The 288,358-nt window shown below is 44.6% G+C and overlaps 3 protein-coding genes and 1 pseudogene across 5 annotated transcripts; 2 read left to right on the forward strand and 2 right to left on the reverse strand.

Moving 5' to 3' along the window:
* The first annotated feature begins 30,838 nt into the window (after positions 1–30,838).
* On the forward strand, positions 30,839–31,508 carry LOC308431893 (mRNA turnover protein 4 homolog; annotated as a pseudogene). The gene has a single exon. The product of its transcript is annotated as an mRNA turnover protein 4 homolog (transcript).
* Positions 31,509–50,977: 19,469 nt separating this feature from the next.
* Positions 50,978–198,090, forward strand: ABTB2 (ankyrin repeat and BTB domain containing 2). Its single transcript, XM_080930967.1, has 17 exons — positions 50,978–52,257; positions 159,538–159,684; positions 164,060–164,273; positions 181,192–181,344; positions 182,672–182,837; positions 185,370–185,459; positions 185,916–186,017; positions 187,671–187,767; positions 188,182–188,317; positions 189,343–189,569; positions 190,653–190,831; positions 191,093–191,198; positions 191,319–191,421; positions 192,251–192,341; positions 195,467–195,535; positions 195,896–196,009; positions 196,871–198,090. Exons 1-17 carry the CDS (start codon positions 51,375–51,377, stop codon positions 197,066–197,068), a joined length of 3,075 nt encoding a protein of 1,024 aa, XP_080787093.1. The 5' UTR covers positions 50,978–51,374; the 3' UTR covers positions 197,069–198,090.
* A 2,609-nt stretch (positions 198,091–200,699) lies between these two features.
* Positions 200,700–231,406, reverse strand: NAT10 (N-acetyltransferase 10). 2 transcript variants are annotated; one of them, XM_080931133.1, is made up of 29 exons: positions 231,221–231,406; positions 229,233–229,355; positions 228,760–228,851; positions 226,582–226,753; positions 225,271–225,393; positions 223,062–223,123; positions 221,571–221,685; positions 221,364–221,471; positions 218,068–218,201; positions 217,094–217,187; positions 216,872–216,970; positions 215,457–215,593; positions 212,750–212,874; positions 212,309–212,459; positions 211,734–211,830; positions 210,929–211,045; positions 210,167–210,268; positions 210,014–210,088; positions 209,374–209,490; positions 208,592–208,725; positions 208,355–208,403; positions 206,043–206,139; positions 205,846–205,956; positions 204,835–205,007; positions 204,205–204,324; positions 203,944–204,042; positions 203,524–203,597; positions 202,727–202,810; positions 200,700–201,355 (listed from the first exon to the last, which is right to left on the reverse strand). In XM_080931133.1, exons 2-29 carry the CDS (start codon positions 229,338–229,340, stop codon positions 201,250–201,252), a joined length of 3,075 nt encoding a protein of 1,024 aa, XP_080787259.1. In that variant the 5' UTR covers positions 229,341–229,355; positions 231,221–231,406; the 3' UTR covers positions 200,700–201,249. The 2 variants fall into 2 exon arrangements, 1 of the variants encoding a protein (XP_080787259.1); XR_013975382.1 differs by lacking the exons at positions 200,700–201,355; positions 202,727–202,810 and having other exon boundaries at positions 203,547–203,597; positions 204,205–204,370.
* A 3,464-nt stretch (positions 231,407–234,870) lies between these two features.
* Positions 234,871–266,527, reverse strand: CAPRIN1 (cell cycle associated protein 1). Its single transcript, XM_080931356.1, has 19 exons — positions 266,401–266,527; positions 265,678–265,887; positions 253,481–253,543; positions 253,297–253,383; positions 250,344–250,582; positions 250,180–250,262; positions 248,591–248,728; positions 246,674–246,726; positions 246,502–246,588; positions 246,171–246,326; positions 245,978–246,086; positions 244,172–244,233; positions 243,423–243,533; positions 243,130–243,279; positions 242,168–242,318; positions 239,396–239,590; positions 238,683–238,783; positions 238,257–238,320; positions 234,871–236,714 (listed from the first exon to the last, which is right to left on the reverse strand). The coding sequence occupies exons 2-19, from the start codon at positions 265,885–265,887 to the stop codon at positions 236,650–236,652; spliced, it is 2,124 nt and encodes a 707-aa protein (XP_080787482.1). The 5' UTR covers positions 266,401–266,527; the 3' UTR covers positions 234,871–236,649.
* Between the last annotated feature and the right edge of the window lie 21,831 nt (positions 266,528–288,358).

Here is a 288,358-nt window from a genome sequence, read left to right on the forward strand (position 1 = left end):
GGTTAGTGTTAATTATCAACTTGACACAATTTAGAATCACCTGGTAAGAGAGTCTCAGTGTAGAATTGTCTAGATCAGCTTGGCCTGTGGGCATGTCTGTGGAGGATTATCTTGATTACATTAAGTGGTTGGGGGGAGATCCAACCTCAGTGAGTAGCACCATTTCCTAGGAAGAGATCCTGGCTTTTATAAGAGTAGAAAAAGAAAGTATGAGCACATTCATTTTCTAGAATGCTGTGGACTGCTGTTTCAAGTTCCAAACATCTAATCTTCACAGAAATGATGGGCTATTACCTAGAACTGTGGACCAAATTCAACCCTTTCTCCCTTAAGTTGCCTTTGTCAGTGTGAGGCCTGTGCCTCAATGGTTAGGATTAATTGCCACACAGGCATAGGTCAAAGCTTAGTTTATGTTGCACAGAGGAGCTAGATGTTTTCTGATTGTTCTTCCAGACCCAATACAATCTCTACCTTTCTCCATGCTAAAATAGGTCTAGGAGTCTTCGTTTTAATTTTACATTCATAGTTACATGTTTTGAAATTTAAATTACAAAATGGTTAAATCAAACTAATGCATGCATTACCTTGCATTTTAGTTGCTTTTCTCACTCCCTAGTGAGAAGGGAAAAAAACACACATCCTTAACTGAACTAGAAAATCTTTTAATCTCAGAGCCCACCTCCAATGACCTTCTAGCAATGTCATGTGGGGGTCTCTACAAACACCAGCCAGGAGAGTAGCAATCCACATGAGGCAAGAAGGAAATCCGGCTCAACACAACTCAGTAGATGCTGATGGTTCAAACATGTAGAGTCTGTCAGTGGGCTATTTATTTAGGCATATTTAAGTATGGTAGCATTTTTGAAAAACAGTTTTCTGGTAACAATTATCTCAATCCTGAATGGAAAAATGAAACAAAAGAAGGACTTGACTACTCCTAAAATATGGAATTTTTTTTTTATTCTAGATAAAAGAGAGAAAGCAAGCAGAAGGAAGAATTCAGGCTGAATGTGGCTGGCTGACTAAACCAGACCATGAGAGGAGAGATGGGGAGGGAGAGGAAGAGAAGAGCTCTCAACCAAGACAGCCTGGGTCCAGAGGCCAAGAGAGGGGTGTAGCCAAAATGGCTGCATTATACAGGGATCAGGCTGGAAGAAGCCCAGTCCCTAAGGGGGAGAGATTTAGGGTAGGAGGTGAGCAGTATGTGTGTGTGGGGAGGGTACAAGTACTGAGTGATGCTGGGAGAACTGTGAGGAGCCAGAGGGACCAAATGATGCTGGGAGACCTGGCAGGAGCCCAGGCACTGAGGAGTCTGGGAAGAGCTGACCGGCATCTGCTTTGATATATTAAAAGGCACCTCAGCTATTTGTTCCAGGTTTCTGAGACCTAACAAATCCCATCTAAATAGAGCTTAGGGTGTGACTACATCCAAACTAGCTCTTCCATAAAGATGGGTTTTACATCTTAAGAGTCTAGGGAAGGTTCTGGTGTAGTCTCAGTCATACAGATATAACATAGTGGCCACTGAGCTATAAAGTACATGTGGCACCTCTAAGATTAGGTTCTCTTGACTGAGAAAGAAAACTAAAGATAAAGGTTTAAGGAGAAAGAGTCTGGGATAAACAGTAGTCAGGGAGCAGAAGGGATTCACATGTGGTTTGGCCCTGTAGATGCCACAGATCACCATGCTCTTAAAGACATCCACTCCTAGCCTTCTGGGTGGAAAACTAGTATATGTCTCCTCCATTGAGGAGACAACTGTGCATGTTTAATATTCCTGGTTTCCATAGTGCTTATTTGTGAGCACAAGGACCTTATGCCCTCTATAGACCATATTTCCTAAACCTACCCAGACAGCACTACTGGGGACCAACTGTTCAAATCAGTGTGTGAGTCTCATTCAAACCACCACAATCCCTTACCTCTGCTCATACATCATACATTGTTCCTTCAACATAATTCAATAGTCTCTTTAATGCTGTTTTCTGTTAGGCTCCTGACTGATATAAATTGTACAAAGCAAAACAATGGGATGCATTTTGATGAGGAGTTTCTAGAAATAGTATGGCCATGCCTCACGCAATTCTATAGTTAGAGCAGCAATTCTCAAGCTCTAAACCTTAGAACTTACTTAAACATTTTTAAAATTATGGAAGTCATGAAGGTCTTTCTTTGTTTAATGTTTGACATTAAATATCGCTCCATCTATCTATCTATCCATCTACCTGATATGTGTATATAATTAAAATTTGTGACTGGGAAATTTTAAGTATGCAATTATTTGTTTCACAGTAAGATAACAAGTTCATTGTTAATATAAATCACATATTGTTATGAAAAGCTACTATACTTTTTAATGTTACCGAGATTATACTAAAGGGCCTTGCTTTACATTTTTTGCAAGGGTCTTTATTGCCTGATACAACAAAAGGCAGTTAAAGTCTCATCTCAGCCTTTACGTTCCATCTCTTGCAATATCATGTCAGGAAACTTTGGAGAACTTCACACATGGGTGTGTGAGAATAAGAAGGCAGATAACAGTTGACTAGTAAGATAGGTTTGAAGTTGCTGAAGCCGTAAGAGAGCCTCAACAGTATTTTCCAAATCATACTTCGGAGATCAAATTTTTGGAACAGACTAATGGGCCCTGGCTTAGAAGCTATGATCCTTGGATTTTAGCTAACGCTGCTGCCTCCTAGCAACTCAATCTTGAGGAAATATTTCCTATGTGACTAAGTGAGAGGTCTGAACAGAAGAACTAAAGACCTGAGGAATATTGCTCACACTAATTCTTTACTCATCTGTAAGCTGGTGCTAAGGGGGGATGATAGCTGCCTTTGAGTCACTATGCAAGTTAGTTTATGGGATGTCAAAATGATTCACCTGAATGTTACCTTCTAAAGGTGGGTATTAGAAAAACAAAAATGCTATGCCATTAACTATGATTCATGTTGTTGAGAAGTTAACATGCACACTGAATTATTCAACCTCTCCATTGCCAAACATTGTACAAAGATGGAATACAGTCTTGATGAGGCATTTTTAAGGCTTCCTAAGATAATTACAACCATGATTTCCAGCTTTTCATTAGCTAGGAATGTAAGGAGTACATGGCCAACTTGTAGGATACAGAGCATACATGTTTTGAGATCAAGACAAGGAAAGCAATGGTAGAAAAAAAAATCTTATTAAATACTAAGTGGATTTCATATATTTGAAGAACCAGATTTAGGGGGGAAACACTTTCATTCTTGTTTAATGTCTGATTTGGACAGAGGGCAGGAATGGTATTTGAAGTCTTCCCACCCTTGCTGGGATGAGTCCAGCCCATTGAGTAGCTTTGTTCCAGAACATCCAGTTAAACTGGATCTCTGGGGGTGAATTTTGCCAACCTGAAAGTAGTGTGTATCTACTCTACACGTCTTTCTTTGTCTATATTGAGGTGGGGGTTGATCTGTCACTGGAACTGTGATGGTGACAATGGGAGATGTCAAGACCAAGGGAAAGAGAGGTCAGGAGCCCCTTAAAAGGTCAATTACACAATAGACATGTTTTCTGTTTAGACAAAGCCTCTGTTTAGTTTATGAAGCTTACAGAAGGCACAGCTTGTTAAAGTACAACGGGACCTAACCTGTGAATATAAATCTGGAGTGTCCAAATCTTCACCCCAAGCCTACTATCAACTGAAGCTATCATTGAAGATTTTACCTTCCTTTCTGCTTCCCTCAAATATGCAGTGGTTATTAACGTTTAGATTCACAGGTAACCCAACTTGGCACTTTCAGGTGGATATATCTCTGAATGGGACAGTCGTGAACCGTGCTCCATAGGCTGTGCACTCTGATCTTCCTCCAGCTTGTAGTAACCCAGTTTCAGGAGTGAGTCACTCAACTGTCCAGGACAACTCACTGGATTTGAGAGAACCATCCAATCCCTTCTTGATGCTATCAAATTTAAAATAATCTCAGGCCAGGGTACAGAGCTATGGTAGAACTCATGATTCATTTTTCTCAAGTCCCAGGTTCAATTCCCAACACCCAAAATGAGAACAACTCTGAAGAGACTCGGTCTATGTGTCTGGGTTCAAAGTTGGTGGGAGAGGTAGGCCTCGAACTCTGTTCATTGTCCTCTCAGACCTTCGCTCTTTGATGATTCTCTGGGCTCCTACTACTTCCTACCCATCAAAACCCAACTTCACATTTAGAGTACTCACATAGGCTGACACACATAGGAATGAGGGTGATTGCCCCTATAAAAGAAATACTTTGTTTGTCTGGAATTCCTGCCAACCCCTGGAATAGTGTTGTGACATAATCTGTTTTTTATTAAACTTTATTTTTAAAACCAAAGTTCAACAGAAAGCTGGACACATGGGAAGTATTTCAATCAATAATTTTGATTGATGGATAAAATTAAAAGGCAAATATTAAATACTGGCATCAATCAACAGAAGGAAACCTTAATGAAACTTTACCTTTCATAATATAAAATATTATTTTCTATTAGCTTATTGAATTAATAAAGGAACTTCATATGACCTTTGGACTAGAAGTTTAAAAAACATTCTAGACTGATGCAATTGTGAAATACATTTGGAAATCCGAAGAGAAACTGAACTTGGCTAGGTTTCTCTATTCCCTTCGGGTGCCCGGTGGATTGAATAGCCTTTAACCCATTGTACTTAGCAGAACAAATCAATTTATATAACAATTATCTAGAACCCACCATACTAGTTGTCTCTAAAAGATTTTGGTTTTTATTTATTTTTAATATTATTTACTTTTTTATTTACTTTTTTTTTAAAGACAGAATCCTAGTGTGTAGCTCTGGCTGTCCTGGAACTCAGTCTATAGACCAGGCTAGCCTCAAACTATAGAGATTTCCCTGCCTCTGCCTCCTGAGTGCTGGGATTAAAGGTGTGCACGAAGATAGCTGCCCTTGTGCCTGACACATGATAGCTCTTTTTAAAAGACTCGGGGAAAAAGATTGCATGATCAGGAGAGATTCAGGCAACACCAGGAGAAAAGAAAGAAAGAAAGAAAAACACACCAAAGTGGTGAGAAAAGAGGAGAAATGGAAAAGAAGGTAAGTGGGGAGAGAGGAAAGACCTACAATATGCATGACATTGAAAGACAGTCTACACATTTTCCCTCAGCCCCCAGTGGGGAAGAAGACCCTAGCACCATTTCTATATCTATATTAAACTGAAGTTCAAATTTGTCACTTGCCTAAGATCACGTGACCAGGATTGTCAACCCTGCTTTTACTGTCTCTTGACTTATAATCTTACGAGTCTTTGCCTCCCAGGCATGACTACTCTGCAGATTGTACCAGGTGTAGCCTATGAAACATTTTGTCTAATTCTCACAACAGCCAGGACATGAATGCAAGCCCCAACTTCAAAGTTAAAAAGCTGCCCAGAGAAGGGCATGGTGGTACACGCCTGTAAATCCAGCATTCAAGAGGGAGGCTGAAGTAGATTGGGAGTCTTTGCCTGGTTTGTGCTTCTACCAAGGACAAAATCAAGGTCAGTCATCTTGGACTATTTGAAACTCTACCTTAAAGCCAGAAGGAAGAAAGAGAAAGGAATGGAAGCAAGAAGGGAGAGAGTGGGGGAAAGAGAAAGGAAGGAAGAAAAGAGAGAGGGAGGGGCAGACGGACAGAGGGGTGGACGAATGGAGAGAGGAGAATGGGATCAGGAAGGGGAAGGAATGAGGGAGGGAAAGAAACAAGGAGAGAGAGAGAGAAGGGAGGGAAGCTGATGCTGAGAGGTAAAGCCATTTTGCCCTACAGAGACAGCTCACATCTAGCACTTCAGTAAGTGTGCAGCTCTGCTTTTCCCATCTTAGAGTAGCTCAGACAGGCTCACCCATAGATGCCTGCACACCCTCACAAGGACTTTTGAATGCCGAGCTTTTATTGTTTTGAAGGGTTTCTATCCCACAGCCAGTGAATGTGAAGGTGTTTCAGTGCAGGCGTTTGTGTCTCTGTTTAGATGCATGGCAGCGGCATCTACTTGGCCTGGGCTGTGCTGGCAAACCTGTTTGGCTACGGGGATTGGCATACCCTCTCATCAAAATGACAGCCACTCTCCCACATTTGTACCCAGAGAATTTTTTTTTCTGGTTGGGTTTGGTTGTTGTTACTGCTTGTTCATGGCCAGCCATAAAACCATACTCCCCTGTTGTAGATCATAAACAAAAGATTATCAGGGTAGTAAACATGTTCAGAAAACTGTGGGACATCCATATAAAAAAAGACTTTGGTGGATTTCTTGGCTTGGAATGAGACATTTTTTTTCCTGACTCTTCCTTAAAGAACAAATAAAAATGTTGTGTGCTGGATATGTTCATTTTGCGTGACTGGGCCAAGTGCAGGTATTTCTAACACCAGAGACCTCTAAGTCACCTTTGGCAACACCACTGAATACTTTCGCTTGATGTGAAAATGTCATGCAGAGAAGTCAGTTTGCTACAGCAGTTTAATCACATGGCGGATTGGTGCCTGCTATGTTCTTAGCAGATGAAGGCGAGCTGACATCTGGTACAAAGGAAATTTCACTATTATTTAGACAGAGAAGAGTTCTGAGTAGCCGCATGATGTAAATTAGTAAGATGAACCAAACTCAGATAATATAATTACCCAATATATATATACAGGTTCTCATCTAGCTCTCTCTGTCTCTGTCTCTTTCTTTCTCTCTCTCTCTCTGTCTGTCTCTCTCTCTGTCTCTCTCTCTCTCTCTCTCAGGTGATTAAAAGCAATGTCTAAAAGAATGTAGAAACTTATAAATCCTGTTAAAGCTTGTTTGCTTCACTTTACAAAACCACCACATTTTGTTAATCAATGGACTAAAGTGTATTACATCACATGGAATTGGTTTCACCTTAGATGTCCTCTACTTTTGCCCAACCACCCATTTAGTGTGCTGGTAGAAGTGTCCTGATTTGTGTTTGGAAGCCCAGTCCTTCCACTGTGCAGCCCACGTGACTAGTGTGGTCTTTTGGATGGAACAGAGCATTTCCCATCATTGCAGAAAGCTCTGCTGGATACCATTGATCCAAGACGATATAGAGTAATAGTCTTTAGAGTACTTTATAAAGTTTAAAGCACTTCTTTTTTATGTGTGGTTTGTGTGCACTGTATATATTTATTCACATACAGAACACCCAAAGTTATTGCTGGGTATTTCCCTAAATCATTCTCTTTATTTATTGAACTCGGAGCTCACTGACCAGCCAAACTAGGTAGCCAGCATGTAGGTGGTTTGTAGGTGGTTCCCTTGCCATCCTATCTTTTACATGAGTAATGATCCTCTTACATAAGGATCCAAACTCCAGGCCTCCTATTTGCACGACAAGCGTTTTATCCACTGAGCTCTCTCCTCAAACCCTTCAAAGCACTTCTAGAGAAACTCCGATGGTGAGTCTCCATTTTCAACTTAACTGGATTTAGAAACACGGGGATGACACACCTCTGGGTGTGCTTTGAGGTTCTTCTCTGAAGGTGGGAAGGCACGCATGTCTATGATTTCACCAGGGGCTGGCGTCCCAGACTGAACACTAACATTCCTCTCTCTGCTCCCAGACCGTGAAAACACTACAAGCAGCCACCTCAGCCTCTCTCCACCTGCCTTCCCTGCTATGATGGACTGGGCTCCTTCACAAACTGAAAACCCTTCCCAGCTGGGACGGCGACTCAGTAAAGTGACAACCTTGTTTGTACACGGAAGATCTTAATTCAGTTTCCAGAATCCATCATAAGAGCCAGGCACAGCGGCGGACTAAAACTTGTAGTGCCTGCATTGAGCCTGCGGTGACTTTCATCCCTGGGGCTCGCTGTCCAGCCAGCCGAGCTTAACAGTCTCAGGCCAGTGAGAGACTCTGTCTTTAAAAACAAACAAAAGTTGAAAACCCATATGCTGGAGCACATGCCTGCCATCCCCCTGGTTTGCTAGAGCATCCCTTTAGCCAAAGGCTGGGGAGATACCTGTCTCCAAAACACAGACAGACGGAACTGAAAAGGATACCTGATATTGACCTCTGGTCTTCATATGTACATGTGCACGCGTACACATACAAAAACAAACCCTTCTCCCCTCAAATTGCATATATTATTTGAAAAAAAACTTGAAAATAAAAAAATACTGCACATTAATCAGATCTGAAAATCTAGACATCTTAATGAATTTCCATATCAAGTTGCTCTTGTCAGGTATTCAGTCACAGAAACAGCAAAAGTAATATACCCTCGGCATTTGCAGTTATGAGAAAGGAGCAATTTTCTACACATATGAGTTCTCATAGACAAGAGCAGACTTTGAGTGTGTCAATAATAAAATGATTGTTAATTATTACTTAATCTCTCCTCCCGCCCTTTGAAAAGAAGTTATAGCTTGTTTAAAATAAACAGGTCATTATGTAATCCCTCCACTCTAACACCTTTGAGCCTTTCCCGGTTGCTCAAGGAGAACACGGAAAACTCTAAACATACTTAACTGGAGGGCAAAGCCGAGGCTGTGTGTGGACTGCCGAATGGATTAGGGGGATTAGAGACTTTAATGGTTAAAGTTACAGTGTTCTGATCCAGAGCTTCTGATTCTAGAGCTATAATAACAGTTCTCCCTTGTTATCCCAGCTTCCTCACCACACTCAAGAACAGATGTCCCTGGGCAGCCAGAGAGAGCTGTGTAAGGCACGAAGCACAGCTAAGAGTCTCCCATAGACAAGCAACACCACTCAAAGCAACGACATCCATTCCCTAAGAGAGAGCACTTCTCTCATAGTCTCTGCTCTTCCAGCGCGTCTTACAGACTAAAGTGATGGATGCCAGATGTGTCTTTAAAATAGTATGTGTAGAAACACAATCAGAAATGACTATAGGGGGAAAATAGAGACATGTGGGATCCAGAAGGTGATCAATATAACTAGAACTTAGCAATAAGATGTGCCTCAAATGATGGACTGTAGTGAGAAGAGAAAACAGATACTACAAATTACAAAGATGTGGTTAATTTGGAGAAGACTCTGCTGGGGTTTTACCTAGTAGAGAGGAAAATAATTATTCAAAGCCCTGACTGTCTTCTCTCTCATCTTAGATGATTTGAAGATGGATAGGCCATAGATTTGTAATGAATGATTCTGCTTCTATGGACCCTTATCCCAGCAGAGAGTGATGGGCGAAAGCCATGCTCAGCCTACTATAGCTCAAAAGAAACACAGCTAAGTCCTCAGCTAGGAAAGGGGTGACAAGGAGAGAGAGAGACTTGGAGCCTTGGGGCAGTGGAAGGAGCTTCACAGTCACAACTTGTTGTGATCCAGTGGGGGGAGGGGGTATTCTTTCCATTTTGTCACATGCTGAATAGAACTGCAGCACAGTTGCAAATTCAAGACTTTACTGAGCAGAGAAAAGTAACAGACTCTTTGTTGCGGTAAATATTAAAAGTGGAAAGGCTTATTTCTTTATCCCCCACCCCCAGGTCTCACTCTGTGGGCACCACACACACAGACTTTGCCACTCGGTCCACAAACTACACTCTCCATGAGATTCCCTTCCCAGGCGGTTCACACACACACACACACACACACACACACACACACACACACACACATACACTCACACCTGTGCTTCTGCCCCAGGTGGAATTACCGCCGGGGAGTTTTCTTTCCTCCATCACCAGTCACAAACATCACTCCATAGCCCAATTGCTTTTCATGCAGGTTTATATATTATATTCTCAATCCACAATATACCATAAGATTACATCAAATGGACAAAGATACAAATTGCCCTTCTATATGAGATAAAAGACCTAAAGAATCCCTTAAAATATTCCCATATACCTATTGCCAATTACGGCCTGCTTTCTGATCTCCCCCCAATCTCAGTTCCTCTTCCAGTTTTCTGCCTGCCTTTCCACTGTCCAATCATGTATCAACTTCACATAAATCTACAACTTTAACCTTGATCTAAGGCAGTCACACTCACAATACAGTATAAATGATATCACCTAGTCTTAGAACTGGGGTGGAGCAGTTAAAAGGGAGATTTTGATTTAGTGGGTCAATACTGGGGCCTGAGATCCTGCCATTCTTAGCAGCTTCTAGATGCTATTTGTTGGTCACAGTACTAACCTTGTAGGCCATACTCTAAGCACTTAGCCCAAATGGCATCAGTTCCTGTCCAAGATAATATAACTTTGGCCTCTTTCCATCTTCCTACTGATAGTCTATGTTGTTCACACACACATACCATTAGGACTGTGGTTTTTTCCAGGAATGGTGGGCTATCTTAGAGCACTTGCCAGAACTTAGATGTGTCAAATGCCTAGGAATGTGTGCGAGTCCCCCTCATGGTGTAAAATAATGCAGGAGAAGACACAGGAAGCAAAGAAGGAGACAGGCTAGAGGTGAAGGGGGTTGATACTGGGAAAGGTCCCTTCTCCCCACACTATGTTGAATTTCAGTATTGACTAGTTTTATGTCAACTTGACACAAGGCAGAGTCATCAAAGAGAGGGAAGCCTTGATTGAGAAAATACCTCCATAAATTCAGGTTGTAGGCAAGCCTGTAGGACATTCTTTTAGCTGTGATTGATGTGAGAGGGCCCAGCACATGGTGGGTGGGAACCCCTGGGCTATGGTCCTGGGTTCTATAAGAAAGCAGACTGAGCAGTACTCAGCCATGGCCTCCATCAATAAGCTCCTGCCTCCAGCTTCCCTCCCTGTTTGAGTTCCTATCCTCACTTCCTTCGATGATGAATGGTGTTGTGGACGTGTAAACCAAGTAAACCCTTCCTGCTCACATCGCTTTTGGCCATGGTGTTTCACCACACCAATATTAACCCTAACTGGGAGAAACCAGAAGTTCAAGAATTCTACATTTGCCAAGGTATGAGAAAAGTACATATTCTCTTTGCTGTTTGTTGTAGTCTTAGTAAGTTTGTGGGCCTTCTTTCTCACACGGAACTAACCTTCCCAGCCTCTGTATATTATACTGACAGGTCTGTACAAGATAACACACCGGAAGGCAGAACAAGAGTCCTATGGAAACTGGAACCAGCCAGAACAAAACCTCACTAGAAATATGCAGACATCTTGGCAAGGGTGTTCAGTGGGAAGGCCTGAGTGACACCCAGGTTACACTTAAGCTTAGAAATATGAAAATAGTATGGCCTTGTTCCCAGACACTTACAATCAGAACAGAGAACAAAGAAACGGGGTTAAAGAACACATTCAATTCCATCTTGTTTTCGAAGCATAAAAAATTCTACTAAAGGCTCAAGCAGATACAGTATCTAAAACACTAAGAATTTTGGTCTGACTTCAGCTTTCCAGCCAAAAGAGAAGAGAGAAAGACTATAAGGATGATTGCCAGATATTTTGACCTTGAAGTTTTGACTTGAAGGGTCCTGTTAAGATTACAAAACAAGCCACACCTGTGTGCACTGAAAACCACCTTCTCAAAGAAGTTGGTAAGTCCTGACCAGTCAGGTCTGGAACATATTTGCTATAAACATCTATTTGCTTTCTTTATGATTCTTTTTATTGTTTCAGTTTCTTTCTTATCAGCTAATCCCAGAGGCTATTAAGGACCAAGATTATGCTGGGTTGATTAGGGGTAACCTAACATATAAAGAAGTTTGTGGAAAATTTATTTCCCCAATGAAAACACAATTTTTAGAGCACTTGAAATATTCTAATATGTTAATTTTACATTATATTTCTAAATATAACCTTTGACTATAAAATTGGATTCGAGTTCAGTAGTTAAAGGCATTTATTTCTAGGCCTGGTAACTTGTGTTGGATCCCTTGGACTCACTTGATGGAAGCAAAGAACCAGCCCCTGCAGGTTGACCTATGACCTCCCTACACCAGGCTTGGCACTTGAGCTCAAGCTTGAGGAAACACACACTAAATAAAGAAACACACTAAAAACTGCAGAGTGGGAACTGAAGAGTTAGCCTAGTGGTTAAGAGCACTTACTTCTCTTGCAGAGGACCTGGGATCAATTCCCAGAACCCACAGAGTAGCTCACAACCATCTATAACTCCAGTTTCGAGGGGCTCTAACACCCTTTTTTGGCCTCCATGGGCTCCAGGCATGCACATGGATCATAGACACACACACATATAATTTAATAAAATTAAATTAGGTTAGAAGTGAAGCACAAAGAGATAGCATGTTTCAATTTCCTTGCTTGGAATGTATCACTATACCTTTTAGGAAGTGTTCAGTTCAGTTGAAAATAACAAGATCTATGTTAACTGGTTTAAATAGTAAAGAAAAAGTGTCCATCACACAACTAGCAAGAGGGTCCAGAAACAGGAGCTAGTAAGATGGTTCAGGGATTAGGAGCACTGGCTGCCCCTGCAGAGGACCTGAGTTTGGTTCCCAGTACCCACACAGTTGCTCACAATCATTTCTAGCTCCAGTACTGAGAGATCTGACCTCCTCTGACCTCTGCAGGTAATGCACACATGAGGTGTACTTACACACAGTTAAAACACTCATAGATATCAACTAAAAACAAAGAGGCCCAGAATGATCTAATTTGAGGATACTTTGATTCAGCATCTCTGTGACATCATTGCCTGTGTCTATCTGCTTTCACCAATTGGTTTCAACAGATTCATAACTCCCCACATGAATACAAAATAACTGCAATAGTTGCAAACTTACAAACCACCCCAGGCCACACAGAAAGAGAGCTTTGGAATGTCAGTATTCCAAGTCAGAACCTGGCATTCACCCTGACTGAAGAGTTTGCATCACCACTGAGCCAATGCTGGTCTCCTAAGAATGAAATATTGCTTTTAGGAACATCCCATAAATTATGTGCATTCTCCAAAGCACCCTTGCTTTCTATACACAGAGTAGAAGCTCCAATGGAAATTCGTGTTCAGTTAGGAAAGAAGAGCAAATGAACCCTTGGTAGGAAAACAATGTTCCCTGTGTAACTCCGAGTCAATTCCTTCCTATTATACATGGAATAAGGTGCTGCATTTAATCAGTGATCTCAAGGCTAATTAATAATGTGTAAGGCCACCTATGTTACTCATTTATAACTGCCAGTTCTAAAGCCCCACAGTGACAAGCTCCCCTTTTAGAAATAAGAACCACAGGGAACTCTGCCATAGGCTCTGTGGGACATTCAACTACTGGACGAGTTTGGGCCTTCTCAGAATAAAGCCCAAGAACACTTCAGTCATGAGCTGTTGACTACCACCATGCTGAGGCAAAATGTAAGTCAGCTATAACTTTGAGCAGAGTAATGCGGCTAATTATCTTTATGCAAGATGCTCTTGGTAAGGCCTGGTGTACTGAGAAGTGGGTGGTGGAATTTTGTTTTATGATATCGAAGACAATTGCTTATCACCAGTGACAACCAGTCATTAATCTGACCTACAGGGGTCCACAAGACACTTGTAAGTGTCTTAAATGTTCCTGGGAGTCTTTCACTCTGTCATGCCATAGTTACCAACCAAATAATAGGCCAACTTGCTCAAGGTGAAGCCCTGTGGTTAGGCAGCTATTTACAGTAGCATTGTATTCAAAAATGGCTCGGTGCCACTGCAGGCTGAGCAATGGGCAAGCTGATACCAAATCCTTGTTTTTGCTAGCTCCTGCACTGACAGCTTTTATGTAACAAACCCTATTTCCTTCTACGTGTGTGTTCCCCTGGGTTATGTCAAAGGACTAAAGCATTATTTAGGAATAATAATTCCAAGGTTTTGTTGGCATAAACTAAAGGGATTTAAATAAAGGGAATCAGAGTGCCAATTTCAGCATTCTTGTACTTTAGAGTTGGATGGCCAGAAAAGGAGGGTTGGGTAATAGAAAGATCCCAGACCCTGGACATAAACAGGTTTGGATTCCAGATCTTTCTGTCACCAAGTTACTTAGGTGTTATCTGACAACTCTTTGGAGCTTTTATTAGGACTACAGAGTAGACCATCCACAGTGATGACAAGGCCTAGCATTTTACTAGTAAAGTCTGTACCATAACACTGACCTGAGACCAGGCACAGTGTCACACACCAACAATGCAAGCATTGGCGAGGCTGAGACAGGAGGATTGGTGCACATTTAGGGGCAGCCTGAGGTACATAGCAAGTTCAAGGCCAACTACACAGAAAGACCCAGGGACGGGGGTGGGGACAGCAGAAAAATATAGTTACTCAAAAGTCAAGTTACTATAAGGAAGACAACCTTTATTCTACTGCTAGAAACCAAACTCCAGTTTTTCTCTTAGCCTCCTATACCCTCCTCAGCTCTCCACACAGGATGAGCTGATGCTACTACCTCCAGTTCAATAGTGGACACACGACTAAATTCTGTCCAATCAGGGCACGGTATTTTCCTGATCCAGTACTATCATTAAGAATGGAAATATGGCTGAACACCAGGCATTAGATTGGAAGGATGGCTTTTCAGGGAACGATGATTTTAAAAAGAAATCTAACTTTATACTGTTGAGCTTGATGCTCACACACGGTGCCTGTGACTATGAGAAGTCATCTTGTCCAGAGTAGGACAATCAGGAAACAGAGCTCTAGGTTAAAGAGAAGTGGCCCTGGGAACACAATTTGATGCCTAAATTCACCTGCACTGAGTTACAGCTAAATGAGACAATAGGTCCCTTCTTTCATTATCAAAGTAGGCTAAGCTGATATTATCCAGGTTTATGCTTTTAAACTACTGATACTGGGTAACAGTCATGGGAACTCAACTCATGTCTTGAGGGAGGATAGCATATAAGCTCATTTCGATAGGGGCAAAAATGAGACTCAAAGTCGATATACATTAATTTCTTTTAAAAAGAAAAAATTTTTAGGATTTATTTATTTATTATATGTAAGTACACTGTACCTGTCTTCAGACACACCAGAAGAGGGCATCAGATCTCATTAAAAGATAGTTGTGAGCCACCAGGTGGTTGCTGGAATTTGAACTCAGGACCTCTGGAAGAGCAGTCAGTGCTCTTAACCACTGAGCCATCTCTCCAGTCCTAAAAAGAACTTTTTTTGCAAACTAGGAGCAGAAGAAATCTCAACCTGATAAAAGGTTTCTGGAAAAATAAAACCACAATGAATCATTCACTTGGACATTGATCATTGAGAGCTTCCATTTCCAAATGTAATAAGATAAAAAGGACTCGGAAAACAACCTTTGCTTAGTACTGCTGTCTATGTGGAGGGCAGTGTTTGACGTAAATAAATAAGTTAATTAAAAATACACAAATTTAAAAACATAAGATAAAGCAATAAAAAGTGATATTTAAAATGTAAAAAAAGTTGTTTATAGTGAAATTTAAATAGTTCAGAGAGGGTGTGTAAGTGTTGAAAAAACAGAAACAATGTTATTTCTAGGTTATCTAGTACAAACATAGTAAATTTAAAAATCTGTCCATATATTATAGGAGTGAAAAGAGATCCTGGGAATGTTGTTGGATATTAAAACAATATACAAACATTAACATCCTTGCCATAACAAAAGCAATTATTAAATGAAGAATTTGAACTGAAACGATAAACAATAGCACCAGTAATATTAAGTACCTAGAAATAAATTTCTCTAAGTCTAGCCAGGCATGGTGGTACATGCCTTTGTTCCTAGAGCTCAAGAAGCAGAGGAAGGTAGATCTCTCTGAGTTTGAATCCAGCCTGGTCTACAGGGAGAGTCCTAGGATAGCCAGAACTGCAGAGTGAGACACTATCTCAAAATAAGTAAATAATTTCTTAGAAGTGAGATTGAAGTGACCTACAGGGATTACCATATAACTAAGATTGTCTTAAAATTGCTGAATGGGACAACATGTAGATCCCAGGTTGGTGAGTTCCAGGTTACCCTGGACTATTAAGTAAGCCTGTGTTTCAAAACAAACAAACAAACAAACAAACAAAATAACCCCCAAACCAGCAGTCCTTCTATGCTGGGTTTATAGATTCACACCATCATGCCCAGCTCAAGACAGTCTTGACAGGTTTGTCCTAGAAGGCCACAAGACATATAAATAGCATAGCCACAGTAGCTAAAACTGTGTGGTTGATACAGAGAAATAGATATAAAATGAATACAGAGAGAGTCTAAAAACGACTCCCCAAAATTTGCAGGCCTTGATTTTTAAAGTATCTCATAGGACACGAGGAAGGGACAGTATTTTTACTAAGAATGCTGAGACACTTGGTAATAGAAATTGCACTTGAAAAGGTAATAACTTCATTGGTAAATAATAAAGCACAAATTTAAAAAGCAGAAACATGGCATATGAAGTTAAGCACAATCCTAGCTTCTAGCAGCAGTAGAGTTAATTTGTGTACATGTGTGAACATTATCCGTGATATACCACATCTGCAGTGGAAATGGAAATTAATAAGCAATATATGCAAATGTTTGAAGCAGCTGAGAAACAAGACAATAGCAAACATGTAACGTAGGATTGCAGTGTAGCTGATGCACACCTCTAATCTCAGCACTTGAGGAGCCCAAGGAGAACTGCTGTCACTTATGAATTTGGAGCCAGCCTGGGCTATATCATGTGAGAACACGTCTCAACCAAACAAAATTACATTTTAGAGCTGAAAATGGGCAAAATGTAAGTCGTATTAACTAGGATATTTACCCAGATAGTAAAATGAGAAAGAAAAGCAAGGATGTTATCAGTTACTGTAAGAAAAACTGCTGGCATGGGAACTCCAGCTTCTGGGAACCCAGGAAGATTCTGAGTTCAAGGCTAGCCTGTGGTATTTTCCAAAACCTCCATCTTGGCTTGGGAAGAGTAAGGAAGACAAAACACAAAGGAGACAGGCAACAAGCTAGGTGTTAGGACTGTGTAATTCTAACTGCACTGTCCCGTGGTTACACCCAAGATCTGGGCTGCCATATCCTGAGGCCACTTAACCCTCATGACCATTGAGTACTTAAAAGGTGACCAATGGGACTGAATTTTAATTGTATTTCATTTTAATTCACTAGAGTGTAAATTTTAAGAAACTAGATAAATATTTAAGTGGCCACATTGAACAAGTGGCTACTGTTCTTGTACAGTGCAGTATCTAGTTTATAGCAACCAAGATTCCAACAGAAAGCATCTCACTCGATAATTCGAGGAAGAAACATGGACAAGACAGCTAATGACCGAGATAGTGGGTGGGAGGGAGGCACACTGGGGCTAATATCAGCTTTACTGTTGCTAGCCCCATATCTGAAGAGATGAGGGGAAAGCTGGAAAAATCGAGAAAGAATGAGATTCTGTTAGAAGTGAAGTTAGTCTAAGATGCCTTCTAATAGGAGCCACTAAAACAGTCACCCCATGTTGCTTCCTATCCTCTCTGGTCTCTCATCAGGGGTTGCCATGGCAATACCCAAGAGGAAGTCAGTAGGCAAGGTGGGTCAGTGGTCCACACAGCTGGCCTTCCTGAGGAGAGGCACGAGGGACTGGGTCTGACAGAGGGAAGGCATCTAGCACACTGGATCTTGGGTCTCTGTGGTTATTATTTAATTACACTGGCCATCTCTTCTTTTGGTATAAAACTGTGGCTTATACTTTCAAAAGATGAGAGTGCTGGGAATAAGCTCAGTAGTAGAACACTTACCTAGCGTATACAAGACTCTGGGCTGGCCCCAAGCTATAGCTGAACTCTAAAATGGCCCCACAGGCCACTTGTGTTTGAATGCCTTGTTCCTAGCTGTGGTGTTAGTTGGGAGAAAGCAGAGCCTTTGGAATGTAGGGTACAAATGAGGTACAGGGTACCCGCTTTTGAAGGCTATAGCCCTGCTACTGTGCTCTACTTCCTGCCTGCCACAAATGGGAACGAGCCACCACCCTGCCACACTGCTGCTATGAACAGAGCTGTTCCAACTGCCCTGCCTCCTCCTCCACGGTAGGAAAAGAGTTAAAGCAAACCTCTCCTCCTTCAAATTATTCTGTCAGACGGTTTTTATCACAATGTTGAGAAAAGTAACTAACATACACACCACACACACACACACCATAACCACACCACACAAAAGGAGAGACTGGGAGGGAGGGAGAGTCCAAATGGGGAGGGAATAGGAAAGGGAAAAATATATACCTGACCAGAGTGGTTCTGTATTACACACATGCTGGTAAAAAAAAAAAAAAATCTGATAAATTTACTAATACTATAAAATAGTCACCAAAAATCTGAATATATAAATGTTCATATATGTTTTATGTCAAGTCATTAAATGAAAAGTTTAAAGTTCATACACACACAAATATGACATGCATTTACCTGGGCTGAGATTTGATAGCCTCTTTTTTTTAATCTAATATTTTTCTTTTTAATGCAATCAAAAGTAAAGACACAGTGCTCAGAGATGATGTAACTGAGTACAAAAGCATAGACTTTTAATTCTGTTGGCATTCTTGTGGTGTTGGGACCACAATTCAGCCTTCTAAACAAATCCAGAGCCAGGAATATGAACTGTGGTTTGTTTTGAAAAGTGTATAAGTTGGTTAGGAGTGCCTTAACTGAGAGTGTAAGATGATAGGGCTTAACACACGGGGTTATTCTTCTCGATAAGAACATCTGGATGATGGAGGCTGCTGTTGTTGACTTGGTGGCTCCGCAGTTTCCAGCCTGCATCTCTGTGATGGATCACATCCTCCAATCACAAATGACCAAGACAAAACTAGGTATCATGTTGAGGTCACCTACAGGAGGGAAGAAGAAGAGATTACAGAACAAAAGCACCAGTGTTTTGCTTTTAGAAGAAAAGCAAAGCTTTTATCCCACACCAACAGGCTTGGGCTGGAACCGTACCATGCAACCACGGCTAGCTGCCTGGGGACTGTGCTTGCGGATGTGTAGCTTCCTCGGCCTTCCTAAATCAGCTTGGGGTGAGAATATCTGACACCATTGGGAGCTAAGCCGGCTGGCCTTTAATTACAACATAAACTGCCTCCCTATCGTGTCCAAGAGTAAATTCTTTGGCTTTAGGATTCTTTCTAGACAGCCTCTATTTACATGAACTTGCTGCACAGAAGGGCAATGTCGTACCCATATGTGTTGACCTGCTGACGAACAGTTGCCTAGAACAAAACCAAATGTTAGGAGAAATGTGTGAGTGAAGCTCCAGACCCTGATGACAAACTTTTAGTATCAGCAAGCAGTGGACGGACCTGAATGAGGGCGTGGCCAGGGCAGAAGACGCTTGGAGCTAACGCTCACCCAGTGTACTTTGCCTGAGATCAATTGCAAAGCCACAGATGTTATAGATTTTCTGTATGTAATATGTAAAAACTGACCTAATTACCCCGCCCCCAACATGCTCAGAATTAAGAAGGCATGAACGTCAGAGAAATGGTGACAGTCAGATGGAGCCTTAGAACCCTTTGGAGTTACTGACTCATCAGGTCCAAATCGAGGCTCTACTAACTGGTGCCATGACACAATTTTGAACTTCCTGTGCTCCAGTTTCCTCCCAACAGGTGAAATCCTTGAGATGCTAATGAGGATTGAGCAGTTAACAAACACAGCTTACTTGAAATCATGCGTACTGTGTACATATACAGAGTTGGTGTTATAGAAGAGCTGACTTCAAGGACAACTACATGATTATATTGGTTTTACCTTTTATACGTGTACATATATTTTTAGAAACTCTTCCACACACACACAGACAAACACACAGACACACACTGAGACACACAGAAGTAATAAATTAAAGAAAAAGATTAATGTTCCTATACCAAAGGACAACAATTTGGTAGACTAAGATGCCTGTGCTCCCCCATAAAAAAAATCTAATAAAATCCATGGGTGAAAAATTAGTTCTAGGAGCTGGAGAGATGGCTCAGCGGGTAAGAGCACTGACTGCTTTCCCAGAGATCCTGGGTTCAAATCCCAGCAACCACATGGTGGCTCATAACCATCTGTAATGTGATCTGATGCCCTCTTCTGGTGTGTCTGAAGACAGCTATAGTATAATTATATCATAAATAAATAAATCTTTAAAAAAAGAAAGAAGAATTACTTCTAAAACTGCAGGTGGTCAGTGGTTGAGAGTACCGACCACTCTTCCAGACAAGTGTTGATTCACAGAACCTACAAGGTGGATCTCAACTGTCTATAACTCTAGTGCCAGGAGATCTTGTGTCCTCTTCTGGCCTCTGTGAACTCCAGATACACACGTGCCGCACATACAAATGCACAGCTAGAACAGACATACTGGAAAGTTTAATTTTCAAATAAGTATGTCCAGAGTATGAGTAACATAGAGTGATTGAATGAAGCACAAAGGTGAGGGCATCCACGCGGGAAAGATTAGGAAGCATTTTAGCTGAATTTACCTCATCGCTCTGACCACATAGCTTTCATCAACAGGACCCCAACTACCAAGGCCACTGGAAGACCACATTGCTACACATGCCATCCTAGAGCAAGGCTGACCCCAGACAGCTTTCTCTCACAGGTGTCTACAGGTGAAGGTCTTTCCCTATCAAATGAACCCCGTGCCATTCGGAAGAGGTGACTCCTTCCTCAAACACAGAACCATCAGCACAAGACTACAAGAACATGAGACACGAGGGACCCATAACAAAGGTGTAGATATTATGTCTGGTTCTTCCTCCAAGTCTCATGCTGCCAGAAATAAAATTCAGACTCAAAATCTACTTACAGATACCTTGGCCATATTGCTAGGCTTTTCTCTTATGAGATCTTAAATGATCTCATTTGTATATGTCTTTTATAACCTACAGTCTATCGTGTGGCTAGTTACCTGTGCCAGTTTCAAAGTACATCTTCCTAGCAAACCTCCCACCTGGATCCATCCCAGAATTCTTTCTGTGTCCCAGATAGTTCACCTTCTATTCTCACCCTTCCTGTAGGCCATAAGTTTTTTTTTTTTTTTTTTAATTCACTGGTGATGCATCCATACAATACACAGGATATTCTCTCTACACAAAGAAACACAATCTTCCAGTAACCAAAGAAATAAAGATCTATTCATTGTCCAATGAGGAACTCAAAATAAATGTACTGGACACGGCTGGAACATCCCAAGGCAGGGGGATTGAGAGTTTGAAAACAATCTAGGTTACACAATGGGTTCTCAGCCAGCTTGGGCTACATAGCAATATCTTGAATCAAAACCAAACAATTTCTTTTAAAGAGCTAAGAAAGCTCTAGAAAACAGAGAGTTCAGTGTAATCAGGAAAAGAAGAGAATTCCATTCAGGGTCTGGGGAGAAGGGTCCTTAGTTAAGAGCACTTACTCTACACGCAGAAGAACTTGAGTTCAAATTCCTAGCACTTAGGCTAAAAGCCAGAGTGGTTTCATTAAAGGAGACAGGTAGATCCCAAGAGCCTGCTGCTAGCCTGACCAAAGTGGCAAGCATTCAGGGCAGTCTCCAGGCAACTGGGCAGAGTGATAGAGGGTGACACCTGACATCCTGCTCTGGCTTCCACGTGCTCACAAACAGGCCCATGTATTGGCATACTCCACACTCACAACAGAAATGGCTTAAAAAGAAGTACATTCAACAAAGAGAAAAATAATTTATTAAAACTATACAAACAAATGTAATACCTGAAGGATGCCAAGAATAAAATGAACTCAAGAAGAGATTCTTTAAAGTGGTTCAGTAGGTGGAGAAAAGAAGAATAAAAAAAACTAAGGAAAACCTTTGGTGTTTGTCGATAGGTGGAGTCCTCTCCCTTAATCCTTTCCTACTTAATCTAGCCCTTCCCAAAGACCCAAGGCCATGTGTGTAATTAGGGCAGAATTGCCTACAATTGTTTAGGAGATGACAATTGCCTACAATTGGTTAGGATCCTCCCTGAACCTTCCTTCCAACAGTGATCAAGCCCAGCTGTTGTGACCTTTGTCGAGCAAGCCCAACCCGCCTACTGAAGATGGCAGCCATTTGGCTGGGAGAAAAATTTTATACAGAATTCACCAAAAACCTGTGGGCATGTTTCTTCCCACAAAGGTGAGCCTGATCTTAGTCAGCTCCAAGCCTGCTGTTAACAATGGTTCAGACAAAGAAGGGATTGACTACTCTCAGATAACTAGATTTCTCTCCAAAGAAAACAAGAAGCAGAACAGCAGATTCCTTTTATGACTGCTGGCTGAACCAGCAGAGCCTGCTACTCATACTGGGTTAGCGATTCCAACACAACTTGTCTACTCCTGGTCTTCAGGGTTCCTGGGGTATTATTGGATGTAACCCAATAGCCCAATTACCAACTTTTAGAAAGATCCTGAAGCCATGTGTCAGAGAACTAAAAGAATGACCACTAAGTTTACACTAGAGACTCCTACACTAAAAGAATGACCACTAAGTTTACACTAGAGATTCCTACACTAAAAGAATGATCCCTAAGGTTACACTAGAGACTCCTACTGGAACCATTTAGCCACCAGTTATCACACTGAGGGCAGAGGATGGGCAAAAGAGAGTTTAATGGCCCCTCAGGAGTTTCAAAAAGTAGGCTCTAGTGCCACATGACTCCAGATAAATCAATGTATCTTTTTTCTTACAACTTTATTTAAAGAAGAGAGATACATGTACAGACTTTTTAAAAGCATTTTGGCAACTCTTTTAGAGGTTTGATAGCATGCATTGAAATCTTACTAGTTACCATAAACATAAAGTACATGTAGAACAGAACGTAACATGGGAACAGTCAGAGTTTTCTTGGTGTGTATAGATTAAACATAATGATCTTTGAATACCAAAAATTGCCACAAAGCTATATTTCTAGCTCCTGGATTATTAATGATTTAAGGTCTAGGTGTACCACACTCTGAAAGGGTGCTATATACTTATTTTTTTCCTAAGAAGAACTGAGGCTTTCACTATTTGGCCTTTGTTATTCTTGGGCTTCATATGGCCTGCGAGTTGTTTCTGAGGTATTCAGAGCTTTCTGGGGCTAGTATCCAATTACCAGTGACTGCATATTATGTCTGTTCTTTTGTGACTGGGTTACCTCACTCACTAAGCTATTAGAAACAATGACTTTATAAAATTCCTAGGACAATGTATTTATTTTTGTCATTGAGATGCCAGATAATCACTGTGACAGCCACTAGCTGGAGTCATCACTTTACATAATGTGACACAAGCCATAAACAGTAAGTACCAGAGACTCTACGCTTTATGTTTCTTGAAAAATACAGTCTCTTTGTTGAAGTTGCCAGGCACACGGGAGAAGCTACTTGATGAATATACTTTTCAATTGTGCTGCAAATGTTTTAGGTTCCTTTGCCCCATTGCTGGCCTAAGATACCATGTATTACAATTTTGTCTTATGAGTTTTCTAGTTAATCTACCTGACCTTGTTTCTTCATTTGTTTTGAAAGGAGAAAGACTATGCCAAATAGTACAGAGATTTATATACAGATTTTTTTTTATCTTACAATTTTCATGAGCAAAATATTAAAACCTACCACAAGAGCCGGGTTTGACCTTTAATCAATGAATACTGCACACTCATTTTAATGAAACTTAATTGAACCCAGGATATGGAAATGCTTATCGAGTGCCTATGTTGGTTAGTTTTAATTGTCAGATTGACACAACCTAAGTGCTCTGAGGAGAGAGTCTCAGTAATAAACTGTCTAGATCAGGTTGGCCTGTATCTGTGAAGGATTGCCTTGATTGTGTTGATGTGGATAGAGCAGGACCATTGTGTCTCCCCCAGGATTGGGTCCCTAAGAGTATAAAAGCAGATCGGATCTAAGGATGAACAGTAAGCAGACACGTGTTCCTGTTCTCTCTGCTCTTGCCTGGGGCTGTGACTAGTTTCTTGAAACTCTTGCCTTGATGTCCCTGTAATGATGGACTACAATTGGGAATTTGGTGCTAAAATAAACCTGTTCTCCCATAAGTTGCTTTTTCATTGAAAATATATTTTTTCCATATAAAATATATCCTGATTATGGTTTCTCCTCTCCCAACTCCTCCCAGATCCTTCCTATCTCTTCACCTATCCAAATTCACACATACACACACTCTCTCTCATTAGAAAATAGTCATCTAAAATAAATGAAAATAAAATTTAAAACAATCCAGAATAGAACAAAATAATACATACATACATGCATACATACATACATACATACATACATACATACAGCAAACCAATAAAAAAGTTCAAGAGGAGTGGAGAGATGGCTCAGTGGTTAAGAACACTGGCTGCTCTTCCAGAGGACCCGAGTTCAATTCCCAATAACCACATAGTGGCTCACAACCATCTGTAATGGGATCTAACGCCCTCTTCTGGTGTGTCTGAAGACAGCAACAGTGTACTTATATACATAAAATAAAGAAATCTTAAAAATAAAAAAGAAGAAAACGTTCAAGAAATGCATACAGATACAAAGACACACAGATTCACACATAGAAAAAACCCATAGAGACAAATTGGAAACAATAATATATAAACAAAAGATATTTTTAAATGCCCAAAGCTTTATGAGACAAAAAATATCTCCAAATATACCACTGAGTTCTGTTTGTGTTGTTCCTTTGCTTCTGAGCATATAGCAAGACTTCGTTTGAGAAAACTGATTTTTTTTTCCTTTGTGAGCAGTTATCAATAGGAGAGAACTTCTGAGTAAGAGTTAGGGCCTTATGTCCCCTCTTTCTCTGGGCTCTGGGAATCTGTTTTAGTTAGGATTAATATTGCTATGATAAAACACCATGGCCAAAGCAATCTAGGGAAGAAAGAGTTTATTTTGCTCACAGTTCTAGGAGTCAGGAGCTAAGGCTAAGGCCATGGAGGGATGCTGCTTATTGGCTTGCTCAGCCTGCTTTCTTATAGAACCTAGGACCACGAGCCCAGGTTCCGCCCCATCTACAAAGGAGTCCTCCTCACCAGTCTCTTTAAGAAAATGCCCTACAGCCTTGCTTAAAGGCTCTTTCCCCCTCCCCCTTTTTAATCTGTTTGTGTCTTTATTGGTGTTTATCATGGGTAGGAGCTGTCACTTTAAAGGATGCCCCTCCCACTGAGCATGCCCATTCTCCTGCCCATTCTGGTGGACGTATTTTCCTGGCCGAGGTTTCATCCTCTCAGATGACATTAGATTGTATCAATTTGACATAAAACTGTCCAACACAGACCCCATATGGCTTAGACTTGTGTAGACCCTATGCATACTGCCACGGTCTCTGTGAGTTTATATGTGTGTTGGTCCTGTTGTGTCTAGAAGGCCTTGTTTCCTTAGTGTCTTCCATCCCCTCTGGCTCTTATACTCTTCCTACCTTCTCTTCCTGAGTTCTAAGGGGAGGCATTTGATGGAGACACCCCTTTTAGGACAGAATGTTCGAAGGGCTCTCATTTTTCTGTGCTTTGTGGGTTTCTGCATTTGTTCCCATATACTTCAGGAGTTACTGTATTAAATTTCTATGTTCCTTTAGCAGAATAATAGTGTTTGGTTTCTCCCTAGGTCCATGGTCTATCTAGTCTCAGGTTCTTGGCCAGCTGAGCAGTGTTGGGCAAGCATTCAATCTCATCATCTCATGGAATGAGCCTTAAATCCAAACAGATACTGGTTGGTTACTCCTACAACTTTTGTGCCACTACGGCACCAGCATATCTGGCAGGCAGGACACCACTGTGTTGAGGTATCTGGGTTAGTGTTTAGCTTTCTCCTTTGGCTGCATGTATAGTGCCTTCCAGCACTGTGAACACTAGTCAGTTGGGGTGAAGGCTATAGTTAGGCGCCAGCTTGACTTGTCCATGTTCAGTGAGTCATGTAAGTGTTACAGTTGTATTTTATTACAGCAACAGGAGTGAAACTAGGGCAGTGCCTACTCTAGATGCTAGACTCTGGAGAGAGAAGAATGTGAAGGAAGGACCTTGAGACAGGGTTTCTAGCTTCAAGAAATATGAGAGAGTGGGAGAGAGCAAACATCCATGAAATCATTCAATTACAGGACATACATGTCAGTGCCATCTCTTCATTCAACAAAATAGTAAAATATTTTTAATATTAATATTAATATATTAATATACTAAATAGGTCAAAACATACATTCAGTGGCTACTCTAGCTATACAATTAAGTGATATAAGACCTCAAGCTTCACTGTGCCTACAGCAAAGTGGGGGTGGACATGTCATGAGCATTTACACTGGAATGTGATGAGGGGTGAGGCCTGAGAACAGAGTGTGGGTGAGGCCTGAGAGGGATGGAAAGCTCTAGAGAAGAATAACTCCTGGAACACCCCAGGAGGATCCAAAGCTCTCTAGGAAAGTGGTAGGTTCCATTTTGGAACAGAAAATGCAAGGTGAATTTGACATGAAGACACAAACTTTGCTCATTGGATCTCTAGCAAAGTGCATTGTTTTAAGAATAATCGGGCCTGAAATAAGAGCAGAACCTGACTTAAGGAAGTTATAGACGAGCCAGGGAAGATGGTAGGCTGTGTCCATGTGACATGGTAAAGGGAAAGAGTCAGACTCAGAATGGAAAAGAGACTTCCATATCAGAAAGGGGGAGGGAGAAAGGGAGGGAAGGGGATAGAAAGAGAGGAGGGGGGAGGGAGGGAGAGAGAGAGAGAGAGAGAGAGAGAGAGAGAGAGAGAGAGAGAGAGAGAGAGAGAGAGAGAATGATCAAGCTTTGGAAATTCTCTGAGGTAGTGATGAGTTAGTCAGAAGGTGGCTAGAGAAAACACAACACACCAAAAAGTAGTAAGCCAGGCTGAGCACAGACCCCATCACCCACTCAGGCATCTCTCTGGAAAATCAGACACCTCATCCAGAAGGTGAGCCAGGCAACAAGTGAATAGATATGGGCAGTCCTGCACCCAGAATAAGCCCACAGCCCTCACAAGCCTGGGATTCAGTTGCAGGTTTTGGTGACCCTGACTCCTCCAACAAGCAGGTCAGAAGTAAGAGGAATTCCAATTTGTCACAGACAGTTGGTAAGTTGTTGAACTACTGTGAGGTCCTGAAGTTAACTTTCCATAGCCTGCAAACAGTCATGAATAGCAAGAGGCCAGGACACTGACACACACACCAAAGTGCTGCCAACAGAAGGCTCAACTCAGGCAGTGTGGTGGTTTGATTAAGAGCAGCTCTTCTATTTGAATGCTTGCTTAGTCACCAGGAAGTGGAACTCTTTGAAAGGATCAGAAGGATTAGGAGGAACAGCTAGCTTTGTTAGAGGAAGTGAGTCACTGAGGGTGAGCTTTGAGGTTTCTACAGGCCATGCCAGGCCCATCCTCTCTCACTCTGCCTGCAGATCAGAATGGAGCTCCTCCAGCACCATGCCTACCATCCCTACTGCCATGCTCCCTGCCATGACAATTTCTTACATTGTCAGCAAGCCCCCAATTAAACGTCTTCCCTTAATTAAGAGTTGCTGTGGTCATGGTGTCTCTTCACATCAATAGAACACTAAGACAGGCAGAAAAATACATAAGGAGAGATAACTCCACATATAATGACTGTTTTGGATGTCAACTTTACTACATCCAGAATGTACTACAATCCAGAAACAGAAGGCACACCTGTGAGGTTTGTTTGGTTGTTTTTGGTTGGTTGGGTGTTTTGTTTTTTTGTTTGTTTGTTTGTTTGGTTGGTTGGTTGTTTGTTTGTTTGGTTGGTTGGTTGGTTGGTTGGTTGGCTGGCTGGCTGGCTGGCTGGCTGGCTGGCTGGCTGGCTGGTTGGTTGGTTGGTTGGTTTTTGCTCAATTTGAGGAGGGTGGATTCATTTCTAGTCTGGACCTATCAGGCAGGAAGATACATACATTTAATTCAGCTCTTCAGATGAGAAGACACACCTCTAATCTGGGCCATACCTTCTTCTGGAAGCCTATATTAGAACATGGTAGAAGAAAGCTTTTGTCCTTTGCCTGCTCCTTCACTGGCATTAGAGCCTACTTCTTTGAGATTCCAGCATCTACTGAAGACTAGCTGAGACATTCAGCCTTGTGGACTGAGCAGCCTCTGGATTCTTGGACTTTCTATTCATAGTCAGCCACTGTTGGATTAGTTGGACCATAGCCTATAAGTCATTCTAATAAATTCCCTTTATGTAGAGAGAACCATTCTATAAGCTCTGCTACTCTAGAGACCCTTGACTATATCCTGCTCCAAAGCAGATCTTACCAACTGAGAATAACTTAGGAACCTGAGAGAGAGCCTTAGTCCTGAGGTGGTATATAGATAGATACTTCTGGAACCCCCATCTGCTATTCACTACCATAGAATTCAGAAGTGAAGCTCCAAGGGGCCACTTGTCACCCACAGCTGCATCCTTGCAGCATGGCAACTAATACTTAAGAGGTCTTGAAAATACCAAGTTAGGCTTTCCATCTGTCCAGATTTCACTGTTTGGTTGCTTCTCACATTCCTGATTATTGAAAGTTTCCTCCCTGTGTGTAGTAATGGGGTGAGACATAGGCAATACCTAAATATACCTTCTAAGGTCCCAGTGATGAACCAAAGTTAGATTCCACCAGTTTCCCCAGGGGAACCAATGGTCTGTTAGACTTACAGAGCACAGGTGATTCTGAAGGTCTGCAGCTGCATGGATGGTGACATCCTATGGCTTTGTAGATGGAGCCCCCTTCTCTTAGGATTCCTAATATAATATAATCCCTGCCTGAGACCCTGTGACCACATTCAATTAGAGCAGAATTGTCTATAACTGATAGGAAAGTGATGCCCAATACTCAGATAAGAATTCAAAAACTGCCCCCACCCACTCCCTTTAAGGAAATGTCTACAGTGAACAAACTCATCTGTGATGACACTTTGCTGGTCTCAGGAAAATCCTCAGAGCAGTTTTTTCCTGCTCCAAGGATAGAGCCATACAACAGTTATGCACATGGAAGAAGCCCACCACTAGACTATCATCCACCCTTAGGGGCAGGGTTACTGGGGCTTCCTCAGGAGCGTAAAATAACCCGCATAGCCCATAGGTTGAAAAGTGAACTATAGCCAACTGAGGCCACAAGTATACAAAGAAAGCAAGCTACCAAAATGAAGAGAGTGAAGGCAGTGGACACTTGTCCAGTGCGTAGTCAACACTGTCATAAAACACAAGAAAGACAAGAGCCTCCATTGAGCCGCTCCCTCAATCCCAGGCATACACCTGACTGGCTACACTACTACCAGATTTTATCTCTTTCACTTTAAAAAAGCTTGTTCTTACACTTACTTTTCCTTTGTACTACACTTTTGGCAATAATGTTATTTATTTCATGGCACTTTTTAAATTATGGTTTTTTTTTTTCATTCCTCTTCATATACACGTCTAAGTTTTTCTTTTTTATTTGGAGACAGGGTTTCTCTACATAACTCTGGCTATCCTGGAATTCCCCATGTAGACCAGACTAGCCTCAAAGTCACAGAGTTCCATCTACCTCTGCCTCCAGAGGGCTGGGGTCAAAGGCATGCACCATCAAGCCTAGCATGTATCTAATTTGTTTACACTTTTTATTAGACAAATTTTTCTTTAAAAAATAATCTCTGTGTTTATGCCTTCTTTCTACTATACATTTATTTGTTTATTTGTTTGTTTGTATGGAGACAGGGTCTCATTAGGTAGCTCTGGCTAACCTTGAACTCTCCAATTACTTTAGGGTGGCCTTGAATTCCTAGAGATCTGTCCATTTCTTGCCTCCTGGGTGTTGTGATTAAGGCTTGTGCTCGGCCATTCTTCTATATTTTTATAGTATTTTGGCTTAGTTATTTAAAAAATGTCATGTTTGTGTTTTTATTCCACCCTTTACATTTATTTTTGTGTTTTGTTTCTGAGCCCAACTCTTAGAGGTCCTTCCTGTCATTCCTATTTGTCTCTAATTGCTCACTCTTCTCTATCTACAATGTTCATCTCTCTCTTCTTTCCATTTAACCTTCCTCTTCTCTTCTTCCTATTTTCCCCTCCCCGTGCCTCCTTCCTTCAGCTTGCTCAATTCCTATCTCTATATTTGCTGAAATAGTTTCTAACTTCCCAGCTCATTCTACACTGGGTTTTTCGTTTTTTGTTTTATGGTAGCTGGTGATGTATCAATAAGTCTTTATTCCTTTGAACTGTATTTCTACATCTTGTAGGTTTGATGTTGTTGCTGTCACAGTGTAGAAATAATATGCCTTCCTAGAAAGGAACCACACTATGTATTAGAGATAAAGCAAGAACTTCTTTATAATGTTGTCCAGCTCTTCGCTACTGCCCATGAAAGAGCCAGTGTCAACAGATTTTACTTATATATACCTTAGGCTCATGGATTTTACATACACTGCTATCTTTGAGTCTCCTTTGGGTCCTAGCCCCAGGTTACTGTAGTGATTTGAATAGGTTTGGTCTCCATAGAATCACGTGATTAAGTGCTTAGACCACAGGGAATGGCTTTATTGGGAGGTGTTATCTTGTTCCAGTGAGGAAGTGTGTCAACGTGGGGGTGGGTTTTGAGGTCTCCTATGTCTAAGTTCCACCCAGTGTGAAATCAGAGACTCCTTCTTGCTGCCTGTGCATCTAGATGAAGAACTCTTGGCTCCTCAAGCACCATGTCTGCCTGCACACTGCCATGCTTCCCACCATGATGATAATGGACTGAATCTATGAAACTGTAAGCCAACCCCAATGAAATGTTGTCCTTTGTAAGAGTTGCCTTGGTCATGGTGTCTCTTCATAGCAATAAAATCCATACTAAGACAGGAGACAGCAAGTCTGGCCATTTAGACAGGCATCTACACGGCAAAGACATTACATATTTCCAGAATTGTTTTAAGAACACCAGTGTTGTTCTTTTTCTAGTAGTTGCTACCCAGAGTCACCTTGTCCACCAGGCAAAATGATGTCTTTCTGATAAGAGCAAAAGGGAGCTTCTGCCACATGTACCTTTATCACAATGTCCAAATCCAAGCAAGACAAGAAAGTTTCCTTAACAAAACTGCCAAAAAAAAAGGGGCTTGGACCTGAAGCAGACAGAGCCTGATAGAAGAGCTTCGGAAAGGCATACACTTACAAGTACCTCTTGATGAGGAACAGCTGTGCCTCGAAGCACGGCCAGATGTTCTTTGGCAAAAACAAGGTGATGGTGGTGGCCTTGGGTCAAAGCCCATCTGACGAATACAAAGACGACCTACATTCAGTCAGCAAGAAGTTGAGAGGTGAAGTTGGTCTCCTTTTTACCAACCGCATAAAGGAGGAGGTGACTGAGTGTATACAGAAATGGATTTTGCTCCAGCTGGGAACAAAGCAACTTTAACTGTGAGCCTGGATCCAGGGTCTCTGAAGCAGTTTCCTTATTCCATGGAGCCACAGCTGAGGCAGCTGGGTCTGCCCACTGCCCTCAAGAAAGGTGTGGTGACCCTGTTGTCTGACCATAAAGTATGCAAGGAGGGTGACATGCTGACCCCAGAACAGGCCTGTGTCCTGAAGCTGTTTGGTTATGAGAGACGGTTGAATTCAACGTGACCATCACGCTGTAGGATGCTCAGTTAGGAAGATTTCAGCAGATGGAGGAGGACCTACCCGAGAGCACGCCTGAAGGAGAGTCTGAGGAAGAGAACAGCTGACTCTGAACCAGGACTAAGGCCTTCCAGCAAGTTCTTTATCTCTGCTGGAACCCCCCCCCCCAGGACTGCTGTCACCCTCTAGAAGGAGCAGCTATTTATTTTTGCAATGGATAAAGACAAGGTGTTAGGGAATTACTTTGTTTTCTATAAAGAGTAAATTTTGTTGGCAGGGTGTTCCCTGTAGACATGACTGTGGCCCCATGCTGTTCCCCTGTCCCTGAGCTGCCCAGCTAGAGATATGTCTTCAGGTGGAAATAGTCCTGATGGCTGATAGCAAGTCAGGTCTGTCTCCTTTGTCACAGGAATGGGGCCAAATGCCTGGTGAGCCCTGGTGGATAACATTTATTTATATCCTAGCATCCTAAATTTAGCTTATCTCTAACAGGCCTGGTCAGCATGTTACTTATCTTTAGAGTATTTTGGAGGTAGTGCTTGATCCTTTAGCTAAATTCTACTAGTGTGACCTAACGTCTCCTAAGCAGACCTATTAGTAAATCAGTTATAATACCAATTTTATTACTTTGAGTTTCTTGTACATCAGCAGCGGCTTGCTTTCTCTTCGTGAATGGTTCTGACAATGAACCCCCAAAAGAAGGCTGCATAATATGGAGATCTCCAAATAGTTAAGGTTTTAAATAGCCTATATGTGTCTGAATGTCTGTTTCTTTCTCTAGATTTGAGAACTCTTCTGAACTAATTTCCTTGACTAGATGGATATCCAAGCACAAGAGACATTTGGGTCCCAGTTCACTCTGAGGAGAGCCTCTCCACAGCATATGACAGGCATGATGTCAAAAGTACAAAGAAATGATGGGGGGCAGGGAGTATATGGGGTGACTCTAGTGGAGACTCCTAGCAGTGGGGAAGATGGATCCTGAAGTGGCACCTCCTGTAGCCAGGCAGGCCCCCAGTGGAGGGATAAGGACAGCAACCCACCCTTAAAACCTCCAACCTCAAATGTGTTCTGCTTACAAGATGTGCAGGGACAAAGACAGCAGAGACAGAGGGAACAGCCAACCAGTGACTGCCCCAAGTTGAGACCCATCCCATAGGCAAGAACTTCCTCCCTGACACTATTAACGTTACTCCGTTATGCTTGCAGACAGGAACCTACCATAACTGTCCTCTGAGAGGCTCCACCCAACAACCAATAGAAAGAGATGCAGAGACTCACATCCAAACATTAGTGGAGCTCATGGAGTCTAATGGAAGAGTTGGGAGAAAGACTGAGGGACTTGAAGAGAACAGGGACTCTACCAGAAGACCAACAGAGTCAACTAACCTGGACTGAGGGCTCCCAGAGACTGAACCACCAACCAAAGAGTGGGCACACATGCTGGACCTAGGCCCCCTTATGTAGCAGATGAGCAGGTTGGTCTTCATGTGGGGCCCCCAACAATCAGAACAGGAGCTGTCTCTGAATCTGTTGCCTGCCTGCTGATGGATCCCATTTCCTAACTGCACCCTTGTGTGGCCTCAGTGGGAGAGGATGTGCCTAGTCCTACAATGACTTGATGTGCTAGGGGGAGGGAATGAGAATTAAAGGGGGTGATACCTATAGGATGGCTCCCTCTTCTCAAAGGAGGAGAGGGAAGAATGGGGAAGGATCTGCATGAGGGGGTACTGGAAGTAGAAGGGGGCTGATATTGGGATATAAAGTGAAAAATTAAATACATTTAGCTAAAATTTTTCAAAGAAATGAAAACTATTTAAAACTATACAGGGAAAACACAAGCTCACTCAGAAAGGCAAACATCAGAACAATACAAGATCTCCTATCAGAAACCCTAAAAGCGAAGAAAGCAAGGAAACCTGCAATTCAACCCAACCAAGACTGTTGTATCCTGGAAAAGTTATGTTTAAAACTTTCAGAGAAATGAGGACATTTCAAGGCAAGTACAAACTAAGGCATGCCACAAGCACCAAGTCAGCACTGCAGAAGACACTTAAAGGAAAGCATTCACAGAAGAGGAAGACAGTCGGTCTCAGAAGCATAGGAAAGAACAAGCTTTGTGAGAGGTATATGTGAACAGCTGACAATTAGAAAGAATCCATTCTATTCAATGAGACAGCCACTAAAACCTTAATATTAATTGGAGGCAAAAAGAGGCCAAACAACCAGCTAGAAAAATAACCAACAAAATTATAGGAAACAGTAACATAGCTCTCAATAAGAATATCAACTGTAAATAGCCTCACTAACAGAGAGACTCGGACTAGCGACAGTTTACAAACTAGAGTGGATTATCTGTTGTCTGAAAAACAGCACACCTCACAGTTAAAGACACCTCACAAAGAGTCAAAGAATAGAAGTCAGTTAACAAGCAATAGAAGCCACTGTAATGATATAACTATTTATTCTGATGTAACTGGTTATTCTGATATCGAATGGAGTTGGCTTTCAAACAAGATTATTCAAAGAGGATTTAAAAAGATCTATAGGAAGAGAACAATTCAATAAGAATATGGAATAATTATAAATATATATGCATTTACTATAGAGCTCTTGATTTCGTAAAACAAACACTAATGGGCATAAAAGGTCAGATAAATTCTTATAAAACAGTAATGGATGGTATTGCTACCCCACTCTCATTTTTAGATAGTTCAATCAAACAACAAAAACAAACACAACACAAAACAAAAAACACAAAGAAACTTAAGAGTTAAACCATCCTATAGATTCAATCAATAGACCTAACAGATATACACAAAATATTCCATCCAACAGAAATGGGATATACATTCTTCTCAGCATCTTACAGAACCCTTTCTAAAATAGATTGTGTTCTAAGTCACACTTAGCAGATAGAAAGTGTGGGGACTGGAGGAAGCCCTGAGTGAGTTAAGTTCTGAGTGAATATGTGCTTTGACCACATCAAAAACCAATGCCTGGGCCCCATGGGAGTGGCAGAGCCTTCTCTGGGCGAGCTTCGCAGGGATGGCAAAGTCCAGAGTGAATGTCAATCTTGTGTGCAGAAAGTATCCACCATAACTTTCTTACTGCTGAATAAACATAGCTTACTGCTCCCCTACACAGCCCGTGCCTACTGAGATGGTCAAATTTGCATCCTTGTTCAGCTGTATGCAATATCCTTGCCTTCCTGTTCAATTATAAATAGCTGCAACAAGCTTCCAGGATGCTGGGCTTCTTCATCTGAAAGCCCAGACCACTCGTCCCAGCTTCTCTTTGTATTTGTGTCTGTCAGTTTCTTGTATTTCCTTATCACCCCAGTTAGCTCAGCCCCTGGAGCTGTGCAGAGAGCAGCATTAAAGAAATGGGATACATTTTCTATCAAACCATGGTAAAGTGAAATTAGAAATCAGTTGTAAAAGGAACCACACGAATACTTGAAGACTAAAAACAATCCACTCTTGAACGAGCAGTAGTGCACTGAAGAACACCAGAACGTTATTTTAAAATCCTAAAATTAAGAGCTGTGCTTGCTCTCTCTCTCTCTCTCTCTCTCTCTCTCTCTCTCTCTCTCTCTCTCTCTCTCTCTCTCTCTTACTCACTCATATGAGACAGTGTTTCTCTGTGTGGCCCTAGCTGTCCGAGGACTCACTGTATAGAGCAGGTTGGCCTCCAACCCAGAGATCTGCCTACTTTGCCTCTCAACTACTAGGACTAAAGGCATGCACCAACATGCCTGGCTCTCTCTGAGTTTTAAATGTAAACATATAGTCATAAACTTCCCTCTCAGAAATGCCTTAGCTGCAACCCAAAAGTTCTGATAAGCCTTACTTTCATTTTCTTTTGACTATAGGAATTTTCTTGTTTATCCAATTTATTTTTGTTGTTGTTGTTTGTGTATGCATGTGTGTGTGTGTGTGTGTGTGTGTGTGTGTGTGTGTGTGTGATGTTTATGCAGGTGTGTGCTTCATGCTTGTGTGTAAAGGGTCAATATTCTCCTTCCACCACGTGTTCTGGGCATCAAACTCAGTTCCTCAGGCTTCTATAGGAAGTAATTTTACCCATTGAGCCTTCTTGGCAGCCCATTGGGTTTTGTTTTTGAGACAAGCATCTCCTGTAGCTGACCTTGAGCAAACTGTGTAGCTGAAGATGAACTTCATCTTCTAATCCTCCTCCTTCTACCATCAACCCACCAGCTTTCTGGACTATACCAACCTGGAGGTTTACCTTCTTTCCCATCATGCCAGCTGGTTTACAGTGCTGCCTGGTGGCTGAGATCATCAAGCGATTCTAACAGAAGGGCTCCACCTGGTGGTCAGTGAAGACCACGTGAAGCAGTATGAAATTTTGAGCTGAAAGACTCCTTTCTTCCAGGGCTGGTGAAGTCCAGTGTAGCCACGGTCTCAGAGAGCCTCCATGTGGTGAAGCCAGGCTAGGTGATGCCTGGGACACCAACCCAGGGGTTTCTAGGCAGGCTCCACTTGAGATCTCTGCATTCAGGTTGACTGAGCATCGTTCACTGCAGTGATTTAGTACAAAGTGCCTAAGGTTTAAGACTCAGGGTCTGAGTGACTACAGGTTATGCTCAGGACTGAATCGGTGGACAAACAGGGTTGTTATCAGCAGTACCAGATGGGTCCCTGGACACAGCTCTTCATTCCACTGAACGGAAGAGATAAGATAGGCCATCTTTTCTTTCCTAAAGTATATTTACAAATGAAGCCTTTGGGCTAAAAAGGAAAAACAAAAATGAACACAGAGAACTCAAGATCTTAGAAAAACAAGAACATGACAAACCTCAAAGCAGTAGGTAAGTAAGAAATACTAGTCCTTATAGTCCTACCTGAAGACCAGGTTATTCCACTTCTGGGCATATACCCCAAAGATGCTCCAACATCTAACAAGGACACATGCTCCACCATGTCCATAGCAGACTTATTTATAATAGCCAGAAGCTGGGAAGAACCCAGATGTCCTTCAGTAGATGAATGGATACAAAAATTGTGGTATATTTACACAATGGAGTATTACTCAGCTATTAGAAACAATGGCTTTGTGAAATTTCTAGGAAAATGGACGCATCTAGATAATATCATCCTGAGTGAGGTTAACCCTATTACAAAAGAACAGACATACTATGCAGTCACTGATAATTGGATACTAGCCCCAGAAAGCTCTGAACACTCAAGAAACAACCCACAGATCATATGAAGCTCAAAAAAAAGAAAGACCAAAAAGTGGAAGCCTCAGTGGGGTACACCTAGACCTTAAATCATTAATAACTCAAGATAGCTTTGTGGCAATTTTTGGTATTTAAAAATCACTATGTTCAATCTATACACACCAAGAAAACTTTGACTACTTTCATGTTACATTTAGTTTTACATGTACTTTATGCTTATGGTAACTAGTAAGATTTCAATGCATGCTATCAAACCTTAAAAAAAAAAATCAAGTACTGACAAAAATGTATTCATATAGTTTTTTTCCAAAATGCTCTTAAAAAAAACTTAAAAAGATACTTTAAAATGTATCTCTCTTTTAAAAAACAAAGTTGTAATAAAAAAGAAATACTAGTCCTCAGGGAAGAAATGAATATGAGAGAAATTAAAAGAACAATCAGAACAACTTAGTTTTGATGGGGCTGCTGATGAGATGGGTCAATGGGTAAAGGTGCTGGCTGCCCAACTACGTGAACCTGATTAACTGAATCTGATCCCTAGAGATCATCTAGATGTGGTAAGAGGGAATCAAACACAATGGTTGTCTTCTGACCTCCACACACACCACGACATGCCCTACCCTGATAATAAATATTATTGAAAATAAAAGACACACCAGAAGAGGGCATCAGACCTTATTACAGATGGTTGTGAGCCACCATGTGGTTGCTGGGACTTGAACTCGGGACCTCTGGGAGAGCAGTCAGTGCTCCTAACCACTGAGCCATCTCTCCAGCCCAGGACTTGTAATCTGTAGAAGAGTGAAGTCACCAAAGACGAACATTTGGCAGACCCTGCAGAGTTGGAGTGAATATGCCGTTCTTTCTGGAGACTGCCTAAACAGTGATGAAGGATTGGTGAACACTGGACACAATTAACTATCCGTGAGACATCTACACACTGGAACTGGACCACAGTACCACTACCAGGACATCCCGGTACTTCTGTCCAGGTCTTGTCCTTTGGTACTGTGATCCAGTTTACTACCTAAACTTCAAGCTCCAGTGGACTGATGAAGAAGCTATCATGTTAATGTCCTACTGAGTGGAATGATTTTTTTACAGCAACCTAAGATCCTCTTTGCCCCGTGAATCTTTAAATGCCTGGTATAGCACTACCCACTCCCCCTTCAACCAACCTCCTGTCCTTCTAGTGGGTGGAAGTTGTTCCCTTGGAGTCCTGGGTTTGCCCCCTTCCCCACATGAAATTTGCCGCCAGCAAATTCCATTCCTCCCTCTTTCCAATCCCAGCTCACTCAGAAAACCTCCCAAACAGAAAAGGCACCAAAAAGCCCAGTCCTGCATTCCTGACAGCTATTCCAAACCCCTTCCCACCTAAAGTCACCAGACACCCAACTTCCCTTAGATGCCTCCAACAAGTCCAGCATGTGGCAGACATTGTATTCCTTTGACAATCTCCAATGGCTGAGAAGCACTTAATGAAATGTTCAGTTCTGGAGAGATGATCAGTAGTTAAGAGCACTGCTCTTCCAGAGGTCCTGAGTTCAAATCCCAGGAACCACATGATGGCTCACAACCATCTGTAATGAGATCTTATGCCCTCTTCTGGGGTGTCTGAAGACAGCTAAAGTGTACTTATATATAATGAATAAATAAATCTTTTTTTAAATGTTCAATATCCTTAGTCATCAGGAAAATGCAAATCAAAACAACCTTGAGATTCTACCTCACACCAGTTAGAATGGCTAAAATCAAAAACTCAGATGACAGCAGATGCTGGCGAGGATGTGGAGAAAGAGGAACATTCCTCATTGCTGGTGAGATTGCAAACTGGTACAACTACCCTGGAAATCAGTCTGGCAGCTCCTCAGAAAATTAAAAATAGTTCTACCTGAAAACCCAGCTATACCATTCCTGGGCATAACCCAAAAGATGTTCCACCATATTACAAAGACACATGTTCCACTATAGCAACCTTACTTATAATAGCCAGAAACTGGAATCAACACACATATTCCTCAACGGAAAGATGGATACAGAAAATGTGGTACATTTACACAATGGAATACTATTCAGCTATTAAAAATGAGGACATTATGAGTTTTGCAGGCAAATGGATGGAACTAGAAAATATCATCCTGAGTGAGGCAACCCAGACCCTAAAGGACATACACGGGATGTACTCACTGATAAGTGGATATTAGCCAAAAAGTTCCAAATATCTATGATACAATTCACAGACCATATGAAGCTTAACAAGAAGGAAAAGGCCCAAGTGTGTTGCTTCAGTTCCACTTAGAAGTGAGAACAGAATAATCATGGGAGGCAGAGAGAGAAAGGGACCTGAATGAGGGAAGGGAGAGGGAAATAAACAGAGGCAGAATCAGGTATGGGGGAGACAGAAGAGAAGTCCAGAAGATCAGGAGAAAGAATGGGAATATGCTGTAGTGTGGAGTGGGGAACAGGAAGAACCACTAGAAAGGGACAGAGCCACCTGTCCATCTTAAAATTTTTAACCCAGAATTGCTCCTGTCTAAAGGAAACACGGGGACAAAAAAAAAAAAAAGGAGCAGAGACGGAAGGAAAGGCCATCTAGAAACCACCCCACCTTGGGATCTATCCCAGACAGACACCAAACCCCAACACTATTGCTGATGCCAAGATGTGCTTGCAGACAGGACCCTGGTATAGCTGTCCCCTGAGAGGCTCTGCCAGCACCTAAGACAGATGCAGAAACTTATAGTCAACCACTGGACTGAACCCAGGGACCCCAATGGAAGAGATAGGGCAAGGACTGAAGAAGCTGAAGGAGATTGCAACCCCATGGGAAGAACAACAATGTCAACTAACCAGACTCCTCCCACCCCCACCCCAGAGCTCCCAAGGACTAAGCCACCAACAAAAGAACATACATGGGCTGGTCCCGGACCCCACTACATACGTAACAAAGGATTGCTTGTCTGGCCTCCAGTGCACTTGGTCCTGTAGAGGCTTGAGGCCCCACGGAAGGGGGATGCTAGAAGTGAAGTAGGAGTGGCAGGGAGCACCCTCTTAAAGGTGAATTGGAGGGGGTGGAGTGGGGGACAAGAAAGGGGGACATTTGAAATCTGAATAAATAAAAGAATTCATATTCTTAAAAATGCAAAAACAAAGCCCCTTCCAACAAAACAAAACCTTCTACACTACAGTCTACCTGCAGAATTTTCCAGTCTCATCCCCTTCAGCCTATTCCCAAATAAACCTGCCTGTTTTACATCTAATTCAGCTGAACTGGCTTATTTCTTCAGAAGAGAAAACCTATATCACCTTGGTGCTGAGAACCCTGGAATAGTTGAGCCCCTAGCCTGGTTGCCTGGGTCCTTTCTGGCCACGTGGGGACTGCTTCTCTCCCCTTATCTTTCTCTTCACCCGATATGGATCAACTTCAGACTGGGTAAGTAACCCATTCCCAGCAGCTGCTGGGATGGGCTCTCTGCCAAGTTACAGCCTCACCAGGGCTAGCCCATTCCAGAACAAAGGCCAGGTCTTTCTTCTGGGTAGCCTTCCTGGTAATTTCTTTTGATACAGAGACATCTGACCTGAGGCTAACTCCTAAAACCCATTGACCCCAGGCTATCACTCCCATAGTTCCAGGTCCTGGAAAAGGCTGGGAAGATGAACACCCAGATTCTCTTGGGCTATCTGCTGCAAGATGTATCCATATTGGGTTTGTCTCCGAACTTGTGTCCAAAATGCCTGTTCCCCTTTGTTCTGTGGCTTGACCTCAGAACACTATAGGTAACCGACTAAAATGGCCACCAGGAGGCACTCTAGACTTTAACGTTCTCCATGTCCTTCAGATTTTTTCTGCCGGCTTATGGGCAAGTGGATTGAGCTCCCTTTAAATTCAGAATTTGGGGGGACTGCACTCCTGCCCCTCCCTCTGTAGTCAATGCTTGACAGCCCAAGTCTTGTTAGCCATGGTTACAGCACCCCAAAATGGCCTTTTATTTGGGGAGACTTGGACCCTGAAGCATCGGCCATGACTGAGCTGTCATTGGCTTCCCCCCTTTCCCAGTCCCACTTGCTCCTTCTGCCACACCAGTCTGTGCTTCTCCTAGTGGCTAGTCCTCCTCTCCTTACCCACCTCCTTCCTCACCACCACAACCTCCAATTAATCGACCACCTCCCCCCATAGCGGGAGCTGAGGGCTTGTTTCCTTTCCCCCAGCAGGAACTCTCAGCCTGAAAGGCAGTTAGTGTCCTCTGTCAACCCATCTGCCTATATCCAAGAGCTGCACGACTTTGCCAGGCCTATGACCTAACATGGCTTGACCTTTATACCACACGGGCTTCCATTCTTAGTCCTGAGGAATATGGATGGGTCCAGCCAACCACCAGGCAGTATGCAGAACAGACCCCTTAGTGGATGATATAGTCTCCATGGGGGGCACAGCTGTGCCAGCTATGGAACCCAGTTGGAATTACCAGTCCAGCCTGATCAAGATGGTCACCAGAGGGGGGGGTGGGGCTCGTGGTCTACTGGCTCCTTCAAGGGATGAAATTGGTCTCAAATAAAGCTGTTGACTTTAATAAGCTCCTCAAAATTACATAGTAATTGGACAAAAATCAGGCCAATTTTCTAAATTGAGTACAAGAGACCATGAGCCGTTACTCCCACCTGGACCCAGCCTCCACAGTGAGAACCAGAATCCTCACTACACAGTTCTCAGTCACAGCCAGATATTTGAGGGGTGGGGGACTAAAAACAAAAACAAAAACAAAACTAAAAAGGACTGAGGATGGTCCCCAAACTCCCATACAGGAGTTGGTGAAAATGGCTTACAGCAGAAGGCTAAGCTCCAGGCCCAAGCCTCAGCAGCTGCCCTAAGGCCAATGACATTCCAGCAGAGGGAACGAGGACAGTCTGGCTAGGGTTCAGCCTAAGTCAACTCTACCAAGGACCCGATTAAAATGTGATCAGGAAGGACACTGATCTCAAAACTGCCCAAACCCTCAGCAGCCCACTGAGCCGTGCCCTGCCCGCCAGCAGCCTGGCCACTGGAAACCAGAATGAACCTCATATGGGTTCATCCTCTGTGCCCAGGGCTCAGCTCCACTAGTGCAGACACCACTGACCCTTCCAGCCTTTGAGTTTCTTGGCCTGACGGAGAACTGATGGCTCTCAGACTTTGGGACATCCATCGCCTTTGCCAAGCCCAGGGTAATGCTGCAGGCAGCAGGTAAATCCATTTCAGTCCTAATGGACACAGGGGCTACCTTCTCTTCACACTCTGTCCCACGGTCCCATCACCAGTTTCTGTCACAGGGGGTGGAGAGAACTTTCTCCTTCCCACCTAAGACCCTACCACTCCCCTTCATTCTTACAGGACGGTTCTTCTCACACTCTGTTTTGGTCATGCTGGTCTGCCCAGTTCCTTTATTTGGCTGAGATATCCTTAGCCGCTTTTGAGCCACCCTGTCCTGACTTCCACAACCTCTCCTGACTCCCATCTTCTTTCTCTAGTTGCCTCATAGATTCCTATCCCAGACTGCTCCTACTGAATCTGGTCATCCTGTAAGTGTGGGCTATCTCCACACCGGTAATTAGCTGCTATCCACCACCAGCTGGTCCTCATCCGCCCGAAGAACCCCTCTTCCTTCCCATCCAGCCTTGTTTGCTATCTCTGAAACTAACTGCCCTGGTCTCAAGCCTACCATTGCCTGCCTCCTATCTCAGAGACTCCTAATCCCTTCTGACTCGCCTCAAAACAGTTCCATTCTCCCGGTGCATAAGCCCTCTGGTGCCTACTGCTGAGTATAGAACCCCCACCTCATTAATGAGGCAGTAATCCCAACCCACCCTGTGGGTGCCAACCTTTACACCTTTCTTTCTAGCATTCTTCCTACAACTTCCCACTTTACCATCCTGGACCTAAAGGATATCTTCACTGTCCCCTACATCCTGACTTGTATTTTCTTTTTGCCTTCACTTGGAAGGACCCTGATACATGGACTTTGAGATAGTTCACACGGACAGGTCTCTCTCAGAGCTTCCAGAACAGTCCTCACATTTTTTTTTTTTTTTTTTTTTTTTTTTTTTTTTTTTGGCCAGTCTTTGGCTTGGGACCTTTCCTTCGTACACCTTAATTCTAACATCTTTTATGATGTAGATGACATTTTACTGTGCATCCCTTCCTGCTTCACTCCTGAATTATCTTGGTTCCCTAGGTTACCAGTCTTTCTGTCTCCTTAGCTGTGTTCTCAAACTGTCGTGTACTTGGGTGTCAGACTCAGCCCAGGGTCTAAGACCCTCACCTCTGACTGACTTATAGCCCCCCACCACAGCAGGCCAGATTATTTTATTTTTTTGGCCTGCTGGGGTTCCTCAGATATAGAATGATAATTTTGCTACTACAGCTAAGCCGCTATACCAGGCAGTCAGAGAGAGACCTCCAATAGGGCCCCTCACCCCCCCCCCCAGCCCGAAGTCTCTTCTCTTTACTGTTGGATGCCTTCTTAGTGAGCCCCGCCCTGGCCCTCCCAGACTCCACCCTCCCCTATCATCTCTTAACAGATCAGAGGATGAGAGTGGCCAGGGTGTTTTAGCTCAACCTGTTGGGCCCTCCCATCAGGCCATAGACTTGTCTTCCAAACAGCTAGATTCCCACCTTATGTGGATGGCTGCCACATTTGAGAGCCCTAGCTAGCATCAGCAGAACTTATCCAGGTAGCTCTCAAGATCACCCTGTTCCAGCCTACCACAGTAGGCTCCCAGTTCCAGCCTATCAATGGATACTCCCCCATCTCTTCTCAGACCTTCTGAATCATTTCTTTATTTCCCTCCTCCAGGCCTCATAACCCCAACTCATCCTTGGTGGTTGGGAGCTCTCTCATAGATGGGGAAACCACCAGGAAGCTTACACGGTGGTCATTTCCACTGAAACAGTTGAGGCAAACCTCCTTCCAGGGCGATCTCTTCACCGAAGGCTGAGTTAATTGCCTTAACCAGGGTGCTTCAAAGAGCCAAGAACCAATGGGCTAACATCTATGCTGACTCTAAATATGCTTTCTTAATAGCCCATACCCACACCACCCTTTGGAAGGAAAGGGGCTTCCTCACCACGAAGGGTACAACAATTCATTGTCAATGGCCCCCTTATGGCCAAACTTTTGGAGGCTCTCCAACTACCAACAGAGGTGGCCATAATTTACTGCCGTGGGGCACCAGACCTCCTTGCAGTGGCTCTGGATAATGTCAGAGCTGACTTAGTGGCCTGGGGTTTGGCTTCTACCTCCTCTAGACCCACGGGACACATCCTCTTCCTGACATCTTCCTACAAACTCAGTACCAGCCAGAGGGAGAAAAACAAATTCCTCTGCTTTACCTAAATAAATGCCTTCTTCCCCAAAAGCACGTGCCTTCTATCTTCTTCAATATCCACCACCATACACTGGCCTCAAGGCTCTATTCCAATTTTACAGGTCCACACTTCCTTCCAGATGTGTGCAGAGACCAACCAGCAGGGGGCTCTCTGGAGATGTCAGCCTCTGCACCCGCTCTGAGTACAGCAGCCTGACAAGATTGGCAGATGAACTCTACCCACATGCCCACTGCTAAAAATCTCGACTGTCGCCTAACCCTTGTTGGCACTTTTTCCCACCTCCAGGGAAGCAGTGGATGGACGTAGTAGCTCAGGTGCTTCTCGGACAGAATTCTTTGGTTCAGCGTGCCACCGACCATCGAAACAGACAACAGTCCAGTCTTCACCTCTTCACCTCTGTGGTCAATGAGTTAATGTATGAAGCTTTCAACATCCCCGGAAACTCCTCACCCCCTCACAGTCCCCTGGAAAGGTTGAGAGAGCCTACATACTCACCAAACAGCAGCCTACTAAGCTCTCTCTGGAGTTCAGGTTATCTTGGCCCTCCCTCCTCAGCGTTGCTCTCGCCGGCCTCCGGACCAATCCTAACTCTCCTACGGGTTTAAGTCCTTTGGAACTCCTCTATGGGAAGCTATTCCTCCTTGGCCATCACTTCCTGGCCCAAACCCCCTGCTAGCCCAGTACCTACTCTACCTCTCCTTCCTATGGTCTCTTCTCTGCATCATGACGACCACTTGCCTGCTTCAATGTCAGAGAAGCCAACTGCTCCTAAGTCAGCTTCACTCTCCCTGGGGGACCTGGTACTCCTCAAGCAGCTATCTCCCAAGTCTCTAGAGCCCTGGTGGAAAGGACCTTTCACTGTGCCAAACTCCTGGGACACCAGTATTGATACCACCTCTCCAAATTAAGAGGACACCTACCCCCCAAGATGAATGGTCAGTACAAAACTGAGACGTCCCACCCTCCACTTCTCCAGAGAGCTTGGGGCCAGGAGGGCCAAACCAGGGTCCCTCCTCAGTTGGTGGCAGTTTCCTCTTTTCCAATGGCTTGTCACAATAATAAGGACCCCTCATTCTTATTTCTCTCTCTCTCTCTCTCTCTCTCTTTTTTTTTTTTTTTTTTTTTTTTTTTTTTTTTTTTTTTTTAACTCCCTGCCTCACTGCCTTCTCCAGAAACAGTCTTGAGGTTTCCCAGGTAATGGTCAACCAGATGTCTCTCCACCCAAACTTCCTGCTGAGCACTGATCCACCAATTCTTGACTCCCTCACCCAACGAGGTCCCTTTTTAGCAGAAAGTAGCCAGACATAAACGGGCACTCATACATCCAAAGAGGTCGGATATTCAATTGGAGTTCCTCATTGCACCACTCCCCAATATGGTCCAGCAAACTCCATGCCTCCCTCTCTCTCCAGCCCCACCCACTCAGAAAGCCTCCCAAACAGAAAAGGTGCCAAATAGTCCAGTCCTGCATTCCTGACATTCCTGTCCCAAACCCTTTCACCTGAAGTCACCAGCCACTCCAGCCCAGACCATCCCCTCAGAACACAGAACACACACAAGCCCAGTGTGTGGCAGACATTTTCTTTTGCCTTCAATCTATAAAAAAACTTCCACAGCACAGTCTGCCTAACCCCCACTTCCATCTGGTTCCCTGAAACTGGTGAACTCTCCCAGTAACCCATTCCCAGCTAAACCTGCCATTTTTACCTTTAATTCGGCTGAATTGGCTTATTTCTTTGATGGAGAAAACCTATCAGAAGTATCTTCAGAATCTTAGTTGTATCCAGCACATAATAAAACACCAGTGTTGTCAGTAGCTAGATGGTGAGCCTAACCTGTTCTAATCCAGGTAGGTCATCTGCATTTCTGCCACAATTACCTAAGTAGACACATGGGAGGGGGCGGGGCCTATCTTCTGTTCTTAAAATTAATTTGAAAGGATCCATTTAGGCTGAGGAGGTGATGGTTCAGCTGGTAAAGTGATCATATTACATACATGAGAACTAAAAGTTGGACCTCAAAAACTTACCATAAAAAAGCCAGGTGGACATGTTGGCCCACTTGTAATCCTGGCTTAGGGGAGGTGGAGATAAGGACACCTTACCACCATTGGCTGAGCAGACTAGCCAAAAAACAAACTTTAATATATGTGCTGGAAAGTCAAATAAACAAACAAACAACAGTAACAGCAAATTTTAATCTCAGGACTCTGTTCTGTAACAGTTTCCTCCTATATTGAAACATTTTATCCTGTAGGAAGTTCCTTAAAGAGAAGGTAAACAACTCAAAACAGGAAGTTTCTGAAATTGAGTAGAGTTATTAAACCCTCCTTGCCAGAGTAAGCAGTAAAAGCTGAGAGTGCCCAAGCCACAGAGAATATTCTCAGATAAGCAAAGCTGTGAAGATTCTGGGAAGAGCAGAAACCAGCTGTGCTGCCTAGAATCAGCCTAGAAGAAGTTTACACTAACTGGAAAAGACACTCTCCAAATTGCTGAGGTACAAGCAGGCTGTGCACTGCCGTCCAGATTCCCAGTTTTATGAGCTGTCATCTATGCCGGATGGACTTCGGTGATGTGGCTACCTAAATCATTTCTGCTCCTGTAAGCAACCCCTCACTCATGTTCCTTGAATAACCCCAATAAAACTCACGGTTTACCAAGCTGGACTTTGGTCTATTGTGGGTTTCCTATCTGGAGTGAGTACAGGTGTATAGCATCTCCCTGTATTTTGTTATACAACAGCCTTACATACAAGCATACCGCCTTTCCACTGCCCCTCCCAGCTCCCCTTGCTTCTACATGAGATGCTCTTTTCTCTGTCCATCATCTCTTCCCTAGGCACTAACCTGGGTGGTGAATCAGAGCAGACCTGGTGGCCCTCTGTCAGTCATTTTTCTAGTAGTGGGCAAAGCTCTGACAAGGTTCCTCAAAGGCTGCCTAAAAATGGAGTAGGCGTGGCTCTACATTCTCCACTTGCCCGTTTATCCTACCCCAGCACCAAACCTTCTATTTTTTGTTACTCATACTGTTTCATGTAAGACTGGAACAATAATTTCTCAGCTAAGCAGTTTGAAAAGCATGTAGTTAAATGGTCACCCGTCTTCACCCACGTAGGCAACCATGGTGGAAAGAGGGTGAAACAAGTAAATCTTCTGTACTTCCGGGTTCCTCCTCACCGAGTCTCTAGCCTTACCAACTAACATCATAAACCCCAGTTCATCTTTTATTCTAGGACCACGCCTGTCACCTTGTCAAAAGACAGGCGGGAGGCCCCTCAGAGATCTGAGGTCACATTGCTTGCTTCTTCTGTCCTCGCTCTCAAAACTGGTGTCCAGCTCTGTCGGAGACCCACGGCAACCACATCTAGATCTCTGCTTTGACTCTGCAATGTCCTCCTCTTCTCCCCTCACCTCAGAGTTGTATGGCCTGACATCGTAACAGCCATTCTGAAAGTGACTTGTGACTTCTGGAATCTAAGCCAGCTCTGGCTTAACACAGTCACTGCCTCCACTTTTCCCGAGCCTCTGTGTGTGCAGGGCCTGTACCTCTGTCCTCAAGGTCTTACAGCATCTTTAACTTTAATTTAGTTTCAACCTTGAACTCAGCAATGAGTGCACAGCCCGATGCTCTTTGCAAAAATCTCTAGAGGGCTAATGGTCCTCAGAGGTGGACTAAATCAATTAAAGTTAAATTAATATGGCTAGTTACTCTTGCATTGAACCAAGTGGACAGAACATTTTCATTATAATGGAAAGTTCTATCAGACAGTACCACATAGACCCACTTTATCCAGAACGATTCCAACTAGTACTCACATTAAAATATTCTAGGTTATTTTAGGTAGTTTGCAAACCCTCTGCCTCTCGGTACCACCTATAACCCTCAAGTCATTGGTTAGGAATCCTAATGTAGGCAGGGAGTATGTAGCCATCCTGAACTCTTCAGCAGAAAAGAGGGTCAGAGAAATCTCAGCTCAGACATCAGTTACACTATCCTCAACACAAGTTCTTAAGTGCACGAGAACATGAGAGTTTAACAAGTTTCTTGCAAACTTAAACAGCCTGGCTTTGTGTTAAACTGTCCTACTCTGGGCTGCAGAGAAGGCTCAGCAGTTAAAATCACTGGCTGCTCTTCCAAAGGACCTAGGTTGGATTCCCAGGACCGACATAGCAGCCCATAACTGTCTGTAACTCCAATTTTAGGGTATCCAATGCTCTCTTCTCTCCTCTGCAGGCACCACACACACACACACACACACACACACACACACACACACACACGGTGTACAGATAAAACACTTCTAAAATTAAAATAAGTTTTAAAAGGGGGCTGGAGAGATGACTCAGCAGTTAAGAGTACTGGCCTGAGTTTCTGAGTCCAGAGGTCCTGAATTCAAATCCCAACAACTACGTGGTGGCTCTCAATCATCAAAAATGGGATGCCCCCTTCTGGTGTGCAGACTCTACATGCAGACAGAGCGCTCACATACATACAGACATAAATCTTTAGATGTCGACATGCAGCCTTATCTATTTGCCCACTAGTCTAAAGTTTATCATACTCCAACTTTACACACACACAGGAGCTAACATCCGCTAAACCTGTCAGTGATACACAAACTTACCTAAAACCTCGCCACTCTTCATCCACCCTTGTCATAAAACAGTGTGACTTGCGGCTTGATCACTCCGGTTATAATTCCCTCACTTTCAAGATAAATTTTAGGGCATTTTGTACTCTAATCTCCAGATTGTCTTCTATTTATGTTTTAAATAACAAAATAGGAGATTTCACCCAACTTCCTTGGTATGACTATTGGCATGAGCAATCCTAGATCTAGGTGGGGTGTGTGTGTGTGTGTGTCTGTGTGTGTGTGTGTGTCTGTGTGTCTGTGTGTGTGTGTGTCAGAGGTGCTGGAGTTACAGGCCATCCAGTGTGGATGTTGGGAATTGAACTTGGGGCTTCTGCAAAGGCAGTATGGACTTTTAATCACTGACCTACTTCTCTGGCCCAATGCTTCTTATGTTTTAAATTTTAAAAACCTAAGTAAGTTCTATAGCTTGTGATTGGTTGATGTATCTTCTAGGAATCTTTTCATGTATAGAGCTGCTCTGTCTTCTCTTAATTTCCTTGCTATCTATTAAAGAAATCCATTTATCTGTATAGAACCCTGTGGGGGCAGTTTAACATCCATGAAACTCCAGACATGTTTCTCTCTTTTTCCTCTTTTTGGGTTTTTATCAAAACCCAGGCTAGCTTCAAACTCATGGAAGTCCTGTTTCATCTCCTCAGTCATGAGGTTACAGACATGAATAACCACACCTATGTACAAATTGTGCGTGTTTATTTTTGCATTTTAAGTCATCATATGATTTAAATACATCAATACAAATATCCGGTATTTTGTGTAAGTAGCACTCCAAATGACCCTTTTAGTTAATGTGCCTTTCCAGTCAAGCCTTTATTTTTGAAGAAAACGAACAAAGAAAAAAACTGTATTTCCTCTAGACATCCACTAGAGGACGATATTTCCTTTATTATATTTTACATAATGGCTATTGACTTCATCAAACGGCTTTTCTTGTTTTCTGACAAGTTGAACCTCTAATTTGACTTCTAATTTCGCCTCTATAAAATGCGACTGTTAATTTGATGGCTAATGCCTTGAACAGCACTTCCGCCCTTGACTCTGTTTCCAATTCTAACCATCAGGAGGCAATGTCTCCTGCACCCCAGGAAAGGAAAAATGAAGTAAAACTGCCAAATAAAAAGTCGTTTTACGGGGAAAGGGATCATTAATTTAAGGAAAGAGACAAACCAGACTTTTCTAGTTCGTATCCAACTCACGGGCCCAAGGTCAGAACTGTAAATCCAGCACAAAGGAGCCATTCAGGAGCTGGCGAAGAGGACTTGGGACGAACGCTGCGCACAATCCGCGCTTTGATTTTGCCGTTCTGCTGGAGGGGGCTGGTGCACGCTTGTGCACGTGCGTCTGAATAGTTATGGGGGAGCAGCTGGTCCTGCGAGAGCTGGGCGTGGATCGGTGCAATCAGTAGCTCTCTAGCGAGCCGCTCCGAGTGCACCTGGGTGCTACTGGAAGGGCAGCAATTCGCGGGACCCAGGAGGCACCGAGCCCCGAGGGGCAAAAGACCTGCCGACCCGCACATCCCTCCAGCAAATCCTTAAAAGAGGTGTTCGGCGCAGGTCCTCGTTTCCATCGGGTTTCTCTCCAGGCGCTCTCTCCCACCTCGGACAAAAAGGATCCGCCTGACAGGACACCGGTAAGAGGGGAGTCGTGCATTCTATAGGACTCCCACCTCCGAAGTAATCTTTGGAAAGCAGTATGAACCTACACCGGGGTGTGATCACAGGCCTCTGGGTACCGGGTCATTTCCAGGTCCCAGCTTAAAATATTCTGTTCCGATTGGAGCCTAAAAACAATATAAACAAACCAGACAGGTCTGAGAAGAGAAGCGGAGGCGCTCTCTCCTTCCCTCCAAGCATGAATAGCTTTCATTTCTCAAAAGAGAAGGAGGAAGGGCTTGGTAGAAAGTCAACAAGAAAGGTGGGTCAGGTCTCCCGGTTTTCTTTTCCTGCTTTCCTGGAAGCTACCTGCCTAAGTCTAAAGCTTTGAAGGCAAGAAACGGACAACACATAGGGGCTTTTCCTTCTCGTTTATCTTTTAGTCCTCAGCGTTGGGGCCTGCTTTCTGGGTTCCCCCTGCTTTCTGGGTCTCTGTGCCCCACCTCCTTGCCAGCTCGCTCGCTTGTTCCTTCCCCTCCTCAGCCGCAACCCACCCGCTACACCCCGTCCTCAGCCTCCCAGCCAAGAGGTTTCGCCCAAGCGGAGTAAGATTTGCATATTTCCCGCCCCTCTCGGAAGCCATTGGCGCAGCCCTTCCCCGGCGTGGCTGATGATTGGTGAACCGTCCGGGTGTATTTGCATGCGGGCTGCTCCGGAGGACCTATCTGTGTCTGTACCCCGCGCCCTGTCGAAGTTTGTGGAGCGCTTTCTCACCGGCTGGTCCGGGACGGACCTCGGGCGCTTCGCTCTCCGGTGGCCGCCCCGTTCTCTCGGGATTCCTTCTCGGTGGTGACGGACGCTCTGGACGCTCCATAAGGGAAGCTGAGGGCTGGCGGCGAGAGTTCAGAGGAGGAGCGCGGGGAAGCCCGCTGGCTGACAGAGGCGCGACTGGACGCGGTCGGCGTCGGGCTCCGGCTGGCTGAGAGCTTCGCCTACCTTCCCGCGGCCTGTGCGCGGGCGATGCTGCGGCCCCGAGGCGCGGCGCGGCGAGCACAGAGGGCGCCTCCGAGAGCCTAGAGCTGGTTTCCGCCCCTCGCCCCCGGGGCAAGTGGGCATGGAACAGTGAGAGCCCCTCGCTCGGCGAGGCCGCGCGCGGAGGCTCCCCATGGCCGGGACGTACAGCTCCACACTGAAGACTCTGGAGGACTTGACCTTGGACTCCGGGTATGGGGCCGGCGACTCCTGCCGCTCGCTCAGCCTTTCCTCTTCCAAGTCCAACTCGCAGGCGCTCAACTCTTCGGCGCAGCAGCACCGCGGGGCGGCCTGGTGGTGCTACTCCGGCTCCATGAACAGCCGCCACAACAGCTGGGACACGGTGAACACAGTGCTGCCCGAGGATCCCGAAGTGGCCGACCTCTTCTCGCGCTGCCCGCGGCTCCCAGAGCTGGAGGAGTTCCCATGGACCGAGGGAGACGTGGCCCGGGTGCTCCGCAAAAGCGTCGGCGGCCGGAGGCTGCCCTCGTTCTCCGCCGAGGCTGTGAGGCGCTTGGCCGGACTCCTCCGCCGGGCGCTCATCCGCGTGGCCCGGGAGGCGCAGCGCCTTAGCGTGCTTCACGCTAAGTGCACCCGCTTCGAGGTGCAGAGTGCGGTGCGCCTGGTGCACAGCTGGGCGCTGGCCGAGAGCTGCGCAGTGGCAGCGGTCAAGGCGTTGTCCCTCTACAGCATGAGCGCTGGGGATGGGCTACGCCGGGGCAAGTCGGCACGCTGCGGCCTCACTTTCTCCGTGGGCCGCTTCTTCCGTTGGATGGTGGACACTCGCATCTCCGTGCGCATCCACGAGTACGCGGCCATCTCGCTTACGGCTTGCATGGAGAACCTGGTGGAGGAGATCCGGGCCAGGGTACTGGCGAGCCAGAGCCCAGATGGCGGAGGGGCAGGAGGCGGAGAGGTATCCGCTGAAGCCTTGGAGATGGTCATCAACAACGACGCCGAGCTCTGGGGAGTCCTGCAACCCTATGAGCATCTCATCTGCGGCAAGAACGCCAATGGTAAGCACGGGGCTGTGTGAGGGGAACATTAACATACAGGCTGGGTTGGCCACCCCAGGAATGGGCTTTCTTAGGAGCAAGCTGTGAAGTGAACCGCATGTCTCTGAGAGAAATGGAATTGTGGGAGAATTCTTAAGTGTACATCTTGTCAAAGGTTGTTTTAGGTGTCCAAACTAACTTTTGGAGGATAGAGTTGTGATTAGTGTTCTGTTGCCTGTGCACTAATTGGGTGAGAACGGGTGTTTGGACCAAAGTACTCCTGAACCACCTTCTAAAGTGAGGCTTGCTGGCCTGCTATGCTTTCCCCTGTTTAGTTGAAACTTTAGGAGTCTATTTTCACCCCACAATAGGTCAGATTACTGTGGTTCTTCCCGGTGTTTTCTTCAGCACAGGGGCAGCAAGCAGCCCAAGGGTCGGTACTCTGAAGACCCGAGCCTTGGATAAATGGATGGTGGTAGAGGAGAGTGGAGAGCCCAGGGTCTGGTGCTGCACCCTGAGCTTAATGATGCTCAGAGTCAGGGCCCTTGACAGGAGGTGGAGGGAGAGTTCCCAGCTCTTAATATACGATGTGTCCAGGGGTGAAGGAAACCAGGGACTCTTGAATCTCCTTCCCAGAAAGACTGCTGGCTCCTGGGGCCGAATTTTCCAGCTGTCATTAGCCAAGACAGCATTCGATTAAAACCTCATGTTGAATTAAATGCACAGCCTTTTAGGCTTTCCTGAAAGGAAAGATGACAGGCTCAGTAAACCACATTGTGGGAGTGGAGTATGGGGGATGGGCAGTTGTGTGCTGTGGAGTCTGGAAAATGAAGCACTCGGTAGCAGCACCCCAACTGAAGGCATGCAAGGCTTCAGTGCCAAAGGCGAAAGCAAAGCACTTGCCGCCCGCTGTGGTAGTTTAGGGCATGACATGCATTCAGCAACAGATTGCTTACCTGGCAGTTTCAGGGGTTGGCATCATTTGTTATTTAAGATGGATCAACTTTATGGTCCACTTGGAACAGTCACTTTGTGTGCAGCTTTCAGAGGCAAATAAGTCGGTGGTGGAGGAGACCAGGTGGATTCTGGAAAGGGATAAAAGTCAAATTTAGATGTGGCTTCACATACTCAGGATGAATGATAAAACAGAATAACACTCGTAGCCACTGTTCTTAGCACACTGTATGTGATGACCACCTTTATAAACTAGCCAGCGTGAGTCAGTGAACTGTGTGTTTAGGTTTTTTGTCCCTGTTTTCTGCTTACAACTCCAAAAATTCCTAGAATCTCCAAAATGAAAGTCTATTCTTGTATGCTAATGACTAAGAGCTTGCCACCTGTAGGTAGTAGTTTCAGGGTGGGAATTAGTCACCAGGAAGAATAAAGCAGTCTTTAAAGGGTTAGTACCTTCCGACTTCTGTCCCAGCCTCCCAGAAGAGGAGAGAGGCAAGGCAAAAGATTAAATTGATGATCAGTCAATGGCCAAGATTTTAATCAATCATGCATGTATAATAAAGTCTTCATAAAAAAAAAAAACTTAAGAGAAGTTTCCTGGTGCTTCAGGGTAACTTAATGCCTCCGTGTATTGTCCTATGGGGATCTTCACCTGTAGCTTTGTAACCTTTATAAACAAGCCAGGGAATTGATAAGTGCCTCCCTGAATTCTGTGAGCCACTCTAGCATAGCAGTCAGAAGAGAGTACTGTGAAAACCTGATTGTACAGGTCGGAAGCATGGGGAATGTTCCTGGGACTTGTGGCTGGAGTGACCTTCAAGGAGGAGACCTAGAGTGATCAGGTCACAGTGTCAGTGAGTGGAAATCTTAAGTGACACCAGCTATATGTGCTCTCGACTTGTTTGCTTGTCAAAGGAGGAGTCCCCATACTTCGAGAGATAGAAAAACACACATCTGTGTTGATTGTGGTGTGAGAACAGGTGAATGCTTTGCTTCTTTCAAGATTTAAAGTGCCTATAGCGTTATCCCCGTTAGACAAAGGGGCTCAAGATTTCAGTCTCTTGCTTAGATTGCACAGATACTAAATAATAAAACTGGACTTAGAACCTGGCATGCTACACAGCTTTGTTTCATCAGCCTTCAATGAGAGCAAATGACCTGCTAGGCTCAGTTTGGAAGACACTGCATTTATTCAGGGTAGCTCATTTTGATATTCCTTGCTTTGGGTTTCATTTCTGGCACTACCACAGAACATTCTTGGAATCAAGAGTATTTGTCTTTTTATGTTTCCTGCTCTTAGGTCAGGGTCGAGGTCAGTCCAAGAGTTGATGATGTCACCACTGATAATCATGCTTCATTCTTTAAGTTTGTGGTTTCAGCACTGGGAACACCAGTTCCAGAGAGGAAGTGGAGGCAAGGGGATTTCCATCCAGTTATCATAGCCCAGGGGAAAGAGTTCTGTACCGAGGGAAGCCCTCAGTACAGTGGGGCCTGGACCAAACCTGGGAGAGAGGCACGTAAACCCTAACTCCATAAGCCACATTAAACGGTGGGTACAAAAGAAAGCCCATGCGTGTCCTCATGCTCAGCCAGGGCCCAGCATGCTGGATGTCTTTTTGACTGCAAACCAAGTCTTAGAAGAGCAGCTGCCTGCTGAAGTACCTGCAAGTGCAAAGTGGTCAGAGAACGTTCCATTTGAGGGCACACAGGCAATGAGCATTGCTTACGAAACCCCTTGGGACTTCTTTACTGGATGGTGGAGTTTCTCCCCATGATTTGACTGTCACCTCACATCTTCACTAGGCAGGAATACTTTCTTTCCCCAGGATGCTCAGCACCAAAGCGTCTCCCTCTGAGTTCCATGGTCTCTAAGGCATTCTTCCAGGAGAGGCGACTGATGTCTTCCCCTTCGTAACTTCTATGCCCACTTCTTATACATAAAAACTATGGGGTGGTCTCACTAACCAGCGACTAGGCTGATTTATTAAATCCCCTTAGACAGCGAAATGAATGTTTTCGAGAGAAGCAATGAATCGCATATGTTGGAAAGCTGTCTTCAGAGAGAAGCCTAAAACCACTTTGGAAAGAAATGAAGAGCTCTAAACATTTTTTATATTAAAGTGCCCCCAAATCCCAGCAAGGTTACAGTTTATACAGCTGAAGACCAAGTGGGGAATGGCTACATATGGGAAGGGAGAGTGCTGGTTGGTATTCTTGTCCTGCTGGGTCTTCCCTTTAAATTATATATGTATTGTTGTTGTGTTTGCTAATTACAGCATGGGCACATGCATTTGACTCAGCTATATAGAGCTCTTAAACTTTTAATGTCTTCCAACAAGGAATTTAAGAGCTCTAATCCATCCATTCTTGTCCATTACTCAGAATGTCAGACAAATATGGTTTTGTTCAGCCTGAGATGGATGATAAAAGTTCTGTTTATAAAATAGGATACCAGCTCCATAGAAAAGCAGGAGTTATACATTGTTGATCATTTGGTATTGATGTCTTGGATCCCAGGGCGGTGTCATTAAACTCTGAGATCTTCATGACTTCCTTATGGGAAGCAGAGAAACCTCTTTAATAGAGTGGTATTTATAAACAGGGGGCTGGCAGAAAATAGAAACATCTCTCTTTCATTCCCTCCCTTAGTCCTCCTCCTTCTCAAGGAGCTCTGTGTGCAGGTTTGATTCAGAACAGCCTTTCTAGGTTCCTTCCGGGCCATTTTTCTTACTAAGATTTCATGAGTGACCACGGCCATTGAGAGAATTCAGTTTCTTTTTCTCAGTTAAATGGTGGGATGGGGTGAGAACATTCTTCTTCCTTCGCTGTATGTGGAGTGCATACATACTCTGTCCCGGTGGCAAATGTAAGAGCTTGACGCCTACCTCTATGATGGACTTGGGGGTAAAAGTTCTTCATAGTTCAAGGCCTCTGTTTTGTAATCTGTAAAATGGAAGATAATAATACCTAGCTCGCAAGACTGGCATGAGGATAGAAATCACAAAGATCTTAGCAGGTAGTAAAGACTCAGTAAATAGTAACAATGCAGTCAACAAATACTCACCACTGACTGTGCCCCACTGTTAAAACTACAGTGGATTAAGTGGTGGTGTGCTGATCCTTCTCTCAAAGTGTGTAATCCTGTGGGGAGGGGGCAAGAAAAAGCAGACCAAGACTTACTCTTAATAATGGTGGTGGTATTGTTCGGGTCTACATTTTTAAAATTGTATTGATTTATTATGTTGAGGGGGCATTTGCGTACTATGGCACATGGAGGTGTCCAAGGACAGCTTGGAGCTTTCCACTGTGTGGGTTCTTGGGATTGACTTTGGCTTGTTAGACTTGCTGGTATGCTTACTGGAGCCATTGTGTGTGTGTGTGTGTGTGTGAGAGAGAGAGAGAGAGAGAGAGAGTATGTGTGTGTGTGTGTGTGTGAGAGAGTGTGTGTGTGAGAGTGTGTGTGTGAGTGTATGTGTGAGAGTGTGTGTGTGTATGTGTGTGTGTGAGTGTGTGTGTGTGTGTGTGTGTGTGTGTGTGTGTGTTTTACATACCATCTTATTATAAAACCCTGACTGGCTTCTAACCCATGGTCTTTCTGCCCCCTCCTACCAAGTGACATTTTTTATTTTTTTGTTTGTTTGTTTGCTTGCTTGCTTGTTTAGGATCAGATAGTGTGATAGGTGGGAACAGTTTGAGTGGCAATCAAGGAAGGCCTCTCTGAAATTTCCTTCGTAGTAATTGATAATATGAACGCTGCTGTCTAAGGAGCGTTGTGACTGCAGACGGTGACTAAGGGGTTCTCTGAATTATTCACTTATTTACCACCTGAGACATGTGTCAACATCTCATTTGCAGCAAAGAAATAAAGAGGCTGTGTTTAAAGCAGGAATGGAAGTTCTGGCTGTAGCCTTCATTTGTCAAAGAGATTGTAGGATGGATTTCCACTGGGTTAATTAGCCAAAGGAGCAAGGGTTAATTGAGCTGTGAGTTGCTGTTTAATCAGTTTTAACACCTGGGTAGACTGAGCGAGGAGGGCACCTCCCTTTTTTCTGACTTGTATTATAGCCAAGGGAGCTTGCAGAACTGAAACAAAGCAAGCTTTGGAAATGAAAACTAATTTATCCTCTTCCCCGAATCCCCCATTTGCCCAGAAATGCAGCCCCTGCCCTAGGTAGCATGAGTAACAAGTTGGAATTGTTAGGCCTCCTCTAGAAGCTTTACCTGACTTCCCCACTCTTAGCTGAAAGAGTCAAGTGTTCTTGAAGTTTCTACAGCACCCAGGGTATATTCTTGAATCATTTTCTGCTCCTGCCTCTCCATCAGATTCTGACCTCAGAGGCTTTGCTATCTCCCCAGAGCCTGCACAATGTCTAACTTTTAGGCAGTCTTCCAGTGTAGGGATGCCTATAGGTTTTTAACCGCACAGTGTGTTTCACTCCAAAAATCACATTTGAATTTTTTTTTTTACATGTTAGAAGAGCAGAGAAGTTCAAGCTCTTGATGAACAGAAGCATTATTTGGGGATGGGCATATCACGGGGAGGACATTATTCAGTTGGTTGCTATATTCCTAGATGCTTCCCAAGCCCCGAGGTAAGATGGGTGGGATGTGAGTTAGAGGGCTTCAGGTTAGAGAGATGCCTTTCATGCGGGACACCTAGTGTGCAGGAGTTTTATAGCAGATATCCAGTAGGCAGCAGAGCAGTCAAGGGGAGGATTGAGTTGAAAGCTTTCTGATCGGTATTGTGCTGAGTTCCTGTCAACTTGCTGTGCATAGGATGCTTTTCACAGAGAGCTCCTCAGCAGCTCCCGGTTCACAGCTCAGCGATGACTGCTGGGCCAGGGCTAAGCCTTATTTTGCTCAAACCTCAAATCTGCACTTCTCCTATAAAGAATCATAGAATCAGAAGTAGCAAGGAACAGGTCAGTATTTGACTCTCTTTGAATGTCAGGTTGGGTCAAACGCACAGCAACGCTGCTACTTGTTATATTGTTTGTAAATGGCCTGCTGTGTCTTGGCATTCTAAACTCCTCAGACCAGCCAGTGCTTTCCAGGCCCAGAGAGTACACACTGGAGATGCCATTGATTGAAGGCACCATTATTCCTACTCTTGAAGAGGCAGGGAGGTTCGCTGCCCCAGAGGGAAGTGCTTTAACAACTTGCAGCTGCTAGATGATCAATACATTCAGCTATATGGAAAAGCTGAAGGGTTGCCAGAGTGATACTCCTTGGTTAAAAGGGGTGAACAAGTTTGGGGTGCATGCAAGGGAGGGAAAGCTGCAAAAGCTACTTCGATGGGCCAATGGTCCCCAAGGGGTTGGGGGTGTGCAGAAGAATCAACCAATCCCATCTCCTTCCTTTCTGGGGATGTATATATTTGTGTGTATATGTGGGTGGGTGTGCATGTGGAAGTCAGGAGTCTCACACCTCCAGTGTTATTCTTCAGTTGCTGTCTGTTTTGAGACAGTCTCTCTGTGGCCTGGTTAGAACTTGCTGAGTAGGCTAGACAGGCTTTTGTGAGCCCCAGTGATCCAACCTGAGTGAGCCATCTTCCAGGCCCAGAAAAGACTTTCTGAAGGGTACATTGATTTCCTTAGAGTGCACCACTGTGTCCAGCTGGCTACTGTATTTGGTATTAGAAGTATAGAACGAAAACCTAATCAACACAGCACTGTGCCGGGGTGATCTGGCTTTTAGAGCACAGGTTGGGCCTCCCAAACTGCTTTGACTGTTAGTGAACTTATGTCCTCAAGCAAAGCATCCTAATTCTCTTTCTTCTGCTACTCAAAGAGGGGCCCATTCTTCTGCCCAGGGTGGTTGTACCTGAAGAATATTCCATGTCCCAGGGATGTTATAGATTCTGAAGGTTTGGAGAGAGTATAGCCTGGGGCAAGGCTGCTGATTTGAGATTTTCCCTAGCCTCATCTGTGAACTATGGGATGTAGGACAAATTCTTTAACTTCTGTGCGTTGTTTTCTATATAACAAAGTTGGCACGATTGGCATTTGGTAGTGAATGGTGCTTTGCCATGAGGCTGTCCTGTGCATTGTAAGATGCTTCTTCATAACACTTCTCTTGCTACCAGTTGCTGTGACAACCCAAAATATCTGCCAACATTTCCAGATGTTCCATAGGGAACAAATTCACCCTTGATTGGAAAGCACTGCTCTGTAAGGTAGGACTGTAATAGCCAACTCGCGGGATGACTGTGAATATTTAATAAGCATCTCTATAAGAGACTAAAAAAAAACTCTAATTGAATCCATTAATTTTCTTCCCTTTTGCTAAAGACTCATACTACTTGAGTTTCTCATGTAGGGTGGAGCATGACCCAGATCCCAGGTTGCAAGTGTTAGTCACAGGGCTCTCCTTGATGACTAATACTTGGTTTCTGGAGGTAGGAAGAAGTTATGGAGTCTGGAAAAAGCACCTTCATGCTCTGTTCAGGAGGGACTGTCTCTAGGACAGTGCAGTCTGGCAGTGAGGTTAACTTTCTCCCACTGAGTACATGTCCACCTCTGTCCAGGTAACAAGAGCAATTCATGTTTAATGCTCTAGACTCTGTGGGAGCAGTTTTCTCGTGGGTATTGGATTTGGCTTACTGAATCCAATTCCTGAGCCATGCAGATGGCAGGTGATTTCTGTTTTGCTCTTCTGTCATATAGGTACCTTGATTAATTGTTTTTGTTTGTTTTAAGGCAGAGTTGTAGTAAAGTGGACATGCCTAGAACCTACTGTGTAGCTAAGGATGACTTCAAGGTTCTGACCCCCCTTTTTGTTAAACTCACTAACTGCTGTAGCACCAGGCCCGGCTTTGCCTGTTTTTAAAAAAACCTAAGTGGGTTTTCAACTTTGTGTATTTGGAGCTGCTTGTTGACTCGATGAAGGAACATAGCCCAGGTTAGCCTGAGAAATGCCCCAGCATCCTCCATGAACTACATTGCTGAGCGGTGACTGTGTGGAAGGCAAGCAAGAAGGATCGGAGGACAGGCAGCATTGCTTTGAGGGGTTCATGATGTAAGAGGGACAGCATAGTATGCATATGGATACCTGCAAAGACGGTTGGCATCTTGGAATAATATGGAAATGGTGCTGACGGTCCCCATTAATCACACGATGTCACCCATCTTTGGACTTTTCACGAGCCAATTTCACTCAGCCACCCAGCCTCTCTGCAAAGGAGCTTGAGTTTCCAGTCCAGAGAGGAAGGTCTTGAAGCTTTACAAAGGTGGTAGGGCGGGCACCCTAGTGGTTGGAAGGGAGTTGAGGCTCCTTGTAGAAAATGTAGCCTTCGAGCCAATGCAAACGTGGACAACAGAGCTTCAACCAAGAAAGAGAAAGAAGGGACAGCATGGGACAGACCTACAAGCCAGTGAATGCATTTTGAGTGATAGCAAGTGACCCTGCTTGGCCGGGAGGTTCAGCTACGTAACAAGGAAGAGTAGAGGAGATAACACAGGAAAAAAAAAACTTTAAAAAATAAAGCCAAAAATTCACATCTTTTATCCAGATGTGAAGAAGGCTGCCAAAGTGTCGGATGAGAGTTTTCCAAAACTTATTTTTATAATTCAGAAACGGAGTGTGTCTGCTCTGCTGCTCATCCTAACCACAGCCCAGACCTCCTGCTACCCCGCTTGTTGATTGAAAGTTTGACCTCAAAAATGCACCCGTCCGCTGTTGGAGCTGTGAAAGTAATACAAGACTTTTAAATGAGAAAACTTGAACTGAAGGACAGCCTCGCTTCTCTTGTTGAACTTGGCTTCCGACTTGATTAGTTCTTTGGGAAAAAGTGATCCCAGTACATAATAAAGGTTGGGAGTGGTAAATTTGTTAAAGTAGACTACTGAGTTTATTCTTGCCGAATTTCCCACCATGGAAGTAGGGAACAGTCTAAAACAAGATGAGCTAAAAGGATCTCATACCTCTTTATTGACTTTAAGTCTAGCGTGGTGTGCTCAATTTCCAGTGTACAGCTTAGCAGCTGACAGCTCATTTCTGATGTGGAGTTCTTTTCTGGCTCTTGATGATGTGTTTCTAGAATATTAATAAAAGATTTTTGTGTTACATTGTTTGAGATTATAGAAGCATTTTATAATTGATCTTCATCTGGTTTGGACTCCCTAGAGTTTAGTCAAGCCCCGACAGCAAAATGCAGAGATCATACTAATTTGGCTAACACCTTAGGTCCTTTTCCTGACCCCAGTGTGTTGAAGAAACTTTCTTGTCACTTAAAAAGGATAAATTTTGTGAGGATCTAGCAGAACTCCATATAGACTTACATGTAGCTAATGACTTGAAGGTCTTCCTTTCTAAACGTTAGCTAAGAAGAGTTTCATGAGGACAAAACTTAAACAGGGGAACTGCACTTGGAAGTCCTGGCGATAGAAACCAGAGTCCAGGGAGAGATGAAATCGAACCTCTAAGAGTGTGAGACAGGAAAACCATCCCAACAAAAGCTTTTGTTGAAAGCTTGTTTTTCAAGTGCTGGGTCCAGCCCAGGGCCTTGTGATCTTCCACCAAGCGATACCCTAGCCCCTTTCGTGGGGAACTCTTTGGTTTAAGCCTTCTAAAAAAAAGTAAAGTATGAGATCAGTATTTTCTATGAGAACAGCCATAAGTTGATGTTTATATACTAAGCAGACTATATACAAGTGTCTAGAACAAATCCAGCACAGAGAACTATAGACTTGGGCCAAGAAGGTTCTGGACAGGAGCTTGCCCTTTCTGTGACTGCAGTGAATCACCCCAGGTTTTTTTTTTTTTTTTAATCTCTGTGGTATGAGAAGGTTGGAGTAGATTCTCTGGTGACCCTTTTGTCTCGAAATTTTCTGGACCCCACAAGAACTCTGTGAAATCATTTCCCTGGGGTCGATCCTTGTAATTAGTATCCCGAGGAAAGAAAAAGCCCTGGCGGAAGCAGACTGTCCTCTGAGACCCAGCTGGCTAGTGAGACTAAACGCCATCTTTTTAACATTAGCATTTGTTGTGATTGTTATACTTAGGTTTTACTTCGCCTTCTCTCAGAAGGATGAGCTCCATGTACTTCTGGCTGACACAAACTGCTTGACAGCTGTGTCCAGGCCCTGGCAGGCCAGCACTGTGGTGAGGTCCAGCCCTGAGGTGACTTCATACAGCTGGTGTTTGAAGCCTGCGTACCCAGACTAGGGTATTTATAGTAGGGGAGAAGCTAGAGAAAAAAAATAAATATCCTACACCCTTCTCTATCCTACGAGACACAGATAGGCATTGTGAGGAATGTAGAAGTCACTGCTGCATAAGCCAGCACGGTATTTTTAAATGCTGTTTGTTGGGGTTGGCAGGCCTGGTTTTTCAAAAGGGAGGGGAAATGAGAGTCACCGAGGATGACAGGAGGCTAGGAGTTCTAAAAGCCAAGATGCAGAGCTGAGGTGTTCAGGCTTTAACTTCTCCCCTCAGTCTCAGAGTTTGAGCAGGATTTGGGAAGCGTAGGATGAGAGGTGAGGTTAAAGGAGATGGCTCATGTCCTCCCTGCTTACCTCTCAAATCCCAAGGAGATCAGTGAAGCGTTCCAGGTAAGGCAGGGAGTCTTTGTAAGAACTGGGGACCTGGTGGTTTCTTCTGCATCTCAGAGCTGGGTAGATCAAGTTATACATGGAGACAAAATTGGAAAGCAAATTGCTCACAGCTGTTCTTTTGGACTTAATTCTCCCCCCCCCCCCGGGGCAGGCAGGACAAGCCAGAACTGTGCTGGGATTCAATACAGGAGTGAGATACAAGGCCCCGGGGTAGAGCTGCTCTGAGACTCATCAGACTAGCCCCCTGTCATGGGACCTTTGTAAAGTCTCCCAGATGATACTGTCTACTTAGCTAGTCTCTGAGGAGAAAGTGTTTACAGTTCATAGGGACTCTGGATTAGGAGCCGGGAGGAAAGTTCAGTTTGGGGTGCATCATTTGTTCGGCAAATATTTACTGAATACTTTTTGTGGACTGGGCAGTGATCCAGGGAGCATGGCAGACCAAATGAATAAAGTCCAGGAAGGGAGGTGCTGGCCCTGCTCAAAGTGAGGACAGGAGGCACGATGGAGGAGCCGCAGTGAAGGCCCTCATGGCTGGAGAGAGCAGCTCCCGGTAGAGAATCATAAGTGCTCTTGGTTGCTATGGAGAACACCGAGATGAGTGTGGTTGGGTTCCTCATGAGAAGAGGAAACAGCATAGTGTCATCGCATAGCAGTGCTGTGTCTTTAAGGCTGAGTGTGCTGTGATGAACCTGGGCTGATTGGCACAATTCGATCTGCAGTTTAATAAGGTTATTCTCTCTGCTCATGTTGGGACTGGACTTTAGTATCAAGTGTAGAAATCAGATGATCAGGCATGAGGGTTTTGCAATCATTGAGGTAAAAGAGGGAAGAACTCAGGCAAGGTAAGGGTAGGACTTGGACAGGGTGGTCATGGGTATGTTTATAGTCAGAACCAATGGTATTTACCTACAGTCTGACATGTGAGGAAAAACTGAGTGATGGGCCAGGCTTCCCTAAAGTATTGATGGGCAGGACTAAGCCAGAAACTCAAGTGTGGATTTGGTTGTTTGTTCCTAACTTAACCTACAGAGATAGTAAGTAGGAAGCTGGGTAGGATTTGGGCAAGTTGGTGGCCTAAAGAAGCTCCTTTTAGATGGCCAATAGCATACATGAAGGTCTGCTGTTTTTGGTCAATAACATATGATCTTTTTAATTAGGCCCACTTGTTCTGTGGACTACTTGTAACTTTACATACATGTTCCTCACTTCTGGAAAAACTAGATCCCATGTTTAGGCAGCTTTGAATTCTTGCAAGTCAGTCAGAGTGAGTCAGGAATTGATACAGAAAAGAATGTTCTTATGACACTGTGTGTGTCCAAGGGCATTCTCCTCAGAAGGTGGGGGCATAGGGTAGCTATGGATGGGATCTTATGGTTGCCACTGCCTGACCACCTAGTGTCTCAATTTTCCTCTGCTATTAATTAAGGATATTACAGTTTTCATCTAGTAGCTCTTTCATTAATTCCCACCCAAAGATTCATATTACCATCACCTGGAGAGCTTAAAAATAAATGTGTGTGTGACTAATGTAAGGACCTTCCTTCAGAAACTCTGAAGGAAATGGTGTGGAAAGGGCTCAGATGGCGTGGGTCGAGTGCTTGGGAACGTCTGGAACATGGCTAGCACTCAGACATTCGCTATTATTAGTGGGCAGAGCATCACTGTTCTGGTGCTTGTTTCTGCCCCACCCAGGCTGATGGCTTTCCTTCACCCCTTAGCGATGAGCTTGGATCACTCCTCATCTGCAGAGCTCCCCCAGAGATCTCCAAGAAAAGCCTGGAGTGCTGGGCTTACCTGGGAAGGGCAAAGTGAGATCTGGAGTGTGGCAGTGCTGCCATGAGGTCATGCTATTTAATCTAGGCAAAACTTCTGTTAATTACATCTCTAGGATGCAGAAACTGTAAAGAGGTTAAGTAACTGGCTTGGGGCTCACAAGTCACATACTGAAAGCCAGGCAGCCTTCCTCCAGATTCTTGAGTTCCCAAACACTCCTGTGTCCTCCTCCCCCAGAGGAGCCAGCAGACTATAGTGTCAGCGACCATGTCTGGCACGTAAACTACGAAGTGCTGAGCCTTACAGTGTACCTGGGCTGTGTGCCTCACATGTCTTACCACTGTATGTGTTCTTTTCACTCATTGTGTGTAGTCCTGCTGAAGAGCTTAAAGCTCAGACAAGCCCCTGGGTATCATTGATAAAAACAGGATGGCCTGGCTTGAGTCCTCCTTCACCCCGCTGCCTCCCTTCCCCTGTCCTCAGAAGTACCTGGGCTGAGAGAAGCATAGGGTGATTTTATTAGTGAAGAAATGATGGGGTTGGTAAGGAGGGTGAGAGGCCCAAGCATGTCTTGTGCTTAGAACAGGGAGCCATTTAGGTGCCTTAAAATAGTCTGCCTTGGTGGGGTGCTGGCCTGCCACAGGGGCTATGCTGGAGGTGTCCTCTGCCTGTTTAAAGCTGGACCCTTTTCTCTGGTGAAGTGAATGCAATAACCTTTGAGAAACCGAGTGGTTGCCTAAAATAGTTCAAGAGGAAGAATGTTTGGAAGAGTCTGGCTCCTTGAGTCCATTTCCTCTGGATTTATGTCACCTCAGAGAATGGCTGGCCTCCTCTTGTTTACTCTTCTGGCTCTTCCCTTTCTACCACACTTGAGTCCTGTGTCATCCTAAGCCAAAAGCATTCATCCTTACAGAAAGTAGCAGCCTTTCCTAAGCAACTACGTTAGGGCCTTTTCTGCATTTAATTTTTCTTTTATGGGGGTAGGGGTGGGGGTGGTGAGAGGCCATTTGTTTAGGACTTGGCCGTTTCTCTCCTGGCTGCAGTTTCCAAGATTAAAGCTCTGAAGTGAGTTTTATTTTTCTTTATTCATTCATACAAGGGCTGCCGCAGGGAAGCAGGGGTTTCTCCTAACCCTCCTCTTGTGGTGCCTAGGAACATGTATGAAAAGCTTTAAAGTCACTCCTCAATAATATGGCCACAGCCACATGTGAGTCATTAAGTTTTAAACATAATAAAATTTGGTACGATTAAACATCTCACAGAAGTCTCCTTTCCAGGACTCCTTCAGCACGAGTGCCCAGTGGCCGCTGGACAAGGCAGATATAGAACACGTCTATCATCACAGACAGTTCTATGAGACAACATGCCATTAGACTATAGGTCACCAGCTGGTCACTTGGGCCAGCTTTCTGGGTTTTCATGGGTCTAAACGTTTTAACTACTCCCCAGATTCTCAGAAAGTCCTCTGTTTGCACAAGTAGGAAGATTCATGGAAGGAGAGATTAAGGTCATTGATTTTTGTGGCTCTAACCTTTGGACCCCTCACACAAGGTTATGTTTTATGGTTTCTAAGCTGTGTGGCCTAGGGCAAGTCACTTAGCTTCTCTGAAAAAGTTCCCTTGTCAGTGAAATGGTTTTAGAAATACCTCATGGGGATTCCACCAGGGTTAAACAAAATGGTGAAGGTGTGCATAAAACAAAGCCTGTTACACAGAGTTGACAAAGCTTGTAGCACATTCCCTCAGTGGAGGCCAGGGTACTTTATGCAGCCAGAGGTAGCCATTTGTAAGTAACCCTTAAGCACTCTAAAGGGATGGGCTTGATGCTATTGCTGCTCCAGTCACCGGGACTTGTGTCCTCAGGTTTAGGGTCTGCTTCTTTCACACGCTGGGCTCTCCTCTCTGGCTTATTGAGTGGCTCCCTGGTCACATCAGTGTTTGTTCTTTAGAGCGCACTTTCCCTGAGTAACTGCCTTTCCTTCCATGCTCTGGGTGTGTTCTTTTTAAGGGCTTCTTGCCCAAGGCCAGCCTGTCAGCACTGCCCAGGATGCTACCACCAAGACCATGGGTGATCATCAGAAACTCTTGGCACTATCCCAGAGTTCTAGGTTTTGAGTATCTCCTGTGCCCTGCACTGTGAGAACTGAGACAGTTGAGCCCTTGTTGGGCTCTTGGCTGAGGGGAAATTTGGAAGGAACATTTTTGAAACCAAGAGAAGCCTCTTGAGCTGTAGAGAGCAGAGTGTCTGTCCACACTTGGGGCCTGGGTTTAACCTGTCACCATTCACTCATTTACCCAAGATAACATACCCAATGATTTAACCTTTCTGTACCTCAGTCCTCCCATTTGTAAAAAGGAATAATCCAGAGAACCTACCTGGTGGTGTGCTTGTAAGGACCTGGCGAGATGGGACACAGTAAAGTCTCACACCTCAGTCTCATGTCCTCTGGTGGGACTGATGTAGCACTTACAGGAGTGAGCTGCAGTTTCCACCTTCCTCCTTTGTGTTTCTAGGAATGAAGTTGGGGAACCTTACTCGGCCATGGGCTGTTTGCACTTTCTATTTGCTGATCTAGTGTTTGTTTAAATCAGAAGAGATCTGGAGGGGAGCTAACACTTACAGCCATGTGTAAATTACATGTGCATAGCATGGGCTCCATGTGGTCTTCTTTCTTCCTTTTTTCCCTGGGTGGCAGAGATTAAAAAGTACACTACAGTGTCATTCCAGAAGCTCACAGGTGACCACCAGCCTGCTCTCTCCTGCTGTGTTAGGCTGGGTAAGCAGTACTGCCCAGTCATGCAGTGTAATCAGAACCGGTTTCTTTCTATAGGATTCATTTGTGGTGTCAAGTAGTCATGTGTTTGTGCAGTTGCCACTCATTTGTCCATAGTTAGAGGCACCAAATCTGACACTTGGGATGAACTCCAAATAACTTGGAACTATGTGCAGGATATACAGGCGCCTTAGTCAGTTATTCAAGGCATATATCTGCACTGGAGGAATCCAGCTGCCATGCCTTCTCTCCTCTCTCTTTCTATGCCTGATCTAGAAGGAGGTACCATTCACAGAGAGAACCTCTAAGAAAAGGAAGGACACAAGGCCAGGATATTGTATCACTTTGTGGCCACCTTTTGGAAAACATGACCAATGCTGACCAAGCTGTTGTCCTATGTGGCTTCCCTAGGCCCTAGTCAACCCTGGCTAAAGGGTAACTCTGACTCTTGCCAGTTGTTTTGGCTGTTACCTGTGTTGAGGTCCACTGAGTGAGTGAGAGACAGAGAGAAAGAAAGAGAAAGAGAGAGAGAGAGAGACAGAGAGAGACAGAGAGACAGAAAGAGAGACACAGAGAGAGACAGAGACGGGGAGAGGGAGAGCATAGTGTTGATTTGAGCCCATATATATCTTCCTCTTTCCAAAAATACAAGAGACCTCTAACTTGACCATTCATATGACTGGCTGATTGCTGGAACATCCTTGAGGTACTTAAATTTGGTACTTAACTGACTACATTAATTTTAAACCTCTAAAATTAGATCTAGATTATCTGGGTGATAGGTTTTTTTTTCCTTCAAAACTAACTCTTTTGTAATTTCTGGTAGTGACCGTATTTCTATTCACATTTTCTGTGTGTTGTGTTTTTACAGAGCACTGTGTTTCATCATGGCATTTTCATGTTTGCAGTATACTTGCCATATATAACCATGTTTACCCCTTACCGGCCATGTTCACCCCTTTAATCATCTCTTGCCCTGACTGTACCTCCAACATGCCCCCCTTCTAATTTCATATGTTTTAAAAAGTCTGTGTATTCTTCAGTGTGTTTCAGGTGGTTGCGATGACTGGGAAAATGGGAGACTGTATTTTCTGGTTATCAGTGGGGTTCTTCCAGGAACCTCTGAGTGTGTATCAGTCGGGAAAGTCCAGGCCAAGAGAGACTGATTAGACTAGTATCTGAGACTAGCCTGTCTTCTGTCTGAGTAATGGACGGAGGTTATGATCAGGGCTACTGGAGGAGGATCTTGGGGAGCCTGGAAAAGACAATAGTAGTCAGCAGTCTTCTCTCAGCCACACCCAATGAGTGGGTAGACATATCTGTCCAGTGCCTTCTGGGAGATGAGAAAGATTCCAGTGATCTTTGTCGATTGTCTCAGGGAATCATTGTCGACAATGAACTGAAGAGCCTGTTACTAATCTTGTTTCATAGATGAAAATATGAGGAGTAGAGAGAGACAGTTGAAGTGGGTGGTCCAAGGTCACTCACTCATTAGGCAGGTGAAAGGGCCATTTGAGTTTTATTTCCACCAGACTTCAAGCTCCACTTTCCATGCTGAAGGCTTGAATCAAAGTCAGTACACAAGGGTGGCTGAGATGGCTCAGCATGTAAAGACACCTGCTGCCAAGCCTGATGATCTCAATTTGACCCCTGAGACCTGCACAGTAAAAGTAGAGAACCAACCCTTGTAGGTTATTTCTGACCTGTACACACGTGCCTTGACACAGATGCATGCATACACACACACACACACACACACACACACACACACACATACACACACTAAGTAAATAAGAATGCAAAAAAAAACCAAAAACAAAAACAAAAACCCACCATAAAAAAAAAAAAAATCCAGCAAGCTACTTAGAATAGGCCAGATAATTCCTGTCCTGTAAGAAGTGTCAGAGTTTTCCACAAAGGATGTTTTGTGCTCTCTCTCCTCGAGGCATTGCTAATTCCCTTCTAGTCTCCTATTTTGGAGCCTTTCATTTCCCTCCAGACCCAGCTAAGACTGGTTTGCTCTTTTTCAGTGAGCTGTTCCTGTTTTGATCTGCTGTCCTTCTTTATTACCCCTGCTCCCTCCCCTACTCACCCCCTACACATAGATATACTTGCTAGATGGGCCTAGTGTATGGACCTAGGTTCTGAGAATGCTACCATCATCACCCGGGGTGTAAACACAGGCCCGTTTTTAGTTGGTATGTGTCTCAGTCTGATAATTGACATACTCAGACGAACATCCTCTAGAGAGCTAAAGGGTGGAACTTCGTAAACTGATTGCCTGCATTCAGAATTCTGGGTCTACTTCTTGCTTAATGAATAACTGCTTAACTATGTCCCAGCCAACACTGTAAGACAGAGCCACTACGACTGACTTCCTAGGGTAGTTACAGGAATTGACTAGTACTTTCAAAAATATTTGATGAAGTCCTGGCCTATAAGTACCCAGGATATTAGCCACCATGGAGGTACAGTAGGCATAGTGCTGATATAAGGCCAATGTACATCTCGTATTTATCATGAACATTAAGGGGAGAGGTCTAGGATTTGCTAGTCCAGTTCAGGTTCCTTTCTTTGTGTAGTTTTAGGCAAGTTTCTCTGTTTTGTTTATATTTTCTTCTGCCTCAAGGGCCAGAACCAGGGTCCTGTGTATGACTGACAATACTTTACTACTGAACTACAATACCCTAGTCCCACTTGTACTTTAATTTATAATATAAGACCAAAAGCTGTGTCTGCTGTATGTTTTGTAAAGATAAAATTTGGAGCTAGAGACACAGGTCAGCACTAGACCCCTCACCTAAAAAAAAAAAAAAAAAATGATGGCTCTATAATTCAGTCTCTGCATCACAGAAGAGTAAAATTAAAAACAGTGACTTTATGAAATATGTGGGTTCACTTGGCAGTGAAAGGCTAGGTGAAAAAAAATAGGAATAGGACGGACCATAGCAAAACTATAGTGAGAAGCGTAAGCTCAGTTTTTATACAGTTAAAAGAAAACTTTTAGTTTGAGGTATACTTGAGGTATAAAATACTTTGAGGAATATATTACAGGCCAGGTCAATGCACCATAAAAGGGAACATGAGGGTCAAACACAGTTAATGACTATCTGTATCTTATGGGGAGGGGAAAGGAGAGGCAGAGGAGACTCGTGTGGTTTAGATGTCTGTGCTTGCCACAGCTCTAGCTTTGTCTTGGGAGGTGATTTCACATTATTATAACTAATTAAAAGTGGTCACAGATGAAGGATTATGGCAAATCAAATTAATGCACCTGAGGTTAAAAATTAGTGGGTTCCCAACTGGTGGTGGCTACTTATTATTAGCATGCTATGGACCACCTGGGTTATGCAATGAGCTTCCACCGATGCTCTCTGTGATTGCCTGCGATTTTGGGTAAAATACCTGAGAGCCAAGGCTTTCCTTTTCCAACCACAGTGGCTTTTTTTTCAGAGAGCCCAGAACAGTCAGGATATTCAGGCTGCCTTGCTTCTCAGGTTTGGGGCAACACGTGGGCATAAGTGCCTGTGTGAGTCTAAACTCACTGAACAAAGACAGGGTTGTTTTGTCCTTGCTGTGCCAGATGGAAGGCTTTCATTAGTCACTTTGGGAGCATTCATATTAGCTGGGAGATTTTCTTTCCAAGGGTTGGAGCTGATGGTGTTTGCCTTGGGATGGTCTTAGTTCCCACTGCTTTCATTGCTACTGCCAAGTATCACAACCCCTGCCTGTGGCTTTGCTCTACCCATGGTTCCTTTTCCTTAACACGGGGAAGCATAGAGGATATTTGAGGTGGCCCAGTCACATGCTTCCAGGTCAGTGTCATCTGGGTACAGGTAATTCTCAGGCCTCGCTCCTCTTCTCTGATTGTGATAAAGGGACAGAGACAAGAGCCCAGATTTTGAAGTTAGGGAGATCTGGATTCCATTTCAGACTCAGCTGTGTAATCTGAGGTAGCAGTATTGTTTTTCCTGTATGTTGAACTGGGACCAGTGAATTGTCACTTACGTACATGTGTGTGCAACTTACCAAGTTGGTAGAGTTCTTGCCTACTATGCATAAATCCCTGTCTCCAGTGCCCAACACTACCCAGACTACTTGCTATGATACACAGCCCTTGGAAGCTAAAAGTAGGAGGACAGGGAATCTCATCCTATAGAATATCACAAGTTTGTGGTCAGCCTGCAATGTCAGAGCCCTCAAAATGATAACAACAAAAGGATCTCAGGTCCCCAGTGGTCCTTCCTGTCAGCAGCCCCCACATACAACTCAAGTACCCCCAGAGGTCTGGTGTTTGTTCCCATCAGTAATTCTAAACTTTTAGGGCTGAAGCCATTTAAGAAACCCTTCCGAGCTTCAGTTTCCTTATGTGGAAATTGAGAGTGTAGGGCTGTGTTATAGCATTGGTTTAGGAAAATCTAATAGGACGGGGCACATGAAGTTCACAGTGAGAGATCTATCCAACAGGTATCATGAGGTTAGGAAAGCTGTGTTGTATCTGATCGCCAGTGTTGGCTCCAGAGTCTCAAGCTCCTGCTGACTTTGAAGCGTTTGTTTCCTGTGCCCTCTGTGTTCTACTGTCTTGAACACACTTCAGGTTTTTCACCCAGTAGCTTGCAGGACTTCTGCTAGAAACCAAGTCTTCATGCATGTTGGTAGAAGAATGAGCAGTAAGTGAGCATTCTAGATACCTGCCTCCCCAAACCTGTGTTTCAGGGTGAGTCTGTTTGCTCTATTAGCAAAACCAATAGTTTATTGCAAAGCAGAGGCTTGGGCTGGACCTGCTTCTCTAAATTGAGTTGGTGGTTGGTGTACCCTGGGTGCCACGTTGGTTGAAGTGCAAGGTTGCTGAAGTCTTTGTTTCAAAACTAAACAAAAGCCGCCCTCTATGATAGCCCCAAATTGTGCAACAATAAATATTTCCTTAAGTCAAAGGGAAGAAAAAAACAGGATACCCAAGTTGAGGGTTGTTTTGCGGCAGGGGGGGTGGGTTGGGAGAGGGGGTAAGAGTTTGTGATGCATGTTCTACATTAGGCCTTACTCTGAGTGGTATTTATGCCCTTTCCTGACATAGGCCCCCATGAAGAAGGCAGGACTGCAGATGATAAGGCGTTCCAGGAACTTATAAAGGCAAATTCGCTGAGTCAGTGATGGAGCCCGAAGCTGGGATCTGCCCATAGAACCTCCTCCCTCCGCTCACAGAACACTGTAGATGTCAAGTACAGTGTAGAGACAACAGTGACCGTGAGCAGCTCACAGAACACTGTACATGTCAAGTACAGTGTAGAGACAACAGTGACCGTGAGCAGCTTTGAGCCAAAAGCATGCATTCAGCAGGTTGTTGCAATGCAGACTGGGTACTACATTTGGTCAGCAGGTTGTTGCAATGCAGACTGGGTACTACATTTGGTCAGCAGGTTGTTGCAATGCAGACTGGGTACTACATTTGGTCAGCAGGTTGTTGCAATGCAGACTGGGCACTACATTTGGAAGACCATGGCTAGCAAGCCAGGTTGGGACCAGGGGTTCACATGGTCCTGGAAGCTGTTTTATTTGGACTGAGATCTGAAAAAAAAAAAAGTATAAATCTCAGACATCTAAAGTGTGATTCATGTCAGAGTGTTCCTGAGACCCCTCATTTAAGGAGACATTCCCCAGGGTAACTTCCGTCCACCCCTAAGTGAAATTGTGCTTTTGCTAAACCGCTGGATGTGTCTGCTAGATGGCATGCCCTTGATGTGTTTCTGATAGCTTTGCGGTGCCTCTGCTCCATGCCGCAGTGTTTTAAAGACTCTGGAAAAAAGGTTTCCCTTTCTTCCAGGTAAGTAAGAGAGGCTAGGCGGTAGATCCGTATGGAGAATGAGTGCTTTATTAGTAAGAGTTTGTAAGAAAGAACACCACTTTAGTGCAGAACTGGAAGAGAAACATGTTTGCTGAGAAGGAGATACCCGCTTGGCATCCCCTGTGTGGCCAGCCATTGCGTAGGGAGCCAGCACGCCAAATTTCTCCAGTTACCATGGGACCCAGACTTTGACAGGAAATCATGGTAGGGTGGGAAGGAATCCAAAATACACATGGCTGGCATACAGGCTGCAGTTAGGAAAGAGAAGAGAACAGTCCATCTATTTTCCTGAGCTGAGTTCTTTAGCTTCAAATGGGGCTGTTCTCTAAGCCTCCCTCTGAAGTAGGTCCATTTTATGGACCTGATTTTCAAGCATGAACTTTTTCCATATTAAGCAATACTTCTGTGATTTAAAGTGGCCCATTTATATGTTTGTGGAGGGTATTTCTTAGCTCTGTGTGTGTGTGTTTGTGTGTGTGTGTGCGCGAGCGCTTGTGTGTGTGTTTTAAGTCTATAAACTAAAAAGGAAAAAAAATTCTCTTCAGTCAGGGAGACACTTTTCTGGCCTTTTGGATTTTCCCCCGAACTATCTGTCTACCGTAAGCAGCCTGCTGGAAACCCAGCACCCTTCGTTTGCTGGGTTTGCCAGTAGTAACAGGAGGGCTTTCATGGCTGAATGTCCTGGAAATTTCAGCCACCGTGTTAAGAAAGTGGAATGTCTTGTCCACAAAGAAGCACGTTTGCATCCTGTCAGTGAAGTCTGTTAAGTTGGAAAGCTAGGAAGGAGATCTCGGTTGGGCTTTTTGCAAATAGAACTCTGGAAAAGTTCAGCGGGGCCTGACTGCATAGCCTGGGACTAGTTCCAGGCCTCCAGAACATTTAACAGGTTGCTATTGATAGCATTTTCCATGAACCACCCAGTCCTGCAGTGTCTTTGAAACCCTCCCATATTTCTTGGGAAATGTCCTCAACTATTGATAGAAATGGCAATTCTACCACAGGGTTTTCATTGCTGTGCCTCCTTGGTACCTCTCTTTCTTTCCTCTTCCTCTTTCTCTTTTCTCCCCGCTCCCTTTCTTCTCCCTCTCCCCACCCCTTTCCTTGCAGACTGGGTGTAATTTACCGGGTACCTTAATGCCACCAAGCTTCTTGCTTTTATCCCTCACGATGACTCTAACTGGTGTAGGAGAGGCAGCTAGACCAGCCCTGACAGCAGTAGAGTGCCTATGACTTTTACAGACGCCGTTGATGTTCTTTCTCCTTTGATATCACAACCACTGTAACTCACCATTTAACTGTGACTTTATGTAAAGCCCCTCACTACACATTGTGTGGTCTACCTTGTTTGAGCCTCCAAACCCACCCTGTGCTGTACTGCTGTGATTTATTTCCAGTCTACAGATCAGCTATGGCTCAGAAGAGCCGGTGCTAGTTGAGGATGAGATTGGCAATGTGCAGCTTCACCTGACTCAGACCATATTCCTCCCCACCACACAGTACTGCCTTCTCTATACCCTGTGCTTCTTCTCAAGGAAACAGAGCCATAGAGTATTCCCACGAGGTCTCATGGCCAGGGAGTAAGCCATCCAGGACCAAAATTACCTTGAGGGACCAGAGGTTTTTTCTTACCCAGAACCTGCTTACCTGAGCAGTGGTCCCCAAGGGAGGGGCCTGGCATTTAAGCTGGCAGTCAGTAGGCCAGAAACAGCATTGGGTTCATATTCAAGGCTGGAGAGGTGTTCTGGGAGTCCAGTGCACTCTCTTTATGTTCCAGGTAATTTGCTCGAAGCCGAGAAGCTGTAAAGTTGCCACTTTTTAAGGGCACTTCTGTTTAAAGTTTATGTATCAGGACCCTGCAGGTTGCAGATGCAGGTCAAACCAATTTAAGCAAAGTGAATTTACTTCCATAAGGTTCTGAGTGGGGCTGCCTTCTGCTGGTCCTTGATTCAGAAGTTCAGAGACCCTCCCTGGCTCTCTCCTCTAAATAAACTGGCTGCAACAACCTTGCCTTTGAAGAAGAAGAAGAAGGGCCAAGCTGACTTCCCCGAGAACTCAAACAATAACTTTGTCCCCAAGGCTGCGTAACTCTGATGAGCCTCATCAGAGTCATGTGTCCATCACCAGTCACTTAATCTAGGGCCGCATGCTTTATCATGTGATGCAGAGAGAGGGTAAGGGACGCTGTGGGTCTGAGAATGGTAGGTGGGCTACGGAAAGAATATGGAGAAATGGAGATGCTAGTTAAATAAGATAGGAAAGTAGACGAGGAAAAAAAATCGTAGGGAAATGCATCACCCACATTAGGCCAAAAAAATCTAATTTTTAGATTTGAAGGGGTTCAGCCTGCCATTAATACGTGTACCTTCTTGTTGTTGCAGTTTAGGCATTTATTTGTGTGTATATGTACAGAGCCTGTGCTCATGAGTGGATGTACTTGTATGTGGAAGCCAGAGGACAACGTCAGATGTTTTCTTAGGAGCTGTTGATCTCATATTTTTAGTCAAGGTCTTTGACCAGGATCCAGGGCTCATTGGTTAAGCGAGGCTAGATGGCTCTCATGTTCCAGAGATCCACCCTGCCCTGCCCTCCTAGCTCTGAGGTTATTGTGTGTGCCACCATGCCCAGCTTTTTTCAGTTGCCAAGGATTGAACTCAGGTCTTCATGCTTGGGCAGCAGGCATTTTGCTGACTGAGTTGTCTCCTCATTCTCAAATCAAAAAGCAGTGTATTCATTCATTCATTCATTCATGCATTCATTCATTCATTCATTCTGGCTTCAGTGTATGTTTGTTCTAATGGAACTTTTCCCTCTGGAAGAAAAGCACTTCTTTAGATTAGTACCACTTAAATATTCAGATTGCAGGTTTTAGTGAGATCCATTTAAGATTGTCAATAGCTCAAAGACTGGTTTTATTTCTGACTTAATGGCATCTTAAATTATGTCAGATGAATTTAAATGCCACTTCTTTCTTCCAGTCTGTCCCATCCAAGTCATTGCCATCTTGATATACTTGAAGTTTGAGTGAGCCTACTGCCCACTGTTACAGAAGTCTGTCTCAGCGATCCTCATGTTTAATCAGTTGCAGATACAAGTCAAAGGGACCGTATTAGGGACCATGTGTTTTCAGGGTCCTGATGGCCACGTAGCTAATGTGCTTTCCACTGCAGAACTAAGCCAGCCAAGGAAGGGTGTTATTAAATGTTCCTTTTGAAGTACCTCCAGTTAAGTAGATCCAGATAGAATGACTGTCAAGCCAACCAGGCTACCATGATTGGTGCCCTGTGGCCAGCATCATGGAGGACACAAAGCAGCATTTTTTTGTTTTTGTTTTTTTGTTTGTTTGTTTGTTTGTTTGTTTGTTTGTTTGTTTTTGCTGGGGCATGAATGGTCTCCGTCTACTTGCAATATCCAAGGAAACGTCTGTTCAGCAGTTACTGTGTACTCTGTGCTGCTACAGGCCCTGTGTACAGTCTCACGTAATCCTCACGATAACAGCAGGAGGTAGCTACTAGTACCCTCATTTTGCAAAGGAAATAGCAGAGGCTTAAAGAGGAGACGCAATCTCCAGTCACCAGGGACAAGATTGTCACATCCAGCCTCGCACCAAGCTCCCTCCAGCTGCAAAGTCGCTGTTGCTCCGTCCCTCACCATCATGCTGAGGACGGAGACTGTCATTGCAGGATTTCTCACAGGCACAAAGCACATTCTCCCCTGATAACAGATTTCATCACTCTTGAAACTGGAAGCCTGGGAAGAAAGAAGATTGCTGACTGCTGGAGCTGCCTCTGCAGGAGGCTAGTTGCAGGGCGAGGAGGGACTGCCAGCCTCTTTGACTCACGTGATCTCACCATCTGTCTAGCCTCTGACTCTCAGTACCCATTTAGTCTAGACCAGGCCAAAGACAAACCAACTCTTGACCCAAGAATTGGGTAGATGTAAAGTATCTTAGGGCTGCTGAGGCCACCACCTTCTCCTCAGTATTCCCACACACTGTGCTAGCTGACTCATTTGAGAAGGCAGGCAGATGGAGCTGGAAGTGTGAAGCAGGCTGTGAGGAGTCAGGTCTGGTTTACATGGCGAGACAGCAGACAGGACATGCTAACCATGAATGTACCACTGCTGTGTGCACTTGTTAAAGCAGACCCAGCCACAATGGGAAAAGCATAAAACTTAATCCAGGACTTTGTCCTGGGCACAGCTATTGGCTTTTAGAGAAAGTTTTTTTTTTTTTTTTTTTCCACATAATTTCTCTTGGAAAAAAATCTATATGGGTAAGGGGCAGAGTAACTGTGTGGACGTTTCCTTTTATACCTTTAGAAGCAAGACAGGAGACTCCCTAGGAGCCCACAGGCAGTCTAGCCTGGGACACACAGCAGCAGACATCAGAGACAGACCCCTGTCTCAGAAGGTAGAAGATGAAGATCGACCCCGACTTGTGTATTATGACGTATGAGTGCCTACACGTGAGAACACTCACACACACACTAATAGACACAGAAAGATCTTTAATGTACATGTAGAGTCCTATGTACAGCATGATGCTGAGAACTGAGAATTTATACATGTGCAGTGCTGGACTGATAGCTTCTCAGCACGATCCTGACTCCTGTCACTTTGGGGGTTACTTTCCTTTATAAGCTAATTAAAAAGAACATAGGTTGGGGGAAGGTAACTGAATATACCAAAGGCCTGAATGCACTCCAGGCCCTGTCCTGCCTGCCCTGCTAAGCAGCAGGGAGCAGCTTCTGAAGTAGGATGGCGAGCAGGGCTCCCCTTGCACCACTCTATCCATCCACTGGAAATAGCACCTTAGAGGACAGGACAGTTGGTGGTGTGATCTCCTCCTTATCCCTTGTAATTTTCTCTACTCTGAAGTGTACTTTACCTAAGTATAGTCACTCCAGCTTTCTTAGGCTTGCACAATGTAGTTTTTCCTATGTTTAATTTTAGCTACTTCACGTTGCATTTTGAGTGAGCTGCTTGTAAATAGTATACAGCCACATTCCGCTTATCTGATTCACTCCGTGATCTAGCTGTTGGAGAGTGCTTGGGTTCTGCTTTCTTCCTGATGTGCTTGAAGCCAAGTTCTACCAGTTTTGTTCATTCTCTTCTGCTCTCTTTCTCCTTCCTTTCTTCTAGGTTATCTGAATATTTTTAAATTAATATTTATTTTCATTTTGTCTGTTTGCCTAATGTGTGTTTTGCCTGCACCTATGTCTGTGCACCAGGTATATGCTTGGTGACCTCGGAGATTAGAAAAGGACATTAGATCCCCTGAAACTTGAGTTATAGATAGTTGTAAACCACCCATGTTCTTTGAAAGAAGAACGAGTGCTTAATCACTGACACATCTATCCTGTCCTTATTTGAATATTTTAAATATTCCAATTAATTTCATCTATTGTGTTTGAGTCATATCTTTGCAAGTTTTTTTTCAAATGGGTGCTCTAATGATTAAACATGTACATGTGTATAGAATACTTATACACATGCATATTTCCTCATCAAACTTAGATTTAATATGTACCTACTAGAAGTAGAATGTATACGAGTCTCACCATCTTACCCTTTGTATAAAATCTAACTTCGAAGGATGGTAGGCTAGCCTGCTAATCAAAGTACCTAAAGGGGAGAGATGTATTAGGAATAAAGAGTTGGGTCCACCTCACTCATTCACTTAGTAAGCATTTATCCAACATTTTACCTGGTAACAGAATCCCCACCATCCTGAGCTGTATGATCTGGAGGCTCATGATACTAATAGCTATCACCGAGCACTCGGCTGTATGCATGCTCTTCTTAGTTCTTTGCAGGTACTGTTACTAGCCCTGTAATTAGTCACATTCACAGACACTGTGAGCTTAACTTACCAAGAGGACAAAGGTTAACTTAGCTACAAAGCAGCGGAACTTTGGGTCCATTGCTCACGTCTCTGCACTGTCGCAGGGTTGGTGCCATGAGGAGAAGCACGCCAGAATCTGGGGTAACTCCACAGGATCCAGTCTACCCATCCCTAGAGTCTGCTGATTGTCCATTTAGGAGGCTTTTTCCCTCTGTCTGATTCTCTTTCTGACTTCTGTACACATCTGTAGGAGACCTTGCCTATGCCTGAGATCACACACATGGCACCAAAGCTCTGAAAGCAGACCTTGAACCTGAGGTCAGAACAGGAAGGCTCTGGGTGAGCTGTCAGAGAACACTTTTCAGATAGGAAAACTGAGGTGGGCAGGAGGGAAAACAACCTGGCCAGGGGTACACAGTGGGATGGGCCTGGGCTGTATAGAGGCCCCTGACTCCTTCTTTGTGTCTGTGCTTCCTCAGCTAGCCTAGCCAGAGGGTGCAGGCAGCTGAAGAGCAGCAGAGCTGGAAATTATGATCTGTAGTTGAATAGAGACACCCCCAGGGCCCCTCAAGGGAGCACCCCCCCCAAGCCTAACCTCAGAAGATGCTGGCAACAGGCAGTACTATTTAAATAACCTTCAGGAGGCCCAAGGCTTCAGTGGTCTGGTAATACTGTTTACCACAGCTGAGATTTATTTGTACCATCAGGTTTTGCATTTCCTAAAGAGGCAGAAGCAAGCCCTAGGAAGTACTGATGGCTTACAGTTAAAACTGATGCCTGATTTGAAGAAAGAATGTCAGCTAGCCATCACAGATAAACCAAATCTAACTGCGTTATAGTTGTGTGGAGCAGTGTGTTGAATACTGACTCAGGAGGAAGAATTCGGGGATCCATTGGTTCTGCCTGCCACAGGCCCAGGACCCATGACTGGAACTGTGTCTGTGGGTTTATTTACCATTAGCAAAAGGTTACAGTAAGCCTTGGATTTTAATTACAGTGCAGTAATAATACCTGTTGTCATAAGATTGTTGTGAGGATTAAATAAGAATGTAGTTACGTGCTCATTAAGTGCTAGTCATTCGGCTTTGTGCTGGTAAGAGATTTTAAGAAGAAAAAATTCCAGTGCCTGATGCTGATTTTGGCACCGGAGAGATAAACTGATACACTTTTGTGGAGGTTGTTGTAAATGGAGGGAAACAGGCAGTCACTAGTAATATAGTGGCATAACGTCAGCTATAGCAAGAGTACTGAGCACAAAGAAAAACAGAGCAATGAGAGGAAGAGTCAGGGAGAGGACAGCCCCTTCGAGAGGGTGGGGTTGGAGCAGAGACAAGATGCAAACATCTGAGAGAATGCTGAAGAAGGATGGAAGGGCTCCAGGGCCTTGGGAGGGCCAGCTGTGTGACACCATTAGCTTTTGGGAGGCACAGTCAAAGATACAATGCCTTACTACTTCATAAACACTTTTGGAAACTGGTATAAAAGTCTGAAACATTAAAAAGTTAATAGCCCAGTAATAGAGGACCTGCCTTGCTTGTACAAAGCCCTGGATTTGGTCCCCAGTGCTATCTCTCCCCCCTGATTGGTATGGCTTCTGCTTTCCCTTTGAGCTCCTTCTGCACATGGCACACTGCTATAATTCTTCTAGAAACATCTGGAGAGGCTTGGCTTCTGGGAAATGGGAAGTTGTTCCTTCCCTTTTTGCAAGGACTCAGCGAGAGTAAGACATCTCGAAACAGTAGCACTGCTAAGCCACATCTACCCTGGTGCATGTGGTTGAAAGAAAGATACAGGTGGTGCTAGGGAGGGTGGGGTGTTTGCATTCGAGGCTAGCAAGCAGGAGTGAGACCTAAAAGAGAAGGTCTTGAATATTTGGGAGAATTCTGCAACCCCCTTGTGTGAACCCACATTATCTGTCTGCATCCCTGAGGAGTTAGCATTCAGTGATGTCTGAGTAAGAGAATGCAAGAGGCATCCTTTCAACCTACCCTACTGTCCCTTGAGCTTCAGATCCTTCTTTTCTCTGGAGGAAAATAAATCTATAATGAGGCATATCCATTAAGTGACGTTTTGTAGTTCTCTGTACATCTGTAGATCTGGGGTTGAAATAGCCTATGATATTTCAAACTGAGGATGATCCAGGGACATGTGCTCACCACCAGTGGAACTTTTCCCATCTAACATCCTTAAAGAAATATGTTCCTTCTCAAATACCGCAGTACTTCACAGAGCCAGAATGGAATTCCTGTTTGGATCACCAATGCATATGGTGAGACCGACATAAAACCTGTCCAGCTCCATTCATAGGGAGCTTGGGTAGTGAGCGGTGTTGGTAGGAATGAATATAAAACAAGGTAATATGTATTGGGGATTAGTGTGCTCCTGCTACCAGGCTGTTTTATATCACCAGTTTGTTTCGGTATCTCAGAAATGATGCCATATCTAGCTTCCCGATGGAACACAAGCTTGATTTGTAGCTGTTCTGAACCTAAGTCCCCTCTCCCTTGCCACCTGGATTCCAGCCAGCCCTAGCTGGTCATAGATGGACCCAAGCTTTCATGGCAAAGCCAGAGAAAAGCCAGAAGGACTTTGCTGAGGGCCCCACGACCTCCACTGTGTATGACGCATACAGTGAATGAGAGTACGGGAAAGGAGGTGGGAGCTTTGTGAGCCAGATCTGTAGTTAAGCCTGTGGCTCACTGCTTTGTCCCTGGCTCTTCTGAAGTTTAGGATAGTCTCCAATCTGGTGTTGCTGTTGTTACTTGGTGAGGGCTGATAAGATGCTGTCCCTTAACTGCAGGTCCCTTTCTGTGAGCCTCACTAAGATAAGGCTGGGTTCTGGCACCAACATTCCAGGCTAAGAAGTGCCTTTGGCAATGCTGCTGGCTGAAGCTGCAGAATGAGCAATTCCTTAGAAGATGTATGAGCTGTCGTCCTTGCTGTGGGGTGGTATTTACTATTTCTCCATCAAAACAATCTTGTTTATCTGAACAGCAGTATTTACGAATTACCTTTGACTGCCAGTTAAGCCGCCCAATGAAGATCTGAGAGCAACACGTTGTGTCTCATCGTCACGGGTCACTGCTAACTCTGAACCTCACGTTCTGACTCCCCAGCTGGGACTCAATAGAAAATAATCCCTTGGATTTTGGACTCTGTACTTAATGAATGATTCACAGCATAGCAAAATCACCTTCTTTCAGACGAACCAGAAATCTATATTGAAATCTTGATGACTACAACATTGTGTATTTAGTTCCTAAAACTTAGAGTCATTTCCTGGCTCTGCCACAATCTCGCAGTTACTTTCTTTATGTTAGTCCCTTGACTCTTCAGTCCCCAGTTTTCCTCGAGAGGATGTTGAGACATATTTTTCTAGGATTACCTTTCAAATGAGTGATCTTAATCATGCTGACCAACAGTATCCTTCTTTTTTTCTTTTAAATGCTGTGATCCTAAGGACTGGGTAATTTATAAAGCATAGAGATTCATCTGGCTTTTGGTAGGCTAAAAAAAAGTCCAAGTATGGGCCTGGCATCTGTACAACATCTGGTAAAGACCTTTTTTGTTGCTTCATGACTTGTGGGCAAGGCAGAGTGATCATGCCAGAGGGCTGGACGGGAATCTGAGAGAGGGTGCTGGTATGAGAGGGCGGGGCTTTACCAAGCAAACATGAGTATAAACTGGTGACGTGGATGACAGATCGAATCCTCGAAGGAAGAAGGCCGTATTTGTATTAACCACGTGGGGGTAGATGCTGAAAGTACTGCATGAATTTCTGATAGATATTGCTCTGACCTAGTGCTCTGTAGCTGAACGTTGGTAGGGGGAACCAAACCACCTTTCGAGTTCCTTCTAACTTGAATCTCTCATACATAGGAACTTGGAATTTGAGGCTGAAGGGACCTCAAATGTTTTCATTCTTTCCTGAGTATGGTCTAGGTTTCACCAAGAACTATCCCCAAAATGCATCCTCCCTGTGCTAATGCCTTGTGTATACAGGTCCTCTACAGACCCTAAGTAGTTAACTAGTGTGCATACCCAGGAGAGCTCTGCTTATTCTTAGGAGCCTGGTGAGCAGCATTTTATCTTCAAATTTATCACATTTGGGTTACATGAAGATTTTTAAAACATTATATATATATATATTGCTCTCACAGATTATCATAAAATTTGGGCTCCAGTAAGACCAAGGATGTCTTGGCATTGCTATTTTCACAGATCAGCCTGAGACTCAGTGATGAAATATTTGGGGCAAATACGTTTGTGTTTGAGGGTGGGTTAAGGTGTGGGAGCAGGAGAATAGAGAGAAAGGCACAATCGCAACACTATTTTCTGCTCCCAAGTGGATCTGAAATAAAATTGTTGACAGAAAGTGGGCACTGCTCTGTGAGGAGTTCTTGCCTATACCAAAAGGTCACAATTTGCTGATGATTTGAGACAAAAGGTGAAAAGGGAACAGCTTGTAACTTTTCAAACACCTATGCCATACATGCTGATATGGTGGCCCAGAGTGTGATAAGAACACATACTGCCTAGGGTTGGGTGCCCTCAGCGGAGAGCTGTCTTCCTGCTGTCTGTCCTGTGGCCTCTTCCCTACCTTCTCCCTCATCCAAGGAGCAACGGGAGGCTAGAGGTCAGGTTGCATAGTGCCCCCTGGTTGGAGCAGAGGCCTCTTGAGTCTTTTGCCCTGGTCTGACTAGTGTGAGCACTTGGTTCCAAAGTTGATTCTTGTCATGTCGACTGTTGGGTCAAAGGGTAACGTCTTTTTCCTCACCTCTAAATTTTAATTACAGACATGTAATAAGCCGCTCGATGCTGGTTATTTGGGATTGCTGTGTAAGCTTGCTGAGATACTAAACCACCATGTCCTTCTCCGTGAAGGGAAGGCTCTTGCCAGCTTGATGACCCCTAGAGGCTATGGAGTTCTGTCCGTGTGTCCGGAAAGACCCTGGGAAGCAGAGGATGGCAGCTTCACTCATTCCTGGGAGGAAAAGGGAAGTGGGGTTGGAGGGGACCTTTGCACATACACATAAGAGGCATTGCAGAAAACAGGGCTGTGCCAGCCCAACTGTATCCTTCCCTCCCCTCTGAGGGTGAGAGAAACCTGTGAGTACAGGAGAGGAGGAACGAAATGCGGACCCAGAACTTCTCCAGGGCCCTTCTAATTGTCCCCCTTTCTCCTCCAAAGGCCTGGACTCCCAAACATGGCTTTGTATTGTCTCAGGGAGCTCCGAGAGATGACTTTTAAACCCCTACAGAGCCAGACTCCAGTCCCCAGCCTCTCAGAACTCAGGCCAGGAGGCCCCTGGACACAGGTGATTTCAGAGACTCATCTCTCCTCATTGGCAGCAGCCAGTGAGCCCGAGCTGGGCATGGAGCCAGTGAAACCCAGGAAGCTCAGCATGCTGGTTTTAATCAGGAGGCTTGCTCTGTGGTAATTGGGGCTCCTCGAGCACAGATCTGGTCTCACTTAGGTTTCCAAATGCCAGGCGTGCTTGTTTCCACGGATAGAGTGTCTGCAGCTCACGTGGCTGCATGCAAATGCAGACCGTCCAGAAGGCAGCCCCACTCACTCCCTGGTGTGCAGGCTTTTCTTTAATGTGGAATTTTGAGCTCTTCTGGAAGGGATTTTTCCGCGCTTTGTATTTTGCAAGGAGCGTAAGATAGTACGTGGCAGTCTTTCTGGAGAAGTCGTCTAGAGATGGACTGAACTTGCAAAATGGAAACTGTCAGGATCATCATGTGGTTGATTACACACCCTATAAGCTGGGTGTCTCCCTTGGCTTCTCAGAGCAAGCCAGGCTTGTGGCCAGGCAACCTGTGCAGTGTCATACTTCCTCAGAATGAATGAGCTGCAGTCACAGCCCTGATACTCTCCATAGTGTCTGACCTTCATTACTCCCATTCCACCAAAATTAATTAATTAATCTCAGGCACTAATAGTGGATACCAGGAGTGGCAGTTAGACTCCACAACTTATCAGCATATATACTCTAGAGTTGAAAGGGGCACTCCAAGGAGACCTGTCAGACCCAAAGCTGTGGTGCAGGAAAAGATCAGGCCCCTGAAGCACAGAGTGCAATGTATGCTACACAGTAGGCCCTTTTAAAGCACACTTCCAAGTAGCTTTATAGTCACTTCTCTTTCATGCAACAAATACTTCTGAATGTCACCACTACCAGCAGCCTTCTACATTTTCCTGAGGGTTTGGGGACACTGGATATTAAAGAATGTGCCAGATAGTATTTCTCTTTGCTGTCTTGCACAAGACCTTTGCCTTTGCTTTTGTAAATGGGACCTTGAACTGTCAGCCTCCAGAGCATATTTACTTGTTCACTCTACCTCAGGCAGTACTCCCACCCTAGTGCCAGGCACAAACCAGGTCATGCCCTGGTGACCTGTCCCTAAGATCTGGGTACTGTTCTGAGTGTTACCATGTGCTGACTCATTCCTCCATAAAGTTTCAAAGGCCAGTTGTTGCTCTGCTTAACAGATGAAGAAACTGAGGTAGATGAAGCCTCCCACTGGCATCTCTCTTGCTCATATGTCTTGACTGATACCATCTTTCTGAAGTGTGTACATGGTAACATGTCATCGCATCTCCTGGGACATTTTGAGTTGGTATTCCCAAGTGACCAGGAGGTGGACACAGTTCATGCTGTAAACTGCCTCCCTTCTGAGCCAGGTGGCCTGCATGAGGCTACCAGACACTTCAAGGAATGTGGTCAGACCACACTTACCCAGGAGACCACCGAGGTGCACAAAAGCTAGCCAATAGGAAGGCCCATCTGTAAGCCAGCCCAGGAGCCAGCACCTCCAGTTTGCAGGTGTATGGTCATCCTTTTACTGACTTCCCACAGTTACTCTCCAGCTGCTCGACTCATTCTAGAGAAGGTTCCAGAACCCCTTAAGCAAGAAAATGTACACAAGCTCCAGTATTAATTGTTCCACCAAAAATAAGTTATCATCAATCCCTTCAGTCTCTAAGTCATTCTCAAATCAAGAATCAGGTCTCCATTTTTGTGTACATAGTTTTACTCATTGAGAAATGACCTTAAGAATGTGGGTTTGGTAATGCTCAGGTCAGTTGTAGATGGCCAGCTCTGTTAACTTTAGAAACTGTCACAAATTTCCCCAAGGCTGTTTCCCCTGTAAAAACAAGAATGGTAGAACCTATTATATGTAGTAGATGGGAAGACTATTAGGTTGCATGAAAACAGTTCATAGTGTATTGTAAGTACTCAATAAGTTCTAGTTGCTGCTAGACATCCTTAGATACCAGAGTAGCCTTTGGGAAGGGGATTGTTTTTAAATGGGAGTTGTGAGGACAGCAAACTCATCTGATGCTAGACTATTTTATTGTTTTAGAGACAGTGTTGTCAGACTGGCCAGGTGTCTTCCACTGCTGTAGGCTTGAGTGTGGTCTAACACAGAAATGATAAAGTACCAAACTCCCTCCCCAAGGGAGGAAAGCAGATACTTGTGAACTCTTTTGATGTGTTCATGGAGTTCTTGTCAGTCCTCTAGGCAAACCTGAAGCTGATCATCACCCTGATTGCTACACAGAAAATATCCAGTTTTGCCAGTTCTAGCCCAGATCTTCTACCACAAGCCTAGTGTCCCTTACCTTTTGAAGACATTCTAAAAGCGAGCAGAGAGTAGGGTTTTCTCAGGGATTACAGTGTAAAGGCATCAATCAGAGACCAGTGGCTCATGGACATTTGCAACCAATTTGAGATTACTTTTACAGGCAAAGCCACCCGCCGGTCACAGAATTCCCATGAGCCCCTTTTCTGAATGGAAGGACCTAAAGATCCCACCCAAACACAGTAGCTGTTTGATTGCCTTCTTTGTAGTACTCTCTCCCCACTTTATAGCATGACTCCTCAAAAAGAGAAATGTGTAATAATTATCCCAATATAGAATGTGAGAACCAGGGCTGCACTTAAATAATTGCCTCCTATAGAAGGTGGGCACCTTGTTCATGTATCACACATACAAAATACTTCTGGTTTCCTTTGCTTTGTAGATCACTGTCAGCTGCTGTTCCTGAAGTGTTGGCACTGAAGAGGGTGGCAGCTCTAGCCCTCTACACCTGGCTTTGGGGAGGCTGAGGGTTAGTTAAAGCATCATTTAAATTCCAGGATAAGCCTTTCTTTTAGAGGAAATACGTTTGAATCAGTTTGGAGAGTCCTCCGAGGGTAAATATGACAGCTGAGGCCTTGTCCTGGCCACTGAGCTGCCCTAGGGAGTAAACCCCACCTTCAGAATTTTTAGACTTCTTGGCGGCAGATAAATTTAGAAGCACTTGCAATGAGCCTTTCTGGGTTTATAACACAGAAGTGTTACGCTCCTGTCAGCTTTCCCTTATGGGTCAGGTTCCTGCAGCCTTTCCGGTGCCTGACAAGCTCGGGTGTGTATGAGACCTGCCAGGGTCTCCCAGGATAAGAGCCAGGGGAAGCAAGAAGCCCAGTGAGGTAAAGAGGCACAGGAGGGAGACTAGCCCTTGGAGAAGAGAAACGGCCACTGCTATGGTTTTCCCATGCTACCTTTGTAAGACCAACTGGTAACCTTCTTTGGGACCTCGGCCACAGGCAATTGTTCCTCTTCTAGAAAAATTATGCAGTGGGTACCGCTTGTTCCAACCCTGTTTCTGAGATATAAAGAGATCTGTGTAGAGGCGATGGATGACAGGCCTAGGGCAGGTCCCCAGTACTGGAAAGAAACAGCATGACAGATTTGGAAGTTGTCTTGAGATTGGAAGAGCAGTAGGGTCTCATGCCTATTCTCAGAAGGAAAGAGGTTGAGAGGAAGGGAAGGGAGAAGGGAAGGGACCATGTTTGGGAGGAGAAACTGAGTGTGGAATGTTCAGTGAAGTGGTAAGTTAAAGGTTGGATGGGCAGATCTGAAGGGGAGGACTCAGAACTCATCAGTCTACATACCCTAGAGCAGTGCCCAGAGGTGCTACATCTCCAGCCCTTCCTGGCTGTCAGCTCTCTCCTGTCTTATCTCAGGGTCAAGCACAGCTGATACCCTGTGTTTAGCTCCCTTTAGAACAAGATACAGTCCCCATGGGTGCTTGTACCTCGTAGGGTACTGCAGGAAGGCACCTCCCCCGTACTCTGTCTCAGTCTCAAGGGCAGCGGTCAGCTCACAGGATACCACATTTGGGAGAAAGTCAAGGTTTGTTAAGTTATGCCTCCACTCAAGAATAATCTAAAACTGTGAATGCAAATTGGACAAAGGTGAATTTGTAAGTAAATATAAATACCACCAAACACTTGTAAAAGCCGACACAGGTCAGACTCCAGACAGATCATTAACACACACACAGCACACTTAAACAACACTTTCCCCCTACATTTGTTGACCCCGATGACATCGTCATGTTCCATTGGGCCCTACCCCCATTCCTGTGTATACGCACAGGAGTGCACAGAGACCATGTCCCATTCATGAACATGCAGAGACTAGAGGATGATGATGGACAGCCTCTTTTACCAATCTCTGTGTTATTGCCTTGACACAGAGCTCACCCACCTGAGCGCTCACTGCACCGGGCTGGCTGGCAGGTTCCTGATATCCATCTGTCTCTGTCCCGACCATGCTTTGTTATGTATGTGGGTCCCAAGGATCTGAATGCAGATCCTCATGATTGAACAGGACGCACCCACCCACTTAGACATCTCTTTAGCCCGTCCTGTGCTGCTTTTCAAAGGAGTAATTTAATCTTTCTTTTATAAGAGGTAGCCAAGAGTTTTTATTTTCCTTTTGTCACTGATTGTTTAAAAATATATTTTATCTTCATAACTCATTATGGGTGATTTTCTTCTGAAAAAGCATTGTTGTCAGTTTTTGGAAAACCCTGTCGCCTCTTTACTGCTGAGCTCCCAAATTTGGATCTACAGATTAGCTCCTGACTCTGCACTTGTTTCTTCTCCACTCCTTGTCTGTTTCCTAAGTATACATTATAATTTGAACTCTGGCCCCGTACCCATGCGTCATGACCCACTTAGCAACTGGGGTTCCGGATGTCATTGATACATCCAGGTGTTGTGGGTGAGGGTTGGTGGCATTAACTCTGTTTGGAAGTGACCTTCTGCCAGCCAACCTTGCATGACTGTGTCTTCAGTTCCGTTTTCCTTCACTCTCGGTCTCAGAACTGCTCACCTGGTTCATAGGTTCAAGTAGCTGAGGAAATGGACAGCAGTCCTCTTAGACTTGATGTAGTCTAACCTGTACCCACCATGTCACACAGCTTAGCGACTTCTGATGGTTTGGAAGGAGCCTGTGTAAGACAGAGTTTGCCTCAAGTTCAAGCTGCCTTAATTTCATGGTAACTGTGTCTCCACTACAACCTGAACTCATCAGACCACAGGAGTCATTTTCAGAGCCCAAACTTTGTGTACAACAAAACTTTAACTCTTCAGGACAGAGGCTTTTGAAATGTAATACACTCTTTCCTGTTTTCATGTGAATGTGTCGCTAATGACTCAAGGTCATACTGTGAGTATTCCTCTAGTGCCGTGTGGTCAGGGAGTAAGTAACCAGATGTTGACCTTGATGCTAAATGGCCCACATTGTAGTCTTAAGTCTTAATGCCTATTTCTATCTTTATAAAGTTTTAATCTCAAATGCTGGTAGCTCTCATTTCTTGCTGTTTAGAATAAAACAAAACCAGACAGATTTCTTCCTGCTACTAGTACACTCTTTGAGTAGTTGGTAAGTCTAAAATGAGGGTCCAGGATATGTACAAATAGTTAGAATTCTTGCAGTACATGAGGAGCTGTAAGCTCACCACATGTGTCCACTCTTGACTCTGGCAGTGACCTATGAGGTAGGCACTGATGTTATTTTCTTCCTGCAGGTCAAAAGAAGGCTGAGGAAAAAATGTTAAGTAACTTGTCTGAGGTCAAGAGATGACAGGCAAGGGTTCTGTTGTAGGCTGACTCCGGAGCCGTACGCTTACAATGCCCTTAGTTTTTTCTATGTGTAATCTCCCATTTCGCAATATCTTTGGAGGAAGTGTAAACAGAAATGCATTTAACAATGAGGAAGTAAAGGCTCAGAGAGATGCCCTGCCTGAAACCTGATTCCAAATTACTATACCCTTAATTCTACCATATTGAGTCTTAGAGACTCATCCAACTGTGGGACTAGGTTAGACTCATAAACTCCAACAAGAAGGGAGCCAGACCAGCAGAGCACAGTCTCTGTTCCCAAGGAAACAATTATCTTGAAAGTGTGTAGAAATGGGAACTGTGGTATGAAATGAGGTTCCCCCCCCCCCCCCAGAGGGTTGTGATTAGTGTCATGGCGTTCCTGTTGACTGCTCTCTTTCTTCATTTCCTGGTGAGTTCTGGACAATGGAGATTACTCAAGAGCTGGGTACCAGGATGTGACATTGCATTCTTCACAATGTTAGTCTAACCCAAGCTGTGCACATAAAGAGATGGGGAAGGACTAGAGCTAGGGCGTGCACATAAGGAGATGGAGAAGAACTGGATAAATATAGATCTAGTAGAGAAACTCATGGTTTCTCACTTCTGACCATAAGAGTTTTTTTTTTTTTTTTTTTTTTTTTTTAAATGATGTAGTTCTTGGTGACTTTGATTTCTGACCCAGTGATATGTTGCCTGAGAACAGTGAGTGTCAGAGGGAGGACTCCCGGTGTCAGAGGGAGGGCTAACAATAGAACAGTACACCCAGGAAACTCCATAAATCTTTCTGACTGTTTTTTAGGACACCAAATTCTGAGGACTCCATTCAGTGACTCGTGTAGGGAGGTCTGTTCCACACAGCCCCATACAGACTTTTCTTGAAAATTTCTGTCTTCCTCTTTCCTTTTCTCTTTTGGAAGCCTCTCCTGTGCTTCTGGATGTTGGTTGTTTGCTGTGTGGCTGGAAAATAAAGTAACCGTCCACCAATTCAATCTGTAAGCATTTTAACTACTGGCTATATAGTGAACTCATCAAACTCTCAGTATAAAATGTTCCTTAAAAGCTTCTTTGAAAATTACAGAAAGCAATAATCTCTTATATAAAGAATCAACTTAAAAAAAAAAAAAAAAAAAAAAGGACAAGCCTTCAGTCTTCCTTTTCCTAAAGCAGAAATACCTTTATATGGAAAATAAAACAAAACAAGCCTATAGCATCTTGACTTCTCAAAGGCAACCTGTCAGATCACCGTGGGCACTGCATGCTTTGAGCATCAGTGGTCCTGTTGTACATCCAGGGCATCAGTTTAAAATCAAAGTTCAGATACCTTGGAACTGCGTCATTGTTGTATGAAACTTAGGTTTCATTTGGTGCACGGGTCTGTGTAGTGTTGATTTTCTCATAACTTAGTTGAGCCATCTCTTTTCATTGAGATTTGCTTGGCTCTTAGTACTATTGAAAATACAATGGGTAACGGTGTGAGTTGATATTAGATAACTGCTGTCAGTTAATCTGTCACTATTTGTGAGAACTGTACGTGTGTAACGCAGTTGCCTTGTGGCTTAGGTGCGGCCATGTGCCTGCAGCTTTCATAAAGCACAGCAGAAAGAAAGGAAGGAAACACGTGGCGAAAATGGATTTCTTGTTTTGTGGTGTTTGCTTTTGAGGCAGGGTCTTGTGTTGCCCAAGCTGACCTCAGTCTCCCCACCCTCCTGCCTCGGCCCCCGATTACAGGCGCCAGCCTCCACACCTGGCTCAGCCTGAGTATTCTCAAAAGAAAGAGTGCAAAGAGTAAACTCTGTCCCTCTGTCCTCTGAAGATAGAAATCATCCTGAATAGGAAGTATGGACACATTGTCTTTTGCTTTCTACCCTTATTTTATATGTTTCTATGGAGGCCTGGGCCACCAGTGCATGGTTTTGACCAAGTGAAAGATAATTTTCTGCCGGAAAGGCAAGACTTCAATAACTGCTCCATAGACCGGGTTTTTGTTTGCTGCAAAGAGGTCCTTATGGAGTTTCTGCCACCCTGCTGGTGCTTTTGTGAGCATGGACTGTTTCCAACTGCAAGAGCTTCCTGTTGGAAGAAAGAGATGTGTGATTGTGTGTACGTGTAGAAGCATGCCTGTCTGGTAGAGACTTCACCATGTGCACACTCAGGAAGGCAGTGCCAGAGTTACCATGTGGCCCGTGCACCACAGTCTCTTGGGCCTGAGCTGGTGTATGCAGTATAGAGACCCAGCTTAGTGTTTTGATTTTCTGCCAGAGGATTCAAGGCCTCTCTTCCCCATCCTGAGCTGCGCACCCTGAGATGGAAAGCTGTTGTCTGAACCATACACTCTTCTAAACTGACGCTGTTCCAGATGCCTCTCCAAGGAGACGTAACTCAAGCTCGAGGCCTGGTGTCCGCATGTGTGACAAAAGTTGCACCTGGCCAGAATGCCTTCTGAGACCCTCTTAGAGGCCATGAGAACGAGGCTGGCAGAGCACAACAGATCCACATTCCCTCTCTACCGTTTGAGGCCTTCTACCTTTGAGGGGCATGGCGACTGAAATCCCTGCACTGTGGCTCTCAGGCTGTGTGGTATTTAAGAGCCCTTTACAGCCAGATTGCCTGGACTCAACTCCTGATCCATCACTTCCACCTCTGTCCACAGATAGGTGTCTGTGTTTTCCTGCGTGGAGGGAGAATGGCGCACTGTAAGTGCTTGCACCTAGTTTCATGTGAATGCTGCGCTGCCTTACCCACCCAGGTTAGATGCAGCTGAACTGCCATAAAGTGGAGTGTACTCATTGGAGTTCACAGTTAAACACAAATGCTTTTGATCCTCCTCTGGGTAGGAAGCTTCCAAATGGTGCCATTCGTGTATTCTTTGCAATTGATTAAGATCATTTTGGATGCGGGGAAGCTGTTTCTGAAGTTAACACGAGTGTAAAGTGGAACGTGCTTGACTGGCTAATAAAAGCTCTGTGGTGGGGTCGCCTAGAGCAGCAGTTAATGGTCGGAGGCTGTGCTTCTCGGAAGTGGGGGTTTCTGGACCTTCCTGTGGCTCCTTCTCCTGACCAATGAGGTGAGATCACCATGGCCATCTGCCTTAGTTCTATAAATAGCACTGAGGAGAGAAGAAATGCTAATGGCTCCAACCTAAGAAAGTGCCCTTTGGCTTCTGGAGTCAACAGGAATGTAGAGAATGAAACACACCAGGAATAAATCTACCAGGGCCAGGAAGTTGATTTGAGATGTCTTATCAGGAGTTGATCTTAACTCTGCCCTGCCAGAGAGGCACCGACGAGTGAGATGCAGATATGGCTGCTATTTAGGACCAGAACCTGAGTAGCCTATACCATAAAACAGGAATTTCCCAGCTGTCTTCCTGACTGGACTGTTGGGCATGCCACTAAAGTTTAATTCCTCACAAGAGTAAGGAGGTCACGGCTCTGGGAATGGAGGCTTCATGTATCAGCTGGTCACAGGGACATCATGCTTTCCCTGCTGTTCTGATATATTTTCCTAAGCTCAGAATCACTTGAGGGCCCCAGGCTCAACAGCCAACTCAAATTGCCAAGAGAAACAGCAGGCCCAGGCCAACTCTTGGCTGCCTTTCTGCCTGTGATCTGAACCCTTCTGGTTTCTTAGCCTAGGGATGAGTGGGCCTTCCCATGCCAGAGTCCTTCACAGCAGGAACGCCTGCTCTCGGGTTTCCTAAAGAAAGTATTCCTCGATGGATCTGCACCTGCTAATTCTGGGTTTCAGATAGGCAGGCAAGAGTTTAATTTTAGTAAAGGTGCCAGGGAGACAATAAAATCCTGTCTCCACGTTACCTGAGAAGGCTTAAATAAATCATAAACTCTGTTAAAAGCTATATATTTGAAGGGGATAAAATGACATGGAAAATGAATATATATGCATGTATATACACATGTGTTATAACCATATGTACATGTACCTACACATACATGTGTGTGTAGTTTGGTTCTATAAAACCATATTCTAGCAAGTGCAATTGCACCAGTTTGTTTGGCCCATTGTTTATGCTGCCTTTGTTAAGAAAGGAATTCACACATTCACTGACTAGTTTTTTTTTTTTTGATTGTTTGTTTTTTGATGTTGATATAGTCAAGGGACCACTTGGAAAATCCAGTTCTGATTCCCAAGCCTTTGTTTGTAATCACAGTTTCTGGAAACACAGTTTGTCCCTGCTCCCATTCTTTGTTGAGGGCGTGCCCTTTGAGCTGCACTGAGTGCCAGGAAGAAGAGCTCTGTAGAGGGGTGCACAGGCTGAGCCTTTCAGGGATGGAGTCAGCACCAGCTTTGGAAAGGTTTGAGAACACAGGAACAGCACACGGCATTTCTAGTCTCCTCCTCCCTGTACCCCTTACGGGCAAGGGCATAAGGGCTAAGGGAAGTCTCCCACTCTGCATTCCAGTAAATTGCATGAATGACCATCTCAAGTTAACCCAACTGGAAAGGAGTTTATGATTCACACTCCTTGAAACAAGCATACAAGAGATACAGAACAAAGGGAAATAAGAAGAGGTAGAGGTAGTTACTGCACTTAACAGGTTGCCCCAGCTTAGAGCCTCTTAACATCCCCCCCCCCTTTATGGTGTTGGGGATCAAACCCAGGACCTTGCTCCGGTCAGGCAAGCGCTTTGACACAGAGCTACACCCTCCAGCCTACTAACCCTCCTCTCACTAGTTGTCTTTATTATCAAGACTCTTAGCTCATCCCCACCCACCCCACCCCCACTTTTTTTCCATAAGCATAGAAGACGAAAAAGCTACAAGGAGATGTATGAGTTCTTATTATGCCCAATTACACTTGGCAAGCTCAGGACAAAAATTAATGAGACCAGATTATTCTTCTGTATGAGATGCTGTCGTGGCCAGCCTATTTTAGCTCTTGCTATGCAGTAGATCGTCAAACAAATTAATAGCACAGTAATGGGTGCCTTTCAGGCTTCTCGTTTGTATTAATGAATTCTACTTCATCCGATAACCAGTGATTTATAGCACTGGAACTCATGGCTTGGCTGTAAAAATTATCTTTTGTCACTCTTTCTGGGGTGGAGCAGCCAGCCTAACAAGCTAAATGGTAGGGTTTCATAATTGAATTCTAAAATGTGAAGCGCCTGATGTGAGAGCGTTGCATTCTGATCATGGCTTTGGAAATTGAAAGGCCTTCAGTATGTCTCCCACTATTCCAAGGCTGAATGCAGTCTGATTTGGGTTTTCACGACTCTCGAAGGAAGAGTGTGACATGATTCTTAATGGAGGGTATTCATGCTGAGCTGGCATGGCAGTTGGATACAGCAGGCTGTAAAATAGTTCCTCAAAAAGAAAACAGTATTATTTTAAGAACCATATTAGATGCGTTCCTCACCTTGAGATATTCCTGCCCTTCACCCCGACTCCATCATGTGCAGGGGCCAGAGAGCTCTGATCACGTGTCAACAGCTATACCACCTGCCTTATTTTATTCTTCCTGGTAGCTCTATGGGGTAGGTAGCCACCATTCCCATTATACAGGTACAGAACTGGAACACAAAGAGGGTGCATATCAGATGGCCATTCTCAAAGTCAGGATGAACCCCATGTACCTTATGTTGTCTCCCAGGGCACCTACCTCTCCAGGGTTTGTAGCTTTCTAATTTCAAGTGCAAAGACAATGCAGAATGGGAGCCCCGGATGAACAAGCTTCAAATGCCCTTTGATATGAGGCTCTAAGTATATATAATTTTTGTCACTTTGGAGCTGGAAAAAGAAAAGCTAGTTAACATATGACAAGTTGCATTTCCTTAAAGGGTATCATTCAGAATTAATTTGCTGGGTTAAAATGCTCATTGGGAGTGGTAGGGTGGCCTGTCTCTGATGTAGCAAGATGGGTGAGCTGGCCTGCAAAGCCTACCGCTTCCTTTGGCTTTCCTAACAACCACCTTCATTGTTTTCCATGAGAAGTAAGCATACCGCAGGAGTCCTGAAGCAGTCCCTCCAAACAAGGCAATCTGATATCCTCCAGGATCTTGGCTTGAACATCAGAGAAATGTCTTGTTTAAATGATTTTTTTACATCAGTTTAGGTTCATTTTCTCTGGTCCATGACCACCATGCATAGCTGTATCCCAGAAACCATCCGAAGACAGCTTATTTCTCACGAGCAACAGTCTGGAAATTTAATTGTTCTGCCATTCCAACCTTTAGTCTAACCCTCTGCCCAATCCGTCCTTTTTAAAATTTTTTTTTTTTTTACTTTGATTTGGTTCTTTTAGTTCTTCCTATTTTACAGTCAACAGCCATTCCAGAAAAACATCTGTTAGAAAGATCCATCCCCTGTAGTGGGAATTAAGTACATATTTTAACTTCAGACACTCCTGCTTAATGTTTTCTACATTGCACAACACAGAGGATTAATGCAGAAGTCCCTGAAAAGCTCCTATGAACCTTAAGCTGGCTCTTCAATCACTCAAACATTCAAGAACCAGAGTTTGAAAGAGCCTAAGGAGGTACCAAGGACAAAATTAAAAAGGGTTCTCTATTAATCTAAGCATTTGTGTAGTTATACATAGGAAGGACTAACCTTATTCGCTTTGCTTTTTTCCAAGCCGGACAGTGCCCCTTTTTGTCTTCCCCCAAATGAGAAGGAAAAACAAATGACCTTTAAAACTAATTAGTTTAGAAGGGAAAATAAGTGACTTTTAAAAATAATTAGTTTAGAAAAACAGAAAAGCAAGGATCCCCCCCCCCCCACACACACACCCCACACACTCAATTTCTTTTCTGTGATTCCTTGTGCTAATTTAAAGGTAGACATTCAGGAGTGAGTTTTTATGCTGAGTGTTCTATGGGTGGTGGTTTGTAATGACTTTTGGGCATACATTTTGTGGTATATTCTGGAGAGACCGGAGCCAGTGGCCATGGGTTCTGGTTCTGTTTTATGCACACCATGTGTAATGTTGAGCAGTGAGTGTAATGGCTGTCTTACTCGGCTGGGACTGCTACAATAGAATACTGGAAATTGGATAATTTATGACAAACATTTGTTTTTCATAGTTAGGAGGCTAAGACATTCGAGATTTAAGGTGCCACAGATTCCATTGTCTTCATTGTCCAGAAGGTGTATGGGAGGCCTTCTAAATAGGGACCTTAACCTCCTTGTGTGCTCATCACCTCAAGATCACCCTCTCTTAAACACTGTCACATCTGCAATGCCTGAAGCTGGATAAAATGGTGTAGAACATAGCATAGAGTGCAAAGGAGGCCATGAGAACAGACATTGTCCACTTATTCACGCTTTCATTCTGGGATGTTCTACTCTAAAGCACTTCAGAAAATGTTAGCTGGGACTTGGTTAGAGCTTCAAGCTTTAGCCACTCGAAGACATATAACCAAAGATAATGGAAAGAAGGAGCCACAGTTACAAAGGCTCAAGTGAGGTCATAGACCTATGAGGAAAAGAAGAATTGATCTATAAACTCATGGAAAAACTGCCTTGTTCCTGACTGGAGCCAGGCAGTGGGGATGTAAAATGAATGTGTGTGTGAAAGACCAAGATGAAATCAACTTTCCTTAGTGAAGTGTGTTTTGAAGATGGTTTAGGGGCTGTGGATGTCTGTGCATATGTGTTAGTGGATGTGTGTGGTAATCTGTGCCTCTTATGCACAAGGCCCTGTGCTCATCTCTAGTATGAGAGGGCATCGGGTAAAGTTGATGGTAAGGGCCTGGTGGCTAGTGATGCTTGGTTCTTTAGAGTCTTTGAATTGTCCCTTTTATTTTTATTTATTCTATTTGCCATGCCTGAAACCTGGCTGCTTTCTCTGTAGGGCATTGGTATCGAATGGCATACTCAAGTGCCATTTCTCCAGCTGTGGGTATGAGGGAGGACACTCCTCATGGCCATTCCCTCATCTTCCCCCTACTTTACTATTTTTGGATACAAGCATTTCCTTTGAGGCAGGCAGTGCTTCAGATTGTGCCAAATGCTGTCCTTCCTTGTCCCAGGCACGCACAGATTTTAGTTTCCAACCCTTGCATCTTTCGTGAAGATATTGGTCCTCCCTCCTTGCCTGTCCCACCATCACAGCTCTTCCCTTGTTATCCAGTATCAGGATCCACAGTATTCCCAAGCCTCTTGGCACCTTGGCCTGTGTGATCCTGGTTACCCGCTTTCATGCCTTCCCTAGGCCATGCGTGACTGCGTGTGGAATAACCTGAAGCTCTCTCCTTCTAATCCCACCCTCTCTTCAGCGCTCTCCTTTTGGTCCTGACACTCCTAAGGGTTTTTCCATTCAAGTGTAATATCCACTAGCCAAGAACCCCTCCTCATTTCCTTCTTTCCTCACTTAGGAGATCTCAGCCCATCACTTGCTCTCACTTTCCACTACATTCCTTTCTTGAAAATCCTAAACTGGGTTTACGCCATGTCTACTGGTCTTTTGCTGATGCTTACACACCTCAGCATGGCTGTAGAGGAGCATACACACAACCTGATTGGATCTACTTAGTGTGAATGTCATAGATGAAATGTTTGTGGCCCCCTAAGAGTCACAGGTTTGAATCTCGTTTTCATTCCAGTGTGAAGGTATTGAGAAGTGGGACTTCTGGCCAGAAATTTGGTCATAAATATGGAGTCCTTAGGACCTTGATGTCTTATAAAAGTGACTCTCTGGGAGCTCTTTATACTTGTTTCTGCAGTATAGGAGGGAATCCTCACCAGACCCCAGTCAATTGGCATTGTAACTCAGACCTCCAGCCTCCAGAACCGCTGGACATAAATTTCTGTTATTTATAAACTACCTGGTCTTTATTATATGTTGAACCTTTTGATAGTAGCCTGGGATCACACACTGACACATATCTTGAAGGGACTTTCTGTTTTGCCCCACAATTCTGCTCATTGCATAGCTAGTTGGCTTGTTTTCCTGTACTTCCTCCTCTCTCTGAAGCCTTACCATCTATCATGCCCTTGGTTGTTAACGTCAGACCTGTTTTATACATCACAGAGAAAAAGTCATCAGAAGGAAGTAGCCTTGGGTTTTCTTTAGTGAATTAGAAGACCTTGCACCTCTTCCTTGTGTGCGGCCATCCCTCCAGAGGACCACCTGTTCCAACCCCTATCTGCGACTAGTAGGACTCCACCTCTAGCCTATGGGAGGTCACTGTTCCTCTTTTCCTCCCTTCTTCAACTGTTCTGCTGTATGACTTAATTAGCACCTGAAATTCTTCCTAATCAATCTCATGCCTACCCTGAACTCACATCTCGGTGTGCCTGCTCACAGGGAAGTCCAGGAAAGCATTGTCAGAAGTTACTAACATCATTATCTCATTTCCCTTCATGGCTAACTCTAATCATTGAGATCCTGCCCTTGATAGTACACTGATGTCACCCTTGTGGTGGCACAGACTGAGAATGTTTCTTGTCTGAGATGCTTGGGATGGGAAGTATGCAGATTCCTTGCAAGTTTGGGAATATGTTGTTATTTTCATAAGGATATATCTTAGGAGTTTTGTGATGGTTTGAAAGAAAATGGCCCCCGTAGGCTCACAGGGAATGACACTATTGGGAGGTGGCCTTGCTGGACTAGGTATGGCCTTGTTGGAGGAAGTGTGTCTCATTCTCTTCTACTACCTATGGATAAAGATGTAGAACTCTCATCTACTCCAGCACCATGTGTGCCCCCATGTTTCCCTCTATGATGATAGTGAACTAAACCTAGCCCTAATTAAATGCTTTCCTTTATAAGAATTGTCATGGTCATGGTGTCTCTTCACAGCAATAGAAACCCACACTAAGGTAGGATGGGAGCCTAGATGTGAAATTCATTTATGTCTCTTATACTCATAGTCTGAAGGCATTTCTGTACACATTTCTCAGGCCTGCACTTTGACTGCCGTCCGTCTTGTGACATCACATGTGGGATTTTACACATGTTGACACTCAAACTGGGATTTTGGAGCATCTCAGGTTTCTGTTTGGGGATTTAAGATGCTCAGCCTGTGTCAGCAAATTCTGTGCTATCCAATTCTAGTCTTTTCTCAGTTTGTTTTACTTGACCCTCCTCCCAACAAACAAACAAACAAAACCAGTATTTCTTTTTCTTTTAACATTTAGTTTTAAAAATACAAAAAGGACAAGGAATGTGTCCTTCCTACAGATCCCCAACCATTAACCTAACCCTGGTCCTCCCACTGCATGTGGGTCCACGCCTGCGCATTCCTTTTTGAACTTTGTGAGGTGTGTCCTCCTCCTCAGTCCTCTTGGTACATTCTTCATTCTCTCCTAAGGGCTAGTGGACCTCTCCCGGCTGGTTGACTCCCTGGGGTGTGGGGGAGGGCTCCTCTTTGTCTAGGTCCAGCCCAGATTGAGTTTCTCAGGACTCCATTGTCTCAGGCCCCAGGCTCACCTGCTGGGATTGCTTCCCTTCTTCTCTCTCAATGTCCCGTGTCCTCACATCAGCACATTTAACCACACACCTAGCCCTTACCTCACCTTCTCTCCTCCACCCACGCCTGATCAAAGCCAGCCAGGAGACCCTGTCCTCAGAAACTCTACTGTCTCCCCTGCTGCTTTCTAGTCTAAGCCACTTCTGTCCTGTGTCTTCTGCTTCCTAACCTGTATTCCTGCTCACTGGAAACTGCAACCAGGTGCTTTTTGTCTTGTTTGGGGCTGCAAGTTTTACTATACTCCCCTAGTCAAAGAACTCTTGCCCCACTTAACATAAAATTTGAACTCTGTGATCTGACCTCTCCTTTCTTAGGCATGCACCGATGCTTTCACATCCAGCCGTCAGACACACGGAAGCCACCTCCTTTTGGTACAGGACCATCTTCACTGCCACCTCCGTGCTCCACCTGTTCTTTCTTGTTCTTTTTTGCTCGCTTTCCTCCCTACTAAAACTACGTTGTGGGGCACAGGGATGTGTGAGTCTCTGTGTATGTATCTATTGGCTTATAGTAAGACTCTTTTCGGGAGGACTTTTGTTTTGAATCACATGTCCTGGCATGTAAGAAGTACTCTTTAAGGACTTGTTGAATAGACATGCTAATGAGCAAAGGCACAATGACTGATTTCTGCCTAGAGTAGAAACCAGAGGTCCTGGGTGTGGAGAGATTGGGTAATGTCTTCATAGACTCTAACTCAAAGAGTTTCCAACGGCTGTTTGGATGTTTAATCAATTTGCAAAGGAAAAAGATTATCTTTGTGCCGAAAAACACATAGCTCTAAGGTTGTTTTAGTTTCCAAGTGAGTCCATGCTAAATGATTCTCAGTCCTACCAACAGCACTGTGGCTTCCTTCCCTTCCTTGTTCACGAGGAGGGAGGAGTTAGGGAGGGGAAGGAATGTAGCCTTGGATGCAGCAGACTCAGGCCAGGGTCATGAGCAGAATGAAAATATGTATCATTTTAGGTTTGATCAATAGATCCAGAAAATAATATTGAGTCAGCCTAGGGCTGGGCCAAATTAGTATATGGGTGAATGTTTTAGACATGCCAATCAGCTGGGTTCTGATTCCTTGTATACTCATTTAAATAGCAGTTTTGTGTCATTAGTGTAGGCTATTATACAAGCCTTGAGCAAGCAAAAACCATTATCCATAAACACAGACTTTGCTTTGGGACTGTTTGACTCAACCAAAAGCAGCCCATTTGTGTTAGTAATAAAAATAGTTAAAAAACAAAAAATCCACACACATGAGATCAGTTCCCAGAAGAACCAAGCCATACATAACCCCATCTCTGCCCAACTCTGTGATATTCCAGATTCACGCTGTCCTGGCCGACCATGTAGAGGCTCTACTGACAAAGGACCTCCAACCGCCTCCTTTTCAGGCTGGGAACATGTCTACCCTAGTGTGAGGCTGGCCAGGATGCAGAGCTGGTGCACATGGGATGAAGACATCAAAGCTGATTCTGAGCCAATTAGAAGAGGACACTATTGTCCTCTAATTCCCAAAGTTCTTAGGCTGTTACAAACACTTAGCGTGTTTCCCTGGGGATGACTGCGGCATTGCCTCAGACCTAAGGCTCATTGATATGCACACATAATGACTAGACTCCAGTCTCTCATAACACTAAGAGCCAGGAAAGCTTGGGAACCACTAACTGCATTTCCACTCAGCAAAAGAACTTTTTCAGGATTTACACAGTGGCTGTAAATGCTATTTTTTTTTCCTCAGTTGGTCTTAAATGACTGTTAGTCTCTTGTGTCTTAGAAAAAAGAATGTGAACACTTTATTGGGAAAAAAAATTATAACTGTTTCCATTTATAGCACCTCAGAGGGTGAACATGGGAAATAGTTTAAGATGGTAATTTTAGCTATTAGTCCTGGCTGAGGAATTCCCAGAGATACTTATCTGTCTGTGTTCAAGTCACATTATTCTTTCCTCCCCAGCACACACTTTTTTGACCCATAGTAGTTCTTCATCTGCAGTTGTTCCTGAAGGCCACCTGCCCTCCATGTATGAAGACAATTGTCATATTTGCCATATGTAGCTAACGAGTTTTTTTATACTATCTCCCAGGTTTTACTTCTGTCCCTTATCAGAGAGAAGAATCCCATATTTAAAATTTTAAAAGTCTTTTCCCCGAAGTGAACTGGCATAGTCTGCAAGGAGTTAGATGTCATCTTGGCAGCAGACATATTTGCCTTCACTGCTCTGTGGCAAGGTACACAATAGCTTCAGCTGCCATCTTGAAAATGCAAATTATTCATGGAATTGTAAGAGGAAGTGTAACCTCTTGAGCCAGTGTTCATTCCCAGTCTAGAAGGACACGTGTTCTCACTGTCTTCTGCTCCTCAAGCATTTTCTGACCTGAGTTTAAGTGTAGCTATGTTTTTCTTAATGCTTCTCTTCAATGGTTTTCAAACTTCTTATAGCAATATCATCCCTAAAGTTATAAGCCTGTGGACCCTGTTATATCTTTATTACTATTCAAAACACGCAGCTGTTATCTAAGTACTTCTCAGTTTCTAGCACAGAGTCATATTTCTTCAGTAATTTAACGTAAGTGCTTTCACAAAAACAATAAATTTAAAATAACGTTGAAAGAATAAGGTCTTCATTTAGTATAATTGCAGACCATACGCCCCATTCTGATTCTAGAAGTGCAGGAATATGCAGGAGTCTCCTGGGATAATGGCACACTTAGAAGCACTTTTGAAGAGAGAACTAAATACAGAGCAGAATGGAATTGTTAGAACACTTGCACTGAGCCTGGAGAGGTGACTCATTGACAGGATTCAGCTTCTATTTCCAGTACTCAGAGTCTGTAACCCTACCTCTAGGGGATCAGACACTGTCATCTTGCCTCCATGGTCTCTACATGCATGTGGTTTGCATACAGACAGACAGACAAAACACCCACATACATAAAATAAAAGAAACTTTAAAAGAACCTTCATACTACTTAGGATGTTTGGATGAGATGGAAGATTTGTTTTCTGGTGGTGCAGGGAATGGAACCAAGAGCTGTGTGCATGCTAGACAAGTACTCTGCCACTGAGCTATAGAATTGTTCAATTCAAATCTGTCTTCCACTTCCACTGTTCTACCAAATGTGCTTGGTTCTCTCTTTTTCTCACTCTTTTTAAAATGCAAGTAAATTTAATGGCCAACACTTTAGCCATCTTTGATATGGTACCTTTTATAACCTGCTACCTCAAGCAGAGACCAGCATCTTGCTTTGACAATTGGTGTAAATGTATGTTCCTACATCCTATTTTTAGGACTATATTAAACATGACTTCCTTATTTTTCAAATATCTCTACTGATTTTTGTGATAATATTTTCACTATAAAGCATTAAAACAACAATGGGAGAGAAAATATGAGCCTACTACCATAGAGGTACCCAAATTTTGCAGTATTTAACCTTCCTATCTTTAAAATAATTTTTAAAGATTATAATAATCAAAAAATGCATGACTCAAAATTTAGCAGCATGACCACTCAAGAAAGAACCTCAGTAGTATTCATCATACCCAAACACTGTGGTAAAGCAGCTATCCAGACCTTTATCTTACAGATCTGACCCTCTGACCATTAATGGGTAACTCCCCTTTACCCTGTCCTGATAGCCATGGTTCTACTCTTGATGCTTTGTGTTTTGCTACTTTGGACACCTAATAGAAGTGGAATCATGTAGAACGTGTCTTTTATGCCTGGCTGATGTTACTTGGCGTAATGACCTCAAGGTTCATTATGTTGTTTTGTTATGTTCAAGTTATGTTGTAGCATGTGACAAGCATCCCTTCCATTCTGAAGCCAAGCACTGTTGCCCTGAATGTTGCTTGCATTGATGAGCATTTGGATTACTTCTACCTCTTGGCTATGGCAAATAATCCTATACATGTGTATCCAGCACCTGTGCTTTCCTGTCTTTGGATATGTACCAGAAGTAGGGTTGCTAAAGTCTATGATGCTTATATTTTGAATGCTTTAAGGATTTGTCATCCTATTTCTCAGGCAGTTGTATCATTTTCCAGTCCCAGTAAGTCACCAGCTTTCTCACATCCCTTTCAACATTTTAGTTTCTCTTTTGTTTATTTATAGTAGCCATCCTAATGGTTTCAGTGATAGCTCGTTGAGTGCCCTATACAACCTTATGTAAATAATTTTGAGCTCTGATAACACAACAAAAATGTTTTTAAGTTGAAATATAGTAAGTTAAAAATACAAGGGTTACACCTAATCTACAGATAATCCTGGCTTAGCATAGTGCACTAAAGTGTCTTGGTTGTTCATCTTTGTGGTTGCATGGCTGGCTGGGGAGCTATGTCTAGCTGACACTGTATAGTATCACAAGACAGCTAGCCTGGGGCTAGGGAACACAAAAGAGGGTATCTGTGAATATGCATTGCTTTGCACTATTGTGAACTCCAGAAACTGGTAAACTGTGCTGTTCTAAGTCAGAGGCCTGCGTTAGCCGAGAAAGGTAAAGGTTACCCATGACCTTAGTTCTCAATCTTTGCCTGGTTCAAGGAAATTGACACAAGACAGACAAGAAAAATCATCAAGTGTTACTTTTACATGACCTTCATAATGGAGTGAAAACCCAAAAGCCAAAGTATAAAGTGCTATACCATTTGGTCGAGGAACAATCAAACTTGGGTAGAAATGGTGAGCCCTCTGATCTGGGTGAGGGGCAGACAGTTGTAGGAAAGGAAGACAGTGGAAGGACATGAAGCTGGGAGAAGGTGAGGGCTGTTTTAGAAGGGCTAATTTATTTATATTGTTCCCTTGCACCCCAACTCACAGTCCCTGGTGTCAAGAATTGCTTTTTCTTATGGGTGCCAGAGAGGTAGCTTCCTCATGGGAATGTTTGCAGCTTGGGGCAGGAGAGCAGGGCAGTTCTGGGTGTTCTTTCTACACCTGCTCTTCACAAGCACCTTCAGCTCAGATGGCTCCACTCGCCACATTAAGCACATTTTAGGTGGTACTCAGAGTTGACTACAGACCCCACTATTTGCAGTTGTCTTACACTAATTCCAATTGTTCCTCCCTTCCCTGTATAGCACACATCTTTAAGACACAGACACATGCTGTCCACTGTTTCATTTCATAAAAGGCTGATCACTTTTACAGATATTATAACTCTTAGAAGGAACAATAAGGTAGGTTGGAGCAGATTGGGCTGATGGCTGTTTTGTTTACCTACTGAATTAAGACCTGGTGCTTTTTTACCACTTGTATCATGGCTCCATTTGGGATTATTTTTAAACTCTTTTTGTTTTGATAATGAAGAATTTGCATCACCTCATTTCTTTTTTAAAATTTCCTCCCTCCTCTGACTTTACAAAGACAAAACCAAACATTAACATCTAGCAGCTTGTTTGCTGGTCCTTTTTTTTTTTTTTTTTGATATGTTTAGTGTTAGCTTGTCTAACAAGGAACAGGACATTCTGAGATAGTCAGTAGTAGAAAAATTCAGGGTTTATAATGTTCATGGCAGCAGAGAGATCATCTGGGATATAGAATCAGCGTCCAGTATGTAGTTCATAGGACTAATTCCCCATGGTTGGGGAGTGCCTTCAGGGGCGGGCCATTTATCTGTTTGTTCTGAGGAGCCATTCCATGTCAAATAATTGGGATTAGTGTAAGACAACTGGAAACAATGGGGTCTGTAGTCAACTCTAAGTACTGCCTAAAAGCTCCTTGGATTTAAACTTAAAAAGGGGGCAGGTTGTTCTGTTGCAACCCATCTACCCAGCTCCTGCACCAAGGGAGTGGTTTCTGCAACCACACAGAAGCCTGGCTGTAATGGGAGGGGCTTCAGAAATGTGGCAGAGGGTCATTCTTCACTGTCATCTCCCTGTGGGCCTGTGAGCTCCCCGGCCACCTCCTCCCCCTCGCTGAAAACATGACCATGAAGACTAATGAGCACCAGAAGAGCGGCACGGTACTGGGCTCTGTTTGTCCTGCTGTGGTGCTTTTAGGCCTGACTTAAAATATTCAGAAAACACGGGAGGAACGCCACTATGGCAAATCTTTCATTATACTTGCACGGAAGCAGATCTTGAAGAGTGTCCCTATCTCTGATTTATTCTCCTTAAATAAAGGGATATCTTCAGTTAATTAAGTTGATACTGGTGGAGAAAAAGTGAGAGGATGAAGAGTCTGAAAAGACAGATAATTAAAAAATAGCAAAATGAAAATGACTCATCTAGGTGATGGTTAGACAGCTGTTCATGACAAAATAAATTTTGTCATTTGCTTGAAAATTGTAATAATACAATGTTAGAAAAAATAAATTGAAATATTCATACATAAAGTTTTTGGAGGCTAGTAAAAGACTTTTAATGGGCCTAGAGTTCTGTGCTCTTTATGGCTTATTCATCCCACTTTGAGCACTTCTGGAGCCAGATCTTGGATGTTCATTAGTATATCTATTTCAAGGAGACCCTCTGTAGAAAGCACTCATTTGTCTTCTTTTCTAGGGAACTCGGGGACAAAGAAAACATAGCAAGATGTTTCATAAAAGGGAAGGAACAGGGAAGCAAGAAATGATGTATATGGAGGACTAGCAGAGATCTCTCCAAGGAGGGCGTTTGAGCCAAGATCTGCATAAGTAGAGGAAGAGCCATGCCAACATGTAAGGGGGAAACGCGGGTGGAGACAGCAGTCTGAGGAGGGAAGAAGGCTGAGTGTGAGAGACTCCGTGGGGCAGATCTGTGAGTTCATTCACATTGCCTGAGATGGAAAGGATCCCAGTGTCAGGTAGTGCGTGGAAGTTCTGGCTTGAAAGAGAAGCTGTGTAGAATGTGTAGAAAGCTGTCTCCAGAAAATGTTAAGAAAGGACTCCACTGGTTGATGAGGATCAGCTGATCACTGCTAGTTAGCAAACCTCCTTACCTCCATTGTATTGCTTCGTGTATTTTTTTTAATTGTCCTTCATTTAAACTAATTATTGGATGGTATAAATACATGCCACGCTTATCAGAAGACAGATCAATGCAATCATCACTCCAAGAAGCTCCCTCCTACTCAGCTTTCTAAGCTTTCTCCGCCAACTCCTGCTGACCATGGCTATGTCTCCATCATGACGGATTTGCTTTCTGGAAATATCATATAAATGGAAATAAAGTACGTTTAAGCTTTTGAGCTTTCTCTCAGAGCAATGTCTATGAATATCATTTTTGGCTGCAAGGGGTCAGATGGTGAGAATAATAGCTTAAAAGCTCTTGTTTGGCTGGAAGTGAGGGATAAACAGTGTCGGAATGGGGAGGGATGGTGAGAACCAGAACAGGCAGAGAGGGTCTTGAAGTGGGTCCTGGAAGGAGCGTGTGTATGAAGCAGGGTGAGTGAGGAGGCCCTGATAACATTTGCTGCCTTACATGTGCCGCATAAATCTCCTTCATTTTTCTCCCAAGAACCCCTCAGTGCACTAGGGTTATGATGTTGAATTTATTTGGAAGTGTGTTGATTTTGCTCCAAGGAGCATGGAGAGTAGGTTCAGAAGCCATCAGCGGTCACGGGTACAAAAGCAAACTGCAGGGAGATAACTTAGAAGAGAAGCCTAGATGCCTCCCAGTGCCGGATCTTAGGGCCCAGCCAAGCAACAAGAGGTACAGGACCCATGAGATAAAGTTCAGCCCTGTGCCAAGATGAAGTAGAGAGCTCCGCCCAGCTCTGAAAGGGGAAACCCCTGTAAGCCTGGCATTTTGTGCATGTGTGACAGCATCAAAGAGCAAGGCAGGAGGCCTCTATCAACTGTCACCAGCTTCCCTGTGACAGAATGTGCAGAATATTTCTGAAAGCCCAGAGTCGCTTCATAATGACTGCCCATTCCTGCATCTTCACTAGTGAAAGGCCTGCAGGATAATGGGGCCGGGGAAAGGAAGGGCCACCTTGCATTTCTGCCAGCAAGGATGCATGGCCATGTTGCTGTTGCTCTGTCACAGAAGAGCACTCACTGGGTCCTGCTGCATAATGATGAATCCCCAGAGTCCCCAGATAGTGATCGATAGTGACGCCCAGCCTAGGATCTCGCATAATGAGCTGCTCAGTCCTGCTAGAGTCACCAGCCAGCCTCTGGGAAAGCTCCCCTCCCCCACGGTCCACTCATACAACGGACACTCCCCTCCCCAACCTCCCCCCAGTTGGATTTCTCTTTGATTGGCAGAGGCCCTGTTATTTCCGCCTGGATTGCCTGACAACCCCCTCCTCCTGGTCTAATTATGCTGGGTCTATTCTTGGTCCACTCTGACCCCAGGAAGGCTTTATCAGATTGTCCAACTGACCGTGACCAGATCTCCAGCACCTGCCTCCCTTGCTGATTGAGAGTGGAAGGTGTTTATACACACAGAACTGGTATCTGATTGACTGGCCTGGGTCCTGGGCTGAGGACTACCCATCTGAGTGTCAGTGATGAAAAATGGAGTGTGCCTCTCCACCGAGCCTCATTAACACCCCTCTGAGTCCAGACAGTATCAAGTGGGGTGTGCGCAAACACAGATCCTGCTGCCATTGTTTAGGGCCCCTGGGGACAGGCTTTCAGCTGCAGAAGTGTGGCCTGGGTCCTTCACACCATGTCATTGTCCTCCCTCTGCTTTCTCCACCTCTGTTGTTTATTACCCATGACCCTAACCCCAGTTGCTTCTTTCTGAGTGGGACTTCTACCTGTTCTCTGCCCTCACATTTCTTCCCGTTGCCAGTTTGCGTGGAAGCACATCAATAATTACTGTCTGGGCGTGGCTTAGAAATATCTTTCCCATTCTGTTTGTAAATAGAGTCTTTGGTATTGCATACCTTTTCTGGGTACCGAATGGTGATTCAGGTTATCTATGCAATATATGGCTGGAGCCAATCTCCTGTCACTGTGTCAAATGGCTGATTTTGATAGGAGCATTAAATCATCCATGTCCTTACAGGTTCTGTTTGGATCCCTTATTAATTGATCACTGGTGTCCTGAGAAGCTAAGAGTCTCAAAAGCTGAGCAGTGCTCTCCTGGATAGTGACAGTGTCCCAGTTTTTTTTATTTAACCTCAGCCTCAATAAGCTGAGCCCAGGTGTTCTTTCTGTCTGAGAAATTGTGGCTTAGGTTTGACATGTCAAAACAGGGACTCTGTTCTGAAGCATCGGTGTTATTGAGGGGCTTATGGGAAGTACAGAGTCATAACCCCTGCCCCACCCTACATAGCAGAACCTACACTCAGGTGTAGAGCTGTTTGAGAGGGTCTGTAAGACTGTAAACACAGGCAAGGAAGGTCCTTTTAGAACTACTAAGAAGGAGAACTTGCCAGCTTACCTGAATAGACCTGACCAGTGAAGGCTTCTCCCTTCTGTCTTCTAAAGGCACCTTGGAGACAAAGAAACTGGTTGGTAATGTGGCCGAACAAGAGCCGAGTGTGCTCTCCAGCCTTTGTGGCTATCTTTCCCAACAGCTGCTTCTCATTGGTGAAGATTTTTGTTCTGTTGAAAAACTACCAGAAAGAAAAAAAAAAAAAGACATCATTCTCAATGGCCATTTTGCAGTGATGCCTTCTAGGTTGGCTGCCTTCTGTTACAATTTTCTGTCTTGTCCTGTGTTCTAAATTACTACTATATGCCTTTGAAGATTTTATGAATGGGGTAGTGTTTCCATGCCCCCCCACCATGGTTCTATATGTGTTAAATGGGCATGTGCTCTGCTTTAATCCAATGGACATTGTGGGGGCTGGAGAAAGGTCTCAGTAGTTTAAGAGTACTGGCTGCTGTTTCTGAGGACCCAGGTTCAAATCCCAGTACCCACATAGCAGCTCAGCCATCTATAATTCAGTCCTTGGGAATCTGACACCCTCTTCTGCACATGCTCTATTTCACATCATTTCTTCCATGTTCACTGCACACGTGGTGCACAGACATACAGGTGAGCAAAACACCAGCATACATAAAACAGAAACAAGCATTTTTTTAAAATAGGAAAAAGTAAAAAGGAATGGGGGAAATGTCACCTCCCACCTCCCTCCCCCAAAGGAAACCATTTTATATACTTTTACTGTATGTCTAATCTTTTCAAGGCAGACAAACTTTAAAACTGGATCACAACAAAAATGTTAAAATTATCTGTAATCCCCTTGGATTAGTGTTTGTGTCTTTAAGAATATGAAACTTTGAATGCTGTTTTCACTGAGCACACCTTTCTAATTCAACAAATACTGGTTTTCAAAGTCTTTGATATTTTAAGTGTGTGTGTGTTTGTGTGCTTATGTGCACATGCACATGTGTCAGAGCACATGTGTGGAGATCAGAGTTTGGTTTCCTCTTTGACTGTGTGGGTTCCAGGCCTTAAACTCATTGTTATTCTTGGCAGCAAGCACAGTTATTTTCTGAACCATCTTGCCCACCACTTCATGCTCATTTTTAAAGTCTTACAAGGTGTTTCATTACACAAGATGTCCTATATTGCTGTGGACTTCATATGTCCTACCAAAGTCATATGTTAAAATGTTATCATGCCAGATGAGTGCACTATAGTGGCTCATATCTGTAATCCAGTATATATGAAGCTGAGGATTAGTAATTACTGTGAATTCGGGACAAGCCTGGATTACATAGTAGTTCACTTCATCCCAGCCCAGAATAGAGAGTAAGAACTTGACTCAAAAACAGCAAAATGAAAGACCTAAGTACCAGCCAGACACGATAGAGCACAGTTATAATCTCAGCACTTGGGAGGCTGAGGTAGGAGCATCACAATTTCAAGGCCAACCTAGGTTACATAGGAAAGTCCTATTGCTACCCCCTCCCCCACCAAAAACAAATAGTTTCTATTTGCTGCTATTAGGAATTACTAATCATAGGAACCCAATTATTAGGGTGTTAGCCTCAGAGATTTGGGGAGGTGACTGGGTCACGAGGTGAGTCCTGATGTTTAGAGACTCCAGAGAGCTAGTGGCATTAGCTTTTTGACCATGCAAAGTCACAGCTATAAAGAGAGTAGGTCAAGAGAATAGGCCCACTGCATACCAAGTCTGTCTTGGTCTTGTACTTCCAGACTTCAGAACAGAAGAAAAGAAAATTCTGTCATCTTATAAGCCATCCAGTTTATGGTATTTTGTGATAGCAACTCCAAGACACAAAGGTGAATTTAGGTAGTATCACTTCTCGGGCACTGTGGTTTACAGTCTTTTCTCTTATCATTTTTGCTATGGACTATAGCTGTACCCATATAATTGCACAGGATCTAATGCATTTACTCAGTACCTTTTCTACCACATAGTCTGAAAATGCACCATTTGACTAGAGGGAAAGAAGCAGTGCTTCAGGAGCTAGGAAGAGACTTGGTTCCATCTTGGAGTGCAGTTCTGTGTCATCCCTGTCAGCTTATTCACCTGAATAAGCTATCAGCAAGCTGGACTCATTGGTGTAGCCTCATTGTAGCAAATGGCTCTTGGGAATCATTAGTTCTTCTGAAGAAAACAAATGATTTGGGTTTTGGAACTCACCGACCCCAAGGGCTAGGCAGAGAATTGATGGTTTCAGGTCCAGAGGCCTCACAGTGGGAGGAAAGCATGGTGTTGTGAGTTCTGATAGGACACAGGTCTGAGGTTTGAGCAGGTCTGCTAGCCAGAGAAGTCAGAGAGCTTTCTTGGCACTGCGCAGGTAGGCGCTATCACGAGAGAATAGAGCTGCTTCAACTCTGCTCAGCAGATGCTGACTTGAGAACCAGCCTGTGGGGAAGCAGAATGAATGAAGTAAAAGGGTTTAGAGGATGTTCCAAGTGCTTGTGGGAAGCATTTGAACCTCTACTAGAAGGGGGTACTTTCTGAATTTACAGAAAGAGAAAAAAAAGGGCCTCAGGCAGCTCTCAAAGCTGAGAAGACAGATGATGGCTGCAGGCTTCAGGAAAGGCTAGGCCGAGTGATCACAGGGAGAGCTGTGACTCCTCTCTAGTGTGCCTGTTGGAGCTACCCCAGCAGGCAGGAAGCAGAGGGAATAGGGGCATAGCTAGGGCACTTAGTTCCCCGTCATCCTTCCTCTGCAGTGTGAAGAGTTTGACATGAAGCCCACAGATCTGAAATCCCATCCCATTCTTCCTGCCTATGATTTCTTATGTCTTCTGTTCAAAAGGAGCCTCTTGCATGGGATTCCCCTCAGTTACACAGGCATATGGAATACTGACTGGCTTTAGCTTGCACCTTCTAGTATTTAGATTCAAATATTCTAAGCCCTGTATCTAACATCTTACTTCCTGAGAGCAGAACCCTTCCTGATCCATTGACCCTTCCTCACTACGTATGGTCCAAGGTAGGGATTCACAGATATTTGTTGGATGAAGAAATGGGGAAGGCGGGCAATGGTGACAGATTCAGCAGACTCTGCCTGTCTCCAGCCCTCACTTCCTTCTCTGTGAAGGGAAATAAAGTCTTGACTTCTCACAGAGTCACGGGGAGAATTGAAGGTTGTGTTGCAGTGTGGCAGTCGCGGACACCCAAGAAGCAGCAGTGCTGCCTCTGGAGAGGAAAGCAGAATTGCTCTCCCTTACGCTCATTCAGCCATTAACTGGGGACTTCATGCACCAGTCCAGGTTTCATGTCACAGGAGTACAATGGTTTCTGGTTTCTGTTTAGCTTTCGTTAGTGACAGTTAGGATATGAAGGGGAAGACAGACCGCCCGTGCATACACACTGCCTCAGAGCTGTGTCCCTGTGAGCTTTTCACAAACCATTAGACATTAGACCACCTGGGGATTAATCATGGTCTCCTGCCACTGGGCCTCTATAAAGGCAGGCATCTTTGGGCACCTTCCCCGACTGCTTGGTGGTCACCTGACTTGAAGCACATCTCTCTGTGTTTCATCTGGGCATTGCATCTCCAGCTTGGAAATGCCAGCACACAGCAGTGCATGTAGTTTTCTCCTGCAGAGCTGTGATACTGACAAGCTCTGGCCCTATTGAGCCTGTAGGAAGTCACTGTACCCTTAGGCTGGCTTTCATGCATCAAATTATCAATGGGCTGGGAATGGTGATTATTTACTAAGAATTTAAGCACCAATTAATCTGCAAAGTGTTCTTAGAATGCACCTCAAGTGAAAAGGCTCCATAGAAGATTGTATAGCTAAATGTGTTTAGAAAATATGTGATACTGTCTATGCCTCTTTGACATTTCATAGCACATTTGCATATTCAAGGGCCTGAGAACTCTGGCAATAGAAAAATAGATAACATTGTTTATCCCAGTAGTATTCAAAGCATTCAGTGTGGACATTATTTTCACATAGCAGGTATCAGCAACTCTAGGAGTTGGTAGGAAAAACACTGAAGAGATCCTGTGCTACTTGGTTGTCTCCAAATGTTTATAACAAGCTTTACATGACTGTTAACAAAAGATAATGTTTTTGGTTTTGCTTTGTTTATGGTACAGGAAAATGAAATTCAGACAACCCCTTTTCACTTTTTGCAGCTACTTGTTTTTAGGATTGATCACAAAGCACTCAGGGTATGCTTTCAAACCCACTGCCCTCCTGAAATCCTTAGGGTCATGGCCTGCTGTAAAGCTGGATAAACTGGTAAAGACATAAACGTGGCTAGTAAAGTAAAATTTAAACCTTTAAAGATGTTCTTTGGACCATAGACTCAGCAGGGTTATACCCAAGTAGATTAATTTTAACCTTTAAATGTATTCTTCTCAGCAGTGGGCATCTGCTGGGCTGGCTCCTCACCCAGGCATCCCAGCTTTTACATTGTATTTGGCAGGCAGCATAAAGCCCCAGGGTGATGGATTTACCCTAGAAACGATCTTTCATATTCTTTATGTCTTTGGGAGGAGCACTCACCCGAGAAGCTGCCTTGAGAGTGGAATTGCTTTGGTGAGACTCATTTAAGAATGTAGGCGTCTTTGCTTGGCCATGCTGTGGAAATCAGGACGCATTAGCAGACCCCAGCCAGCCACATTGCTCACCCCCTCCCACCATCTGAGAAGGATGGAGATGTGAGCCTGCAGGTCACACTGTTTTGAACCTGAGAGTCCATTAGGTTACCTCTGAGCCTCCGTGCAGTTGAATTAAGAATGGACCAATCAGCTGCAAGTTCTTGTTTATTATTACAGTCTCCTGGCACATCCGTCCCTACCCTTTCTCTTCTGTGACTGGTCGGGCTGATTTGATTTGACATCCTAGCATTTGAGATTTGTCAAGTCCCGTAACCCTAAGCAGTACTAATATTGAAAACTATACTTGAGATTTATGCACTCCAGATGTGTGTGCCAGTAAAGCCAAGACGAAATGGCAGGCTCGGGGTGTGGGAGGGGCCGGGTAGGGGAGTGTGTACGGAAGGATCCACGTGGTATGTATAGCCAAGAATTTTGTGTATTAATATTTTCCCTTAAGAATAGTAACTGGATTATGAAGTGTAGCTTCAAGTAAGGACCAGCACTGGTTTTATTTGCAGCCAAAAATAACTGATTAAATTCAGGGGAGAAGAAAGACAATCTATTTTAAACATTTTTGAAAACTTTAAATTGGTCAGGACCCTTCAACTGTGTGGTCTTGGGTCTCATTAGTCACCCTCGGTCAGGAGCTTGACATGGCCCTGCAAAGCTGAATGTCTCCTGTCTTAACGTGGCATTTCTAGTTGGTATCATTCAGGAGCCTCTCATAAGAAACAAGATCCTGCTTCCAGGTCACCAGGACAAAGCTGTCTTACGCTGGTGACACCTGGGTGTTGTTTCTAGTTCTTGGAAGCTGGTGAGTAGATGAATTAAAGGTGCAAAGGTCTCTCCAGATACTAAAAGTTAGCATTGCTGGGAGGGTTGGGCGCTCACTGGCTCTCCCTGGCTCTGCTGTCATCCCATCCAGCAAGATCTTTCCCTTCTTGCGCCAGGGCCTCTCCTACCTCGGATGTCAAGGCCACGCCCAGCTGGCCCCATGAGAGGAATCCAAGTACACTGTCTAGTAGGGAGTTCTGAGCCAGAACTTTAGAGATGTGCTTGACATGAAATGCAGGCGGTGTATGATTATCCCTTAGCATGCAGTGCGCAATTAACTATGCCTAACTATTCCAGGGAAACTAGTCACACCACTGCAAAAGCAGATGAAAGGTGATCCCAAAAGGGAGGTATAGACCTAGGGTTCACCTAAGTGGAGGTGACTTGGGATAGACAGGGTGTTGACGGGAGCTGTGATTGTGGTTCATAGTTCTTCATCTGTGACTAGTCCTATGCAGGAAATGGAAGACCGGGTTGCCCTCTTAAGGCAGTGTAAAAGAAAATGGCACTGTGTGCAAGGGGAGCCTGTGGCAGCTTTGTCCCTACCGTTGTCTCTGGAGAAAACCTAGTGTGTCGTTTCCACAGAGAATGCAGTGCTGTGTGTGTTCTGTGCTACTTGGTGGGAGGGGTTTTAGTAGCCTTTCTTTGTCTTTACATCCCCAAGTCAATGAGGTCAGGGCAATGCTGGTAACTCAGACTCTCCTCCATACAGCTTTAGCCTGTGGCTTACAGCCCCGTCCTGAGTCAGGTCTTGAGTAAGAATGCTGTCTCGGACCCAAGCCAAATGTATTCCAAATGATGGAATCTGATTTTTCCTGTTGGGTTTTGAGTCAAGGGAGTTGGGGTGGTGTTCGATTGGGCCCCCATGGTCTACCACACAGAAAGCCAAGGTGCAGTCAGGGAACAGGGATTTGGCAGGGTATGGAGCCCAGGTGAGTCATTACCACCTGGGAAGCATCCTGACCCTCTGTGAGGCTGGGAGGGGCCCAGGTAGGAGTCAGCCGTCAGGGCGGCCGGTCCAGTTCTTCATTGCCGTCATCACCTTCTGTAGGCCGGAATGACTGGCAACCTGTGCCTAAGGAAGTGAGCTGGCTGAAAGCAGAAACGCAGAAAACGTTTCCAGGTTGAGAGCTCATTGTGGATTTGCAAGGCACATTAGTGTTAGCATATTGTGCTGAGACAAGTCTGTGTATTTCACTCTTACATCACATAGGAAGGGTCCCAGGACTGCAAGGATTTCTTCAGATGTGCTCTCTGATTTTTAACTTACAAAGATCCAGTGAGAGCTGCCTGGCCAAAACAGTGTTCTTCATTCATACATCCCACCCCCTCCTTGTGTGGTGCTGTGAGTCAAACTCAGAACGTTTGTGCATGATAGACAACCCTCTACCACTGAGACACATGCCCAGATTTTTTTTCTCTTAATGTTACCCAGCTGAGGTGCTTTTCAAAAATAAAGATTATGTGTATAGCCAGGTAGTGTTGGCACATGCCTTTAATCTCAGCACTTGGGAGACAGAGGTAGGCAGATCTGAGTTCCAGGACAATCAGGACTACACACAGAAACCCTGTCTTTGGGGAAAAATTATATATATTCCATTGTGATCCACCATTTCTTACATAAGGACTTACTGGAAAAGCAATAAACAGAGTAAACCAGCTATGTGAGCTGCAGTGTTATTAATAAATGGCAAAGCAAGAGCCTGGGTGAGAGGCATGTGGGTACTGGGGAAGGAGGGTAGGCTGGTGGTAAGGAGTTTGATGTGGGTGTCCAACAGTCTGAGTTTGAATTCTAACTCTGTGGCTTACCAGCTGTGACCTTGGCTTTGACTTTCTCTTTTCTTACCTTAAGATGAGGTGATAGTACCACGTCATAAATTAGTCTGAGAACTGAGTGCATTTTGCACAATGTACTTAGCAAATGGGGGCTGTTAGCATGCATATTATCCCTTTTCCCACAGAAACTGATTTGACTGATGTCCTCCATACCACTCAAAGTGTCAGATTGACTTCCTCTTCCCTGTATTGTCATTCCGATGTAAGTTCTTAGGAAGTTTGACCTTGAAGTCAGACATGCAGCCCTCTGGAGGACCCATTGTCAGGGGGGTCCTGTTTCTTCCGTCTGCTCTCTCGGTGTTGCTCAGATGCAAAAACCATCAAGGGACCTATCATTTGCATAGATGAAGAAGTGTGTGTGTGTGTGTGTGTGTGTGTGTGTGTGTGTCAGAGACAGAGAGACAGAGAAAGCGAGACAAAAGAAAAGGAAACAGAGTGAGAGAGACAGAATCATCTAGGGTCAGATACAGGTTTTTATATGGAGAGGCCAACAGGGCCATCATGTGGTCCTCTTCTGTGTCCCTTGTTGCCTTATTCTCCCAAGCAGTGAGCTGGAAGCAGCGACCTTTCCTGCAGAGACTTCAGTGAGGCTCAGTCCTGGGTAGCCTCACTTTTCTTTCCAAATTGAAATGAGGGCATAGTCTAAACAAAACAATAAAAGCAGACCCCTGGTATTTCCTTGGCCAGTTTTCACAGAACATCACAGTCGTTAATGAAAGGAAAGTAAGGGTCCAAGCCCCGTGACAGAAGTCAGGCCAAGACTTTTCTCACCCTTCCCTTTCTGGGACCCAGGAATAGCAACAATAGTAACCATGATAAAAGCTAAAATCATGGAATGTTTACATGTTATAGTCGACCTAAACACTATACACATGAGTCACTTAACACCCCCTGCAAACGATCTTTTGAAGGAAGTTCTGTTGTTCTTTCTACAGATGAGGGAAATAGAGCAGGGGAGTCAAGCAACCTGCTAAAGGCCACACAGCTAAGTCTAGGTGGCCAGGTCAGTTTTAGAACCCAGTCAGTCTGCAATCTAAGGCTGTATTCTTAACCACAACCCTGCACTGCCTCTCAAGGTATTTATAAATGATAAAAAATAGGTATAAAGATAAGCCATACACATCTCTGGTAAGATGGCATAGAACTATACCAATGCCATTGTTTTGCTATTATAATTAAGTAAACTAAGATGTCAATATCTAAGAGAGACTGGGCAAAGGCACACAGAAGATTTTACACTTTTTAAAGACCAATTTTCTACGACTCTATATTTACTTAAAAGTACATCCAAACAGAAACACACCACAGCAACTGTTTTTGTAACAGTCTTTCTCTGTTCTTTACATTCATTATTATATGAAGGTCTCCTGGCAACCCAGTGAACCATGGCTGCTGCTGCTTCCTCCAGTTATAGAGGTGAATTCTAGGCTCTGCACAGTGAAGGTAGTTACTATCAACCAGAAGCAGTGAAGCCACTGGGTACTACCCATCTCTTTGTTTCCTTATAAATACCAATTGGGAGAAGACCTAATACATGATGCTCCCACGGTACTGATTCCCGTGTGATTTTGGTCAGCAGCAGTTAAGCTTCATGGGGGATGACATAGTTCTCAATTCACTAGTCAAATTCTCTGCTGAAGTTTGGCTTCTGGGTTCTGGTGATTTGAAGAAAAGTACAGTAGCGTGCCCTATCAAGGAGCATAGAGTGGAGGGCAGTATCTTCCGTGGTAGTAAGACGTGTTATGTGCACATTCACACATCAGTTAGTAGGTGTAGGGTCTGAGCAGTGTGCCCTTTAGATTTTATCTGTGACATAGGAACACCAGAGCATTCTTGCCTAAACTAAGATGCTGAGGTATCACCGGGAGATGGTATCTTATGCACCGTTGTTGTGTATGTGGTTCACGGTTGACCACAAGGCTTGTTCATGACTCATGGCTGTGTTTAGAATCTTAACACAGAGGGAAGTAATTGTCTATCCCTGAGCTCCTTCCCCTGTAACCAATCTGGATGCTTGGCCCTAAGCCAAGCACCTTACTGATATTCAAGGACACAGTCAAGGTTGGGGAGAAGGAACATTATCAATCACCAGGTTGGATGGCATCGGCAATCATCATCTTCATTTCCATCAAAGGTGTCTTGTGACAAGGTATTGTCAAGTTCAATTTAGTCAGAATCAGGACACAGCAAGGACTTATTTTTTATTTCTGCCCTGGGCTGAACCTGTATTGAATAATTCAGTGCTCATCTACTTCCCAGCCCATGCTTTATTCTCTCACCTCTGTGGCTCTATTCAGGATTACATGGTGGCTTGTTTCTCTGTTACCTCTCCATCAGACGCCCTCCAGTCTCCCTTAATGGGCATTTTTAGGGAAGAGCAGCTACTTCATGTGTGCCTACTGGGCAGTGTCAGTTGTATCCATCTAGGGACAAGCCTGGGGACAGAGGTAACACATAGTGCAGTGTGGACAGTGCTTGACACAATACTGCTTTAGCTCTCTATTAGTTAAAAGCTGCAGTAATTTCAGAACTGGGAACAGTAAGTGCTGTGCTGTGGAAGAACATGTCTTGATGTTCGGTAGTGTGCTGCTCAGGGGGTCTAGAAGCTGAAAGCCCATGGGCTGCACCCTGCTCACTAAGAGTGACTTTAACATTGACAAAAGACAGCTCATGACTCGTGGCACATAGAAGTCATGTGATATTCACTTTCATTCCCCAAAAGCAGAGGTCCACAGACCCATGCCCACTTGTTTCCCTGTGTCTGTGACTACTTGTGAGCTACAGCAGAGGCGGTTCCTTGTGACAAGGCCCTTAAGGTACACAAAGTATAAAACACTATCTGACCCTTTGGAAAGAAACTCTTCCAGACAAGGTGTAGACTGTAGAGAGGACCAGTGCCCATATTCTCGTCAGACACACACACACACACACACACACACACACACACACACACACACACACACTAGTGCTGTGAGCTAGGTTGGGGAATATTTTGAGAACTGATATAGGCAAATGTGTCCTTTGAGGCAAAGCCAGTATTTCTCCATTTAATTCTCATTGAACAGAGCTCTCATGCTTTGGGCTCTGGCTGGGGGCACTTCCTGAGGAAAACCACAATACTTTTTGTAAAAACCAATGTCCCTTTTAGCATTAACCACAAAAAGAGAAGAGCCTGTTCCGGTCACAGTGGGCATTTCTCCAGTGGATGAACCACCCAACAGACTTGGACTCTCCCAGCTGGAAATGCATAGTTGCTACTGTGATTGTCCTGGGTGCGGAGGGGCAGGAGACTCAGTTGTTTCTAAGTCCTGCAGACTTGTGAATGTGCTGTGATTTGGAGACAGGGTCCTTAGACAGGATTAGTTGTATGAGACTAGGTTACACCGGTGTATGTACTGTGAGCCTCTCATCAGACATGACTAGTATTAAAATAAAACCGAGGGCCAGTGAGATAAAGGCTCTTGCCATCATCAGGTTTGGCAAGCTGAGTTCAATCCCAAGAAATGATGTAAAGATTGAAGTGGAGAGCTGACTACACACACACATACACACACACCCCACATACATAAACTGAGAAGAGGGAACTTTTTTCCTAGCTACCTGCCACACATCCAAGATCCCTGTAGAGACATTCCGAATGAAGCCCATCATGGAAGGCAGTTTGTAAGGGCAGGCTCCAGTGGCTTCCTGGACAGCCTGAGTCACTGATGACTTCTTTTCCAGGTACACTGTACAAGCTCTTGTGCAACAAACATTAAATTGGCACAGAGAGCACAGAGGTACCACGCTCCTCCCTGCTAGGCTCTTGATCAGACTCACCGCCTACCCATTGGTTGGAGGTAGAATCTTGCTACTAAGAAGTCTGAGACTTTTTTTCAGATTGTCTTTTTCTATATCAGAAATATTTTCAAACATCCAGACAAGCCTAAGAACTATCTGGGAACACCCTTGTGTAGTCACCACGCTGACTCCCAGCTGTCAGGAGCTCATCTTACCTGTCACTTCGCTGATGTAGCTGAAGTATTTGTGCTTTTACTTCACGTCCTTGCCGTCATACTACATTGTGTATCTTTTTAACAGTGTCAGTTCCTGGATGGAAGTGTGTCTCAGAGTTGCCTATCAAGAGCCAGGCCCCACATTCCATCCCCTAACCACCAGGACAGAGCATCATTATCACACCTGTCGTAGTCAGGGTTTGTTTTCCTGCACAAAACATCATGACCAAGAAGCAAGTTGGGGAGAAAAGGGTTTATTCCACTCACACATTGCTGTCCATCATCAAAGAAAGTCAGGACTGAAACTCAAGCAGGTCAGGAAGCAGGAGCTGATGCAGAGGCCATGGGGGGGAGGGGGTCACTTACTGGCTTGCTTCCCCTGGCTTGCTCAGCCTGCTTTCTTAAAGAACCCAGGTCTACCAGCCCAGGGATGGAATCAACACAGTGGACTGGGCCCTCCCCCTTGATCACTAGTTGAGAAAATGCCTTACAGCTGGATCTCATGGAATCATGGAGGCTCCTTTCTCTGTGATAACTCCAGCTTGTGTCAAGTTGACACAAAACCAGCCAGTACAACACCTAAGAACAGTGTAATTCTTTGCTATCTGCTAGTCCACCCAAGCATGTTCAGGTTATTTCTTCTGGGGTAGAAGTGGGAAATGGGGTCAGGTGGTAATTCAAGTAGGATGTAAAGTAGAACCGGAGAGTGGCTGGGGGGAGGGGTAGAGAGTGGCGGAGGTCCAGAAAGAGAAGTTACTGGAAGTCGCTTGTTGTGAGGGGCTTTCAGAAAGTCAACAAGACTGAGCCCCAGTGGGGTGCTCCTGGATCATTGCATTGCCCACCTCTGACATAGTGATCCAGATTTCTCTGGGGAATTAGGTCAGAATTGGGGGCTGCTGTTTCCCAGGAACCCGTGAGCTAGAAACCTAGCTTTAGCCATGGAGGATATTGCGTTTATGACATATGGTTGGCAGTGTCTGATAGTCTAACATTTGTCAATACAATAGATTCTGTGCTCTCAACACTGTGGGCATCTATCTCAAGAATCCTGCCTCCTCTTGATTCCCCCATATCCCTCCTACCCCCATCTCCACTCACTAAAATAGAGAAAATGGCTTTGGGGGAGTTTGTTTTTAGTGGGCTTGCTCAAAGGGGGCTTTATGTTTATTTTCCAAGTGGCCCTCTGAATGTTGTGTCCATTTATCATGCCTGACCACCAGCCCTCCCCCTTCTCTCCACCCTGAAAACCTAAACTTGATCAAACTGTTCCTAACGACTACCACATGTCCTTGCAGGGTGCAGGGACGGGGTGGGGGCTGGGAAATGAAGGCATCCTCCCAGGAGCACAGTAGCATATTAAAATTCAATGGCTTAGTCATCAGAGTGTTCAGCCCCAGCACCAAAGAAAAATAAATGAATGTTCTGTAACAGTCTTGTGGGTCTCAGAGGAAGGAGGAGTAGTGGGAGGGAGGGGAGAGGAGAGCTTGTGGATTTTAGATAGAGGAGTTCAGGGCTGTTGAGAACAATTAGGGCCTTTGCTTAGAAATAACAAGACACACCACTGTTTTCCTGCAGGCTAAAGAAGTACACAGCATCAGGGCTACAAGGGCTCAGTCTCATACGCCAACTCAGCTCACAGAAGAGGAAACGAAGGCCAGGAAGGATAAGGCTACTCTGAGATCCCATGATGAATGGATGGTAGAAACGGGACCAGACTGCTCCATGTTCTTTCTTACCTGCCCCCACAGAGACTCTCTGTTTGCTAGAAAGCTCACTGAGGGTATCCAGGGGAAGGGACTCTGTGAGGACATCTCTAGGAAAGTCCATTTATGGACTGAGAACTTTTCTTGCTATCTCCCAGAGGTTGAAAGATGTGCTGTGTTGAGGGTATCTGCTTTAGCGGTCCCTCCCAGTTGTCTTTCTCTCTTGGTGACTAGAATTCTGGCAGGGCCTACTGTATTCGTTGCCTCTCTCGGAAAGGTAAAGAGCCCAACCAGGATGCTTGGGAACCATTGCCCATGATTCCTTTTCCAAGGACAATGAAAAGCCTGCTTCTAAGAGTGTCCCAGGTGTTGTTGACATTGTTTTTCTCTTCTCCCTGCATCTTCCCTGGCAGGACTAGGCCATGTATTCTTTCTTCTGTGTGTTTTTAGGTGAAGCCACTGAATCATAAGAAAGTAAGGTAACTTGGTAAGCCCTGAGTTGGTTGTGGAAGAACCAGCTTTTTATACGTATCTTCTCATTCCTCACCCACTAGACTGAAATAAATTCTCTTTTGGTAGCCAAGGACTTTGAATAGGGGCATGAAAAATCTTTAGACCAGAGAAATCTTAGATAAAAAGGAAGCCAAGCCCTCCACCCAGGATAAGGAGGCAGAGCCACAGTGGAGAGGGTGTGACCGGGGCTGCAGGCAGCATTGCCCCAGCTGCAGGAATGTCATATCCATCCTAGACCTACTTTGCACAGTTCAGTGCTCTAGAAGTTGCTGGTCCAGAACAAAGAAAGCTTTGTAGTTGACCAGTGTATTGGCTTTGAGCTTCTCTGTGGGTTTCTTTTGGTCAGATTAAGGAGAAAAAGCTAAGGATATATAGAGAGTAACCACCCAACCAGCTAGATGCTGACAGTCAGATTTTTCTAAGCAAGTTTGAAAGGTCTCTCAGAGCATCTGGGCAAATTCCTATGGTTGTGGGCCTTAAGTATAACATCCAAAGGCATGGGCTCACTCCTACATGCTCTGCTTTGGAACAGAAATGCTGACTGTACTGACCAGATAGCCTTTCTTTTTATCTAGAGCACAGGGAAGAGACCATAATCCCACTTCAGCACAGCCTTTGAGAGGCCATTTAATTATGGAGGTCAAGCAAATTGCACATCTCCTCTGAGAGGAAAGATCTAGGGCTTCGAGAGCTAGAGAGAGCCAGGCCCATGGTAGACTCACAGCCTGAGCCCCATGCTCTGTACTTCATCCAAGTTTCTCTCCAAGCTGCCGCTAGAAGATCAGGTGTGGGTGACCCCTGATGGCACCAGGACTCCCTCCACACTTTTCTCTTGCTGAGGACTAAGGTCAGTGTCACCTCCCTTAGAGAAGGTATGGGAGCTCGTCTCTGGCAGACTGATAGAGCAAGGCCAGTTAGGTGCCAGCCCCTGGGGAGGTCATTATGGAAAACTAATTCTCAGCCCCCAACAGAAGTGGTAGCAATGGAACTGGGGGATGGACTGATTGTTTCAATAGAAACATAAAGCCAACTGCTTCTTGCTCTGTGGCCTACAAGAAAGGAGACATGTCTAGCTCACCTATCTTTGTCTCCTGCATCTAGACTTGAGCTGAGTTCTCAGAAGATATTCCTGAGATTTTAAGTTGATAAGCAGAGACCTGTCAGTCCTGTAGGAGGCAGGGGACCCTTAACTCGTTCCCACATCTGCCTAGCTTCCCAGTCTCTCTTCCCAGCCTTCTACTTAAAGAAACTTTAAGGGTAGCAGCTGATGGACAAAGCAAAGCCTGTTTATCAGTTGTTTATCAGTGTGGAGTGAAGGGAGACTTGGCCATTGAGATGTACTAACTCAGACCTGAGGACCAGCAGAACATAGATTAATCACATACATCCACAGAGGACACTTCCTAAGACCCCAGCAGGTACCTCCGAATGCCATGGAGAGATAGTACTGTATGTTCTATGTGCACGTGCGCACACACACACAGCCTTTTCCATTTTAAGTAAGCACTTATGCACTGTTGCTTTAACTTTTACAGTTTGGGTGTGAGAACAAAACCACACAAATTTCTTCTTCCTTCTTCACAAATTCGCAGCCTATGTTTTTTACCAAAGACCTTAGGCTCAGCACGATTGTCTTCTTATTGAGAACTTCCACTTTTCCCCCTTAAAGCCCTTTACCGTTTGCCTCCAACGTATTCTAATTGCCAGCATCACTAATCTTGCACTTCAGGCCATTATTAAGTAAAATCAGGGTTATTTGAGCACAGCCCAGCAATGCTGGGACAGCCAGGCTGATGGTCATGACATTGTTTAGTGGCTAGTGGCCAGGTGGTATAGTGCGAACAAGAAAAATCAAAACTTGTGAATTGTTTTCAGAAATTTCCCCTTAATGTTTTCAGACTGCAGTTGGCTATGAATAACAAACCGTGAAAAGAGAAACTCAAATGGAGACTGCGATACATTTAAGACCTACTTCGTGTCTGTATGTGCCTATGTGCCGTGCCTTATCACACGGATTGCTTTTCCCTTCTTGTTTTATTTTAATTAGGATCTCACTGTGTAGCCCAGGCTGAACTCCAGCTCACGATCCTCCTGCCTCAGTCTCTCAGGCACTAGGATTATATAGTATACTACCATGCCAAGCTATGCTGTTTTCTTCTATTGCAATAAAGGGGAAGAAGGAACAACTTTAGGGATTGAGGATGGGACTTAGATGGCACAGTGCTCACATTGCATGCACAAAGCCCTGGGTTTAATCTCTAGCGTTACATAAAACTAGGTACTGTGGTGCACACCTTTAATCCCATCACGGGGAAGGGGGGCGCAATAGACAGGGATAAACCATTCACTGAGCCTTTCTTAATGAATTTATAGTCAGAACCCAGTTCGTGGATATGAAGAATGAGTCTGGCTCGCCTACAAACAGTGATATAAATGTGGGCCCCCTCTCACATGTGAGCCTAATCATGTGATGGCTCCCTGTATACTCTCTGCCTACTACAAACAGCTCGAGACATGATTCTGAACCTGCAAGGCACTCACAGCCTCAAAGATACTGCAGCATTCTGATGCTACAGCAGTCTCCCAAGGCATTTAGCATTCGGGCTTCAGACTGGGAGTATCCTCAACTCTAAATATATCTGGAGCCTATTGCACTGGGCCTGGGGTCCCTCCTGTGTGGCCTGATTAGTCCTTTCTTTGCTCTCTGGTACGGTCTATTGGTTCTCCTCAGTCCAGCTTTCAGGACTGTAGAGGATATAATAGAAGTGTCAGTAACTGGGTATAGAGGACAGGGTGCCATCCTCTGGACAGCTGGCTTTAGCAGATGAAAACTACCAGCAAGAGGCGGCAGCAAGTAGCCAGCACTGACCTGGCAAGCCCTGGTGGGGGCCCTTGAGAAAACCGTATCACATTATTGTCACCATTAATAATAGCCCTTTATTTGAGCCCTGCTGGGACAATGCTCCAAACAAAGCTAAGAGGAAGAAACAGTTCCTGCTGTGGAGCCATGTAATTTATCAAGGCTAATGGAGGAAGAAAAGTCCACCCAGAAAAGATGGTGGGGGTGGGCTGGGAGTGGGTTTAATTGTTGCTGGAGGGGTAATTGGAAGATACCCACAGCTTTACTATGCATCCCTGTTAGCTTTGTTGTAGGAGGACCCTCCTTTGTCTGTCTAGCCATTGACTCTGAGCTCCTGAGGATTCTGGTCTGGCAGTGCAGTGTGACCTTAGGCACAATCCTTCCCTTGTAAAATTTTCCATCTTCAGAGGAGGTGCCTAGATTATAGACCTTGGGAGTAAAACATAGACAAGAGTGTTGATAATAGAGGAATTGTCTTTGTATCCCCTAGAGAACAAAATGCTATTCCTAACCAACGGATGGTCCTAACCAATGATACCAGTGTATCAAGAGCCCACTATGCAAGTCTTAAGCCTGCTGCGTTTCTGGATAGCACTTTTTCTTTCTTTTTTTAACATAATGGGTACAGTAATCCCTGATTTTACCCTTCCATAAATGAGGATGTGAGTTGGTGGGGACCAGGGGTGTGCTGGCATTTGAGGGGCTGGAAGGACTCTAAAAACCAACAACCTTCCCTGCCAAGTAGGAAGTTGTTCTGTCCTCCCAAATGTTGGCAGCTGGGAACTGCAGCTGTGTCACAACAAGTCTTATTTAATTTGAGGGGTGGGACAGACAGCACTGTATGGTGCTTGTTTAAAAGCCAGAAGAATGTAGCTTATTCACCAAATCATGAAAATGGCTGTGCCTTGGCTACAGGGAAGCCAAAGGAGGATGTGTAGTAGCATTTTCAAAGAGAAAATTCGAGCAATTATAAATTTATCATAATGCCCATTATGCATAGTCTAGTGGTTGAACTCGTTACAGCTGAGCAAGCATCAGGTCTTCTTGCAGTCTCTTTCCTCCTGTGCTTGTAACTCATGTCATCTATATTAGTCTATAGAACAGAAATCCAATTACTGTCCTTCTTAATGGTTTTTATTATCACTACTCTTGATCTACAGAAGTAAAAATAAAGCAAGAGTCAGGTGTGGTGGTACAAGCCAGTAATCCTAGCAGTAGGAGGCAGAGGCAAGAGAATTAGATGTTCAAGGTTATCCTCAGGTTCATAATGAAGCCCAGGCTACATGAGACTTTATATCCAACAAGTAAAGTGTGTGTTTTATTTTATGTAATGCAATTAGTATAAATCCAAAATTTGGCAGAAGTGGATTTTTATGAGCTGAATCTTCCAAATGAACAAGGAATGAAGGCCTTTAAAGGAATTCCAAGTAAAGAGTCCTGTAAAGTGGAGGCATTTATACAGATGTGTCATCCATGCACATCTTGATCTTGGTCCTCACGGTTCTTAGGTTATACTTAAACTTGATACATGGACTGTTGAGCAGTTCCTCTATTTTTACAGTAACTTAAACATTTTTCGGAAAATCCTGTAGGTTACTCCGCCTAACTAAATGATAAAAACAGAAGATGAAAGTGTTTTGCAAAGTCTTATTTAGATAACAGAACATGTCAACCCACACAGAGTGGGAAAGGGTATTGGAGGAAGGGGGAGGTGGGAGAGACTTGAAGTACAGACTGAATCTCAGACACCCCCTCAATACTGCCCTCACCCTTTCATAGCCCTGGGCCAAAATGTGGTCTCAAATAGACTGCTTGATCCACAAAAGAAGTAACTGATAGCAAATTCTTTCAAAGAAGCTGCTCTGAACCAAGTGTCCATTTAAATATCAATCATCAGTATAGACTGATCCCTGGAAGGAGGAAGGTGTGTGTTTCTAGAGAGTGTTCTGGAAGTAACTCTACCTGGGAAGTGTGCGGGGCATGTGCGAATGTGTACTCTTCAGGGACTGTCATTGAATTACACCATGGTCGGCAGTTGGGAGCTTGGGTATTTATTATTAAAGAGCTACTACCTGTTTCTACAGAGTGCAGGCATGGTATCTGCCAGGATCACGTGTTACTGAATTCAGAAAGCCTGTCTTTTACATTTAGCTTGCTTTTCTCTATTCCACTCCCCCATCATCAACTCTTCAGGCCTTTGGGTATTGGTGGCAGGAAGTATCTGAGCGCAGGATGGTGGGTCTCATTCTGACTCCCACGAAGGAATAAGGAGGAAAGTAGATGTTCCAGAGTTTACCGGACATGCAATGGAGACTTTGCTTCATTGTTTCATTCTCATTTGCTTGAGGGAAGGTCTCTGGAGATTTATTAGCCCTCCAGAGGTGCCAGCCTCTAAAGATGATCCTGTAACCAGGCCAATTCAGAAAGGTACCTGTAAGGCTGCAGGGCAGATAAGGAAGGATGGGAGGATGGAAAAGAAGATACCACATAGAGCCAACACCACCCAAGGTTTCCTATGTGCTAGGCACATGTCTAAGGTCTGTACATTTTAACTCCCGACAGTGCCCAGGGTTGTGTTTTGACTCCCGTCATTCCATTTCATAAGTGATACTGCAGTACTATGAGGTTGACACACGGTCATCTTTAGGCTTCTAACATCTCTGTAAATCTTTGACAAATGTGTTTCCTATGTAAACACAGAGGCAACACATAATAAAAAAGCACTGCCTTTTTCCTCTCTGTCAGTAAAAGGCACGGATGAAAATAACTAGGTGGATCAAGAGTCTGCAAGTGCCCTAACACAATGTGAGCCGGGCTCTACAACATTGGTCGGTAGCTGCTGGAATGGGTAAAATGAAGTTAAGAGCCAACGTGGAGATACTTGACATGGGCCATAACCTGGATGTTTTTAATGGAGAAGCAGATTGGGACTCCTGAGAGGGCTCCCACCATAGTTTCTAGAACCATTTAGAGAACTTTGGAGGTTCCAGAAGAACTTTGAACTGGCTGGGGAAACTGAGGCAGTACAGCCCAAGATCATTTGGAGCATGCTTTGGGTGTGGTGCTCAGATGGTTGTGTGTGGTTATTAGCAATCCTTGGAAAACTTGGGGACTAGAATATAGCTGTAGACATTTTGGGGCTGTAGACTTTGTAACAGGATGTTCAGGTGTGATCTTGGCTGAAAGAGGCCAAAGGCCTGGGATCCTAGTGACTCTAAAATACAGGAAAAGGCAGGTCATGGTAGATCATACCGTTAATTTGAGCACGCTGGAAGCTGAGACAATGAATGTTGTCTCAGATATTTAAAGGACTCAATAACCATTTGTGATTATCATGTTGAAGAGAAAGTAAGTAAGTTACCAGGTAAGATCAGTTGGCCACAAAGCCTGAATAAGTGAGTTCAATTTCCAGAACCCATGGAAAGGTAGAAGGAGAAAACATATGCTACAAAGTTATCCTCTGAGCTTCACACAAGCTTCCACATACCATTCTTACTACTACTAATAATAATAATAATCATAATCATAATAATGGAAACAATGATTAACAGTAATCACAGTAGATATTGCCAAGTTCTCTTGAGTGTATGACAGCAAGTGTGCTTCTTCCTAGGCTACGTTCTGAGAGCTCTTCTAACCTAAATACTCCTTTTACCTCTTTGTGTCCCAGAAGACTCCTGGAGACTTAGTTGCTTTGATAAACGTTTTGTTCATGATTTTTCTTCTCTGTTGTTATATCCACAAGAGCTCTCCATGTGTGCTGAGAATGAACTTATTGTGTTAGAATAGACAAGTCAGGATTCAGAGGTCAGTCTTGAGACGTATCTTTGTAACAAGCCAACATAGTAGGACCATGACAATTTCTCTTCATCCTGAATCATGGGGGGCATTTTATTTGTGAGGAATAATGAAGTTGTACTGTGCTTTTAAATCCTTTAAACTTACTAAACAAGTGTGCCTTTAGTGGCCATTCTGCTAAGAGGGCATTTGATTGCTGTGAGGGGCTCTCTGTCTGGGTAAGCCATGATGTGGGAGTGACACGGAGCCTCCCAGGCATCTCAGGCTAGAAACAGGGTAATCTCTGTTTTGCTCCTGCAGCCTCACAGCTATGAGAGTCCATGAAACAGAGACCCCCACTAGTGAGCTGTCTCAGGATATAATTTCTTCCCTTTAGGGTAGCCTGTGACTCACCCTACTACTCTCCCCAAAGAAAAAGAAAGAGGGCAGGGCCAAAATAAATTAGATTTCAAGAACCATTTAACTTGAAATAGAAAAATGTCATTGACAGTTTTGCCTTGAGTGTTTAGAACCTGACACCAGCTCAGATTCCACCCCCAGCCCCTTCCATGATCCCTGAATGTCACATTGCACAGGTTGCTGACATCCGGTCTTATTACTGACTTGATTCTCCCACAACCCTGCCTCCTTTCCCCAAACAAACCCCCTTTGGCTTGAAGGTCAGCACCCCGGACAGCTTTCTACACCACCACCATCTGGTGTTTGCTTTAGCATAGATCCACAAATGATGTGTTATTATAGCAGAGGCATAGAAAATCATGACAAAAGTGCGTTTGTTTCTCACTGGGAACCTGAATCTGAAATACAGCGGTATTCAGCTTAATGAAGGGGAGCCTCTCCCAGAATTAGAGACCCTCACCAGGGACAGAGTAGGGAGAAAAAAAAAAGCCAATAGCATTGCACTGGTCACTCGTGGCTGGCAGTGATTTATTTCCTGTCTATGCTTTATTGAATTCACGTTTTCTGGGTGTCTGTTCCTGGTGTGATTTATTTCTGTCTTGAGATGTCCTTCCCTCCAGTAGATTATAAGACGACCCTAGTTTGGGTGACAGCTGAAATCAGAAACTGGCAGTGGGTTAGAGCCAGAATGGATGAGGTCCTAATACCTACCCAGATGCTTCTACTCCATTCTAGGGAGTAGTGATGTTCTGATGCTTGGCTGGAGCAGTTATGTCAGGAAAAGATGACAGGAAATTAGGTTTTGTTTAAGCAGGTCTCAGAATGTCCTCAGAGCCACTGTGGGATTACGGCTACTCCCTCTGGCTGTAGCTCCTGGAATAGAAGAGAGAATTAATGAATTTAACGTCTGCCCCATTTTTCTTATGTGTAGAAAAGCAACTTGAGTTTGAGCTTTGTCTAAGGAAGAAGAAAGAATGGATATCAGGCAGGCAGGCAGGGAGGGAGAGAGAGAGAGAGAAAGAGTCAGGCATGGTGGCATATACTGGAGGCAGGATAGGACTTACTACTTGCCCTAAGACTTGGTGTCATGCTAGAGTAAAGCTCTTCTAATGGGAATAGTTGGGGAATTTAGAGAGACAAGTGTTTACTCCATTTTGACTTGAGTAAATCTCTGACTTCAATGTCTTCCCTGTTTACTCCCTCAGTTGCCCTGTTGTGAAAAGGAATAGAAGTACTTCATTCTAACTACGGCGATATTACCCATTTTATCTGGTATGATGGTCATATTCAGTTATATAACTTTAAACAAATCACAATGGCAAGACAGGCATGAAGGCACATTTCTATAAGCTTACACTGAGAAGCTGGAGCAGGAAAGCTAAGAATTTCAGGCCAGGGATCTGGGGCTCTGTCTCAGTAGGTAAAGTACTTGCCTTGGAAGCATGGAGACCTGCTTACTTTCTTCAGTCTGCAATGCCTCACATCTTATTTTACTATGGAGATCTTTCTATAGTTATGTAGTAACTTCCCAAGAGACAACTAACTATGTTCCTGATTCCATTTCAACTTCCTTTGACATAATGCCTTTTATCTGTTTGCCCCTTCAATCTAAAAAACACAATGACCTGTTTCTATCATACCTACTCCCAGAAAAAAAAAAAAAACATTAGGAAGTGACATCACTGTTTACATACATGAGACAACATAAGTGCCTTCACCCCTTCTGAAAGGCTGTGCTTTCTTATGACAGCATAGAGTGTGACAGTGTGTAGCTTTTCCCAGTATATTTGATGCCTGTCAGTAAGAACTGGGACCCTGGTCAGTAGTGACAAAGAGGAAAGTATAGACCAGTATCCCCTCAACAAAGCCACCCACTGATGTTCTCTTGCTGCATGGAAGAGGAGGATTGAAGTTCTGACCATGGTTCTCCATGCAGTCTCCCTCCCAACAGAAGCCCTTCTCCTGCTGAGACTGTCATACAGGCACATCAGAAGCTTAGCCATGCTGTCTGAGCGGGCCCTCACCTGCCTGGCGGCATGACTCAGTGATGCCCTCTGAAGTTAGATTGCCACCCCCAGGACAGCCTCATGTTCTCTGTTTTGGTTTTGGTTATGTTAGTAGAAGAGAGAAGGTGACTTGCTTGCCCCTGTAAAGAACTTCCTATCTTCCCTCAACAACTGAGCTCACTGAAACCGAGGTAATGCTCACGTCTTAAACTACCCATCAACTCTATGGAAGTAGCCCCTGAGTTCAGAAGCATACAGTACAGACAATACATGTTTGATTTATATTGAGCTGGATCTAAGTTTTGCCTTTAGCCCTGCGATCTTACACAAGTTCCTTCACCTCAGTGTTCTCATCTGAAAAGTGGGATAAGAGCTTCTACCTTAGTGTGGTCCTGAAGATAAAATGGACAAAACATCCCCCCTCATAAATAGAAAAATCTTTACAGTGGACTATTAGGGGAGGCCCAGGATTTACTGCACAAAGCAGCATAGTGCTGGATTTGTCCCTCTCGGTCTGTCAAGGCTTCTGTGCCTGGCAGGCTCTGCTTCCTGACTTTGCTCCTCCCTGGACTCTCTTCTCTCTGCCTCAGATTTCCTGTTCTTCTTCTGGGAACTCCTTAGGTTGTTACTACATTCTCAGGGAGGGCTTCCTGATCACTGAACACCATAGTCATCAAGTCTGCAAGATCCATGAGAGGTCTCACGTTCATGGCTGCTCTGAAAAGCTTGTGAAATCAAGACTGTGGGAGAGCACATGTACAGGGATAGAAGATTGATTCTTAAGTGGTTTTTGTTGTTGTTATTGTGTTGGGTTGTGTGAGTGAGTATGTGTGTGTGAGTGAGTGAGTGTGTGTGTGTGAGTGAGTGTGTGTGAGTGTGTGTGTGAGAGTGAGTGTGTATGTGTGTGTGAGTGTGAGTGTGTGAGTGTGTATGTGTGTGTGAGTGAGTGTATGTGAGTGTGAGTGTGTGAGTGAGTGTGTATGTGTGTGTGAGTGAGTGAGTGTGAGTGTGTGAGTGAGTGTGTGTGTGTGTGAGTGAGTGAGTGAGTGTGTATGTGTGTGTGAGTGAGTGAGTGTGAGTGTGTGAGTGTGTGTGTGTGAGTGAGTGAGTGTGAGTGTGTGAGTGAGTGTGTATGTGTGTGTGTGTGTGTGTGTGTGTGTGTGTGTGTGTGAAATTCTAAGGCCAGAATTGCACATTAAGTATCTTCCCCTTCTATTGCTTTCTACCTTATCTTTGGAAACAAGAGTTGCTGAACTCAGAGCTCGGTATGTCAGCTAGACTGGCTAACCAGCCAGTCTCCAGGAGCCACCTATCTCTGTCTTCCCTTCCCACCCATGCCATCATGTCTGGATTTTCTATGGTACTGAAGACCCCAGTTCAAGTCTTCATACTTGTGAGCCAAGCACTTTGCCCATTAAGCCGTCCCCTCCCCCAGGCTGTGTATGTGTGTGTTCATGGAATTGGGGGAGGGAGGACCTCTCACATGGTAGAAAAGTTGTCTACACTAAGCTACACCCCCCACTCCTTTTGTGGTTTTTAGACACATCTCAGACAGCCGAGTTCTGCACATTACAGGAGTGTGCCACTATGTTCTCTCTTGTTTTTTATTCACAAAGGAAGTTGGGGGTGGGGTGGGAGAGAGTTTTGATCATATCAGAGGCTAAAACAAGGCCTTGATGCCCCCTCAGTAAATACAGCCGTTTCTAAAGTGAACCTGGTCACGTTTCTGCTCCCTACCCACCTTTCAGATACAGCTTCATATAGTCCAAGGTGGCCTCAGCACAGTATGTAGCCTGATCTGCCTACCTTGGTCCTTGAGTGTGAGTCCTAAGATTTTAAGCATAATACCTTCTGCTTTTTAATAATTTGCTCTTTGGCTCATGGTTGTTTTGGTTCATAGACTGTGGAATGGAAATGGAGTCAGAATCAACAGTCACAGGGGTGTTTGCACTTTATAGGAAACCTGCATTTACGTCGTCTATAAGAAGTGATCCATTTGTCCTTTGCGTGCCTCTGAGGAAATGTGGCTTCTGCGGTGGGTTCATGGTTGAGCAAGAGCTGCCTCTGCTTACGCTCAGCTGGCCCTCCTTCTGTGCTTGTGCCACGGACTCAGCACATGCCGTGTGTCCGCCACATGTAGGCTCTGCACCTGTGGATTCAGCCAGAGACAGGGGGAAAACATGTTTTCATTTTTTTGCCATTAGTCTTTAAACAATATAGTGTAATAACTGCTTACAGAGCATTCTCTGTGTCTCAGGCATTACACGTCATCTGCAGATAACTAACATTACACAGGAGGATGTGAGCAGATGACACACATCTGTTATAAAAGGGACTTGAGTATCTGGATACTAAAGGTGACTGTGTGTGCCTTCTGCCTAGCAGGAGATCCCGAACACTCAACACGTTTGCCTTGTGCTCCCCTGAACTCCTGACCTTTCTTTACACAAAGAACAGCTTCACTCAGATTTTGAGAGGCTTGTGTCAAGTGGTGTGTTAAAATCCTTAGCGTCCAGGTCTGTAGTTAAGTGCACAGTCATCTTAAGTAATTGCATTGGTTTCCAATGAGAGTTCCTAGCTAGCTGGTGTTTCAGGTGCTGTTTTGTTCACCCTCAGCAAAGTCTTGGGGAACAGAAGTGGGGGTGGTGTAAAAAGCAAGACAGCTACCTTAGGACAGCAGGGACCAGAAACCCAAACTGAGTCACATTCAGAAGCTGAACTGGGAAAGGATGGTGACTAGAGAGATGGCTTGGGGTTGAGAGAACTTTTTACTATTACACGTGGCCTAGGTTTGGTTGTTGGCACCCATGTGGTGGTGGACAATTATCAGTAACTCCAGTTCCAGGGGATCAAATATCTCTTCTGACCTCCACACATGCATACGTGCAGGCAAAACAGTCATATACAGAAAATAAAGTAAGTAAATCTAAAACTAATTTTTAAAAAGTGATTTGTTAAGCATCCCAGGCTTGTTTCAAAGAAACACATTTATATGTTAGAGATATAAAGAAACAGTAGAAGGGAGGTGATAGGGCTCAGAACAAGTGGGGGTGGCTTTCAGAGAAGTAACACTTATCTCTTAAAGCCAAACCACAACGGGCTGGGAGTATAGTTCAATACATAGAGTGCTTTACCTAGCAAGCATGAAACCCAAGGATTGGTTGGCAGAGCCCCATCACCACACAAACCAGGTTTGGTGGCATGCTTGTAGTCCCAACACTCAGAGAGACAGACCAGAGAACTATCACAAATTGGAAACCAACAGAACTACATTTTTTAAAAAATAAGCACGCATACAAAATGAAAGGCAAAAAATGACTTTATTACAATTTAGATTTAAACATCTGCGAACTGGGCCTCTGTCCTGGAACTTGCCTAAGGAGCCCAGGGTTACTGTGTCTGCTGCTTTGTTGTCTTGTTTACCTGGGGTCTCTGTTGAATAGAAGGGTTATAAGTATTAAGGAGGAGTTGGCAGGACCTGCTGTTGAGGCCCTAAAACTCTCTGCATACCCCACAGTACCCCTCTCCTCACAAGGGTTTGTTAGTCACTGAGCCTGCTCTTGAGATGGACCCTGCACTGGCCCCGGCTTGCAGTCAGCCTGATGGGGAGTCTGACCTCAGAGGCCTGCGTGCTGAGTCCAAACACAATGCGGAGACCTGAGTCTGACAAGTCCTCTAGAATATGTTGAACCTGTAGGCATAGAGGCATTCTAGGAAGAAAATACATATGTTCAATTCAGCACATCAGGTAAGAGTCAGCCTGGGTCCCTGCCAGCCCTGTCCTTCCACTGTCCTTCCACAGAGGTAGGCTGCTGGTATATACCTATTGCAAGAGCTAGCAGCAAAGGCTGGCCGTGAGTTCTCCCTGGCTATAGAGTGCCTCCTTCTTCTGGGATCCATTATACTGTGACTATCACATCAGGCTGGGCTATCCCCCAATTTACTATTCAGTCTATAATAGCAGAGCAGCTCTGGGGGACAGTTCTGAGGGCAGTGGTGGGACCTGGGCCTTAGTCTAGCGGTGCTAAATAGGAGAAGCAGCCCACATTAACATTAACGCTTCCATTGCCTTTCATAGTGAGACACTGCACTGCGGGAAGGAGCCCAGGTGTGTCCAATGATCTGAGGAGGTGTTGTCTGGACACTGCTATGCCTATGAGTCACCTGTCCCCTCCCTGTCTCTCCCATATCAGAGAGAGAAGGCAAGCAGACAGAATCGTGACCACTGGAGACACACTGCTGCCCCAGACTCGGGTTTCTTGGCACCTCAGTCAGCTTAGAGTCAGGCCTTGGGTCTTTCTGCCCAGGAACAGTTTGCTGCAGAGGAAGATCCCAGCATGGGTCAAAGCAAATTCCACAGTACCCCGCGGAAGGAGAACTGGTCTAAAGGTTAAGTCCTTCAGGTCTACCGAGAAGGCAGTGCCATGAATTGGCACCAGCCTAAGAGGAAGTAGCACAGAGCTCAGCAGGTCATGACCTTGGGAAGTCCACTCCAGCTTTATGATAGTGAGATAGGATGGGCTTAACAACCTGGTATTTATTGAAGATCTGTCTTCATATTCTATCTGTGGTTTCATATAGACTTACCAGGAACAACAGTTTTATGAGGTAGGCCCAAGCGATCCGGTTTTACAGACAACGAAGTCAAGCCTGAAGAGGTAAAGCCAAGGTCACACAGCAGGTCAACTGGAGGAAGGTATATAGAATAACCCTGGGTGACAGCTCTCCTCTATCTGGTAAAGAGTAAATGACATTAGATAAGAGAGATGATGCACAGAGATGCTGCTGGTGCCCCAGGGTGCTGGGACAATGACACCCTGTATTTGTGCTGGGGTACAGCTGTGGATTATTCTAGTCACATACTGAAAATGTGCAAGACTTTCTATCTCTCTGTGCTGCTGGCGAAACTGCTGCCTATCTGCTTTCCCACTGCCCGTCCCGACTGCTTCCCCTTTCACTGTAAGTTCTGAAAGGTCAGAGAAGCCTGACACACTGCCCTCGTGTCTTCTATGTGCTCCAGAGCGGTTTACTCACGTAAAAACTGGAAGCAGTTTTAAAACTACAAGAGGAAAAACCCACCACTTGTGGTGAACAAGGGGTATCTCCAAAGGTTGGAGTCCCTTTCCTGAGATGACTACTGGAAGGGAGCTGATCTCCCTTTTCTGTATCAAGGACCAGCATAGGACCTGGCTTGGGATACTGGAAGAAACAGGGTAGTCTGTGGCCCTCAGCAGTGGGGCCATGTTGCGGTGCTGGACTTGAGAGCCAAGCTGCAGGTTGTGTCCTTTTTCTAAAAACACTGATCATCTAGAGAACAGATGGTAGGAGATGGTGACACACAGACAAGGTGGGGTTTTCCCTGCACAGCCTTTTCTAGGCCCCGGTAATGCCCACTGATGAGTCACTGTCCTGATACCTGAGGCTGAGGTGTGTCTTTTAAGAAAACCCTGCTTTAGCCTTATCAGGGCTAGGTTTGCTGTCTACCCACAGGCTTCACGTTTTCCCCTCCCAAATACCAAGTCTGTGCCAAGGACTTTCCAGAACTGATGTCAGTAACTATAGAAGGCCTATAGGAAAATCAATACTGTTCACAGATGGATAATAAATCAATAAACTAGTGACAAGATAGGGGCACATTCCTTTGGGCTGATTCTGTAGATTGATAGCAAATGGATGCTGGAAGCATGTCAGAACTGGAAGAGCTCTTTGCTGTTGGTGATGGCCTCTGTTAGAGGAGAAGGGTTGCAAATGGGCAAAGTGAGCTTCAGAAAAGCTGCTCTGTCTTGGCTAAGGCAGAGTCTGGACTGGGTTATACTGCTCATTCCTCTCCTGTAAGCTGGTGATGGGAGGATGGTCAACCCAAATGTGGACCAAAGTGATGGCCACCCTGCTCTGACATGTCGGCAGTCACTGACTGCTTGGCTATAAAGTTGACTTGACAATTGACATTTGGAAAGATTTCCTTTGTGTATGTATATGTACCAAGTATGTACAAGTACCCATGGAAATGAAAAGACCTCAGAGTCCCTGGAGCTGCAGTTATAAGTCGTTTTGAGCTGACTGATGTGGGTGCTAGGAACTGAACCTGGGTTCTTTGCAAGAGCAGCAAACACTCTTAACCACGAAGCCATCTCTCCAGCCCCGAGAGAGTCTCTTCTTTCTCTCTTATTTTCATTACAAACCTTACTACAGATTAGGCTGCCCATCAGGATCCAAGATGACCATGGATGTGATCTCTTTTAGAAAGGAGGAAAGTTACACCCAGTGCACCTCTGCCATTTCGGGGGGGGGGGGGCTCCAGATGCAGGTGGCCTGTAAGCTGGGACATGGGGCAGCACTGTGGCAGGGCAGAGGCTCCAGGCTTGAAGAGCAGCTTGATATCCTTATTATATGACTTCCTTCACTTTGTGTCCAGGACCACTATGAACTGTAGCGTTACAGAAAACAAAGATAGTGGGCCTCCTCAACCTTGAGGACTCGCAAGACAGTGCACACGTGAACTGTTTGACTGGGTGCAAGGGTTCAGTTGGCATCAGCCTGTGGTGACTAGATGTTCACATGACTTTATGTCAGGAAGAAGTCCTAAATAGTCATGACTAGCCCCTCTGTGTGTGTGTGTGTGTGTGTGTGTTGCCTGTTTCCCAGTACCTCAGAATCTCTGACTACCAGAGAACTCACACAGCATCCTGCCCTTTCTACCACCCCACTTCTCTAAAAAGAAACACTAGAGCCCAGAAATACTGCTGCCCACTGAGCATCCATGGGCCAAATAATGAGAGTGATGCAGGCATCTGCTGCCACTACCTCAGCCTCACTGTGACAACCACTCCTGTGTGTTATACACGGTATCCTGAGTACCCGACCGCTGGCCGTGCAGACGTTAGGACTCGCAGTTCCACAATTCACAAATCAGTGATGTTCCCCGTGACAAAAACAAACAAAACCTATCCTCCTAGAAGCCAGTTCCAGGCCCCTCCTGTCCTTCTGCCCTCTAGATTCAGAACTCTAGCACTGTGGGTTAGGAGGGTGTGGTCAGCTGTGACTCAGGGTGACACAGAGGTACTTCACAGAGCTGCACTCAGACAAGACAGCCGAAAGCGTCACCCATGCAGCAACGAGTCCTGATCTCGTTTATAAGAAAGACTTTTTATAAGCCCAGATACTGTCTTGCGTTGTCCTCTAGCCTTAGGAAGAAGGCGACCCAGGGAGCACAGTTGCAGTACCTAGTGACCAGGAGTTGAGATGCACAGCCTTCGGGACAGGAGACAAGACATCCGGTGGGATCTGTCACAAGACACTTCTCAGCATCCAGCCCTTCTCTTTCAAAGGCCATTACAATTTCCAACCTAAACACAGTCAGGGACTTTAAAACCTTGGCCTCATTCAGTGATGATAAAGGGCGAAGATGTTTACATACTAGAATTAGAGGAAACTAAGGCAAAAGGAAATAAATCTTTTGCTCCAAACCACACAGCCGTCTGGTTCCCAAGCTGTAGACTGTAATCATCCTTATAAGAGAGAGCAGCCTGACCAAGCTCCGTGTGTGCATGAGCAGAATCCCGGGAGGAGCTGGGACTAGGCAGTAGAACATCTTTTGATGTAGGTGATCTAGATTATCAGAAATGTCTGCTGATTTGTCTTATGAGTGTGGCCAGAGGGTCTATGAAGCAAAGAGTCACTCGTGGGTTCCCTCCTAGTGGGTCAAGTCACATCCTACTCATGGACAGGGCAGGTGGCAGATTCCTTATAACTCTGATCCGGGCTTTGGAGCCATTCCTGTCAGCAAACTGCTCCATAGTCAGCAAATACGCCCACTTTATCACATGGCAAAACTAGTGAAGCTGTGGGACAGGAGGAGGTCGTTGTGGGTGTTCTTGGTTTTGAATCTTAAAAAGGGGCAGGGCTGAGTGTGATAGTACCTGTAATCCCAATACTCAGAATGAGACAGAAGGGGACAGGAGAGTCACTGGGATTAGGGGGCCTGTCTAATCTACATAACAGGACTCTGTCCCTCTACCACCTCCCTCACCTTGCCTTGCTGGGGGGGGGGGGAAAGGAAAGGAAAGGAAAGGAAAGGAAAGCCTGGGCAGGCAGGGCAAACGGGCTGTGATACACTCGGCTGCAGTTGTGATTTTTACTGTGAACCGTCCAATCTATGTCCATCGGCCATCTTCGTGGTGAGGGACGTAAGCTCTACCTAACTGTTAACAGTGCTGCTGGGTCTTTAGCTACTTTGATTCTCTGGGAAAGAGTCCCATTCACACTGAGATATTTCTGCCCTTTGGCTATGGGTCTCTAGTGGGTCCTTGTGAGAAGTGAGGGAAGGGGCCATAGAGAGACAGTGGTAGATGAATTTCAGCAGAGATGAGCCCCTTCACGGAGGACTTAACCTTATACTACAAAGCAAGTCAGAGTTCCTGATGAAGGGTTGTTCTTTTTGGCTGGTAGCCCAGGGTAAGGGCAAAGGGAGATAAAGACAGAACCTAGGTATAGTCTTGGCCAGCTCAGCCTTGAGGTGTCTAAGACGTCCCCTAGATGAACATACAACCCCAGAAGCTAGGGAAAGCCGAGGTCCCATGAAGAGCAAGATGCTCTTCTCACCCGGAACATCAGATGGACTGGACCAGGTTGTATCAGGGAAACAGGTAAGATGGAATTCGGCATTCTGGGAAGACCACCAATTCCTGGGTAGAAGTGGCCTGCTCTGCTAAGTCCTGACCTGCCCTCTCCAGAGGGAGAGGAAATTAATGTCAGTTATAGCACAGATACCTCGCACAAGGTCCCTTTAGCCTCCCACATGCAAAGAGTGGAGTGCAGACGTGTGTTGAGTTGGGTGTGACGTGGCCTGCAAAGGAGCCTTCTTCTCATCCATGGTCCCAAGGCGCCATCTTCATGGACCTGCAGCCGTGGGGCGTTTGCATTATAGTGATGTCCTCACCACACTAGGACTTTAGAGAAAACAGAGCACTTTACACGCCTGTGTGCTTTCTCCCTGTTTATCCCAGGGCCCCCGTGAAGCCAGCCTGAACCACAAGTCAGATGAACACTCAGGATGTGAAAACATGTTCAAACATGGCTGGGTTCTTATCATAGTCATAAATAACCCGGCAGAGGAGTTAATGGCGATAGCAGGAAACTGCTGACAGCCGGACCTAGGATTATAGTGAGATCCAGTCCTGGTGAGCCTTAGAAGACAACACCAGCAATGGCTCTTCCTAGTCCATTAGCAGGGTATGTCTTCATAGCACTCTGTTGGAGGTGATGTTTCCATGCAGATGGGAAACCTCTCGTGATCACAAAAAAAAAAAGAGGTCGGTGTGAGCAGCGCCCAGAAAGGCGCTGATCCGCAAGAAAAGACTTTGCAGCTCACATGAGCTGAGCTGTTATCCCTACTTCTCTGTCTTTGTTTCTTTATCTGCCTTTTCCCAGCCGGCCCAACAGGACTGATTTATCGGCTTCTCAATCACTACTGCCTTCCCCAGAGACCCCAGCCTGGCCTTGAGCCCTGAGGCCTCCCTGGGCAAATCAGTAAACTAGGGGGAGGGGTGTGGGGCAAAGAGATGGGGTTCTCTGGCAGCCGGTTACCAGTGATATGTTGCTTAACAATGCTGTGAGAAAAGCCACAGGGCCCTTCTCCATCTCCACAAACAAGTTCTCACAGCCCCTCCGATGAAACCAGCACCAATCAAAAGGAATGCTGTAACAAAACCCATTGTTTTATATGCTAACTTAAAAAAAGTAACATTTTAAAAACACGTTAAAGCGAATTCTTTGTTTTCTACCTGTCACACAGGCAGAGGTCTAAGACCTCTCTTAATATCTACAAGAGCAAACGAAGGAGAAAATTTCCATACTTCTCAGCTATTTCAAAATGCACATTTTACTTTTCAAATGAATAGACTGTTCCCAATGACCTCTTCTTTCAAGGGAAATAAAGTCCCCGAAATAAAGTCCCTGTATTCCTCTTCATACTCCCCCTTTCTAGACTCTGTCTCTTTGTCCGTTTTTAATCTCCTCCTGAAAAGAATCTTCAGGGACTTCCCACGAGCCTCTTCTTCTTTCTCTTCACAGAACTGTCTCCAGTAGCCCTACAGGGAGGTCAGTTCATCCTCATCCCTCTCTTAGCCTTGTAGTCATTCCGTCTCTGGGCACAAGCATCAGGGAAGCCCAGTAGGCCCTTGCCTTTCCTGCAGCCCTCTGGGTTTAGGGCTCGGCTACCTGGAAGCACTGTTTCCAGGAAAGGCAGCCTCTCTCAGCCTCCCTCAGCCTTGCCAGCCTTATCTCCTTACCTGGGGGCACAAAGAGTGTTCATTTAGCTAAGATTGACTCTCATGGCAAATTAGACCCTTTAGCAGGGATTCATCATTCCAGATCGAGAAAAGCATGGCCAGATGACAATTAGTGACGAATTGCTGTAACTGCCTCCTAGAAGTGGAATCAGCAGGGCCCCTGCTTTGAGGCTGAGATACAAGGGGATCCCTCTCAGGCCTGGATGGCACTAATAGAAAAATCCTCTTAGGATAGTGGGTTTCTTTTGATCTCCCCATTGCATCCCCTTTGGTACTCCTTGAACAATAGCTAATTCATCAAGTTCTTGGGATGTGGTAGGCTACTATTTAGTGTTTTATTGAACTCTTACTCTGAATCAGCATGAGGATTAGGGATTTATACGATTTGAGTATAAGCACAGGAGAGAAGTCATGCCCATTTTGCAGATATACAAACATGTCCAGACATTGAGGGTGGTGGTCATTCAGCTATTTCCACAAGGTATTTCCTGAGCCTCTGTCCAGGTAGTCCTTGCCATGAGGTACTTGTAGTCTTTGTTTAAAGGAGGGAGAAGACATTAAACTTGTAAGCTAATTAATGAAGTAATCTCTGAGTGTCCATTCATGGAGTCAGGGCAGAACCAGGATTCCCAGAACCTCTGAGACTAACAGGAGCTGAAAGCATTGCCCTGTCACATTAGGGAGGATCTCATTGAGCAATTTCACCTGAACATCTCTGAGGCTCAGCACTGCCTGACAGCTGTCCATGAATATTTTCAGCACTATGCCCATGTGCTATGAGATGCAGAGCTATAGCTGGCCTGTAAGAGGTTGCTAGGAGGTTAGATTCCCAGCACTGGGATTGTACCCGTCCTCTCAGGGGCAGTGCCAGCCTAGGGTACCACCCTTGCCCAGCCGCAGATGGTTGCTGTGCATAGTCTTGTTATCAGCAAAAGTAACCCAGGAATCTCTAGAAGGGAAAGTCCTAGGTAATTTAACAAGACTCTGAGGTTCTGGTTACAGCCTCTGCTCTCAGAAGACCAGGGAGGGGGCCCTAACAGTTTTCAGTATACACTATAAAAAGTTCCTGCTTGAATAGGCACAGGCACAGGCACACACACACACACACACACACACACACACACACACACACACCGCACCTCACTGAGTCAGTCAGCTGTCAGCTGTCTCAGCCAAGGTGTCCACAAATAGCTTCTCTATGTGATCTCACCGGAAGCTCATCTGAGTGACTCATGATTCCCTTTGAGCTATTGCCTCCTTGGGGAGTGTGGGAAACACTCCTACCTCGGTGTCTACTTTAGCTGGGCGGAGCCAGGAGTGGGGGAAATCCCTTACTAGGCCACAGCAATTTTAAACAAAGGGAGAAGTTGCCAAATCTGTAGTAAGGTTTGTAATGAAAATAAGAGAGAAAGAAGAGACTCTCTTGGGGCTGGAGAGATGACTCCATGGTTAAGAGTGTTTGCTGCTCTTGCAAAGGACCCAGGTTCAGTTCCTAGTATCCACATCAGCCAGCTCCAAACGACCTAGAACTGCAGTTCCAGGGACTCTAAGGCCTTTTCATTTCATATACATACACTTAGATGTATATATACAAATGAAATCTTTCCAAATGCCAATTGTCAAGTCAACTTTATAACCAAGCAGTCAGTGACTGCTGATATGTCAGAGAAGGGCAGCCATCACTTTGGTCCACATTTGGGTTGACCATCCTCCCATCACCAGCTTACAGAAGCCTTCTGTGTCTACTTCCTGACCAGAAATCCCATTTTATGAGCCATCTTGTATTCCAGGTACCACGTACTTATCACATACTCTGTGAGATACCTTAGGTGTTTGGGGCCTATTTTCACTTGGTAAGTGACTAACCCAGCATTTAAACCTCTGCATGTGTTCCCTAGTTTGTCACTTGTCTCTGCTACTCCACAGCACGGTTTGTAACCACAAAGGCACCGTGTTGGATGAGATACGTCTGAGCATGGAATTAGGCTGCAGGCCCAGGCTCACAAATCCCTGTTCTGCTTCCTCTAAAATAATGGTGGCAAGGACGTAAAGGCAAAGCGTGCACATGTCCACGTTAGCCGTGTGTCTGTCCACACTCAAGCAGGCGGGCTTCTCCTGAAAACTCTGTTCCCTTCCTGGTGGCTTCTCCCTAGAAGCCCTGCCACCACCTCCTGCACAGGCATGAGCTTCAGAAGAGAGGAGGGTAGACCATATGGAGAAGCATAGTGGGAGGCAGGTGGCAGCAACCCTCAAAGACATTTAAAGACAAGAAAATGCCTTTTGTGTGATAAGTAAAATAACGTGGTAATCAGGCATGGTCGTGTGCATACATAAGCCAGCACTCAGACTGAGGCAGTGGGCTCATGACTTGGAAGCCAGTTTCAGCCACAGAATCAGACCCTCATCCTTACCCCCCCCCCCCCCGCAAAATAAATAAATAAACAAAACCCTAAATGCAGTCACAGGAGGCCACATGTTGTGTGATTTTATGCATGTGAAATATCTGAAATTAGATATTTGGTTTCTGGGGTGGAAGAGGTAGCAGAGGGGGCTTTACAAATGTGATGGGGTGCACGTTCCTTTGAACAGTGACCAACACATTTGAATCAATGGTTATGGTTACAACCATGGCTACGCAAAACTGTCACTGGAGTGTTTCTTTGCAAGAGTTTTATAATTCATTGTTTAAAAATTGGCCAACCAAGAATGCTAACCTGTGCTTACAGGCTGTGTTGTCTCCTTCAGGCCCTCCAGCCCCTTGGAGTGTAGATTCTTTAATGTTAAAGTTAGGGCTCCGTTACCTACAGGGTGCTCAAAAGTGTGCTCTGGCCATATTGCCCAGGCCCTGTCCTCCACGGTAGGCAGGATGAACTCTTTAAGGAAGCAGCTTTGTCATTTGGTTGAGGGTTCTGAGTTTTGGCTTCCTTTCTATAAAGGACAACATCCATGAGTGAGGCTGGGGCCTAGAATTAGATAGGATGGCCCATCCTTCCTGATTCCAGGGTTTATCTGAGTCAGGAAAACTTAAACAGTGATGCCTGGCATCACATGTATTTGTTTTTCAACAGGGCCTTTCTTCCCGCCCCCACCCCCTGTTTCTTTTCAAGGCAAAAGTGTAAAGAGTGAGGGTGGGTGAAGATGAGTCCTGCAGTCTGCAAGCCCTGTGTGGACGCAGAGTTGTTGGAAACAGCCGGCCACAGCAGCCATAACAATGTGGGCACTGCATCCTGACACTTCAGCATCTGTGGCTCAGGATCAGAGCTGGGAGAACAGACTGCCCCGTCTGGCTCTTCCCCTTCTTTGCTGAAGGAGTCCCACGTTGTCTTCCAGTGTCTGACTCCTTGTTGGTCACTTCCAGAAGAGCCATGCCACCTCAAGAGTCTGAAGCCTTTCCTTATCCTATAATTCTACCTGAAGCCAAGGCCACTATTCTGGTTTGCTTTATTATTTGAGAATATCTCAGTTATTTTCTTCCATCTATCTTTGTGGTGTGTCTAGGGTAGGGGCACAGCATGTTTGTAGAGATCAGCGGGCATGTTATCTCAATCCCCTCTAATCAGTATTCCCATTTCACAGTCGAGTAAGCTGAGGCTAAGAGAAAACATTGCTTGTCTCAGGGTGCCATGTGAGTTAGGCTGTGGCTGAGTGGTACATTGCCGTAGGGAGGGCTCTGGGAAGAAGAAGCCCTGGGTAGAAGGGGAGGGCAGCAAAGATGAGGAACATTCAGTGAGGATCTGTTGGTGGTCTGACTATAGATGAGCTCTCCTGAGAGAGTTCTGGGTCAAGAACTGTGCCTTACATGGCCATCTGGGGAACTAAAGGGAAGACACACAGCGAGACGGGAATGGGAGGGTTGTTCTTATGAAGTCTAGCTAACTCACTGGGACACATGAACCAGCAGAGCGCACCCTGGGCAGGACCAGAGGCCCATGTCTTCTGTATTCCCTTCCAGCCCTGGATATCGTTTCTGTTGTTCTTTAGGATTAATTGTGTGTTTGTCAGTGAAGCCACGGTGCAAAGAATTTCTTTTTCAGAATTTAGTCAGAAAGGTAAAAAGACTCCGAGTGTTTCTTCTGCTGTGTAGCAGTGATCTGAAATGTGTGTGGTATGGCATGCGGGCCAGCAGGACACTTCTGTCTTTGAGACACTTGAGATGCACCGAATAGCCAGGGATTCAGGTAATAGAGTCAACCCCAGGAGCAGGAGGCTGCCAGCAAGGGATACAGAACATTACCCAGGCCAGGAAGACACACCTGGAAAGAAGATCACGGTGGAAGGAAGAGAGTCAGGCAGCACCCATGCTATGGTAACAGTCACAAAGAAGGGATAGAACTAAAGGACCCCACATCTAGATATAGGAGGTGAAGCCCCATCTCCCTACAAATCCTCAGACTATCCCGGATATCACAATGGAGGCCAGGCCAGGCCAGGCCAGGCTGGAGTGGCACTACAGAACTGCAGGCAGCCCAGCATCCAGTGCCACTAGCAGTAGGCCCGGGCTGGAAGTGAGCCTCATGCTAATAATGTCCTAGTATTGCACACCAGCAGATTTGGACTGCCCTCCTTTATCCAACACAAATTACATACCTGGGAGCCACACATAGAGAGACTGACCACCCATCGTCAGAACATTGGAAGATCTTTCTTCTCCTTGGCTCATGTGACCCATTTACTTAACCTGCAGATAGTACTCTACAATCCATTTTCCTCTTCCACTGTACTCAGTGGAAAAATAAAAAGTTTCCACTTTAAAAAAAAAAAAAAAGACAGACAGGAAGGAAGGAAAGGAAAGGAAGGAAGGAAAAATAAGAAACCAAGGAGAGTACTTGTTGTGATAATTCCTCCCTGGTAAATGTAAACAATTATAAACAGTATCCACCCCTCTCAGGCCCCGACAACAAACTGGAAGTACAACTCCCCAGTAGCTTACCCTGGGGAGCTCTGAGTGTCTTAGGCTTCCTTGTGGAGTATGGGTGCTAGAAGAAGCATAGGTGTGTGGCTACTTTTCTATTGCTGTGATTAAAACACCATGACCAAGACAACTTACAGAAGGAAGGTTTGATTTAGGATTATGGTTCCAGAGAGAGAAGGGTCAGTCATGGCAGGGTGGCTGGAGCAAGAACTGAGAGCTCACACCTTCAACCACAAACAGGAGTGAACCAGGAATGCCCCAAGGTTGCCCCAAGGTTTTAAACTCTCCGAGCCAGTCCCCAGTGATACTTCCTTCTGTAAGGCCACACCTCTTAAATCTACTCAGACAGTACTACCAACTGAGGAATAGTTGTTTACATATGGGGATCGTATAGTTCAAACCACCACAGTGAGTGACTCCAAGGCAGCAGCTGCTCTGGAAAGTCTTCAGCCAGCATAGACGATGGCTCCCCATGGCTGTGTAGATGGAGCTGTCTTCTCCCGACTTTATACTCTACCCCTCCCGAAGACTTGAGGTCACATGGTTAGAAGTTGGATCCTCAGCTAAGGGGCCGGCGATCCCCTCCCCCTTCCCGTGAGGAAATTATCAACAGCCCATAGGCCCAAGCCATGATCAGTCCTGATTGCCACTTGCAGGCAGGTACAGAAGACCTGATAGGGATGGCATCTATTTACTTAGAGGACCACACTCTATAAGACATGTAGGTTGCTTCATTCAAAGACAGGGAAGTCACGACAAGCTGAGGGAAGGGTTTGGAGGCTGCCTTTGCTTTGGTGAGTTGCCAGCCTGGTCCCAGCCAGGAGGCGCTGATTCACTGTTTCCATTCACTCTCCAGTGTTGGTGGGCAGATCATAGGCAGCCTCCCAAGCTCACTCTCCGCTCATCCATGTGCATTTATGGCCCCACAGGGAGCAGCTTTTTAATGAGCCTAATGTGAGGCTGCAAATAGGAGCTTGTAAAACTGACAGCAAGGGGCTTCAGGCCAAAGCCCAAAGTTGCAGCAGAAGTACACAAAAATCAGTCACACTCTGTAGTCAGACCAGAACTCCTTTGTGCCAGGACAGCAGGACAGAGGCACTGTCCAGGGAAGGCTTGCCCATCCAAGGGGCCTGCCTCCAGGCTCCCTTTTCCCCACAGTGAGATTTCCCAAGCAGGTTGTGTGTGTCTTAGCTTTCCTGGAAGGACAGGACACCCCAGGCCTGTGTGCACGACCAGGCTAGAAGCCAGAAAGTTGAAAGCACCTGGGGCTTCTCTCAGAACTGAGGTCTACATCCAGCCATCATGGTCCCACAGGTGAAATACAAAAGTATAAGAGTTCTTGAAAATAACAGGAAAAAACAAAATGACCTTGAGTCTTGGGTGGGCAAGTTTTCAGATGTGACACCAAACCCACAATCCTTGTGAAAGAAAAGTCACCTGGATGCATTAAAACCCAAACCTTCTGGGGACTAGATTTAGTCAATGAAGTGCTCGTCATCCAAGCATGAGCACCTGAGTTGTCGCTATAGCCCACAAGCAAAACTCTGGCATGGGAGCAGAGATGGAAGGATCCTTGCAGCCACTGGCCTGCAGCATAGCCCTATCAGTGAGCTCCTGGTTCACTGGGAGACTCTGCCCCCCTCCACCCCCTCCCAAAAAAAACCAGGGAGACACTTGATGTTAACCTCTGGTCTACACATGTGCACAGAAACACGCACACATGCACGTATATGCATATATACCACACACACTTTCTTTTAAATTTCTGCCAGGTATGGTGGCATACATCTATAATCCTAAATTGAGAAGTAGAGGTAGGGGGATCAGGAATTTCAGGGCAGCCTTGGCTACATAGTGTGTTTGGAGTCAGCCTGAGCTTACCTGTCTCAAAATAACAAAGGTTGCTCTGTGAGTTACACTTTCAAGAGAATGAAAAAACCACAAACAGGGAGAAGGTATTTGCAAATGACATATCAGATAAAAGATTGTTATCCAAAATATAGATAAATATTTATCATCATCATCATAATAATAAAACCGAGAACCCAATTTTTAAATGATCCAGGACTTGGGGCTGTGGCTCAGTGGTAAGACGTCGCATGGCTCGCGTGCTGGGTGCAATCTGCAGAACCCCAAAACTTTCATCTAAAACACACGAAAGGCTTTATCAAATGGTCGACCCAAGAGGACCCATGGTGGCAAATAAGCGCATGCCCAGATGCTGCACATTACTATGGAGAAGCGAAGCCTGCCACGGTGGCTGGAATCCAGAGTCCTGGCACCCCCACAGGTTGGCGAGGAACCCTCATGCGCTGGTGGTGGGAGTGCACAGTGGCTCAGTGAGAATTCCCTGCAAATCTAAATATCCGCTCAGCAGACGGTTCTGTGATTACACTCCTTGGTATTTCCCCAAAGAAACTGAAAACTTCTACCCACACAGAAATCTGCTCACGGATGTTTGGAGACACTTTCTCCACAGTTGCTCAAACAAGAGAGCGGCAGAGTGAGTGAGTAAGCAAACCATGGTCCATCTAGTCAGATGAGATGCTAGTTATGGCTAAGAATCCATGAAATACATGGAGGAAACCCAAATGAGCCAGATGTGGTTTTACACACTGATAATCCCAATGCCTGAGAGGAAGAAGAAAGGAGACGGGTAGAACGTTCTGGACCAGCCTGGGATTCCTAGTTAGAGCCTGTCTCAAAAAAGGAGAAAAACAAATAAAACCAAAACCAAACGAGGGCTCAGCAGTGTAAGCATCTGCCATGCGGGTCAGCGTTCAGATCCTCAGAATCCATAGAAATGGCAGGTAAAAGCGGCACCACATGTAATTTCAGCCTTGGAAGGCAAAGATAAGGGATCCCACAACCTGGTCTGCAAGATCTGATTCCTCCTCCAAGCAGCTGAGGTGTTTCCACCTCTGGGAAGTCTTCCTTAGCCACCGCACTGAGTATCGTTTCCCTTCGGGTACAGTGCTGACTCAGCAAATATACCGTCCACACCTCCTTCATTAGGCTGCGTGCTCCTGAGGGCAAATGACCTGCCTTCTCCTTTATGTCTGTTCCTAGAATACAGCTGCTTCCGACAGGCAGATGATCACCAATCATTCTGAGTACAAGAATGAATGGAGAATAAATGACCCATTTTGTACAATTGTTAGACATAGACCAAGGTTATTTATGAATAAGAACTGCCAATGGTTTGAAAGATCAGAGTAGTGTGGCTTCGGGCCCTTTCTCTGATGGCGTTAATCTCATGACCTTTGAAATTATTGAAGGCAGTCATGAATATTCCTGCGTGTGCTTAGCTCTTTCTGTCCCCAGTCAAACTTAGCTATTGTTAGGCTCCAGATACTGATGAACAGATTGAAGACCAGAAAGGTAAAGCAGCTACTTCAGAGTTACACAGCTAGTAAGTGGCCAGGCTGGGCTCAGAACCCTCATTTCTGTGACGCACACATCTAAATTACCTAAGGAGATGAGTGATCAGATTCCTTTGGAAGTGGAAGGAAAGCCGACAGCAGTGGGTATGTTTCCTAAGCAGGTCTCTAGTGTACAGCATTTCTGACTAACACATTCATGTTCTATTAATAACTGCCTTGGCCGTCTGCCCCAGACCTTGTGATAATTGGCCCTTTTCTCTCCCCAAGAAATGAATGACTTGTGCTTGTCCTAGGTGCCCAGACACCTTACATCCTTCTCTTTCTGTACCAGCTGACACTGGGAGGCCCCACTCACCCCCTTCTTGGGGTTGGCGGCACCACTCCCCACTCAAACAGAGGTGCAGCTCAGGGTGACGTCCTGTGAGCGGATGGAAAGTCCTGCCTACCTGTAGACAGTGTGGGGCTGTGACCAGGGTTCTTTTCCTCAGCTGCAAGCCCGGCTGAGTGCTGTGAGGATTTGTCCAGACCTTGCGTTCAGATCCCAGTGCACTGCAGCTTCACAGGACTCAGAGGAGGTCCAGTTACTGTGCGGCTGTCAGTGACTCCCCGTCTCATAGACACAGCAGGCCAGGTGAAGGGCCTTGCAGGCAGAGGCGGAGAATGACCCATACGGGTGAGTCTCGCTTCCATAGCAGTGACAGAGCTAACTCCCCTTGACCCTCTTCCAAGGAGGAAAGGCACACGCTTCCTCTTGATTGCCTTTGCCCTCTGCAAACCTGCAAGGGTTGTGTTAATAATGGTTTTCTCTAAAAACACCTTGAACAATGGGAAGAAAAAAAACTCTAAAATCTACTATCCAGAAAGAACTATCTTTAATGTTAGGTGACTTCCATTCCATGCTCTATACACTAACTGTGAAAGAGTAGAGGGGGTTTTATTGCTGTTCTTGCTACTTTCTGTTTTTCCTGAGAAAGAATCATCTTTGCCTTCAAGACGAATTTGGCACAGAGGGAAATGTGCCCCCAGATCATTTTGTTCATGTAAATTTATCATCAGTACACATATCAAGTAGTCCTATTTGAAGAAGCTAAGAAAAAGTCTTCCAGAATTGCTGGGAGAAATTAGAAAGGTAGAAGAACTGTTGAAATCTGTGTTCTCAAAGACCATGAAAACACAGGGGGGTTTCTCAGCCACTGGAGGATGGTGCCTTCATGAGATACAGGCACAGCCTGGACTGTGAAATACTATTTCCCCAGTGTCTGGCACGTCAAAAATGTAATAGGACCTGGAGACATGGCTCCATGGTTAAGAGTGCTTACAGAGGACCTGGGTTCGGTCCTTGGCACCTGTGTCAGGCGGCTCATACTAACGCCAGCTCCTGGGCATCAGGGCCATCTTCTGGCCTCCAGGGATACTCACACCCACTTGCACAAACCCACACATTCATATGATTAAAAATAATTAAAAAATAATAGCGACATAAACATTTGTTCTGAATATTAATTATTATTTAAGAATGTCTTTTAACAAACTTGATCAGATTTTATTGCTATAAAATCCTAAAGAATCTACTTTGAATTTTTTGTTACAGATGATATACACAGATATCCTATTCTACAGTTCAGACATATTTCATTTTCATCCTTCTTATACAAAAATCATTTATCAGTGTGAGAATAATATATGATACACTCTTTATTCATGTTCTAATATATTTCTAATACTTTAATAGTTGTGTGGTTGTTCAATATCTGTTAGACAGTATTTCAAGCACTTGGCTCACAACCTTAGGTGTTTTTGTTTTGTTTTTCAAAGTATGTCACCTGATATCCCTGGAACTCACTATGTAGATCTCAAAGTCACAGAGATCCTTCCCCATTTGTGCCTTTTTGTTTGCTTATTTCGGGTTTTGGGACAATAAGTTGCCCACACTGGCCTGGAACTCATTATGCAGCAGAGGCTAACCTAAAACCCACACCCTGCCTCTGCCTCCAAAGACACAGAGATGACAGGTGTGTGCACCGCACCCTGCTTCCTGTGCTTTCAGTGTGTTGTTTATAAAAGTAGCCCACAGGAATTAGTATGCGTTCCCTCCGTGGGGCAAGGACAGAGTGCGGTAGAGCACTGTGGTCATGGGTTGGTGTTCCTTTCTTTAAGAGGTCATTCCAAGCCTTCTGCTTCCTGGGTCACTCAAGTTCTTCCTGTGTTATTACCACATCAATCCTTTGGAGTGAGGCCACTTAGAATCTCTTAAAATATATTCAAAGTAACGCAGAGCCTTTTTCCATAGGAAGCTCAGTAATTCACAGTAGGTTTTTGTTTGTTTGTTTGTTTTGCCCAAGCTGCCTTTGTTGTGACTCTTGCTGGCTTTTCCATAGTTTACCTGTAGGCTTAATTTTTTGAATTGATATACAGGCTTAAGCAGCTTTCTCTTAATCACTTGCAAAGAAGCTAGCATCAGTAAAGAGACTGTATTTGAACTGAGCTTGTGTTTCAGACAACTTGAGCAACATCCCATGGTCTCCACTGGCTGGCTTTCTCATGAGCAGCCAGTATGTTGTCTGTGATCGAATGATATCTGCTCAACTGGAAGGAACTGTCAGAATGCTCCAGAGGACTCTCAAAGTCACGGGCACTATTATTTTGTAGGGCAGTCTAGTGTTTTGTTGGCCCCTTCCCCCTCTCCAGATCCTTGCCCTGTCTAGGCTTTGCTGAGGGACTAAGGGAGAGGAAGCCAGCCACATCACCGGTTCCTGACAGAACAGGCTGTCGGGGCTTTCAGCCCCTAGCCAGGTGAGCCTGGCATTTGACCCTTTGTCTCAGGAGAAAGTGGGTGGCTAACAATTCGAGTGTCACTTGGATACTTGTAACCATGTGCTTTTATTTTATTGCCTAGTTCTGAGTTTCTGGTTCACCCACAAAACCTGACAGGAAGACCATCTTCTGGTATTGACCAGACAGTGATGATTATTTGATTTTAATTTCTGCCCTTAAAAGAGGGAGTGGGAGGGTGAGACAGTTTGGTGGGTAAAGCTCTTGCCTACAAGCCTGAGGACCTGTGCAGCCCTGGATTCCATCCCTGAGACGTCCATTGTGGAAGGGGAGAACCCACAGTTTTCCTCTGACCTCCCTGTGCATGTGTGGAGAGAAAAGCCCAGTCCCATTGCTCCCCCATGCACATATATTCACATACTCACACAAGATAAATAAATGTAATAAAAATAGATTCTTAAAAAGAAGCATGAGCTATGCCTGGTGGCAGGGGCCCATAACCCCAGCTTCTTTGGAGACTGAGGAGAAATCACAAGTTCAAGGCCAGTCTAGATAAGTCAGTGAGACTGTCTCAAAAAGTGAGAGGAGTTCAGTGGTAGGTCACTTGCCTATTGTTTAGGCGGCTCAGTCTCCAGTACTGAGGGGGAGAGACGGGGAAAGATGGGGAGATTGCCCTTTTGATGGGAAGGCAGGCATGTGACCCCAGGTAAATAAGGAGAGCTCTGTGCACCCACCCTTGGAGTCTGATCCTTAGTCCTCTCTGAGAGACAGCATGGTTGCTGCTTAGCTGGCATTCCACCTTGCCATTTGCTAACAAGGCTTTAGCCAAGTGGCCCAGCCCATGTTGACCTGTGTCCCACTGGAGAATGAGACACTACAGTTGTAGCTTACCGGTGGATCTTTGTAGGGGCTCAAAAGTTTGTTTGGTCATAGAGTATAGAATATGTACAAGTCTGCTTCCATTTGGTGTTCACTGGTGGTCAGCATTTGGTTCTGTTTAGACACCCTGCTCCGTGTGCATGCACACATAAAGACTTCTCTGTCCCTGTCTCAGAATGTTGTCCTCATTTGAGACTGACCCAGGCATTAGCTGTGCATTTGATTTTTCTTGGTGAGTCATCTGCATTATATGATGACTGACAGTTTTTCAGGCATATTCAAGCCACTTCAACTCTGTCTTCTTACCTTTTTTCTCTTCCCTTTGCTTCATGAGGCACCCATACCCTCGCCTCATAGCTTAGACTGTCAGGGTAAATAGCATTCAGTTAGGCTTTCAGATCCACTGCCTTGTGCCTTATCCTAGGATGACTAATACACAACAACCGGGTGTTAAATTTCTATATATACAATTTCATGTCAAGCTAAACCTGGTGGTATAAGCTTGTAATCCCAGCACTTGGGACATAGAGGCAGGAGTCCAAGGTCATTCTCAACTGCATGGGGAGTTTGCACCCAGTTTAGAATATGTGAGACCTTGTCTCAAACAAAACAAAACAAAAAACAAAAACCCACCCACATCATCTCCTTACCTACCCTTCCACAGCAAAATCCAAATCAGAGAGTAGAAACACTTTTTCAAGGGGTATAGGATCCTGCAAGCCTTTTGGAAACCATTTTTGGGGAGGTATAAATTGTGATTTCAGAAGCTTGTAGATTGAGCTCTACCCAAGCCCCCGGCTCCTCATGTGTCCTCACAAGAACAGTAAAGAAAGTAACCCTATGTGTCCTGATCTTCATTTTGAGGATGTGGGGTAGGTGGAGAGAGTCCTAAGCAGGAAAAGGGTGCGGCAGTCACAGACCTGCAAGGAGTCTTACCCCACAGCAGTCACTTGCAAGTCTAGGGAGGATTGCTGTGATGGGTTGTTGAGTTTGGAGAGAAGTTATGCTGCAGCCTTGCTGGCTTTGGGATGAACTGTCTGAAAAAATCTAAACTGTAATCAGTCCCATACAGAAAAGACATTTTTATATTTAATAGTCAGAGTGGTAGGTTGGAGGGATAGTTACACAGAGACACACATAGACTCACTTATACTCATATGCATGTGTTTGTGAGTACACACACACACACACACACACACACACACACACACACAAACACACACTGTTAGGACTGTGAGTGAAGTGAACACAGAGAAATCATCAGTCACCTGCTCTATTTATTTGCACTGCTGGCCATTTAGAAGTTAAGTACCAGAACGGTAAATGGGGGGAGTCTTGAGGGGCTCCCTCAAGTGCTCGAGGACTTGAGATGCCTTCATATTAGTCCTGTATTTCAGAGAAGCAGATGAAATCATCTTCTCCTTTGAACTGAAATTCTGGTTCGTCAACACGGTGTGCTGCCGTCCTGCTCCTGGAATGGCATGTGCCCGAGAGAGACTGCGCCTCTCAAGCAGAAACCAGGCTTAATTCCTGGGTGGCACCTACCTGTGAGAAGGCGGGTTCCCAGGCTTCAGGGTGGAGTTTCCCACCCAACTCACCAACACCCTCTCTGGACGCTAGTGAAGACTCACTGGGAAGAAAACCACTCCTTCCCATGGTCTAGATTCAGCTGAGAGAACAGCACGGCAAAGTAGTAGCTCAGAGAAGTGACACTGTGTGCTGGGCTCCCCATGCTGACATGACAGGGACATGCTGGGAGTTCTGCCACTTTACTAGCAGCAAATTGCTTCCCACCTCATGTTTCAGAGAAGGGAAGAAAGATGCTGTCTAGTTTGACATGGACAGAGGCAGTTGGGTTTCTTCATAAAGGTAACTAGGAAGTGTGAAAAAGTCACAGACAGAGAACAGGGAGGCCAGGGTGAGGATCCAGGTCTGTGACCAGTTTTTGAAATACCGAGGTGGTAAAAGCAGTATGGACTGGTGGCTGGTTGGTGGAATGGGCAGAGGAGAGAATGGAGAAGGATGACTCAGAAATCTACACACACATGCATACACACACACATGCTGTACACACACATACATACACACACATATACATACACACACACGTGCTGTACACACACATACATACACACATGCTGTACACACACATACATACACACATATACATACACACATATGCTGTATACACACATACATACACACATGCTGTACACACACATACATACACACACATATACATACACACACATGCTGTACACACACATACATACACACACATGCTGTACACACACACATACACACATACACACACAGACACACACATGCTGTACACACACATACATACACACACATGCTGTACACACACATACATACACACATGCTGTACACACACATACATACACACATGCTGTACATACACATGCTGTACACACACATACATACACACACATACATACACACACATACATATACACATACACACACACACTCTCTCTCACACACACACACACTCTCACACATACACACACACTCACACATACACACACACACACACACACACAAACTCACAAGATAAATCAGGAACTAGAGAGAGTCCCACGAGTGAGAAAGCTTGCTGTGTGGGCCTGTGGACCTATGTTTGAAACCTCAGAATCCATATTAAACCTGCTGTGGCTGCAAATGTGCCTGGAACCCAAGAGGGCCACTGGGATTTTCTGTTTAACTCCAGATTAGGTGAGAGACCCTGTCTCAAGGGGAAAAGGTAGAAAGTGATAACACAAGACCCAGGATGGCCTTCTCTGACCTCCAAGTATGTAAGAGCACTCAAACCTATGCATACATGTGTACATGTACCACACATGCATATGCCCTGTACATGCATTCTACATAAACATTTCAAAATGGGCTAGAGAGATGGCTCAGCTGTTGGCGACACTGTCTGATCTTCTAGAGGACCCAGGTTCAATTCCCAATACCCACACGGTAGCTCACAATTGTCTATAACTCCAAGACCCGATACCCTCACACAGACACACACAGACATACACATAGGCAAAGCACCAATGCACATAAATATAAAAGTAAATGATAAAAACATTTTAAGTCAGCTTTAATCTGACTGTATTATTTTCCTTGCATATATATTTTTTTTTTTTAAAGATAGGGAACAGTTTCTTAAAAGCAAAAGATACTCATGTCAAAGCTGTCTGTGACTCTGATTATTAATATCAGGCTCATAATTATTTTTGCCACAGTATTAAGTGAAAGCCCCTTTGAATGGCAGACAACTAACAAAATAGGAAGTTATTAACAGTGCTGCCTGCTCCTGTTACCAGATCCAGTAACATAATATTTCTCACTGGGAATCCTTTGACAAGTCAGCTGAATTTCCTGTGCCCTTGCCTAAGTGCTGCAAATGTGAGCCACATGTCCCAGTGTTGTCTCTGTCGATGGGAAGGGAGAAAGGAGGAGATGCTGGATTGCACCAGGGCTGCACAGGAGCCTCACCCCCACCCCGGCTGTAGGGACTGTGGCTCTTCTTTTGTTTAACTCATTTTAATGCTTAAAGCTAGTTCTTCCTAATGTGTTTGGTTACTTGGCTGTTAGAATTTCTGCTTTACAGAGTGACCCAGCCACATGCTCTTTCTCCTCCCACGGAAATAAATATTTGAGGAAGTGCTTTGGAGCCAATACTAGCTATGATAGGAATGAAGGGAGGTATAGAGGGGATAGCCTCAGCTACTCTGTCACCAAGACAGAACCATCACTGCACCTGCAAGATGATCCAGAGAGATATAGCCAGGAAGAGCCCCAGGTCAGGGGAAGACTGCCTGCGTGCCTTTGCCCCACAAGAGAGAAATGCCCCAGGCTCAGGGGGGAGCATGCATGAGTGAAAGGACCTTGAGTTATGCAGCTGTGTGTGTGTGAGCACACACACACACACACACATACACACACACACACACACACACACACACACACACACACGAGCCATGGAACAGGCGGAATGAGTTTTGGCGGTGAGGGTCAAGGGCACACAGTCTAAGACCTCACTCCTACTGTGTACCTGAGAATGTTATTCATGTTCTTCCTCCATTGGCTCTAGTTAACAGAAAGCCCAAGTAATCTGCCCAAGATCATGTAGCTGATCACGTGTCAGCACCGTGTTTATGAACCCCAGAGGACTGTCCTGAAATCCCCTGCTGCTGAATATCCTTCTCACATCTCCGCACGCCAAAGAGGAGACGCTTTGCCACAGTCTAAGAACCCTCCCAGTTTCTCAAGAAATTTTAGATCTTTCCCTGAAAATGATTGGCAAGATTTCTGACTATTTTTCCCCAAGCAACACATAAGCAAACACTAGGCAGAAGCTTGAACAGCCTATCAAGGAAGTAGTGGCTCCCAGAATGTGGAGATTCCTGCCGGAGGCTCAGACAGCAGTGAGCATTTTCCTGTCGCCAGTTCTGTTTTTCTGGTGTATGCTAACAGACTACACCGTGAGCTGGAGAGATTACCAACTGGCGTCCCCTGGGATGGATTCTGAAGCTCCCTTCTCTGCTGTTGAAGTGCTAATGAGAAACACTAATTGCACTTGGCCAGGGGCTGGGACAGTCCCCTTCATGAAGTAGAGAGGGCAGTATCCCTTTCCAGTGAAGGCTCCTGGCCTTCTGGGATGAGTGGGGACGTAGGGGGACTCTGCAGAAGGCTGGCCTTTGAAGGAGCAGGATTATGATCATCAAAGCTGAGCAAGCATCCGTGCTATAGAGACAAAGCCAGGTCTCCCTGTCACTGGAGCCCTGAAAGGAGCACTGTGGCCTAACTAAGCATGCTGAAGGGCCCTGGAGCCTATAGGCCAGTTTCTTGGCAAATCCAGTTTCTGTCTACCAATAGAACTGGTCCACTTCTCCCTCATTGTGAGCACTGAGGCACTAAGCAGAGCAAGGACCCACATTCCCAAGGCTCAGTCGGGCTTGTCCTGTGAGTCTGTTTGTCAGGACAGGGGGAGGGGGCCAAGCTCTGAACACTGTAGCTGTCATAGGGCCTGCAGAGTTGTTTCTCCCAGTGTGACTTCTCCATCTTGTTCCCCAACAGGTGTCCTCTCCCTCCCTGCCTACTTCAGTCCCTACAATGGCGGGTCCCTGGGCCATGATGAGCGGGCTGACGCCTACGCTCAGCTGGAGCTTCGGACGCTGGAGCAGTCACTCCTGGCCACGTGTGTGGGCAGCATCTCCGAGCTGAGTAAGTATGGGGTATGGGGGAGAAAGAGAAACAGCTCTCTGACCGGGCTCTGGCAGTTAGGCAGGCTTCCCAAGCCCACATGAAAATGAACTCCCATCTCTTTAACTCTAGTTCTTGTCCATGGCTTCTCTTCAAAGCACTAGCCACCGCTTGAAACTTACATGTTTACTCGTAAATAATTTAGTTTTCCATTCCGACTAGAAAGTGTTAGTCACAAAGACAGAGGCTTGCTCCCATTTTCCTGCAGCTTTCCCCAGCACACGGAACTTTCACCAACACGAATATCAACTCCTGGTGTTCAGTATTTGTATGAGAACATGAATGTAAACCTGTGTATGCAGGTTGGAAGGGGTGAGTTCTATCCCGCCCAGTTTGGTTCCTGAAACTCTCCTGGGTTTAGTCTCTATTTTGGCCTGGCGCTCCTCAGGACACTGAGGAAAGACATTTCCAGTGCATCTTCTGAGAGACAACAGAACAGGCTATGTCACAGACCATGTTATCTGGTTCCTCCCTCTGAAACCAAAAGTTTTGCTCACCTACTCTGCAGAGGAGGGGACAGAGGTGGAGGCAGATATTTGAATTTTTGCTTCAGAGACTAAAGACTTTAATGAGGCTAGTGATACTTGGCACTGGGCACCATGGACCTAGAATTCACCCTAGGCTTTCAATTGCATTAACTCTCTGTGCCTAGCCAGGGCCAGCCTGCCTGGTAGGTTAGGAAACTGCATTCTTCTAACAGGTCTAGCTGCATGGGGACCTCTGATCCTTGGGCTTGCTCTGCCCTTCCATACCCAGGAAAATTTAAAGAGAAAGAACCAGCAAAACAAGCACCTCTCTTTGAGGGTGGCTAGATGTTGGAGGGCTTATTTTTAAGACAGTGCTACGTTCCAGACTCTCACCCACTGTGTTTATTTGATGGCTCATAACAAGGGTTGAAACAACCCTGTAGCACCTCTAATCAAGTCTTTAATGGTTAGTAAGGGGTGAGGGTTTGTGTTCCCATGCCTGGTGGGTGGCTCTGGGCATCTGTCCAAGATGTGCTAGCATCTCCTTGAGCTCGGGATCAGTTAATTCTCCATACAGGGATGATCCAAAAGCACCAAGCATCTCCCTGTTCAACAGCCCAGCCCAACCAGCTCAAGGCTTCATGAAAAAGCCGTGCCAAGGGACCATGAAGTCCCTGAGCTCAATTACAGATTGAAATGTTGCAAAATAGATTTTAAATGGGTGTCTAGAAAAATGAGATAGCATACGTAAAACGAAAGCCAAATCCTTAAAAATTATTCTTAAATAAATACGGTCAAATGGCTATGGATGTAATTTTGGGTTTTTTTCTTTTTCTGAGACAAGGTCTCAGGTATCCCAGGCTGTCTTCAAACTTGCTAGCATAGCTGAAAATTACCTTGGCCTTCTGATGCTGCTACCCTTCCCCGTCTCTTCTAGGTGTCGGGATCATGGGCATGCACTCTCATGCCCCAGGTTTAGTCCACGTTGAAGACCAAACCCCGGGTTTCACACATGCTAGGCAGGCACTTAACCAAATGAGCTACATCCCCAACCCCTAGGGGTATCTTTTTAAAAATTCACTCTTCATTTCTAGAATTAAGCTGTGAACTATTAACAGGTTCGTGGCTAGTACCAGTGTGTGGTCTATCCCAGTTCACAGAGCATGGTAGGGGAGGTGGGGCCCCAGGTCTAAGCCTAACTAACTTTCATGCCAGTTTGCAGCTGTGACCCATTCTTAAACTCCTGGTAGCTTATTTCCTCTTTTTCTATAATGGAAATAAATACCTACTTTCAAGGTAGGTCTAAAGATTAGATAAGATTTTTGCCCATGGGTTTGTTTGTTGTGTTTAGGTTTTTTTTTCCTGTCTATTATAAAGCTTAAAAAAACTAGAAAATGACAGAAATTAAAAATTACCCCAGGAAAGAATTCAAGGCAAGCTGTGGCTTTGGCCATAGGTGGGTTGTGGAGCTGCCTAAGATTTTACACAAGTTCTGTCTGAGTTGTCTCCAGGCATCTGTCCCTTGGTCTTAGAGAAAAGCTGCCCTTAGCGAGGAGGGTTTAGATGAGGAAGCCAGGTACTTCTTCTCTGCGACCTTCATGGTTTCTCTGAACCTCTGAGCCCCGTGTCCTGTTTCTGTTAAAAGAAAACTTCCAGAAGCAGCTTTTTTCTCTTGCTGCCTTGAGTCTCTTGCCTGCATTCTGGCTAGAAATGAGCTGCCAAAGGGAGCTCCACCAATAACAATAAAACAATAAAAATAATTAATGCTAATGACATTTACCTCGTCCAGCTTTTGGAATGGTATCTCAACACAGCATCTCTTTGATGCTATCTCAGACTCTTTGATTTCTCTTTCTTGTAGCCCTGTGTTTCACCAATGTTACGACATTTAGACCTAGAGAAAGGGGAGCCAGGTTTCAGCTTTCTGCCACCAACGCAGCTGGTACTGGCTGCTGGAGACACAGCCTCCTGCTGCTCTTGATGCCAGTTTCTGCCTCTGAGGAGCTCCAGGGTAGGGTTGGGATCTGGCATTGCAGTACCAGATTCCTCTTATCCTGGAAACTGTGGGGCAGTGTGTGACTGTAGCTAGTGGTTCTGAGAACCTCAGGAGGCCCAGAAAGGATAGAGGGATGTTGGTAACAGGATGTCAGTAATGCTGGTGTAATAAGAGCTTGGTTCTAAAGAGGTCAAGTGCTTCTCAATTATTATTCCTTTGACTCCGAAAAAATTGATTATGTGCTAGCATCTCCATTTCTCAGACAAGGAAACTGAGGCTCTGATCATTACTTAAAGTACACAGACTAGAAGTAGTTAGTTGACCTTTGATCTGAAACCACAAGTATTAGAGTATCATTTTTGATCGAGTTTTTCAGTGATGATTTTTAAGGCTGAGTATTAAAATCACCAAAGGATTTTATGTATTAAAGGCATCAGATCCTGCCCCAGATTAATGCAATCAAGAATCTGTGGACATGGACCAGTATCTGGACACCAGTGTCACCAGCCCTTTTGGCCCTTGGATTAGCCAGAGTCCCCAGGCAACTAAATAATTTGGGGAATGAGAAGAATCAGGAGGGAAAAGACAGTGCCCACCTTGGTTGGGGATAGTACCTGAACGACTGACTCTTCCTGGGTAGGGTGTTCCAGTTGTGGTCATTCTTCGCCATCTCTGTGGCTGTACTAGGAGAATTTGGCAATCAGTAGGCTTAAGTCAGGCCTTAACTATTGTAGTATTTGAAAATGAAACACAGACACAATACTATTTCCTTTACTCATCCTGCATTTCTGACTACCTTGTGTGGGGGAGATTCTGCAGGGCTCTGGAACACAAGAAATGCAGAGTCAGACCCCATAAGCTAAGTGATGGGGGCTGACCGGATAAAGTAATGAACTGTCTGTGCTGGTTCAGTTACTTCATAAGTACAGTTAAAACCTGACCATTGCTGCTACGCTATAGAGTTAGCTGGGTCCCTAAGGCTTCCTGTGGATAGGCCATCTGTGAGGGACTGCTGTGGGCTAAGGGAGGGTGGCCCACAGGAGAGACCCCCCTGAGTTCTCAGGCCTGGAGAACACAAAGGCGCCACTTGTCCTAGGACAGAGGTGCCTGCAGGTGCGTGGGGCAGTTTCAGACCATCCTTTCTCAGCATTGTGGCCTCACACAATGATGGGACATTTCCTGTCAGGAGCTGCTAGGATATTGAAAAGACTAAGAAACACAACACAGGATATGGGGACCTATGACCCCACAGATTCCAGTAAGGCAGGGTAGAGCCCTTGTCACAAAGAAGTTTGTGGGCTTTGGAGTCAACTAGTTGACAGCCCACATACTCTACTGTAGCTTCCTTGTGACCTTATGTTCAGCAAATAAGTCTCAGTGCCTCTGACTAACCATAGGGATATACTTGACCCTCAGTACTGTAAAGATTGAATTGGGTTTCTAATGAGTTGCATCCTCTGTACATAGTTGAGCGTCTAATGGATGGTGGTAGCCATGATCTTCCAAAGTCTCAGGAGTTTGCGCAAGACAGCATTAAGAGAAACTCTCCACAGAGCCTGTGCTTTGGCTGGTTCCCATGGTCAGAGAACAGAGGGAAGTCCCCTAGGGCGGTGGAGAGAGTGGAGATGTTGAAAAGGAAACCACATTAGCATAAGTTCTGGAGGAAGACAGCCCTGCCAAGTGTTTGTAATTCAGCTGTTAAGGCAAGACTGGAAATGAAAGGGAAACCAAATTGCTATTGTGCATCTAGGTGACAGTCTCCTCCTCAGCCTGTTGACTCTGGGGTAAACAGTAATTATACTAAGTGAAGGGAGCTGCTACCCTAGGAGAATGTGGGCTGGCAACTCAGGCTTGTCCTTTGCCTCCTTCCCAGGTGATCTGGTCTCTCGAGCTATGCACCACATGCAGGGGCGCCACCCCCTGTGCCCAGGCACCAGCCCTGCTCGCCAGGCCCGCCAGCCACCACAGCCCATCACGTGGTCCCCCGATGCTCTCCACACACTCTACTACTTCCTGAGGTGTCCACAGATGGAGTCCATGGAGAACCCCAACCTGGATCCCCCAAGAATGACCCTGAATAATGAACGGTAGGTATCATTTCTGCCTAGACACCAAGTAGGTAGGGCAGGAAGCCTCCTGGAGCTAACAGGTCTTCAGGCTGGCTTGGGTGCTCAGACAGATGAAGGCCCGTGTGTAATAGGATATTTCTTTACCCAGGGCAGATGCGTTGTGGGGTCATTGAGGCTGTGAAGTGTACACACACACACACACACACACAAACTTGGTGCTGCGTGTACTTTCCCTGTGAACTTGAAGCTGTGCTCTTTTAAATGGGAAAACCCCTCACTACAAGGCTTCACTTGCCAAAAGAAGGGTGGCCTGGGGTCTTCCCCCGGCTGCCTCTTCAGGTGACATTAGCCTTTTCCGGGGCCTCTGCAGTCTCACATATCCACACTGAGCCGTGCTCTGGCTGATTACAGACAGCTTCCAGGAAGCACTGGCACTCCTGAGGCCATACAGTAATGTTTGGAGCAGAGCAGGTAGAGCTGTGAACCAGATGGCCCAGGTACAAATAGCAACACTGACACTCACTGACATGCATGACCCTTGAGACCTTTGTGCAAGGCTCTGAACCTCACGGTGCTTCACACCCTCCGCTGTAGATAGAGGAGTGAAGACTGCTAAGGATTCCAGGAAGGCCAGTGCTCAGTGAGTGTTTACTGTGTATCGGACACAGTGCAGAGGACATTACAGGTGTGTATTCATATCCTTCACATTACCAGGAAGGAGGTGCTCATTTTATAAATGAGGACACGGAGGCACAGAGAGACTCAGTATCTAGCCGAGACCACAGAGGTGGTACTCATAACCACCCCACCATATAGCCTGTAACTGAAAGAAACACGAAAGGATAGTGGCCTGGCACGCACACAGGACTAATGCTAGCAGTGAATGCTAGCTAGCATCGTTGTTGCTATTACTGTTATCACTATGATGTCAGCATCATTTTCTCTCTGGAAGGCTGAGGAGGCTGCAGCTGGAACCCAAGGCATTCTGAAAGTCAAGCCCATACAGTAGGAGGCGGAGCCAGATCTCAGGCCCTGCACCCCAGCTGTTTCTGCTTTGTAGAGAAAGTGTTGTGGTTGCAAAAGTTGGCTGGGAAGGAACAAGGGCTGGGCAGACTGCATTAGAGAGGGATGAGAGGAGACCTGCTTGCTGTTTGGTAAGGTTCTGGAGAGATGTGAGGTCTAGGCCCAGCCCCCAGCAAAGCCTGTTGCTCGGCTGTGATTCCCACCCCAACCCAAGCATTTTTGTGGCAGCAGCCTCTGGCTTTGCCCCTGGGAATATGCAGTGCCCCCTCCCCCATAATCTTAACAGGCAGTGTAAGGCTTCTCTGTGGCAGGAGTCCATTATCTGCATGTGGTGGTAGCCACTGAGTTTGAATAGTAACATACACATGTGTATGTGTTTAGAAACCAATCATCTAGAAACCACACTCTGAAGCATGAGTCTACTGGTCACAAAGGTATTTTTCCATGAATCATTTCAAACAAGTATTAGATTGGTAGGAAATTGGAACCAGCACTGTGGGAGCAGTGAACTCCAAAATCTTCAAATCTTAATACGGACAAACAGATGCTCCAAAGATTCCAAATGAACTGGTTCCCTCTGCTGATGCAGGTCGTGCTGGGCCGCACACTTTCTTAAACAGGATAGATCCTAAAGGCTGTGGAGTGAGTGCTGGACTGTGCCTCAGAGCCCCTTGAGACTCTGCTACCCCAACATCCTTACCAAAGAGCTGAGGAAATTTGCCTTCCTGTGGTAACTAGAGTTTGCTAGGATTCTAGGGTTTTGTCTTTGTGAGCTCACAACACTCTCCCGACTCTACCTGCTTCCTCCCATGATGCCCTTCCCCTCTCATCTCAGAAGCAACCCAAACTAATGAGAGCCTGTGATTCCAGGTGTGGTGGTCAATATCTACCCTGATGTCTTCCCATGGGGACTGATATCTGGGTCTCTTTGGGATTAAGTGATCTCCTTTACTACTTTGTTCCTAGGGGATTAATTTTGGTGACCTGGGTTTGGTGGTGTGGCTATTCAAGTCTTCTCTATTTTTGTTATAAGAAATATGAGGGACCTTGAGGGACCATAGTGCTGCAGGGGAAGAGACAGCAGCATGCTAGCATCCTTCTTGTGTGGAGCACATTGTGACATTCCCTTCTAAACCTCTGTGTCTCTCTGCAAGGCAACCTTCCCCTAGACCTGTGAGCTCTGTGCTTGGGAAGGGACTTAAAAAAGACAAAAGTAAGAAATGAAAGTCACAAGCAGGACAGGGCTTGTGGAAAGGAGCAGGAAAGCATTCTACTGCTGTGAGTCCGGCAGTATCCAGGAATAGAGTACCCTCTGCGGCAGAGTCCTGACTTCCATCCACGTATCTCTCCTGATGGGGAAAATAAATCACACTGTATGTGTGTGTGTGTGTGTGAGAGAGAGAGAGAGAGAGAGAGAGAGAGAGAGAGAGAGAGAGAGAGAGAGAGATATCATGATGTTCCCTTTAAAGAGCATTCTATCCATTTCTGTTTCTTATGATCATATTTATTAGAAGGGTGGTGTATCAGGCCTGGGATTAACTGGTGAATTACTAGAAGAGATTAGAACTGCACTCCTGAGCCCTGGGCCCTTGGCTTTTCTGCAGTGTTTCAGATTGCTCTTCTCCCTAGCCCTAAAGCTCTCAGATATCATGAGTGTGTCCCAGATTTTAGGTCAACCTCCTCGAGGCCCCTCTAGCCTCATCTGCCTCTCTTCTACCAGGACCCCACTTGTTACCCTTGAGAGCTCTGCCCTCCTAGGATGCCTTGCTCCCTGGCAGCTCAGTGTCACAGCACCAGACAGACACACTAGGCAGGGCCTAGAACACAGGATTAGTCACAGCTGCTGCCCTGTGGGGTGTGTCACTACAAGATTAAGCTTAGAAAGTGAAAGAAGCCCTTGTCAGGGATCCAGAAGTCTGTGGCTCCGTCCCTTGAGGCCTGCAAGATGATGGGCAACCATCTGGCCATGTGGTCCTTGATGGTGGTAGTGTCTGGAGGCAGAGGGTTGGCCAGCTGGAGTGGCAGCCTAGACTATAACTATCTCAGGAATGAGGAGAAGGAGGACTGTGTAGACATGCATGGGAAACAAGAGACCTCTTCTCTTGCCAGCGTTGCTGGAAGATGTCATCAATCATTAAGAATGGAAGGAGACATAGAGCTAAATGTTCCAAGGGGTCAGATTGGGGTAAGGTGACTAGACCTGTGCATCAGAGCCCGGGACCCTGAGGGAGTAAGGCCAGGAAAAAAGAGTGGCAATTATGGTAGGTGGCTACCAGGGTATTTGCTCATAACTTGGGCCCTAGCTCCAGTTCTTTACCTCCCTCCCTCAGCTCTACACAGTGCTTCTCTGTAGAGGCAGATCTCCTCCAAAGGGTTGGAGCCTGGCAGTATCTCAGACCCTACACCAAGAGTGTACTGGGATGGAACCTTGCAAGACTTGATTTCATTGAGTTCATTCAGTTGGTGTAGCCTTATCTAAAGAATAAATTTGGGCTCAAAGATATACTTTTTGAACTCAACCTTGCTGCATTTCAGAACCTTCAGCCATCAGTGTGAGAGGAAGCTTAAGCTTTGTGGCATTGTATTAGGTTGGCTTTCTGGCTCAAAGCCTGCTTAGCTTCAAATCCCCAAGCCAGATGGCCTCATGCCTGTCATTTCATCTTTGTGTCTCAATCCTGCTTAGCATAGGAACAATAGTAGCAACTTTAGGATGTTCTAAGATACACACATACATACATGCATACATACATATCTACACTGTCTATCATGTGGTATATGTGAAGTCTTCATTACCACATTCGGGAGAATCTCTGAGAAGACTAGAATTATCAAAAGACCATGGAAGATCAGACCTGGAGTTTTACCTACTCCTCAGAACACAACCAGAGAAAATTCAGACTTAAGTATGGCTTAAACAACAAAAGCACGGGGCTTCTGGTACTCCTAGATACAAATATAATGGCAAACGTATCCACACTCTAATAGCACACCCCCTACCTAAACCCCAGGCATTACCTGTTCCTATTTAGCAAATGTTTCAGTGTCAGACTGTGGGTTAGTAGTTTGTCATTGGAGAGCATATCCTCAGAGATGTGTTCTAAAAGTCCAGTTCAGCGTTTCTTCTTCCGATTCCTTCTTGATAATATGGGATTCCAGGCCTGCTCCTTTAGGTGGCTCTCCAAGTTCTGGGGACACGACCCTTACACAGATGAGCCCCACAGTGAGGACAGGCATCTCTTTTCCTTTGTTCTATTCCAGATGCAGAAGGGTGATGTTTGGAGGCACCCACCGGTTGGTGTTCAGAATGTTGAGTCTAAGTGGCTCGTTAATCTTTTGCTCAGCTTGCGAAAGTGTTTTCTTACCACATAATAGAGATGATGGCGATGGGAGCTTCATGCTACTGACTTGTCATTCCCTTAAATACCACATCAAGAAGATTTGCAATGTTAAGCTCTTTTCTCCCTGTGTCTTCCCCACTTTTTGTGCATTAAATCTCCATCTGTTTACCCAAAATGGAAGTAAATGAAATAATAGCTATTGAGTGATTTAAGTATTGCTTCCATGTCCCCCCATTTGGCATTTCCAGTAACCTCCAAAAGTACTGGTATGTAGTTTTCAGAGCATACAGCAAGCTGTCTTCTCCCACCCAAGATATACCGTGACATCTCTCCCTCTGTTTTCTATTTTGAAATGACTTTATTTAAGTGTTTATTTACTTGTTTGGCCATTTCTTACTCATTGAAAATGTAAGCATTATGAGTATTCCTTGTTTCTAAGATGTCTTTATCACATAAAACAGTTCCTGAAACACAGTAGGCAGTTAAATATTGTCTTCAGTTAGCAAAATAGAAAGTGGCGCCTAATGACTGGGATCTGTGAAGTTAGGGCAAAGGGATTCCTGCTTTAACATTTACCAGCTATGACTGTAAGTGTTTTAATTTCCCAAATCTCTTACTTGAAATGGAAATGACTTGACCTATTTCCAACTGAATTTGTGGGGATCAAATAAGGTAATACACAGAATAAGCTCCCCATATGTGGTATTGCTAATGATTGTATAAAAGTTATTATCATAAACTTATGGAAGGACAAAAATAGCTAAGTCATGTTTAGTTCACAGATAATCCTAAAACATCAGTAAGCTTAAAAATCAGGTCTACTCAAAGTCTGTATTTTCTCCCCTTTGCTAGTGTACCTCCTTCTGCAGTGTCTGTCTTTACCTTTTTATAACTCAGCAGTAGGTAAGGAACCTAGTGAAGAGCAAAGAGGATGGAGGTAGACCAGATGTCCCAAGTTGAGGACTAAGGTGAAGTGAGAATTGTTTGAAACTAAAGTGTTTGTAGATGTGCTAGGGTTTAGCTATATCAGAGACTACTACCCAAGGATCAAAATAGTCTACAGCCTGAATTTTCTCTGGCCAAGCAAACTATCAGTCATTTTCCAACATTCATTTTGTACTGTGTTCCTGGTCTCCTGCTCATTATGGTTGGGCTACCATGGTACCTGTGTGTGACCTGCTGCCAATGCATATCTAGGAACAATATGATATGATTTGATTATCATTGTTTTGATAAAAAAATCAAGAGTTTAGCTTAGCAGAATATGTCACTCTAACTTTTCCATCGTTTTTCTTGCCCACACTCCAGAGGGGGAAGGGAGTCAGCAGTCACTTCTAGCTCCCTAACAGTTCTTTGCCCATAGCTCTTAGAGGAAACTTTTTTTGTTCCAGTTTACAGCAGACTATAGGTCTGAACAGGACCTGAGGTCCTGAAGAGGACCCACACATGCCAAGGTCTCATCTAGGAAGAGGCAAAGTAGAGCTCAGGCCAGGAATTCTGATTATAACAAACCAGAGACTTCTTACTGTGCACGATGATGAATCTCTTGCCTTCCCCAGACCTCTCCATCAGCTCCGTCCCCTCACTGTGACATGGGTGGCTGGCTCTCAACTGCTTCCCATCAGACTTAGTTTGCTAGCTCTGGGTGGCCAGCCTGAATGTGGGCATCTGCCAACACCCGAGAAGGAGTGAGCCAGGGATCTGGGGCAGACAAAGAAAGTGGCAATGCCAGATAATAGAATATGGAGACAGAACAGGATCCTGGCCAGGCCTCTGACAAGTGCCCCTGCGGGCTGCCTGTTGCCTGGGACTTCCTGTCTCATTGTTGTAACTGCCAGTCTTCACACACAAAAAAAAGAAGACTGGGAACTGCCTAGCCCAGGCTTCATTCATATGGAGGGTTTTTTTTAAACACACGATAGCAACAATCCCTTTTGTATATAGTATGGCTGGGTTTCTGAGAGTGCCTCATATGGGGAAATCCCAGCTCTCAAGGGAACTGATTGTGCTTTTTTTGAGGTGCTTCTGAGGCCTTTCTGGAGATGGTTTAGACCCTGACAGTGAGAGCAGCTAGGAGCTTTGGCAGATCAAGAGCCAGACCAGGCTCGTTTCTGGCCTGCCCTCACCTGCCTTCCAGGCATCTCCTTAGATTTATTCCTTCCCACACAACCCAAATAAGGAGCCTCTCAGCTGGCTATGACTTGCCCTGCCCCCTCCCTTTCCCCTGTTTACTCTGTGCAGTTTTGGAATGGGGTTTTTAATACTTCTTGAGCCTGAGGTGCACCCTTTGAGACTCTGGTGTCCAGCTTCCAGTTCAGAGCCTGTTGAGGTTGTGAGTGCAAAGCTGGGGTCTGTGTAGCATGTAGATGATCCATTACATCTACTTCTCTATCAGCCAGCAGGTTTGATGTGCCCTGTGTGGCAGCTGGAGATCATGAAAGACCCTCAGTACACTTGTCATGTTTTCTAAGGGCCAGTGTAGTTACGTTTGACTGCCGTATGACCTGAATGGTGTGCCTTGGCTTTCACACTGGTAAAACATGAACTGATGACAAACCTCCCTAGCAGGCAGCTAAAGGGTCAGAGGTAATATACAAATGGCCTCAGGCTTGCTTGGCATAAGTTGGTGCCCAGATCCTAGCAATATAGTATGCAATTCAGAAGTCTGTGCCAGAGAATTCGCAGGGCTGCAGTTGGGCTGTAGGTGTAGAAAGCAGGGTTAGATCCAGGAAAGGAGCTTGCCTTTTCTTCCTCATTTGGTAGAACACATGCTTTCTTCAATCCATAGTCTCACCCTTATTTATAGGGTCACTGTTTACCTATCAGGAATGCTTCTCTACCGGTGCTCATCTCTGTCTACCTCAGTTCAACATGTGTTGTTTTTCAGAAATTCACAAAAGCTCTATATGTGACACTTTCAGGTTTGTCACCATTCTTCCCTAGACTGCAGGCAATTGGGGAAGCAGAGATAGTATGATTTCACTCAGCTACATTTGAATAGAAACACCCATTTCAAGGTGTTTCATGAAGTATTTTAAAAGGGCACTATCCCATGCTAAAGCCAGATACTCTCTGGCCCCAGCGGTCTCGCTGCCACCATGACTAGCCCCATGCAGTGACTGCCCATCTTGCGGTTCTCTTGCTGTGGATTCGGCTCATTCACAGCCATCTGTCCCCTGTGGCTAGCTGTCACAAATCCCTATAACCCTGTAAAATCAAAACTCCAGAGGCTTGTAAATTATCAGTCAGATTTATATCAGTAAATTCTCGCCCCACAAAATATCCACACAATGAACTCAAAGCCAATTGATATTGATATAAACTGCCCACCTAAATAAGGCAAATTGTCCTGTACTTATCCATCCCTTATAAGATATTCATAGCTACCTGTGACTTTCTCTTCCTTCATCTTCTTTCCTTCCTCCCTCCCTCTGAATCCACAGCATGAGAGAATCATAAGATGGGTGGTGACTGCATGGGGCTAGCTATGGAAGTGGCAAGATCACCGGGGCCAGATAGTAGCCGGTGTTAGCATGGAATGGTGCCCTTTTAAAACATTTCATGCAACATCAAGGGCCTAGCCCACCATGTTCCCCTGCCCAGCAGGTAGATGTCTATGGGATAAAGAAGTTGTCTTTGGGACAGCTGAGCCCTGGGATTCTGATGAGTCTACCTTCCTGACAGAGGTCAATGAGCTGTGGCAAGTACCCACAAGGGAAAAAGTGCTTGCACAGGTCAAAAGTCCTTGCCTGTCTGGCTTTTAGATGGCGAGAGAATGTATGGTCCTTAGTCAGCTATGTCATGCAAGTATGGGAAGAGAAAGTGGGTCTCTGGCATATGGCAGCACTGGGCCTTGTGGATGAGGTGTGACCTATCGTCCAAGAGAGCCACACCAACAAGGGTTAAAAGAGGCGTGCTGTCACACCCCTACCACGCCATGTGTGGGTAGCAGTGATACTCTGGCCTGCTGGGTCAGTCACCATGCTCCAGGCAGCAATGCTGAGACCTGCTGGCCTGAGAATGGGCCTGATAGCCTCAACTATGAAGGCGTAAGACCCTCCCTGCTGCATGGAAAAGGGTGTGGTGGTGGCCTGCCAGTATTCTTCATTGGTACCTAGACCTCACCCACACAAGATACCACCAGGATTCAAGGCCAGCTGCCAAGGACAGGTGGTTGTGTTCTTTCCATCATGACTCAAGGCTGCACGTTAGCACAACCACATCACCACACCTGCCTCTCCTGTTCCCTACCTTATCCCAGTATTCCAGCTACTTTCCTAGAGCCGCCTTAGCCCCAGTCTGTCTGGTTCTGGGGGGTCCTCATGGGATATGGCCATCTTTTTATCTAGGAATTAATTCTTTTTATCCAAAAAAAAAAAAAAAAAAAAAATTCCTGAAGCCTCCAGGAGCAAAAGACAAGGAAGACCCTCTTAACCTTCAGAGTGCAGCTCAGGAGTGAATGAGCCCCCAAGAACATGAGCCAAGGGCTGAATAAGAAATATGCCCTTTGTTATGAACTCAGTAGATGGCTCCTAATGAAGTTTCTGTGCTGAAAGATGGCAGGAGATTACAGTGAGTCTTAGAAAAATTATACTCAAGGGAAAAGCCTACAAAATCCCACACAAATAAAAGAATACAACCTGGTAAGCCCTGAGAGGGCATGTTGCTGAAGGGGAGCATGGAGGTATGCCAAGCTAGTGGGTGGGAGGAAAGGCCCTTGGAAAACAAGCCATGTGGGCCAGCAGAGGGGCCTCTGTAGAAAAAGATTCTCCAGTCAAGTGCCCTAACACTGTGGGGATGAAGTTCCACTTTATTCCTGGTCATCCCTGTGTTGGCACTCCCCTTCTCTCTCAAAAGTGCTCCAGATTGGGGGACATATTACAGGTGCCTCTCATTGTGAGCCGGGTCACACATTGGTAGAGCCATCATTATTTAAAAATATCCCAAGTAAAAAATTCATTGATCTGGGCACTATTTCATTTTGGGGTTTGCTTTGTGTTACTGTGATTCAGTCTGGTCTTGCTACATAGCAGAGTCCAGTGTTAAATTCGTTCTGTAGGCCGGATGGTCATCAAGTCATGATCCTCTTACCACTGTCTCCCAAGTGCTAGAATTACAGATGTGTGCTGCCATGCCTACATGCCCAAAGGCTGATCGTAAATATAGACAGTATGTAATGAATGTCTGTTGACTACTGAAATAAAAGTAAAACTCATGAGCTGGAGAGATGGCTCGGTGGTTAAGAGCAATGACTGCTCTTCCAGAGGTCCTGAGCTCAAATCCCAGCAACCACATGGTGGCTCACAACCATCTGTGATGGGATCTGATGCCTTCTTCTAGTATGTCTGAAATAAATAAATAAATAAATAAATAAATAAATAAATAAATAAATAAATAAATAAATAAAGTAAAACTCATGATGGCTGTACGGTGCATGTTCATCATATGCCAACATTTAAAATACCATTAGGTAAAGCACGGTAAGCCAGCCAGACATGGCGACACACACCAGTGACTAGGGACATAGTCTACACAGCAAGCTTCAGGTTAGCACTGCATGGTAAGACCTTATCAAAGAGGTGAAGGCAGGCAGCAAGATGGCTTAGCAGGTAGAAGCTTTGCATTCAAGTCTGATCCACATGATAGAAAGAACGGACTTTCTATTGTATTCTACTCTCTCTCTCTCTCTCTCTCTCTCTCTCTCTCTCTCTCTCTCTCACACACACACACACACACACACACACACACAGACACACACACACACAAATGACTCGTAAAATTAAAGCAAAACAAAACAGAGCTAAAAGACAAACGGAGTGGTTGTGAAATATACCCTGAGAAGGACCATGGATGGTGTACACTTCCTGGTTCACACACCCCAGCTCTGCCACAGGCACGTGAATGACACTGGGTCCTTCGTTTGTCCACGTGCAAGACTACGCACTAATAGCAATAGTACTTGCTTTATTAAGTAGCTGTGAGGATTAATTAGTGGATGTAAGGGACTTAAAATTACCTGTCTGTAAAAATTATTCATTGGTGATTGTCTTTTCATCATCATGTCCCAGTTGTCATGCACTTGACTGCACATTCCATTGCTGACAGACTCCTTTGGGACTTCTAGAGCCAGCACTAGCATAAGGCCAGAGAAGGATCATATCTTGCCATGAGTAGGCCATGTTTGAAATTAAAATCCAAATATCATTGAATTTAGTATGGCAAGGCAACCCACCCCAATCCTGGTGGACTGATACAAAGAGTCACTTAAACTCTATGGTTCAAGGCCGGCCTGGACAACAACATAGCAAAGTGGGGGAAAGCCAGACAGGGTGTATACACCTGTGATCCCAGTACCTAAGAGTCAGAGTCAGAAGGATCTAGTATGAAGCATCTGAGCATCTGATCTACAAAGTGAGCTCGGGGCCGGTTAGGGGTACATAACAAGCAAACAAACAGAACCCTAGAAGCCTGGGATATAACTCAGTGGTAGAGCACTTGCTTAGCATGTGCAAGGACCTGAGTTCAATCCCAAGCACTAACAAAACAACAAAAACCTAGAAATCATCACATGTGTAGTATATCAGCCAAGCTTCTCCTAGTTCCTCTAATCTGTACCAGATGAGTTTTAACAAGAAACCGTATCGGCCCCTCCCACAGAAAGCCAAAGCCCCACCTTCAACAGAAGTCACCTGATTCCAAACAGGGATTCTGCTAAGATCTGCCCAGTGTTCTGAGGCAGTGAGGCTCAGCCAGGAGGACATAGGCCTGGGGGTCCAGGGAGAGAAACGTGCTTAGCTCTTATTCCAAGCTAAGCCAAACCATCCTGGTTTACCAGGCAATTCTAGGAAAATAATTAGTCCAAGATGTGAGGCAAACTAGAATCCCTTCCTTTGTGCTGGGTTGGAATCTGACTTCAGTAGGACAATATTGGCTTTATTCTACATGAGCGTTTGGCTTGGTTTGGGGCCACAACAGCTCTGGACATCTTAGGAAAACCAGGAAGAAAGCCTCAGGCTGGCTGCTTCAGAGCCAACCCCAACTCTTCAAGAGAAGTTTCTGTCTGTGGAATCATCACTTGGTGGAAAACTCTGGCAATCTTTGCAACATCTCTATCCTGCTCCCTGCCTGCCCACACAGTAGGATGGAGGAAGGCAAGGGGCAGCATGAGTCACAGTGAGGTCTGTGGAAAGAGGACCCATCCAGGAACCCTATAACTCTACTGTGTCTCCTGCTGAAGGTGGAGAAAAATTGGAGAAACTGATATGTGAGGCCAAAAACCACATCAGCAGTCCCCTGCCTCAGCTCTCAAGCTCCTCAGCTCCTCCTTTCTTAAGCCTCAAGTGCTCTCAGGCTGAGTGAGGTATTACTTAAAGATGATGGAGAAATATCCTTGGGAGTAAACCTAAAACTGATGTCTATGTTCCTACCCTACCAGCCCACGAGTTGTCATGCCCCTACATACACAGGCAAGTAAAACCCTGGCCCAGCCTTCCCAGGTGAAGCTGATGCCTGATCTCATAGCCTCGGCCAGTAGGCATCTCCTGTTCGTCTCTCGGATTCTTCCCGTAAGGGATTCAAAGGGGTAAGGACCTCAGCATATCAGGTTGGGGATGGAGGCATAAGACTTTCTCCTGCCCAGGGTTTGGGTCACATGGCCTATAGGTACAAGCCAGTACCCATCTTCTACCAACCTAACTCGTGTTCCAAGACCCCATCCCACCTCAAGAAAGAACAGAGCCTGCTTTGAGCTAGAAATTGGAGGTGTTTCCTGTTCCATGTTAAAACATTGCTTATGGGACTGTTGTCCTAATAAATCATACATGTGCAGGGGCAAGCATTTTTCCAGGGGCAAGTCTTTTTCCAGGCTGCAGGGATCTCTTAAGTTTTTGGGAGCTGCTGATCCCTTAAAGTTGCACCCTGCTACCACATGTTGGTGACCCACAGGCCTCTGTGACTATGTTTCTTGTAGTCACCTCTCCTGTATAAGTTTCTTTATTGCCAAAGCAAGAGTTTGTGCCTCCAGAAACTTTGTAGCTCACTCTCAACATAGTGGCTGCATTTGTTTTCTGTTTTATAAGCTGGGCTTGAGTGCATAGTGGGCAGGCTGCCTGCAGGCTTACGTGTTTATGCTTGCTGGCAGGGAGAAGGCAGAAAGTCAGCTGACTGTAAGAAGGCTAGAGCTGAGGCAGCCGGATTCCTATGGCCTGTTTTTTTTCCTATTATGTGTTTTCTCTATCAACAGATACTAAAGCAGTAAGAATAGTTAACGTTTATGGAGAACATACCACGTCCCCAATGTTCTTCTGCTGAGCACTCTGTGTATACACTTACAGCTGTCTTGGGAGGTGCTTCTGTAATTTAGACCCATTTTGTTCATATGGAAATTGTGACTAGAAGAAGTGAAGCTACTGGTACAGTCACAGGGTTTTGATCAGTGAGAAAACACATGATCCCAGACAGACAGACAGACAGTCAGTCTCCCTCCATCCTGGCTCTGCTTCATAGGTACAGTTCCTACAGTGAAGAGTCTACAAGTAAAGACAGAGTCTGACCATGGAAGAAAATGTATAAACATTAACCTAACCCCTTCTTTAATAGAAATCTGGGTCCACAGAGGTCAATGGCCTGCCTGGGATTCCATAGCCAGTTCAGTGGTACTGAAGCCACTAGAACTTTCTTTAAAGGAGTATGCTGCCCATGAGGATCCTGGGTCCTTAGGATCCTTTGATCAATGGATGGATGTGAAAGCCCTATGCCATGTTGGGGTTCACAGGGACTGTGTGCCATCAGAACAGAGTTCCAGCTCTGGGCCTGCTGCTGCCTGCCAGCCCTGGGCAGTGTTGTCCTTACGCACTATGCTAGCTGTCTTTTCTGTTGCTATGATAAAACACCCCGACCAAAGGAACTTAGAGACGGAAAAGGTTTATTTCATCTGACAAGTTACAGTTTGTCATGAGGGTAGCCAGGACAGGAACTCAGGCAAAAGCCATGGAGGAACATTGTTTACTGCCTCATGCTTGGCTGGCTTTCTTGGGAGGTTGTCCAGACCTACCTTCCTAGGGATGGTGTTCACAGCGAGCTAGGTTCCCCCACATCAATCATTGATCAAGGCAGCCTCTCACACATGGCCACAGGTTGGTCTGATCTGGACAGTTCCCCAGTTGAGATTCTCTAGTCCCAACTGATTCTAGGTTATGTCAAGTTGACAATGAACTAATCCAGCACAGTGCTAGGGGTAGTAGCACGTACTTTTAAGCTAGCCCTCAAGAGGCAGAGGGAGGCAGACTTCTGTGAGTTTAAGGCCAACCTGGTCTATATAGTGAGTTCTGACACAGCCTGGATTTCAGGGCTTCATAGTGTGATATACACACAACCCTCACCACCTTCTCGCCAAAAAAGGGGGGAGGGGGCAAACAAAAACTCCTAACCACACAAGTACCTGGTGTGATGTGCCAGGAGAGTACAGGGTCAAATTTGTTTTTTTTTTTAAATGCAATGTTTGATTTTTCAATTTCATATTTTGCACAATGTCCAAGGGAGTTTTCCAGAAACTTCTCGGTGTGATGTTGTCACTGTTATTGTTTGTGGGAAGTATTTGTGTGGTTAGCATTTCTCTGTTTTATTCCTTGTTGGTATCATAGATCAGTTCAAGCTCTCTGAGAGTTTCTGTAACTTTTTGGAGTATAAAAAGGGACTTGAGACCAAAAATATGCAAGAATGGCCACTCTGAGCTGTCCTGTCCCGCTTTGTCTCAGCAGGCAGATGGCTGCACAGAGGGGCTTTCCTCAGCCTGAGTGGGGCTCCCGGCCCTGGGCCTGTAGCCAACTGCATTTCAGCACAAAGGGGCTCTCAGCCAACCGCAGCTTTGAGAAACAGAAAAACTTGGAAGGGAAAACTGAGAGTGACATTGAGGAAGACATCAGTTACCCTCAGCCCTACCCCTCCAGGCCCTTCCAGCATAAACCTGCATCCCAGCTGTGGAGACTGGAGTTTTTAGTAGGGATTTTCCAGAAGATCACATAATGCAGGCCTGCTCTTCTCACTGTGCCCAGTGGGCAGGATGAACAGTTAGAAAGGAAGTAGTATTCTGGAAACCCCAGCCCAAGAATAGGAATGTTACCATTAGAGGGGCTGGGAAAGGCTCATGGATTGCTTATCATTTTACCTGCCTAAGGACCACAGGTGGAGGGTGAGGGTGAGTAAGCCATCCTTGGCCTGAAGAGGTTGGTCATGGGCAAGGTCAGTCTTGTTCAGAGACAAGGCACTCATGAATCACAAGAGGCAGAGGGATAATTCCGATTTCTAGAGTATTAATTGTTGTTCAATTCAGGAAATAGATATCACTTGAGGTGTTTTAAATAAGACAACATCGACTACAGAGAATATACACCGACTAAATCACAGAAAGGGCTTAGGAGTAAAGTCTAGACCAGGCAGGCTTCCCGGAATATCTCCACAGACAGTGTGGAGTCTGTCAGTTAGGACTATGTCCACAGCACTGGATTTGAGCATTTATATCCATGGAGAAGTGAGTTAGGACTCAGACTGGGCTCTTTTTGGAGATAGATTGTTTCCACTACTGCTGTCTCTGCCTCTAGCACACAAGGAAAATAGAGTCCAGATACAAGAATGCATAGGAAGAGAGAAAAAGAGGCTCTATCCTCCACTGCATCCTCTACCTAGTGAGCTAGTGGGGCACAAGGACTAGGGCATGTGCTTCCTGAACAGCCTCTTGGAGCTTGGCTTAGAGCAGTGCTTCCACTCCTGTGGGTCACAACCCATTTGGCAGCCCTCTATCTCCAAAAGTATTCATAGTACAATTAATAACAGTAGCAAAATCACAGTTAAGAAGTAGCAACGAAAATAATTTTAAGGTTGGGAGTCACCAACCAGAACACGAGGAACTGTATTAAAGGGTCTCAGCATTAAGAAGCTTGAGAACCATGGCTTTGGCTTTAGAAGGACTGGAATGTGCTCAGTTAGAGGTTTAACAGTATAGCTAGGCTTGGTGATGCCTGCAGTCCCAGAATTTAGGAGGCTGAGGCAAGAGAAACACAAGTTAGGCCACCTGGACTACATAGTAAGATAGATACACACACACACACACACACACACACACACACACACACACACACACACACACATTAATAGCTATACTCTGCTCTTTGCTGTGTGAATAGAAACTCATGAACAATCAGTTTTCAGTGCAATAATTTAAATAAAGCCTTCTCTGTGGGCCAAGGGCTAAGGACATCTGTGGACATCACTCTGCTCTGCCTTGTAATGTAAGAATCGAAGAATTCACAGGTATTTGAGGGGGTTTCAAATGGACAGTAATCGGGGTAGATCTTGCAGAAAGTGATAATTCAGGAATGATCATTTTTGCTTCCGAGATTACACAAGTTCCCCCAAATAGTCCCGCTTCCTGTGTGACTCAACACCATGCTCCTGAAAATAAGACTTTTTTTTTTTTTTTTTTTTTTTTTTTTTTTTTTGAGACAGTACTCCTGTAGCCTAGGCTAGCCTCAAACTCACTCAATGGTCAAGGGTGGCCTTGAACCCTGCCTCCATCTCTCAAGTGCTGGGATTACAGGTGAATGCCACCACCCTTGGCTTCAGAAATAGACTGACATCATCCTTTTCTTTGCAGTAACACGACCTGGTCTGAGTAAAAACCTGCATATGTTAATGCTAAGTAACAGGTGCTAACTCATAGTCTTGGTCTGTCAACAAACATCTATTGAAAACTGTAGCAGTGAATCAGTTAACCATTTGACTCTGGCAGGTTACATGCATGCTGCCCAGGAGCCCTCTGGATTCTCGAAAGACACGCACATGCCAGCTAATTTTGATGTGCCTTGACTAGCTCAATGACTGGGCATTTCTAGTCCTCTTCTGGGCTAGCATGCACTTTCCTCCTATATTCCTGGCTTAACACCTTCTAAATCTATGTTTTATCTTTACTGCCCTGTTACCTTCTGAGCAGCCCCCTTCCCCCTTAGGGCCACTTTCTCTTTCCACCTACTTTGCTGGATGATTTTCTTCTGCAGCTCTTAAATCTGATCCCTCTCCCTCTGGGTCATGGGGATTCTCCTCTTCCCCTCTCTCCCAGACCCTTGCCCTCTGTAATCTAAAAATCCCGCCTCTGTCTTTCTGCTCAGCCATTGGCTGTATGGCAATTCTTTATTATCAATTGAAGCCAGCTGGGGGCAGGGTCTGGAAGCACAGCTTTTGGGAGCCAGAATAAGACAAAGCATTAGAACCAGTTCCCAACAAAAAAACCAAAAAAACCTGTTGGGCTAGGCCCTGGGTGAATACAGAGATGAAAAAGGCATCATTCCCGACCTTAGACCAGTGGGGATGATGGGACATGTGCCATGCTGGGAGAGTTCTAGGGGCTGTTATAGTAGGACTGAGAGGTTAGGTGAGAGGTTGGGTGGCAAGAGGTACTATTGGAACTGTCCTTTAATGATAAAGCAAGTCTGGCAAGGCTATTTTCTGAGACTGTGTTGAGGGCCCCCTCTGTGTGCGGGGAGCACTACACCCAGACCTGACCTCTCTCTGCTGCCTCACAGGCCCTTCATGCTGCTGCCACCACTGATGGAGTGGATGCGGGTGGCCATCACCTACGCAGAACACCGCCGCAGCCTCACCGTGGACAGTGGCGATATCCGGCAGGCAGCCCGGCTGCTGCTACCAGGCTTGGACTGCGAGCCCCGCCAACTCAAGTATGGAGCCCAAAAGAACGGAGCGGGGCACAACATCTATGTCCCATCACCTATAGGACCTCTCTGTTCTCTGCTTCTTCTAGTGGCTGGGTGGGCGTCAGAGCAAGGTCACACCAAATGCCACAGCCAGGTGTGGGAAGAGATTTGTTCTAGGCTTTGTCTGTAACCACTGGAGTGTACGCAGAACACACACCTTTGAATTTGGGCTGGAGTGCACATGGAGTACGAGTCTGGGGTCCTGACTGGGGAGGCTCTCTCCTCTGGCCCTCTACTCACCATGGCTCTCCTTTTCAAACCCTGTGCTGAGCTCTTCTGCATTATGCCTTGTATCTCAGTCATCGTTTAGCTCAGCCCAACGCTAAAGAGGGCTCTAGTGCCCTGTTACAGATGCAGAGACTGCAGGTCAGAGAGGAACAGCAGCTTGTCTGCAGATGTGCCTAAATCTGAGATCATGTTCATATGCCTTCCCACAGTAACCCCTCCTATAGACAGGCCTGCTGCAGAAGCTCTTCATGGGTGAGCTGCTGGCTATCCCTAGCCTGGCCTGGCCTGAGGGGTGCTTGAATTTGTTTTCTGACTGTGTCAGAACCATACTATAGACATGAATTTTTACAAACTTTGATCTAATTCAAGGATTCAGATAGGAGCTCTTAAAATGCTCTGTCTGGTAAAATCTATGGTATATAGATTTTTATCTATAATGGTCCTTAGTAGGTTGAGTTGAAGGCTCATGGGATTCTAAGCCTCTTCCTGCCGTGTCTTTGGTACTTTGGGGTCTTACCAGGCAACCTGAAGAGATGCAGGAAATCTAGACATTGGCAGCAATGCCTGCTTCATGAGCTGAAGGTCAGCCTGCTTGTGCTATGGCCAAATACTAAGGCCCAGGCCCAGGCACTAGCTCTGATCAGCTTCCTCCTCCTCAAGGGACTCTGAGAACTTGCTCCAACAGATGACAGGTCTCAAGAGCTCAGTCCATTGCCTTAACCCATGTGTAGGGAAGCCGAGCTTTGCTCTCTGTAAGGCAATGGTTCTCAACCAAACCCCTTTGCTGTCTCCAAAAACTTTACATCCTGATTCATAACAGTAAGCCAAATTACATCTTGGAAGTAACAGTGAAAATAATGTTATGGTCAGGGTCGCCACAACATGAGGATCTGTATTAAAAGGTCACAGGATTAGAAAGGTTGAGAAGCACGGACCTAGGGCAAGAACAGAGCAAGGCCAGTCATAGCTGACTTCTGCACAATTCAGTCCTCCCATCCAGCCAGCCCCAACTGTGTCTTGTGTCACGGTCACACTCACGCACCTCTTGGTCTCTCCCGCACAGACCCGAGTGCTGCTTTAGTTCCTTCCGGAGGCTGGACGCTCAAGCTGCTACTGAACGCTTCAACCAGGACCTGGGCTTCCGCATGCTCAACTGTGGGAGAACAGACCTCATCAGCCAGGCCATCGAGGCCCTGGGCCCAGATGGGGTGAACACAATGGATGACCAGGTACCTTCTTCAGACTCTTCTAGGTCTAGTGTAGAGAGCAACTCAGAACTAGGCTAGGGTGGGAGACACAGTCCCAGTCCCTGCGTCCTGAGCCTGACTGGGACTTACTCAGTCAGCTCTGGGCCTCAGGCTCCTGACAGATGGTTAGTCTGGGTCCCCCAAACCTCCTGGACAACCATGGTAGTGTGGATTCTGTTTCCCTGGTTGGAAGGCCAGCAACTGCCGTAGATGAGGCAGGGCTGAGGAAGAATCTAGTGAAGATTTGGACTGTAGACTCGGTAGCAAACCATGGGACATAATTACTGGCATGCGAATGGGACTGTGTGCCAGCCACTCACAAGCTCCAGAGAAACCAGGACTAGGGGTGACACTGGTGACAAGAATAAGAAGTGAGCAGTTAAGCCAGGGGTGGAAGTGCAACTGGAGTCAACAGCACACAGCAGCTGTAGCAGGACAATCACGAGTTCAAGGCCAGCTTAGGGTACACCTGGACTACAGAGCGAGCTCCCGTCACAATAAAACTGAATGCTGAGGATCTAGTTCACTGGCAGAGTATCGCCCTAACGAGTGCAAGGCCCTCGGTTCAGTCTCCAGCACCAAAAGGGAAAGGAGGAGAATGGTAAACACGTAAAACAAAGCACTTTAAAGAGAAGTACCAAGGAGCAACATAAGCGGAGGAAGGGCGGTAAATACTGGGGTGAAGTCTGACTTACAGAAGAGACCTACATCTACACGCCCACTGCGGAGTGTTTATGGGGCACTGTTTGGGGATCGGTTCCTGTGTTCCAAATGGCACTGTGTGGTTTGGAAACCCATCCAAAAGCCTGGGGACATCCAGGCTGTCATGGAGGGTCAAACACTGTGTCAGATGCCTTGACGGCGCAACCCAGAGACTGGAGCAGCAGCTGAAGCGAGAGGCTGGGAGTGCTTTGCAGGGCTGAAACTGAGCCTGTAGGGAGGGTGGGGTTGGGTGCAGCTGAAGAACAGGGAAGGGGTGAGGCGGCTGCCAGCAAGTGTGGCAGGGCTAGGGCTGAGGCGTGTCTGGCACAGGGGCGAACATCAGGCTGGTGTTGGTTGCATTCAGGCACAGATGCAAGGACTGTGTGGGAGCCTTGTCCCTGATGTTCGCTTCCTCGGGGAATGCGGAGTTGAAGCCCAGGCATTTATGCTTCAGATTGTTGAAGGCTTTAGTCTACTCACAGCTGAGGTACCTTGACGAGATCCCCCACCACCAAAGGGGCCTTGCTTTCCTCTCCTCAGAGTGGAGTGACAGTGCCTGCGTTAGAGCAGTTGGTAGGCTTTTCTGTCAGGGCTTAGCACACGCTCACCGTGGCTCTAGTCAATATGACTGTTGCTGCCGTTGCATTATTGTCAAAACGATGACGATTCACCTTGGAATCTGGTCTTTAGCCCTCTGTCTGTGCCTAAGGACACCATTAAAAAGGAGCTTCCCACTCCAGCTCTGGGCCTGGTTTATTTATGCTCTGAATGTGTAAGATGTGTGGAGAAAAAAAATGTCATTATATACTGTGTGTGGGCGGGGGGTGGGGGGTGGAACAAGGCCAAATTTCCATCATGCCGCCACTGGCTTTTCTGTAGGTGCTCAGAGCATTGTTGCTCTCTGAACCTTGGTATTTAGAAACAGATGCATAGGTAAACAGGCTGCTCGCCCCATGATTAATCTCAAGCCATTTCCTTATCTCCAGGAACTAGACAAGGATTTATGAGCTAAGAAGATCTTCTCTCCACACAAATAACCTAATAAATAATATCACAGAGCACCAGACAAGTGCTTGCCAGGACCCAGCCGCAGAATGCACATTACACCGTTGCTTTTGCCATCAGACTCCCTGCTAAGTGCCCGTGTAGATCCAGTGAGGGAGCAGACACAGCTCGCAGTATGTCCGTACTGCTCATTAGCACAAGATATGCTCAAACGGTCTCCACAAAGACTGCTGAGCACAAGCTTCAGCAGTTCATGGACACCCGGGTTCCAGATCTTACTTGTTCTGGGACTTTGGAGTTAACTCCCCTTCTCTGTCCCACATGCATACAAGGAGGATAACAACAGAAGCCCCGTAGTAACAGCACAGTGATTAAATGAAATAACTGCATATAAGTCACTTCCTACAGTGAATCCAGGCACTGGCCTGTGAAAGGCTGTGTGCAGTTAACTCCACTCGGGGTTGTAAGCTTACTGTGTATGTGCTGAGCACTGTGTATACTAATACCTTTCTACAACCAGCTGAGGCACACATTGTTTCTGTGCTCTAAGATGAAGAAACCGAGGCAGAGAGGATACACTGGGCCTAGGATCCGGCTGCACTGTCCGGCACATAGGCCATATATTTCTCACTCCTATGATGTTCACAGTGCTGTGGTAATGTCCCCTGATTAACATTCCAGTCCCCTTGGCCCTGAAGAGTTTAAGAGGCTCTAGATACAGGAGAAGTTGTGGGGAAGCAGTTACCTGTGGGATACGTGATGCTGCGTTCTGTGTCTGACCACTCAGCACCAACCGTTGATTCACAGGGTATGACGCCATTAATGTACGCCTGTGCAGCTGGGGATGAAGCCATGGTCCAGATGCTCATTGATGCTGGAGCAAACTTAGATATCCAGGTAAAAAGGAACTCCTGTCCCAGCCCTAACCCAGTGAGAGGCTACTTCAAGATCTCAGCCAGCTGAGTGCGGCACTTAAACTCTGTCTAAAACGAGTCAGGAGAAAGAGATGCGGAAGTCAGAAAGAGCACTTTCCTGTGGGTTTGGGCTGAAGAGAGAGAACGGCCATAATTCTATTTTCATAGCTCTTGTCCTCTGTCACTAGGCTAAGCCCTCGTTGTCCCTGTCTCTGCCTCCTTCTGATGTGTCAAGTGCTCCCCCTGTCTTCTTTTGTTCAGGTAGACATCACTAGTTGGATACTTGCCTTTTCTTTTGAACCTTGTTCCCACAAATGTTCTCATTACCAAGCGAATGTAGATACACTTCTGTTAGCTTCACCATCCTTGCAATGCATCCCTGTAGCCAAAGTACCTGTGTCATCCGTCCAAGAAATAGTGATGATTTGTTGTTTTTCAGGTCCCCAGCAACTCTCCCAGGCATCCTTCCGTCCACCCAGACAGTAGGCACTGGACCTCCCTGACATTCGCGGTGTTGCATGGACACATTTCTGTGGTGCAGGTGAGCTTCCGTGCAGCGCACCGTGTGCCTCAGCTTCCAGAGCGGGCCGGTCCAGCCAGAGACACTGCTCCAGGCCAGGGTCCACCTGACTCGCCTCAGGAGTAGAGTTAGGGTAGAACCAGAAGAGGAGAGCCAGTCACTTGCAACTCTCTTCTAGCCAGGTGCTCTTCCCTCACACCTGGCTCTGCGTTATGGTGTCCTTTCCTCCTGTCCCTATCTCCCAGTTCCTGAGAAAGGACAGATGGCACAGCTCCCATGTCAAGCTAGGCCTTATTGCTGCCCACCTTGGGTTGGGCTGCTATGGCTGGCATCACAGTGAGGAAGATGCTGAGTCTAGAAGAAGAAGTTGTGGGCAGAAGGGGCAGCACATGACACTCAGTTCACAGGTCCTGCAGGACTTCGCCAGCCTGCTCCCTGGGTGGGTATCACTCCCTCCTCTTCTAGGGTACAAGGCCTCTGTGGGTAGTAAAGCCAGGCCTGTGGTAGTCAGCGCAGTCTGGCGTGCAGCCTGCCCTCTGCAGGTGGCTGTTGCCCAGTTGGCTACAGCACCTAGTCTGCTTCGTAGTCACTGCCTTCCCAGGCCTGAGCAGAGTTACTGCCTCCGTCCAGGCTGGGCCTGTGGGCTGTGCCCTGGGCTGGCCTGGTGCCCAGTTTCATCCAGCAGGCAGGTCTCCACCCCCACTGCCTTGTCCCAGCAGTGAGCACATCTGGTTTCTGACGGACAAGTCGCCAGCAGATACAGGCCTTCTCTGTGCCCCACACCCTACAGAGACGCTTGGAACTCACCTGGGCTTTTTGTATCTGGTTGCAAGGTGTGGGGTGGGGGAATCAGAGATCTGAGGTGTGTCTACAGGAGCCTGGGAGTGTGCAAAGCAATTCCCCTCTAGAGCAGAATGCAGGCAACACCCGTCTCTTCTGGCCTCTGGCAAAGCTTGTTAGAATGGGACCTCTCACACTCCTGGCTAGCCTTCAGCATGCTGATTCTCCCCACCCTCTGCCAGCCCAGGTAGCCGCTAAGCCTCTTCCATGAGGTGTCCAGACGCTGATGGTTATAAGCCTTCGGTGTGCCGGGCATCATCTTTTAATCCCACTTATGCTTCAAGGCAGGCCTCTCTCCTCCAACACCGTATAGATAGGGAAACCTAAAGTTCAAGCCACTCCAGTCAGGACCTTGTTTCCCTCTAGGGCAGTGGTCCTCAATCTTCCTAATGCTGAAGCCCTTTAATACAGTTCCTCATGCTGTGGTGGCCCCTAACCATAAAATTATTTTCATTGCACCTTCATAACTGTAATTTTGCTGCTGTTATGAATCAGAATGTAAGTATCTGTTGTGCAGGACATCTGGTAGACCCACTGGTTGAGAACCGCTGCTCTAGGGATTACAGGTGATCTGTGTGAGTTCTCTAGAAGGTCTCTGAAGCTGATTAGTGGGAAAGTATTGAGAAGAGTCACAGTTTAGGGCATGGATGCCTGGTGGGGTGAAGGGGAGGAGTACAGAAATGCAGATCCCAGAGGGTAGCCAGGCATCCTCAGACTCTAGTGCCTCAGCTGCCAGTGGGAGCTATCTCATGCTCACACGGAGAGCTTGGAAGCACTCTACCCTCTCCAGGCACTATGTCATGCTGAGTATTGTCTTTTTCCTGTGCCTGACAGCTTCTGCTTGATGCCGGTGCCCATGTGGAGGGCTCAGCCGTGAACAGTGGGGAGGACAGCTATACCGAGACACCCCTGCAGCTGGCCTCTGCAGCCGGTAGGTATACTGCTTTCCTGCCCCTCAGGTTCTCACATCGCGATGACAGTTTAGCCTTGTCACCCAGCCTGGTCATTGAGCTATTTGCTAATTTTTGGAAACCCTTAAGGTTTTTCCCTCTAGGCTAATGGGAGGGGGTTCCTTCCCTCCATCCCCCAGTGTTTTTGCTGAGCATAAAGTCCAGAGAGGGTCCAGTAGAGCACTGAACCTTCCCCTTCCTGTGGACCTAGACAGGGCCCTGGTGGTGTAGGACACAGCCACCTTCTCTGACCTCCTATTTACGTCATGTTATAGCTGGTTGATTGTAGGTCTCCCTCACTTATTCTAAGGGTCAGATCTTGGAGACCCCACCTGCCCACCTTGGTTTCCCTACTCCGATCTCATGAAACTTGGTACTCCCACCTTGTCTCACAGGAAATTATGAGCTGGTGAGCTTGCTACTGAGCCGAGGTGCTGACCCCCTCCTCAGCATGTTGGAAGCCAATGGCATGGCCTCTTCCCTCCACGAGGATATGAACTGTTTCAGCCACTCAGCAGCCCATGGCCACAGGTACAAACTCTAAGGTGCCCGCCTTAGATGACCAGGGACACTGAGATGTACTCATGAGCCTGGGCTTCCGGGGTGACCATTCCTGAGAGCATGTTAGCCAGGACGATATGGGTTCTTGGTCATCATGGAGGCCCAAGACTTTGGAGACTGGACACGGTGGGTGAGCTGGGTTCTCACTCACTGGCACTGACTGGGACCTAAACCTGGAGCCCACCCCTTTTTAGCAAAGCTGTGACTTATGTAACTGTCAGAACTACTCAGGACTCAAGTCCTCTGTGAAGTTGGAGGTAATTTTTCCAGTGCCTGTGATGCTCCTAGAATACCCCCAGTACATGGGCTGGCGATGAAGAGGTTGCTTGTAGCTCCAGGAGCAGATGGCAAGCCTGCCTGGCCTTGTGGCTGCAACAGCAGGCTGAAGGCAAAGTCATTAGGCAGTGCTAGGGATGGACCGTGGAGGGGAACAGGAGAAGTGGTTACTAGAGAGCAGGAAAGGGGACAGAAAAGAAAGACTGGTAGGCAAGATGCCAGTGCAGTTTAGGGCTGTCTTCTTACCGCTTGTAGACGTGTGCTCCTGCTGTGACCTCCCTGACAGTGAACACCTTATACTTTATTCCAGACCCCCAAAGCCCTCCCCATCAATGCATAGGAGGAAGCAGGAAGGGCTGCTGGGCTTGCCCACTGTGGAGTATGTTACTGGTACCTTTGCATCAGATTGGCACCAGCCCCAGTAGAGGGTGATCCTGGAACTCTGTTTTAAGGTAGTAAGGCAGCTGTGGCTCAGAGAGGTAGAAAACAGCCTGAGATCACACAGCCAAATGCAGGGCTATAACTCTTCAGTCATACTAGAACAGAAGAAAGGTAGGCTCCTTGGCTCTTCCACATGTCTTGATGGGGGGGATGCTGAGAGCCCTCTGCTGCCCTGATGTAGTCCATCATGATCAGAGGGCTCTAGAGTATAGCTCAGGTGGGCACTGCCCACCCATCTTGGGGGTTCCAGGACTCATTTTTGCTATCTTGGCCTACAGGAATGTCCTGAGGAAGCTCCTGACTCAGCCACAGCAGGCTAAAGCAGATGTACTGTCTCTAGAAGAGATCCTGGCTGAGGGTGTAGAGGAAAGCGACACGTCGAGCCAGGGCAGCAGCGAGGGGCCTGTGAGGTTAAGCCGGACTCGAACGAAGGCCCTGCAGGAAGCCATGTACTACAGTGCGGAGCACGGCTACCTGGACATCACCATGGAGCTGAGGGCACTGGGTGAGGCTGCACGGGGAGCACACGTGCATGTGGGAACGCCACCCACTGCCCTCAGGGTCCCAGCCTCCTGCTTACAGCCCCACTCTCCTTGCTGACGGAACACCAGGAGTCTGTACAGGACCCTGAGCATCACAAAGATGTCAGTGTGTCTGGTGGCTCAGCCAGCTTTCTCCTCCCGGGGTCTGTGAATCTGTGGACTTCTGTCTCATCCAGGGAGGCTATGGCAGGCTTGAACCAGATTCTGTATTGGCTCTATATTATTACATGATCTAAGTCTTACTTCCCACTTCTCTGTGGGTTTGGTTCTCGCTATCCTCAACTAAGAACAGGCTGTTGTCAGCTAGGGCACAAGCATGATGGTGTAATGGTGGGGCCAAGTGTGCAAACCCTAGGGCAGCAGCTCCCAGCCTTCCCGGTGCTACAGCCCTTTAATAGTCCCTTGTGCTGTGTTGGTCTACAACCATAACATTATTCTTGTTAGTGCTTCACAACTGATCTTAACTACTGATATGAATCGTGATGTGATTCCTGTGTCTGCTGATGGTCTTAGGTGATTTGTGAAAGGGTCATTTGGCCTCCCCAAAGGGGTCACGGCCCACAGGTTGAGAACCACTGCCTTCAAAGCCCAGGCAGCCCCAGGAACAGCACTGGGATAGAACTGGACTTTGACAGGTTTCACACCCCAGTCTTGTTGCCCCATGGCCCAGGGAACCCCAGTAAGCCCTCATATGCCCTGCTGTGCACAGATATACTGGTGATCTAGATGCTTTGAACTCCACAAGGAGCCATTTCACGCTTCTGTTCTTGAGTGCCCTATGTATTTTCTGGGTGCATCTGGTCATCCCTTCTGAATGGGTTCTTCTCATCAAGCAATTCTAGGACCAACAAGCAATAGGCCCTTTGCTTGGCTGAAGGCCTTCCTCCATGTCATCTGATGAACACCCTGTGCCCTGCCAACTGGGCCCAACAGGAAATCCACACTTTGTTCACAAAGCTCAGCTGAGTGGCACATGACACTCAGTGGGCCATTGAGGTGGAGCCCGCCCTGGGAGGGGAGTGACAGCTACTCTTATCTCTGGCCAGGTGTCCCCTGGAAGCTGCACATCTGGATAGAGTCTCTGCGGACCTCTTTCTCACAGTCCCGGTACTCGGTGGTGCAGGGCCTCCTGAGGGATTTCAACTCCATCAAGGAGGAGGAGTACAACGAGGAGCTAGTGACAGAAGGCTTGCAGCTCATGTTTGACATCCTCAAGACCAGCAAAGTGAGTGGGGCCCAGCAGCCCTGGCCTGGGTTCCTAAGATGGTCATATGAATTCACATGCACAGGCATCCCACACACGTGACATACATCACCCCAACACCCAGAGTTGCCCTGCATGGCCGCCAGAGGCTGGAGTCTATCCAAAAGGGCCGTGTGGGGAATCACAGATGAAGTGAGTCTGTGCTGGCCAAACAAGCCCGATGTAGCTGTAGCTACAGCCAGCCCCGTGCATGAGCTGAAGGTCTTTCCGCCTCTCCCGTAGAACGACTCCGTCCTCCAGCAGCTGGCCACCATCTTCACTCACTGCTATGGCACTAGCCCCATCCCCAGCATCCCGGAGATCCGGAAGACCCTGCCAGCCAGGTTAGGTATGTGCCTCCTTCTCTGTTCCCAGATGCCAAGGCCCTAGCCTCAGTTTCTCCATCCCTCGCTCTGTGCCTTCGTAGAATGTGACCACCCTGACACTGTCCTTGTCTTCCCACCCACAGATCCTCACTTTCTGAATAACAAGGAGATGTCCGATGTAACCTTCCTAGTGGAAGGAAAGCTGTTTTATGCACACAAAGTCCTTTTGGTGACAGCGTCTAACAGGTATGCCACCTGGGTATCAGCCCTAGGCCCAGGAACACCTCCAGTTCTTTTAGCACTGAGATGTGCTGTGTGAGTCTTCCTGAAGAGATGGAAACAACCATGTGCCCACCCCAAATAAGACACTAATAAATGATTCCACCTAGGTCTAGCTTAGGAAACCAGTGGGTAGGGTTACTTAAAGGAACATGATGTCCCAGAGGCAATTCCAGCATGGGTACATGAAACCTACATTTCTGAAGTTCCTGGTCTGACTTTCCTAGTGCCTCTTCTTCCTCATAGTCACTGCTGCTTATATAACCTTAGGGACAGAAAATGTGATTTTTTTTTTTTTAAGTTTCAGGAACTTCCTCAGAACTGTCTTGTTTACTTCCAGACCTTGTTTCACATACCTTAGAAGAAAGAGCTATACAAGGTGACCATAGTGCTAGAGAAAAGGGACCAAGAGAACCTTATAACTTCTGCTCTTGAGATACAAAGTGGACCAGACTGGGTGCAGCAGGAGCAGAGTCCAGCATGCAAGGGGAAGTCCTCAGGGCTCCTTCTGCTGAGTTACTACAGCTGACTATTAGAACACAGAAGTATTCTGGAATAAAGAGCCAGTGTTCCCACCGTAGGCACCAGGTCATTGTGCAAGGGAAGAGTGGGGGCACAGAATAGAGCTGAGCCCAGCAGCCCAGCAGGATGTAAAATGTCACCTGCCAAACATCCGTTTGGGAATAGGGCAGTCATTTTTCATGTTCTATCTCCTATAAGCTGCTCAAAGGGCAGTGCCATTGGCACATCAATGGATCAGGCCATGTTCAAACCCCACCTTGTCTCTTTGTTCCAGGTTCAAGACCTTAATGACCAATAAATCAGAGCAAGATGGGGACAGCAGCAAAACCATTGAGATCAGTGACATCAAGTACCACATCTTTCAGGTGTGTGGGCCTCATGGTTGCTCTCTCCTTCAAAGTCCCTCTGCACAACCTATCCTGGGCCTTATGCATCTGGTCACTCTGTCCTCTAGGGCATGTGTGATTTACCAAATCATTGCTCACAAGGGAGTCACCCAGTCCTCCCCTCAGCCAGACCGATCCTCTGTGAGGCTGTGGCTTCAGAGCCACCTCGGGAATCCAGGCAGCCTGCACATAGAAAGGATGCACACTGCCTGCAAGGTGTGTGGGCTCATTCCTAAGTGAGCTGCTGAAAGCGTGGCAGTGTCTGGACCATCATGACTCCAGCCCTGCTGACTAGACGGGAAAAGCACTGGGGAGCCCAGTTCAGCCTGTTCAGGCCCCAGCTCAGGGCTTTGCACAAGGTTCAGGCTGGGCATCAGAAACTCTAGTGTTAGAATATGAGGAGGTTGGAGTCTTGGCTGAGAGGGACTTTTCAGAATGTCCCCCTGTGTGTATGTGTGTGTGTTAGTGTTAGGGGGAGTTGGTGCTCAGTCTGTAGATCTGACCCCCTTTAGGGATATGACCACACAGAGAGAGGCTCAGCAGGAGGTAGTGCTAGACCCTGTCTTACCCTGGGCAGATTAAGATCCCATGGGAAGGACCACAGAATCACCACCACTCAGGAGAACAGAGAGCCACCATTTAACACTCCTGACCCTCTGTGCCATCACACTAAAGGCCAGCTGTGGTGACGAGCACTTACAGCCCCTGCCTTTAGGGGCTGAGGCAGAAGGCTCCTGTGCTTGAGGCCAGAGTGGATTAGAGCGTGAGCCCTTCAGAAAGTCCAATGCAGTGCTTGCCTCCTCGGCCTCCTCTTCAGTCACGTTAGCCACTCTGGGACAGGGGGATTAAGAGAATGGGGGCCACCCTTGGTGAGACAGGGCTGTGACTGTTGCGTGTATAGAACAGGGGAAGGCACTTCCTAGAAAAGTGGCAGCCATGTTGGGGTAGCAACAACCAGTTAACAAGACTGTAGACTGCAGACAGCGCCCAGAAGCCAGAGTGGGAAGACTCAACTTCAGGACACAGGAAGCTCCTGGGAAGGGTGGCACTGGTCACCGACACTTCATTCCTAGCTTTTTAAAGTTTTTTTTTTTTTTTTTTTTTTTTTTTTTTGTGGGGTACAGGGGGAAGGCATGCCACTGTATATAGCAAATTGCTCCTTCCACTGTGTGAGTCCTGGGCTTTAACCTCGGGTCACTGGGCAGGAGCGCAGGCCCCCTTCCTTACTCGCTGAGGCAGCTCACCAGCCCAACAGACATTTCTTAGACTTGCTTCAGGCTTGCTCTTCTTTTAAGCCTCACAGCAGCCCATTCGAGGAGCCAGGGGTCGAGTAGCTTGTTCACACAGCTGGGAAGTGACAGAGCCACGTGAGGCAAGGCTAAGAGCTTGACTATGAGATGAGAATGTCCTGGGACACGGAGGGAAGAACAGGTGCGACCAGGAACACGGTAGCTAAGGGATGAGACAGGGAGGACAGACCCAGGCTTCTGGCCTTCTCTCTCTGCCCCGGGGAGAGACGGCTCTGGAAGCATGTTTGGCCAAGAAGCCCAAAGTCCAGATGGCTGCAATGTGCTCTGATGTAGGACGGTCCTGGAGAGCAGCAGGGATTGGTGGAAAGGTAGAGAAACGTGCGGGCTCAGCCTTGGGGCCGAGGAAGGGCTCCTGTGCCAGGACAGGTTGGCAGCTCCTGAGGAGGGTAAATGGGGGACAGTATGCCTAACAGGGGCACACACAGGCCTTGTAAATGCTAACCCTCAGCTCCTCACCCATGTGAGCCACTTAGCCAGATCTGGCCCAGGACATACATCTACCTGCCTTATTCTGTGGGTCCCCTGGGCCCATCTAACTTTAATTACATACTTACATACTCCAGCACATCTAAAGTATTTAATGTATGTACTCCAACACATCCCCAGTATAAGAAATTGAGATGTTTCTTTTTTTAGTACCGGACACTAAGCCTAGGGTCTTCTGCTTCCTGGACAAGTACTCTTGTGCCCAGTCACATCCTGGAAGAGCGGACCCACCACTGTCCCAACTGAGGGAGGGAAATCCAGGTCTGAGACTTTGTCCTGGTGGCTGAGGAGGCTCAGTACTCACAGAGACAGACTTCCAAGCTGCTGTATGGTGGCTGTGCAGACTCCCGCTGTGGCGGCAGGAGCCTTGGGAGCCCGGCTTCTTGATGGGAGCCTGCCAGTACCTGGCTGAGCCACTGCCACTGCCCGGCTTTCTCCTAGACCCTCTGGTGCCTCTGCAGCCTGAGGGCTGGTCCTACCAGAGCCTGACTGTGCCTGCTGGAGTCTTGTTTACTCACACGCCTGCCAGCACCTTGTTGGGGCTGTTTCTTCAGCCAACTAGAGAATTGTTTTTCTTCCAACTGGGAACTTCACCAGGTTCCAGTGTAATGGCAGTCTTTGTGATGTAAACCTCAAACTCAATATAGCTGCCCATTCCTAGGCTCTCCCATGGAATCCCAGCCCCCACTTCCTGAGAGCTCTAGGCGCAGCTCTCAGCCAGGCAGCAGAGCTAGCACGTCCTTTCTTGGGGAGATCTGCCAAGGTGTCGGAACCTGGCCTGCTTAGATACTTGTCCTCTACTCACCCCTCAGTTCCATATAGACGTATCTGCTTCTGAGACAGGGTCTCACTATGTAGACCAGCATAGCCTTGAACTTGTTTCCCTCCTTCTTCAGTGTTGGATTACAGATCTGTACCAACATGCCTGGCCATACATAGAACCCGTTTTATACTTTTGTTTTGAGGCAGGGTGTCCCTGGCTGCCATGGTGATGTATGGTCCAAGCTGGGCCTCAAACTTGGGCAATCCCCCCATCTAATTTTCCTGTATGCTGGGATTATAGGCATGTACCAGCATACCTGGCTCATTAATAAATTTTGGACAAAAGCACTAAGTATGTTGTGAGGGTGGGGTGCGAATGGGGGTAGCAGCCCTGCTTTGGAATCAAAACCCAAAGTGAATTGAAGCAAGTACCTCATCCTGGGCAACAGAGCTTTCCGTATACTCTTTCCGGAGAGTCTCAGCATTGGCAGTGTGCTTGTGCAGTAGGCACACAGGTGGCATTTATACGGTGCATTTCCACTGCAGATGCTGATGCAGTACCTGTACTATGGAGGAACAGAGTCCATGGAGATCCCCACTGCTGACATCCTGCAGGTAAGGGCAGGAGCCCGGTGTCCTCAGATACATGTGGAGGGACCTGCCATCTGCAGTAAGAGCCCTTCTACAGACCAGGTGTGCTGTAGGGTTCAGCCCAGGGCCTACAGTCAGTGTCCAAGCCTCCTGCTCACCAATGGCTAGAGCATACAGCCCAAGGTCTCTTTGGAGGTCAGAAATCTCAGCCCACACCTGTGCTCATCCTGAATCTCACATCCCAGCTACTACCAAAGATGACCTAGAACAGGACATTTGAAGGAACCATCTCTTCTTCAGACTAATTTGGCAGGAGGGCTGGGTCCTGGGACTTAACACAAGAAGCTTTCATCTCTAAGAGGCCTGCTTTTACCCCCTGACTAGCTGCTGTCAGCTGCCAACCTGTTCCAGCTAGATGCCCTGCAGAGACACTGTGAGATCCTGTGCTCCCAGACCCTTAGCGTGGAGAGTGCTGTCAACACCTACAAATACGCCAAGGTAAGAGCTGGGGCGGTTCAGACATTCCCACACTCCACTCTGCAGGACCCCTTCACAGCACTAACAGCAGACAAGGGAAGAAACGCATGTGTCCAGGCCACATGAAGGCAGAAGGGACTTAACGCTCCAGCTGGAGCTGTGGTCTCTGCTGCCAGCAGTGGCCCTGACACTGGCTCAAATCGGAAGGCAGTTGGTTTAGAACCGCCATCCATCTCAGCCACGTACCTCTGAAGCACTCTTTCTTCACATCCCATTCTGCTACCCTCGTTCCTGCTTTGGGCAGTAGCATCTTCCTGGTCTTTGTCCTGTCTTCCCTATGTAAACCTCATTTTGTCTTCTTAAATATGAAACCATGCCGTCTCCCTACTTAAGCTGCATAAAGTTGGCTGCTTGCAAACTGACAGATGCCAGCCATGGCCAGCTTGACAAGACTCACAGACCCACCCTCCTGTGACAACCCTTCTGAGAGGACTCCATGCCCTGCAGTGAGGCCGTCTCAGAGTGAATGCTTGATGCTTGCTGAGCTAGCACGGCTTTGGGGCATCACCTTGTGCTGAGCAGTGCATAGGAAAGGAGCTGATCAATAAAGCTATCGTCTGTGACATAGCTGAGGGAGAGGGTAGGGGCCGGGGACACATTAGTGTTCTTGGTGACACAACTAAGACTTGAACCAGGCATTCCAAGGAGGTACTCACACAGGAGAAGGTGGCTTCAAGAGGCAGACAGGGACATCTCCCCTGGTTTAAGCTGAGCCCTATTGTGAGTGTGTGACATCATGACATCTGAAGGTCAGGGCAGGTTTGGGGATGGAGGCTATAGAAAGGCCATGGGCCTCATTTCTCTCTCTCTCTCTCCTCACAGATCCACAACGCCCCCGAGCTGGCCCTATTCTGCGAAGGCTTCTTCCTCAAGCACATGAAGGCGCTGCTGGAGCAGGATGCCTTCCGGCAGCTCATCTATGGCCGAAGCAGCAAAGTCCAGGGCCTGGACCCACTGCAGGATCTGCAGAGCACCCTAGCTGAGCGAGTGCATTCCGTCTACGTCACCTCCCGGGTGTGAGGCACGGTGGAGGGTCACTGCTATCTGAGGGTGTGCAAAGGTGACACCCCCAGTGGAGGGAAGCTTGTAGTCCCTTTGGGGGTAGGCTCTTGAGGGTACTTCCTGCTCGTCCCCTAGATAACCCTCTGTGGTGTTGACAGAGTCCACTTCACTGTTGCTCAACCAGTAACTGGCAAGCGGGTGTGACATAAGGTTACCCTGTGCCCTCTCCCCTCCAGCGGCTCAGCAGCAAACCGATCCGCCTCAGCTCCCATCTACCCACCCTGGCTGGGGATGTTAGGAGCATGGGCATTCTTATGAATGTAGAAAGTGTATCCTGAGCCCCGGGCCACTGAATGCAATAGCTGGTATGTTTTGTTTTCTTAAAGAGAGGAAAGGCTTTCCAAATCCTGTCCTCCAAGCTGTGCCTTTGAAATGGCTGGTGGTCCCTGTCTGTGAAGACAGGACCTCCAGTGGCCCTCCCTACAAGACTACTAACTAGAGTCTGAGCCGAGGGTCTGACGGCTACAGTACAGGAACTCAAGGACTGCAGCTTCTGCTGCTACAGCTGGCAGCCAAAGTAAAACAGCGGGTTCTAGACCCTCCGGCCCAGCTCCAATGTGTCTGTAGGCTGAGGCAGCAGGGCTTTCACAGCCTCAAGTGCAAGGCGCCTTCCACTCAGAACGGGAGTGCAAGAGCACACTTCTCACCTGGGATCTGTGATTCTGGGGCATGAAGGACAGGGCCTCTGTGGAAGAGAAGCTGTGTCCCTCCCCCGTCCTCAGTCTTGGCTCCCCATCCTCTGACCTGTTTGTGGACAGACGCTGGGACAGCATCAAGAACAGCTACCTTAGAAACTATTTATTCATCAGAAGCCCCCAGGGCTTGCAATCTTGGAAAAATATTTTCAACTTGCTGCTTGTGCTGGATGTACAAAAGAGTGAATGGTATTTTATTGCTGTAATATTGTATGATACTGTAACTATACCTTAATGTTGTTACTTACTGTAAATGTACTATGGTTTTATCAACAATAAACACTCATTAACATTGACCTTGGCATCTGTTCCTGGCAAAAGATTGCCTAGGAGTTCAGAGCTGGAGAGGAGCCCCACTGGACGGTGGGGAACCCAGAGCTGTGCCACAGGAAAACCCCACAGCAGAGCTATCATAGCCCAGCCGCTCACCCGTCTGGTATCAATCTGACTCTGCCCTAGGATTGGCCAGTTTCTTCACCTGGGAAATGAGGCACATGAAAGTCTGGTGTGCCCGTGGGCTAGAGAACAGGACTCAAGGCTGGGGAGGCCCACCTGTGGCTCTCTCTGGCCTTATGGCCCAAGCCCCTCCACAGGATGGGGTGAGGAAGCTACTGAGGTCTGCACACCTGTACCAGCTCTACACAGCGTGGTCTGAGAAGCACCAGGTAGATGCAGGAGTTGAAGGCCAGCCTGGGCTAAAAATCTTTGCTAAATATATCACCCTCCCATCCCTGGTTCTTGTTAAGGTCACTGGGAGTGGCTACCAATTAGTAGCATCCTAGAAAAAAACTACAGAGACTCCAGGAACTACAGAGGCCTGTTTCCCAGCTCTTTGTGGGTAGAGGCCAGGCTTGAGCTTGTCTGGGGCTCTGGACTCAGCAGTGAGGATGTCTTGTGCATATGTACCACAGTGCCCTCTGGGGGCCAGAGGAAGGAGATGCAGCCCTCAGTGGCGGAACAGAGGTCTAGAGACCACTCCACTTCCAGCAGAGCTGTTTCTAGCTGAAAAGGCGGGTCTGCTTGCAACTGGCTCCAGCCTGTTCCTTTGCAGGAGTTAGGATTAGATGAGGAGTTAGCCCTCTAGGCTCCTATAAAACAGGCACCTTTAAACAAGTATTTAATCATTTTTAAAAATAGAGGGGCAGAGCATTTGCTGTCTGCATTCAGATCCTGGTATTTATGTGAGAAACTAGGTGTAACCATATGTACTGTGGGAGCCAGAGACAGATCACTGGGGCTTGCTGGCTGCCAGCCTAGTCCAGTTCTGTAAGAGACCCTCTCTCAAGGGAATACAGTGGTGAATGACAGGAAAGGGATACCGGGTGCCCTCTGGCCTGAACACACACACACACACACACACACACGGGGTGTCTGATCACTTAATCCAGGGCAGCAACACAAGGTCATGAGAGCCATTTCCAAGATGCCAATTTCTTGCTACTAGACAAAAAACAGCATTGACTTCTTACAGGAGCCCTTGGGCCACAAGGGATGGATGTATTAGCAATGGACCCATGGACAGCAGACACAGCCAGTATTTATACATCAGGGCTGGGACCTAAGACCCCTATACCAACTTGGAAGCCACCAGAATTCATCCTGAGCCACCAAGGCAAACACTAGACACTCGAGGTTTCTGGCCTTCCCAGGTTCCAGCCTCTTCTGATGCTGTGCTCTCTTATATTAAACTGGGTTCCATTCTTCATAAGAGTCTGCTGTGCAAAGTGCTGGCAAGCAACGTTCCCAGGGATTATGCAAAGGCAACTTTGTGCCCCCCTTCTCCTAGCCTTGGTGCACACATGTGTCTCTTGGTCACTCCAGCATCCTCCAGGATTGCCAAGACCAGATGAGCTGTAAGAATAGGCTGGCACCAGCCCCGTATCGCTTAGGGGTGAGGAGACCATGCAGGAACCCTCTCTTTGTTCAAATCTTATCCTGACTCCTGAGTGTGACATCCCCTGAGAGAGAGGAGCTTTACAGATGTCATTCTGTGGGGTCAGATGGTGAGGGTCTGAAGGAGGCATGCCCTTTCAGGTTTGAAGGATAGACAAAGCACAGAGGCCCGTTCAGGATACGTTGAAAAGGACACAGTGGCCATCCTGGTCAGGTTGAGAAGCACCTTGCCCTACGACAGTTATTACTTAGAGCTGAGCAGCTGCAAGGCTCAGGCGTATCTTAGAATACAGCCAGTCCTCCGTCATCCCATCACCCTGGAGCCACTATCTCTAAAGAGCTCCCATGGTTAGACCCAGGGAGCAAGTGGAACCCAGACTGGGTGTCCACTGTTATAAGTTGGGCACTGTTCTAAGCAATGCCTGTTCTTTTTCTACCCACTGTTCCTCAAGGCTGGGGTATGTGGGTGCCATCATTACTATTTGATTGTGACCTACTGAGGTAAAGCCACATTATTTTGTTATAACTAAGGCTGAACAGTTTGCCTTGTTGGTAGTGACGCTGCAGACTCACAGCAGGCTTTCTAACAGGCCTCCCTCAAGCTAATTCACCAAAGCCCTTCTAACCACATCACCTAACCACGGCCCACATGAGAACCGGGGACATTTGAACCAGTGTCCAAGATCTAAAAAAGGGTCAGGGCAGAGCCACGGCCAAGCTCACATGGGCAGCTTGGCTTCGTAACCTAAGGGTTGTGTTGTCTCTAACCAACAGTATGAACAACAGAGCCCAGAAGGAAACAGCTAACTTTCAAGGTGACTACAGTGGCACTGGGCACCTGTCACATCTCTCGCAGGTGCCTATGGCAGAATTCTAGCACACAGCCTGCCAATGGCTTATGAGACCTAGGCCTCCACTTCTGACCTGGCAGCCAAACACACCAGGAGAAACAAGTATGCAACTTTCACAGACGCAGATTTTATAAGCACTGCAGGCAAATGGTCTTTCCAAGATGTCATTTATTAAAAATATTCTCTCTCCCCTCACTTCCGTAGCAAGAGTCTTTCTCAATAGTCTCTCCCAAATGAAAAGTCAACCAAAAGGCATGTTGCAGCTTCCTAAAGGCTCTGGCTTTCCTGGGACCCTCAGGACAGCAGACCTGCCACAGGCTGAAGTGGAACAGAAGAGCAGGAGGTCCTGCTGAGCTGGCCTCAGAGTGTTGGGACAAATCTGCACTGAGACAGAGCACTCCTCCAGGAAGCTGTGTGCTGAAGAGCCAGGAAGGCCAGGAACCAGCGCAGCAGCCCACAGTGGGAACAGGCCAAAGTAGAACTGTGACCCAGGGTGGAGTGACAGTCCCTGACAATGCCAGACCTCTGCCCACGCACCAAGTTCTAAGCCGTCTGTTCGGGAGTGACTTTGTCTTCAGCCATGGAGGGCGCAGGGGAATGACAGTGCCTGCCTCTGCTGCAGCCCTCGGAACTGTCGCTGTCCACACTGCTGCCTGGCCCAGCAGAACACAGCTCAGAAGTCTGGCATCTCCTCACCTTACTACTTCTTTCTCTTCAGTTTCATATCCTTTCTGTTGTTATCTCTCTTCTTCAACTTCTTGCTCTGTTTAGGTTCTTGTTTTGTTTCCAGTTTCCTTTTCTTGTCACTAGAGGCAAAAAAACCACACCGCCAAGGGCAGAAACAGAAAGCATTAAACACTGCAGGCTGCTGTTTGAAAAATCACCATCACCTGACAGACACCCAGATATGTGTGTCTGCCCCTGCAGACCTTTAGAGACAGCTTCATACAGTGCTGGGACCATGTTACACAGGCCCACACTGACCATCTGTGGAGTAGCCCGAGCTCTCTTCAGAATACTGAATGGTCTCCTGTCCCAGTACCTCAAGCAGCTACCTAAGTGCCAGACAGATCCTTCCTACCACATGGAGTCCCGATATCACCCCAGTGACCTCAGAGGCAGTTTTTAGCACAAACACGGGATCTTTGAGGAAGGCATGTCCTTCCTAATGCACTGCTATGAACTGACTTTGGGAGTAGCAGAGGGACTGAGCAGGCAGCCTCGGAGATGAGATTTTCTCAACGGCGTTTTGTCCTGAGAATAGACTCCCGTGAGACAAGAGTATTCAGAGACGTTCCTCATGGAGGAACCACTGAGACAGGCTCAATGACTGAGTAAGCAAATACTGCTCACTTTTCTCCCTGAGCCAGGGTCTTCAGGGTCTTTCTACGTAGCTCTCACTAGCCTAGAACTCACTAGGCTAGCCTCAAACTCAAGAAATCTGTCTCCCTCAGCCTCCTGAGTGCTGGGACTAAAGATGTGCCCTACTGTGTACAGCTTGGGGCACTGCTCTAAGCAGAAGATCAGGGTTCACTTCCCAGTGCCCATACAGTAGTTCATAATTGTTGTATCTCTAGCTCCAGGGGACCCGATGCCCTCTTCTGGCCTACTCAGACACCAGGCACACACATGGTGCACAGATACACACATACGTGTAGGCAAATATAATACAAAATAACAATATAAAAATCTTAAAAAAAAAAAAAAAAAAAAAAAGAGGCCAGCCTCAGAAAAGGACAGACTTATGAGCACTTCACTCCGTCTGGAGTCCCTGGGCCTTGTGGACTAGCATGACTCCTAACGTTCCTCAACAGCAGTCTCAGTGGAAGCCAAGGGTCAGGCTTGGTCTGCCGAGCTCAGAGGCAGGACTCTCCACAGTAGGCTTATCTCCAGGCCTTCTGTGATAGTCAAGACCACTGCCATAGCTAGAGCACAGGGGAGCCTAATGCATCTGACACACGGTTCAAACCAGAGGACACGTACAGCAGGCCAGAATGGCCCTGGAAGATGTGGCTGCCATTAGCCCTAGAGACCTCAAAGTCCTGGAGTGACTTAAGGGGAAGGAGGGGCAATACCTAACTTTCTGAGATTCATTACAGAGTGTTCCCAAACGTCCCATCAGCATTTGCTTCCCAGGAAGATCTACAGAGCCCGGCTGTGGGACACCAGGCCCTTACCTTTTCAAACTAACAATGGAGGCATTCTGCCCTGCTTTGCTCAAAACTTCATTCCACTCTTCGTCATCACCACGGATTATGTATCTGTAAGGGGGAAATGTCAAAGCCTGCCAGAAGAGAGACTGCTTGAAAGAAAAGAAAGAGTGACAAGATGCCCACCCCAGGGGACAGCAGAACACGTAAGCTGCAGAGGGTGGCAGTATACGACCAGCTGTAGTCCCACTGGACAGAGTCTGCCACAGCTACCTTTACCAGTGCCTGCCATCCTGTCCCCACTCGGGCCACAGCCCCTGCCCTGCCAGGCTCCACCCCCTGTCCTACAATCTCTTATTGCTTTCAAATAAAGCAGTCCTGTCACATCAAAAAAAAAAAAAAAAAAAAAAAAAAAAAGAAAAAGAAAAAGAAAAAGAAACCAGCTTGATCCCCTGAAATGGCGTCATGACCACCCCTTCCACTGAGCCATCAATGATCTGGTTGTGGACAAGTTCTGTGGCTCCCCGCCTGAAGTTATGGGGAAAGGCCTGAAGCACAGGACTGTCAGCTCTCTCAATCGTGGGTGAGTGGAGAGGAAACAGCACACGTAAAGCTCAAAAGGTACACGAGGAAAAAGCCATGAGGAAGGGATATTCAAGGTGGACGTTGTTCTACCTCAGCATCCCCTTCCTGGAGGGCCTGGGAGTGACAAGAACTCTGGGGTCCAGGGAATGAGACAGTTGTGGCCTCAGCTGTGGGCTGTGGGGTGTGTGGCAGGACACCCCTAGCAGACTGCAGGCTGTGGAGGCTGGGGAGAGACTTACTGAGAGAGGTCCAGGTCCTTCAGCTTCCCCACTTCCTTCTTGTGTTTCTCCTGGAATTCCTTTGCTGCTTCATCCTGTGGTCCACAGCCAGAGAGAGCCGGGGTCAGAGACCAGAATCGGGGACAGGTGACAAACAAGGTACACTCGGAACACTGTGAGCATATGTGAAACTATGCACACCTATAAAATACACATCCAAAGTGTAACCAGTGTTTGCACTAACAGTCTCAAGGTTCCCACACTCACACACTCAGTGGGAGGCACAAAGTGAGAGCCACGCTGGCGTGGACCTACAGCTTGCCACTTGGTTAAGCTAGTGCAAAGGACCCATTCCTTTAGTTGTTCTGTATCCAGGCTGACCTGGAATTCTCTAAGCAGAGAGGGTCATCCACATTTGCAGGGTAACGTGGACATACTTACCAGGTCATCACTCAGCGCCTTCACTGTGGGCTCCATGACCACGTCCTTCACCGCCACCATCTGCTCCTCAATAGCCTTTTCCTGCACATCACTGAACAGCTACAAGGACAACACAAAAGAAAAAGATGGAGGAGCGGCAAGGGTCTGTCACTCTTCAACAGGATTCAAAGCAATGCTTCAGTGGTACGCACACAGCTGGTCATAGCATGAGCGTAGAAACAGGCAGAGTGTGTGTGTGTGTGTGTGTGTGTGTGTGTGTACCTTCACAACTTTGCGGATGATCCGGTTGAAAAGCCCCATCAGCTGGCCTGCAGGTAGCTCGATCTCCTTTTCCAGCTGATCCACAGACTTGTGCTGTAGGCCGATGCCCAAGAGAAGAGCCTGGGGGCAGGAGAACCAGCTGCACTGGCTTCCACAACAGCCCTGCCTGTTATTTAAATAGCCCAGAACAGAACTGCCTCTTTTGATGAAGCAGAAATCAAAGAGCAGTAGCAATAGGTTCTTTTGGGTTTTTTTGTTTGTTTTTTGAGGTTTTTTTTCTGGGTGGGGGGGTATCTTCTTTTCCACCCTGTTACTAAGACACTAGCAACAAGCGCCTAAAATGCACTCTAACTCACTCTGTCTGAAAAACATCCACTTCACAAAAAAAAAAAAAAAAAAAAAAAAAACACACATCCAGAGTCCAGGACAGCCCGGCCTTCCGATAAGGCAGCAAGGTGGCAGGAGAGCGTGGGTCACAGGGCAGCAGGCGCTAACAGCACAGCAATGCTCACCTCGGCCTGCAACCTCGGCTCTGCCAGGGCTAAAAGCACAAAGCTACTTCAAAGCACTCATCTGAGGGCCCAGCTCCACTGTCCTCCCTTGTCCCCCACGGAGTCCCAGGTGACTTACCGACTGGGCAGCCGACAGGGCCAGATCCCCTAACTGGTTCAGGAAGTACAAGCGGGAAATGGCTGGGATAAGGTCCATGATGAGGTGATAATCAACCATGTTCCGAGAGTACATCTCCAGCCGCTTCAGGTCATAGGGGAGGAAAAGTGCCTCCAGATGCTCCCGGCCTAGGGCTGCACATGCAACAAGAACGCCCCAGTCAGGGCCATCTGCAGCATTCACAGGACAGTACTCAGCACACAAAGCCATCCAGGAAGGAGCTGGACAGGTGGCTCAGCAGTTATGTGCGCCTGCTGCTCTTGCAGAAAACCGAGAACCCACATGTGATAACTCATAACCAACAGTAACTCCACTTCCAGGGAATATGATACCCTCTGACCTCCACAGGCACCAGGCATACATGTCATGCAGATGCACACTTGCAGGCAAAATACGTGTACACATAAATCTCTAAATAAATGTGTTAAGATACCTCAGAGTGGCAGTGCAGACAGCCACCAATGTGCTGGACCAAAAAAAGACCCTCATGCCCTAACATTACAGGGACACACCTTCACCCTGCCATTTGTCACTCTTCCTCAAGAAGTGCGTGCTCTGCCAAGCTCAAAGAACCCAGATTTTCCCATCAAAGTACAACCCACAAGACATAAGTAAATATATATCTAAGAACGTATTGCATATAATATACAGATGTACGCATAAATATATATATAAACGCAATTTTACAAAGCTACCTAGCTTTATAGTTATGTATCTCGTCTACATACTAGTCACAGATGGCTGACGGCATATTCGTGGTGCCATTTCACAAATATGTGAACAGAGAGCCCCTGAGACTGAGCTAGCTCCCCTCAGGGCCCAGGTTTCACTCAGGTTCCATAGCTACCCAATGTACGAATTTCTCGTACACCTGAAATCCAGGCACACCTGGGTAGCAAAGAGTCTTGGGGAACAGGAGACAGCAGAGACTAAGGACTAGAGCAGCCTTTAGCTCCTGGGGTGATGGCTCACCTGGCTGGGCTGACTTCCCTATGTTCCTGTTCTGAATGATGTTCAGAGACAGGGCAGGAGAGAAGGTGCTGAACTGGTAAGACAGCAGGGCCAGGAACCGTCTTCGGAAATCTGCAGAGCACAGCCAGGGAGTTAGCAGCCTGCAGGTGTCCTAACCTGTTACCTTGCTGTCCCCTCTCCATTCCTCTGACGTTTACCTTTCCAAAATGCTGCCAGCCAAGCTCCGTGCTCAGCCTCGTCCTCGTCGGCCATTGTCTTGAGCATGATGCATGAGTGCTCTCCAGTCAGGTCGTTCTAGGGGACGGACACACAGCACTGCTTGGCTCCAACTTCCTTCTCAGAGCTTCCCCTGGGGCTACAGGGCAAGTGCGCAGAGAAGGCTGTGGTGCTCCCACTCTGGCCCCATGGGCTCACACTGAAGGCAGCCTCCTAAGAGGCCATGGGAATGGAACGGGCCCAGCAGGTCTTCAGGTCAGGCCTGCCTTCTGCTCCACACCCACTCCTTTCAAGTAGACTCTGTAGTCAGGGCCATGAAGGCTTCAATCCCTCATCCTGCCAGTGAACTTTTTTGGTCCTTATAAAGCAGAAACTTCCCAACAAACTCAGAGCCTCCCAGCTGCCAGCCAGTGTGTTCACACATGCTTTGTGTGACAGACAGTCTTGTTATGTAGTCCATGCTGGCCTTAGACTCTGGATGCTTCAAGCCTCACTGGGTGCCTACATGGCAAAAGGCCACAGACAGTGTGGACTTTTTCTACAGAAGTTCTCAGGACTTCACGGCAGCACCAATGGCAGCACCAGGTCAGAGCAAGCAGGTCAAGGGACAAGAACACAGGATGCCTGTGGCCTGTCTATGGCTCGCAGATTTACATCCTCCCTACAAGCAACTGCTGAGCTTATCTGTGTGGACAGACGAGTGTGCTGACGGGAATGGGTCCATCTCCTGCCCCTGCCTGCACGTAAGTCTCCAGCAGTCATGTCAGACTTCCATGGACATTCACCACCAGACTTGAATACTGGATGTGCGTTCTCCAAAAGACACTCCTGCCCACTTCAGCACCATGGGCTCAAAAATAGAAGCAACTGGACGTCTTCACTATCTCATTGCTGTACTCACACTCACTGACACCCTCCTGGGGTGAAGGGTTGAGTTGCTAGCAAACCTCCAAATCCTGAGTTTCAGCATCCCGATCTCCACAAGGTCTGCAACCCTGTAGTCAGCCCTCTCTGCCTGCGCTCCCTGCAAATAATCTCTATAGTGAACACACAAACGCCAAGAATATTGCACCCGACACGTCCTCCCTCATGCACACCCCCACAGCCATCTTGCTCTCTGCTCCCTTCCACTCTGGGAAAGAACATCTTTCTTCATATATTCATGTCTATATCCCCACCTCCCATTATCTCCTACTGTACCAAGCCCTACTCCATTCAGAACACCAGTACTGGCAAATCCAGTAGCCACCTGCACTCCTGCTTTATGTGATGTCAGCAGCTTCTAAATATGCATCCATTCACCAAGTACATGCTACATCAAGATGCTAAGTGCTGCAGAACAGGGGCGGACATCTGTAGTACTTGTGTGGAGTACGCGGGTGACTGATCACTAGGCTCTCAGGGTCCTGTTTGAGAACCACCAAGAAACCTCTCCTATGTTTTGTGTGGTGGACTAGAAAACTTGGACGTTCCATTAAGAATGAGAATGCTGGGCTGGAGAGGTGGCTCAGAGGTTAAGAGCACTGACTTCTCTTCCAGAGGTCCCAAGTTCAATTCCCAGTAACCACGTGGTGGCTCACAACCATCTAATGGGATCTGATGCCCTCTTCTGGCCTGTAGGCATAAGCACAGGCAGAATACTGCAAACATAATAAACAAACAAATAAATAAATCTTGAGAGAGAGAGAGAGAGAGAGAGAGAGAGAGAGAGAGAGAGAGAGAGAGAGAGAGAGCATTCTCCCCAAGCTCCATCTATCTCTATCCCCAACCATCTTCCATTCTGGTCCCTTCCAGTCATCTGGTTCAGGTGTAAGCTACAACCAAGCAAGCAGCACTTGCCACCACAAGGAGCACCGGTGTAGCTCACTGCTTGCTGATTCTACCTCACACTGGCCGCTTCCTCACAGGCACTAAATGCAGTCCAGAAACTCGCCGCTGTTTCTCAATAATCTGCTGCCCATCTCTCGCCTTCAGAAACCAATAAAACTCAGTTCTGTTTATAAACTGAGGCAAACTCCACGCTGCAGGACTGAATCTACACTCTGACAGTCCAGCCCAAGTGTACCCCTGCCACGCTAAAATGAAGCACAAGGCCAAGAACGCACCAGACCTGCCAAGTGTCATGAAGGAACCATTTTGTACCAACCTGCCTCTGAAAGAGGCAGCTGTTTGTCCATCAGAGTAACACCTCGACAAATACGAAAACACCTGCCCAGGGCACAGCCAGGAGCCAAGGCTCTGTGCCAACTGTAAACACAAACACAACCCCTCTTCCACCCCAAGCCTCACTTACTGGGGTTTGTCTCAAATAGACAGGAACAAATCCAGCTCGTTTCCAGAACCTACAAAAGGGGGCGGGGGAAGGTCACCATTTATGCCTCCTGGAAGCAGCTGAGAAATAAAGGGAGAAGGGATGGGGAAGCAGGAGGCAGCAGACAGTGACAGACCCAGCTACAAAGGGAGACACCGCCCACATAACTGTCCTCTTCCACTACACTGGGCTAGTGCCAGAGGACCAGCAGGAACTTACTTGAGGAGCCTGGGGGTCAGCCCATAGGACACCCCCAGGTAATCTAGGCGCTCTGCAGGCCTCTCATTCAACTTGAGGAGTAAGGGAGGCAAATCCTTCCGGGGAGTGATAACTTCTTCCAACAAGCTGACGGCCTAGGAAGAAGACAAAGCAAGAGGATAATGGTGGTCTCAAGCCATCCAGTACACCACAGAACAAAACAGACTACTTCTGTGTCCCTATGGTTCTCAAATAGGACCCAAGAGTCAAGTGATCACTATAGGCACAGGCCTAAGCACATGTGGAATTATCAAGTTCCCAAGATCAAATGCAGGGAAAGGCCAGCAGTTCAGCAATGCTAAACAACACTTTAGAAGAAACAGAGGCAGGGTTCTGAAAATGCAGCATGAAATTGTGGTTGTCACCTGGCACCCCTGTGACCCTGGAGAGTAACCCTCCCGAGTCTGATGTTAAGTCAAAGCCCCACCGAGCGCGTGCATGCGAAGGCCAGTCAGAAGTGCAGGCAGCCTCATGCAAGGCCGAGTGGGCAGACTCTGTGATGTGGCCTAATGCCAACAGAGGCTGCTGGGGAGCAAGTTCTCCAGCTTGCAATGCAGCACACCTGCAGGCTAGTAAGCCACCTTTACTCCCAGAGTTTCTGCTGCAGCAGCAGATGATATTGGTGACTAGGCTGGGAGTCTCTACAGTGTAACCTGAAGACAGTGGCTGGCTGCCCAAGTGGAGACAGGCCCAGAGAACCATGTCACAGACCCAGGACTCAGGCTTTGTCAGATCATTATTACCTCACTGCTCACGGTGCGGATTTCTTGTGGTGTCTCCAAGACCTTTTCCTCCAGACAAGGGAACCTGCCTTCGTAGTACATCTGCAGCAGCTGCAGTGCTCGGCTGCCATAGCCCATCTAGGAGCACACACAGTAATACAGCAGACGGAAGAGCCATTCTCAGTCTGTTTAAGCTACTACTGTCTTGCTTCTAATGCATACACTCTGGTCAAACAGCACTTGGAAAAAAGCTATCAATCAAACCCAATGCTGTCAAAGCTGACTCTGGCGCCAAACATAGTAGGGCTTAGTTCTCCAACCACAACCCACCTGCAACCTGGGTCCAAGGATAGCTGGCTATGCTACTGCCAGAAAGGATGCTTCTACAGCTGACTCTTCAATGTGGCTTTCAAACCAACGGAAGGCAATTAGAGAAAAGCAATCTGGTTCAACAAGTCCTATGCTCTAACACAGGAAAAAGCACACCAACAACCTTGTCCACCTGCCCACCCACAGCTCTAGCTAAATCCTCCAGAGCAGAGTACACATAAAATGTCACTAGTGTATCCAGCTTTTTATCCAAACAGATAGGCACACCTGCCCTGAAGGCTGCCAAGAGCCCACTGAACAGCAGCATTAAGAGGAGAGAGGACATATTTACCCCTTGATAATCTGGATGAACAGCAATTCGAACAACCCGTCCACCAGAAAGGCCTCCGAAGTCTGGATCTTGAAACTGTGGGAGGCAGAAGCCAGTGACTTAGCAACACAACCACCTCTGACAGCCAACACGCAGGGGCAGCCCCTCTCTCACCTGTTCCGACACTGTCCATGGAATCAGGTCCCCGGAAGCCTTTTTGCCTCTAGACAGGCTATTCAAAATGGACTGACGAGAAATCTCTCCTTCAAGGCACACCTAGGGGAAACCAAGGCAAGGAAGGCATGCTCTGGCTCCAGATCCCCACTGTCAACATCTGAGACAGAGCCCCAAGTCAACAGTTTTCTAAGCATTGTTTCTTATCCCACACTGACTACAAGAGACCTCATCAGAAGGTGGCAAGTTACTAACTTACTGACATCCTCCAGCCCCAAGACCAAAAGACAGAGAGAGTAGAAAAGGGTTTCCATGGAGGCCGAGTGGAATGTTTCATTTAAACACACATCAGTTAAGACACGGGATACACACAGCTCTACGTGGAACAGCACAAATTCCAAAGAGCCCAAGTGTGACAGAACAGTAAGATAAATACTGTGTAAACATGTAACAAGGCACTACATTATGTGCAGAGCATTATGCACACTGACACACTCTTAAGTGTGACACCTATAATCCCAAGTTTATGAAAAGGAAAAAAAAGATGACGTAGTTGCACACCCCCCACACCACATACAGTGTGTCAGGTGATAAAACATTTTCCTCCATGTAGCCTTTAAGTTTACACGACTCATGCGTACGATAAAGAGAAACAAGCCAGTGCATACCTGCCTCAACTAACCCACCCACCTAGATCTAAGTCAGGACTCAACAGCTTCCTGGATACACCAACGCCACGCCATGTTTCCCTCTGCTTTGTACCTGGACAACTGCAAGCACTTCAGGCAGGGCGTTCTGAGTAGGGGGCACAGGTGGCAGAAGGCAGAAAAGATGGTGAGCAGGTGCATCCGAGAGCATCTGCAGATCATTGGGCGAGTTCTGTGGGGCACACACATGGGTCAGTGGGATGTGCTCCTCCGGTCTCACTCACAGGTCTGACTGGGACTGCATGGGGACTGCAGCTCTGCCTTTCCCAAAGTCATGGACGCTCTGACATCCAGCAAAGGGCTTTCTGTCACTGTGACAAGACAACTCTTCATAATGGCTGTATTGGGACTGTACCTCCAACACCTACTATCTTGTCTTCTCAGACCCAACACTGAGGTCATAGAGCAGAAGTCACTGACACTATTTACTTCACAACTGAGAAGTGAGCGTTCTCCAGAGACAAAGCTGACTGCTTTTTAAGAAAGCACACCACCATAATGAACACCCACTCTTCAGCCTCCCATCGAGGGCTGCTTGTGAACATGCTACCATACCTAGACACCCAGAAAGCAGCCATTCCGGCCTGCAGGTATCTCTGGGTTTCACTACACTTAAGCTCAGAGTTCACTGCTCCTTGGCTCAGCAGCACAAGCTGCCCTTCGAAATGGGCAATACCGCCCCACCCCTCCACAGCTCCCTCGTGAACTCCCACACGACCCCTCCAATAAAATCACTGGACCCGGCCAGCTTCAACACATCTAAATCCCAGTGGGACAGCCACCTGGACCCCTGAGTAGCAGGTGTGGGAACACAGGAGGATGGCTCTCTGATGAAGGGCATGTCAGAGCAAGTTACTTACCTTGTAATGAGAAGCCACATAGAGCGCCATGAGCCGCTGGAGGAAAACTTCAGAGGCTTTGTGGTAGCAAAAGAGGGTATCTCTGTTAACATAGTAGCTGGTCTAGAGTTAAGCAATGAAAATAAATCACAGGGACTCAAAAGAAGATACACCTGAAAGAATGTAGATTTCCTGCAACTGAGAAACAAAATCAAAAATTTCCTCAAAAACAAACAAACAAACAAACAAACAAAACAACAACAAAAACTTCTTTTAAAGGCAAGATCTTGCCAGGTGGTGGTGGTGCTGCTGGTGCATGCCTTTTATCCCAACACTTGGAGGCAAAAGCAATCATATCTCTGTGAGTTCAAGGCCAGCCTGGTCTACAGAGTTAGTTCCAGGACAGCCAGGGCTACACAGAGAAACCCTGCCTCAAAGTTAAAAGGCAGGGAGATAAATTATGGGCCCACAGTGTCCTCCTGCCTCAGCCTCCCAAATCAGGGTGAGGACTCCAGGTATATGGCACTGTACCCAGCCCAAACCCTATTCTCTAACTGCTTCAACCCCCTAAAGAGCCAGTGAGACACAGAGGATACAGCTCACAGGCCTCAGGCAAGGGGCAGCCGGAAACAATTCGGGTGATGTTGAGGCAATCCAGGCACAGCAGGTCATTCAGCCACTTCTCTACTGCATCTCCAGGGGCGTACCGGATTGACTCTTGGAGGGAAACCTCGTGCAGTGTTCGAGCTGTCAGCCACAACACATACAATTAGAAACAATTAGACACACAGCGTCTAACAATAAAAATATTGCACTTTATCTGAGAGACAGGATTCCAAATATCCCCGGCAAGAATGTCAAGATGATTTAAGGTGTTTTGGCTTGGGTATTTACCAACAAGTCAACATACCCTACTCATGTTCCCATTGGCAGCTGGGCTACAAGTCCTCTCAGGAGAGTTGTCTCCTAGGACTCTCAGATAGCATCAAGTTTTAGTACTGCCATGAGGTCCTGGGTCAGGACAGCCTGCTAGGTACCTGAGGCCAATCTGGCTGTTGTTGTGGTCTTGTTCTCAGCAGTGGTGCTGACCTGGCTCTGGGCACTCTGCTGACGGAGTTGCTGAATGAGTTTGAGGGACAGTGACCGGCCAGTGCCCTCGTAGCTAGGAAAAAGACAAAGGCAGTCAGACCTAAGGTCCCCAAATCTACTCTCGAGGAAGATACAGCCAGATGAAACCAAAACAGCCTCTCTCATCCAAACTTCCTGCAAGGCACACAAATATCCCAAGAAAGAGCGGTAGGAGATGAACCGAGATGCAATTTGACTAGGAAGCATTCAATCTCAGATTCAAGCCCTGGTATGAAATGGCCCCAGGGCACACACTGTTGGGGATTTTCCACTCCAAGTACATCATTTCATAGTGTAAACATTTTAGTCAGATGATACTTATATAAAATGAAAAAGAGCTACAAAGTTGAAGTATTTCATTCCTCCTTATCACCCCACAGAACAAATTCCTCCAAAGTAATCCTTTAATTAATTAATTAATTCAGGCCAGCAAAGGTAATGACCTTACTGCCAAACCTGATAACCTGAAGCTAGTCCCTGGAGCTAGCATAAAGGAGAACTTAACTTTGGCAAGTTGTCGTCTGATCTCCAGTCGTGTACAACACACATAAGCACACATGCAATAAATAAATGTAAAAGAGGTTTTTAAATACATGGATAAATATAAGCAGCAAAACTTCAACTTTGATGTTTATCCAAAGAGAAAAAAAAACAAAATGAAAGAGAATTTTTGTAAATAATATATTTTATAAGGGTCTTGTGCCTAGAATATAAACCTTGCTCCTCAATAATAAAAAGATGAATAACCCAATCAGAAAAATAAGCAGAGCAGCCTGGGGATATAAGTTAATGGTGTAGTGCTTGCCTGACATGTGCTAGGGCCTAGGTTCAAACCCTCGTATGAGAGGGAGGGAAGGCTGGAAGGAGGGACAGAGAAAAGCATCTTCAGCATCATGAATTATCCGGGCAAACCAAGACATTACTTCAGAGTCAGCAGAAATAGCTTCCATCATCAAAATATATAAATGGAGAATTCAGAACCCTCACACAGTACACCCCTTTCACTGAGGGGAACATTCCATAGCTAGAACTGAACCCCATATACATACCATGGTTTTCTTATATCTGCATCAATGATAAAGTTTAACTTACAAATTAGGTACAGTAACCAGTAACAGTAATTAGTAATACTTTTTAGCAATACAATTTAATACAAGTTATGTGAAACATGAGTATTTCTCCAATTTCCCATTTAGCTTTTTGGTCATGCTTGGCCACAAATTCCATTTATCTGGAACCCTGGAGCAGGCCACCTCGCAGATCTACACAGTGGGTCATAGTTCCAGGATACACAGTATGGATACCCTCAAAGTGGATATTCAGGATTTCTTTTCAGGGGAAGTCAAAGTATCTTAGAACTGACTGTCATAAACATGGTGGCGTAACTGTGAATTATATGTGTTAGCAATGTTGAACACCAAGCATGTCTCAATAAAGCTGTCTTTAAAGGTAAAAATCAGTCTTAGATAATACTTCTCATGTTAAGTAGTCTTCATAAGAGTTCTTTCTTGAAGATTTGACTTCTGTACAGAAATCTTTTCACTGAATACACATATTTATTGACCTGAGGAAACTTCACAATACATACAGACTATTAACAATATATAAACTTTATGTGTTTGTTCAAAAGGAAAAAGTAGGTCAGATGTGGAGACACACAATTCTCATCCCAGCACTTGAGAGGCAGAGATAGGCAGATCTCTGAGCCCAATACTAGCCTAGTCTATAAAGTTAAGACTCTGTGTCAAAACAACAAACAGAGTAAGTAAATAAATAGAAAAAAAAATAAGTGTATAGAACATATATACACAACACCTACATACCTAGTTGAAGGCACTTTTATTGCCATGTAAGCATCTGTATATGTGGTCTATGCATGCATGTGTATGGGTGCATGAGATCACGTGTACACATGTGGAAACCAGAGCAGTTCTCAGCTTTATCATCGTGACAGGCTCTAACTAACTAGAAGCTCACCACATCACCACCCCAAGTCAGGCTGGCTGCACAGTGAGCTCCCCAGATGCAGATCCCCCAGCCCTACCGCCTGCCCCAAGGCTAGGGTTACAGCATGTCTAGCTTTTCATGCGGATGCAGGAACTAACAAACCAAGCACTCTACACACTCAGCCATATCCCCAGTGTCTACTTCTTAAAATCTCTTTTCTAGGTGCTGGAGACTAAGCCAAGGCCTCAGCAACACTAAGCCTACATTTTATCACAATTTTTCCTTCTGCTTGCTACCTATTTTCTGTAATTTTCCTATATCAAGGTGAACTCTGTTTTAAAGTTTTAAGAATTACAGTATAAGCCTATTTTAATGCTAACTATATCTATGCTAATATTTTATTTCTATATCCTAAGATACAGGAGATATAATCTAAGATAAAGGACATTGCTAGCCAGCACTTTTTAAGCAACATTCTTCACTCTTTCAGGACATATTTAACCAGAGAGGAGTGACAGTTTATGAGGCAGCTTCTGGTGAAGAAGCCCCAGAAAGAACAAGGGTGTCCCAAAGACTCACTGATGCTAAACAGTTTTTCATGGCCAGATCACATTCTTTACAATCGTGTTAATCTGCAAGATCACAAACAGCTCCATCCAGGTACCTTACCCATTGATAGTAGATGCCATGAAAACTAGGTAGGGACCAAGCAAGCTCTTCACCAGAGGGAGAGGAATAGCAGCAGCTTCGTCTATCACAACCAGCTCAGCCTGGCCCAGTTTCACAGCATCTGCAGGATGGATGTACTGTGGGAAGAAGATATAAACTGTAAATGTAACCATCTGTAATGGGACCTGATGTGTTGTCTTCTAGTGTGTCTGAAGACAGCTACAATGTACTCATATACATAAGTAATTCTTTTTTAAAAAGTGGTGTGAAGATGACTGGGAAAAAATGCTGTAAAGGATACAGAAAACTAGACATCTATACATCTAAGACTACAGTTCAACAGTTCTATTATAATTATTCTAGAAAACAAAAACAAACAAATTCTAGCGTCTCATTACCTGCACACAGGCACACAGCAAGAGCAGCTGTCAGCACTGCTCCAGCAGGAGTGCTGACCACACTGGCCATCCAAGTGGTATGCTGGTCCCTGCGCTTTCTGGGAGGGATCTGCCTTACTTGCTTCTGGTCACAAATCTTCGATGGGGCCCTATATCTTGATTCTTAACTAAACAAGCATTTCAAAAAAGTGCAGAAAGCAGCCTCCAGGAAGCAGGCTGGCCTTAACCCAACGCTCCTTTTTCCCTCATCTCCAGGCTAAAAGGACACACCCTGGAGTCGTCCTAAGCCATCCTGAGTCTACAGACTTGTGTAATGAACGGGTGTTGGATCACATTTTACAGAGAAAGCAGGGCTGACCTAGGAGGGCATTTCAGAGGAATGTTTTCCTTCTTTGGTGTCTGTATTTTTCAGAGTTTTAACAGTTCCCTGTATTCTCAGAGCTGCAGTATCCCCGCCACCACCACCCCCCCAACCTGAGGGAGACGAAAGGGCAGAAGAAAGAGACCCAGGGGCTTCAGAGATGAATCCTTCCAGCAAGAGCCAGTGAGTCACATGATGCCTCAGAGACTGAGGCTTACAGAGATCTGTGGAGCTTTCCAGGAAATGCTGCTTAAAGGAAATAGGGCAAAACCACAAAGATCCCCAGCATATTCTGCAAAGCTCTTTTCCTTTGGAATGGTGACGTAATTGTTCTAGCTGCAGATAAAGATCTCAAAACCCACAGTAACTCAGCAAAACCTGAGCAGATAAGAACCACCACTTTTTCACTCTTTAGCATGTTCTCGATCTCGTCCCTGTCACAGTCAAAGAGACAAACTGCTTTTCAACAACTACATGCATTTCCTCCACGGCTGACCTGAATGCCATCATCATCACTTGATGCTGATAATCTGCAACAGGTTCTCACACACCATGCTGGGTCAGGGCAAACCAGCCACACAAGGGGGGAAACACAGCACAGCTAGGTCTACACAGCAGGACCCTGGCAAGCAGAGCAGGTCTGAGATGAGCCTCACCTGAATGGTCTGCCTGTGCTCTCGGAACACATTTACCCTGATCACCGCTTTATTAAACTCGGGGTTCAGCGACTGTACAATCTCGTAATCCAGGTGCTCCTGGTGAAGAAAGAGTCAAAACCCATGACAAAGTTTCAGAGAATGACTACTGAAAAAGCAAGCATTCCAGACTACTGGGCTGAATGCTAGCATTAAAGCAGGAGTTCTCCACTACTTTCTCACCTGATACTGCAGAGCATCAAAACCTTTAAATACAAATTCAAACAGGGTGTGAAGGTTATCCGGGCTTGGGGAGGTAACAAAAATATTGGAATACCTGCAAAACAACAGAAAAACGGGTGGTGTAGAAATCAAGAGACTTGGGACATTTTAAACAGTCATTTTTTGCTGCTTCTGTTATATAAGTAATATCCAGAGACAAGAGAAGGGTAAGAGGGGGACAATTTTCAGAAGAAGAGGAAAGCAACCAAAACCTGAGTACACACCTCTTCAAAACCAAGACAATCAGGTTATGTGCTGGTAGCAAGCCCTGACAACACGGCAGACTGTGAGAATAGCTGTTCACACACAGAACCACAGACCACTGCCACGGTGTCCTGACAGGAGGGGCAGCCTCACACTCATCACTAGCTAGACTGAAGTTTTCAAACTATGAAGTCACAGAGCTCACTGGGTACTGAGGCCAAAGCCAAAGCTCTGCCAGCAGTAACTTGATAGAGAATCTTGGGTAATTAGATTGATAATGGTTCATTCACATACAAAATGCTCACAGACTACTATAAGCATCACTAAGGAAGACAAGACATGCAGGACAATGGTTGTAGGTCCATCATCTGAGTTGGCAAAGCACACTCTGGGCAATGCTCAGGCCAGGTACAAAAAAGAAGAACACCTTACTGAAAACTGAAGACCCACCACCAAGCAAGCTCATCATGTACTTCATTGTATTTGCCAAGTCACCAAAGCTGGTCACAGACACACCCTCATGATAAGAGATTTTCTTTGCATTTTGTTTCTTCAACCTAAGTTGCAAACAGAAGGGCTCTGGTATTGCCCAGTGTGCCTTAGTGGCCCAGGGAGCAGTGCTGCAGCCTCCAGACAAATACCAAGACCCTGACAGAAGTCATGTGGTGAGCAGAGACAACTCCGCCAGGTTCCTGGCTCAGATCCTGCACTCTCTCCCTGGGGATCCTTACCCGAATGCCACTGCCCCAGCAATAGCCAGGCCCAGGGCCGCAGACTTGCCCCGTCCTCTGGCAGCCGTGAGGGCAACAGTACTCCTTAGGGTCTTCTCAGAGATCCCCTCAATGAACTTCAAGACAGCTTTGGCCTGTGCAAAGATAGCATTAAGTAAACACCCAGAAAGGGTACAGCGTCGGCTCTTAGCACCAATCCAGGAGATGTTAGGCTGGTGCTGAGGACAATGAAAAGGGCATCAGGAAGCCCTGCTCAGCACCTGATTCTTTCTCATGCCGTGGTCGGCTTCTCAGCTTTGTCAAGACCGCAAGTACCCTCAAGGCTCTCAGGTTTCCATCTCCACTGTAGACCTCTCCCCCATGTAAGTACCTTAGGTACTTAACAATTCCTAAACAGCTCTGTTTACACAACAGACATCTAAGACTTTAAGCTGATGTAAAAACAATTCCCCAAACCTCTACCTACTAGCCTCCCCATCGGAGTTTAACTGTCCAAATCTCTGTGTTAAACATACCCTCAATTTTCTCAATCAGCCCTGATGATCTAGCACCTCCTTTTGATGACACCTTCAAAACAGAGTCTGGCCATTCCTCACAGCCCCTCCAATTCTGCTCACAGCCACTCTCCTGCTCCAGCTAACTCCATCACAACAGCAGTTTCACAGTTACTCTTCCCACTTCAACCCACACTCCACCACAGCCTGCAGTATGCTCGGTGGCCAGAAGATCCTTTTCTAAGCTTGGGATGCTACCACACTGTGCTAAGACACAAAACTTTCCACTGTCACCAGCTTTCCTGATGGCTTTTAGCAACCTCCACCCACCCCCCCCCCAACCCCTGCCTTCTTGCTGCTAGCCATAGTGGCCTCCTGCTGGTTCCTCACCCTAACCCAACCCACACTCCTGCCTTAGGCCTATTCAGTTGCTGTCCATTCTGCCCAGGTACTCATTCCACAACTCCCTCAAAGGCTTTGCTCTAAAATCTTCCACCCCTTACCAGCGTGTCTAGAAGCATCATTCTGATGTGCCCTACACCTCTAGACTACCTTTCCTTTTTTCTCTGCTCTACACAGTTCTTTTCACTAAGACATATGATTTAGTGGAAGAAACTAATCTCCTTCACACAGAATCTGTCCCATTCTGTATAGAGCTGAGGCCTTTCGAATGCTAAGAGCCTTTAATACAGTTCCTCATGTTGTGAGCCCCAACCATAAAACTATTTCATTGCTATTTCAAAACTGTGATGTTGCTACTGTTATGAATCATAATGTAGTATCCGATGTGCAGGATATCTGCATGTATGGGACCCTCAAAGGGGTTCAGACCCACAGCTATACAGCATGAGCTCTGAAGCACTGTCCCTGTTCACTGCCAAGCTGGGAGTCACACTAACAATCAGGGCGATGATGGGTCCCGATGACATCTAAAGGAGGGACGGAAGCAATGCCTATCGTACTGAGGAGCCAGTCTTGCTCTTAGGGCAGTAGCACTAAGATGAAGCCAGTATAGTCAGGGAAGGCACTTCAGGACACCAAGCTCTTCAGATGGAAACACCCAAAGGATCGAATGCAGTAACTTGGCCTTTGCCAAACAATATGTTACTTTTTAAATTTTAGGAAGAAGTTCCAAATGCTAATTAAGAATAACTACACTAAACTATATCCTAAACTATTTATCTAAAATGAAAGGCTAACATGAAAAAGACAAATATGCAAGTAATACAGACATGATCAGACTTCATAACCCAACAGGGAAAACAAAACAGGAATAACCAATAATCATTTGCCTGCCTTTTTCATGATGAGGCCAATTTAAAACGATCAGCTGCCCCTGTGGCTGATTAGTGAGACTCAAATGTACCTGTGGAGAAACTGGAAAGATGGTTCCTGCACTGTCAGTAGCACTAACAACGGGCAGCACACTCATCCCAATGCCACGATCTCTGACCCAGCAGCTCCTGCATACAACAGCCACAGATCTAGCTGGGAAGCAGACAGTGGCTTGCTCTATGCAGCCCAAGCTGGCATCAGAACCAATGATCCTTCTGTCAGCCAATGGACAAGTTCAGATACACATCATCTACTTTGTTCATGTGCATGCTTTCAACCTTTACTAACTGGCTGTTTTACATGGTTTCCTTCCCTTTTCCCCTAAAGACAGGATCTCATGTTTCCCAAGTTGGCCTGGAACTCATGATAGCCCAGCATGACCTTGAACTTCTAAACCTCCTATCTCCACATATGGAGCAGGATTTCAGGCAGGCGCCATGCCCAGTTTAAGCATTGCTGGGAATTGATCCCAGGGCTTTGTGCACACTATGCAAGCACTCTAACTGGGCCCCCCTTCCTTTTTGGAGAAATGATTAACTATACAGACCAGACTGGCCTAAACTACTAGCAATCTTCCTGCTTCGGCCTCCTGAGTAAGCTTCCAAGAAATACAATTTCTCTCAAATCCTGTCACTCCCTCTCTTTCACTAGACCAGAAGTGGTTCCAAACAACCTAGAGGCTGCAACTAGCCCACACAGAGCTTATAATTATGCTTCCAGAGAATAAAGTGGGAAGCCAGCCTATTGGGAAGTACCTCCACAACTGTTGTCTATCAGGAAGAGTCCTGTGCTCCTTTTCTGGCCAGGGCTGGGCAGAACTCTGCACATTCAGCAGCTTAGAGGCCTCAGGCAAACCATCAGGGCCCAGAAACTACATAAACCACCAGCTGACCAGTCACATTAGTCAGCACAGAAACAGATCTCAGTGTTTCCACTCAGAGTGGAAAATAATAAAAACTTAATAAACTCACAAATAAGACTCACACTAGATGGGGCTTTAGTAAAACAAGCCTAAAGCTCCCGCACTCTTCTATAAGTCATCAGCCGGGTGGTGGTGGCTCACACCCTTAATCTCAGAACTGGGGAGACACAGGCAGGTGAATATCTGAGTTAAAGGCCACCGTGGTCTACAGTGCAAGTTCCAGGACGGCCAGGGCTACAGAGAAACCCTGTCTCAAAAACAACAAAACCAATAAGAGAGAAAGAAAAAAAAGAAAAAAGGAAAAAACCAACAATACAAACAACTGAATTAAAGAACACAGGTTATTATCCTCTATGAAAAGACAGTTCCTCTTTAAATACAATCCCCTCTTCACCCCAGCTCACTGGCTGGTTCTTTGTGGTTCTACACAGCACAACCCTGAAACTGCAGAGATGACACATCCTAATATGGCCTGTGTTGCTTACCGCCTTACCCTTGCGCCATCAGCATCAGAGTAGGGAAGCCCTGAACCCACCCTCGCACACCTGGTCCAGGGTCCTGCAGCAGTCCACCAAAACACCCACGGGCTGAGTGTCCTGCAAGCTCTCTTTCAGCTCCTGCAGCTCCAGAGCAGCGGGACTGAGATTCTCATCCTGTCAGAGAAGAAAAGGCAGTTTGCCCCAGCCCTAAAGCTCTCCTGGAAACTACACCCCCATGCCCAACAGTTCCCTGTTCCTCTAGCCCAGACTCACCGGGGCCTGAGGTGGTAAGGCTTCAATGCTGGCCACATGGGAGGAGATGGGCAGGATGTTGAGTTGGTCGTCAATGACCAGACACTTCTTACAAGATGCCAGAGAGAGAATAAACCTGAGGTAAAAGCAGCTGCAGTGAGGACAGGGAAGGAGGGCACTGTCCAAGCAAGAGATCTTCAGGAAAATCACATCAGAACCCAGGTGGAGAGGAGATGCTTCTGCTGGCTCTACAAGTAACCTAAGCTTATTTATACAGGAAGACCCTAGCCAGGAGCTCCACTGTAAGCAAGCTCCACTGTCCCTGGATCATTTGGCCCACCCCTCATCTAAAGCATTAAAGAGGTTCATCTCTATGTTCACTGGCTTCTAGTCACCAGCACACAGTCCTAGTTCTCCTGCTCCCCCTCACCCCGCTCCTCCTGCCCTCACCACACTCAAAGTATAAATTTTGCTACTGTTGGGAATCATAATGTAAATATCTGACATGCAGGATATCTGATATGCGACCCTTGTGAAACGGTTTGGCCCCCAAGGGGCTGTGATCCACAGGTTGAGAACCGCAGGCTTAAAATGTTTCACTAGCTACTAAGATCCTGTAAAAATGAGGCTGCATGGTAAAATAAATACAGGAAACAATCAGTTAAGCAGGTTCTAGTTCAGTGGTTCTCAACCTTCTTAATGCTCACAGGCAGTGCCTTGAAAGGGCCACCCCCAAAGGGGCCATGACGCCAAGGTGGAGAAGCAATGATCTGGGTCACTCTCCCATAAGAATCTCAGAGAACACTAGTCTTTTAAGAGGTACCATACGGTAAGAGGGATTTTAGCCAGTTAAGTCTAGAAAATGCTGCTTATTTTTCTTTTGTGAAGACTCATGCATTGCTGGAGCCTCTGAAAATGCTTTCCAACAGCTAGAACAGCGGTTCTCAACCCCCAGAGAGGTTGCAGATCAGGTTTTATAAATCATGATATTATTACATCACAATTCATAATAGTAACAAAATTACTGTTATAAAGTAGCAATGAAATAATTTTATGATGGGGAGAGAGTCTACATATATAAGGAATTGTATGTATACTAAGGGGTTGCAGCATTAGGAAGGTTAATTCATCCCTTGGACAGAAGAGTAAACCAAGAGCCAAAGAGAAGAGAGAAGCCACCAAAGCTAGTCAGGCCAGCTGTAAGGTTAAGTACAAGATTCCTTTCCTGGCCCCAGCCTACAGCCCTCTCTCCTCACCCAGTTGGCTTCACAAGCTGCTGCTGCAGGATCTCACTGTGAGCTGGATGCAGCTTGCTACCCTAGCACTCAGGAAGCACAGGAAGGTTAAGCCTAAGTTTGAGGCTAGTTAGAGCAACACAGTAAATACCTGTCTCAAAACAAAGCAAGCCTTGCTAGGTTTTGAAAGCCTGGGCTACATCCCTCTGATACAACACAAACTTGTTAGATCCAAGATAAAAAAACATTTCTCCCATTCTGATTCCTGTAGACCTACCTCTCGTTAAATCTTCCCACCACATCCTGATGGGCCTCCGTCCTGTACCTGGAATGCACATCCTAAGAAAACAAGACAAGATCCATTGAGGAAATCTTTTAAAGGCAACACTACACTAGGAGACTAGCAAACCTGAGAGACAAGACCAACTCTTCCCTGTGTGCTGTAGACACCATGTGCAAGGCCTCCATCCCATTAACTGCCCTCACCTACCACTGATGGTGTCCACAGTTCATCCAGCACAGCAGCTCAGCTAAGTATGTGCCAACTAGTGTTCCAGACACAATTGTGTGTGCCCTAGTTAAGTCACAAGTCTGATCTCAAACACTTACAGTCTAACAGATAGACAAATGAGTGCTACAAACAACACAGTGTGGTGCCAGCAGAGGAGAAGCGTGTGACTGAGGTGGTCAGGGAAGGCTTCAGAGATGAGAAGCAGAGGATGAGCAGGCAGCAAGTCCAGGAGATGGGATGAATAAATAAACTAACAAGGACACAACATCTAGTGAGTTCGGCACACAACTATCCCTGCTCTCAGAAGTTGCACAACTAGTAGAGGCCACACAAATATAAATAATGTTAGGAAGCTATTAGTGCTTTGAAGAAACACAACTGTGGTTTGAATAAGAATAGTTCCCATAGGCCCATATCTTGAATACTTAGTTGTCCCAGGCTAGTTTTATATCAACTTGATCCATAGGGTATTCAGAGAAGAGGGAGCCTCAGTTGAAAAAAAGAATGCCTCAATAAAATGGAACTGTAAGCAAGCCTGTGTTGTGTTTGCTTAATCAGTGATTAATGTGGGAGGGCTCAGCCCATTGTGGGTGGAGCTACTCTGGACTGGAGGTCCTGGGTTCTATAATAAGGCAGGCTAAACAAATGAGGAGGTGTAAGCCAGAGAGCAGCATTCTTCCATGGCCTCTGCATCAGCTCCTGCCTCCAGGTTCCTGTCCTGTGTGAGCTCCTGTCCTGACTTCCTTTGACAATGAACAGTGATATGGAAGTGTAAGCCAAATAAACTTTTCTCCCCAACTTGTTTTTGGTCACAGTATTTCATTACAGGGTAGGGAAAATTAGGAGGTGTGGAAAAAAATGTCACTCTGAGGCTTCAAAAGCTCTAGGCCCAACCTGTTCTCTGCCTACAGGCTGTGGGTTCTCAGCTATTTCCCCAGCACTCCGTATGCTGTCATACTAGCATGCTCTCCGTCATAATGGACTAACCCCTGATCTGCAAGTCCACAGTTAAATGCTTTTATATGAGTTGCCTAGGTCATGGTGTCTCCTCACAACAACAGAACAGTGACTGAGACAATGATGCAAATGAAGGAGTGACAAGTGACAGATGGAACTGCCTAGTCTAAAAGGGGTGTGGTGGCCCACCACGGTGGCCCATACCTGTAACCTTAAGACTTGGAAAGAGAAGATGAAGAGCTGAAGGTCATTCTCATGCAGAGACTCAAGCATATTCAAGAAAGAATATCAAGTAAAAGGCCCTGGGGTAGAGGTGCCAGCCATGTATGAAGCTATCGGGGGGGGGGGGGGGGGGGCTTTAGTGGCAAGTGACAGTGGGTGTGGGAATGACAGAAGGCAGCCTCAGAATTTGAAGAGAAAACTACCAAGGAAACTCAGATACCGGGGCAGATACAGCCCATTCCTGAGCCACGAAGCCCCAGGGATGAGTTTAAACTTGGCTCATAGAACACTACTTGGAAATCCCAATGGAGCTGGTGAGTCAATAGAGCCCCACTTCTTGTTTGGGAACTCAGTTTAAATTCCTCCAGACTTAAAGTAGAACTAGCAGCGATTACTTTGTTTTCCCTCAGAAGATGAGGGCCAGTAAGGAAATCTGCACACAGTCCCTTTAAATGATACAGGAATTTAGTCCCAGGTTTGCAGTGGTACACAACTACAATTCCAGCACTAGGGGAGCTAGGACAGGGGAGCAAGAGTTCAAAACCAGCCCTGGCTATAAAGTGATATGCTGTACCACAAAACAAACACAGGAAAGCTGTATGGCATGTCAGCCTCAGCAGCGTGGAGCTGTGACTGCCTGAAAGCAGATATGACTCTCAGAAACTCCTCCTCACAAGCAGAGAGGGTCCACCTGCAGTGAGGGGCGCTTGGCTGCTGTGCAGACCACTCACTGAAGGTGCTCACCAGCCACAGCAAAAGCAGATCGCTCTGTATTAAGGTTAAGAAGCACTCTTACCATAGTCATGGTGTACAGCTGCTTAAGCGAGTTCATGGTCCGTAAGAGGATGACCACCAACCCACCGCCTTCTACTGTTTCTACAGTTCTGGCCAACAAGTTTGGAGTTAATGCTTCAAAGTCCTAGAAGGAATCAGACCTTAGAAAGCTTGTGATACAAACTCCAGGCTGCCTAACCAAGAGACAGCGGGACAGCAAAGAGAGCTTCAGCCCCACACTTCACCTTTCACACCTGCATACAGCAAACAAGGGTACAACAGGAAGCCCATCCCTCCCTGGAGTTCAAGATCTGGTATTATAATCTAAGAAACTATTTAGAAGCAAAGCAAGTCTTCTAAATTTCACTGATACACATACAATTTCAGAAGCATCTTACTTGCCTTTTTCTGTACAGTTTCTAGACAACCTGAAAAAAACTGTATAACAGGGGCACTGGTGCCCAAAGGCACCAGCATCCCAATGCCTGGGAAGAGGCAGCACAGCACACTGAGGTAAATGCTCTTTCCGGCCCCCAGGTGTGCTAGAAGCCAGCAGAGCTACTTACTAGAGATGCAGAATGAAAAACTAAAAACTATTCTTCAGGCCCACTATAATTTTTAACTTACATTTTGTGAGATATTTTTCTAATTTACACAATTATGGTCATAGTTCACATGTGAATATAATAAGTACATTTAAGAATATATGGATTTGTACACAGACATTTTGTTATTTTATGGGGTGGGGGTTAAAGGAGTGTCACAGATATTAAATAAAGTCAGATACCATATAACATCCACCAGAACTGATAAACATGCTTGATTAACTTGTCTGACAAGAAAACAAGCATCCGTGGAGAATTTCACCAAGCTGTACCGAGGAAAGTATGTTGTTTATAGCCAGAATGGGGGAGGAAGTCACTTATCCACTTAGAAGAGGGTATGCATGAACGTGCAGGTCAGAGCTATATAGCTCACTCGCTGGGAGTCTTAGTTCCAGCAAAGCCTTGGCGTCTAGAGTGACTCCAAGTCCACAGTGCTGTGGATTGTTGTCTGCTTTAAGGCCAGGCTGGTCTCAAACTCACAATTCTCCTGTCTCAGCACCCCAAGGAATGTTCCACTGGCACAGAACTTACTATGTCAGGTATGGTGGGCAGAAACCTGTGGTGGTGCATCCCTCTACTTTCTGCTCTCTCCAGTCAAGTGCAGAAAAAATTCTTGTATACAGTGAGTAACCCAGTTTCTTTCTCAAAGTGGCTGAGACTTATACTTTGGGGTGGGGTACTCACACCTGAACCTTCTCCGCACTCTCAGTAGGGAAGGAGATACCCACCTGAAGGACACACATGCCGAAAGTATTGCCCAGAATCTTGTGAGTTTCGTTGTAGTAGCAATAGCGAATGTTTGTGGCTGCTACAAAAAGCTCAAAGGGGTCATCTTGCTTTATGTTCAAGGTTCCACTCTTTATTTTCTTCTGTAGCTGCCGCATTCTCTTCTTCCGGTGACTGTAATACCACCATCCCAAGAAGGCAATTAACAGGGGAAGAAGAGGCACAGTGATCCTCAGACCTGCAGAGCTAGTGGGGACTTAGAAGGGGGCAAGTGTGACAGTGGCCGTCTCCTTCACTTTAAGGGGTAAGGAAAGTGGAGGCACACTGGGAGGTGCTGGTTAAGACAGGCTTTGCCAGAATGACAACCTGAGACCAAATCCTAGTACCTTGCAAAGGTGGAAGGAGAACCAATCCCATGAAGTCATCCTTTCACCTTCACCTACACACACACACACACACACACACACACACACACACAAACACACACACCTCACTATTTGCTGTGACTTTCAACAGACAACATTAAAGATGGGTAACAGAGGCAGGGAAGCCTCATATTTGGCCACAACTGAAACTTTAAAACTAAATTTAGATGCCTCAGGAACTTAAGTTTAAAACCAATGTTCCCACTACTATGCTGCTCCCCAAAGGGCCTGGGAAAGCTGGGAAAGTAGTACAGGCTATTGTACGCATGTTTCCTAGACAAGGATACCTCTGCAGCCCTAGTTGAGGGAAAGTGAACCACTGTTCAAACTTAATAGCTAGAACTTGGGCATCCCTTTGTGGGACTCTACTTCCTGTGTGAACTGAGGCCCACAGACTTGTTTCTAGCTTCTCCCTTAAGCCCTTTCCTTTCAAGGTGGCGTTGTAAAATTCAAGGCTTGGGGTAGGCAGGGAGAAGAGGTACAGTAGACTCCCCACCCTCCTGCAGTTTTGAGGGTGGTTTTGAGTTTGCAATGTCCTAACTCTCATCAGTTCTCCATCCCAACCTCCTCCGTACAGAATAACTTTAAAAAAATGGAGCCAGGTGAGTTAAACGTGAAAATCTTCCCAGAACACCAACAGTTATCTGACTCCACACAATCTCATACTTACTAAACCAAAAAACCCACTCAAGGCACCTCAAACAAATTACATAGCTGATCTTACCATCGTGTGGAGGGATGTGAGAGATTCCACAGAGGAAGCAAAGAGACAATTCCAGAAGGCTGCCATCTGTCTTCCACATACATACATGCTGCGGCACTGCATGCCCATACTCACAAATACCTCTCTTCCTTTCCCTTCACCACACACTCACAAACACAATACAATTTTTAAAAGAAAAACTAGGTCCAGGCAGTAATAGCCTTTAATCCCAGCACACAGGAGGTAGAGACAGGTGGATCTTGGGTTCAAGGCCAGCCTGGTCTACAGAGCAAGTTCCAGGACAGCCAGGACTACATAGAAAAACCCTGTCTTAAAATGAATGGGTAGATGGATGGATAGATGAATGGACAGAGATAGATAGATAGATAGATAGATAGATAGATAGATAGATAAATAGATAGATAGATAGATAATGAAAGAAAACACCTAACAAAACAGGATTATTGCCTGGACAAAAAAAAAAAAAAAAAAAGTAATCACACCACACTGGAGAAAAGTCTGATCCAGAAGTGCTGGAGAAAAGTTCAAGCAGACAGACACAGGAAACAAGGGATCTCAGTAGCTGATGGTAGGGGGTAAAAATGGCAGCCATCTCTCCAGCACTGCCAACAGAAGTCTTGACCATTACAGCTTCAGAAAATGAGACCAGCTATGTAACTCAGTGGTAAAGCAAACACAAAGTACTGTAGTCAGTACCCAGAACCACAAACCAAAGAGGTATGGGCATAAATATCACCAACTGTCTAGTGACGGTGAGCTGGTGTAAGAAGCTCTCTAAAGAGGAAAAAGGAAGAAGCGCTGTTACTAGAGAGATTAAATCTCTAGAAATGTCTATGAGCTCAAGGCCATCATGATCCTAAAAGCAGACACCAGACAAGAGAGGGGTGGCTAGGAAGTACCAAGGCTTCTGTCCTAAAAGCAAACAGTGGCCTGCACAACAGAAGCAATCCGCAGTACACTTGAGGGCTTTTCTCCCTGAATTTAACTAAGAAGTTTGAAAGTTGGATGTGACATTCAAGGGCCAAGCTTACCTGCTAAATCCCAGCTCTTTCTTATAACACCACAGGACTGAGGGCCGAGCCTTCACAGTTGCTTTAGACAACATATGATGAAGAATAACCACCTGACAAGGAAAAAAAATATCACAAAATCTCAGGGTCAAAGACAGCATAAAAACTGCTGAGCCCAAGACTTCATTTGAAACACATAGAAACTACCCTGCAAGGAAAACACCTAAGGTCATAAGTAGTTCCAAATGGTCACATATGCTTAACCTTAAGGCTATCATTTCAGGATTCCAAAGATACTGGCTCATCCACTCATGAATCTAAATATAAAAAATTTACCTTTCTGGGTACTGAAAAAATGTCCCCACAATGTATTCTACCAGCGAAGGGATCATAATGGCTTTGTGCACTGAAACCTTAAAAAACCCAGATAACCTGCCAATTTTTTGTGACAAGACACAGAACAACTGAGGAAGCATTTATAAGGTCTTTCTTACCTGATCTTTTCCTCGATCCCCAACTACAACAAAAAGAGACCTCTGCCGCTCAGTTACGCCATTCTCAATGAGAATTCGAATTCGGTTATCCACCTTCTTCCGATGCATGGTGAAAGACTGTCACTAACACAGAAATAAAGAAGATACAGATGAACCAAATACTAGAAAGGCTTCTGTATATTACATCCAAGTAAGTGCAAATTGTGCTGGCATGTTTGTAATCCTAATTAGAAAAATTACAAAATCTTAATCTTCAAACAATGCCACAGGGAAGACATCAATTTCAGTTTTAAAATTAGAAAACTGGAGGTGGAATGTTCTTAAGCAGGAAAGTCAGCAGAAAAAGTAAGTGTACTTCTATTCTCCATCAAGGAAGTTTTAAAATTTGAAAGAGGTACGAACAGGATTTTCTGTGAGTTGGAGGCCAGTCCGGTCTCCATAGTGAGTTCCAGGACAGCAGGGCTACAGAGAGACCTTGTCTCAAAAAGAAAAAAAAAAAAAAGGAAAAGAAAATCAGGACAAGTTAAAAGTAAATAAAACTAAGAATGATTAAAGCACGTTCTGATACAACATGTTTCTTTGGGTGAGAAGCCACACTAATGGCTCTATACAGGTGATTTTAAAAAGTACCATATGGGTTACTGGGTATATAGTATTACAAAATTTGCCTAGGGGGAGGAGAGCTAGACTTAATTTCTCCAGCATCCAGTAAAATACAAATGTTATCTAATTACCTATAACAAATGCACCAAAGAAATATCAAGAAAAATCTATCGTATTTAATTATGTGTATTTAATAATACCCATGGTATTGGACTGTCAGGCTATACGATTTTAAAATTCCAGCACCTGCTGCACCCTAAACAAAATCTTCCCTAAACATGGGCTTTAGCAGGTCTTAATATAAAACACTATCACAATAAATGGGCCCCTGTTTAAAAGGGGAAAGCAGTAAAAGGAAATCAAGTATTCCAAGGCATTGATGTAACAAAGAGGCTTTACACTCTGATCCACCAAGTCCAAAGTAGTTCAGTTTGTAAGCTTTATGTTGCCAGACCCATAAGCGCCTACAAAAAAATGAATGGGTATGCCAAATTGTTAGAGTCTGGCTTAACTATTAAGAATCTAGCTTTGGTTATAGTAGGAGAATCTTAGAAACAGGTAAGGCCCCTGACTACAAGCTTGAAATCTTAAAAAAAAAAAAAATAATAAGTAAATGAAATACAACTACACACAAACAAAATTAGATGTACAATTAATGACCGGAGTGAGGAATCTGATAATTATCTAAATTTCCAGGTGCCTAGAAATGCCTAATAGATAAGGAAGGCGTTGCTGGAAATATCAAACAAGATGAATCGTTTTCTGTTTGTTCTTTTTTTTTTTTTTTTTTTTTGCTTTGTTTTGTTTTTTCAAACAGTCTCACTATGCAGACCTGGCTGGCCTCGAGCTCCAACAAACACTACATACAGCTCTGCCTTCCAAGCGCTAGGATTAAAGGCATGCGCCACCACAACCAGAGAGACAAGTCATTTTCATTAGGCTGTATCCACTCCTGTACATCCGGTAGCAAACATTACGAAGTGCACTGTCAAATGTCCTGAATGAGACAGCTAGACAGAGTACAAATAAATGGACATATTGCAGTATTTAAGAGCAGAATATCCGGAATTAAACCGCGTTGGTTCAAAGCCTATCACTGATACGAGGAACCGAGTCTCTCAGAAAGTAGTTTTGACATCTACCCATTCTCCTTTCTCCGAGCGAGAGGCCGAGTGTGGGAAAGAGCCACGCACCCGGAAAGCGCTCGAGAAGCCAGGCCCGAGTGTCTGAATATCCGGGACCAGGAATGTCTGTCTGTTGGGCAGTCCAGGAGAAGATCCGGGCATCAGCCGGTACAGAAGCTTCCGTCCTCGAGCCAGGCTTACGGCCCGTAAAAGACCCCGACGCACACCTCAACATCCAACCCAGCCCCTTCCAAAGAGTACCTGCGTCCGGGATACAGCCGACCCCAGGCAACCGCACAAAGGAAGCACGTGAGGACACAGAGCTGCTACGCAGGCTGACGGGTTTGCAGGAGAAAACGCTACACAGCTCAGTTGGCCAGGGGCCCGACGCTGCACGTGAATCCACTTAACTGGCAGACAGCACGTGGGCAAGTACTCAAAAGTGAGACGCCGCTACCGCTATGGGACCTTCCACAGTTTCGACGCGTGGTGATGACGTACGATTACGTCACAATGTCTGCTGCACATGCGCACTAACTCCAACCCGCCATTGCAGTGGAGTACTGCGCGATTTGCGGCCGCTAACCTGGCTATAGCAGGCGGAAGTACTTGTTTAGATATCCGGGTGTCCCGCGGCTGTTAAAACACGCCTCTGTAACAGCGCTGTACGATGCAATAGCTTTTGGTAGCGTAGGTGCCGTTTTATCGAACCAGTAACTGCTTTATTCAAGTTCATTTGCTTGAACCTCCATCCTGCAGCAGTCTGGAAGTTACCTGTAGACTTTGCACCCCACGACTGTGGCCGCTATACGTTTCACTCTTCTTACACTCATAGGCGAGGTGTTCCAAAACCCAACACTGGGTGGATCTCAAGGATTGCCCAACCACACCCACAAGGATTACACACGAGTATTTCTGCCTTGTGACATGAGTCACGTGAAATTGGTTTATCCTATATTCTTGGACACAGGTTCTGATCATATAAAACGTAATACCTTCCCCAAATTTATACACAATTTTAATATCTCAATTTCAATCCACTTAAAACTTCAGGATGCCAAGTAATAGTTTTCAGTCACCAACATGGCCCTCGATTTATTAGTATGGTTCCAAATGTGCTTAAGAAAATAAAACAACTTCTGTTTTAGTGGGCTAAGTCCTATAAGGTGGTGACACAAGCAAAACCCAGAACTTTCCCTTAGTCACTGCAAAATCTAACAACACATGTCTGGGTACTAACAGGAAGATAGTGTATAATCAGATTGAGAATGCTAAAGTAGTGGAGAGGAAGAATGGCCAGTGCTAGCTAGATCTCTGTGGAAGCATGTGATTTTACTTAAGGCCTGAAGTATATAGAGACGTCAAAGATAGCTTTCAACTTATTGCCCCTATCAAATAGTTGGACTGAAATCACTAGGTGTTAAAAAAAAAAAAAGACCCCAGTTTACAATATCAAGTGTGGGATGATGGGTATGGGAATGGAACTGCACTTGGAAACAATTTTCTTCTTGAACCTTTGTCCCAGGAGTCAAACACCTGGTCAGGGTTGACTTAAAGTGACCATACCTGCTGAGCCGTTTCACTGGCCTAATACACAAGTACTTGTTTCCAATTTGAGGGGATTGGAACTTGGGTATTTAAAGAACATTCAGAATGGTGGGAGTGGATTAGGCCACCTGAATTAAATGAAAACCACCAATGAAGGCTTACAGGACCAGCACTGGATAGTTGGTGACAGGGAAGCTGGAATTCTTCCAACTTAAACTTCAATTTACACTACTTCCAACTTAGACCTCAATTTTTGCTGCAAAGAACGATGCACCTAGATTCCATTGACCCATAAACTTTTCTTCCCAACACTGCAGTGAAGGTCTTTTAAATGGCAGTTTTATTGGATGGCCCACTATCCCGATGCCCCCACCCCAAACAATACACATACCATTTTAAAGCCTTCAATAGCTCCCAAATGTTGAGACTAAGACTAAAGATGGAAGAAAATTGACCTTCCCAATTCCCCCAACTACATCTTACTAATGCTTAAACAAAACAGCAGCCCCTGGAACATAGGCCTCTTTGTCTCTTTCATCCAGTCTGCCACTCCTCATCCTTATGTTAGCTGAATTATGTCTCAATGAAGTCTTTCCTAATCATACTGACTAGGTCATGTATTTATTACTGACCACACTGCTGAACCATGCCACTTACTACACACATCTGGGCCACTCTAGCATTTTGAGGGGTAATCCTGTCACTACTGAATAGGTTAACACTGGCCATAATATGCCTGGCAAAAGATACCCAAATGTGCAAATTAATATTCAGGCTGTCTCTCTAAAGAAATATAGTACTTAGAGGAAATGAATGCTTACAAATAAATATACCAAACCCTGACTTAAAGTATTAAGTACATCAGATACTGCTACTTTCAAATAGCAACAGTACAGAACCAAGGCTATGCAGGAAAGTGGTTAAGCTTCACAAAATAATGTACAGTGCTTCTAGTGTCATGATTAATAATATACAGTAGTCTAGTCTTTTCCTTAAAAAAGAACAGACCCAGAATCATTCTTCTCTCTCAAGGAGCACTTATTTAGGGTATACACAATTCACAGGCTTTGCTCAAGGACTATAAGCAACCACATTTTCATATAATTTAATCTAAAGAAATTTACAAGAGTTTCTACATTTTTAATTCAAAATAGTAAAGGCAAAGCTTAATTTAGTTTTTTGTTAACTTATATTCAGTAAAACTACAAGTACTTAATAACTTCAGTTGGGATACAGCTTCAGACCGTAAGGATGAAATGAAGGGTATGGTCAGCCTAAGCTATATTGACCCCATTTTTCTTGTAACAAAACAAATTGCCTGGTGTGTACATGAAGCTGCTCAACTGTATTCTGCACTTAGAAGCTGGTTGTTTGCCAAGCACCTTAGTGAATGAACCTGAGAATAAGCACACATTTTTATGTCTCCTTGAAGTCTCTATATAATACCACTGTATAAGTGCATATCTATATGTGTGTGTATATATATATATATATATATATATATATATATATACACACACACATATACATATACAGAGACAAAAGAACTATAAAAGTTAATTTACTACAATCATCGGAAGGTCAAGTTTTTAATATCAAGATACAATGATCAAACAAAGGATGAAAATTTTCATCTCTTTTTAGAATATTCAGGCCCTGGTCATAAATGGCCCTAAGCAAAAAGTTGTCAATGACATGCTACCTATGGGAGGGGCGCATTTCACTGTACATGTATTTATACATACTGTTCATTGTGCATGTACAAAATGTTCTAGTCTTACTACCTAAGAGACATGTTTAGGCCCATCAGTTCCCTGCACTCTGGTAAAATACACACTTGACCAAACCAAACGTCTTCTGCATCTAGACAAACATTTGCATATTATACAAGATATTGAGCAACAAAGACTCAGATCTTAACCAGACTACTTTAGTAGTTCTGTCCAGTGAGAGATTCCTTTGAAAATAGTCTGAATTGAGATATCAAAAAGTTCTATGTGCTAGAACTGCAATGGTAGAGAAATACCTAATCATATGTTGCTCTTGAAAGAAATAAGCAACTTAAAAAATTAGAAGGTCATCTACATTTTGGGTAGAAGCCAGTTTCCACATTCTAAACTTATTTTCTTCAATTTTGCTTTCTTAGTATCATAAAATTATATTCTACACATAATACACCATCTAGGGATTATCCAATAAGCCACAAACCCTTTATCCATCCCAATAAAATACAACTATAACATATGGTTGTGGTACATCCCAGGCAGTTGTCATTTAAAGCACACAAGTGTAGTGCTGGCAAAATATGCTTGGCAAAAATAAAAAGATAACCCTTCCAATTTGATGTACCATAACCACACATGAGAAAGTCAAGAACTTATTTTATTTATTTTAAAATAAACATTGAAGCTTCCCCATTATCCACCACCCTACAAAACTTTTGAATGTGGAATGTTCAACAGCCTAAGCAGTTTTAGTAGGCAATACTCCAGTTGTCTAATGATGAATATCTGAAAATAATTGTTTTTAGTAACTGATTACCGGCTTGGAAAAAAAAGTTTGCAAAAGGCTAAAAGTAAAATTTAATTTCTGTACAGAAAATAACATTAACTTAGTAAGTAGCCTTTGCTTTAACAAGTCAAATTAACTCTTCATGACGTAAAATGGAATGGGACAAGCAGCATTCAGTTCATAGGCACACAGAGTTAGTGCTCAAACTGCTAGCACAAATTCCAACACAGAACACATGGCTAAGTCACTGCTAGACTTTCTGTCTCCATCAAACTGTGCTCTCTCTATGCACCTAAGGCAAAGAATCAGCACTCTGAACATAAGTGTCTCCTCGAGAAAAGGAGAAAATTCAATTAGAGTTAAATTAGACAAAAGATAAATGAAAATACTTCAGAAACAGCTACTAAACATAACCACAAAAGTCTGAAACACCTCAATTTAGCTGCTAGCTGTTGAACACCAGTGTTTCAAGATACAACGTTTAGAAACATATTTTATTTGCTTTTTGTTTTGCTTATACCATCAGAACTGAAACTGCTGTCTGTCATTTCCCTGAAACAGGGAAATGAATCTAAAACACATACTGGTGCTTTTCAAAAGATAGCAATTTAAAAGGGTGGTAGCAGTGGGCATTTGATATCTTTTTCTTTAAAAACTTTCAGGCTGCAGGAGAAAAACACGTGACCAAAAGTGTTATGAATATCCATCGATTAGAGATTTTCATCAGTACCTATTACCAATTTGAGTAACAATACAGCAAGATCCAAGGGTTAGTGATGACAGTGCACATTATCATGACGAATGACAGGCAGGACCAGTCCTCGTGTAAGTCGTTGTTTCAAAGACTGTTAAGTGTTCAAAAGGTATCTAAATAATTCACATTGAGCACAGAAGCAGCCCATCCAGATTATACCCCATATTTGATGCATATTTTCCAGAAGAACCAATTAAAGCCCGATTTGCATTTTGGCTTTGTCTAACACAGTTCCCACTACTAAAGAGCAATTTACATGTGTTTTTAATCACAGTCGTTTGGCCAGAAGACTAGTGAATTCTATGTCAAGGCTGGTAAACCAGCCTCACTTGTGATTAAGGACCCATGCATAATTTGGTAGGCTTCTAATCTGTTGGTGCTCCAATTTAATGGGAAAAGCTATGAAATGCAGTTGTTTTGCTAAACCACACCACACTCCTTCCAGCTTCCTTTTGAGAAAAATGCTTTAACTTTGTCAATTACCATAGAATAATTCTAGGGATGATTGTAGATTTTATTCAATATCAAAAAGTCAATCTTGCATTTTTTTTCCCAAGCCACTTCAACTAACTATGGAGATATTATCACCCCATAAGTATATAATGTTTTACTCCTAAGCAAGGGTGGGGAATCTGAGCATCGTGTGCAAGGCTCAGGATGACGCTTAGGACAGAACATGCAGAATAAGAACAGTTTCCTTCCATATCCAGGTAATATAAAGCTGACAATTGCAGTCCTGTCTTTATGGGATGAAAACAGTCCCTTTACAGTAAGTTTCCTGAAAGGGAGAACAAATAGATAATAACTCTTCTGGTAACATATTATGGTACACTGGCCAGTGTGTTTTTGGCGATTAAACATAATCCTGTGTATCACATTAATTCACTTGCTGAGTGTTCATTTGCGGCATCCCTCTGTTGGGTCTTGGGGGCCCTCCACGACCTAGAAGACAAAAATGGCATTTGATTTTTCTTTCAAGTATTATTTGTTTTGCCTTCAAGCAGACTTTCATTTGAAGTCAAGAAGCATGTGGGCAGCTTGTCAGCACATTATTAGGCTTAAGAGGCCAATTCTTCAAGTGTTCAAGTTTCACCTGTCCTTGGAGCTGTCATGTGCAAATTTGCTCATGTTCTCTAGCTAGAAGAAGAGTAGAGCTAATGGAGCATTCCACCAGTACTCATTCATTCATTCATTCAACAAGTATTTATTGAGTGCCTACTATGTGCCAGGCACTGTAATGAGGCATTGGGAATAGATACAGCAGTGAAGACAGACAAGGTACCTGCTCTCGCGGAGCTTACATTCTAATGTACACGCTAGCTTACATTTCAATAGTAAGTAACATCATACTATCAAAATTAATAAAAGCACCAGAATGAAAACAGACCTTTTTACCTAAACTGTTAAAAAGAAACTACATAACATTCAAAATTGTATAATGACTTGTAACAGGTAAAATAACTTTTTACATGCTGTTAAAACAGATTTTAGCTATCATTTAACTCAACTTTCATATAATATGCTACAAGGTGGGATAGAAGAACATAACCCACATTCACATGCAAATACCTTTGATACTTCAAATCAGTGTTTCCCAGATGACCCATTAGCCTTTCTTTTAAAGTACTTTCTTAATGGTCAATTGCCACTAGCATTCAAATTAAAGTACTTTATAGTTCTTCCTTAATATACATTTTATACACGTCATGGCCAGCCAATTAACTGTAAGAAACCTAATTCTTTAACTCCTTCAATCAGAGAACCATTTAGAACTTCAGATTACATGAAATGCTACCTGTAATTGTTCAAGGAATTAACTTCCTGCCCATGTAAAAAATTATTTTCCATTACTTGAAAGACAAATGAAACAAAAGACTCTTAAGCTTGTGATTCTTAACTTTTATGATATCAAGTTCCTAAGAACTTGGGAGAGATGTTTAAACATCAGATATACGTTGGTATTTAGATCATCACTAACACTGATCCTAAAAGTGTTCAAATTCCAATTAGTTAAGTCAATTCTAAATGGTTCTCTAGATATGACTAGCTTATCTGGCCATTTGAAGGGCTTTTCAGCCTAAAATATAATATGCATGTTTCAAAAATCAAAGAGGGTAATAAATTTATATAAATGTTCAAGCTCATTCCAAAAATGTCTTACAAAAAGTTTCAGTAGGTACTTCCTAAAAACATTTAGCAGGTTTTAAGACCTGAAAAATAAATTTCCAGTTGGAAAAACGCTTTTCTGAGGCAGAGAAAATGTTCTGATTTTCAAGACAGTAACAGGGAAAGTCATTCAAAAATTAAAATTTGGATTCAAGATGAAATTTTAGAAACAGAGCATTTCAGTTAATCTTTAGCAACAAGTCTGGAAAAGATAAGTGTACTCCTAACATGTAGCCTACATGCGGACTATGAACAGTTCTTCCAAGGCCAGAACAGAAGCTCCACATAGGAGCTAGGATCACCACCACAAAATATTACCTCGTGGGGCTCCCCGTGGTCCACTCTGCCCAGAGCCTCGCTTGAAATTCTGCTGATATCCATCCTGAAAGACAAGCTTATTAGTTGTGAAAGGAAAGGTTTTGGTTAACTATATCTCCTAGCAAAATACCTAAGTCCTTCTGGCATCAGTGCATTACAGCTAAGTTATTCTTACTGAGCTTCCCTTAAGCTCAAGTGTACACACACACACACACAGACACACACACACACACACACACACAGAGTTCTGTATTGAAGGTCACTTTAAGAAAACTACATTAAGTGGTTGTCTATAATAAATGTTTACAGAAAAACACAAAAATCAAAGAAGCAAACAAAAGGCCAAAGTCATATTTTATAGCAATGCACCATGATGGACATCACAAAATTAACCCCAAATCACTTAGTCACCCTCTATTTACATACCCGCTGGTAGCCAGAATAGTCCCGGGGAGCACTGAACTGGGACTGTGTATAACCACTGTTTGGAGTATTCGAGAATGAAGGGCGGTAACCATCATATCCTCCTAGAGTTTAGGGTGAGAAAATAATTTACTTTTCCTTAAAAAGATTCTGCTTTCTTAAAGGGAAAAATCAAAAAAGAAGAAAAAAAAAAAAAACAAAAGAAAACTGTAAGCCACACTAGTAATTCAAACTAATTCTGAATTCCCTGCCTTGATCCAATCTGTATATTAGTATCTAAGTACCACCCGTCTTAGAGGGTGACACTTTTTGTCCACCTAGGAGTTCAAATGTGCACGTAAAAGCACACACTCACAAACCACCCCCACACACAAAAATCTATAAACAAACTATTAACTCAAACAAACCTATAAATAAGTGCATGTATAGAAACCCAATTTTTCTCTCAGTTTTGTCATTTAAAAAAACCATCAAAATAAGTCAGGCAATAAGTTATCACAGGACTTTAATCCTAGCACTCAGGAAACAGGCAAGAGAACCTGAGTCTTGGGTAACATACATTCAGCACACACTTCAAATGTTTAAATTATATATTAAGGGACCAACGTAGGGAAGAAATCTTTCCCAAAAATCATAAGCCATAACTCTCATTTTACAAATCAGAAAAAATTCGAAAGTGCAAAAATTAATCAGAAGTTGCCTTATTATTTGTTTACCTCTAAACCCATTGGCAGGGCCCCTGTATCCATTCATCAAGCCTCTGGCACCACGAGACCCTCCTCGAGATACACCACGGCTGTTGTAATAAGGCTGACTGCTACGTGGAAAGCCAGTACTCTGCTGGGGTGGCTGCTGATGGTTACCAGGCACCTGATGAGGCTGGTCCTGGGATCCATGGTAAGTGCCAACCACTGTTAAAAGAAAGGTTTATATACATAAACAAAAAATTCATTACCATGCTTTGTCTCGCATGCTTCCTGAACTATACAAAATGTTCTGCACTCTATTCTTTTTTGTTGTTGTTTTGAGACAGGGTTTCTCTGTGTAGCCCTGGCTGTCCTAGGCTGGTCTCAAACTCAAGAGATCCACTTGCTTCTGCCTTCTGAATGTTGGGATTAAAGACAGTGTTCCATCACTGCCTAGCTCCTGCGTTCTTAAAGTTCAGTTATTTGAGCAAATTTGCCTAGTAATAGGAAATTAGAACTAAGTCCCTATCTCTTCCCTATCCACCAAGAAGATTGAGCTCGAGGGTCACTTTGACAGTAGAAATTCTAAACCTTTTAAAGCACAGCATACAATTCATCCACACAAATAATTTGAAATGGTTCTATATTACCAACACCTGTTGAGAATAACTGACCTTTTAGCAAAGGTATGATCAAACAGTTTATGTCATTTCTTTTTTGAACAACCCTACTCATGTTTTTACAGTTAGTTCACTAACTTAAACATGGAATCATACTTAGAGGTAAATGATCTGAAACATTACAGGCTTTCTTTCAGCTTAGCAGTCTTTGTTACCTATCTAAAATGGCAACATTAGAAGATGCTAAATACAGCCAACTTAGAAGACGCTAAAAGTACTCACACTGGCATTCAACCTACTAGAAGGGCTAGTTCTAAGAAGGCACACATTAGGCATGCCTTCAGACCCAGAATTCAGACCTATGTATTCCAGGACAGCCTGTTTACATTGCAAGTTCCAGGCATAGTCAGACCCTGTCTCAGAAGAGAGAAGAAAAAGGAAAAAAAGATTCTTTTTCAGGTCTTTTGTTGTTTCCATGAATGTATTAATTGGAATTTTTATTCAAATTAATCCAAGGCTGAGAACACACAACACAGTTTTCCAGAAACAAATTACCAGTCTTGTCCACGAAAGACATTTTTTACTACTCTAATACAAGATGAGGTGGAATGAATGACCATGAGTAAGCTGTATTTGGAGTGGTGAAAATAAATACTTATGAGGTAGCATTTGCATGCACACATGAAAGTAAAAAAAAAAAAAAAAAAAAAAAAAAACAAGTGCAAATGAATAAATTCAAGAAATTTAAAGCCTGTGACCCACACAGATGTGGAAGTAGAGAACTGACTCCAAAGTTGTCCTCTAAATGCCACATGCACATGTGGAACAAATGTGCACATCAACAAACAAGGCCTTTAAATTTTTATGAGTACGGGTGTTTTGCCTGTGTGTATTAGTGCATTATGTGTGTACTAAAACATTCTCAATTAGGACCCTTACAAGCCAAAAAGTATTTCAACCTAGTCCAACAATTACAATCAATGTGTGTGTTTTCCCCAACATTATTGCACCATTAAGAATAAACCCAACCCGTCTGGAAAGATGGCTCAGTGGTTAAGAGCACTAACTGCTCTTACAGAGGTCCTGAGTTCAAATCCCAGCAACCACATGGTGGCTCATGACCATCTGTAAGATCTGATGCCCTCTTCTGGTGTGTCTGAAGACAGCTACAGTGTATTTATTTATATATAATATTTTTTTAATTAAATAAATAAATCAACCCAACCTCCTACTGCCAAATATTATGGAAGCTAACTATATAAACAATGAACAATTCAAAGTTTCTATAATTCAGTAACAAATTCAATTCTACCAAAATTATAACATTAACTGGTACACTACAAAAAACTTTTGGGGATAGCCACTTTACAAATAAAGAGTAAACTGCCCTACTGTCAATAGAAAGAATGAGATGGCTGAGCAGGTAAGTGTTCGGTACTGAAGTATAGCTGTGCCATGCATGCCCAACACACCTCCCTGTCCTCTCACACAAACAACACAGTAAATAAAATTCTCAAAAGACTCAATATCTCCTTTCACAGTGTAGTCCTCACCCTTAACAAGGAAAATTCTCTTTCCAATGGAGACCATGAAAGAAAACAACAACCAACCAACCAAAATGCAGAACAGTCCCAACTGGTTTCATCTACAATGTTCAACTCTCCTGGCTCCTAAGGTTCAGGATTATTGCGGAAGGGAAGAGAAGATTGTCTTTTGCTTTCAGATTCTGTCTCCTAAAAGCACCAAAAGCTACATGTATGAAGCCTCACCAACCTGGAGGCCTAAATATGACCTGAGCAAAGGTATCATAGCATATCATAAAGAGAATGGGGAGAACCCATGAGGCCTCAACCTAGACAAGAACTAGAGGAAACTAGGAATGTTGAGAGCAGGAGAACTAGTCTTCCTCTACAGAGAGCAAAGCAATTAACTACCAAATGGCCATCCTTAAAAACATATATACAATTAACATTGAATAGACTGGTGAGGTTGTAATATGTATTTAGGAATACATACACACTTAACAACAATAAAAAGAAAACATGAAAAATAAATTTGAAAAGGAGGCACGCGTGGGAAGTTTCAGAAAAAGTGTTATAATCTCATTATATTACAATCTAAAATAACAAAAGTTTTAAAAAGCAAAATAAAGGACTGAAAAGAATCACCCTGGCTTTCTTACCCGTTTGCAGCTGGTCTTGTTGAAGCTCTGTTTGCTCCACTTGATGAGGCTGACTGGAAAAACTCTGGTTATAACTGGCCTGGTACTGACTCTGTTGTTTTAAAGTTTCTGGTTCATTAACAGGAGGAACTGGGGCATTCATATTGAATACCTGTAGAAAACCAAGTAAATGAATGATTGGTTCATGCCTTTACTTTTGGTTTAAACTTGGATATCTTAGTTCAGTCTTCCCTTCAAATATAACTTAAAACCCCCCAAAATTCAAAACATACACCAATCAAAGAGAAAAGCTTTCATGCATACCACTGTCTTCCTGATAAAATATCATATCAACTCACTTAAATTTTTCCTCTTATTAATATATTAATAAAAAAAGTCTTAAGAGTTTATTTCTTTTTAGACATTGCTTTGTGCACTAATTCAACTAAATTCTAGGCTGTAATACTTTTTCTAGAAATTATACAACTTAAAGATAACTACTGATAATCCAGTAAAGTACTAAATAATAGCATCTAAATTTTACTTTCAAGCAGTTCAGTAAAAAAAAAATTAAACTAAAAGAACAAAATGTCAACAATTACATAACTACATTGTAAGTCCATGAGTACTATACTTCTTATTCTTGTTTTAAAGATGTTATGTGTGCTTATGTGCATATATTGCACATGTGGAGGTCAGAGGACAACTTTCAGAATTCAACTTTCTTCTTCCATGTGAGTTCCAAGGATTAAACTTATCAAGACCCCTTCCCTCTGATCTCCTCCCCCCTTTCTCTCTTTTGTTTAAACTTTGTTAAACCTTCTAAACTTTGGAGTAAAGCTAAAAATATGAGTTTATCATATGGCTCAAATACATCACTGAGAAGCCTAAGAAACATAGTTTAGCGATCAGTAGAAATAACACATAATGACAAACTCCCTTTAGTGTGATTCATAGTACACATTAGAGTGTTAATTGCTCACCGTTTGCATGGATTGGAATGGAGCTGCATTTACATTGATTCCACTGCTATGCAAAGGTTTACTTGTCCCAGCCTGGAACACTTGGGGCTGAGAAGCAGCAGGAAGGGATGATGATGCGGTAGTCTGGTCTGTATTTAAAGATATTGTTGCCTAAAGACAAAGTAAACAAACAAATGTACTTTAGTGGTAACCTAATTCTAATTTATACATGTTAATAAATATAACTTTTATGAAAGTAACATACAGGAACAAAAACAATTACATGCCAATTTATACTAGGTAACAGAACTTGCCTGAATTTGATCAATTGGCTCCTTTTGTGGCCGCTGCTCTGTAGCGTGAGCCGGCTGGTACAAGGGTTGAGATGCTGTATACCCCTCGCTTGTGGAGGAAACCAAAGGAACCTATAGAGAAAAAGACCTCAAACCTTATTTTCTTCTAACTAGTAAAGACAAATTTTAACAACCTTAATACAGATGCAAGAAAAAGACATGTCTGTTAAGGAAAAGAGAATTTCTCTTTTCATTTTGAAATTGTAAGATTTTATATAATGCTTGCTGGATAGGTGGCAGACACCTTTAATCCCAACACAAGGGGAGGAAGGGAGGGGTAGGCCTCTGTGACTTCAAGTTTCTATATAGTAAATGACAAGTCAATAAGGGCTGCATGTTTTCTCAAAATACTTAACTGCAATCTAAATAAATACTGAAATCAAAAATTAAATAAATTAAACCTTTGTCTAATACGCAAAATACCCTAATTTGTAAAATAGTGAAGCTGTTTGTAATACAGACAATAGCTTCGTTTTAATGCAAGAATTGATGTTGAAAAAAAATTCTTCAACAAGGTCTAAGCATAAAAAATTTTAGTTACAAAAAAAAAATCAAATACACATGGAAAGATGTGCTAATAACTACCAATTGCCATATAAATTTGTAAGCAAACACTTGAAAAGTGATCAAATGCATCACAGACTAAGCCTAGAAAGAATCTTTAAGTTACAAACCTAATGAATACTAAGCAAATGCTTACTCATTCTTACCTGTGTGGCTTCTGGTTGTACAGGAACTTGATTAGATTGGGCAAGTCTAGATTCAGAATGAACTACAATATTAAGAAAACTGTTACACAAAATCACATTTCTTCAGAGAAAATTCCATTTCTTAAAAATTACCTAAATTATATATGATGTAATGAGCAATTTCTATAGCAAGGCGATTAATAAACATCTTATCAAGAAAATAAATTGCAGACTGTCTAGGATTTCAGCTTTCAAATTAGCACTTTACTGGCAGTGATTACAGTTTACTCTCAAAGTTGCTTTTCTTTTGTGTATGGAAGATAAAATACAATGCCAGTTAATAAGTTATCAGTGAGACTAACAGGTGATAACCAGTGTCAGATACTTTTGAGAAATTCCACCTCTAAAAGTAGCACAATCCCACATGCTGTAGAAGTTAAGATTTCTTGGTTGTTACAGCCTTATTTCAAATCCCCTAGTAACCTCGAAATCTGGTCCTAGAAGGACGGCCCAGCACTTGCTCCTCTTCCAAAGGACCAGAGTTTGGCTTTCAGCATCCACAGCAGATGGGATAATAACCACTCCAACTTTAGGAGATCCATCACCCTTCTCTGGCCTCTGCAGGCACCCAAACATTAGATTTCATGTTTCTTTATACTACTTTGATATGTTCTGGTGAGAAGAGCAAGATCCAATTTGCTAATAGTCCTATAGAAAAGATCCACTCAATTCAACACATTAATTCTTATTTGTTACTTCAATGATAGAGAACTGAATGTCTTGTTCATCTCTTCCTCTCATGCATCCCCTTCATGGAAGATAAATTCTCCCTCAAGGACTGCAAGCATCCACAAGCAACATCTATTATTTTTATTCTTAAGATTTTTGAAACTGAGACTCAACACCAGCTCTAAGAGATTGTCCTATAGCCTCCAAGAACACTGAACGCACAGGAACACACCCACAGACTCATACACACAATCACACTTTTAAGACAGATTTCTGACAGCTGGAAAAATGGCTCAACAGTTAAGAGCACTGACTGCTTGACTGCTATTCCAGAGGTCCTGAGTTCAATTCCCAGGAACCACATGGTGGCTCACAACCATCTGTTAATGGGATCTGATGCCCTCTTCTGGTGTGTCTGACAGCCACAATGTACTTATATATATATATATATATATATATCTTTCTAAACTGTTTACTTATGTTTTTAAAGGATTTTTGAAATATGCCACACAAAATTTCACTAACACAAATTGCAACCACTGTTAACCCTAATTAAAAGTTTCAAAAAAGAGTGGTTGTTACATGGAAGTGGAGAGCATAATTCATAAATGAAAGAGCCCTGAGTGTGTACTCTGTAGCACTGGTAATTTTCCATTTAAATGCTACTGTGTTTAGTTTGTGAAAAGTCATCAATTCTGTGTATCTATGCCAATAAAAATGCTATAAGAAATTATAAAACTAGTTAATTTCTTACAGGACATCATTTTGCATCAAATTAAAGGCTCAAAACAAAGCAATAAAAATGTGTATAATTACCTTTCAAAACCTCTGAAGTCTATATTGTTTTATATGTTCTCTCATAAAAAAAAAAATTGTTGAGCTAGGAGGGACTGAAAACAGACATTGCAAAGTGATAAGATGGTCCAGTAGATACAAAAGCAGCAAGTCCAACCAAGCCTGATGACCTTCAGAACTCACATAGGAGGAAAGATTGGTACTCCTAAGTTGTTCAGACAACATACATATGCCACATATAAAAATACATGCACTCACATTTTGTTCTTCAAAACAATTTAAACTTTTAAAATCATTACTAACCCTGAGGGCAAACCAGCTGAGGCATATCCATGTTTTGGGTAGGGTTCATAGGTTGTGCTGATACAATGGCAGGATCAAGGGTCTGATTTTCAAAATCCAACATTGAATCCTACAAGTCAGGATATAACTGAATTACATCAAACAACATACAATTAAATTTATTATTAATGGCGCTTTACTAAAATATAGCTACCTGTATGAAATTATAGGGTCCTTGCATTTGCGCCATCAGATCTTGTACACGCTGTCTTCTCACAAGTGGATCTGACTGAGCCACTGGAGTCAATGAGTGGGGCTCTGGTACTGAAGGAGATGCAGTCTGAGGTTGCTGCTGGAGTGAGTTTACCACCTAAAATAGAATAGAGAGAAAAGAAAATCTATTATTTTCATGGCTGTTTCCCAAACACTAAATATTAATTATGTGATGTTTGTTATAATTAATGTCAATAGTATAAGACTAACCCCCTATTTTAACTTCAGAATAGCTAGAAATATAATACCTTCACAATACAAAGAACTTTTACCTCAACTGTTTCAACTGCCCACTCATCCACTTGCTCCTTCTCACCACTGCTGAACTGTGTTTCTGCCATGAACTGCCTATTGACATACTAAAAAGAAAAATCAGTGTTTGGGATGTCTGTTGGGAAAGATAGAAAGGTAGGAGTAGTACTAAGCTTTTTTATGAAATCGTACCTCTGTTGATTCAACCTCACTTTGCTCTGTGTATTCTTCCGTTGGCTCAGGTTCTAAAGTTAGAAAGGAAATATAGCAGAAAAAAAGATTTATTTAGGTCAGATAAACTACAACAGTGGAAACCAGTTATATAAATCTACAGAACGTACAGAATCAAAGGAAGACACACACACACACACACACACACACACACACACACACACACACACAGGTAAAAATATATTAATTAGGCTTCTCACTTGTAACAAATGTACCTCTAACAGATTTGCTGCAGTACGGAAGTTATGCAATCGAAAAGACAGGTAGCAATTAAAACACCTTGTTATATAAACAGATGTTAAGCATATGTCTGTGTACCAGGCATATGCAGTGTGTCCACAGAGGTCAGAAGAGCATGGCAAATGCCCTTACAGACAGTTGTGAGCCATTCTGTGGGTTGCTTAGAATCAAACCCTAGTCCTCTATAGGGGTAACCAGTATTCTTAACTTATATTCATTTAACTATGAACCTAAAATTGCTCTTAAGAAAAAAAGCTTGCAGCCAGTGCAATGGTAGCACAAGCCTTTAATCCCAACACTTGGCAGGCAGAGCAGGGGTATCTCTGTGAGTCTGAGGCCAGCCTGGTCTTCAAAGTGAGTTCAAGGACAGTCAGGGCTATTACACAGAGAAACCCTATCTTGAAAACAAACAAAGAAAATTACGCTTGTAAATGATAACCTCAAAAATAAATGTTTTAATAGTATCAATTCTACTTAAACTCTAAAACTTTTAATACATAATCACATAATCAGAATAGTTACTGATAATTTTTTATGCTTTCCCATTTATAGTCAGTAACTACATTTAAGTTCCCTTACATTGTCCCAGAATGAATGAGGGACTTCAGCATCAACAGCAGTTTCTATGGCAGGCATGATGAAATAAAAACCTTCTAGATTGGAGTAACTCACTCCGTAGATCAGACAGGCCACATACTCAGCTCTACCTACCTCTGCCTCCTGTGTGGTGAAATTGTAAAGGCATGTGCCACCATGCCCAACTTGATGTACACCTTTAAACTTAACTAACACTCAATAAGCAGAGGCAGGTAGATTTCTAGGAGTGACAAGTCAGAGGGAGTCAAATGTGAAGACTGTCTAAAGGAAGAATAAAAACTATATATTCTCCATCTATTAGTAAAAGTGGAAAAAGTAAAACCACAAAAGGTGTCTTACCAATATTCCACCAGTAAGCAGTCTTCCCTTCTGGCTTTAACACAGTAGCACTTGGAGAGTGCGCAGTGCTTACCATGTACCTTACTAAATACATCCCTCACACACTAAATGGAAACTTGGGTATAAAAGTTTAGAGTAATCACCCCAAGATAAAGATAGCTGATGTTGTTGTTTTTACCTTAAGCAATCCAGTTCTGAACTCATACTTTCTGAACTATCACAAAATTTGTGTAGTGTCCAACTGTACTCGATCTTATCAACTTATTATATCTGAAAGTACTCAGGCTGTCTAGTCACACCAGTGTTTCATTAAGATGCTAAACATGAACCAAAAAAACTCCCTAGCCAATAAGGACTTTACAGTTTGAGCCTTAGAGTTCTATACACACACTCTTAAAATTCTCTTTATCATACTACATGTTGATATGGTGAGAAGTAAAACAAGTCAGACAAAAATCCTTACAACTGCCCCAACCCATAGTCCGTATCCAACAATACTAAGCAGGCGAGGGAGTTAGTTAACAATTACCTGTGATCAAAGCTTGTAAGATACGATGGGTTCTGAATACTTCAGATTGCTTAAGGTATCTTCCCATGTTCAACGGGTATTTGAGTATACAGATCATATATCAATGAATGACAAAGGAAAAGAAAATTAAGGCCAAAACCAAAATTAATGCTCATATCCACGAAAATACTCACCAGCTTCAGCTACCTGGTCTTCCACTGTAGGTGCTGAAGCTGCCTCTTCCTCCTCACACAACCCATTTTGATGATTGTGAGTGCTGTCAAAGTAGTTTGACTGAAAAACGCGCTCAACAATTTCCTTTAGCGCTTTATCTAAAAAATGTAGAAAGATTACAATGTTAGACTAACAATCTGACTTAAAATTTTTAAATAAAAAGTTGAAAGAAAAATTCTACAAAAGCAGTAAGAAAAAGTAATCATATTAGTAAAACAACCACATATACACAAATACATAAAACAAATTACAACATGATAGGAATGAAAAAGGAAACTACCTAAAACATTATACTATGCAAGTAAGGAGGGAATAAAGCTAAATTTATTCACTTAATAAAAACTACTGTTGAACATACTGTATATGTTAGGCATGTGGTAGGCACTGGAGAAGTGGCTCAGGGATTAAGAGCACTTGCTGTTCTTGCAGGAGACCAAAGTTCAATACGGGTTGCTCCCAAACATCTAAATGCCAGATCCAAGGGATCTGATACTCTCTTATGGTCTTCTCAGGTACTTGCACTCACATGTATATTCTCACACACACAAAACTAGAAATAATTTTTTTTTAAGACAGTGTTTCTCTGTATAGCCCTGGTTTTACTGCAACTCTTTCTGTAGATCAGACTGGTCTCAAACAAAGATTCTCCTGCCTTTGCCTCTCACCAGGCTTGGAGACATAGCTCAGAGGTTTAGACTGACCTTAATTTACTGTGTAGCCCCAGGCCAGTGTCAGAGCCTCCTGCTTCAAGCCCTGCCTACTGGTGTAAGATCTGTCCAACCATGTCCAGCCTTCCTGGGAACTTAGGTTTTACACTTTACTGACTTTTGAAATTGAATTACCTTTAATTTTAAAAAACTGGCTATTCATATTGTCTCTGTGGCCTTTTAAAAATGGCAGAAAGCCCTAAAGAAACTGATGGATCGGGGCTGGAGAGATGGCTCAGTGGTTAAGAGCACTGACTGCTCTTCCAGAGGTCCTGAATTCAATTCCCAGCAACCACATGGTGGCTCACAACCATCTGTAATAGGATCCAATGCCCTTTTCTGGTGTGTCTGGAGACAGTGACTGACAATGTACTCACATATATAAACAAATCTTTAAAAAAAAAAAAAAAGGTGCACATCACACCTAGCTTAGAAATAATCTTTTTAAAAAATCAACTAAAACAATATAAAATACATGTTCATTAATTTTATTCTACAAGGAGTATCAAGATAAGAAATTGATAAAATTACACAATGAAAAGTGACAGACTAGACCTAATCAGGCTGAGACCTCCAAAATCTCCCTGGTATAATTGTTGTACAAGCTGACAGGAGGTAGATAAGAGAAGTATTTCATGGCAGAAGAAAAACCATCTACAAATCTTGCCCCAAGAAGGTATCAAATATAAAAAGAAACAAAGAATGTCACTGAGACATGCCAAAAAAAGAATGCATAAAAATAAATACAAATTGTTATTTATATACTTGAAAAAAATGTCTTAAACAGAAAATGCATTTTAAGGAGTCCAAGCTATAAAATCATAATTATCTGTGATACTCACAGGTTGTTCCGCATACAGGCTTTTCTTTCCCTTCCAGCAAATCCCACAAGTGTATGGAGGCGTGTTCATACTGCTCATTTAACCTTGTAATAGCAAAGAAAATAGTAACTACCTTCCAATTAGAGCAATTATCTCTAAGATTCTGTCACCAGATACCATCATACCTTAAACTCATGTCACGCTCAGGGTCTACTAGCTTGTAGAATTCATCCAACAAAGACAGCTCCTCTTCAGACAATATTGGCACTCCACTCAGACCTTGTTTCAGATCAGTTCTCACATCATCATCCCCCAGCTTATCCAATACGTACTGAAGCTCAAGGACAGTTTTTAAGCGCTTCTGTTCTGCTTCTTCTCTCATAAGCTGCTCCCGACGTGCTGTCTTCTTTATTGTTTTCTGAATCTGTCAATGAACATAAAAGCGAGACAGAATACAATTTAAGTACATTCTATGCAAGAACAAGCCAAAAATTAAGCACTTCCTCCTTACTGGGGGCGGGGAATCACTGATGATATCAGAAAGAAGTTCCATACTTGAAAAATAAAATTCTGTCTTCATGAATCAAGAAGACTGACAGAGAAAAGGAGGCCATGTAAGTCAGATATGAAGAATTTTGTTCCCCTCAGTTTCCCCATCTTTTCCCTCTCGCCTCCTCTTTCATGTCAGCATCAGCTCAGGAATAGAGAAGGGTAACATCTTCTCAACAGTCACGGCACTGTTTTCCTTCATCCTTTCCCAGATTAACTAAGATAAACTGACAAAAACAAAATGGAGATATACATACAAAACCTAGAGTTTGGGGATTGCAGAATTGGCTCAGGATTCCAAGGGCACTGGCTGCTCTTCAAGAGAACCCAGGATCAATTCCCAGCATCCACAGTATGAATTCCCAACATTACAACCACATGTATGTAGTTCCAGTTCCAGGGGATCTGAGCCCTTTTCTGGTCTCCAAAGATATGCACTCATGTAGTACACAGACACACATGTAGGAAAAACACCCATAAAACCAATCTTTTTAAAATTTTTAAAACTTAAGTAGTAATGAAGAAATAATGAACATTGTAATAAGATAATTTATATTGGCAGCTGAGTAGGTAAATGGTATTACAGCAATAAACGTATATAAACAGGGCTACGGTCTAATTTAGGATGGGCAAGTAAGCTTACAAGGTGAAAATGTCGTCTACTGAAATGGATGAGCTTTTCAATGTTGGGAGAAGCAGTTTAAATGAGGAAGGTCTTTCATAGGTAGCTGGAGGCAGAAAACAGGAAGAGAAGTAGGAATGTGAAGAAGAAAAAAAAAACAAAAGCAAAAACACCTACCCAAAAGAAGTAACTGTACATGTCTGTGTGTGTATACAACACATACACATGTGAACACATGCACACACGTAAATCCAGAGGCAGGAAGATCTAAGACATCCTTCCTGAGGTACCATACATCTCAAGTACCCCAGAGATCTGCCTGTCTTCATCTTCCTAGAGCTGAGATTATAAACAAGAGCCACCATTCCTGGCTTGGCTATGGGTTCTTGTGATCTAACTCAGGTCCTCACTTTAATCAATTCCACAAACTCCCTAGCCCAAAGGCTTCTTTTTCTTTTATAAGTTTTAACGACATATCAGCTCAAGAATGGAAGGTATAAATAAGGTAGATTAGAACTAGGCTAAAGCGACTATTTGAATCAAAATAAAAATGGTATCTACTTATTGTGAAAAATATAAAGGATCAGAGTAAATTAACTGCATAACATCATTTTAGAAAGATTTATATTTATTTATAAAACAAAGGAAATGGAGAGAAAGAAGGGTTTATCAAGCTTAAAGTTCTGACCTAAACCATCTTGGTTGGGTAATCTTCCATTCCTGTATTAGAAATTTAAAGAACTAAATTCAAGTGCTTCAAGGTAGTGTTTAGCCAATTACTTGGGTACAGAGAGTACCACCCTGATGAACTGGTGAGCATTGCTATGAGAACAGTTTTTGGAAGCAGGATCACACTTTGTTCTTCCCTCTTCTATCTTGTGAATACACAGTTCTAGGGTCCTCACCACATGCCAATGCCTTGGTCCTGAACTTCCAGTGTTTCAGAGTAATAGTTTTCTTCTTTACAGATTGTCCAATCTTTGACATTCTATTACAGAGGCATTGTGGCCACGCCCAGAAGCTCATATATTTGAATGTTTAGTTATCAAGGAATGGCGCTCGCTATATGTAAAGGATTAAGGTGTATAGCCATACTGGAGTAAGTGTGGCCTTTGAGGGTTCAAATGGCCAAGCCAGGCCCAGTTCTCTCTCTGAACCTGTGGATCCAGATAAATAACTTTTCCAGTACCATACCTGCTTGTGTACCACCATGGTAATTGACTAAACCCCTAAAACTTTAAACAAGCCTCAATTAAATGCTGTCTTTGAGAAATTGCCTTGGTCATGGTGGCTCATCATAACAGAACGACTAAGGCATAAAACTAAGGCACTGGTTAAAAATTCATTTACCAAAACATACCTTCTGTATTCAATTACAAGATGTGATAATAAAACATGTTGAAAATATGTATCAAATACTCTTAAAGCACAACTTTATATAAAGAAAACAATACTATCTGTACATTAGGAAACTGAGGTGTTATGATGGCCTTGTCTCTTTCTTCCCTGCTTTTGCTCCATTAATTTTGTGTGAAAACTTAATATAGGAACAGCAAACCTAGATAACTTGGCCAAGGTTACACAATTACTAAGTAAAAGTAATAGTCAATCACTTAACCCAAGTGAATCTCATTCCTGAATCAATAGTCTCCTAAATGCTGTTGGAATTGTCTCATCACAAAAAAAGGGGTTTTCACTTTACCACATCAAAGCTAACCTGGTATTTCCTGCATGTATTATTTTTTTCATTAGCATACAAAATGACAGGTCTCCTTGTGGTATTTTATTTAATTCAGTCCTTTCCAAAAATAAAGTGTTGTCAGTTACACAGAATTGGCAAATTAGTAAAATATAATTTAATCTAATTTCTACACCTTGCAGAGAACTTATCAACAGTAGTTGATAACCCCCAAATAATAAAGTTTCCACTAATTTAATTTTTAATATTTTACACATTATTTACTTACATCTTGACTTAACGCCATGAAACTCCTCTGTAATTCCTTTGCAAACTCCAGATTATTTGTGACCTCCTGGTACTTAGATACGGCATCCTGAAATAACAAGTCAGAGCACACTTTCATTAGAAACACAGCCACAAAACATTGTTAAAATAAAAGCAGAGACTTTATTAAGATGTAACATCATTACCAACTGGTCTTGATTGAGCCTTTCCCCTTTATTCATTCGTTCCTGGTAATCATCAAGTTTCCCCTATATAAAAAAAAAAGAGAATAATTACATTTATCAATTTAACCAGGCCAAATGAGAGAACCTAAATGTTTAAAGTCTAATTCAAATTTTGCCTTAATTCTCAAATATACTCCAGTTTAATCTAGCTCAAGTTTAATAGAAAACTTGAAACACAGACATCAAATACTAGTATGTAACAAAATATTGCTTATTCTTTAGGATACTCAAAAACAGATGCTATCATATAAGCAAGACATGAGAGAAGGTCATGGTATGGTTAAAATACTTTTCTACCCAACTATACATATAAATGTGCCCAACTGTACACTTACAAAGCTAATATATGTGCTTCTATCTATCCTCCCATCCTTCAAAGAACTTGTGTAAATAGATGGCATACAGCCCAATTTCCTAATGAACTCACTAGTAAGTTTGTCCCATTTTACCTTAAACACCATGAAGCTACATGGTCACACTCCTCCACTGCTTCTATGCAATTGAGCAGAGTTTCAACAACCCTGACAAATCATCCTTTTTTTGGTAAAGATGAAAACTTAGCCAGCATAGTGGCATGTGCCTTAAATCCCAACACTAGGGAAGCAGGTGATCTGAGCCAGAGGCCAGCCTGGTGTACATACTTAGTTCTAAAACAGCCAGAGCTACATAAAGAGACCCTGTCTGTAATTAAAAAAAAGAAAGAAAAAGGAAGGAAGAAGGAAGAAAAGAAGAAAGCTAGCTAGCTTAAAACGTTTCCATGATTTTACTATTAAAGATTACCCTCACAAAAGATATTTAGACAATGAAACGGTGTCAAGAACTCAATCACTACTGTAAAGAACTAGAGGATTAAAAAAAAAAATCCAACTTAAGGGGGAAATATTTTAAATAATTAAAATCGTATACAGTTCCTTGACAAGAAACCAAGTAGAAAGCAAAGCCCAGGTAAGGGGCAATAAAGAACATCAGAAACCAAGTGGGAACTCAGTAAGGTTTAAATCAAACTTTCTTTGCAACAGCAATACTTGAGCTCATTCAACCCTTCTAACCACTTTAAAAGTCAATAATAATTATTAATACAGGAGGTAGCTAAATGAAGACAATCATTAGACTATAAAAGGCTAATAAGAACTTTTAGATGGACCATTCCACAATGTAAGCCTTCATCCTGGCTAGAAATCACTAATTTTGTATTATCTGGCAAGCCAGACTAAGTTACCTCAGAACACCCTGTCAAACAATGCTAGCTAGTTACTTGACTCTGACCCATCCATCCTTTTTAGTTTGGAGGATGGGGTTTAACCCAAGGGCTTCTGCACATGGCAAATTCCACTCTAGCACTAAGTTATTTTAGCTGCAGCCCCAGTTAATTCTCCTTTAAGTTTAAAAAAAAAAAAAAAAAAAAAAAAAAACTAGGCTCCATTTGCTTTTAATTATTATAGTTGTTTTTTAAATGTTTTCTCTTTAGAAATGTAGAAGATAATGAAATATCAGGTCCAGTATATAATAAAAATTCTGAACTGAGGACACTTGATTAGCTTATTTATATCGAATTCCTTCTTTTTCTGTTATACATTTATTTCCACTGTTACTTATATTTTGTGTATGTGTGTCTGTGCAGTGTCCAGAGGCCAGTAGAGGGCATCAATCCCTGTGACTTTGTGTGCCTTTATGTGGGTACTTGGAATTGAACTATTATTAACATAGATATAAATGTCCAAACCATATTAACTTGAGAAGCCAACAGTTTTTAAAGAAAGAAGAATTGCTACAGTAAGAAATGTATTCACTGTTTGGGAAGAGGTGCATGAGCTGTACAACAATCTCAAGGACCTTTATCAGAATTTCAAAAAGCAAACCAGTTCTTTGGTCACAAGTTCCGAAGGGGGGCGGGGGAGGGAGGGAGGGAGTGAGGATAGAAGACAAATGAAGTCACTGTTATAGTTTCTTTGTGGCACTCTGTAACACTTTCTACATTTAAATATAAAACTACCCCCAGGCTCTAGTAGTTTTATCGGAACATACATGATCACTGCTAAGACAAAACTATCACCAAGAAAAGATGAGCTAGAAATTTTGTTCACTATTACATCAAATCAAATATCTACAAAGCAAAGATTCAGCCATTCTAAGTCAGTGATTCCTGAAGTATAAGCCCTCAAACCAGCAACATCAGCTAGTAAGAAATTAAAAAAAAAAAAAAAAAAAAAAAACAAAACATGGCACCACCCAAAACCTGCTAAACCAAAACACTATGCTGGGGTCCAGCAATCTGCATGTTATATCATGCTCTCTGGAATTCTTTGAGAATCCCATATAGGTTTGAGACCCATATAGGTCAAACACAGTAATTAATTCCCTTTTAACAGTCCAGTAGAACCTGGAACTTTTAATTTTAATTTTTGAATCAAAAATATATTTTCCTGAACTGAGAATCATCAAAAGGCAATTTAAACTTAGAAACAGGTTGCTTAAACGTTCACCCATAAACAATTTTAAAAACATGATTTGCTTTCAATACCAACTTATAATTTAACTCAGTAACTACTTCATAAGAAAAAAAATCCATTTATGATCTGAAGACTTGTGATTTACATCAAACTAAGGAAGTGGCACCTGTTGGGTCCCCAATTACTTCCTCTTTTCTTTTTCCCACCTACCCTAAGATAAGCAGCTGTTCTACACACACTCCATGTCATGGTTCAAAACATTGCAGTCAAATGAATACATACTCAAACATAAGCAAAGTAAATCTTTCTTCCTTTAAGTTAACTTTTTTCATTTTCATGTTTTTTAATCATAGCAATCAAAAGAAAATACTGAATAATTACCACCTTTACTGAAAAGTGGTAATAAGCTAAAGTACCAAATGTTAAAACTGGTTTATGATTTAATTCAGTAATGAATGTGAAAACTTGTACTAGACAAAAAACCTCTACAGTGTTTCCTGTTATTTTAGAAAATAAAAATAACTTGCCATGCAAGCAAAGTTAAATACTAAGTATCCTTTAGTGGTAAAGTAAAAGATACAATTACTTCACTACCCAACAACACCAGTCACCTATCTTTGAAACAGTCTAGAAACAAATGACACTACCTTACTTAATGCTTTTTGCTCCCATTTTCACTTCCAATTCAAAGTTCAACTAGAAATCCAATGAACAAAGAGAACTCATATACACTTGGGTTTAAATTTCACAGTATAAAGCAAGCTAATGAATTTAGAAAAACTGGCTACACTAACAAGTCAAATAAAACAAAAGGGGAAGATTAGAGAAGTAAAAGGGCAGAAGGTAGAGTTCTTCCTTGAAGCCACAACATGGCCATCTAAAATAGTAATAAAAACAAATAGTTTTAAAACACAAACAGGGAGTAATCCTTTTTTCCCCTGTAAAATGGAGCTATACTGGTATCATAAAAAGATGAAGCCCATCACAATACTAATTAACACTCATCTGTCCTTGCTGCCTTGAAACACCAATTGTGAAAGTCAAATTAAGGTTTCTTCATCAACTACTACATATCCTGAAATTATTAAAGCTTTCAATTTATAGTACCATGAAAAGACAAAATTCAACCATTTCCCAAAATAACAAATATATGAAGAGAAAACCTGTAACACAAGTACAACTATATTCAGAAGTCAAGCATGTGTTACACCAAGTTATTCTTCTGTCCCATTCTAACTCCAGTTTCTTCTTTCAAGAGCCAGCAATACTATGTGAAATTCAAACTTAACTATCACATAGCAACCTTACCAGTGAGGCATTATTGTCAATCATATTTCACAGTTATAAACTAAAAAGTAACAGTAAAATAACTTGCCATAATATATCCCAGAAAAAAGCATGTTATCTCAACATCCATCTTTTAGGTCACTGAACTCCAGTTGTTAACTAGACTCACTTCAGCCTCTGCCTAATAGTGCTTTTCCTTTTTCCAACCTATGATGATGATGGTGACAGTGATGGTGATGAGCAGTGTATCTTAAGCTTCCATCCTCCCCAAAGAATTCTGTCATCACCTTCAAAGCCTCTTTACTCACATAGGCTTTTAAAATCAATACAGCAAGATGGCTATCTATGACAGACGCGCTCCCAAATTTTACTATCACAACCAACAATTCCCACTAAAGAACCATCATTAATTTTTTATCTGTTTCTTATGTGTATAAGTGTTCACACGCATGAATGCATATGCACCATATGCACACCTGGTGCCCAGTAGAGCAGTAAAGGAGCTCAGATCCCCTGAACAGGTAGAACTTGAGTTAAATTAGTAGTAATCCACCATTTGTGCACTGGAAATTGAACACAGTTCCTCTACAATAGCAACACCTGCTCTTAATTGCTGAACCACCCCAAAAGAAAACATTTTTAATTATGCATTTTAAAAGAAACCAGGAGATGTGAGACTCCAAAAGTAAAATTATTCAATTGCAACTAGTCCCAAGAAAGACATCCTCTGAAAAACCATGCTACCCTGGGAAAACCAGGTAATATCCGTTCTTAAAATTACTGAGACCTATTCTGAGACAGATTATAAAGTGAAGCCTTAAAAAATAAAAAAAATTTTAAAAAGTACTTGGTTAGATTTTCTGTGCCCAAGCCAAATAAATCCAGTAATACTTTAAAAACCATAAATCCAGACACAGAAAGGTAAAGGTTTTTCTTTTCTTTCAACTTTCCACATTCATTAATGACTTCTCTCTCCAGATATTTCAAATTATTAATGCCTCACTCCCCACACATCACTAAAGAAATACCACTTCTGACTGTAAGCAATAAACAGCTACTTCCTAGTCACTCTCCACTGAGAATTAGTAGCTGGTAAAGTTTATAAAAGCAGCAAAAATTGTCAGTTTTTTTCAGAGAATAGTGGAGAAAACACGTACAACTCAGAAGATCTGTACAGTTCTCTTCAAATGCTGAAGGCCTGTTCATGTAGCATTAGTCTGCCCTAAACAAAAAAGTATTAAGAGTGTAAGACGAAGGTTATTTTTTGGTATTTATGTTATTTAGTCTAATTCTAATTTTTTTCAAGGTTAATATACTTAAGTTTCACACTTTAAAAAGATAATCCTGAAAAACCCTTACTGTCCATGCAGGAATGGAAGCAATTGACCCTGATAAGAAAAAAGAAAATGTCAACGTGCTCCAACACCATCTACTTAGAATCACATTCTTACAAAATCTGATTATCTTAATGTGCTGAAAATCTGAATAGCTTAGCCTGGTGTGTCAAAGGTCCTGAATTTGATCCTCAGTATACTCACCTAAAAAAAGTTAAAAGTTGAAAAAAATAACAATCACAAGGTTTAAGGAGGCTAAAAACTATTAGCTGCTCTGTTAAACAAAGCTATTCAAAGAGAAAAGTCTACACAACTGAAGAATACATATGCACAAATTCATATTCATTCTCTTCCCCTCCTTGAGTCACGTAAATTGGAGACTGAGACTGTTTATGGAGGCAGGGTTTCTCTGTGTAGCTTTGGCTGTCCTGGAACTCACTCTGAATACCAAGCTGGCCTTAAACCTGCCTCTGCCTGAATGCTGAGATTAAGCCTAGCAAAATTTTAAATTTCTATGTTGGAATAAGAATATTACAAGGACTGCATTTTCTAAAAATTCACAATGGTTCTATTACCAGGAATTAAGCTTTGCCCTCCATACTAAAAGTATTGACAAATCCTCCTTACACTATACCAGAACTGGTCTACTTGTCTGCCCACCTGAAAAATAAAAATACAAGTTTCCCAATAATACAATTAATTCATAGATTAAATCTATTTTAAGAATTGTTGGTGATGCTACAGACATTTATAGGTAATAATTTAGTCGGAGTATCAAATATTCTTCTTTAGTACAACATGTGTAAGGAACAAACAGCAGAACCCTTACCTCCAGTAACAATCACCAACTTTAAAAAAACCCTTAAGGTGAAGAACCTACAGCAATAAACAAAGGCCTCAAGACTGCAGACAAGTAACAAACCTAAAGCAAACTTCTTAAGCAGATTGATTAAAAAGAACACCTTACCCTTTCCTCAGGGAGTGTAACTTTTTAAAATTATTTTATTTTGTATTCATTGATGTTTTGCCTTTAAGTATCTGTATGAGGTATTAAGAGTCCCTGGAGCTAGAATTACAAATAGTTGTGAGCTGCCATGTGTGTACTAGGAATTGAGCCTGGGTCCTCTGGAAAAACAGCCAGTGCTCTTAACCACTAACTTTAATTCGAGCCCAAGGAAGAACGAATTCCTAATTCTATCCAGTAATGTCCTTTTTCCCATGTTTTTCTACACATACTCTAGTAAGAGCACTCCTATAGCTGGTGGGAAATTTGGGGCGGAATTTTGCTTCTGCTACTCTTCTTCCCTCTTTTACTGCACACCCATTGTGTATTGAGGGAACCAACATTAATAAGATGCCCAGGAACCTAGAATCTAAGAATATAATCTGTTATTCCTGGCTTACAACATTGCAAGATTGAGACCGGCAAATATATGCCTGGGTCTGCCAAAAAAAATTTAAAAAGCAGTATTTTAAAGTTTCATCTGGGCATGTGATCCATAGCTGTATCCCTAGCACTGGAAAAGCAGACACAGGAGGAGCAAGAGTTCAATGTCATCGTCCTACACTGCAAATTTGAGGCCAACCCTGACTAGTGTTACCATTTGCAAAGATATGGCAAGAAGGCTAAATCAGTAAAGGCACACGCCAACAAGCCAGATGACCTGACTTCAGTTATTCTCTGGCCTCCAAAAGTACATGTGGAATCTGTGCTCTAGAACACACACACATATAAGCTTAATTTAAATTTTTTGAAGTTTCATTTAATTATAATAATGTCCTAATACCTGACATTGGTATGTTCATTACCTAGACAGTTTATAAAACTAAGCAATGTAACATTAATAAATGTCTAACAACAAGGTGTCTTTTTTTTCCCCTTGAATATTGAACTTTTTACCTTTTGGGGTTGTTTTTTAAGACAAGGCCTACGTAACCTTGACTATTCTAGAGCTCACTATGTAAACCAGGCTAGCTGGGAACTACTCGACTACCTCTACCTTAAAAGTACTAGGATTAAAGGAATATGCCAGCATACCCAGCTGCGTGTTGGATTTTTAAGAGTAACTAGGGACTAGAGAAATGGCTCAGCAGTTAAGAAAGCTTCCTCCTCTTGCAGAAGATCCAGATTTGGTCCCAACACCAACAGCAAAGCACAACCATATCCACTTACATACATATATATACCCAGGCAGAAACATTAAATAAACTACAAAAAAGATTCTCATCACAATTCTTGTTGGCTGTGCAAACTACCAAGACAGACAACATCAAAATAAACAGCCCACCTCAGTGGTGCAGGCCTTTAATTCCAGCAGCACTTGGGAGGCAGAAGCAAGCAGATCTGTGAGGCCAACTTGGTTTACACATAGCAAGTTCCTGATCTATACAGCAAGTTCCAGGACAGCCTGGACAATACAGCAAAATCCTGTCTCAAGAGAGAGGCCATTAAAGAGATGGCTCAGCTGTTAAAGAGCACTTGTTGCTCTTGAGAAAGTTCCGTTGCCAGCACCCACAAAGCAGATCACAGCAATCTGTAATTCCAGTACCTAGTTAGCACTATACAAACATAGAACATATAAATATATTCAGGTAAACATTCATATACATATAAATGTAAAATATTTTAAAGAATTTGAAGTAAAAGGGTTTATCTCATTCTACAGGGTAACTAAGGTAAACAATTACACCTAGGCTAAACGATATTACAAATTCTAATTATCCCTATGAATATTAAATCACCCTTTCAGAACTGGATCAGTTTATAGAAACATTTCTATTTGCTTTCCTATAAAATGAATTTGACTAGATTCTAAAATGGCTTTTAGATCTAAAAAAATTTAAGGTTCTGTAACAACATAGCCATAGAATTAAATTAGTCATGACAACTTTTACCAGCAAAACTTTTACTTGGTTTCTGAAAAGATGAGGATTATGACAAGGTCTTACTATGTAGCTCTGGTTGTCCTGGGATTTACTATATAGATCAAGAGAGCTTCTGCTTAACAAATTGTTTTTTTTTTTCTTTTAACGTATGAGTATTCTATTTGCAGACATGCTTGCATGACAGAAGAGGGCATCATAACACATCAGCAACACCACGTGGTTGCTGAAAATTGAACTCAGAACTTTTGGAAAAACAGCCAGTGCTCTTAACTGCTAAGCCATCTCTTCAGCCCCCAAAAATTATTCATAATTTGCATAACACAAAATGCATTATTTACATAAGTACCCTAAAGTAAAATCCATCATTTAACCTATCATAACAACACTCGTGATTCTCTTCTCACCCAAGAAAAGGAATTCACAACCGTTTCAAATATATTTCATGGGAATGGGGGTTGCACAAGAGAACTGAGAACCAACTACATGTCATAGTTTTTTTTCCTTTGGCAAGGTAAATTCAAAGTATTTGTGTAGTGACACACTCCTTTAATGCCAGAACTCAGAAAGCAGGAGCAGGTGATCTATGAGTTCCAGACCAGGCTTGCCTAAATAACAAATTTCAGAATGACCAACGCTACAGAGACCCTCAAAAATTAAAATACAGCCTCGCTCTTAAATTAAGCATCATAGTTTTTTTTTTCCTAAGACAATATAAAACCAAGTAACTTTAGCCTCTGTATTGAGAATGTATGGATCTTGCAAACTAAAGAAGCTAACTCATCCAAAACCTGTGATGTCAAAAACGAAACAAAACCTACTTCAGCACAAGATTTTAAATATTAAATAGTTTAAAGAGTGAGTATTTATTAAAGCATGTAACACAAGAAGCCCTGCATTAAAAACTCTAAGAGAAACATTACACTGCATGCAGGTCTAGAAAGGTTAGCCTCACTATTTAATGAATAATATTAATTACAAAAACATAAAGTGCATAGTCTTTAGCAGTGGTTCTCAACCTCCCTAAAGCTGCAACCTGTTAATATAGTTCCTTATGCTGAAATGACTCTCAACCACAAAATTATTTTTGTTACTTCTTCGTTTAATAATTGTAATGTAAATATCTGTATTTTCCAATGGTATTAAGTGACCCAACCTGCCCTCTAGAGGAGTCAGGACCTACAGATTGAGAGCCACTGCTTTAGGGACTGGGTAAAAATATACATTTCCCAATCAGTTTGAGTTTCAGTTAAGCTTTTTTTTTTAAGCAAAGAGAATACTAGCCAACCTTTCACCTAGCAGAGTTGCCAGTCATTTAAATGCCATCTATTAAAAACATCCTTTACATCAAAACTGATTATATCTTAAGCTATCAAACAAGTATATATTAAAATTCTGTTTCCAAATATCTTATATAGCCTAAAGCCCTGTTCTGTAATGAAAGAACTGCTGAAAGAAAACAAGGTAATAAATCCTTCAACTCAGTATTATTTGTATTTTAAATCGCTAAGTAAGGCTTTAACATTTACATTTGATTTTCTATAGTCTAAACTTAAAAAATGACCAAGCCATTTACTAGGCAGAATTTCTTATATTTCTGTTACTGGATATTTGATCACTCTGTGAACCCCACCAATGGGAAGTCTGCTTCTCACTGCAAAAATAACAAATGAATAAAAAATTGTTTTCTTAAATGAAATACAACTGTATTGGGTCTCTACCCTTAGTGATACTACTTTATCTACTATTAACTTTTGTTAGGATGCCTTCTTGGTCTAGCAGACTGTAGTATGAATAGGTTAAGAATCAAATATGGCTACTGCACTGGAGTTTCTAAAGTATTAAGACTGATTCATTGAATAAATCCTATATCAGGTACTTTACAAATGCTCAGTCAGTCCTACTGAAAACCTCTCAGAGGGCAAATAATTCAGTAATAGACTTACACAAAATCCAAAGTCTTCAGAGTCTCCAAAGGTAACAGTAGTTTTAACTGCAGCCATTATGATACAAATCAACAGCCTGTACTTTATAACTACATCTTTTCACAGTTCAGCAACCAAACATTTTTATGTAAATTTGTTTGTTACAGCATCAGCTGACACTAGTTATGAGTCAATCTAAATAACAATAATTACATTTTTCCTCCCCCAGTTTTTGGAAGTCCTTTCTCCTGGTAGTAGTTCTAGCTGTCCGGAACTCACTCTGTAAACCAGGCTGGCCTCACACTCAAGAGATCCACCTGAGTGCTGGGACTAACGGAGTGTACCACCACAGCCCAGGTGATAATAACATCACTCTTACCTATAGTTTGAGAGAACAAGTGGCCAGTTATGGCTCAAGTACCCACAGGGATAACCTACATTTCCCTCTAGTTTTCAAACACTTAAGCACTTCAATGTCACCTCACAAATACAATGACTGCTACTCAATGTTGCTCTTTAAACCATAGTTGAAGATTTTGCATCTGCTAACATCTACACCTCAAATATTATGTCACTAAAGCTCATGTTGGCTCCTATTCTAGAAGAAACTGAGTTCGAAGAAATTCCAAAAATTAAACCATCTGGACCAACAGTCAAACTAACAATATTGCTATTGCATCAGGAAAATTTTTAAAGATACCCAAGTTAAACTCAATTTCACAGAGGGTACCAAACACACAGCAAGTATCAGAAAATGCTGGCATGAAATTCCATATTTGAATGTAGCTTACTATGCTTTTACTATTTTAATACACTTTTCAATTAATAAAAAAAGTATTGTCAACGTAACTAAAGCTTGATATCTTGTTAATATATATCCTCAATTTCAAATAAAGTATGGGAAATTACAGTAAAACAAACACTCAAACATGGAGACAGAAAAGCAGCAAAGGTGAAAGTTTCAAACTCACCAAAAATGAAAAATCAGTAGATAAACTATCAAAATTTGAATACCCTGGTTTTTTCCAACTTAGTTCCTATAGCTCAGATTTTTTAGCCAATATCCTCTAACTAGGTAAACAAACTCCTTCAACGGGAATTTTTCAAAACTGAAAAATATGCCCTAGAGAACGGCAGGCATGAGTTGTCAAAAGTTAATTTTACTTAATGTAAAAGGGCAAGTTAGAATAACAGTTCCAGGGATAATTGCCTCCATTCCCACTCTACTACCCCATGTTTGTCCCTTTCCACTATTTTCTTAATCAGGGAAATTTCCTTATACCCAGACTCTTCTTCTAAACTGTGTTGGTACGCAGTCCTACACTAAATGCATAAAGCAAAAAAGCAGATTTAAGTAATCTAACAGTATGACCCAGAATGGCTAAATATTAAAGCCAAAAAACAGAGTGGGTGTGGCCCGACTTTTTTTGGGAGGGGGGGACTAGGCGGGGCTGCTGCTTGGTCTCTGCCCTCCCCCTCTGCTTTCGCTTTGTGCTCACAATGCAGCTCCTGTACAGCGCTTCCCTCTCCCGCAGCCGCCATGTTAGACACTCCATGTGCCCAAAGAACCAGAGGCAGTCTCCAGTCTAATCTAGATCCACCTCCGAAGAATCGACGATATCTCCCTGAGCCTTTAGAATGCTGAAGCAGTAAAAAATAATAAATTAAAAGAAAAAGTCATTGAAAAAGCAAAAAATAACAATAATCATTTTTTTAAAAACTACCTCGTGACTAGACTGGGTGTGAGGTTCCAAGCACCCAGACAATCGAAACAAAGGGGGAAACCTAGGGAGCCCATCGGAAGGGGGCGGGGGTACCCCAGCGAAGGCCCGCTTAAATAGGACCTGACGGGATCACAATCCGAGTTCAGGACCTAGTTCTTATCTTTTCTAGGGAAGAGGGGCCAAAGTCAACCCACCAGCCTCCAGCCTAGGTAACAGAGGCAAATGCCACAGTTAGAAGTCAAGGGCCGCTCAGCTCCACAAGCAATCCGCATGCCGGCACACTGAGTTTCTTCCCCATGGCCTCTGCTAGCAGTCGGGCCTTGGTTTCGGAGCATATGCAGTAATGGGCCCCACCACCCAGGCAACCGGTCACAAGGCGGAAAGGCCAGGCACAGCCTGATGTGAGTAACCAAGGCCTAAAGGCAGCGCCGCGTTCGGGTCAGGTGACAGGCACCTCCCCGAGGCGCCCGTTTTCTGGGCAAGAAGCACCATCCACCGCAGAGACGGGAGTAGGGCTGGAGCCACAAGCCCTCCCTCTCCATTATCTCCTCGCACCTTTTTCTTCTCAAGGTTCCGAAGTTTCTTGTCGATTACGCCGAGAATCTGCTTCATGGCCTCGGTCTGGACCGCGCCGGTGCCGGTTGCCGGATGCTGAGAAGCCGGAGCAGCTGCCCCGGCCGCCGCCTCACTCCCGGAGGAACCGGACGGCGGCGGCGGTCCCGACGACTTGCTGCCGCTTCCGCTGTGGCTGGTGGCCGAGGGCATCTTTAGACCGAGAAGAGAGGAGAAAAAAAGCGGGAGGGAAGGACAAGAGCAGCAAGTCAGGAGACGGACGGGGAGAGACGCGGGACAAAACGCGCAGCGGGCGGGAGGCTGCGTGCGCGCGGTGGGGGAGGGGGCAGCGCGCGCCGCCAGCAGGAAGGGGCTCGCGGGCACGCGCGCGACCCGCCAGCGGGGCGCCGGGCCACCCGCCCCTCCCCCTTCCCGCCCGCCCCGGGGCACAGAGCTCGCGCCGGGGGCGGGGCCTGGCACGGCCGCCGCCAACCGCCAGGGCAACGGTCCCCATCGGGGCAAGTGGCACCCGTTGCCTTGCAAGAACGACAGGGACAGAGGTCAGGGCCAGGGGTAGAGAAGGGCACTGGGAGTGAGCGGGGTGGGGGGTGGGGAGGCTTTGGGCGAGCCCTTCCAGCCGCTCGGACTACTCCGAAGGTAAAAAGAGGACACCCAGGTGCAGCGGCCTTCTTCCCCTTCGGCGCCTAGATCCGGGATGGCGCTCACCGTGCGCGCGTGGAGCCGTTGGACGTCTAGAGTGGGCAGCCGAGGGGAGCAAGGGTAGCTCTGCGTGGCGAACAGAGATGTGCGGTCCTTGGGCGCAGACCGCTTCGCCCTGTCCCCGCTGCACTGAGCTGCTCCTAGTGGGACGAGAGCCGGCGCGGGAGGGACTTGGCCAGCCAGCGCTCTGAAACGAAGGGAGGGGCGGGAGCAATAGGGAGCGAGGGCCTTCAAGCCGTTGGGGCTGCCCGATGTGAATGCCTGTCGAAAAAGGTCACTGGACTGCGCCTCCCGTCCGGCCTTGTCCTCTGCGCCAGATCCCTGCCCCTTTGCAAATCTGGAAAGTTCCCCCACGGAGGCTACAGCCGTAGACCCTTGAGGTTTGAGTGAAATCTAAGCTGGGGTCCTTCAGGCGAAATCTCTTGACATCCAAACGGGGACAATAGGTGTCAAGCAGCAGGCTCCGTAGCTGAGGACTGCCCCTTGTAGAGCCCTTATTTGGAGGGAGTGGGGGTTGGAGGGGCAAAGGTTTCTGCAAGTAAGGGATGCGTGGGGTGGGTGGTGCAATCCCAGCTTCTAGAATTCCTTCTATATGCAGAGCATGCAAACTCACCCTAAAAGGTCTGAAAAGACAACTTGGCCACATAACAATTATACAATAACCTAGCCATTATCTGTAGAATATATGGAGAATGAGCATCCTTAATTGCTTTTTGATGTCCGAAAATACCCCCAGTTCTGTTAAAAACCGTCTTCACCCATCCTGAGATAGATAAGTAACCAGTAGGCCCTATCATGAATTATTTACCCCCCCCCCGCTTTGTTTTAAATTTTACCCAAAACTTTAAAGACTATGCTAGATGTGGGGGAGAGCTTTTATCCAAGAGAATTAATTATTGCAGGCGGGGGTCAAAGTGGGGTGGACAACAAGTTAAGAAAAAAAAAATGAGTGCTCTACAGAAAGGTACTAAAAGGAATATGATCCGTGGAAAATTCAGCAACATGATGTATGAGAACAATAAATGACCAATTTATAATTTAGATTCCATGAAAAGGAAATTTTGAAAAGGATTCCATCAAAGTCACTGTCCCTGGGTAATAAAATTAATAATACTGGCTGGCACCAGAATATCCTGAGAGAGCCTGGAGAAACAGCAGCACCCTTTGGTCTTGAGACATTCCAGTTAACTGTAAAGTTTGTAATCTGTGTTTTTTAAATATTTATCAAGCACCTTAAGGCATACTAGGAAATCTTCAGTGCTATTGATGGTGAACAAAACAGATTTTTTTTCAAGGAGTTTGTATCCAGTAGTGTGCACAAAAATAACAAGGAAACCAAAGGAAGGGAAAAAAAGGTGATGGTCAGTGCCTCCCTGGTGTACTCCTGAGTCTGGAGGAAGCAAAGCCAGCTTAGAGGAGGGCCTTCTAGTAAAAGAAACACAGTTAGCTCACGACTAGCCTAATCTACATACTAAGTTCCAGACTGAGCAAGTATGACATATGACAACCTGTCAAAATATTAGCGGATTTCACAGTGGCTAGAACAAGGAATAAGAAGGTCGTAAAGGGGGTTGAAGAGATGGCTGAGCAGTTAAGAGCACTGACTGCTCTTCAAGAGGTCCGGAGTTCAAATCCCAGCAACTACATGGTGTCTCACAACCATCTATAATGAGATCTGATGCCCTCCTCTGGTGTCTGAAGACAGCTACAGTGTACTCATATAAATATGATAAATCATTTTAAGAAAAAAAAAGCCATAAAGGGGCCTGGCTTCAATATTTGCTGAGTGACTTCCGGCAGCCAGGCCTTTAATTCTAGCACTGGGGAGACAGAGGCAGAGGGATCTCTAAGTCTTTGTGGCCAGTCTGGTCTAAAGAGTGAGTTCCAGGACAGTTAGGGCTGTTACACACAGAAACCCTGTCTCTTCAAAAACAAATGTTAAAAACAACCCTACTGCTATATAAAGAATTGTCAAGAAGTGTATACTGGAGATGAGAGGCTAAAGTAAAACCAGAAGCCAAGAGACCAAGGAATGGACTGTTGAAATCAGCCAGTATAGCCCAAACCAGAAATTAGCAGTGAAGTGAGTTGTACATTGTAATTGTACATTGTAATTGTAGAGCAGTGAAGATGCAACCAGGGTCAGATTCGTTATACATTGTAATAGAAGAGACAAAAGGTTTGCTAGCCACTGTGTGTCAGGTTTGAGAAGAATAAAAGTTAACCTAAGAATTGAACTATTTAGCACTATGATAAAAAATATTCCAATGTCTAGAGGATTATGATCCTAACTACTTGTAGTTTCAAATATAAACCATCCAAGGTCATATCACTATCTCTTGCCTCCAAGCCAAACCTACTGAATTTGCCTGCATTTTAACCAAATCTTGAGAATTTTGGAGAGTTTTGAAAAATCACTTGATTCAGCACAACTTGACCAGTGTCTTTGAGACCAGACATTAAGTACTCACGGAGACAAATTCTCCATAGACCTATAGGATCAGAAGCCTCTGTATAGAGTCCCTCCAAGTCTGTTTTAACATGCTCTGGATAATTCTGATGGATGCCAAAGTAGGAGAACCAGGGCCAGCAAGATGTGTCCATGGGAAAAGGAGCGTGTCTCCATCTAATTTTTGTTTTATGGGTTAGCTATATGAATGTAATGTGTGACTGTATAGGTGGTCTGTGGCCAAGCATGTAGAGGCCAGAGCAGAACCAATATCTTCTCTATCCTGTGCTTTATCGCCTTGTGACAGTATCTCTTCCTGTAAGGGAAACGCACTATTTTGGCTAGGTTGACTGTTAAGAGAATTCTGAAGAGCCTCCTGACATTGACCCCAAGCTTGGGGTCACAGACACAAATAACCATGCTCACTTTTGACATGGGTGCTGGGACTCACATCCAGGTCCTCATACTTACAGAATAAATGTTTCTACCCATTAAGCTGTCTCCCAGATCGAAACATCTACCTCCACGTGTTTTCTATGGTGACTTTTATGCCACAGAAAGTTATGTCAGTGTGACACAGAATATACAACATGTAAAATGCAAGCCAGTAAGATGTTTCGGTAAGAAAAAGCATTTGCACCAAGCCTGACAACCCAAGTTTGACCTCCAAGAACCACATGGTAGAGAAAATGGACTCCAAGTTGATTTCTGACCTTGATATGCTTTCAGTGGAGTGTGGATGCCCCACAAATGCACTCCCAGCAAACGTCATACATCTAAAGTACATCTCTCCCTCTTCTGCAACAAGTAGTCGAGTCCCTGCCTCAAACATAAGGCTCTGCTTATAGTAGTGTCCAGGAGACCAAACTGCCAGGGAAGCTGCTGGTCACTATACTGTACAACCATCAGAGGTATCTACAGGGAGTGGTGTCGTGCCTTTAATCATAGCACTTGGGAGGCAAAGGCATCCTGATCTCTGAGTTTGGAGCCAGCCAAGTCTACAGAACTAGTTCCAGGACACCCAGAGCTACACAGAGAAACCGTGTCTCCAAAAAAAAAAAAAAAGACTATCAGGTATTTCTAGTAGTGGGAACAGGGGGCTGTTAAGACAGGATCACACTATGCAGCTCAGACCATTTTGAACTTACTAGACTCCTGCCAAAGCCTGTGTGATGGGATTACAGGCACACATCTCCATGGCTGGCTCTAAAGTTACTCAGATTCTCCATAGAACATGTGCCAGAGCAACAGGACACCAAACTGCAGTAAGAGGACCAGGGGACAGCATTCTCTCAGAGACCTAGTTGGGAGACTGAACTTGAACACATAGCTATTGTGATTTCTTTTCCATACTCTATTATCACAATCCCCTCTTTTCTTTCTGCTCTGATCTTCTCGAAAAGTATCAGCAAATCCAGAAGATCAACACATTTCAGGGAAAGCTGAGCTTTTTGTTTTTTCTTTTAATGTATATGAGTACATTGTCATTGTCTTCAGACACACCATAAGAGGACATCTGACCCCATTACAGATGGTTGTGAGCCACCATGTGGTTGCTGGGAATCGGTGCTCTCCAGCCCAAAAGCTGTGTCTTTAGGCTGACCCTATGCAAAGATCTCTGTAAACCAAATATGTCTGTTTCCTGTTTGAAAGAAGGAAGATGTTTATGCAAAACCTTAAATCACTGCTGTCTTTTAACTTTCTCTTCCCATTAGAACCATTGTATTGGTGAAAAAAAAAGTAAAGGCTGTTCTAAGCAAACCCAAAGGAGAGTGCAAAGCTGTGGAAAACACTCGCCAAGCATCCTTAAACCTTCCAACTATGCACAATAGTATATTTCCCAAACTGATACTCATTTTAATCCTCGAGACCACAGCATTCTGTTTCCATAGTGACACTGAATAACAATAAATAGTAGACTGGCCTTAAATCCAATCCACCTTGTGCCGTCAAACCTGCAAGGAGGCCCACAGCCAAGGTATATATAGTTTTGAGTGGAGCACACTTGGAGACTGCTGATTCTCAGTCCATCCTGCGGAATCCGACTTGGATGATGCTGAGTTGGTGCCCTCACCACACACCTCTGTCTGTGAAGAACTGTGTAGTGGGAGAGAGAAGTGGGATTTAATTTCAAGCACACCAATAAAGAATAAAATAACAACAGTGTTTGGGGCTCAGCTGGAAACCAAATTGGTCCTCGGCATGATAGAAACCAGGATTGCGCAGACCACCTGGGCTTCCCATACCCTTATTTATTCCTGACAGGCTAGCTCACTCCTATATATAATCACACACTTCACCATGAGTCCTCTCAGCTTCTCCTTTGAACTTAAAACTGTGAAGTCTAATGGCCGAGAATATGGAGGTGGATTGGGCAGTCTTTGAAATGATACTTTCTGCCATAATTGGAAGGAAAAGGTGGTCAGTTCCCCCAGAAAAGTTGTAAGACACCCCACATCTTTCCACTCCCATCACCGCCCTGGGGAATGGTCTGGACAGCCCAGCTAACCATGAAAGCTGCCATCAACTCTACAGCTTTCTGGCATATGAGGAACTCTACTTGGAACTCTACAAGTATAGTTGCAAAATGCTCATGGGAGCAGAATCTTTTAACCAACATTCCAGGGTGACAACGCTGTGCTGCTCATTTTGAAAGAAATGGATGGTGTGGTGGTTGGTTTTGTGTGAACTTGACACAAGCTGGAGTTATCACAGAGAAAGGAGCCTTAGTTGGGGAAATGCCTCCATAAGATCCAGCTGTAAGGCATTTTCTCAACTAGTGATCAAGGGGGTGGTGCCATCCCTGGGCTGGTAGACCTGGGTTCTATAAGAAAGCAGGCTGAGCAAGCAAGGAAAGCAAGCCAGTAAGTGACATCCCTCCATGACCTCTGATCACCTCCTGCTTCCTGACCTGCTTAAGTTCTAGTCCTGACTTCTTTTGGTGATGAACAGTGATATGGAAGTGTAAGCTGAATAAACCCTTTTTCCCTAACTTGCTTCTTGGTCATGATGTTTTGTGCAGGAATAGAAACCCTGACTAAGACAAATGGTAAAAAAAAAAAAAAAAAAGGCTCACTCTTTGCCCCTGTGAAGGAAACCAGCCAGAGGCTATGAACCTTAAGTTAATGGCATCTGAACTATAACATGAAATATACCCACTGTGCCCCCAAGTAGCAGTGCCCTATTAACTAGCATGTCAACTGCCGAAAACATTAACTGTTTCCACATAGCTAATGCGTGTGCTCACATTTCAGACACCACAGGCTCCATATCCAGCTTCTTCTCCAAGAGTCCTACTGTCACCATCCCTTAGATTCTCTTTTCAGACCAGAACTGAAAAGGAAACCCAAAGCCTATGTACAGATTGGCTGGTGGCTGGACTCCAAGCCACACAAAGAGGAAAACAAGCTATTTCTGACATAGCTTGTACTGAGCAAAAATGCTTTCCCACCCCAATACTCTATAGAAGAAAGGCCAAGATGACCAGTTTACCACATAATGAAGGGTCAGCAACACCCACCCTAATAATATCAGTAAAGATAACTCTAAATGTTGTGTGTTCCATTTGAGGGGCAATATATATGGGGAGGAGAAGGGAAAGTCTGACAAGTTGTACCCCACTCTATCTAATTTGACCAGAAGACCAAACTACACAGAAGCTTTGAATTCAGCATTCTTGTTCATGCCCACACGTCCACTTCAATTTCAAGAGCACTGAAACCTTTCACTTTCCCTTCTCCATCAGTGGAGGGATCCAGGGGCGTGTAGTCTGGAGCCTAGAGTTTCTTAGGAACATGCAACATTGAACACAGGACAGAGGAGACTCCCAGCAAGTCTCATGGCCCCTCAGAGACAAAGCAGGACCAGCAAACCAGGAGTGGAGATAAGGGCAGAACCAAGGGTCTCTAGACTCCATCCCTGGAGTCAAGCTCAGCATTCAAGGAATACAGCGCAGGAATGGTGGGATGAGGTCCTTGTCATTGGGGTCTTTGGAAGGAAGATACTTTTTGTTTTCTCTTTTTCCAGGATAAACGTGGTCCTAGTATTTCTGTCAATTGAGTGGAGAGCTGGGATCTCAGCAGCATGAGCCCTGATCTCCAAGACGATGAGTCTGTCTGTCTGGAGCTGCATGAGGTGCCTTCAGGCAGATTTTTAGGATACTCTGGAAATCTGAGCTTCATCTGATGCTCAGCAGCCAATCAGGATCAAGTTTAGAGAGAGAGAGAGAGAGAGAGAGAGAGAGAGAGAGAGAGAGAGAGAGAGAGCAATACTGTGGTTCCTGAAGAAACACTCTTAGAAGCTATATATAATGTTCAATGTAATAAGAAAAACACTGGCCAAAGACACTGAACTCTTCCATGTAGTTGTTTAGGTGAATTGCATAGTTTTAACCTCATGATTTTACCTTAGGGCTTGTCTGTCTTTGCTCCTTAGATATATCTAGCAATGTATGGAGATTTTTTGTTTGTTTTTATGACAACTTGAAGGAGTGATAAAAAGTGGGTTTACCCCCTCTTCCCCCAATCACAATGGTGTTCCCCTACTTTTGTATTATAGTGTAGATTGTCCTAAAGCTGGCTAGTCAAGTGACTCCAACTGAACCTTCCTATTTTAATTAGTAAAATAAAGGAAAGCCAGTGACTGGGCAGGGTGAGGGAAGGAGAGAGGGCTGAGAGCTCTGAGGAGGTCCGAGGACAGGACGGAGGTTAGAGAAGAGATCATAGCAACATGGGGCCTCCCAAGGACCTGCTGGACCCAGGTGGGATTTATTGGTATTAAAAAGCTATGAACATTAAGGATTTTACAGGTCTAATATCTCATATAGAAGGGCAATTTGTATCTTTGTCTATTTGATGCAATCTTGTTGTGTAGAGGATTTGTAGATTGACAGTTGAATATATAAACCTGTATGAAAAGCTATCGGGCTGTAGATTTGTGTTTGTGTGGGATTATGGGGTACAGAAATACCCCGGGATGGAGGCGGAGAACAGTCAGTAGTAAACTACCAAGGGAAAGGAGTTACGAGGACAAGTTGGGCCGTGTTGGCTCAGACCAGGCACCAGAGGTGTGCCCGGCTCCATATCAGGGTTGGGCCTAAGAAGTGAGACCTCAGGGTCGGAAAAGAGATAAACCGATATTTATTTTTTAATATTTACTGCAACATCATAGCTCATTCCAAACATAGTCAAATTGGCAAGAATAGACATCACAGTTGGTATGGGCATTTGAAACCTTAAAGCCCAACCCCCAGTGACACCCTTTCTCCAACAAGGCCACACCTCCTGATCTTTTCAAATAGTGCAATTCCCTGGTGACTTAAGTATTGAAATCTATGAGCCTATGAGGTCCATTTTTACTCAAATCAACACAGACAAAATGTAAACAACATAAAACTAAGTTATAAATTGATAATCACCACTTATTTTGAAGGGTGATATGTACCCATAATCTTTTTCAGACAATAAAGATGTTGTAAATTACAAACAGCCCTCTGTGAATAATAATTTAGAAAGAAAAAAATTCTTCCAGGTAATTGATCCAAAAATGTTACAGGGACTATAACTAGGTGTCCCAAATTTATCTCATGAACAAGTATAAGTATAAAAATAGTTGTTCAAAATATTCCCTCAGCTAGCCAGGATGTCCAGTATTTCAAGACTGACTTTCTCACCTAACAGTATAACTGTTTACCCTTCAGATGTTAATTTTAAAATTACATTAGCATGGTGGACACATGTAGCAATTAGAGAGAAACCTGCAGGAGTCAGCACTCCCCCCCACCCGCCCCCACCACCATGTGGGTCCTAGGATTCAAACTGAAGTCATCAGGCTTGGCAGGAAGTGCCTTTACTCACTGAGCCATCTCACTGGCCCCTTTTTTAACATTGATAATATAAGACTGTATTGGGGAATGGTTTTAATGCTAATTAAAGTAATCCACCCCCCCTCCAATCAGGAATCTTCACCTGTCCAAACCTTGAAAGTCCTTGTCCCCAATAGTCTTTTGATCAATCAATAAGGAGTCAATGACCAATAGCTGGGCAGGTAGAGTAACGTGGTGCCTTTGGATTTGTAAGAGCTAAGAACTGGAAGAGGAAAAGGCAGAGGTTGCCATGGTGGGGAAGAACCTTGGATGTGTGAGAGCTGCGAAAAGTGGCCACTTCCCCAATTGTGTTTAGGGTAGCAGATTTTTAAAAATGTTAACTCAGAAGTAGCAGAGGAGTATTTGTTAACAGCAGGAAGGATTAGAACTGCCCAGTCTTTGTGCTAGTCAAGGCACATTAAAATTAACTGGCGCCTTGGGTGTGCGCATGCGTGTGTCTTTCCTTCTCTCGGGCAGGTGTGCGAGTCTGACTGGTTGGAAGCAGAAAGCGGTTCATTAGCGCTCCAAGAATGCAATTTGAAAGTCTCCTGTAGGGTTTGCAGTGGATGTAGAATTGCAAATGAAAGAGGGGTGTGAGCCTCATGCTATCAAATCTCTGTCCTTCAGAGAGGGGTTCCTAAAAGGAGAGAGGACCGCAAACTTCAAAATCATCTGGTTTTTGTTTTTGTTTTTAAGATTTATTTATTTTATCCATATGAGTATGTTTTTAAGATTTATTTATTTTATCCATATGAGTATGTTTTTAAGATTTATTTATTTTATCCATATGAGTATGTTGTAGTGTCTTCAGACACACCAGAAGAGGGCACCAGATCCTATTACAGATGGTTGTGAGCCACCATGTGGGTGCTGGGAATTGAACTCAGGACCTCTGGAAGAGCAGTCAGTGCTCTTAACTGCTGAACCATCTCTCCAGCCCATCAAGTGAATTTTAAACTTCTACTAATTTTCATTTTTATGTGTATGAGTATTTTGCCTGCATGGATTTCTGTGCATCATGTGTGTACAGTGTCCTTGGAAACCAGAAGAGGATGTTAGATCCCTTAGAACTGGATGTCGGGAATCTTGGAAAAGCAGCCAGTGCTCTTAATTGCTAAGCTGTCTTTCCAGACCTCTTAAGTAATTAAATAACTAAACAAACAAACATACATACAAATAAATAGATACATGTGGAATTATTGGGAAGGAAAACACCAACAGGAAGAATAAATGCTGTGCTTGTTTGTTGAGGTAAGTTCCTGCCTGGCTTGGAACTTTCCTTTAGACCAGGCTGCCCTAGAACTCACAGAGATCTACCTGCTCCTCCCCTCTGCCTCTTGAACACTGGAATTAAAGTTTGAAACTACTACTCCCAATGAGAAAGGATTTAAGTAATGGAAGATAACAGTAGTATACTATAAAATAAATATAGTATATAAAATAGTATACTTTATTTTCTGCTGCTACTCTTTGGCTTCATAGTGAACAGGCTAGACATAGGAGCCAGCCAGTTCCCTCCACCTAATCTAAACTGAATGTGTCTGGAGGCCCTGCGCTACTTCAAGATGAGGTACCTGAGAAATATATATTTCTGGTATACTTCACAATGTGGATGAGTCTACATAATAATGAATCAAAGTAACTAGGCACAGAAAGGCAAGAAAAGTATTCCCCTGGTATTGCCATGAGAACTTTAGATCATCTCTCCATGAAATGCATAAATCAAATTTTGCAGTTAACTCCTAGTTTCTGACAGTTAGCCCTTGATACTTAGTTCTCGGATCCTAGATTCTGAGCATCTTTTTTTTTTTTTTTCCCCAGAGTTAGAAAAATGGCTCAGCTTGTGTTTTGTTTGTTGGCTTCTTGGATTTGGCTTGGTTTGGAATTTTGTCTGGTTGGTTTTGGTTTGCTTTGGTTTTGGTTTTTTGAGACATGGTCTCTCAACAAAGCCCTGCCTTTTCCAGAACTCACTGTATAGACCAAGTTGGCCTTAAACTTGCAGAGACCTGACTGCTTGTGCCTCTCAATTGCTGTGATTAAGGGTGTCTGAGATTGTGCTGGACCAGCTGCTACTAGGATTCTTGAAGTTTCTAACTTAAATTAATGGTCAGGTAAAAGAGAAACACAGAACCTAGACAAGAATTAAGGGCATTTTGGTTAAAGATCAACTAGGATCATAACGCCTCTTAGATAAAACTTAACCCCATACACAGGCTTCAAATGCCTGGGGATTGAGTAGGCCTCGGCTTTCCCTTCTGTAGCATCAAATACACTTGAACCTCTTGTGCAGCAGAGTTGGGCAGAATCAAGCAGCATGCCCTAGTTTACAAAGCCATTAGGGCTTTATCTCAGAGAAGAAAAGCAGGTTCTGAACCTACTTGAACAATCCACCCCTTTGTATGAACTAGAAAATGTGTAATGGAAGAGAATAAATGTTTGGATCCTAAGCCTGTGACAAAGTCATTATGTCTGAGGAGAACACCTCAGAAAATTCTGTTTGTTTGTTTGTTCCCCCATCTAGAAGTCAACTATTGGGACCCTAGATCATCCAAGATCAACCGTTTTCACTGTGTAGGTGTTACCCTGGGCTCATTGGTCACATCTAGCCAAAGCAAATAACACTGCAAAGAATGATGCCTACAGAGGACAGAGGAATAGGCTAAACCTTGTGTTTTGCTGACAGTCAGAGCCAGTGAAAAAGAATCGGCACAGATTTTCCAGTTCAGTTTATTAAGACAATCCGAACCTTTGGAATCTGAAATTATCACACAAGAGAGACTCATTGAAAGCTCAAAGTCATCTGATTGGAGTGCCAAGAGGAATGCGACCTCGTTTTCAACCCCAGGAGAGTGAAACACGATATACTGGTCTAATCAGATCTGTATTTTCTAAAGTTCATTCTGGTTGCTTTGCAGAAAATAGATCTGAGAGAGGCAAATGTGAATGTACGAAAATGAGAGGTCGCTGCTGTTGTAAAAGTGACCGTGGCTTACACAAAGGACTTCCAGGAGACACGGAGAGATTCCAATGGGGAGATCGGCATAAATATATTTTATATACAGTACTTCTGTGATGGTTTGAATAGGAATAGGCTCCATAGGCTGATGTGTTTGAATGCTTGGCCCATAGGGAGTGGCACCATTAGGAGGTGTGGCCTTGTTAGAGGAAGTGTGGAGGTGGGGCTTTGAGGTCTTAAATGCTCAAGCTACACCCAGTGTGAAACAAGCACAGTCTTCTCCTTGCTGCCTCCAGATGTAGAGCCCTTGGCACCGTGTCTGCCTGCACCTTGTCATACTTCCCACCACAATGACAATGGGCGAAACCTATGAAACTTTAATTCAGCCCCAATTAAAATTTTTAATAAGATTTGGCTTGGTCATGGTGTCTCTTCACAGCAATACAACCCACGCTAAGACAGCTTCAGAGGTGGAATAAATAGAACATAGTAATTGACTAAATATAGGAAGGAAGAAAGGAAGGAAGGAAGGAAGGGAGAGAGGGAGGGAAGAAGAGAAAGGGGTCATAGGTAACATGGTTTCTGATTTTTGAACTAGTAAATGCTAGAGCCCTCTCTGCGGAAGGACCAGATGGTACAATAGGAGTTGGATTTTATACATGGAGTTCAATTTTATACATGTTAAGTTTGTAGAGGTTATGAGACATCCATATGGACTTGCTAAGCAGACATTTGAGTCAGTGCTAGAATTCAGAAGCAAGGTCCTGGTTAAACAGTCACTGTGGAGTTCACTCATAACTAACTAGCAGTTGAAGTTGGTGATGAGAATTAATGAGATCTATTGAAATATTAAAAATAAGAGGAACTAGGTACAACCAATGCTTAAAAGTTATGAGAATGGGAAAGCCAGTACAAGGAAGGGAACGTGCAAATAAGAGAGAGAGAGAGAGAGAGAGAGAGAGACTATAACATCAGAGAAATCAGAGGAAAAAACCATTTCAAGCAAGCAACTGTGTCAAAACAATTCTGAACACTCAAGACAGAAACTGGAAATCTACTGGTTTTAAGAACTGGAAAACAGGATGAGAGCTGGACAGTGAGGAGGTGTGTGAGTCGGATGTTTTTTTCTCACGGAGGCAAAGAGCTGGACATGGATGGATGGTTGGTGGGCACCGGAAACTCAGCCACGAGAGGAGAGACATCTACAGTGAGGAACCGGAGAAAATCATTTGTGGCTATTTATAGTGACAGTGCTTAGAAAGGGATCGCTGCAGGATGGATTCATTTTGTTTTTCCTGGGAAATAGAGGTGATGGTTGCTTGCTGCAAATGGCAGGGGGAAGCTGTGTGAGACGCCTGAAAACCCCTGCTGCTGCTCCAGGATCCTGTCTCCAGACAACAGTTCAGACACAAGAAGTGTTCCTTGCATTTGTTTGTTTGTTTTATAGAGCTGAGGCTCAAACCCCAAGGGTTTATAAGTATTTGATTAAGTTCTTTACTAGGAAGCCACATTCCCAGCCTGAGAACAGTACTCTCCGAGGACAGAGGAAGAATCTGGTATCTCTCTAGACCAATACTTTCACCTTCCAGCTGGACCACAGCAGAATTCTCACTGTGCCTACTCCTCACCCAAGTGTTTTCCACAGCTCTCCTGTTCTCTCTCTCTCTCTCCTTCCCTGCTTCCTGGTGGACTGCAATATGGTCAGCAGCCTCGGACTCCAGGGCTTAGACCTTGCTTCCAAGAAGGACTATTATCATCAAACTTTGATCCAAAGACCCTTCTTCCCTAGCTGACAGTGGTGCACACATTTAATCCCAGCACTCTGGAGGCAGAGGCAGGCAGATCTCTGAGAATTTGAGGTCAGGCTGGTCTGCCCAGTGAGTTCTAGGAGAGCCAGGGTTACACAGAGAAACCTTGTCTCAAAAAAACAAAACAAAAAAAAATGTTACAACAAGGAGAAAAGTAACGAATGCAGTCCTCGGGTGGATTGGCTGATGCCCAGCTCTGTGAAGGTGGAGATTCTTTCCTTAGTCTACTGATTCTAATGCTGACTCCGGAAACAATGTCTCACTAGCCCTTTGAGGCATTTTAGGCAAACCAGATTGACATACACTTAAGTACCACCGAACACTTGGAGAATGGGATTTTCACAAAGGGATGGGGATAAAAATAATGATCTAAGATCGTGGAGGGGAGAAAGAAGGACAATTGGGAGGTAGGTCTGGGCAGATTTAGCACCTCAGAGACCAGGTTTCAATCAAAGCAAACTTATGGGAGAAGATTAATGGATGATGTGGGATCTATAAGTGTATCTGTTGGTCAAAGAACAGACACTCCAGAGTATTTTCGGGAGGCAGTGGTAGACAATGCGTTCAAACAATGAAAACCTGAGCTGGAGAGTCAGGGAGTGGAGAGCATGAATGGACAGCAGGACCAAGGAATAGCTGTTATATGAGGACACAGAGGACGGTTCCGGTTGTTGCCACACTTTGAAGGGTGTCAGAATAACAGGCAGAGTCTATTACAATGCAGGGCCTTAGGTCACAGCCCCAGAGTTTGTCATTGATACAGGACGGGACTGAGAATTTCCTTAAATTTTTCTTCATGCAGATGGTCCAAAGACCACCTTCAGACTGTCGATGTAATAGACTGATGACTAATGTGGTAGTGACAAAAACAGTGACGGCAAGCTACAGTGAATTAATCAGAAACATTTCCTGAAACCTGTCAGGCCCTATGCTAATGGGCAGTGAGCCTGACTCCAATGACCATCACCTTGACCCCAGTGGCCTCAACACAGTAAGCATGGAGATACCATGCCTAAGTCCCAGAAAGAAAGTGTGTCATTGGGCCCAGAAAGCCTTACTCTGTGTGGTGGTTTGAATGAGGCTCACGTATTAACACTCGGTTCCCAGCCAGTGGTGCTGTCTAGAGAGTCTGGGCAGCCTTGCATGCGGGAAATAAGTTGTGAGAGTCCAGAGCCTCACACCACTCCTGGTTTGCTCTCTTTCATATTGAAGGCTGAAGATGTATCTCAGCTTCGTGCTCTGGCTGCTTGCTGCCTTATTCCATCATCATACCGCTTCTCCTGGAACCCTAAACCCAAATAAACTCTTCCGTCCGTAAATTGTCCAGGCCCAGGTATTTTATAGTACAATAGAAAAGTAACTAAATACACTATGGCACACTCCTTCCAGGAGCCTACTGCAGGGTATGTCTACCGCATGAATTTGGAGGGCATTTGTACTTCATCCCATGGAATAAGAGGCCTCAGTCTGGATTGTTGGGGCTTGTGTTGTGGAGTCAGTAGTGATATAATCAGGCACCAGGCTCCTGTGACAAGCAGCAATGGGGCTAGAACAACAAAGGACTGTCAGGCATACAGACAACTTGATTAGGACAACCACAACAGAGAGCTGCTGATAGATCTTAGGTCTCAGACTTCAATAGGCTAGAATACAAAAGAAGTCAAAATTATGCCAGTGTCCTTGATCTTGATGTTCTGCAAACTTCCCCAGTCAACTAGCGGGGATTCTAGTCGTTTCCAGAGGTTTCCTGAAATTATTCAGGGAAGGATGACAGAGCTGAAATATGGGACATTCTCATGAGAGTGGATTCATTGATTCTTGGTTAAACTCTGTATTTGAATTTTTTTTTCTTTAAGTAGTGTCTCACTGTGTAGTGCTGGCTGGCCTGGAACTCAAAGAGATGCTTACACCTCTGCCTTGCAAGCGCTGGGATTAGAGGAACACATGGTCATCTAAAGCATAAACAGCACTGGTTAAAGTGCTTTAACCAGGATATCAAGGCTCTAAACCTTGGCTTTGCTGATGTTACAGTGTCACGGAACTCCTCACACTTCCCTCTGCCCACCAAATGATGTTCCCAGAAGGATTTGCCTGTGCCCAAAGAATCACTCCCGACTGTCACTTGCTGTTAATAGAGGAACACATCACATGTCAACTTTCAGACAGAAACACTAGTATGTGACAAGGGTACTGAAGTCTGGACAGACCTTGAGAACTACAGCAGGAAAGTGAGTTACATTTTAGATCAGAGCCAGACAACGCAGAATGCAAAGTTATTCCCCTGGCACCAGCGGCCTGGAGGGCCATAAAGTGCTCTATGCGGTCCTCAGAGGAGACTAATGGCCCCAGCAAACACACTCAACCCATCAGTCCTTCTGAAAAGAGTAAAACTATTCCCCCCACCTCCCACACTTCTACACTTCTTGAGATGAGCCTGAGTTTATACAAGGCCCTCCCCTTTGATTAGTTATAGGAAAATAAGTCAGCCCACCTATAAATACCCATGTGTGTACTGGCTGGAGACTATCCCAGGGCAAGCCCTTACAGAGGCAGAGGCCTACAAGAACATTGCATATCTGTCTGGTCAGGCCTTAGAAGGTCTGTAAGTATAGTGCCCTGTACCCTTGGATCATGCTAAAGTTAGGTGGAAATTAGGGTGGATTTAGCATAGTTTGGTAGTGGTAAACATCCTCCAAAAACCTTCACGGTGGTACTTAGTGGATCTGGTATCTATTCCTGTCAATAAATAACTAGGTGTACTGGCTGGTTTTGTGTCAACCTGACATAGTTGGAGTTATCACAGAGAAGGGAGCCTCAGTTGAGGAAATGCCTCCATAAGATCCAACTGTAAGACATTTTCTCAAGGGGGGAGGGCCCAGCCCATTGTGGGTGGTACCATCCCTGGGCTGGTAGACCTGGATTCTATAAGAAAGCAGGATGAGCAAGCCAGGGGAAGCAAGCCAGTTAGTAACATCCCTCCATGGCCTCTGCATCAGGTCCTGCTTCCTGACCTGCTTGAGTTCCAGTCCTGACTTCCTCTGGTGATAAATAGCAGTGTGGAAGTGTAAGCTGAATAAACCCTTTCCTCCCCAACTTGCTTCTTGGTCACGATGTTTGTGCAGGAATAGGAATCCTGACTAAGACACTAGGTTCACATTAGAATCACCATAGATATCTTTAATCCCCCCATACATATCGTTTCATACACTCACTTTGCACAAACATTCAAAGGCTATATATTTCTTCCAACATACTGTGCATGAAACTTAAAAACATAAATAATGAATGCTTGTATCTCTGTAGGACTACATATCCTGTCAGATTTTCCAAGTCTTAGGTAACCCATTTTTAATTAAAAAATTATTATTACTGTCCATGTATGTGTGTATGGAGGGATGAGGGATGATGTGTCAGAGTATACATATATGCAAGTCAGGAAAAAAAAAAAAAAAAACCTTTGAGCAGTTGGCTCTATCCATCCACTTTGAGGTGGGTTCTAGGAATCAAAACCAGATGCCAGACTGGATAACAAGAACACTTACCTGCGGAGCCGTCTCACCGGTCCTTAGATAACCTACTCTTAAAAATCATCCCAGTTAATTTTTTTTGGCACTCATTAAACAACTACTATTCCTCAAAGAAAAGAATTAGAAAAAATAAGCCCTAAGTCAAGTTGTTCCTATAGTTAAAAAAAAAAAAAATCTAGTTTTCAGTATTGTTGATCTTATTCTGGATTTTTTAGTCAGATTAGATTAAACATAATTCAAGTAGAAATAATTATGACTGCCATCCTTTGACCACCTACCATACACTGAGGCCTTCATAGTGTTCTTCTTAATAATAGCACAGTCAGGTGGGTGTCGCTTTCCATCTTACCAATTAATAAAGGGTGAGGCGGGAAGATGGCTCATAGAGCACCTGCCACACAAACATGAAGATCCGAGTTCAGTCCCTAGCACCCATGAAAATGCTGAGCGTATTGGCACATGTCTGCAGCCCAAGCACTGAGAAAGACAGAAGCTGCCTGGTTTCTAAAACTGTCTGACAAGCAGTCTAATCAATCCGTGAGTTCTGGATTCAGCAAGAGATCCTGTCTAAAATGGGGAGAGGCAGAGAATGCAACAGAGACCTCTGGCCTCTGAATTCATGAATACTTGTATACACACACACACATACCACACACACACCACACACATACACACACTACACATACTACATACACACACATACCACACACACACACCACACAAACATACACACACATACACCATACACACACACACCACACATACCACACACACACCATACATACACACACACACACACACACACATACAGCACACATATACATACCACACACCATCCACCCACCCACACATATCACACACATCACACACATATCACACACACACACCACACACACACACCACACATACACATACACCACACACACATACACACTACATACACATACCACATACACACCACACATACACCATGCACACACACACCACACACATACACACCACACACCATCCACCCACCCACACACACATCACATACACACACCACATACACTACACACACACCACACACACACACACACACATACACCACACACACATACACACACCACATACATACCACACATACACATACCACATACACACCACACATACACCATGCACATACACACACCATACACACCACACACATACACACCACACACCATCCACCCACCCACACACACATCACATACACATACCACATACACTACACACACACCACACACACACACATACACCACACACACATACACACACCACATACACACCACACATACACATACCACATACACACCACACATACACCATGCACATACACACACCATACACACCACACACATACACACCACACACCATCCACCCACCCACACACACATCACACACACACACACACACACACACACACACATACACACACACACTGAGACAGGGAGCATTTCAATGAGTTATTTAGAACTATAATGTAGATCAGAGTAACTGAGGCTCTGCCTCCTATTGGACATACATCTGTAGTTATATAACCATATATGTATGGTGGCTTGAATTGGAATGGCCCCCATAGACTTGTGTGTTTAAAAGTTTGGCATTATTAGGAGTCCTTGTTGGAGGAAGTATGACATGGGGGTGGGCTTTGAGGTCTGCTTAAGCCAGGTCCAGTGTATCTCAGCCTCCTCCTGCTGCCTGTGGATCCAGATGAGGAACTTTCAGCTCCTCTTGAGCACCTGTCTGTCTGCCTGTCACCATGCTGCATTGCCACCATGCCGATTATGGACTGAACCTCTGAACTCTGAGCCAGCCCCAGTCACATGTTTTCCTTCTTAAGAGATGCGCTGGTCATAGTGTCTCTTCACAGCAATGGAAACCCTAAGACAGTATATGTCTATTTGAATGTCTATATTTGTAAGGATGTAATAAAACATTTGTATAGTTTAAACAGTCTCTCCTCCTATTCCCTTCCTTGACCTTCAGCAGCTTAGTCTGACCTCACTGTAAGAGCCCTGACTTCCGTTCACTCTGTGAACGTCATGGTCTTTGCCCACTGCTAGTTTGAACTCAAAGTCAGTCTTGAAAGACTTTGTTAATTTTCCTTTGCTTCCTTGGTTTCCTTCCCCCATTTCTCCCTCCCCACTTTCCTTTTGAAAAATTAACCTTCACTATCTTATCAGGAAAAACAAAACAAAACAAAACCCTCAACAAAAACCTAGAGTTCAAAGTTTTCTTTTGGTATCAGCCCAACCTGGCTTCTACCGCTTTGCAGCAGAAAGTCAACCCCAAGGCACACACTCGTGTTTCCTGAACCTGTTTCTGACTGTTGCCTGTTTACTCTGCAGCAGCCTGAACTCTGTGAGTATGCCCCCTGCTCCACATGGTTCTCCTGGCACTGGGTCTTTAAGCTCTGAACCTCTGGCATAGTACACTCCAGTTAGGGTTGATGGTTAATGTCCAGGGTCTGCTAAGCCAAGGTTGCCCTGAATTCTCTGTCATAGTTCTTTAGTGTCCTTGACACTGCCATTTTAAAATTGTTTGCTATTTGTGTGTGTGTTTGTTTGCATGCATGATGTATATACACTTATACACCTCCCCTAGTGAACATGTGGAAATTATAGGATTTCTTTATAATTTCTCTTTTATCTTTACATGGGTTTCAGGAATCAAACCCAAGTTTCCAGGCTTGGTACCTTGGTCTGATGAACCATCTTGCTGGCCCAGACACTAACATAAAATTTATTCTCTCTCTCCCTCTCCTTGTGTGTGTGTGTGTTCACATGTACACATAAGAATAGGTGCCAATGATGTCCAGAAGAGGGTATCAGAAATCCTGGAGCTAGAGTTACAGTTGGTTATAAGATGCCAGACTTGAGTGCTGGGAACTGAACTCCTATCCTCTGCAAGAGCAGTACCACATGCTTTTAATGGCTTAGCTGTCTCTTGAGTCTCCTCAATTTTTGAAACTTACATCCAAGGAGGTTGATTTGGAGCCTTCTCACAGATCTAGAACCTTCATTTTCCTTTTTCTTTGCACCATGCAGAAACAAGTCCATGTTTCAATGGGGATTGTTTGTTTGTTTCTTCTTGATGGTGTTTTTTGTTGTTGTTGTTTTTGTCTCTGATCATAGGCACTTTGTGTTACCAACATCTAACATGGCAGGTTTTATTAGCTTCCAATTTCAGATTACAAAACTTGAGCGTTTTTATCTTTCCCAGACTATAAATTCATCTTCTGTGTTTTAAACTGCCATCAGGCAGGAACTGAACCCTCAAACTTTGGGGCTGACAGGGATTCACTGTATAACTTTGGCTGGCCTGGACTTCAGAGATCCACCTGCCTCTGCCTCCAAGGCCTGGGATTAAAGGGCACCACCACTCGGTTTATTTGTTGCTCTTCAAGACTGAGCTTTGACTGCATTCAAACTTAGAAGTAGCTCTCAATGGGTACAGCCTTGGTCTCTGGACAATCCATCCCAGCATTTGTCTAGCTTCCTTCATTCTCTAAGCTAAAAGTTTAGCACATGCTTCCGCCTCTTCCTCATTTTCCTTAGTCTGTTGTTTCAGAGCAACACTGTGGCACGTAACTTTTATGATCTACCGGCCTTTAGTTCCAGGAAGTGACTACGCTACCAGCCCCCTCCCAGCTTTTTTCCTTTTCAACTTGCCTTCTGGGCACAACTGCTAACTCCCCCTGACCACGTGCCTGTAGGAGCAGCCTGTATGGCTACTCCATTTTGAGATCTCACGTGGTTGAGCGGTTCTCTTCCCAAAACTTGGCTAACTCTATCTCCTCCCCTATGACTTTTCTGCATCCCGGGACCCGGAAGTCCCACCACTCCCTTCCTTCCAACAATTGGCCCGTGGCTTTCTTTACTGACAGATCAAGAACCAATTGGGGAACTGGACTTTAGCATCAGACCCGTCCCTACACAACTTGTTCGTGTTTGTGTTAAGGAGTATGTGGAATGGCAAGATGAGTCCTAGGTGCTTTGGTTCTTGGCTTCTTTTCTTTTTAAGGGCTTTCTGACCACATATTAGTGGGCATCATTTTTTTTTCCCTCCAAGGCGTAGTTTCTCTGTAATCCTGGATGTCTTGGAACTCTGTAGACCAGGATGGACCAGGCAGGTTTTGAACTCAAAGATCAGTCTATCTCTGCTTCCTGGGTGCTGGAATTAAAGGCAAGCACCACCACACCCAGATAAAGATGTAAGACCCAAATTAAGTCTTATCTATTTGAGGCTCCCATGAATGAGACGAGAGATGGGGATCGATGCAAAAGCAAGAGGTTTATTAGTAAGACCCGAAAGGCTGTTACAAGCAGTTTTTATACTTCTTAGGGGTACAGGTTACAGGGCAAGGTTACAGTAAACCTTATTGGCTCAGCGTATTGGCCTTTGAATCTATTGGCTAGCAAGCATGTGACAGACATTTGAACTCTATCCGGGACCAGAGGGTCAGATGACTATCAGTCTGCACATTCTGCGGTTTTTCAAGAATGTTCCTGCTCTTCCTGAGAACTGTAGGTGGAGAATGGAATTTGGCCTAGTCTTTACCTGAAGCGGTGGGTGTAAGGCTGGTGAAAGCCCTTAGTCCTTCAAAGATACTGTCCCCTTTAGAGGGAATGAAACGCTTTTGGATTCTACTAGCTCTTTTAGGCCCGGACCACTGAGGCACAGACGTACCTATCACTCAAAGAATATCCGGTTCATCTCCAGTACTCAACAGCAGGTACACTCTGTTGTTGGCCAAGACCCCTTGCTTCATGGGAAAATTTTTGGTTGTTCCTACCACAGATTCCAACTACACAGTCCTCTCACTCGCCAGCAGCTACTTCTGTGACCTCGCGCTTCTCACAGAAAGTAAGAATTCTGTGTTCGTGTCCCCTTCAGTGAGTTTCTGACAGCCAGTGGCAGGGATGGGGAGGCATGCAACATCGTTTTGACTCAGCTGATAGCCTAGGTGGTGCCACCAAAAAAAAAAAGAAGAAGAAGAAGAAGAAGAAGAAGAAGAAGAAGAAGAAGAAGAAGAAGAAGAAGAAGAAGAAGAAGAAGAAGAAGAAGAAGAAGAAGAAGAAGAAGAAGAAGAAGAAGAAGAAGAAGAAGAAGAAGAAGAGGAAGAAGAAAGAAAGAAAGAAAAAGAAAAGCCACCAAGTCTTACTTAATGATTAATGAGCCTTTCTCCAATAGGAAAAATGGAGGGGGGGGGGGTGTTTTTTATGAGTATAACTGCATGTGTCCGGTGTGCCTGGCTGGTGCCTCTGGAACTGGAATTCCACTAAGCGGTGTGATCTGTTATATGGATGCTGGGAATCAAACCCAGATCCTCTGGAAAAG

Source organism: Micromys minutus (assembly GCF_963924665.1).
Source record: "Micromys minutus genome assembly, chromosome: 17".
NCBI classification, from domain to species: domain Eukaryota; kingdom Metazoa; phylum Chordata; class Mammalia; order Rodentia; family Muridae; genus Micromys; species Micromys minutus.

Coding starts and splice junctions, on each gene's coding strand:
- ABTB2 (XM_080930967.1), top strand. CDS start 51,375: ATGGCCGGGACGTACAGCTCCACACTGAAGACTCTGGAGGACTTGACC. Junction 159,685..164,059: donor GGGCAGCATCTCCGAGCTGA/GTAAGTATGGGG, acceptor CCTCCTTCCCAG/GTGATCTGGTCTCTCGAGCT. Junction 190,832..191,092: donor ACATCCTCAAGACCAGCAAA/GTGAGTGGGGCC, acceptor CCTCTCCCGTAG/AACGACTCCGTCCTCCAGCA.
- NAT10 (XM_080931133.1), bottom strand. CDS start 229,340: ATGCATCGGAAGAAGGTGGATAACCGAATTCGAATTCTCATTGAGAAT. Junction 221,472..221,570: donor CCTTACCACCTCAGGCCCCG/GTGAGTCTGGGC, acceptor CTTCTCTGACAG/GATGAGAATCTCAGTCCCGC. Junction 217,188..218,067: donor GCTGGGGCAGTGGCATTCGG/GTAAGGATCCCC, acceptor GTTGTTTTGCAG/GTATTCCAATATTTTTGTTA.
- CAPRIN1 (XM_080931356.1), bottom strand. CDS start 265,887: ATGCCCTCGGCCACCAGCCACAGCGGAAGCGGCAGCAAGTCGTCGGGA. Junction 253,544..265,677: donor GGAACCTTGAGAAGAAAAAG/GTGCGAGGAGAT, acceptor TTTTTTATATAG/GGGAAACTTGATGATTACCA. Junction 238,321..238,682: donor ACTATTCTGGCTACCAGCGG/GTATGTAAATAG, acceptor CTTGTCTTTCAG/GATGGATATCAGCAGAATTT.